Source organism: Girardinichthys multiradiatus, chromosome 8 (assembly GCF_021462225.1).
Source record: "Girardinichthys multiradiatus isolate DD_20200921_A chromosome 8, DD_fGirMul_XY1, whole genome shotgun sequence".
Taxonomy (NCBI): Eukaryota; Metazoa; Chordata; class Actinopteri; order Cyprinodontiformes; family Goodeidae; genus Girardinichthys; species Girardinichthys multiradiatus.
This window is the reverse complement of record NC_061801.1, coordinates 9,602,374-9,890,731: the sequence shown is the minus strand read 5'-3', so window position 1 is coordinate 9,890,731 and position 288,358 is coordinate 9,602,374. Positions and strand designations below refer to the sequence as shown.

General features: G+C 41.2%; 9 protein-coding genes and 1 long non-coding RNA gene across 17 annotated transcripts in view; 7 read left to right on the top strand and 3 right to left on the bottom strand.

Annotated features, from left to right (window-relative positions):
* trim23 (tripartite motif containing 23) overlaps positions 1-6,665 on the top strand; it is a 7,445-nt gene extending 780 nt beyond the window's left edge. Inside the window, exons 2-11 of one of the 2 annotated variants that reach the window (XM_047372182.1) lie at positions 1-123; positions 1,838-1,959; positions 2,044-2,322; positions 3,187-3,369; positions 3,461-3,676; positions 3,772-3,906; positions 4,002-4,131; positions 4,226-4,336; positions 4,914-5,038; positions 5,125-6,665. The exon at positions 1-123 is cut by the window's left edge and continues 40 nt beyond it. In XM_047372182.1, coding sequence (XP_047228138.1) covers positions 1-123; positions 1,838-1,959; positions 2,044-2,322; positions 3,187-3,369; positions 3,461-3,676; positions 3,772-3,906; positions 4,002-4,131; positions 4,226-4,336; positions 4,914-5,038; positions 5,125-5,304 — 1,604 coding nt within the window. In that variant the 3' untranslated portion in view covers positions 5,305-6,665. Of the gene's footprint in view, positions 124-1,837; positions 1,960-2,043; positions 2,323-3,186; positions 3,370-3,460; positions 3,677-3,771; positions 3,907-4,001; positions 4,132-4,225; positions 4,337-4,913; positions 5,039-5,124 lie in introns of those variants that run through there. The other variant, XM_047372183.1, reaches the window with a different exon arrangement.
* Positions 6,662-13,110, bottom strand: ppwd1 (peptidylprolyl isomerase domain and WD repeat containing 1). Its single transcript, XM_047372181.1, has 12 exons — positions 12,878-13,110; positions 12,551-12,772; positions 12,331-12,433; positions 11,142-11,245; positions 10,933-11,053; positions 9,184-9,631; positions 8,919-9,109; positions 8,251-8,440; positions 7,992-8,173; positions 7,830-7,911; positions 7,568-7,750; positions 6,662-6,883 (listed from the first exon to the last, which is right to left on the bottom strand). Exons 1-12 carry the CDS (start codon positions 12,969-12,971, stop codon positions 6,740-6,742), a joined length of 2,064 nt encoding a protein of 687 aa, XP_047228137.1. The 5' UTR covers positions 12,972-13,110; the 3' UTR covers positions 6,662-6,739.
* Positions 13,111-13,166: 56 nt separating this feature from the next.
* Positions 13,167-75,739, top strand: cwc27 (CWC27 spliceosome associated cyclophilin). The gene is made up of 14 exons (XM_047372184.1): positions 13,167-13,385; positions 13,531-13,627; positions 14,954-15,066; positions 15,173-15,316; positions 15,406-15,504; positions 15,576-15,679; positions 17,715-17,784; positions 19,842-19,921; positions 19,996-20,032; positions 20,134-20,309; positions 37,916-38,019; positions 62,956-63,062; positions 63,166-63,269; positions 75,238-75,739. Exons 1-14 carry the CDS (start codon positions 13,344-13,346, stop codon positions 75,398-75,400), a joined length of 1,440 nt encoding a protein of 479 aa, XP_047228140.1. The 5' UTR covers positions 13,167-13,343; the 3' UTR covers positions 75,401-75,739.
* A 9,444-nt stretch (positions 75,740-85,183) lies between these two features.
* On the top strand, positions 85,184-91,776 carry LOC124873000 (bromodomain-containing protein 4-like). The gene is made up of 2 exons (XM_047373457.1): positions 85,184-85,617; positions 91,287-91,776. Exons 1-2 carry the CDS (start codon positions 85,184-85,186, stop codon positions 91,774-91,776), a joined length of 924 nt encoding a protein of 307 aa, XP_047229413.1.
* Positions 91,777-106,344: 14,568 nt separating this feature from the next.
* adamts6 (ADAM metallopeptidase with thrombospondin type 1 motif, 6) lies at positions 106,345-198,100 on the bottom strand. Its single transcript, XM_047373208.1, has 25 exons — positions 197,694-198,100; positions 193,517-193,884; positions 193,051-193,415; positions 186,892-187,066; positions 184,706-184,929; positions 184,496-184,579; positions 182,124-182,269; positions 180,395-180,438; positions 176,670-176,775; positions 172,727-172,873; positions 167,838-167,979; positions 158,632-158,739; positions 156,038-156,183; positions 153,909-153,972; positions 142,911-143,013; positions 141,445-141,578; positions 133,652-133,775; positions 132,892-132,972; positions 128,808-128,971; positions 127,633-127,771; positions 125,340-125,469; positions 119,670-119,874; positions 119,420-119,596; positions 113,097-113,253; positions 106,345-110,897 (listed from the first exon to the last, which is right to left on the bottom strand). Exons 2-25 carry the CDS (start codon positions 193,599-193,601, stop codon positions 110,788-110,790), a joined length of 3,360 nt encoding a protein of 1,119 aa, XP_047229164.1. The 5' UTR covers positions 193,602-193,884; positions 197,694-198,100; the 3' UTR covers positions 106,345-110,787.
* An 8,551-nt stretch (positions 198,101-206,651) lies between these two features.
* LOC124872876 (placenta-specific gene 8 protein-like) lies at positions 206,652-209,199 on the top strand. The gene is made up of 5 exons (XM_047373286.1): positions 206,652-206,799; positions 206,977-207,085; positions 207,433-207,557; positions 208,488-208,596; positions 208,684-209,199. The coding sequence occupies exons 2-4, from the start codon at positions 207,001-207,003 to the stop codon at positions 208,590-208,592; spliced, it is 315 nt and encodes a 104-aa protein (XP_047229242.1). The 5' UTR covers positions 206,652-206,799; positions 206,977-207,000; the 3' UTR covers positions 208,593-208,596; positions 208,684-209,199.
* A 6,066-nt stretch (positions 209,200-215,265) lies between these two features.
* Positions 215,266-223,390, bottom strand: cops4 (COP9 constitutive photomorphogenic homolog subunit 4 (Arabidopsis)). Its single transcript, XM_047372669.1, has 10 exons — positions 223,258-223,390; positions 221,362-221,441; positions 221,122-221,273; positions 220,900-221,003; positions 220,665-220,818; positions 220,393-220,543; positions 220,133-220,303; positions 219,105-219,220; positions 218,905-218,989; positions 215,266-216,059 (listed from the first exon to the last, which is right to left on the bottom strand). The coding sequence occupies exons 1-10, from the start codon at positions 223,329-223,331 to the stop codon at positions 215,926-215,928; spliced, it is 1,221 nt and encodes a 406-aa protein (XP_047228625.1). The 5' UTR covers positions 223,332-223,390; the 3' UTR covers positions 215,266-215,925.
* lin54 (lin-54 DREAM MuvB core complex component) lies at positions 223,261-245,513 on the top strand. Of its 4 annotated transcripts, none has more exons than XM_047372667.1 (14): positions 223,261-223,398; positions 228,358-229,136; positions 235,714-235,825; positions 235,951-236,081; positions 238,469-238,624; positions 238,786-238,987; positions 239,096-239,169; positions 239,246-239,443; positions 239,531-239,622; positions 241,381-241,452; positions 242,246-242,348; positions 242,438-242,575; positions 242,668-242,870; positions 244,334-245,513. In XM_047372667.1, the coding sequence occupies exons 2-14, from the start codon at positions 228,387-228,389 to the stop codon at positions 244,533-244,535; spliced, it is 2,433 nt and encodes an 810-aa protein (XP_047228623.1). In that variant the 5' UTR covers positions 223,261-223,398; positions 228,358-228,386; the 3' UTR covers positions 244,536-245,513. The 4 variants fall into 4 exon arrangements, with proteins under 4 accessions (XP_047228623.1, XP_047228622.1, XP_047228621.1 ...); XM_047372666.1 differs by lacking the exon at positions 223,261-223,398 and adding an exon at positions 225,089-225,218; XM_047372665.1 differs by lacking the exon at positions 223,261-223,398 and adding an exon at positions 225,857-226,013.
* A 3,159-nt stretch (positions 245,514-248,672) lies between these two features.
* LOC124872809 lies at positions 248,673-249,554 on the top strand. Its single transcript, XR_007039362.1, has 3 exons — positions 248,673-248,831; positions 249,147-249,211; positions 249,419-249,554. It is a non-coding gene; the product is annotated as an uncharacterized LOC124872809 (long non-coding RNA).
* Positions 249,555-251,342: 1,788 nt separating this feature from the next.
* On the top strand, positions 251,343-283,625 carry sec31a (SEC31 homolog A, COPII coat complex component). 4 transcript variants are annotated; one of them, XM_047372565.1, is made up of 28 exons: positions 251,343-251,560; positions 255,073-255,152; positions 255,443-255,566; positions 255,643-255,841; positions 258,707-258,802; positions 258,909-259,049; positions 259,147-259,289; positions 260,688-260,787; positions 260,976-261,137; positions 262,912-263,064; positions 263,141-263,356; positions 265,303-265,377; positions 265,481-265,522; positions 266,427-266,669; positions 269,803-269,914; positions 271,434-271,612; positions 271,700-271,826; positions 271,939-272,084; positions 273,085-273,258; positions 273,365-273,601; positions 274,447-274,548; positions 274,963-275,065; positions 277,153-277,515; positions 279,362-279,417; positions 280,538-280,786; positions 280,869-280,988; positions 281,079-281,150; positions 282,239-283,625. In XM_047372565.1, the coding sequence occupies exons 2-28, from the start codon at positions 255,074-255,076 to the stop codon at positions 282,416-282,418; spliced, it is 3,993 nt and encodes a 1,330-aa protein (XP_047228521.1). In that variant the 5' UTR covers positions 251,343-251,560; position 255,073; the 3' UTR covers positions 282,419-283,625. The 4 variants fall into 4 exon arrangements, with proteins under 4 accessions (XP_047228521.1, XP_047228522.1, XP_047228523.1 ...); XM_047372566.1 differs by lacking the exon at positions 274,447-274,548; XM_047372567.1 differs by lacking the exon at positions 277,153-277,515 and having other exon boundaries at positions 251,344-251,560.
* Positions 283,626-288,358: the final 4,733 nt, after the last annotated feature.

Genomic DNA, 288,358 nt, shown 5'->3' with positions numbered 1-288,358 from the left:
AGGGAGACAAGGTCCCTCGCCTTCTACTCTGCGGTCACACAGTGTGCCATGATTGTCTCACCCGGTTGCCCCTTCATGGCAGAGCAGTCCGATGCCCCTTCGACAGACAGGTCACAGAACTGGGTGAGTGAAGGGTCTACTACGGAGTACTGATGCAGACTTTTCAGTGAAGTAAAATAGCAGGATTGAAGGTTAAGAATTTAATTTACGACAGTGCTTTGCAAGCATAATCATACTCCTTGAACTTTTCCAGATCTTGTCATGTAACAACCACGAACCTCAGTATGTTTTCATTGGATTATATCTGATTGAACAACAAAAGATCTATGAAAGAATATGAGGTTATCTTGGAGAACATTAGTGAACAAACCGCATCATGAAGACCAAGGGCCACAGCAGACAGGTCGGGGGGGAAAGTTAACGCATGGTTATGTTATAAAACAATATCCCAAGCTTTGGACATCTCACTGAGATGTTCATCCATCATCTTACAATGGAACGAGAATGGTACACTTGCAAACCTACCAAAATATGACTGTCCACCTAAACTGACAGGTCAGGCAAGGAGATAATTAATCAATAAGAGAGCCATGGCTACTCTGGAGGAGCTACAGAAATTCACATATCAGGTGGAAGAAACTCACAAGAATACTATCAGTCACCCATGCTACAAATCTGGAGGATGAGCAAGAATAAAAGCGACGGTTGAAAGAAAGCCATAAGCAAGACTGTTTTAAAGTTTGTCACAAGCCATGTAGGGGTTGCTTATGGAAGAATGTGCTCTAAACAAATGAGACAGTGAGGAAGTTTAACTTTTGACCTACATAAGGAAGACTGGTTATGGTGTAAACTAACACTTTGGCATCATCTTGACCGAAACATCTCTACAGTGATACATGGTGGTGGCAGCATAATGCTTTGGGGAGCATAGACAGGGATTCTGATCAGAGTTGATGGGAAGAAAACGACGTGATGAGCACTTTTTGATAGTCTGTCACAAAAAAAAAAACGTTATAAAATCAATAAAGTGCTTTGGCAAACATATTTGCCAACATGTTTTGAAGCTGAAGGACTACAAAACATTTTGCGAAGTACTGAAACTGCTAACTGTATGGATTGAAAAGTTGTCTTTTTTTTTAATTGCCAGGAACTGACCCAAAAAAGTGCAGTACAAATCATGGTTAGGCAGTAAAGGTGTGGTAACATGACGTTTGAAAAGGTTTTATTACAGCAGGCTGTTAATGGTTCACTGAAGCCGTTACAATCTTTTTAGTTCTGATCTTGGTAATTAAATGGTCCCTTACTTCTAAAAGGTAAAACAAGTTTTAGTCAAGCATTAGGTTGTACAGGCATGATTCAGGCTACATTTTGAGTGGCTATTTGTAAAATAATCCTACTATGCAACAGTTATTTCTCTCTGGAAGCACCTCATACGTTATTTTCTTGTGACACTCTCAGATGAAACCCGCTTGGCAGGAACCGGCTTTTACAACTCGGTGTTGGACCTTTCGGAGCTCAGCTTCCCAGTTGTTGCACACAAGTGATGCTCATAGATGAGAAACAAGAATATTTTTTAAAATGTGGCCCAACTTCTCCAACTGGGATCTTAAGAAAGTTTTTTTTTCTATGCAATTGGTCTTGAAGCAGTCTTGTGATCACATCCTCTATGTTGATGTAGAAATGGTTGTTTTTGCTAGCAGAAAACCTGAAAAAGAAGACGTTTACTCCTCCAAATTCTACCATAATTAGTTGCATGCACTTTTTTGTAATACAGTTGAGATCTCAAAGTCTGCCAATTAGCTGTAAAATGTTTTGTTCTTTCTTTATATCTGTGTAGGGGACTCTGGGGTTTGGGGTCTAAAGAAGAACTTTGCTCTGCTCGAACTCTTGGAGCGACTGCAGAACGGAGCAAGCAACCAGTCTGGGATGGCAGAGGATGCTCTGAAAGGCATGGGAGAAGTAAGGCAGTCATATTCAGAGGCTCCGAAAAGTCCGTCTCCACAGCTGCTTTCATAAAAAACTTTATTCTTTTCTTCCTCCCAGTCTATCATTCGGTGCGATGAGGATGAGAGCCACACGGCGTCCATGTATTGCACGGTATGCGCCACGCACCTGTGCGCCGAGTGCTCCCAGCTCACCCACTCCACCCGCACGCTGGCCAAACACCGTCGAGTGCCGCTGGCCGATAAACCCCACGAGAAGATGCTCTGCCCGCAGCACCAAGTTCACGCCATCGAGTTTGTCTGCCTGGAGGAGGCCTGCCAGTCTGGGCCTCTCATGTGCTGTGTGTGTAAGGAATACGGCAAGCACCAAGGTCATAAGGTAGGTGAAAAGGTATACAGAGGCTTGCGAAAGGATTCATACGCCCTGAACGTTTTCACATTTTGTCAGGTTACAAACACAAACATCAAGGTTTCAAGTCATATACTAACATGTGTTTATATTTAGCGTCTTTACTCTGACACCCCCTAAGTAAAGTCCAGTGCAACCATTTTCCATGGGGAAGTCCAGCCTTTAGTTTGTCACAAGTCATGTAGGGGACACTGCAACTTGTGGAAGAATGTTAGATGAAACCAGGAAAAAACCCTGAACACCCCACCCCCACTGTAAAGCACGATGGTGGCAGCGTCATGCTATGGGGATGCTTCTTTTTTTTTGGAAGAAAAGTAAAGCTGGTAAGGCCCAAGGGAGGTTAGAAACTGCAAAACTTAGACTGAAGCAGAGGTTCCCCTTCCAACAGAAAACCATCCCCCACCGTACCGCTAGAGCTACACAGGAATGGTTTAGATTGGGGCTGCAGTATAATACATTGTCATCGCAATCTTAGTATGGGCAAAACTGCCAAAACACTGCTTGGAATGCAGTATTCCTTGGCCGATCTATTACAAGTTTCATGAATAAACATTTTGCAAGACAATAAGATAATCGGCCTGTTGGATAGAAGCTCATTTAGCTAAAATGAAATAATTTCAACCAAAGCACATTTATTTGAATGGCTCATTTAAAGTCCAGACCTAAATCCAGTCGAGAATCTATCGCAAGACCTCAAAATGAATGTTCAGACGCTCTTCATGTAACAAATTGTGGGAGGGTTCAAGGGGTGTGAATACTTTTGCAGGGAACAGTTCTGCTACAATAAAAATATGTAAGCCGAATGAGTCATACACTGTTAAACTTTCTGTGAAGCACGCTCTCCTTGAAACTGAAGCCAATCAGATCCGTGCGTCCATCCTGGACATGGCCCACTGCATCCGTACGTTCACGGACGAAGTGTCCGAGTACTCGAGGAAGCTTGTGGGCATCGTGCAGCAGATCGAGGGGGGAGAGCACATAGTAGAGGACGGAGTTGGCATGGCACACACGGAACATGTAAGATAAGCCAGAAGGTTTCTGCCTTTCACCTGAGTTATGGTGCTTTTTTATTGAATTCTTTTTAGCGGCGATTCACTGTGTCCAACAGGTCCCTGGCACAGCAGAGAGCGCGCGCTCCTGTGTCCGCGCCTACTTCGCCGACCTCCATGAGACCCTGTGTCGACAGGAGGAGATGGCCCTGAGCGTGGTGGACGCTCACGTCAGGGAGAGACTCATCTGGCTACGGCAGCAGCAGGAGGACATGACTATCTTGCTGTCTCAGGTCTCCACAGCCTGCTTGCACTGTGAGAAAACGCTTCAACAGGTCCGGAGCTTTTTATACAATAAACGAAAGATCAGATGCATTAGAAGACACTTTGAATCTGGAGTTATTGTACTGTCTGTGCCTTTCTGGAGTAGGATGACTGCAGAGTTGTGCTGGCAAAGCAGGAGATCAACTGTTTGTTGGAGACTCTTCAGAAGCAGCAGCACCAGTTCACTGAACTGGCAGATCACGTTCAGCTGGATGCTGGCATCCCAGTCACCTTCACTAAGGTACCCACTGACCTCGCCCACATTCGTTCCCCTGGTTCTGCAACCGACTGACACGGAGAAACACCAGAGAGCTGACAAATGTGTTGTGCTTTCAGGACAACAGAGTCCACATCGGTCCAAAGATGGAGATCCGAGTCGTGACTCTCGGGCTCGATGGAGCGGGAAAAACGACCATCCTTTTTAAGCTGAAGCAGGATGAGTTCATGCAACCCATACCAACCATCGGTAACGGCTTCTTAAGGTGCACCACACCAGTTGTCAGTACAGTCTTCTAAATGCACACCTCAATCAGGAACATTTCTCCTTGTTTTTCTCCCAGGTTTTAATGTGGAAACAGTGGAATATAAAAACTTGAAATTTACTATCTGGGATGTGGGTGGAAAGCATAAACTGAGGCCTCTCTGGAAACACTATTATCTGAACACTCAAGGTATGTTCAGTGACTTGTGCTTTGAACATTTTAGCAGTTGACTTGTGATTGATATTTGCTTTTAAAATGGAACAAAATGCTGTCGGATAAGAATACAATGACTCAAATGACCCATAGAGATTTTGTGCTCACTCTGACCTGCTAATGTAGCTACTTGCATGTCGCTGCACCTAAATGAATAGGTAGGTAGAAATCAGTTACATTTTTTAATCTTTTATAGGTTTTGTCGCATAAAAAAATCAATAGGTCTATACAAGAGAGCAGGTACAACTATGAGTGGTTGCAGAACAAGTTCCTTGTTAAACTATTCATACCCCATGGGGTACATGGGGTATACCCCATGTCAGTACAACCACAAACTGTAGTTTATAGGGTTTTATGTGATAGATCAACACAAAGCAGTGCAGTACTAAAGTATTGTATTTTCAACAAATGAAATCTCAAAATCCCCCCCCCCTCCTCCTCCCCCAGGTCAATACTTTAAAAGCAGTTGTAGGCAGTTAGAGCTGCAAGTGCTTTGCATGTTTCTTCCAGCGTTCCAGGCTCATGTCACTCACCTCTCCTCTTTTCTCCACAGCGGTAGTGTACGTGATCGACAGCTGCCACAGAGACCGGCTCATGGAGGCGCACAGCGAGCTCGCCAAACTACTGACAGAAAAGGAGCTGCGGGACGCCTTGTTGCTCATCTTTGCAAACAAGCAGGTAGTGATGAAGTATCCTTCAAGTGATTTTTCTGCAGCGCATGCCCCTCCCCCGAGCCTTTATTTTGCATGCCGTTTGCCTCGCAGGACGTTCCCGGGGCCTTGTCCGTGGAGGAGATGACGGAGCTGCTCAGCCTGCACAAGTTGTGCTGCGGGAGGAGCTGGCACATTCAGGGCTGCGACGCCCGCAGTGGGATGGGCCTCCACGAGGGGCTGGACTGGCTCTCAAGACAGCTGGTGGCTGCCGGGGTCCTGGATGTAGCCTAGACATCATCACCCCCTACCTCGTCATCCCACACCTACTGACGTATCCCAACCCCTGAGCCTGACTCATCAGCTCTATAAAAACTTCCAGGATGCGGCTGAAAGCCTTGACCCCATTTATCTTTCCTTCTTTGTGAATAAAGCAAGAAAGCTTTGTTTAGATCATGGACATCTCTCTTTATGCTATTACACCTTCTAAATGTCTAAATGGACCTCCATTTGTGGTCATTTATATAATCGAACTCCAGAATTATGTTATACTTGCCCAGCTTTTAGAGATTACTCCTTTTGGTGTGGCATCAGTACCTAGCTGGCTTGAATCTATTTACTCTGAAATGCTCCATGTGCTGCGACAGTCTAGACTGCATTCTGCTTATTCATTTTCAATTAGAGCGGTTCTTGTGATTATAGCTTTGGTTCTGCATATTTCTGAATCCACTAACCTTTAGATAGTTCAGGTAAATGACTACAGTGACCTTGTATTGTAATCCAGCACATCTTGCAAATGAAGCTAGTAATCCGTTATCGCTTCAGTGAGTCGAGTGGCTTCTAACTGGTGTTCATTTTGCCTCATCGCCTGACGTAATCATTACCTGCTGTTCTGCAGTCAGCTCTCTGTAACTCATCCAAGCTCGCTGTTCTTTAAAGTGCGTGAACCTGTTTGATACTCCAGCAGGACTTGAAGGGTCGCACTGCTTGTTTTTGGGGTTGAATGGATTGCCTTCTGTTAGAGTGACTGTTTACTGAATTTATTTATAGATGGGAGCGGCGGATGTTTCTGCGACTGGAGGATGAAATGCGAGATCAGTGTCTTGCATGCAGGATTTGTGACTTATCTGCTGCATCGTGTGGCAGCAAATCAACCACCTGCTGTTACATTGTCCGTTGACCTTGCTGTTTGAAAGAAAAGAAAAACACGTGAAAAGATCTTCTTACCCTTGTTGATTTATCTGGAAGCGCTTAAAAGATAGTGCACCTTTTAATCTGCCTCGGGCAGTAAGGCATAGTGAATATCAGACATTTAACCTCTAACACCGACATTTCTTCTTAATGAGCAACCATTGTTTGAGTTGGATCGTTATTCATTGCTATGTAATGTTTAATATTTGTATCTTATGTATAAAAAAAAGAAAGAAAAGTCACAATATGCACGTGTTTAAAGCCTTTTCATGTAGTTTGTGAGAACTGAAACACTGAAGCACAGTACGCAGTGAAATCTGTTACAAGTGGACTTGATGACTGCTTTTGTAAATTATAAATAATGTGATGCTGTAAAAATGTCTCTATTTGACATCATTTGTATGCCTAAGGTTTCCGCTTCTTCCATAGTCACACAATAAACCAGAACTCAGTCGGTGAAAATAGTTCTGATCCAAAGTTTTCTTTATTAAGTCAGTAAAAAAATGATCATCGCTGTACAGAAAGTGACAAGAGCCAATCACTTTATGGTGATGTTGATTATGCTGATGTCCTCATACGGTTTGTCGGTCTTGGGATTAACTTTAGAATTGGAGATCCTCTGGACCACCTCCATCCCTTTGATGCACCTTCCAAACACTGTGTGTTTGTTATCAAGCCAAGGCTGCGGGAAAAAAAACGACAGGAAGCGATACGGTTGAAGTTGGTCATCAACGCTTTCTGTTACACAGCTGGTTTTACATGACGAGCAGCAGAGGGGTTGGTGAGCACTGATTCCTTTTTTTTACTGAGTAAGATGACATTCAAGCATACGGTAGTCCTAAAAATAGCTTTTTCATTTAGCGCCCGACTGAAAGCTGCAAATCCTTTACCAACTTCTGGGTCATTATTGTATAGTTCTTGGCTACATTTTCTTAGTAACAAAAACAGGATATGGGTCACTTTTTCTCTAGCTTTTTTAGCCACGTTTAATAGATTGATTCAATCAAGTCTGATTTTGATTGAAAGTCACTGGATGTTTGTTGATTTATTCACTAGAAGTGAAAAAACGTTTTTAGTTTGATTTTAATTTGCCTGGATTTTTTTTTTTTTGAAAGGCCTGGCCTCAGTCTAAACTTCACTCTGTATCTGGATTAACCACCTGATGATCTAGTGAGGAGGTAATTACCCTATTAATTCTGCTGTGTTGGAGCACGGACACATCTCAGACATGAAGTAAACCAGCTGAAAGCCGTTTTAAAATAAATCAATCAATCAAGGGGGTTATGTGTTATAATTTCCAGCACATTATCTGACAGGAGCTGGTAAGAGGCTGCAGCTTGGTGAGTCCGCTATGAATGTCACCTACCGTGGGAACCACAGTGATGAAAAACTGGGAGCCGTTGGTGCCGGCGCCTCCATTGGCCATACTGAGCGTGTACGGGCGATCGTGCCTCAGCGTGGAGTGGAACTCATCCTCAAACTCGCCTCCCCAGATGCTCTCTCCCCCCATGCCTGTGCCGGTGGGGTCTCCCGTCTGGATCATAAAGCTCTGTACAAAAAGAGACGCTCAGACTTAGACACATTATCACAACTGTTGACTACTTTACTGTGGTGACCGAGAAATATACCTTAATAACTCTGTGGAAAATGTGACTGTTGTAGTAACCGTTCCTGCTGTGAACGCAGAAGTTCTCCACAGTTTTGGGACACCTACAGACACAAAAAGCAGAGATGCTTTCAAGATTCTGTAATGTAGAAGATCTGGACAGAACATGTGCGTTTAAACCTACTCCACAGGGAAAAGCTTCAGATGGATGTCTCCCATGGTGGTGTGGATGATGGCGCTGTCGGACACCCTCTTCGGACCCTCGGCCTGAGTGGCAGCCATCACCTCCTCCTTGGAAGGCTTCTCGTTAAAGATGTCTCTGTCCGAGTCTGCGCTCTTTGTGTCCTCTGGTTCTCTTTTTGTGAACTAACAGCAAAAAGCACGATGAGAGGAAAAGGCAAGGAAAGAAGCTGCACCTCGAAATGAGCATCCTGCTATCTCACCATGTAGAAGCGGTTCTTCTTGAAGGCGGTGCAGAAGACGGTCGGGTCGGGCTCAACGTTCTGTAAGGCGGGGTTGTCGGAGGCCTTCATCTCTATTGTGGGGGCCACCTCCATGGCCTTTGCAACCCCCTGGAACAGGCAGAGCTGGACCACACGGATGTTCTCCTGCTTCCCGAGGATCCGCACACATCTGGCGGAGACCAGACAACAAATCGGTGAGTTGTAGCCCTGATTTTAGGAGATATAGTGCAACCATCATGCTCTTCTTAATACATGATTAGAAGAAAAGTGGCCTCAACAGAAACTTGAACTAAAGTTTTTATTTGTACTGTCCATAACAAAAGAGTAAAACACCCATGTATAAAAAAAAAACGTAATTGGAAATATTTGCGTGCCTTTGAAAGGTGACCAGTGATAAGACAGGAATACTTGATTACTTACCTGTTTCAATCATTTACGCAACAAAAATATGATCTAAACGTTTCTGTGGGGGGAAAAAAAGCACTAGAGCTTTTACCTCAGAGGTTTGTACAGTTCTTTCCACTGAAACCAACTGTTGCTTCTTTGGAGCCAAGATAAGTACAGGTTTCTGTCCTTTTCAAAGCTAAAGCCTTTTGATTGAAGCGTCTTCTTGCTCAAATATAAACGCTGTTTCTCTTCCAACTCACCTGTTAGTTTCCACGTTTATGACTTTGATGCCCAGCATGGTCCCATACAAGACGAAGTGGCCCGTCTCATCAAAGATGATATTTGTCAGGCGGACGGCGTCCACCTTCTCCAGCTCTCGCTCCACGGCCATCCGCCTCCCGAACTCCATGTCGGGCAGCTGCTGCCTCATCTGCTGCAGCTCCGTGAACATCTACCACACAAGAAGCAATGTAAGGACACAGCATCAGTAAAGACAGAATCTAAACAGAACGTATAAAAACTCACCGTCAACGACTCGTCGAACACTCTCATCAGTTTCCCCGTCAGGAAACGGAAGATCCTCACTTTCCTGTCGGACGCTATGGTGGCCATTTTCTTCCCATCAGGGGAGAAGGCCAGGCTGATGGGATACGTTTTCTGCTTTGCAAATTCATACAAGTCTGTGTCTGTTTTGTATTCCCAGTCCACATGCTTGGGGAATTTGAATTCATTCGGGAGGCCAGTCCAGTACTCCAGCATTCCTGCTTTGTCGGCCGACACGATAACTCTAAATTTGGCATTTAGGCGGATTTGGGTGAGAGGAGAGGAGTGTAACTTGTCGAAGAGGTGGAGAGGCTGGTTGCTCCCCCTGCCGTCATACACAAATATCTTTCCTGTGGGTTTTTCTGAGCAAGCCACGGTGCAAATGGCATCCCCGGGATTGTAGATCCACTCACACTGGCCTGGATGAAACCTGCAGGCACCAAGAAACACTGTATGATGGTGTTTGGCAAAAGTATTCATATCCCTTGAACTTTGCAAACATTGTGCTACGAACACGAATGTTTTTAATGGGACTTAAAGTAAAACAAATTACCACAAAATAGCAAAAGAAATTACTTGTTTTCTTTACAAATAGAAATCTGAAATGTGTGGCATACATTTTTATTAAGTCCCCTTCACTTTGATACCCCTAAAATATCCAATGCAGCCAACTGTCATCATAATCCACCTAATGTATAAACAGGCTCCTGCTTTGTGTCATTTAATCTCAATGTAAACACTTTTATAAAGGCCTTAGATGTTTGTTAGAGATCATTAGTAAACAAACAGCATCATGAAGGCCAGAACCTACGAGGACATGGGTTTCAGAGCAGAGCATCAATCAGAGAAGCAGCCAAAGGCCACATGGTTACTCTAGTTGCTCTGCAGCTCCCCCAGAGTAACCATGCCACATGGTTACTCTAGGGGAGCTGCAGAGATCCTCGATTAATCTTACCTTTAACAAAGAGTTGCAAGAAAAAAAGCCAGAAGAAGTCCAGGTTTTAGTTTACCACAAGCCATGTAGGGGACTAAGCAAATATGTGAATGATGGTGCTGTGGCCGGATGAGACAAACATGTATCTTTTTGGTCTACGTTCAAAAACATGCAGCAGACTAACATCGCACATACCCCTGAAAAGACCATTTCTAACAAGAAACCATAGTGGCCGCATCATACTGCAGGCATAGAGTAGCTGGTTTAACATTAATGGGAAGATGGATGGAGCTAAATACATTGCAAGGTTGGAAGAAAACCTGTCCATGGCTGCAAAAGACTTGAGACCAAGGCAGAAACTTTACAAATTATACACCTTATACAAAGATCCTAACCTTATAGGGATGGGAGAGATGAATGGACATTCATGTGTGCCTAAAGCTAAATGTTTTTTTAGAATCTGTGGCAAGACTTGAAATTAATTGCTCACAGATGCTCTCCATGCAGTCCTACTGAACTTGAGCCATTTTGCTAAGATTTCAGTCTCTAGAAGGTTGAGATATACCCCAAAGGAGCTGCAGCTGTAACTGTAGCCAAATGTGGTTCTCCGAAGTATTGGTTCAGGAGGGCTAAATACAAATGCATCCCACACTTTTCAGATTTTCCATCCACCTATTATCTAAAATACATTTTAGCTTGTGGTTGTAACATGAGAAAAGGCAAAGTTTCACTCCAACTCTTTAAACAGGTACAAAATAGGTACAGAAAATCCTTCACATGTTGGAAATCGTTCTCACCCCATCTTCAGCATGTTGATCATGTCAAAATTGACCACATCAAAAACCTTCATGGCCTGATCATCCCCAACTGAGCAGAGAAGAGCTCCTTCAGCACTCACTGCAATGCTCTCAATCACAGCTGCACAAACCGCAACAACACGCTTCAGAGTCATCATATGAAAGCCAAAAAGTTCCTGTGTAGATGTTGCCATCAATTCAGTTCATACCCAGATGACTTCGAAAGTGTTTCACAAACTCGATTCCCTCATCCTCCTTCTTCTTCCAGAATTTCACATGGCCGTCCTGGCTGGCGGTGATGACAAAGTCGGTCCTGGGAAAGGCGCATTTTTAGAACACATTTACTTAAAAGCACATGTCTGGATGAAGGATGTTGACTTTTTAAATGTATTAAATAACCATCCACCAAATAAATAAGACCATTATGCTTATTTTTACATAGTTTATGGCTTTGTTTTACATGTCGCTTGTGTCCCTTCTCTCTCTCTGTTACAGTTACACAAAGATAACCTGATTAAGTACAAAAAGCTGCTTTCAAATGATGACTTTATTTCTTAAGGGAAGAAAGTTATCCAAACCAAGCTGGCCCTATGTGAGAAAGTAATTCTCCCCTTTTTATTAAACATAAATCTGTTCGATTAACCACACATTTTGGAAAACTTAGGTCAGCTTTACTAGCGTGTAAAACTTAAAAACAGTGCTTATTTTGAACCTATCTGACAATACATGAAATATGCTCAAATATCTCAAAAAGCAACACACCATGCCCGGATCTAAAGAAATTCAAAAACAGATGAGAAACCAAAGTCATCTATCAAGGTGGAAAGGGTTACAAAGCCATTTCTAAGGCTTATAACTTCAGTGAACCACAGTGAGAGTCATTATCTACAAATGGAGAAAACACAGAACAGTAGTGAATCTTCTCAGGAGTAGCAGCCTAGGACTGCACAAAGAATTGTGATTATATCGTCACATTAACACTATCCACAATACTAATATCGCAAAGAACCAAGGACAACATCTATACCACTGCAGGCTTGGCTAGTCCCAGTTAAGGATTAGAAACGACTAGAAAATATTCAGGTTTATTCTTACTACACAGGAAGTAATACATTATAAAGAAAGAGGCAAAAATTCCATGCATGAGAAATTACCAGGTCCAAAACCACTCTGGACCAAAAACAACAAAAAGGCAACTCTTACATCTGTGCTACCTTTGTTCAAGACTTAAAATACTTGAACCACGCTGATGTAAAACAACGTTTGTATTTTTTTATTTATTTTTTTGAAGCAGAAGTGAACAAAACACGCGATCATTAGACATGTTTGGGGTCCAACCGGAAGCTGGAATAATAGTTCACAGCGATGGGCCCACTTCAGGTGCAGCTTGTTACTTACTTCGAACAGACCAGGTGTGTGATGACGTCTCTGTGCATGTAGCTCCGCTCATACATGGCAGCTGATGGGAGATTGTCCAGGTAGACACGCTCAAATTCGAGTACTGAAAAAAACAACAACCAAAACGTACAAAAAACAAAAGAATAACGCTGTTTATTAGCGAACATGAGCAGAATCTGGACATGCTATAATATTACTAGTTCGGTCCTGAAAACACCACCTTTTCTTTTCTTCGACTTCGTGGCTTCGCTTGGCATGGGTCCAACCCAGTCTGCGTCTTCTCCATCTCCATCCGCACCACTCTCCTTCTCCTGGCCATCATCAGCTTTTCGCTTCAACTCCACACTGTTTTCGATAGCCGCCATTGCCGTGAAGCTTCCGTCTGGTCCTTCTCTAGTTCCGATACTTCCGTTCGGCTCGAGTTTGAAGTCTGTTTCATAACCTCAAACAACGCATGAGAGTTAATGTATGCTTTTTGTTTGTTTTTCCTAATATGGACTAAATCATACACTTAAATTAGAATATATATGGGACAAAACCTTTCTACCATAATTTGTGGCTTGCAGAACCAAAAACGCACTTTGCTGTTTCTGCGTGCCAGTTATCACAGAGCACTCGGCTCGAACCAATGCTGGACCCATTGAGGGGTGTCGGTGAATTAGTTTGCTTTAATTGTTTCAATGATTAGCGTCCGTTTAGTTTTATAAACATTCAAGTGCATTAATATTAATTCTAAAAAATCTTGACAAATTTTATTGTAGCTAAAGGTCATAAAATTAGAAACGCATTCAATATAATTCTTGAAAACTGTCCGGGTACTCGGAAATAAACACTACGCTAGTCAATATGGCCGTGGAACGAAAATTATAATATTTCCCATAATTACTAAACGCAACAATCAGTTAAAGAATTACTGACTTTCTTGCTTTCATTTTTCTGTGAGGTAAAGTGTTTAAAGGAGTACTAAAACGATTGTTCCTGCATTATACAGAAAGTATTAGCTTAGCTGCAGAATGAGCAACATTTACATCCAAGAGCCTCCAACAAGTGGAAAGGTGGGCGCTTTTCTTATTAATCTAGCAAAGTTTATACATTTCTCGAGAGTTTACTAATAGCTTTGACTGGTCAATGGAAGGCCACTTGGAAAAATGGGAATGCGGTGCTTCAGTTTTAAATGTCTCCCTGCGTGTTGCGTTTTAGGTCCTGTTGAAGACCACAGCCGGGGAGATTGATATCGAGCTGTGGTCCAAAGAGGCCCCTAAAGCATGCAGGAACTTTGTCCAGCTGTCCATGGAAGGTAAGGAATTACCTGCCAGCTGAAAGATGGATGCAATAAATCATAAATCTACAGCTGGAGGATGTTGTTTCAAGAATACATGTCAAACACTGAACAGAGACAGTTTTTTCTGTGTGTATAAATAACGCACTGCACTAAACTCTACCGGTACATTCTTACAGGAAAACCAATGAGTTTGAAGTACAAATTAATATTAGGTGTAAAAAGGCAATAGCATTTGTTCGTTATTTAAAAATGAATATGTGATTATTGACGCCTACTTTTTTTGCATGGCGAGGTTTTATTGAAACTTAGTATGATTACAGCAGCTTTCATATTTATCTGCAACCCTAGTAAAGACGTGTGAATAACCTTTAAAACCATAGTAAAATCCAGCTTTTACTTGAAGTATATTTATTATTCTGAAAAATGTACGTCTTACATGAAGATATTTGTACTATAGTTGTGGATTACACAGAGTATCTACAACTAGTAGTTAGAAATGGTGCACCGATTGCAGTTTTCTGGCCGATCACAGACTACGATCTTTAAGATGCCTGACCTGCCAATTCCAATTTTGGCTGATACCCTTTGTCTTTATAACTGACAATGTCAGACGTCATAAGGTCACAACACGCCTTCGGTGTTGAAATCTTATGTTGTCAACAGTTGTGATCTGCACACCTGCAGACGTGACCTGGTTGCCGGTGGGTGATTTTCAGACCTTTGTGGAGGTAGATGAGATCAGTGGATAAGATCGGTTCCACTTGCAAGTATTGGCAGATCACCCAAAATTAAGGAAATCAGGGCAGATAGGATCAGCTGCCAATCAGTCAGTGCACCCCTACTATTTAGTTATAATACCCATACTTGTATGGCATGTATGGTTTTCTTGTCTTTCTCACTTTTAGGGTTTATTAATTAAAAGCTCCTAGTAACTCTGGTCAACTTAAAAAAGTAAAGCAGAAATAACAAAAAATCTGCAATTAGATTTCTTTGATGGGAATTCTGTCGAGATCTGTTACTGCTGCTGCAATAAAAGCTAACTTTATTTTAAGGGTTTCCCACTTTTTTTAGAGCTCCTAGTAAAAGTTCTGGATCCTATTTGGGCAAAATCTTCTCGGTTTGTTACTACACATTGCAATTACTATCCTTGGCTGCACTGATTCGTTTTGAGTGAGCTCAAACATGATTTGTATTTATTTGTCCTTGGAGACTGCAATTTTTTATGTGTTCTAAGTTTTGCTCATAAAAACAGCTGAAAGTTAACTGGAAATTCTCCACAGGGCTTCAAATAAAAGCGTCACTGTATTTCTTTGTAATTAAACTCTTTTTTTGTTTGTTTAGGTTACTATGATGGGACCATTTTCCACAGAGTGGTTCAGGATTTCATCATTCAAGGGGGGGATCCTACAGGAACAGGAACAGGTGGAGAGTCCATTTACGGCCGTCCATTTAAGGTCAGACTGCTTCTTTTATTCTCTAACTTTCATAGAAATCTCTAAAGCAAGACATCTGTAAGGAAAATATTACACCTTATAACAAACAACCTTCTCAAACATTTAGGATGAGTTCCACTCCAGGCTGCGCTTTCTTCGGAGGGGTTTGGTCGCCATGGCGAACGCTGGGCCACACGATAATGGCAGTCAGTTTTTCTTCACACTGGGGCGCGCAGATGAGCTCAATAACAAGCACACAATATTTGGCAAGGTAATATTTCCAGCCTTGCATTTTCTCCAGACCGCACACATGGAGACAGGACATACTCGACAGTGTAGCCCTTCTTTCTGCTGCTGCAGGTCACTGGAGACACGGTTTACAACATGCTCCGATTAGCGGAAGTCGAATGCGATGTAAATGAAAGGCCGCTGAAGCCGCACAAGATAAGAACAGCTGAGGTATTTCATTTAAACCTTTGGGTCTGGTACTTAGTGTTGTATGCAGCAATGACATTGCCTATGTCTGCCAGGTGTTACATTCTCCTTTTGATGACATCATACCTCGGGAAACAAAAAAATCCAAAAAGGAAAAGGATAAAGAGGAAGCGAAGAAATCCCAGTCCAAAGCCACAAAGTGAGTGCTCAGATTTCTTCTTTGTCTTTCTGCTGCTGGCTCATCAGACTAGAAGCTTTTATAAAACCTACAAATACTAATCATACGGATATTTCTTTTAAAAAGCCTGATAATCATTTATTTGTCTGTTTTAAGTATGCTTTAACATAAAGCTTGTGTAATATTTTGAACTGCATAGGAAACATGCTGAACATTTCTATGGCAATATTCTTTTGATTCAGTTCAACTCAGGCATTAATAAACTATTTGATCTTGCTGATGTAAATATTTAGGTTATCTGCTTCTGATCACATTGACCATATCTTCGTTTCCTGGCTCTTATTTTATAGCCTTATGAATAGTCTACAGTGCTGTTAGATACCTCAAGTAGTACAGTGCCTAGCGAAAATACTCAGGTCCCCTTGAACTTTTCAACCTCTTGCCACATTTCAGGCTTCAAACATAAAGATATAAAATTCTCATTTTTGTGAAGAATCAACAACAAATGCGACACAATCGTGAAGTGGAATGAAATTTATTGGATGTGTCAAACTTTTTTAACAAATAAAACACTGAAAAGTGGGGCGTGCAATATTATTCGGCCCCCTTGCGTTAATACTTTGTAGCTCCACCCTTTGCTGCAATTACAGCTGCAAGTCGCTTGGGGTATGTCTCTATCAGTTTTGTACATCGAGAGACTGAAGTTCTTGCCCATTCTTCCTTGAAAACAGCTGGAGCTCAGTGAGGTTGGATGGAGAGCGTTCGTGAACATCAGTCTTCAGCTCTTTCCACAGATTCTAGATTGGATTCAGGTCTGGACTTTGACTTTATGAACCATTCCATTGTAGATTTGGCTTTATGTTGTGGATCATTGTCTTGTTGGAAGATAAATCTCCGTCCCAGTCTCAGGTCTCTTGCAGACTCCAACAGGTTTTCTTCCAGAATGGTCCTGTATTTGGCCCATCCATCTTCCCATCAATTTTGACCATCTTCCCTGTCCCTGCTGACGAAAAGCAGACCCAAAACATGATGCTGCCACCACCATGTTTGACAGTGGGGATGGTGTGTTCAGGGTGATGAGCTGTGTTGCTTTTACGCCAAACATATCGTTTTGCATTGTGGTCAAACAGTTGGATTTTGATTTCATCTGAACAGAGCACCTTCTTCCACATGTTTGGTGTGTCTCCCAGGTGGCTTGTGGCAAACTTTAAACGAGACTTTTTATGGATATCTTTGAGAAATGGCTTTCTTCTTGCCACTCTTCCATAAAGGCCAGATTTGTGCAGTGTACGACTGATTGTTGTCCTATGGACAGACTCTCCCACCTCAGCTGTAGATCTCTGCAGTTCATCCAGAGTGATCATGGGCCTCCTGGCTGCATCTCTGATCAGTCTTCTCCTTGTTCGAGATGAAAGTTTAGAGGGACGGCCGGGTCTTGGTAGATTTGCAGTGGTCTGATACTCCTTCCATTTCAATATGATTGCTTGCACAGTGCTCCTTGGGATGTTTAAAGCTTGGGAAATCTTTTTGTATCCAAATCCGGCTTTAAACTTCTCCACAACAGTATCTTGGACCTGCCTGGTGTGTTCCTTGGTCTTCATGATGCTCTCTGCACTTTGAACAGAACCCTGAGACTATCACAGAGCAGGTGCATTTAAACGGAGACTTGATTACACACAGGTGGATTCTATTTATCATCATCAGTCATTTGGGACAACATTGGATCATTCAGAGATCCTCACTGAACTTCTGGAGTGAGTTTGCTGCACTGAAAGTAAAGGGGCCGAATAATATTGCACGCCCCACTTTTCAGTTTTTTATTTGTTAAAAATGTTTGACACATCCAATAAATTTCATTCCACTTCACGATTGTGTCCCACTTGTTGTTGATTCTTCACAAAAAATGAGAATTTTATATCTTTATGTTTGAAGCCTGAAATGTGGCAAGAGGTTGAAAAGTTCAAGGGGGCCGAGTGCTTTCGCAAGGCACTGTATTTATGCACCTCACCTTTCGTTTGGTAAAGATGATTCAGTGAAAACGGTTTAATTTCTGTAGGAACTTCAATCTTTTATCGTTTGGAGAAGAAGCCGAGGAGGATGAGGAGATGGTGACTCAAGTTAGCCAGGTACAGATTTATTCCTGCTTTTATTCCTAGCTCCACCTTTGACTTTTAAGTCAGTCACTCATTACCAAACACAGTCTTGTGTTCAGAAGAAAGCCAGCTACCAGTTAAAGATGAGAAAAAGTTATCCATTCAGGGGAAGCTGTGGTGAATGTTCTAATATCTGAAACCCAGTGTCTAACTTTTATTAATGGCTGATTTTTGTTTTACGTGTTTTTGGTATAAATGCAGTGATCAGGCTTTGTCGGGCCAGTACAGATTTCTGATCTTCTTTCTAAGAGCTGTAACACATGCAAACCCAGATATGTAAACTTTCAATTGAACAATGAATATCACAAACTTTGACCATAAAAGGCATAAATGTGCTGCAGGCTATGTAATAGAGGCAGTAAACACAAAAAGAAGGGAAATCAGGATTGTCCCCATTTCATCATCAAAGGATATGTCCCTAAGTTAGGGGTCTGCAGGGCCCTCCACAGTTCCTCTTGAGTCATAACTATAAGCAGTGTTTTTATATATAGGGGCAAAAAGAAAGCCTAGCTCTAACAGTTCTGCTATAGGTTTTCATGCTATATCTGCAAGAATTCTGTTCAACAGACTTTAATGGTTGAAGGCACTTTTTTTTAGTCATCTTTTTGTCATCAAATTGTAAATGATGTGCTTCACTTTTATTTATTTATGATTTATTTTCCAAAAAAAGTGTTCCAATCAGGAAACTGTGGTCATTCTCAAGTTGTTTTTTTCCCTTTTCTTCTAATACCTACAAATTGAAATCAAACAGTGGTTCTTAAATATCACGACACACTTTACAAAGCCTTGCAAAAGTATTCCCACCTCCATATTGTGTCATGCAGTAACCACCAAACTTTGATGTGTTTTATTTGGATTTTATGTGAAAGACTGACACAAAGCAGTTCAGAACTGTGAAGTGGATAGAAAAGTATCCATTTATAGATATGCATAGCTCAATACAGGGCAATCACACAACCCCAACACACAAACATGGTGGTGGGAGAATCATGGTGTGGGGATGCTTTGCTTCCGCAGGGACAGGGAAACTGGTCAGAGTTAATGGGACGATGAATGGAGCTAAATGCAGGAATATCCTGGAAAAAAACCTGCAAAAACACTGCAAAACACTTTGAACCTCACCAACAGGACAATGTCTCTAAACATCCAGCCAGGGCTATAACGAGATAGGTTAGATCAAAACATATTTATGTGTTACAATGGCTCAGTCAAAGCCCAGACCGGAAACCGATTGAGAATCTGCGGCAAAGCTTTAAAGTTGATGTTCAAACGCTCTCCCTATAATCTGACTGAGCTTGAGCTGTTTTACAAAGAATGAATGAATGAAAATATCAGTTTCTACATGTATAAACCTGATAGAGAAATGCTCCAAAGGACCCGCAGCTGTCATTGCAGCAAAAGGTTCGTCTGCAGTACTAACTCAGCAGTGACTAACTCGCATGTATTTTCCTTCCCCTCACAGTTATAAAAACTTTGTGTGTCTGGTACATAGAATCCCTTTCTAATACATTCAGGTTTGTGGTTGGAACATGCTGAAATGTGAGAAAGTTTAATCGTTTTGGAAGATACTGTAATAAGAACCAATGATTAAGTTATTTATTGTTAAGCTTGGTAGGTGATGTTTTTTTTTTTTTTTACTAGCACTTAAGACCAAAATGTTTTTTTAGATTCTGAAGGTTGTCTAAACCAGGGACGTGTTTACAGGCTCTGAAAAATAGCGTTACATGTTAATGCATTTAATACGTAAAAAAAAACTGTTCTTTCTCTCTTAACCCACCGATCACTGGTCAGAGTACCTTACTGTAAGTAAATCTGGCAGATTTTACTCACTGTCTGACTGACTTGTGAATCACTGATTTTTTTTATTTTAATTTTTTTAGATGAAACAGACAGGCTCCAAGGGGTTAAAACTGAATCTTATTGCTTTAGGTTCTACTCCACCATTTCTACTGTTTTCCTCAGTGAAAGATTTGTTCAAGGACTTATAAAAATAGAAAGTTTTGCTTTTGTCTTTATTATTGTTTCATCAGACACTAAAGGGAAAGAGCAAAAGTAGCCACGACCTTCTGAAAGATGATCCCAGACTGAGCTCTGTTCCAGCTGTTGATAAGTACGTGCACTAAACAATCAGTATTAAACCAGTTATTTTTGAGTTTAAGACTAATTTTATCCTACTTTTAAAAGGGGAAAGAAGAAAGCGAGACCTGGGAGTGCAGCTAGTGTAAGTCGGACATAATGTTGAACAGACAACGACAGACAAGTCGTTTATCTCTGATCATTATTTTCACCTGGGGACGTCGTATCTTTATCTATTTTTTTCAGTCAGGCAGTGAGGCAGAAGGTGCTGCTGATGATGACGAGGATGGCGATGAAGAATATGACTCTGATGAGAAAGAGAAGATGAGAGAGCTCATCAGTAAGAAGCTTAAGAAGGAGAAAGGTGCAGAGAAAGCCAACGAGCCCAACCAGGAGGAGTGGGGGAAGAAGAGCAGCCGCAGGTATCGCACTGTGTTTCACTCTCATTTTTATCTTCAATATTTTGAATCAGGTACCCTAATACAAGATCCATCTGCTCTTTGATTTAGTTCCTAAACGTTAAAGCAAGATGATGGTTAATTCACTTGTAATGTAAGGTGATGGCCTGATGGTGGTGCTGTTGGACTGTATGAAAACAATGGCTGAAGCCAAAGAATTACCACTAACCTTCAGTTTGGGTGACTGTAGATGAAAATAGATTGTCAATCCAGGTGAGAGGCATTCATTATTTTATTCAGAACAGACTGTTCTAATAATTCTCATCTTGATTTTCAAAAATATGTACATAGTTAAAAAATAGCCAATAACAAAAGAGTTGTATCCAATAAGACATCTAAAATGTCTTTTCTGAGACAATTGTAAACTAAATTCTGGGATTGTTTGATTAGTTTGATCTAAAAATGGCCTTAAACTATAAACAGCGCTACCTTGAAATTTCAACACCACATGAAAGTTGGGCGTGGCCCTCCTAAAACAACTTGTATTAAATTAGTCTTTTTGGGGCAGAAAATTACTGCAAAAAAGGCACTGTTGTTGTGTCGGTTGGTTACTCTCATGGGTTTGTGGCTGGTTTGCCAAAGCTTTCTTATTTATGTGGAAACAATGAACAAAGGGATGCATGTTTTATAGTTTAAAAATAGCTGCCGTGCAAAATATGTTTGTCTCTTCAATGTAACATAGTTGGTTTGATGTCAGAGAAGGCTTTATACAGGAAATATGGGATGAAACAAAATTATGTGTGCTGAAGAGTTTAACTCAAGATATAATTCTGCTTCATCCTTTTAGCAGGGTTACGTTACTGTAAGTGTTGGTCACTGTTGTTCTGAGAAATAGTGGCAACAGTTATGTTAATATTTAAAAATCAGTTGTCATAGAGAGTGGTGTATCATCGGCTGTGTATGTTGTAAGTGGTGCAAACCAGACATCCTGGTGGAATAACATTAGGTTAGACGTTGCACTGTAAAGTAGATGCTCAAACATCACTAAATATGAGACAAAAAGTGAACATTTCCTAAACAACCACAAACGTCGGTGAACTTTATTTGGATTTTATGTGATGATAGATTAGATAGATAGATAGATAGATAGATAGATAGATAGATAGATAGATAGATAGATAGATAGATAGATAGATAGATAGATAGATAGATAGATAGATAGATAGATAGATAGATAGATAGATAGATAGATAGATAGATAGATAGAACACAAGTAAGAAAATTATTGTTTTCAAGTGTTTTACTTACAAAGAACTATCTGGAAATTATGGCATGCATTTGTGTTCACCCCCTTTCTCTGATGCTCCTCAATATAGTCCATTGCCTTCAAACGTGACATAATGAGTAAACAGAATCTACTTGTGTCGAATTTGATCCCAGTATGAATCCAACTTTTCTGTGAAAGCTTTAGAGGTTTGATAACATTAGTGAAGACGATTTGGAGATGGCCCTCCATCCTTATTGCCCCAATCTCTTTGTGCAACACACTAGTACCGGAGGCAGTAAAACAGCCCCACGGCATGATGCTTCCACCACCATGCTTGACATTTGATACAGTGCTCTTAGGTTTCATTGTAACCCCTCTAAACATGCTTCTTGTCATTGTGAGCACAAAGGTTTTCTTCATAAGGCCTTTGGTTAGTCCATGTTGGCATCTGTAAAATTTTTGTTGATGTTGATGGTGGCCATTTTTGGTCCACTCCCTCCCAGCCTAAGGTCCTGTATCGTGTAAACAGTATTCCAGCATCTTATAGTTAATAGCAGACTTGAGCTTTGATGGTACCTGGGAGAGTCCCGATCATCCTAACCAGTTTGTGTCAGATGTTTGAAACATTCCACAATTGGGTCTTCCAACAGGACAGTAATCCTTTACACACATTAAAACAGGTTTAGGAACCGATAATACAGACTAACAATCAGCTTCTTTAATGGCACGAATCTTAACCCTAACGAAAATGTGTGAGCTATGCTTAGAAGCTACGTCTGAACCAGAAAATGTATGTGAACATCAATGAAGACTGGTCAAATATACAAGCAGAATTCTACTAGCAACTTGTTGATGGCTACAAAAAAACTACACACAAAATGATATTGCACATATTTGCCACTGATTTCCACCTTCTTTACTAAAACATTTCTTAATTACATGAAGCACAATGCAAACACTCTGTCAGCACCAACAAAGATTCTCTCCCCACGGCATGTCAGATGCTTGAAACTGACAGCCTGGCCCTTATTATTTTTAACTAATAATATTCTGACCGGGCTGCATGGTGGCGCAGTTGGTAGCACTGTTGCCTTGCAGCTAGAAGGTCCTGGGTTTGATTCCCGGCCTGGGGTCTTTCTGCATGGAGTTTGCATGTTCTCACCGTGCATGCGTGGGTTCTCACCGGGTACTCCGGCTTCCTCCCACAGTCCAAAGACATGCCTGTTAGGTTAATTGGTAACTCTAAATTTCCCTTAGGTGTATGAATGAGTGTGTGTATGGTTGTTTGTGTGTTGCCCTGCGATGGACTGGCGACCTGTCCAGGGTGTACCCTGCCTCTCGCCCATAGACTGCTGGAGATAGGCACCAGCTCCCCCGTGACCCACTATGGAATAAGCGGTAGAAAATGACTGACTGACTGAATATTCTGACCATGTAGGGGATCCCATAGAGCATTGACATTTCCAATGAACCTGTAAATATGGGGAAAAAATGAGACATGATATGATGTTGTGGCAAAATTAAGGGTTGCTTTGCCCCTACATGTCTTGTGGCAAATTCGAAGCGAAACTTCATAAGAATTTCTTTCAACAATGATTTTCTTCTTGCTACTCCATAGAGGCATGATTGGTGGCCACAGATATTTTTTCCCTCCTCATGTTTTTTTTTGCCGGTTTTTCAATAGTTTTGCATTTGACCAGGGTCAGTGTCATTATTGGTAGCATGAGGCGATACCTTGACCCTGCAGAGGCTGCACAGGCAATCGAGAGCTGGACAGGGCTTTCGGAGGTCCTTAACCCATTAGCAATACCGGTATATAGGGACAGGATGAGTTCTGCCAGAGCCCTATAAAGTGACCTCCAATGGACCACTAGCGTGAATGGCCAAACCACTGGAAACAGACTTCATGCCAGAATTGGCTGGTTCGGCACTGGTGCCATGTTCTGTTCAGAGATAAGAGCAGAATCACTTTGAGCTTATGTGACAGACATGAAAGGGTCTGGAGAAACCGTGGGGAATGTCATGCTGCCTGCAACATTGATGAGCATGATCGGTTTGGGTGTGAGTCAGTGTTGGTCTGGAGAGGCATATCCATAGAGGGATGCAAAGACCTGTGCAGGATAAATGATGGCACCTTGACTGCCATTAGGTCTCCGGATGAAATCTTTAGACCAGTGGCAATTGCTCTAAGACTGCAAGGGAAGCTCAGCTTCCCCTAAAATGTCAAAAAAATAAATGATCAAATATATACTGTTGTGTGTTCATGTCATTGACTAAATATGCGCTACAACGCGCTCAACTTTTGTTCAGAATCAGCTTCTTATCACTGGTAACGATGCGGCTTTCCTCTCACTCAAGTTCAATAGCAAAGCAAAAATGTCCCGCCCATTGGATGCTCAGCGTCTCTGGGGGTCTATGGGGCAGTGGGCTGGCCTCGGCCGGCCCGGACGCTCGGCTTCTGCATGATGATTGGATGATCTGTCCGAGGCTGAATCCCTTTTTTGATTGACAGCAAAATCAGCGAATCAGCGATCTTGAAATTGAGCTTCCCCTCCTTGAAAGACCAGCATCTACCACTGCTTTAGACCCATTGTGAGACCCTTCATTGGTGCAGTGGGTTCTCAGTTCTTCCTGGTGCGTGATAATGCCCGGCCACAGGTGGCAAGAGTATGCAGGCAGCTCCTGGAGGATAAAGGAATTTGTACTACTGACTGGTCTCTACTCCAATGTGTTTTCAAAGTGTTCCTTTAATTTGTTTTAACAGTGCAGTTGTTTTGTGAACAGAATCCCCCACCCAAGCTGTGGATCTCTGCAGCTCCTCCAGAGTTATCATGGGCCTCTTGGCTCCTTCCCTGATTAATGCTCTTCTTCCCCAGTCTGACAGTTTAGGTGAAAGGCATTTCTTGGTAGGTTTACACTGAATTCCACACCACTGATCCCAGCACACATACCCTATTCATAGTGGAAATTTATGAAACGCACTAATACTTGAAAGACACGACAGGATTTTGTTCCACACAGTCTCCTTCATTTTCTCAAAATTTTAACCACGTAACTCATATTTTTTAATACCCCAACATACATGGCAAGACAGGAAACTGTGTGACTGCATCTTTATGAAGAGACAACTTTTACAACAGATTTTATGAGATAAGTTGGTTTGAATGGGACTGGAATGTTGGGGTTTATAGTCTGAGAGATATCTCAACAGATCAACCTGACTCTTATGTTCAAAGTTTGCTTTCCTGAGCTCCATTTCCATCCACATTCACTCCCATTTTTACACGCCACTACCAAAAAACACACACACGCCTCAGTTGTAGCTCACTGGACCAACATCAGTCAACCTGATTTTGGAAAAAGGAATGTTGGCACACAACACAAATTACTTACTCTGCTGAAGCAAACAGTAAGTGTGTCTGAGCCAGCAGTGTGTATCTGAGTGTGAAAGGAAGGTGAGAGTGGAAGGTGATGGTCTGTGGGACGATATTAGTCTGAAAATGACCTAAGAAGAACGGATGGTGATCTGTCTTTCATCTCTCTTTGATGCTGCGGGTCGCTCCAGTTATTTCTCCTCCGTATCCTCTGAACAGGTAGCCCTCAACACGCATAATGAACATACCCTTCTCTCATTAGTGCTAATGGGATAAGGACCTGGCCCTCACTCAGTTATGTGTGTGTGTGTGTGTGTCCTGACTGACAGCCAGCCCAATGCAGGCAGACTCTAGTATATTAAACACAAGCGCAGATTGTTTTGCCACAAGAACTGTAACCCAACACAGTGGTTTGTCTTGGCAGGAAATCAAAGAGCAGGCTGGTAGGTACAGTGTTAGTCCAGGACAAAGGGGGCATTGTTGCACGGTGAGCTCCGCTCTCCCACCGCTGCTTCGCTGTGGGCTTTCAGCTACTCTGTGCACAAGGACAAACACTGACTGCTGTCCAGTCATCAGGATAGAAGAAAAGTACAAAAGTATTCCCATTGAGCTTTTCCATATTTTTGTTAAGTTGTAACCACAAACTTGAATTTATGTGACAGAGAATTTTATACAACAGAGATGGACCAACTCAAAGTTGTGCATATTTGGGAAGAGAAATTAACATTATACATGGTTTAAAAAATAAAAATGTGCAGTGTGGGATGCATTTGTATTCAGTCCCCCTTACTCTGCTACCCCTCAATGAAATCCAGTACAATCAATAGCCTTTGATAAGTCAACTAATAAGTAAATAGGGTCCACCTATTTTTAACGTCTATCTTAGTATAAATACAGCTATTGTACAAAGACCTCAGAGGTTTGTTAGAAAACGTTAACCTAGTCCGTGGTTTCTCAGGCTCTAATATCTACATGTTGCCCTACTGGAAGGTAAACATCCACCCCAGTCACAAGTCCTCTAACAGGACGCTGTGGCTTAGTGGGAACAGTCATTATCTTGCAATCCAAAAGTTGTTGGTTTGAGTCCAACATCCTCCTGTCACATGTCCATGTGCCCCTGGGCAAGGCATTTGACGCCAAGTTGCCTACCGATCTGTGTATCGGTGTATGAATGTGTGTGCGTTTGTAAGTGCAGCTGGGGGAATGTGGCTGCTGTTTAAAGTGCTTAATAACCATAACCATAACAGATTTTCTTCCATGATTATCTTGTATTTAACTTCATCCATCTTATCATTTTTACATCTTACCATCTTATTTGTCCTCGTTAAATAAAAGCATCCCCACAGCATGATTCTGCCATGACTATGTTTCACTTTGATAATGACATATTGTTTTGCATTTAGTTCAGAAATTTCAATTTTTAATCTAATCAGACCAGAACTCCTTCTCAATATGTTTGCTGTGTCCTCCACATGGCTTGCTGGGAAATGCAAATGGGATTTCTTTCTATGCATTTTCAGATGATGGATTCAACAGTGATTTGTGGGATGTTCTAAGCCTTTGACACAGTTTTATAACCTAACACTGCTTTAAACGTCTCCAGAACATTCTCCCTGACCTGACTGTTTTCTGGTCTTCATGATGCTGTGTGTTCACTAATGTTTCGTAAAAAACCTACAAGGCCTTCACAGAACAGCTGGACTTGTACGGAGTTCATTGGTTGCACTTGATTTTATTTAGGAGAATTTCACTAAAAATGGGGCTGAAAAAAAAAGCATTTGCCACATTTTTCAGATTGTTTTTGTAAAAATTATTGAAAACTATCCATCCTTTTTATTCTTCTTCACAATTTTACACTGTTTGTTTGATCCATCAGATAAATGCTTTTGTTAGAAGTTCTAAGCGCTCTGTGTCATAGAGCAGCTCTGATGCAATGCTGTTGCTTTTCTTTCATTCAGTCCTCTCTAACATAGGTGAAGAGCAGGTCCTTAGTGTCTGCTCTGTAATAAAGTAAAATTTAAAAACTTTCCTGAATCTTTCTCATCAAAGGCGAGGCTGCTGGGAAGACCATGACATAAGGATACCCTCTGAATGCCAAATGGTTTTCACATCAGGTCAAATCTATTTTTCTTTGCTTTGCTTTCCTTCCACCAGATGATATTCCACTGTAATATGCCATGATTGGACTGGTTCATATTGGACAGAAGGTTGCCAAATGATAGTTAATGTCACCTGGGCTGAAAATAACACATAAATAAAATTGAATAAGGGATGTGGTAGAATCTGTCTGCAGATGGGGTTTTAGGATTTTAGACTCGGGGTTTGACACTCCCTTTTGTGCTTCTATTGATCAAGTCTTAGTGTTGTGTTTGAAGACGGCCTCTTTAAGACACCACAGAATGAAGTCCCAAAAGTGATATATGTGGTAGTCGCCACTTTTGTTAAACCCAACGGGGCATGACTGGGGAAGCAAAACGCTTCCATATGGCTCTGGGACACAGTGAGAGGTGATCCTGCCAGCAGGGCCCTGCTCTGTCTGCTGCTTCTGGTAATCACTTTTCAGTCTCTGCAGCCTGAGGACACTGATAGGCCTGCAAAGCCTGATGTTCATAATATATACCTATATTTTGGAGATTTGAATGAGGCAGGTGGGAATGCTATCCATACGATTCAGGGTGACGTCCTGTTTTGAACATCTATATGAAGTCCTGTTCTTGAAGAACTTCTTTTATGGAAGTGTTACCTCTTTGGGTGATCATCTGCTTGTGTCCCATTGAATTAAAGCGTTTTCTTTAGGGTCCTGGTTTGGGTTAGTGTTTTTTTAGGCAGCTTAAGATTTTGTAAGAAATTATTTTTGGGATGAAAAAAGCTGTTAACACTTCCAGGTAGGAATGCACAGATATGAAAATTTGGGGCGATATTGTTTAGGGGTGCACCCATCGATTGGCCACGATTCCCCTAATTTTGGGTGATTGTTGATCGGTTGATACTTACACGTGAAACCGATCTTATCCACCGATCTTATACATACCTCTGCAAATGTCTAAAAATCACTGTCCCTTTTTACGCTGCCATGAGAGAGGGCTGACTGGCAGACCTCCCACTAGGTCACGTCTGCACGTATGCGGTTCACAACTGTGGCACAACGAGGCTTGGAACATTGAAAGTGTGTTGTGACCAATTTTTACAGATATTATATAGATTATATACACTGCCTGGCCAAAAACAAAGTTGTCACCAAAAAAAAAAATCACACGCTCTAACATTTTGTTGGACCGCCTTTAGCTTTGATTATGGCACGAGTTCGCTTTGGCATTGTTTTGATAAGCTTCTGCAATGTCACGAGATTTATTTCCACCCAGTGTTTTTCCACCAAGATCTTCCATTGATGATGGTAGAGTCTGACCTCTGCGCAAAGCCTTCTGCAGCACATCCCAAAGATTCTCAATGGGGTTAAGGTCTGGACTCTGTGGTGGCCAATCCATGTGTGAGAATTATGTCTCATGCTCCCTGAACCACTCTTTCACAATTCGAGCCTGATGAATCCTGCCATTGTCATCTTGGTATATGCCCGTGCCATCAGGGAAGAAAAAATCCAATGATGGAATAACCTGGTCATTCAGTATGTTCAGGTAGTCAGCTGACCTCATTCTTTGAACACGTACTGTCGCTGAATCCAGACCTGACCACCTGCAGCAACCCCAGATCATAGCACTGCCCCCACAGGCTTGAACAGTAGGCACTAGGCATGATGGGTGCATCGCTTCACATGCCTCTCTTTTTACCCTGATGCGCCCATCATTCTGGAACAGGGTAAATCTGGACTCATCAGACCATATGACCTTCTTCCATTGCTCCAGAGTCTAATCTTTATGCTCCCTGCAAATTGAAGCATTTTTCTCCAGTTAGCCTCATTGATTAGTGGTTTTCTTAAGGCTACACAGCTGTTCAGTCCCAATCCCTTGAGTTTCCTTCACATTGTGCATGTGGAAATGCTCTTACTTTCACTATTAAACATAGCCCGGAGTTCTACTGTTGTTTTTTTTCGATTTGATTTCACCAAATTTCTAAGGGATCATTCAGAATTTTTTTCTGGCCACATTTCTTCCTCAATGACGATGGGTCCCCACTATCCTTCCAGTTTTAATGATGCGTTGGACAGTTCTTAACCCAGTTTTGGTAGTTTCTGCAATCTCCTTAGATGTTTTCTCTGCTTGATGCCAATGATTTGACCCTTATGAAACAGACTGACATCTTTTCCATGACCACAGGATGTCTTTCGACATGGTTGTTTAATAAATGAGAAACAACTCATTGCACCAGTTGGGGTTAAATAACTTGTTGGCAGCTGAAACATAATCGCCCATGCAGTAATTATTCAATGGGAGGCTCATACATATTTGCTTAGTTTTTTGGCCAGGCAGTGTTTCCCTACCCTTTTGAAACCATTAAAAAACCACCATATCACTGCGTTGCTTCTCTGTTTCAGATGTATACCCCACAATCCTGCGCTGCATCCCCATCACTGTAACATGTCCAGACAAATACCACATAGCCAACCCTCTCCTCTTTCCGAAACACATACACAAACAGCAACAAAATGGAAATACACATTGCTTGTCAATATCAGCCCAGTTTTACTTATCGGACAGATACCAATTTGTTAGAAATTGACTAAAATCGCCTGACACCGATGTTAATGCATATATATTGTAAATCCCTTCTTCCAGGGTTAATGTTCTGATTTAAAACCCTTCAATTCAAAAAAAGATGACTAATTTAGAACTGTTTTGAGGGGTAGACCAACAGACTGCCTCCCTTTTGACATGGGAAGAAATTTGTAAATAATACAAAATGTGTAAAATAAAGTTTTTACAAGAGCAGAAAATCACTTTGTATAGACCATTCACACATTTGACAACATGTCCCGTGTTGTATGGACTGTGCTACTTAACCCCAAACGCACCATCGTCCACACGTACATCTTGTGCAACACATTTGCACTGCGCCATCTACAGGTATTAACGTGCTTAAGAAGACTACATCAGTTTTGAATTCTGAATCATTTCTGACCTGGGACAAACGGGGTGGATCCACTGACCTCATGTTATTAGCCTGTGCGAAGCTCAAAAGGATAAAACATAGCAATGTTGGTATAATACTTTTTTCCTGGTACCTGCAGAAGTCTGTTCCAGGTAAATTGCTAATTTTGCAAGGTATGAAGCGACCAAAACCGCAAATGAAGAAAATGGCAAATGAGCAAAATGATCAGCACCTGCCAAGCTCTGATTTGTTCTAGAAGTCTGAATGAGAACCCAAAACACATCTGGTTTCTTTTATGGCTTATATTTTTTTTTGCTTTCTCTGACTACATTTAAAAACCATCATTGATACAAAACAGCTGAGTCTTATTCCTGCAGTGACCACTTACACATAATAATGTAATTACTGAAACCTGGTAGCACTAATTTATGATTTATGTATGGTATGGTATGGTATGGCTTATAATTGTCAGGTTTATCTCTGCTTTGAAACAGTTAAGGTCTATTCCATATTTCTGTTTTAAAGATGAGCAAAGTTAACATGGTTTGGATTAAAACAGGAGTTCATTCTTTAACAAATCTCGCTTCTCAGCCAACAGCTCTAATTAAACAGATGTTTCTGAACTGCCATCAAAATGCAGACTTTACTGAACCTTACAATTAAGACTTGTGCTATACAGTACATATCTTCTTCCCCTTGGTAATCAATTTGGTGCATTCCTCCCATCTTGTGGTAGCAGCAATACATTACAACCAGTTGCTGTTAAGCAAAAAAAAAAACCTTACCAAATTACTTGAACTCTTTAAATTGGTATACTGTTATGACTATTGAAATTCACAAGTCATAGCCCATCCACAGTTGTGCTGTGACCTGGATTAAAATTAAGATTTTTTGCTTAGTAATTTGTTAATTTGTAGTGTTCCTTAAGTACTTGGCTTTGATTTTTGCTGGCCTTGTATTGTAATAGTTAGTATTTATATGTTTAATTTTTAATGGGGGCACTCATAGAGCCCCCAAGTTTTAGTTTTACATTTTCAATCATTCAGTTTTTGTTTTTTTAATAAACCTTAGTTCCTGCGCATTGGCCCACAGCATGTTAAGAAAGCTGACGTTTAGTCTTGAGGAAAAGGTGATTCAAAGGGGACATCAGGCCCTAATTATGCTGACCAAGGGGCCATAGCCCAGACAACATGTCACAGAGTATTAATTGGCTGCACCTGTCTCATGTCATTGGTCATAATCCAGTGAGGTCGCAGAGATCAAGAAAGCGTTCTGCACCATGCTTGTGCAGAAAACTAGTTGAGATAATCCAGTTCTTGGCAGCGGGATTGTGTATGTTTTGGAACAGCCAGGTTTACACATCTCCAAGTCCTCAAATGGGACACTTTCTCAACAGTTCCGGGCAGCAAAACAGAACAATCATGTGAAGGTTGCATTAAAAAAATTAATGTTCAAAAACAGGGAATAGATACAGAAATCATATAAATATAGAAATCCTTAATCTGATAAAATTCTCCTGAGAAAGCATTGATCACTGCATATATTAATGTGTTACTCTTGATTGCTCTTCAAAGTCATCCAGAACTCGATCTTGGGATTGAATTCCTCGTCTCCAGCTCAGTTCTCCACTTCTCTTTGCCTTCCACCAGGCCATGGAAGGCCCCCTGAGGGACCTTCAGCCAGACATTTGTTTTTCTACCACATCCATCAGCATCACTTTTTCAGTCCGTACACTGGCTTTAATTCAGTGCTGCTATGCTTGCTGTGTGGTTCCTCTAAACAAGACCTGGAGGGTACATTTTTATTTTCAAGCATATATTTGACTCATCCCAGTAGTGTGGTTGCCATGTTTAAAACGTTCATGATTTTTGTCAGTATTTACATTTCTTAATGACAGTTGAAGGCTAGAAAGAAACGCAAAGAATTCATCAAAAGGCAACTATGTCTGTTTTTGCGTTTTGGAAAAGCTACTGAATTTTTTATGAACCATACAGTCATCACTGTACTATTTTTAAGGTTGTCAAATTCCTGTGTCAGCTGTAGACTCCTAGCAGACACTGCACGGTCCGGGATCATGAGGGATTTCTTGGTCTGCTGCCAGTCACCTTATATGCTTTCTTTATGAAAAGTTAATCATCCGCAGCTTTCTGGTTTTCACATTTTTTACATTTTCTGAAGGACTGACAGTAGCTGGCAGCCCCAAACTAGAATCTGGCTACCGACACTAGTTGGGAGTCACAAAACGGACTCAGAATAGCTCTAGCTTTGCCAATTTGGGTCTATTTATCTGGAAGTAAATGACAAAACATGAGTAAGGAATGTGTGGACAACAGAGGGACGGGTGGACAGATGGAGAGTCTTTTCAGCAATTGCTGAAACTGATACAAGCTCAAGGTTCTTTGCTCATTATGGATACTCCGTTCCCTTTTATAAATGATGTGTAAGTTCCAACAAAGATGTTATTCTTAACTGAATTCTGAATGGAAAAAGAGTTTTAACCAAGTTTTCCTAACGTTTTAGAACTGCTAGCATGTTTCAGGTAAGGTGGTTTTAAATCAAAATCATCACACCAGTCTCAAGTTTGAATGTTAGAACCAACTGATCAGAAATAACAATATGACAGAGCGAGTCAAGTGAGTAACACTGATTGTCTCTTCATCATGGCACCTATTAGTTGTTGGGATTTATTAGGCAGCATGTGAACTTTGGTCCTCAACGTTGATGTGTTACAAGTAGGAAAAACAAGCAAGCATGAGGCTTAGAGTAAGTTTAAAAGGTGCCATACTGTGATGGCGATGCGACTGGGTCAGAGCAACTCAAAACATGCAGCTCCTGTGATGTTTTTCTGGTCTGGAATGTTCAGTATCTGTTAGCAGTGCTCTAAGGAACAATGGTGAACCAGTGACAAGGGCATGGGGGACGAGGTTAAATAGTGATCGTGGAAACCAATGGCTGACATGTGGGATGCGAAGAAGGTAATGCTGTTTCTCAGACAATGTCAGAACTCAGTGCTTCACAGTTTATTGGGTTCATAGATGCAGAACAGTCGGGGTGCCCTTGTTGACCCATGTCCACCTCTAAAATCATGTGCCATCCAACAAAATAAAACCGGTTCAGGAAATATTTTGGTTCAGGAATTTTATAGCCGTTTGTTTGCGAGGTTATATGAGGCCGACAGATCATATCATGGAATTGGTGTGAGGCATTTGGAGCGAACAGTGGCCTGGTATTTGCTGTCAAAGCACTCACACACTTCGTGAAAATTCCTGTTATGCATTTTGGGCCACATCAAGAAAATGAAGTTTTATTATGTTCCTGGCATTATGGTATATCCCACTGTATTTTGCATTGCTTATTTAGAGATAGGCATGCATCTAGGTGATCTTGTAGTATGTACAGCAGTAAATCTGAGTTCTGCATTGCCAGAGATGACTGTTTTCTGTATGTATGGTGGCGCTGGGGAAAGAAGACTAGTCCTGCAGAAACCACACGAACCTGTTGTCATTATGGTGCTGGGGAGCCATTGCATATGACTTTAGATCACCTCAGATAGTGGTTCAGTGGACCACAATGAAACAGAGGTACATGGTGATCATAACTCTTTGATTACAAGGATCTATTTATTTATTATTGATATTCAAACAAAGTTAAGTTTGAATATTTGATGCAACCATCATGTTTCACACGATGATGAAAATTTTTTATTCTTGTTGTTTGCCTCTTGTGAGTAGGGTTGTCTTGATACTAAAATTTTAAACCATCAATATTAAGAAAAATGCTTAATACTCAATAACATTTTTAATACCGTAGAAATATTAAAGGGTTCTATCTAATAATGATATGTGGCAGTATTTTCATTATGTTAATTATGGGAAAACCATTAAATAGTAGGTAATTTAGCAGCCATTTAAAAAAAGAAATTACTGGATCATCACTGGATGTTTTAGATGTTTCATTGCTGTGCTTTACCAATGTTAAACAATAACAGACTGGAAAAAAGTTGCTTGGTCTGGTTAATCTGAATCCAGCTACACCATTCAGAAGGTAGGATCAGAATTTGGAGTAAACAACATGAAAGCAAGGATCCGTCTTGTGTGGGATATTTTCTGTGCACACTGTGTGTGCCTCAGTACCAACTGAGCATCATTTAAACACCACAGCCTACCCGAGTATTGTTGCGGACTATATCCATCCCTTTCTGACCACAGTGTACCATCTGCTAAAGGCTTTTTCCAGCAGAATAATGTATGTCCCAAAGCTCAAACTGGTTTTTTGAACATGACAACAAGGTGGAAAGGATGGTTTGCATCATAGATGTGCAGCAGACATCTGCAGAAACCACGTGAGGCTATCATGTCAATATGGATCAAAATGTCTGACCAATGTTTGAAATACCTTGAGTCTATACAACATAGAAATAAGGCAGTTCTGAAGGAAAAGGGGGTCCATCGTAGTACTAGCGAGATGTACCATTGAGCGTAAATTATCTGTTAAACAGATGTATTTTGTGGGACCATGGGTTGTGTTTTCCCATCTGTGTGGCTTTACTCTCCCGGACCTAATGCCTCACAAGGGTTTATTTTCATCACCTATAAACAGAACTTTGGATGTGACTACCTGATTTGGCCAGAACATTTCTCTCTTTAGGAACTTAGATAACTTGCAACCTTTTTTGTGACTGATTCCTCATGTATTTCTCAGAGAAACTCTGTAAGCTAAAAGAAAAAGAGACATGACATCAAGTCACACTCGGCTGTTGATATTTCCCAAGGACCGTCCAGTTAAAACATCACTTGGTGTGATGCCTGGCTGCTTTGCCTCTGACGATGTCTGAATATAACAAGGGTAATATGTGCTACAAACGGACAAAGCTGCAGATAAAAGTAAACAAAAGAATAGAAATGAATGTCAGTCCAGAGAGGCCGATGTAAGTAACAAAAGCTTCTATTGTTTGCTCTGGAGATGTCTCACGTTTCTGGGCCCTTGGCCCAGAATCTGCAGCTTGCCTGTGCTTTTGGGCAAATCAATGGGATCAAAACAGAGTTGTCAGGCAGTACAAAAATATTATTTCCTGACATAACATTTTTGCTCTGCAACTAAAGTAGTATGGTTCTTTATCTTTTGAAGGGGAACAATAACTGGCATTGATAGCCTTGTTTGAGTAGGGTCTTCAGCCAAGAGGGACAGTACCTAGCATAAAGGATGTGCCTCTGCCTGCCTCGGCCTGCCTGTTAAAGGTTTTATAGGTGAGGGAGGCCACAAGCATTCAGTGTAAATCTTAATGTAGTGCCAATTTGAGCAAAGGACGTATAAAATTTGTTCACTACCTCTGCCATTAATGTCATAGTTAAATTTTTGTACTGCAAAATGTTTTTGTGGTTTAATGCACACAGCCAGAGTTGTACTGAGCCTGGACAGGTCGCCAGTCCACCACAGGGTAACATAGAGACAACCGACCACACACGCATATACTCACACCTAAGGACACTTTAGAGACAAATTAACAGTCATGTTTTTGGGCTGTGAGAGGAAGCTGGAGTACCCGGACAGAACCCACGCTTGCATGGGAAGAACATGCAAACTTAATGCAGAAAGAGCTCAGGCCTGGGTTTGAACCTGGGACCTTCTTGTTGCAGTGCAACAATGTTAACAAGTGTGCCACCCTGCAGCCTGTTAGTAAAGTCTTGCTGATAGAAACAAACTTAAGTCTTCCTTCAATTTCTGTGGGTTCATTTTCCCATCAAGAGCCATTAAAATGTACACAAAAAGCTTCTTGGAAATTCAACAGCTACTATGTTTCTATGCTTTTTTTATATAGTGGTCCTGACTTGCTTCGTTATTACAGATTGCAGTTGCATAATTTGAAATTTGTCACCACAAGTGCATAGTTTTGACTTTACTTTTTTCATATTGTGGTGGTTTTTTGTTTTTTTTCTTAAACCCTGAGGAATCTCCTGTTGGTAACACTCCTATTGGTGAGTTTAGGACATCGTCCTTCACTGTGATCTAAAATGCATTTACATAGGCATAGCTTAGCAAATGTGGATAATACATTTGAGACCACCTAATGGGGCCTAAAAGATATAAGATGTGTGTTTCACCAAATCAGAGAATATTCATGCCTATATTAAAAGTGCTTCCTACCCACAGTCTGATCACTCTAAACTGGTGTTAATACTGGGGGATGTTGGTCTTGACTTTACATTGGATTCTAGTTGTGCCTAAATCGGGACATTACGATATCCTCTGCTGCTTATTTGTCTTAAAGTGGGGCAGATAATCATTAACCTACATTTGTTGTTGAGTTTGTTGGTTTTCATGCATTATTAAATATTAAATGTAATTTGTATTTGATCTTGATTCAAGATTTTGATGCTTAGAATTTAGCCCAGCTGATGTCAGGTTGAGTGGTGAATCTCCTATCAGAAGATTACCGATCCAATCCCTGGTACACACAATTTGTTTAGACTTGATGATCTTGACCTTCAGCTTTATGGAGTTCATCCTAGACTTTAGACCTGCATACCTTGATTTCAGTCTCAAAGTTTTTTTTTTTTACTTTTAACTTGATGTTCCTGATGTTAGACTCAATGATCTTGACTTTGAACTCAATCATTTTAATTTTTGAATCAAATATCTTGACTTTAGACCAAAATGATCTTGACTTGAGACCCATCAGTTATCTTTACTTTAGAACCAGTCATATTGACTTTAGACCCACTCATCTTAATTTTAAACCCACTGGTTTTGACTTTAGACTCAACCGTCTTGAATTTAAACTGAGCCTGACCTAAAGCAGGGTAATTTTGACTTTACTTGACTTTTGACACAGGGGTCTTGACTTTTGAGTTGATGGTTTTGACCCTAAATTTAATCATTTTGACTTTGTCTTGTTGGAAACTGGCTCTTTCCACTCTTTGTTGGTCTCGGTTTACAGAATGAATAAATTCTTTATTTCAAACATTCCACCAAAATGACTAAGTTGTCAAAATTAACACATGCAGACATATTTCTCAGTGCAGATACAAACACCACGTGTTTGCACATTTTATATATGAATGCAGCAGAAACACAAATCAACAAATTTTGTAAACAGGAACTACTCATTGTATACAAATCTAAGAATATATATTTCCACAAATACACCACTTCATTTAATGAATAAAAAGGAGAATAAGGAAGTCAAACTTATTTAACCAAACCTTAGCTCCATCCTATAGTCATTAACATGAATAGACTTCCTGTTTCCTGTTATTTCTTATATATACACTACCGGTCAAAAGTTTTAGGACGCCTTTCTCATTTAATGGTTTTCTTTATGGTCATGACTATTTACACTGTATGTACTGTATGATGGCATCAGAACACATGTGGAATTATGTAGCCAACCAAAAATTGTAAAATAACTTTAAATATGTTATATTTTAGATTCCTTAAAGTAGCCGCCCTTTACTGTAATGACTGAAATATTAACCTTTGGTCGTCTCTCAATGAACCTCTGGGAAGTTCTTTCAAGACTCTTTGGAAATTGCACACACATTAGTAGTTTTGAATTTGTATATGAATACAAATTATTCCAAAACATTTTATAGAATTTAAACATATAGAGATATTGCTGCATTTTCTCCCAGGTCCATCTGTACTGAAATATTAAACTCCATCCTATATAAATATAAACCTCAGTGATTGATGACAGCTTTTGGAAATGCCTCCTAACATCTGTGCTGCGCCTAACAATTTTACTTGATGTAACAGCTCACATCACCTAACATAATTTTTTCTTATTTACAATTTGAGGCAGTGAAGTTAAATGCTGGTTTTAACTGTTATTCTCTATGATCCTTCTGCAATCGTATCCTCCCTCTTCAATATAGGACTAGAACTGGTTAAAAACGTTACTTTCTGCATGTTATCTTTGTCTTCTAAAAGTTGTTCTTTGCTCTCAGCGATGAACTAAAGAAGGAGGTCCGGCAGCTGAAGAAGGAACTACAAGCCATAAAGCAAAGAAGAGAAGAGCGTTCAAACCCCCCTGCAGAAGAAGTCAAGGAGGGTATGTGTATAGCTTTTATTTGTCTGGATGTACATATAAATGTTTACCAGTGCAAGCCATTAAATTTGAATTTATTGGTGTTCCAGGACAAACTGTACATGTGTCTTATAATAACTCAGGTGCATTTTTAATGGTTTAAAAACTACTGTCATGACTCCAGGTTTTATTGTGAACACACGCTCTAAGAGGGTGGTCCACGCTGCATTCTCTGCTAATGTACACCAAGTCAGACAACCCTCTGATTTAGTCAATTAGCTGCAGAGGTTTATTCCCTCCCCATGGGGCTGCATTTTTGTGTTAACTTGCTGAAAATTGCATGGTTAGAAATTGTTGAGTGGCCGCCATAGTTGCACATCAAAACCATAGTGTGTTTATTAGTTTGCAGCTTTGGCCAATGCAATTCTGTAAAAATCTGACCCCAAATCCTCAGGGTCCTCACCACACTGCAGTCTGTCATGCTGGTGTCAATCTTTGCGTGTTTTTTTTTTTTTTTATGCACATTTTTAACATTACAAAAACCACTTAAGCACAGAGGTTACCCTCATGTTCTGTGTGTGGGTGAAGACAGAGTGTGTGTGTGTTTGCGCTGTTGTGCAACAACACAAAATGGCTCGCAGGGGGTTCTTCTGGGAGCAGCCTAACTAGGATTACCATTAGCCAAAATTTATAGGAGACCATGATGGGGGTTTCGTTGCTCAAACATTGTTTTTCCTTCCACAAACACTGGTTTTATGTTTTTGAGTACAGAAACTGAGACAAATCTTGACTTATGTAATTTATCAAATATATTTGGTAAAAGAAAGCAAACACACCAACTTTGTCTGAGTTTACTTTGATGTTTTTCTTGAAATTTATTTAACCAGCCTTAACTTGCATCCAGTAAGATATTTTTTCTGATGTATACTCACATGTAAGACATTAGCAGCCTGTCATTTTTATATTTTAAAAGGTATGTAAACCCTGCAAAAGGCCTATGTTATATGCTTCTTTACCAGCTTAGTCAGATGCAGGAGTTGATTTTCAGAGGCTGCCACGGTTAATTCCATTAAATGGAATCCGTAGATGTCATGGGCCAATGACCACTGTAGGGGAGACGGGTGTCTGCCCAAATGCCGTAAATCTCCATACTCTGCTCAGCCACAGACAAACACTGCAGTGAAGATTTGTTTCATGTCGTCCCACTGGGGGAACTGCAAAGCTGAAAAAGCTGCACTCATCACGGGGCCTCGTATTGACACCACCATCACTCAAATCCTGAATCTTTCTCTGAGTTCAGCTGACGTCTCGGTGAAGATCCGCCTGTGGTCAATGTAAGCCCTAATGTGCAAGCGCCTTCAAACTTTAGGAAATTTTCATAATTGTTATTTCTTAATAGCTAAACATATAGACATCTGTTGTGTGTGGCCTCTAGGTCCAAACCTGGAATTATATATATATATATATATATATATATATATATATATATATATATACATATACACAGGGGTTGGACGATGAAACTGAAACACCTGGTTTTAGACCACAATAATTTATTAGTACGGTGTAGGGCCTCTTTTGCGGCCATTCTAAGCCATTCTTCTTGCAGGATATTGGCCAGGTCACTAAGTGATACTGGTGGAGGAAAATGTTTCCTGACTCGCTCCTCCAAAACACCCCAAAGTGGCTCAATAATATTTAGATCTGGTGACTGTGCAGGCCATGGGAGATGTTCAACTTCACTTTCATGTTCATCAAACCAATCTTTCACCAGTCTTGCTGTGTGTATTGGTGTACTGGTCCTTCTCAAAATATTAGCATATTGTGATAAAGTTCATTATTTTCCATAATGTAATGATGAAAATTTAACATTCATATATTTTAGATTCATTGCACACTAACTGAAATATTTCAGGTCTTTTATTGTCTTGATACGGATGATTTTGGCATACAGCTCATGAAAACCCAAAATTCCTATCTCACAAAATTAGCATATCATTAAAAGGGTCTCTAAACGAGCTATGAACCTAATCATCTGAATCAACGAGTTAACTCTAAACACCTGCAAAAGATTCCTGAGGCCTTTAAAACTCCCAGCCTGGTTCATCACTCAAAACCCCAATCATGGGTAAGACTGCCGACCTGACTGCTGTCCAGAAGGCCACTATTGACACCCTCAAGCAAGAGGGTAAGACACAGAAAGACATTTCTGAACGAATAGGCTGTTCCCAGAGTGCTGTATCAAGGCACCTCAGTGGGAAGTCTGTGGGAAGGAAAAACTGTGGCAGAAAACGCTGCACAACGAGAAGAGGTGACCGGACCCTGAGGAAGATTGTGGAGAAGGGCCGATTCCAGACCTTGGGGGACCTGCGGAAGCAGTGGACTGAGTCTGGAGTAGAAACATCCAGAGCCACCGTGCACAGGCGTGTGCAGGAAATGGGCTACAGGTGCCGCATTCCCCAGGTCTAGCCACTTTTGAACCAGAAACAGCGGCAGAAGCGCCTGACCTGGGCTACAGAGAAGCAGCACTGGACTGTTGCTCAGTGGTCCAAAGTACTTTTTTCGGATGAAAGCAAATTCTGCATGTCATTCGGAAATCAAGGTGCCAGAGTCTGGAGGAAGACTGGGGAGAAGGAAATGCCAAAATGCCAGAAGTCCAGTGTCAAGTACCCACAGTCAGTGATGGTCCGGGGTGCCGTGTCAGCTGCTGGTGTTGGTCCACTGTGTTTTATCAAGGGCAGGGTCAATGCAGCTAGCTATCAGGAGATTTTGGAGCACTTCATGCTTCCATCTGCTGAAAAGCTTTATGGAGATAAAGATTTCATTTTTCAGCACGACCTGGCACCTGCTCACAGTGCCAAAACCACTGGTAAATGGTTTACTGACCATGGTATCACTGTGCTCAATTGGCCTGCCAACTCTCCTGACCTGAACCCCATAGAGAATCTGTGGGATATTATGAAGAGAACGTTGAGAGACTCAAGACCCAACACTCAGGATGAGCTAAAGGCCGCTATCGAAGCATCCTGGGCCTCCATAAGACCTCAGCAGTGCCACAGGCTGATTGCCTCCATGCCACGCCGCATTGAAGCAGTCATTTCTGCCAAAGGATTCCCGACCAAGTATTGAGTGCATAACTGTACATGATTATTTGAAGGTTGACGTTTTTTGTATTAAAAACACTTTTCTTTTATTGGTCGAATGAAATATGCTAATTTTGTGAGATAGGAATTTTGGGTTTTCATGAGCTGTATGCCAAAATCATCCGTATTAAGACAATAAAAGACCTGAAATATTTCAGTTAGTGTGCAATGAATCTAAAATATATGAATGTTAAATTTTCATCATGACATTATGGAAAATAATGATCTTTATCACAATATGCTAATATTTTGAGAAGGACCTGTATATCCAACCCGGACCTGTAACACAGCAGCATTACCAGAATACAGCAATCATGGATCATCAAAGTCATAATATAGCTCAAAGATATACAGGTCCTTCTCAAAATATTAGCATATTGTGATAAAGTTCATTATTTTCCATAATGTAATGATGAAAATGTAACATTCATATATTTTAGATTCATTGCACACTAACTGAAATATTTCAGGTCTTTTATTGTCTTAATACGGATTATTTTGGCATACAGCTCATGAAAACCCAAAATTCCTATCTCACAAAATTAGCATATTTCATCCGACCAATAAAAGAAAAGTGTTTTTAATACAAAAAACGTCAACCTTCAAATAATCATGTACAGTTATGCACTCAATACTTGGTCGGGAATCCTTTTGCAGAAATGACTGCTTCAATGCGGCATGGCATGGAGGCAATCAGCCTGTGGCACTGCTGAGGTCTTATGGAGGCCCAGGATGCTTCGATAGCGGCCTTTAGCTCATCCAGAGTATTGGGTCTTGAGTCTCTCAACGTTCTCTTCACAATATCCCACAGATTCTCTATGGGGTTCAGGTCAGGAGAGTTGGCAGGCCAATTGAGCACAGTGATACCATGGTCAGTAAACCATTTACCAGTGGTTTTGGCACTGTGAGCAGGTGCCAGGTCGTGCTGAAAAAGGAAATCTTCATCTCCATAAAGCTTTTCAGCAGATGGAAGCATGAAGTGCTCCAAAATCTCCTGATAGCTAGCTGCATTGACCCTGCCCTTGATAAAACACAGTGGACCAACACCAGCAGCTGACACGGCACCCCGGACCATCACCGACTGTGGGTACTTGACACTGGACTTCTGGCATTTTGGCATTTCCTTCTCCCCAGTCTTCCTCCAGACTCTGGCACCTTGATTTCTGAATGACATGCAGAATTTGCTTTCATCCGAAAAAAGTACTTTGGACCACTGAGCAACAGTCCAGTGCTGCTTCTCTGTAGCCCAGGTCTGGGGAATGCGGCACCTGTAGCCCATTTCCTGCACACACCTGTGCACGGTGGCTCTGGATGTTTCTACTCCAGACTCAGTCCACTGCTTCCGCAGGTCCCCCAAGGTCTGGAATCGGCCCTTCTCCACAATCTTCCTCAGGGTCCGGTCACCTCTTCTCGTTGTGCAGCGTTTTCTGCCACACTTTTTCCTTCCCACAGACTTCCCACTGAGGTGCCTTGATACAGCACTCTGGGAACAGCCTATTCGTTCAGAAATGTCTTTCTGTGTCTTACCCTCTTGCTTGAGGGTGTCAATAGTGGCCTTCTGGACAGCAGTCAGGTCGGCAGTCTTACCCATGATTGGGGTTTTGAGTGATGAACCAGGCTGGGAGTTTTAAAGGCCCCAGGAATCTTTTGCAGGTGTTTAGAGTTAACTCGTTGATTCAGATGATTAGGTTCATAGCTGGTTTAGAGACCCTTTTAATGATATGCTAATTTTGTGAGATAGGAATTTTGGGTTTTCATGAGCTGTATGCCAAAATCATCCGTATTAAGACAATAAAAGACCTGAAATATTTCAGTTAGTGTGCAATGAATCTAAAATATATGAATGTTAAATTTTCATCATGACATTATGGAAAATAATGATCTTTATCACAATATGCTAATATTTTGAGAAGGACCTGTATATCCAACCCGGACCTGTAACACAGCAGCATTACCAGAATACAGCAATCATGGATCATCAAAGTCATAATATAGCTCAAAGATATACAGGTCCTTCTCAAAATATTAGCATATTGTGATAAAGTTCATTATTTTCCATAATGTAATGATGAAAATGTAACATTCATATATTTTAGATTCATTGCACACTAACTGAAATATTTCAGGTCTTTTATTGTCTTAATACGGATTATTTTGGCATACAGCTCATGAAAACCCAAAATTCCTATCTCACAAAATTAGCATATTTCATCCGACCAATAAAAGAAAAGTGTTTTTAATACAAAAAACGTCAACCTTCAAATAATCATGTACAGTTATGCACTCAATACTTGGTCGGGAATCCTTTTGCAGAAATGACTGCTTCAATGCGGCATGGCATGGAGGCAATCAGCCTGTGGCACTGCTGAGGTCTTATGGAGGCCCAGGATGCTTCGATAGCGGCCTTTAGCTCATCCAGAGTATTGGGTCTTGAGTCTCTCAACGTTCTCTTCACAATATCCCACAGATTCTCTATGGGGTTCAGGTCAGGAGAGTTGGCAGGCCAATTGAGCACAGTGATACCATGGTCAGTAAACCATTTACCAGTGGTTTTGGCACTGTGAGCAGGTGCCAGGTCGTGCTGAAAAAGGAAATCTTCATCTCCATAAAGCTTTTCAGCAGATGGAAGCATGAAGTGCTCCAAAATCTCCTGATAGCTAGCTGCATTGACCCTGCCCTTGATAAAACACAGTGGACCAACACCAGCAGCTGACACGGCACCCCGGACCATCACCGACTGTGGGTACTTGACACTGGACTTCTGGCATTTTGGCATTTCCTTCTCCCCAGTCTTCCTCCAGACTCTGGCACCTTGATTTCTGAATGACATGCAGAATTTGCTTTCATCCGAAAAAAGTACTTTGGACCACTGAGCAACAGTCCAGTGCTGCTTCTCTGTAGCCCAGGTCTGGGGAATGCGGCACCTGTAGCCCATTTCCTGCACACACCTGTGCACGGTGGCTCTGGATGTTTCTACTCCAGACTCAGTCCACTGCTTCCGCAGGTCCCCCAAGGTCTGGAATCGGCCCTTCTCCACAATCTTCCTCAGGGTCCGGTCACCTCTTCTCGTTGTGCAGCGTTTTCTGCCACACTTTTTCCTTCCCACAGACTTCCCACTGAGGTGCCTTGATACAGCACTCTGGGAACAGCCTATTCGTTCAGAAATGTCTTTCTGTGTCTTACCCTCTTGCTTGAGGGTGTCAATAGTGGCCTTCTGGACAGCAGTCAGGTCGGCAGTCTTACCCATGATTGGGGTTTTGAGTGATGAACCAGGCTGGGAGTTTTAAAGGCCCCAGGAATCTTTTGCAGGTGTTTAGAGTTAACTCGTTGATTCAGATGATTAGGTTCATAGCTGGTTTAGAGACCCTTTTAATGATATGCTAATTTTGTGAGATAGGAATTTTGGGTTTTCATGAGCTGTATGCCAAAATCATCCGTATTAAGACAATAAAAGACCTGAAATATTTCAGTTAGTGTGCAATGAATCTAAAATATATGAATGTTAAATTTTCATCATGACATTATGGAAAATAATGAACTTTATCACAATATGCTAATATTTTGAGAAGGACCAGTATAAGGCTGAATTGCTTGCAGCAAGAAAACTTTTTCTGTCTAAGCTATATTCAGCAAGTAAAATGTCTATCTGGCTGGATGAAAATGCTTCAGAATCCACTTCAAAATCTGCTAAAGGTCACAGGATAGGTGTTTACTGAAACGGATCTTTATGGCAGCCCTGGTTAAAGTGGCCATTTCTATTTACCATCTGCCCTTACGACTCCCTCTGACACCAGCTGACCCTGAGGTTCACTATGCGGGAAACAATAGTGTATTTTCTAGCATGCTATTTAAAAACTTTGTATTTTGTTGAAAATTCAAAAATCTTTTGAATTTTGAACAAAATACAAAATTCAAAAATTTTTTTACAATATTTTTTTTTTAACCTGCTGTTCAATTATTGAAAAATAAATCCTCCGTGGGTCATTTACTTTAAGCAGCATTCTCTATCCAAGCAGGGAGCTCGGCTAGTTAACCAGTTAATATCAGATTGTTGTACTTTTTACTATAAAAAAAATGCCTAACAGCAAAAAGTACAATAAGCTTGTTTACCTCAGAATAAATACTAAATGTATAGCAAATGGTTTTTGTGTGAACCTGTGGTAGTTGAACTCTAGGTTATCATACCTGGCCAATGCTTAATAATTCACCCACATCCTGAGATGTCGTTCACATTACAGAGGACTCAGCGTTAAAGTCATCCTTTTATTCTTTGATTATTAAAGTTAGGGGGCATTTAAGCCGAGGTTTAGGCTTTTTGGTACTCTTAAAGCTTCCAATGAAATAAATATGATGCCTTTTAGAAAAAGTTATTAAAGCCACAAATGTGGAGAGGTGTTGAAGAAGAGTCTCTAAAGGTTGTTTCCACCAAACCAGTTCCAGTGCTAAACCAAGACATGTGCTTTGTTTTTTGTTTTTTTTTTGTTCTTCCTGCTTCTTGCTTTATTACTGTTGGATCCTCGGTGAATATTGGTTAGATCCCCACATAGTTCTGCCTGCATAGTGCTGTTTTAAGCTGAATTTCTATGAAGTGTTTGTATCTTAAAATCCCCTTTTATAGGCATTTATAAATCTTCAATTCAATTCAGTTTTATTTATATAGCGCCAATTCACAACACATGTTGTCTCAAGGCACTTCACAACAGTCAGGGACATACATTCCAATTAATCCTAACCATTGAACAGTGCAGTCAGATTCAGTTATTTATTCAAATTGGATAAAAAGTTTTTCTATCTAAGGAAACCCAGCAGATTGCATCCAGTCAGTGACTTGCAGCATTCACTCCTCCTGGATGAGCATGTAGAGACAGTGGACAGTCACTGGCGTTGACTTTGCAGCAATCCCTCATACTGAGCATGCATGTAGCGACAGTGGTGAGGAAAAACTCCCTTTTAACAGGAAGAAACCTCCAGCAGAACCAGAACCAGGCTCAGTGTGAGCGGCCATCTGCCACGACCGACTGGGGGTTAGACAGAACACAGCAGAGACACAAAAAGAACAAAGAAGCACTGATCCAGGAGTACTTTCTATGGGAAGGAAAAGTAAATGTTAATGGATGTAGCTCCTTTTGTCGTTTCACCTAGAAAGAAAGAACAGAAACTCTGAGCCAGTTTTCAAGGTTAGAGTCTGAAAGAGAGCACATAGTTTGTTACAGTAAAAGCTCAGTCAATCGCCATGTCTAGGAGAGAGAAAGGGTTAAACACTAAAAGACAGGGCTTGCTTGAAACGGTTTGTGTAACTCCTGTTTGTAGGCTGTTGGACAGGTGTGGAGAGCTAGTCAGAAACACAGACAGTTGTGTAAAACAACATTTCTAAACTAGTAACAGCAATTTGATTTGTGTTGACAACTTGTCTTGAAAAGTCCAGGAAGGGAGATTCATTTAACGTATCAGTACCACACCAGTCAATTGACTATTGATCGAAATCTCTGAGCAGGACAGTCCAGTTTCTCCACACCAAACTTTATACACCTCTAGCCTTGGAAGTGATTGGAACACCAGAATTCATTCATTTGGTGGTGTGACCCAATACTTCTGGCAGTATAATGTAACTTTAAAAAATAAACTTAACGTGTGTTATATATTGCATATGCCATTTATGTTTTTCTTTTTCCTTAGATTCTATGTTAACAGAATGCATGTTCCTCGTTATCACTGAGTCTGCATGAAATCAGTTGGTGCTTATTCTCTCTTTCTCTCTCCTATTTGCCTGGCATCTGTTTACCAACATTTTCACCACTTCAGCAGTGGCCATTTTCTATCTGCTAAATTCTAACATGTTCCTTTTGTCTAGATTTGTGTTTCGTTACATGACCAGCAGTTATTACAGGCAAAAACTAGAGAGGCATTCAGAAAGCAATGTCTATCCAAACCCATGCCTACTTAAAACAGTATATAGCACACATCCGTATTATATATATATATTATTTCTTTGTGCTCTTGGTGCGTCATTAGACTGTTATTTAATCGATTAGGTTTATGTACACTCCCATTTAAAGGTTTCTGATTTTAGTTGAATGTGAGTGTGTCCAAACTTTTAACTGGTAGTATATATCACATACAGTCCCTTTCTAAAGTATTAGAAATTCACATTTTGTCACATTACAACTACAAACATTAATGTATTGTCTTGAGGTTTTATGTGAGAGACCAGAGTGTAGAGCAGCCCTTCACTTTGGTACCCCTAAATAAATCTGGTCCACAAACACCCTAAACATTCAGTTCAACTCAATTCAATTTATTTACATAGTTCAAATTCACAACACATGTCTTCTAAGGGCACTTTACAACGAAATGCCACTTCAATCCAATCATACATACAGATTCCAAGTCAAGTACATACTTTCCAACTTATACTAGTTATCAAACAACGCTGTCAAGTTTAGTCTATTAATTCAAATTGATTCAAAAGTTTTCTATCAAAAGAAATCAAATAGATTGCATAAAGTCGTTGACTTTGCAGCAATCCCTCATACTGAGCATGCATGTAGTGACAGTGGAAAGGAAAACTCCCCTTTAACAAGAACAAACCTCCAGCAGAACCAGACTCAGTGTGAGCGGCCATCTGCCACGACCGACTGGAGTTTTAGAGAACAGTTAGGAGACACAATAAGAACACAGAAGCACTGATCCAGGATTACTCTCTATGTTAAAGAAAAGTAAAAGGTTAATTGCTCTAAAATTAGAGTGAGAGCTACAATGGCATGATTTACACATCCATGTGTTAGAATGGCCTAGTCAAAGTGGCAAGGCTAGAAAATTTATGTTCACAGATGCTCTCCATCTAATCTGACCAAGCTGGAGTTATTTTGCAATGAAGGATAGGTAAAACCTTCAGTCTGTAGCTCTTCAAAGCTTCTTGACAGACTCCAAAAGCTGTAATTTCAGTGAAAGGTGGTTCTACCTCAATACAAATGCATGTTACACCTTTTAAATTTTTATTTATAAAAAATGTCAGAAACCATTTGTGCTTTCCATACACCTACCATCATACACCACTTTGTGCTGGCCTTTCGCAGAAAAACCCAATTAAATATTTGAAAGATTGTCTTTTTAAACTGACAAAATGTGTAAGTCCAAGCTGCACGGATACTGCTGCAAACTGATATTTAAAGTGGCAGTAACCAAGATGGAAACTGTTCTTGCGGGAATGTTATGAGTATATTGTACACTTCTAATTGATGCTTTATAACAGATGATAAAGAATAATGTTGCCTCACAGCTCGGCCTTCAATATTGTTTGTTTAAGAGATAAGGAACCTTTTATCTCTTAGAAGCAGCATTTTTCATTCACAGCGGCCTTTGATTGCTACAACATTAGCAGCTTGATTTGTTGCCTTTCAGAGCCCAGGTGACAGGAGAGGGACAGGAATGCAGTTAGAAAGGCACATCAAACTCAAAGATAGTAGCTGCTGACAACAGCTGGAGATGGTGATGTGTGTTTCTCGTGAAGAACCTGAGGGCATCATCAGTCAGCAATCCGGCGAGTCCCGAGCTGCAGAGAGAAGGCCCAGCGGCAAAGGTGACCAAGGGAGGGATGGAGGGAGATCAGTTGTTAGCCTCATAAATCACTATGAAAAAAGTTTCCTGTAAAGCTGGACTGCAGCAGGAAAACCATGGCTCAAAGCTTTATGTCCCCATCTGATGTGACGGTTCTGCATCCAGACAGTACCTTCTTGATATTAGAAGAATTACTAGCTTATCATCCCACCATGCATAAAGCTGGAGCTATGTAATTCATGTGACAAACTTCTTGTGGCTCTTTTATTCAAAAAACTCACAGTTAAGAGTTTGAAAGATTATAACGTGTCTAATGTACTGAACGAATTTATGGAAGGCTACCAGAATGAATGAGCACATCAAAGCTCCTTTCTACTCTAGTAAGAAAAAAAAGGACAATCTGTAAATCTATACTGGACTTATCAATAACCCCAGCTGGTGTAGTACTAAAATCATTGCATTGGTTAGAAATCACTCAATATTTTTCTCTTCTTCATCCCTTTTGAATAGACATTTGACAAATGAGCACATTTTTGCCAGCTATGGGGTTGGAGAGAGAACTGCATACCAATGAGTGCAACACTGTCGTCCAACTGACCCAAGAAAAGTATGATAATGGTCGCCAGAAAGTTCAAAAGTGGTTTGCAGTTGCGGCTACCACAAGTTTGTTTAGGCCCTAAAATTACACGGTCTCACAGCTACCATTAAAAACCAGTAACATGGAAAAAAAATCATTTTATAAAATCATTTTATTAATCAGTAATCCTTAAAAAGCTCTCGAATTTAAATAGTTAAAAGTTTGAGAATTGCTGCACACGTGTCCGGTGGTTGGTGGTGTTTTTTTTTGCTCCATGTTCTACCAAGGAGGGTGTTTTTTGGCTTACGATGGAGATAAGGTTGGCCTTCGATGATGTGCGGAGAGTGGTTGGATGGCTTGTTGTGGAAGAACGGCTGAATGTCCAACGGCTGAGGGGACTCCCTTGGCCGGCTAAGTGAGAACACATGGTGTATGTGGTGTGTTTGAAGACTCAGGGGGGGCAGTAGAGCTCCTTAGAGCTGACCTCCTACAAATGGCAACACCACTACTTTCTTCAACTAATGTTTGTCCCTTGGTAACAGAAGGATGCTGCTGTGAGGACACATGCAGCATGTACACCCACAAAATACAACAGCGGTGTCTTTGTGTTTGACTGGCTTCTAAATCAATGATTTTGAATGCTACTAAAGGTATTTGTTGTGCTGTCGGCTAACACCTTTCCATTCAGACCACAAAAATCCAGACCATTTGTTGTCCCAGACCACACCACAACATCTGTGGTGTGATGCTGTGATTAATAACAAACGTAAAGCGTGATGCATTAATGACAGTAGTAGAAACTACCATATTAATAACACCACATAAATGGCATTGATTCTAAAGACATACACATATTTCATATATAAACAGTTTCACCAACATGGTGTTTCTTCAAAATATTTAGCAAAATTATCCATGTCTGAAAAGAAATTCATCCTGCCTAAATGTGCTATATTTCTCCAGTCTCTAAAGTTTTGTATTTTGCTTGCCTTTTAATTAGAAAATGCGTCCATCTTTTAATTGCCCAGTGTTTCATGCTTTTGCGGGTCTGTGTCAGTATGCCATCCCTCCCCAGTTGGGTTCTCAGCTCATAATAAATGGCTGTACAAACACAAAGCAGAATCACATGACATTGAAGCCCATACTTTCATAAAAAACCAGCAGTCGGGTGTTTACTTTGTTACATCATTTATTTGGTTTCACCTTGAACGTGTCAGAGCATCCAGCCACTGTCGGTACACCGCGTCCAGTCGGGTTACACTCTCCTTGTGCTCGGCGTTGGTGTGACATGACATTTTGTTGTGGAAAGAAAGAGCTGCCCCAGCCAGCAGACAGTGCTCACCGTCTGCCACTCTGACTTCACAAGCTGTGTGTCAGAGTACAGATTTACAGTCTACCAGTGCCGGCATGCACATTGTTGCTACTGATGAGGGTTTTTACACACAAGGACAGTTTGGTGGATGGTTAGCCTTAGCTTTACTGTCAACGCCACCAGTATTATCTGTGGGGTTGCACTTAGTAACACACACCTTTTACATGTATACAGTGTTGTTCAAAAGTATTTGCCCTCTCTACAAATCGATGCACTAAAAGCTGTTGGGCTAGTGCAAGGAAACCGCCTCTGTCAGCAGCTAGGGGGCAGACTCATTGGAAGCAACAGCCAATTAAAACATTGTGAGTGGCATGTTGAAACCTCCAGAATTTATGGTGCATTGTATTAACCATGAAATCGGAACTGGGAAGTTATAACGTTCTACTTTCCAGCTTGTTTTGGTTCATATTGTTAGCAACTGTAACAGCAGTCCTACAACAATAACAATGGCAATAAGCCCTTTCCTACGCGGTATTTCATGCGCACAAACACCGTTGTAACATCATGTCTTATAAACACTGAAGAGCAGTACGTGTACGACTGACTACATGTTACATAACCTAAAATAATAAATACAGAACTACTAAAAACAGTCAGTGCAAGAAGGTTTTATAGTAATGATGTTAGTAGCAGCCATCTTGAATGCGGTAATCGAGTATGGTCCTGTTGTGCCAACTTCCCGACTCGTAATTCTAACTTTGGAGGGGTGTTGTGGTTGACATTTCCTTTTCGGAAGACAGACATCCCAACGGCCGAGTGAAAATGGCAAGCAGCATTAATTCTGTTTTGGATAGGTCAAATTTAAAGCACAATAATTGTAAAAACATCTCCCACAAGAAAAAAAATGTGATTAGCATCAGAATAACATAAGCTGACTTTCTCTTATCTCAGTGTACATTGAAATGACCCCTCACAGAGTTTAAGTAGGTTAACGAGGCTCAGTAGGAAGAGTAGTCCTCTTGCAATCAGAAGGTTGTGGGTTCGATTCCAGCTTCCTCCTGCCATATGTCGATGTGCCCCTGGGCAAGGCACTTAACCTCAAGTTGCCTACCGATCTGCGTATCGTATGAATGTGTGAGCGTTAGTGAGTGCGATTGGGTGAATGTGGCTCTAGTGTAAAGCGCTTTGAGTGGTCTGTATGACTGGAAAGGCGCAATATAAGTTCTGTCCATTTACCATAATGTCCCGCTCACAGCTGATGATTTTCTGCCAAATCCATAACGTTATTTCTGACAATGTTCTTTAGTCCTGTTGGTCTTTTAATCTCACCAGGTGGTAATCATAAATCTTTTTCTTAAAGCTGTGTTTAACTCCTGTTTTCCAGCTGTTGATGCAGATGAGAGATCAGTTGATTGTGAAGCATTCACATGCATCACTGATTGTTTAAAACAGCTTTAATACATCAAGGCGGAGGTATTACAGCATTTATTTGCAGGAATAAATCATTTATTTGTTTGGGTTTAATCGTTTCTATGCACTATAATCCTTCATTATTGAATAAAACTGTGGAGGATCAAAAAATAAATGAACTAGAGGTTTATAATGATGTACTGACTTTGGCTTGACTAGGTGGTGGAAAAGTAAACAGATTCTTTTACAGAACCAGTTCAGAACTGACTCTTGCACAACCTGTTTAATAACTGAAACCTCCTTGGTGGAAAAACCCTGTCTGTGGGACAATTTTGACCCACTCTTCTTTGCAGAATTGTTTTAATTCTGCCATTCTGCCATGGATGTAAAGAAGAGGACATGCTTAGACAATTTAAATGTAGTACATTTTCTCAAAAGAACAAGTTTTGTATCCAATTATCTGCAGGGCTTTACACCTGCAGATAATTGGATACAAAATTATCCATGCTGTGTTCCTTGGTCATGAAGACCAAGGAACACAGCAGACAAGTCAGGGACAAAGTTGTGGAGGAGTTTTTCAACAGATTTAAGATGAGTAGTTTTAGAGTGAGAGGTTGTTTTGAGAAGAATCTCATATTTTGTTCAGCTTTTTCTGTAAAATCACACTGGTGGTCCGACAAGGTTATAGTAGCCACCTAATTAGTTGTATTATCCACCCCTAAGGGAAAGCCTGTGGTAGCCTGTTTATTTCCCTGTCAGATGCAGTAATTCTCACAGCTTGATGTCATTTGGTTCAAAACAGCTTTGCTTTAAAAAGAAAGATGGGTGGTGCTTCGCGGGTATTCAGATGATGACTGTTTTCTGGGACCACAACTATTTCCAAACAGCAGTCTTTATTCAGGAGTAAACTGTGGTCACTCTGGCACTTCTTCTGCATCTGATTAAACAAATATTGAAACGCATTAATGTTAACCTGATGACCTACCATAATATTGGAAAGAGGAACAGGCCAGAAAACTGGATTTGCAGAGAATATGATGAAATCAAATTGGTGTTCTTAACATTATTGAGTTGCTTTTAGGTAATCAGGTCATTGTATACTCTCTTATTTATCTGAAAATTATGCCTGATGTACAGTTCTGGGCAAAATAAATTTAGATTTACAGTATTTTTTATTTTGCAAACATGTTTCTTCTGACTAGATGTGATATTAATGTTTTGGAGTGACTCCACCAGAGTCCCGACTTGAATCAGATCGAGAATCTGTGAAGGGACATAAGGATTAGGGTGATTCCGAGGAGACCCTCCAGCCTCAAATACTTGGAGCTCATCACTAAAGCTAAATGATAAAAATACCTAGAAGCTACTCAGCAATGATAAAAAGAGCTTCATTGATGTAATGCCAATAAAGATTTGTCTCTTGACTGTGGAGAATGATGTAAATTTTCAACATACTATTTTTTTAATCAAATGTAAATCAAAACAATTATTTTATTATTGGTATAACCTTCTTGGTTGAATAAAAGTACTTTTAGATCTAAGTCTGCCAGGAGAATGAATCATTTGGAGTTCAACTGAATACTGATGTCACTGATTTAGATCTAGACTTCTCTCTTTGTTGTTTTCTTTCATTACTGTTGTTATGTCATCTCTGACCAAGACAGAGTGAGGGGCTAAGTGGGTCGGAGCATCAGTCCACTATATCTCAGCGACAGTGAGCTATGTGGATCCAAACACATCAACCTGACAGCAGACTCCTTCACCTTCTTACCTCTCCTAGTGTGTTTCTAGATCAGTTACATTCACAGCTGTCTTCAAAAATATGTCTTTCGACTTTGTTTTTTTTTTAGGTATATTTCATCCAAAAGAAAAATGCCGTCAACATTTTTACTCGTGATGTAAATGTCAGGGTTCAAGCAGAGGCCACTGATGTCAGAAAATCTGCCCTACTAACACTCAACTGTGCCTGATGCCGTTCAAATGGTGTCTAACAATACTGCATCCCATTTATAGTTGAAGCCACATATTTACGTACACTGGATGAAAAGACATGTAATCTTGTTTTTTCCTTACTGTCTGACAAATCAAACAAACAAAAAGTTCCCTATTTTAGGTAGGTTAGTATTAATTTTATTTTTATTTGCTAAATTACAGAATTATGAGTGATATTAGAGAAACTTCAGCAAATTAAAAAACTTTGCATACATTTCCTTAGTGTTCACAGCATTGCCTTTTAAACTGTATGATTTGGGTCAAATGTTTTGAGTCTCACTAGTTTGTAAACTGCCTTAGTTCTGGCCAAAAATTCTCATTTGGACTGAGTTCAGGGCTTCGTGATGGTTACTTCAAAACATTGACTTGGTCCTCCTTAATCACTTAATGCTTATTGTCCATTTGGAAGATTCCTGCAGAAAAACACCCAAAGGACATGAAGCCGTCGCTCCTACTTCGGAGTTGGGATCTATTCTGAAGTTTGCAAGCCTCTCCCTTTTCCCTCCAAATGATAATTATGGCCAAATGCTTCAATTTTAGTTTTATCTGATGATATAAAAATTTTTGTCCCTGTGTCTGTTGTAGGGCTGGTGTAAATGATTATTTTTTGCAATTGCGTATTCTATCGATTATTCTGACGATTAATCGAGTAATCAAATAAAAATTCTGTTTTGCTGTAGCAACTTAAGATAGTAGAAATATATGAAAGAGAAAATGCAAGTAAAAATTCTATTTGTTTTTAAATAACATTTTATTGCTTAAAATGCAAGAAGATTCTAACATCACCTTTAGTTTTAAGTCTGAAATATGAAAAATATCTTGCTCTTTTTCTAAAGTGCAAAAACAGATGAGAAATAAAAGATCTCCCATCAACTTAAAAATTAGATAGCAAACCTAAACGGAGGCATATTAGTAAACACTGACTGCCTTTTACAGATATTACACTAGAATTTCAGTCTCAAGTTTGAAGTATGAAAAAAAAACTTGTACATTTATTTAATTTTGTGAAGGTTCACTCCTACTGATGAACCCTACTGCAGTAAAAGTAAATACGTGATTAATGCATTTTAAGCTTGAATTACTTGATTTTTTTATGTATATATGTGAGGTTCGAAGTTGCAATAAATACAAGCATTTTAGCATTACAAAAGAGTCTGAATCTTGCATAGTTTTTACAGATTACAAAAGTAAATGTGATCTTTGTAATGTTAGCAGTGGGGAAGTAAATAGGTTTGAGTTCAGAAATTTGGCTACAAAGAACTGAATTTTGTTGAGTTATTGTAAATAGCAAACATTTGTTCATGCTTTAGTTAAGACTATATTATTATTATGTTGGTCCATTGTTTGCAAAAATTTTATTTTGACTGTGAGCTGTAAACAAATACTACACTTATAGAAAATAAAGGCAATTGACAGCTTCCAAAACAGAAGTTTGGTGCCAGCCATAAAAATGAAAACCATACTGACTACCACTATTTTTTAACTAGCAATATTCACTCTAAGTATCTCCAAAAATGAAGGCTGAAGCACATCAGGAAATAAACGGTTTTTAGTTCAAGCCGTTCATATGTTGCTGTGCTTTTATCTTCAATTATGTCTGACACTAGCAGTAGTGCCTTGTGTTATTTTCTTGCCAGGTAGCCACTATGAATAATGTCACTATTCTTCTTAATCAGCGAGTACATAACGCTAGGCAAAATGTATTTCCTTGTACATGTATAACATGCCAAATGCTACACTAACGACCACAGATTTCCTGCTGAGGTGTTGCAGCATTGAGGACATGCTGTTATGATATGCCAGATCCATCTTGCACTGCACTGTTTTCTTTTCTGTTTAGTTTAAAGTGGGCCCACACTTTTGACGCTTTCAATCTGTCTTGGCGGCACGTCTTTCCCCTCGCCTTCTTCATCCATAGCTGCTAATATCCCTTATTAGTTCAGACTGAACGCGATTTCAGTGTCAAAAAGACGTCCATTGCCTCAAGTTGGACACTTATGCACTTTGAAGTAAGATGCTCTAGACGCATCTGAGCAAAGAGTGGACTGACGCGCGTTAGGAGGAGCTACTCTTGGTCATTTTCCTTTGCCGGTCTCTAGTGTACAATGACAGATGCAATCAAGAGAGTGGCTTGGCTTTATTTGCTGAATGACAGGACGGGCACAAACTGCGACAAAAACCCCCCTTTTCCACAGGCTCGTTTTAGGTTTCTGCTGCGCCATTCCACTTGGGTGGGGGATGGCAGGAGAAGCAGCGAGGAGAGACGCTGCTGTTTGGACTGGTCAAGCTCCAGAGTTTTCCTGAAGAAGTTCCAATTTTATGAGGAAGTTTTTGTCTCAGCCATAGAAATAATAAGGACACAGACTTTAAAGCACATAACTGCGGACTTTTAACCGCGGTTAAGTTAGTTTTAGATTGGATATTTGTGCTCCGCAGACACACAGGGACTTCCTCCCGTTTGGTCTGAGGCAGACAGTTTGATTACGGGCAGCTGCTTTCTGCCTGCTCCCTCCTCCTGCAGACTCTAATTCGCGGTTAAGGACAGTCAATAAATGTCAGAACCAAATACGCTGTTTCATGGTCATGGTGGTATTGTTTTGTGTGTTTTGTGGGAAATGTTTGTGCGTCTGAGCAGTTGATGTAATGTCAGCATACCACCAAGAAGGACGAACCACATCCAACAGGATTAACTGTGGATGCAAGAGGAAGTTGTCTGAAAGGGATGTTCGGGTGCTAACCCGGATTGTATCCAAAAAACATAAAAACCCCAGCTGCCTAAATCATGGCAGAATTAAATGTGCACCTCAACTCTCCTGTTTCCACCAGAACAGTCCATCGGGAGCTCCACAGGGTCAATATACACGGCCGGGCTGCTATAGCCAAACCTTTGGTCACTCATGCCAATGCCAAACGTCGGTTTCAATGGTGCAAGGAGCGCAAATCTTGGGCTGTGGACAATGTGAAACATGTATTGTTCTCTGATGAGTCCACCTTTACTGTTTTGCCCACATCCGGGAGAGTTACGGTGTGGAGAAGCCCCAAAGAAGCGTACCACCCAGACTGTTGCATGCCCAGAGTGAAGCATGGGGGTGGATCAGTGATGGTTTGGGCTGCCATATCATGGCATTCCCTTGGCCCAATACTTGTGCTAGATGGGCACTGCCAAGGACTACCAAACCATTCTTGAGGACCATGTGCATCCAATGGTTCAAACATTGTATCCTGAAGGCGGTGCCGTGTATCAGGATGACAATGCACCAATTTGCTGTGTGCAAGACTGGTGAAAGATTGGTTTGATGAACATGAAAGTGAAGTTGAACATCTCCCATGGCCTGCACAGTCACCAGATCTAAATATTATTGAGCCACTTTGGGGTGTTTTGGAAGAGCGAGTCAGGAAACGTTTTCCTCCACCAGTATCACGTAGTGACCTGGCCACTATCCTGCAAGAAGAATGGCTTAAAATCCCTCTGACCACTATGCGGGACTTGTACAGGTCCTTCTCAAAATATTAGCATATTGTGATAAAGTTCATTATTTTCCATAATGTCATGATGAAAATTTAACATTCATATATTTTAGATTCATTGCACACTAACTGAAATATTTCAGGTCTTTTATTGTCTTAATACGGATTATTTTGGCATACAGCTCATGAAAACCCAAAATTCCTATCTCACAAAATTAGCATATTTCATCCGACCAATAAAAGAAAAGTGTTTTTAATACAAAAAACGTCAACCTTCAAATAATCATGTACAGTTATGCACTCAATACTTGGTCGGGAATCCTTTTGCAGAAATGACTGCTGAGGTGCCTTGATACAGCACTCTGGGAACAGCCTATTCGTTCAGAAATTTCTTTCTGTGTCTTACCCTCTTGCTTGAGGGTGTCAATAGTGGCCTTCTGGACAGCAGTCAGGTCGGCAGTCTTACCCATGATTGGGGTTTTGAGTGATGAACCAGGCTGGGAGTTTTAAAGGCCTCAGGAATCTTTTGCAGGTGTTTAGAGTTAACTCGTTGATTCAGATGATTAGGTTCATAGCTTGTTTAGAGACCCTTTTAATGATATGCTAATTTTGTGAGATAGGAATTTTGGGTTTTCATGAGCTGTATGCCAAAATCATCCGTATTAAGACAATAAAAGACCTGAAATATTTCAGTTAGTGTGCAATGAATCTAAAATATATGAATGTTAAATTTTCATCATGACATTATGGAAAATAATGAACTTTATTACAATATGCTAATATTGTGATAAATATTTTTGAGAAGGACCAGTATATGTCATTCCCAAGACAAATTGACACTGCATTGGCCGCAAAAGGAGGCCCTACACCATACTAATAAATTATTGTGGTCTAAAACCAGGTGTTTCAGTTTCATTGTCCAACCCCTGTATGTAAATATCTGGTTTCAATTATAACTGAACTGGTACATTTCACTTTGTTTTCTCAGAATGCTTTTTGTAACCAATCAGATTACAAAATGATACAAAAATAAATTCAATGTTGTGAAAAAGTGTTTGTCTCTTTACAGATTGTATATGTTTTTGCCCCCACTTGTTGTCAACAAGTGGGTGAAATTACTTTTTCTCAGACGGCCAGGTTGGTTTGACTAGCCTTTTTATCTTCTGAATGAAATCATCATTTCAAAAGTGCTTTTTGTATTTACTCTGGCTTTTTTTGTCTGATATCCATATTTCTACAAAGATCTGGAACACAGAAATGTGACAGAAAAGCAAAAACAGAAGAAATCTGTAAGGACTCAAAACACCTTTCACACAACTGTATTTATCAGCTCATTTGTTTAGCAGAACAAGTCCACATGACATCACATTCAGTGTTTCTTTCCGTGTTGTTCAGGTTTAATGTCTAAAAACTAAGCACATTTTGAACAATCCATGGTTGCCACATCTTTCAGTTCAGTTCAAAAATACTTTTTTCATCCCAAACGGAAATGTAATGTTGTTGTAGCTCATATTATGCAGGTTTTTTTCAAAGAGCCGTTGTAGATGCTGATGGCTGTGGGCAGGAAGGATCTCCTGTAGTGGTCTGTTTTACAGATTTGAAGAAGCCTCTGACTGAAGACACTGTTGTTGTAGGACAGTCTCATGAAGTGGATGCCCAGGGTTCTCCATAATGTTCTTCATTTTATGAAGACTCCTTATTTGCACAATGATCTCCAGAGATTCTAGAGGAGTCCCCAGAACAGAGCCAGCCTTCTTTATCAGCTTGTTGAGCTCTAAAGTTGAGCCCCTGGCTCTAATGCTGCTACCAAAGTAGATGATGGCAGAAGAGATGACACTCTCCACAACAGACTTATAGAAGATATGCAGCATCTTGCTGCAAGCACCTAAAGACCTAAGCTTCCTCAAGAAATACAGTTTGCTCTGTCTCTTGTTGTAGACGTCTTCACAGTTGCATCTCCACTCCAGTCTGCTGTCCAGTTGAATATCGAGGTATTCATACTCCTCCACCACCTCCACTTCTTCTCCCATGATGGAAACAGTGTTTGACCTATTCCTGTTTCTCTCAAAGTCTACAATCATCTCCTTTGTTTTAGTCACGTTCAAGATGAGATGATTGTTTCCACACCATGCCACAAAGCGGTCCACCAGCTCCCTGTACTCAGCTTCTTATCCATTTCTGATACACCCAATGCACAATTTCCTTTTAGTTAGATATTTTCATGTTTGAAAACTAAGTAAATAAACTGTTTCAGTTTTGTGGGAGACATCTGTCTATTATTGCTAAATATGTGATATTATACATATTTCTACTGCTTAAGTTTATGGTTGCCATTTTCTGACTGGGATACACTGGGATGTAATGATATCAAACAACACGATAACAAAACTTATTGGTGTTTCTCAAGGTGAAGTCGGTTGTGACCTCTTTTTTAGATGTGGGGTCACCGGCATTTGTATTGGCTGAGCAGTGATAGTGGAGATGAGCTGGTTAATGTTTCTCCCTGGGCTATTGTTTCAGTGGTGGTGATGTGGTGTGTTTGTGTGGTTGCGGGGGGCGTGGTGGGGGCCGCCGGCCCTGGGTGCTTGCCGCTGGTTGGGAACCTCTTGTCGGGTGAGTTTGTCCCGTCTTGGTGTGGGGTCAGGGGTTCCGTTGTGGGCACGGTGTTTGGTGGTGTCTGCATTGTTACGCCTTTGGGCGGAGGCTGGGGTGGTGTTGCGCAGGGCCCTTGTTTTGCTGACGCAGCACGCTATATGTGGTGGGGGGCAGGATGCGGTGGGGGTGCTTGGAGCAAGGCTGTATGGGGAGCCTGCGCTATTTGGGTGTATCTTTGTTGACTTTTCAGGGATAGGGCTTATCTGTGGGGGTATGCCCCTGTGGGGAGGGGATTCATGGCATTTAGATTGGGGGCATGTGTTCGACATCTGTGTCCTGGTTGGGGGTGGCTCTCTGGGGAAATTCATGTTGGGGTTCATGAGGGGTGTGGGGCTCATGGAGTTGAGATCAGAATTCATTGGGGGGGGTTGGGACTGTTTCATCCTGTGCCAGCTCTGGTTGGCGGGCTTGTTTGGATCAGGTAGACTCCTCTTTTGTACATGGCCCCCTCTCCAGATGGGGATGGGGGTCGTTGGGGACTGGGGTCGGGGATTGGGGGTTTGGGTCCGGGCTGGGGTCACTGGGGTTCGGGCGATGCCGGCACTAATCTGGGCTGGTGCTAGGGCGGTCTGCCTGTCTCCAGCCCGGAGGAAAGGGGACTACCTCCTGGGTCCGGGTGCTGGTTGCCCCAATGTGGTAACGGCACCCGGACCTGGGAGTATGTATGGGGAGTGTGAGTGTACAACATCCATTGTTGTGTGTCTTTACGTTGGGTGCGTGGGTCCGTTTTTTATGTGTACGCGTGACGGTGGGACTGTATGGGGAACCACCCAGCAGCCGCAGTAATATTCTATATAGCCGGGTTTCAGTCACGTGATTGTGATGATGCGCGAAGAGGGCACGATTTCAGATGGAGGGCATGAAGTAAAATGTCAATGGAGGCAACCGTTGCGGAGAGTCCGTATTGTAGGGATTTAGATCCAGTTCCAGGCGAAGATACAAACAGTTAATTCACAGATATGTTGGATGTGACCTGAATCTCATCAAGATGAGTGAGTTTTCGAGAGAACCTCAAAATTTGCCGTTAATCGAGGCTGTTGATATCATGAACTATCTGGCACTTCAAACGTCTTACTACACTAAACAGCAGATGAAAGCCTACAAAAGTCTGGAGGCATAAAACGTTTTTGTCAGCGGGTGGGTCCAGAACCTCGACAGCAAACGGCTCCGCGATAATTATCGTTTGGTCTATGCCAAGGTGAGTGTTAGTTCATATATTCATATATTAGTGGAGATGTTAGCGGTTAGCAGTAGTGGCTAAAACAAACATACAACGCCTCTCTACGGCTACATTAACTTAACAATCATTACTACATAAATATGCATTTCACGACAAGCTAATGGTAAACAGAACCAGAAAAAAAGAAGTTGGACTGCTACTTACTGCTGACGAAGTGGTTGCTACAGACACTCACATTAGCAGACTCTGCTCCTCCCGACCGCAGATTTAGATTTGTAATCAACTTTTTAAGTCATTTTTCAGTTAGTTTTTTACATCTTTCACCTTTATGAATGACAACCTATGGCACTCGATAATAATGCTTTTCCTTTTCTCTGCTGGAGCAATTGGAGCAGCCGTAAACGGCACAAAACATGTGCGTGTTTACAGATGGCAAATCCTCGGCTACTTCATTTCCTGCCCTCCATCTGCATTCCGCGCTCTCGCGGCATAGCTATGTGACGTCACGTGAAAGCTAGCTATTGAGCCGCAGTTACCACTAAATACATCTTGCATTCATAAGTACCGTGCATTTTTGGTAACAATGCTGTAATTATATATGTTTCTGCAGGTGTAGAAGCAATCAGGGTGTAATTTTGTAATCTCTTCATCCTTCTTCAGCTCCTTCATTTTTTTCTCCTTCTCTCCCTTTTTCCTTTTTGCCCCACCTCTCTCTCTTTCGTGCTTTTTTTTTCTTTTTCATTTCCTCCGTGTCTGTAAGAATTGAAACAATGTTAAAGCAGTTTCTAATAACGTTTCTTTTATAAATATCAAGCAGAGCATTAAAGTGTTAGCCGTAATGCTCCATTTGTGAAATTAAATCTGTTAGGCTTTTCCTTGGCACTCAGACAACAATTTTGAGTGCTCCTCTGGACAGGACACCGTTTAAAAAAAAAAAAAAAAGACCAGTTCACATATTGTGAGTAGAATCAATAGCTTAACCACTCTGAAAATACTTTAATTAAAGCTTATTTTATACCCAATCTTCTGTTCATTTCCACCCTTCTGTACTTTGTACCTTTTTAATTTTGGTAGTTCCTAACCTGACTATCAGGTATGATAAGGAGCCATTTGCCATGAGATATCTGGTCATGGGAACCTTTTGTACCTGCATTGATTATGATTTAATGTTTTTTTAAAATCATTTTCTTAAAGTCGACAGTAAGAAAAATGTGGTTGCATGACCCCAATGAATTATATTATTTTAGTTTGATTAGGGGTCATAATCACTAATACTTAATAACTGGTCTACTGGACATAATTAGGAAACCAAACACGTCGTCATATAATTATACATAAGATTCAGGCATTTTAAAGACTCCATAATTCATAAAATGATCAATTACTCAATTGTCACAAAACGAAAACTGGCTTAGAGTATCTGTAGTGTTAAACTGATTTTACTAATTAACATTTTGGTTTTTTGTATTGGAAATTTTGTTTTTTGTGTTTTGAAGATTGTTATATTTACCATATATTCTGTAAGTTGTGTGTTTGTGCATCCTGGGTTTTTTATGCCGTGTATTTTGCACCCTTCATTTGGTTTCCGCCTAATAGTAGAGTTAAGATGGAATAAAAAATGAATGGCCGCCAGCTCTTGAAGCTCTTATATCTGTGTCTAATACAGAGAAAAAGCCAACCAGCGAGGCCGTTGCTGAGTACCTGGAGGGAAGAAAGAAGTATGAAGAGCTCAGGAAACAAAAACGGAAAAAAGGTTCCAACAGAGAGGAACAGGTGAAGAATCAAACAGGACATCTTGTTTACCAAGATTCATTCGTTTGAGCTGCTTCATTTATGATTCTGTGAAAGCTTAAATGAATCTGTAATGACTTGGCAGACAATGGCCCTACTCAACAACTTCAAGTCCAAGCTGTCATCAGCGATCACTGAGGGTACGGAGGAGGATATGCAGGAGCTGGCAGAGGATGATGACAAAGGATGGTCAGTAAGATCAACATTAACCATTATTGTGCTTAAGGTTTTTCTGCTCTTGTAGATCCAGTAATGCTACTATTCTACACAGACCATGAATAACATGAATCACCAAGAATTATTTGAATGATTACTGTTGATATTTAGTAATAAAATGTTTTAAGTGAAGTGACCACTAAACTAAAGTGTGTTTTTGACATAAAATTAAATAAGAAACTATATTAAAAAATAGAATTTTACTTTGTTTTATATTTTTTATTTATTTTTGTTATTTTGTTTCTTTTTTTGGTTTTTTTCCTTTTTTAATAATTATTTTGCTTATTTTTTACTTTTTTCATTTTTTTTCCCCAAGGGCAGTAATGACAATATCATGACTTCATTATTACCGCAAAATTTAACTTTTCTTATTATTATAAACATTGTACAAGTCAGTATTATTCAATCCTCCTTGTATGAATATTCAGCTTCATTTAGACCCATTTAAATGGTCAGGTGTATCATAATACATACATACTAAATTACGTACATAAGTAATTTAGGATGTTTTTATTAATTTAGGATGGATGATTTCTAATCTGACACACTGCAGTGTCATCTGTGGATTTAGTCATTTCACCTCCTAGCTTGTGCTGTTAAATATTGTGACTCCTGAGTTAAAGAAAAAAGGCCGATTAACTAAGTACCAAAATTCTTCTGAATCCATTTTTCTTTACAATCAAGCCTTCATAAACTGACAATTACAAGTCATTTTTATAGTCTACTGTAGGGAAATGTGGTGATAGGACTCCACTAAATTAGTACAAGCAGGATCAGGTCATAAATAAATGGAAATTCGGATGTGATATCATAGTTTTCAGAAAATAATCTACAATTAAAATGCGGTTAAGACATCAACATTTTTATGATTATAATTTTCTGATTACATCAAAATAAAGTGATTAAATAAACCAACGTCAAACAGTTTAAGTACATAAGAACTTAAACTGTAAGTACTTAAACAGTAGTACTTAAATATAAGTAACAGTGTGTTTGCAGGTATGAAGTAGGTGGGAGCAAAATGGCATGAAAAATTAGGGCCCATAAGGGGCAATTAGAAGTAAATTTCCGGCAACTTTCCATGGGAAGCTAAACTGTGGCACTTTGGAAAGACTGCAAATTCCATAGGAATTGTACGGGTTAATTGAAACAAACTGTGTAATATCTACAACATAAATATAAAAAAGTTTTTTGTCATCCAAAAAAGGGGCCCATTCTATTTTACACGAAGAGCCCCCACTCCTTTTAAAGAAATTTCCATTCAACATGTAAATTTGACAAACGTCCCAGGCTTAGCTTCTACATGTTTTTTCAGCATTTCAGACAATGGCCTCTTGGTCTTCACCCCGGTTGAGGGTCGACTTCAGTATTTTAAATTCAAGGTTTATTCCCGTTTATTCCCATAAATTTCTGTTAATTCCATTGAAACTTTTTCAACTTTGAAAATTCCCCAAATCTAGTACAAACTGGCAAAGGTGCAAATCTACTCGGAGCTGACATGGCACTAAAAAGAAAACATTTTTCCTAAAAGCAAAAGCCGTGTAAACAGGACAGTAAATTGGTCACAAAGGGCAAACAGGTCCCTCACTCTCCTGGGATTGATAAACTGGATGTGTGTGTGTGTGTGTGTGTGTGTGTGTGTGTGTGTGTGTGTGTGTGTGTGTGTGTGTGTGTGTGTGTGTGTGTGTGTGTGAGTAAGGCTTAGAATATTACTTGCAGCCACCAGATTGGCCATCAGGAAATCAGTCTTGACGCTGTGTTTTCCTCTCATATTCTCTTTTTCACCAAAGATCTCAAACTGCACAGAGTGAGGTTTTGAAATGAATACCATGTGTGTGAATTTGAGAAAAGTGTCTGCAAGAGAGAGAGAGAGAGAGAGAGATTTTAAAATAACAAAATCTGTACTTGCTATTAGTCTTGAGACACACTCTCAAAGTGTAGTCTGGCTATGTGTGGGGGTCCTAATGAATTTGCGAGAAGTGTTGTCTGGCGCTTGGAGCCTCTCACGGCCAAAGATATTCCTCACTATGCCAGGTAGGGTGGGGGTGGGGGGATGGAGTTGTAGCATAGCAGTCATAGAAGAAAAAACAGTGGGAAGTCTGTGCCACTCTAGAGGAACTGTGAACAGAATGTGGGTTACAACAGGTCAGAGACTCAAAGTCAAGTCTGGGCCAGAGGAGGTAAACTATTCCATCTGTGTCTGTGTCTACGGGTCCTGGCTCTCCCTCCTCGACCCCTCCTCCCCTTCAGCTAACATTCACATCCTCACAAAGTCTATAAGCAGCCTGATTCACAAACTCTGCTGCTGCTCTCACTGTCGCTTCAGTGCTGTCCGTTTAAAAAAAAAAAAGGAGGAAAAACAAGCCTAATACCAGCTTCTGTAGATCTGCATCATGGCAGGACAGAGTGGTTTCGATAAGCCCGTAGCGCTGAGTTTCCACATCGTGCTTCAGCACCGCATGTGACGGCGAGGTCCGTATGGTCGGCAGGCTGTCATCACTGAGACTGGTAGACAAATTATCAGAGGAGGCCCGCTCACACAGCAGGAGTCCGCTGGGTCTGACAGACCGTAGCTATGACATTCTAGATGAGCGGTCACAACAAATGAACACAGAACACACACATACACACAGATGCTGATACCAAACCCATACCCTAAACGGGCCAGAGAAAAGAGCCAACAGTAGGCAGCTATAAAACACCAAATATGTTGAGCAAAGAATATGCTGTATGAGCAGTGTTTATTGAAAGGAAATAAAGAACCAGTTAATATTCAGATAAACAGCAGGGAATTTACTTTAAAAGCTCGTTAGCACGTAGTATTATGTGTTTTTCATCATTTTTAGAGATGCGACATGAAATGTACTAAAAACCTGAATCCAATAGTTTTACGCTGGGCAGCCCCGACTGCCCACTGACCGCTCAGACAGTCTACCACTGAATGTACTGTACCTTTAATGTTACCAAATAGCACTAACTACAACACTCTTCAGTGTGGAAGTTTTTTTTTAACACCAATAAGGAGTATAAACATGTTGGGTGAACCACAAAAGCTGGAGGAAGCTGTTTCTGCAGAGCCTCAAATCTGTGATAGCTGCAGGTGAAAGTGAGATGTGAAGAAAATAATGAACTAAAGAAATCGAAGAACAAAATATATCTCTTGAGCTTGGGAATAAAACATTGTACTAAGCTAAATACATTTCTCTATACGCTGCATCTAGTCTGGCTCAGCTGGTTCTAAGCTGTGTAAAGAAAATCCTTGAAATCCCAGTAGAATCAGATTTTATGTCAACATATTTTGTAAGATATGTCGTGCAGCACAATGTTAAAACATTCTGTATACCATTACCTGGTCATGTTATACCCTAAAACGTTTCTGAAAGTAACTAAATGTAAATTCATATGAAAAGAGTTAAGGTATGCATCACAACAGTAAATCCCAATCAGCAGAGAGAGAGAATGTCTCAAACAGGTCCTGGTCTTGTCCCTCCTTCCTCCTTTCATGCTTTTGCAGTTTTGGTAGTTTTTTTACCTGATTTTTCAAGTAAAGCAAAATTTAATGAGGGTTGAATTGTGGGTTTGCATGAGGCTGGGTGGCTGTTCTGTGGATTTGCCTGGAATGTTTGGCAAACTCCTCACACTTAATGTGTGTAGGTTCCCTCACATACCCGTTGGCTCCAACATCCCTCCTCTGTGACTGACCATATACACATGTGCATTTAATTTCCGATTTTCATTGATAGGATGCACAGCGGTGGAGAGAACATCACTTAACTGACCAGTCAGAGAAAAATATGTAAATTTTGGGAGGGGAGCAGCTTTCCAAGCCTCTTTCCACAAAACACATTAATGTATGTAAGCATGTAGACTTCTAGAATGTATTTTTTATAAACATCTATTGTGTAATGTGTGTAGATGTTGTTCTTCAGATGATTTTAATTCGGTTGTAGCCTCTCATTTTCCTGAAGGTTTTTTAAAAGATTGCTGTGTAGGAAATTGTCAAATGTGTTTACCCCCAAAGCGCGTACTGGTACAGAATATGTTCAGAGATCTTACACAGTTTGTAAAAGTGTGACATTTGATTCCAGTATTTTCCAGGTCTGGATAGGCATGGAAAATAAATATAGAAGTATCTGAAAATGTTTGCATTTCCAGACTGTATTCCCTATTCTATTGTTTAATCCATCCGTCCGTCCGTTTCGTCGAGGCCATGGAGAAGGACCACCAGTTGGCATCGAAGTGAATCTTGGCGTCTCAGGAGGGGGAAGCAGTGCTTCGCCAAACACTGAAAGGATTACTTCAAGGATCTCCTCAATCCTGCTGTCACACGAAGCAGAGGCTGGAGGCTCGGGGTTTGACTCTTTCATCACCCAGGCTGAAGTCACCAAGGTGGTTAAAAAGCTGTGGCAGGGCTTCAGGGGTGGATGAGATCCGCCTTGAGTACCTCAAGTCGCTGGATGTTGTGGAGCTGTCATGGTTGACACACCTCTTCAACATTGCGTGGCGGTTGGGGACAGTGCCTCTGGACTGGCAGACCGGGGTGGCGGAGGGTGTGTTCCTACTATAGAGGGATCACACTCCTCAGCCTCCCTGGTAAGGCCTATGCCAGGGTATTGGAGAGGAGAGTCCGGCTGATAGAACCTCAGCTTCAGGAGGAGCAGTGTGGCTTTCGTCCTGGACATGGAACACTGGACCAGCTCTATACCCTCTGCAGGGTACTCAAGGGTTCGTGGGAGTTTGCCCAACCGGTCCACATGTGTTTTGTGGACCTGGAGAAGGCATTTGACTGTGTCCCTTGTGATGCCCTGTGAGGGGGGCGCCAGTTGTACGGAGTCGGGGGCCCTTTATTAGGGGCCCGCCGGTCTCTGTACAAGTGGAGTAGGAGTTTGGTCTGCATTGCCGGCACTAAGTCGGACCTGTTCCGAGTAGAGGGTGACACGGGAGTGGATTTTCTCTCCTGTACCATCCCACTCCCACAGAAAAATGTCTTGTCCCATCCCAATCCCAGGCCAGCATAACGAAAAAAATCCTGTCCCGTCCCACTCCTGGTAAATTGACTCCCACTTCCATCTCGCTCCCATTTAGAACGACTCCCAGTCCTGTGACTCTCCCATTTTTGTTTTCTTCATTTAGTCTTTTGGCAATTTCTTTTTGAAGGACCAGTTAGGTCCCTGTTTTTAGTTGTAGTAAAAGCCAGTTAAAGTAAAGAGAATAATAATGAAGAAATAATAAAATATCAAACAAGGAAACAGACCATGTCTATCTTAGCTGAATAAACAAAATGTACATAGTTGTATTTTACTCATTTATTAAGTGATTGTTTCCTTTGAACAATGACATCACTTTTATGTTTCAAGTTGCTGAAACAAAAGAAAAATGTACCTAGTAAGAGAACTGTACTTGTTGAACAAAAGTGCAAAAAGGCATTACCTTCACCATTTACAAACTGTACCCCAATGGTTCACAGCCCTGGTCCTCAGGGACCCCTTCCCTGCAAGTTTTAGATGTGTGTCTGCTCCAGAACACCTGATTTAAATTCTGACATGACCTCCTATACAGACATCAAGAATGGAGGGTCAAACTGGACAAAATTAATACAATAAAATCATCATTAAATAAATAAATGTTGTGAATGTCCCATAAGTGAAGTAAATGTAACATGAAAGAAATGTAACATTAAATGTGCTATTAAATTAAATGTACCATTTATTTATTTAATACATCATTAGAAACAATAAATGTACCATTATATCATGAAATGGACTATTATGCAATTAAATGTGCCACTGAATAATTAAGTATAATTTTAAAGACGACATGACGTAATTAGTGGTACACTTAATATTTAATGATGTATTAAATAAATTGTACATTAAATGGTACATTCAATTTTTTTCTATTTCACAACATATTTATTTAATATCTTCCCTTGATGAAGCCTTTCTACGGAGTACGCGAGGGGACATGGGGAATTTTTTCTCTTTTGCCTCCCTACGCAATACTTTTGCGTTCGCTCACAATACTTTTTACGTTCCCACGCAATAGTCTTTGCGTTATCTCGCAATACTTTGTGGGATAGTTTCCAAACAAGATAACTGCAAAAATGGAACAAACACTACACCCGTTTTGAGATTTATTGAGTTTTATTTTGAAATCTGCCTTAAATAAAATGATCTTCAATCAGACTAAAAGACAGTTTTTATCCACAAGCTGTCAAACTACTAAACTCTGGACAATAATACTGCACGAAACCACATCTGTGACACTTTGTTTCCTTATTACTGCTGCATGATGTGTACTTTTTTTTGCACACCATTAGTGTTTTTGTTTTTATCGTGATTTGAACGGTTCTTCTTATCCTAAGCATTTCATCGCATTGTTGACTGCATGTTAACCTGCATATGACACATAAACCATATTAATGCCATATCAGTGCTGTTTGTTTTATGAGCAGTTTGTCATCTGTGCTGCTGTTCCAAAATGCCGAACGCAAAAGTATTGCGTGGGGACGCAAAAAAAAAAATTCCCCCATGTCCCCTCGCAGGCTCTGTACCTTTCCCCTCTACTGTGGCAAAAGCTCTTAAATCTTTAGCGCACATGCAGCAATTTTGTTGGTCAGATGAGACTTGACATATGATGGTACTTTTGGTTTGATGAATGAAGAGATGCAGGGCTGATTTAATCCAGAATCTGCTTTACAAGTGTCCCTTAATCACTGGTGAACTTGATTACGACTAAACACGTTTTACAAGCAGCAGACTGCATGTTAACAGCGCTACATTCAACTCTCCTGAAGTTCGGTAATATTTGCAACTTTCCTGTCAGCTCTATGAGGTTAATAGATAAGTCCTTACTTCTGACTTTACGTTGCAAATCCAATTTTACCACGTCCAGTTCTCCACCTGCGTTTGCTCCCTCCATCGTGAAGGTGGTAAACATCGAGCAGAAGCACTGTTGGCTTGTGTGATGCTGTCTCCCATCCCGCCCATGGGATTCCCGAAAAAATGTCAGCCTCTAGTTCCCAGTGCATGTTAGATTCCGCCAGGGCTGCCATTTGTCACCGGTCCTGTTCATAACTTTTATGGACAGGATTACTAGGCGCCGCGTAAGGGCCGGAGGGGGTCTGGTTTGGGCACTAGTAGAGTGTCTCTTCTTTTTGCAGATGACGTGGTCCTGCTGGCCTCATCTAGCCAAGACCTACAGCATGCACTGGGGCGGTTCACATCCAAGTGCGAAGCGGCTGGGATGAAGATCAGCTCCTCCAAGTCCGAGGCCGTGGTTCTCGACCAGAAAAGGGTGGCTTGTCCTTTTCAGGTTGGAGGGGAGTTCCTGCCTCAAGTGGAAGGGTTCAAGTATCTTGGGGTCTTGTTCACGAGTGGGGGAAGAATAGAGCGGGAGACCAACAGACGGATTGGTGCAGCTGCCACAGTAATGGGGGCGCTGTGCCGGTCCGTTGTGGTGAAGAGAGAGCTGAGCTGAAAAGCTTAGCTCTCGATTTACCGGTCGGTCTACGTTCCTACCCTCAGCTATGGCCATGAACTTTGGGTCATCACCGAAGAAACGACATCCCGGATACAAGCGGCTGAAATGAGCTTCCTCCATAGGGTGGCCGGGCACTCCCTTAGAGATAGGGTGAGGAGCTCAGCCATCCGGGAGGGGCTCGGAGTAGAGCCGCTGCTCCTCCACATCGAGAGGAGCCAGTTAAGGTGGCTCGGGCATCTATACTGGATGCCTCCTGGACACCTTCTTCTGGAGGTGTTCCAGGCACGTCCCACCGGGAGGAGGCCCAGGGGACGCTGGAGGGACTGTCTCTCGGCTGGTCTGGAAACGCCTTGGGCTCCCCCTGGAGGAGGTGTCTGAGGAGAGGGACGTCTGGGCGTCTCTGCTGAGTCTGCTGCCCCCGTGACCTGGTCCCGGATGAAGCGGAAGACGACAAGTACGAGTACTACTTAAAACTGAATCTGGAAAAGTCTAGAAATTTACATGAAAAGTATGATGGAACCCTGTATAGAGTATATCTGCAGATTCTTAGTTATTAGAGTTAATAATCAGCTATTTGCTATTTCACTGATAAAATCAAGTTTATCACCAGACAGAAACAGTTTTGAAGGAGCAGTCTTTCTTGACATAAGAAAGGCATTTGATTCAGTGAACCACCAGATCCTACTGGCTAAACTATCCTCTTTTAATCTCACAGATACTGCACTAAAATCGATACACTCATGTCTTTCTCAGCGTTCACAAACTGTACGCATTTCTAATAACTAGTCTTAACCTCTCTCTCTGTGTCGAATGGCCTGCCGCAGGGCTCTATACTAGCCTAAATCCTACATGAGATGGCCCCTCCACGTCTTTGTAATTTGGTCAGTCTCAGAACATCCACACACAGAATCATCTGAGGAATGTCCAGAGGTGACGGTATTATCTCACTCAGAGAAATGTTTAGTCAGTCAGCTTTCTCTGTTAGAGCTTCTCAGGAATGGAACACCATTCCAACCACAATCAGAGACATCAACACACATAGCCTATTTCACAAATATCTAAAACGTTCGTTGATTAGTAACCAGATCTGTCAACACTGACCTCCTGCTGCTGCCATCTTGTGTTTCAGTTATGAATGAGTGACTCCTTTTTGACCTTTTCTGTAACTGTATGTAGTTTTGAATGATTTATAATTATGTCGGTAACTAGGTTTTTGTTTTTGTTTTTTTTTCTTCTGCAACTATCAAATGTTTTAACTTGTCTTACTAATGCATGAAACTTATATTGGTGAGCTGTGTTACTGCTTCTTTGTTATGTGCTTCTAGGGTGCCACTGTATAGCTGGGCAACAGGATTACAAATGAAAACTAGCCTTCGGCTAATTACTTGTGTACTGTTGTAAATATGCATTGTCCTGGTAAATAAATAAAGGAATAATATAGTTAATTTCGCATGTTTGGAAACAAGTGATCTCATTAGAACCAAGAGAACATCTGCTTGGACTTTCAGTTGAAATCTTTCCTTGGTCCTTGACATTGGGCATGTAGCTGTTTGACAATAGACAAACTTCCCTTTTTTGTTGTTTCCGTCTTCCGCCAGCTGAAGAACTGCTGTCAGTTTGTTATCTGTGAAAAGCCTGACACTGATATTTCTTATGAGGAAAATACTGATTCTTGATTCTGTCTTGGTGGAGCAGAGAAGACTGACTGACTGACTGACTGGATTTTCAAAGACACGTGAGCATCTTTGCTCATAGATCGGACATGTCAGCTTCTTGCAAATTGAAACATACGTTTCCATTGCTGGTCTGCATCGTGCCAAATTATATCCAAATTGGAACATGTTTAACTCTGTGCTTTCCTTTTTACAATGAGCCTATTTTGACTTTCTGTGCTGCAACTTCACTGTCATTGTTTTAAATTAGGATGTGATCTTTAGCTGGTTAGTCAGGTTTCTGCTCAGGTAGCCACCCTTCAGTGGACGACTTCACAGACAAGACACTCGTAACTTGCCACGTAAAGATAACTTTCTTGATATCTTCATTTATTATAAATCCATATTAGCTGGACCTGAAGGCTGAAGCTGATGACTTGTCCAAAACCAAAGTGAACTTCTGCAGTCTTAGAACACCTCCATGACATGATTGCTCATGAAATGTTAAATGTCTTCATGATTGTATGGGGTATACTGCAGGTGAGATATTTACTGCTTATATCTTTTTAATGGAGCATCCCGAGCTTTATCACCAACTTTCATTTTTCAACTGAGACATAATTACTATAAAGAAACATGGTTGATGAAAAAAAAAAAACCCTCTTTTCCTCAGTGGTTTGGTTGTGTCTCAAGGAAACTGTGCCCTACATTAACACCAAGTGAGCTCTACTGTATTTGAATACTGTTGCTTTAACAGATAAATCCGTTCATGATGCAAATCTCCTGTTTGAACAGGGTATAAATGTGTGCTTCATGTGGGTTGTGTACTGTTACAACACTAAACGGTTCACTAACTCCTTATCCTTAGAAATCCTTGATGAACCCACTAACCTCAGCTGAAAGAAGCTCAGGTACTGTTCACCTTTTAAATAGGATTAAAGTCTGCCCTGCAGCTAAACTCTTTTAAGACTTTTAGAGTCTTTAAAGCTGTTATCTGGTATGTATTAGAACTATAATTACTTTTGTCCATTTGGTAATGGTTTTTATGACTCTTGTTAAGTTTTTTTCTTCATTACTTCCGATGTTCATTGTGGTGCTTGTGTAGGAGGGCTCATTTTGTTCTTTTGCTGTTAATACGGTCTTCAGAGCTCAAATACCTCCATCACTGAGGATAATGCATTTGTTTTTTTCAGAGACGCCACTAAGGGCCATGAAAAAAATAGTTTTCCTCCTACAAATGTATTTCTTTTCTGTCATGCATGTTTCAGATCATCAAAACAATTTTAATATCAGTCAAAGATAACCATAGTAAATACAATTTATAGTTATCACCTGTGATTAACCATGTTTTTTGGAAAGCTGGGTTCAGTTTAACTACACCCAGACCTGATTGCTGTTACGCCTGTCGAATAAATAAATCATATAAATAGAACCTGTCGGACAACATGAAGTAGGCTAAATTATCTCAGAAGGCAACAAATCGTGCCCCAAACTGAAGAAGTAAGAAACATTGGCATCTTTCAGTTTGGAAATTGTTACACACCAGTTGGAGACATTATCCTCAAAGAGAGAAAATATGGAACAGTGGAAACCTTCCCTGGAGAGGCGGCACTAGCAAAATTACTCCGAGTGCATTGATGACTCATTCAGGAGGTTACAAAAAAAAAAAAAAAAAAAAGCATCTAAAGCTCTGCAGGCCTCACTTGCTTCACTTAATGTTAGTGTTCACGATTCAACAAGAAGAAAGTGTCTGGGTGAAAAGTGGAACTTTTTGAAAGATGTAGATACCGTTACATCAGGTGTAAACCAACACAGCATTTCAGAAAAAGATCATCATAGGTATACTCAAACATGGTGGGGGTAGTGTAATGGTCTGGTGCTGCTTTGTTACTTCAGACCATCACTACCACCACCATGTTTGACTATAGCTATGATGTTCTTTTTCTGGAATGCTGTAGTAGTAGTGTGACGGTCTGGAGCTGCTTTGTTGCTTCATGACCTGGATGATCTGAAGTCATTAAAAGAACCATGAATTCTGCTGTACTGGAAAAGTCTGAAGGAGAATGTCTGACCATCATTTTGTGACCATATGCTCAGGCACGTTGGGCTTTGCAGCACACCAGCAAGTCATCTTTTAAATAGCTCAAAAACAGTAGAATTTGGAGAACATAAGTATGGACTTAATTCTGATGCGGATCCGGTGGCATGATGACCTTAAACAGGCCATTCATGTTTTAAAACCCTTCCAAGCAGGATGAATTGAGAAGAATTGCTTTAATTCTTCTTTGCAGAGTTAAAATTCCCCCACAGGGATGTAAAAGTCTTATTACCAAAGGCTTCATGGTTGTTGTTAGCTCAACCACTTTTCAGGCTTAGGGGAGCAATTACTTTTTCACATAGGCCAGGTTGGTTTGGATACCTTTTTTCCCTTAATAAATGAAAACGTCATCAGAAAACTTCATTTTGTGTTTCCTCGGTTTACCTTTGTCTGATGATAAAATTAGTTTTATCTTCTGAAACATTCAACTGTGACAGATGAACAGAGGAAATCGGTGAGGGCATATCACATATTTTTCTGTATTAATGTATACATTTTAAAACTGGTTTAAATCAATGAAGTACAATCAGAAAAAAGTTTTATTTTTATTCCCATTTAGTATTTCCCCTTTTCTGACAATCATTTTGGTTCCCAGTTGGTTCAAAGATAAATGGACTGGCCTCTGGGTAAAAGTGCTTAAGAGTGCTGATTTAGTGAATGCTCCACTGCTCTGCTTTGAACTCTATTCAACTCTTTCTATCTGATTTAGGATGGGCCATGTCCTTCACACTGACGAGCAAAGCAGCAAAGTCAAGGATGCCAACATGCAGGATGAGGATACATTCGAGATCTACGATCCCCGCAATCCCGTAAACAAGCGCAGGAGAGAGGAGAGCAAGAAGATCATGAAGGAGAAGAATGCCAAAAGGTGAAATCCTGAGGTCAGAGGTCGGGTCCTGCCAGGGTCGTGTGACTACAAATGGGTCACGCAGCATCCTGCCTGGCCTCTTTCCCATCGCTTCGGAACGACTTTGCTAAACAATCTCTTACGTTGAACATCTGGGTTGAGGGTGCCGAGCTTAGCTTATCTGTGATTGAACAGCTGTTATGGACAATGCTCAGTTACTCACCAGAAGTAACACGCTGCAATCATTAGAAGTAGATGATTACAAGAAATACTGTTCACTTCTGACTCTATGTTTAGTTTGGCTACGCTGTAGGAAAAACTCTGTAAACATTTCCAGAAAGAAAATAAACCACATTTATGAGCATTTTGGATCAATGGGCTTTTTATTAGTTACTTCTGGACAAATCTATTGTTTACTGTACAATAATGATGTTACATTTTAATTGGATGGAAATTTATATTCATACCTTTTTTAACTTTCACATTTTTTCACTTTACACACTTCAAAGTATTTGATCGGAATTTCATATAAAATGACATAGTAACACATACTTGTAAAGTGAAACTCTGTCTTTTCCAAATGGTTTACAACTAAAAATGTGACAAGTGTCATTTGTAATTAGCCTCTTTTACTCTGATACCTCTGAAGAAACTAGTGGATCCAATTACCTTCACAAGTAACCCAAGTAATAGAGTCCACCCATTTGCAAGTTAATGGCAGTATAAATGCAGTTATTTTGTGAGGGCCTGAATTAATATCTCAAGCTCCAGAAGCACCATCCAACAATGGTCCAAAACATGCAGGCCAGGAGAGAGTTAATCACAGAAGCCCATGGTAACTCTGGAAGAGCTGCAAAAATGCACAGCTCAAGTGGGAGAATCTGTCAAAATAGTAGCTATTAGTCATGTTAGTTCCAAGATGTGACCTTTTATGGAAGAGCGGCAGGGGGATGGTATGTGGGCACATATGCGTTCCATATCTTCCAGATCCTTGTTAAAATTCATGAAAGCTGTGTCATTTTACTCCCACTATACACAATCATACACTTCTTTGTGCAGATCACAGTAAAATGCATCAAATGTTGCAGTTATTTCATGACATGTGAAAAGGTTTGTAGGCCATTAATAGTTTAGCAAGGCACTTCAGTTTAGCTTCTCACTGTTCAAGAGGTGCAGGTATACTATATAACGTAAGATTTCAATTTAATGGTTAACTCTGAGTTACTTCAAACTTCCTGTCAGAATCTAAAGCAGACTTTTAACTAAACTTCCTCCATATTGTTGAAATAACAAATAGCGACAGCTCTGTTTGTCTGCCTGCCTGTCCTACTCAGGTCACCAGCAGAACAGTCCATAATTGGGGACTCTTTACATCAAGGATCTTTCCTCAATGTGGTTGTTTTTGGGTAAATGATTTGCCATTGCCATGAGTAGGATCAGAAGCAGCACTAGCACACTATTTCTCTTTCTGTATTTCTAGGAAGTTTTATCTGAATTAAGAAAGAGAGTTATTGTTGCATTATGAGCTCAAAAACTGCACCAAAAATGTCAAACAGCTTACTCAGCAATCTAACTTATGTTTGCCTTTGGGTCCTTGTCAGGTTGAAATGTGTAAGTGTTGACTTACTCAGAGAAGTTAAAAAGAAAGATAACGAATCAGTTCCACCTTTTAAGTCTGAGTTCAAAGAATTTTTCAGGATAGTTCTTCCTGTCCACTTATAATATAGCCTCAAGATGTCCCCTTTTACTGCAGCTTTAATACAAGCAGTGTCCTCTTTAGGGGTAAAAATTACTTTTCCTCAGTTTTTTTTCCTTTTAATGCATGTTAGCTTCTTTTTAGATGTTAATTGATTTTCTTCGATGATCATTACAGGTAAGTATTAGTAAACATCTGAAGGATTTTTTTTTCTGAGCAGCTCCTGATGAGTTTGCAGTGCTCAGACATCGTTTTGTTGCACATATGGTCATGTACTCTTTTAAACTTCAAAGAATGTAAACCTTTTGATTTTGAAGTATTTGCTTGATTGAAGATGTGCAGAAAAGCTTTGGCTGCTTTTTACAAGGATATTGCCTGATACATAAACCAACAATTGATGGTTAAAGTGAAGGACAGGACAGTGTAATCTGTCTTTAGGATGACTGGGAGAATATTCCTGTTCCCATCTCAGAGCATGGAAAGCTGCTCCTTACTTTGCAGCTAAGGTAACTTTGAAGGAGGTAAGATCCCCATCATAATACTCTACCGTTATCTTGCAGTGCAGTAACAAGTGAGCTCTTATTATAGACAGCTAGTCCTTCCAGGCTAAGAAATAATCTTAGAATAATGTCAAAATTTCCAGAAGAACAGGTTTTGTTAACATTGAAAGCAATCTCAATGTAGAGAAATACGGTGATGACATTCTGCAACGAGTGACGATTCTATATCTTCACTCTTCGCTCCCATAAAGCAGGGTTTGTTAAAGACTACTTCTTAAATTTGGGAGTGGAGAGGGTGGAACGGCCTCATTGCAGTCCTAAACCTCAACAGGATGAGGTCACCTGATGAGGAGGTTGTGCCAGACTGATAATATCTCTTGTCTCTTCAATCATTCAGTCCAATAAACGACACCAAACAAAAGTAAACAGCAGAAGGCGCTGGGATTGGCTAAGATGATTTGTTGAGTTTTTCATGGGTACATCCGGCAAACTCGGCCCTGGTGCCTTATCTCACAAACTTGCAACTAGAATGCGCTCAATTCAGGTGTGACATTATCCCCCAATCAGACTTCTGTTTTCTGATGCAGCATTAATCCCCAGACTGTAGCACCATCTTTTTTGCTAGTCACTTTCTGCGTAGGTATGTCTGGCAAACCGTTCTTTACCTCTTGAACTGTGACTGCTTAATAAGTTAACTTGAGTTTAACCAAGGGAATATTAGTGACTTTGGAAAAAACCAAGGAAAAGACTGTTTCGATTAAGACTGAAAAGTTTTATGCATCATGGCTGCTTGTTCTCAGACGACCAAGGACAGAGCAGTGAATGCATTTGTCTCTGCTGTCAGCTCTTTGTCTGCACCTCAGTTCTAAGGACATGTTGTAGAATTTTCCGAGCCTGTATAAAAACAGCAGACCAATGCTCATGACCACACTAAAAGACAGAGTTAATGTTCTTTCTGTTCATGCTGGCTCTAGAGAAAGCCAGCAGCTTTACTGTCATTCATGGAGAACAAAAGCTGGAATTAATGGATGGAAAAATATTCAAGCAACTAAAATAGGTAGACTGACAGTATAGGGTAACATTCTGTTCAGTTTAATCATATCAAAGACTTTTAAAAAGAAAAATGGATACAATTCAGATCCATTTAAATATGACTAATCATATTTATCCCAGTCATATAGTCATATTCAGATCCAATTATATAGATTTCTAAGCAGTTCAAATCACTACACATTACAGTCAAATTAAGTTGATCATTTGATGCTGAAATGGTCAAGAAGCTATCTAAGCTCAGTTTTCTATAAGGAATAAAATGAAGAGTACACAAAACCTAAAAAAATAAAAAACATGGATAAAGTAACTGCTCTGTTAATGGCTACATGTAGTAAAGAGGCACACCTAAACACAGACATACTTTCTAAGGGAAAGAAAACCAAAGAGAGTAGACCTACTCAAAGGTTAATAGCAGCAATAAGCCTTGTCAGTGGCTTTATTTAGAAAAGAGACACACTAACCACAGAAATACTGAGCCAGGGGTGCCTTTTGTATAAATGAAACTCAAAGACAGCATCCATCTATCATCCATCTCATCATCTTCTGCTTATTTGACATCAGGTCACAAGTGTAACAGGTTCAAGTGGGAAACCCAGACATCCCTCTCCCCAAAGACACTCTCCAGCTCACTCTAGGAATTCCTAAGCATAATCAGGCCAAAAGGAAAATGTAGACCCTCCAACAGAGTCTGGGTCTGGCCCAGAGCTCCTTCCAGCAGGACGTACCCAGAAGAGGAGCCAGGAGCCATGCTGATCAGATGCCCAAACCACCTCAACTGATAAGGAGCAGAGGTTCTACTTTGAACTCCCTCTGGGTGACAGGGCTCCTAACCTCTGTTTCCAAGGTTGATTCAGACAAGCTTACAGAGGAAGCTTAATTCATCCACTTAGATCTGATTTATTTGGTTATATTCCACATCTCATTACCATGAGAGTCAGATGGTTTGGTATATGGTGTAATTACAGTTCATGTGGAGATATAATGAAAGATTACACTGCTCAGAAAGTTTTTCTATTTGCATGACGCTGAGTCCAGGTTTTTCCTTTAAAACAAGTTGAATGAGGGCTCTTTCTCCTTTTATATGCTTTACTTGGATAAATGTCCTCATGTCTTTGCTCAAGTTTCACAACTACTTTATAGGATTTATTTTTTTCACACAAGCCAAGTCTTTTTTCCCCTCACAGCACAAAAATTCTCCTAAAATGTGCTTCTTGTGTTTCACTAAGCTAAAATTAGGACTTGCTCTTGTTTGAGTACATGGAAATGAAGTAAAACAAAGGTGTCCCTGTCTGGCCAAGCTGTAGCACCCTTTGTCTATGGTTTGTTTGCTGACAGCACTCTGACACAGATTGACAATGGCATGTCAGAGCAGAGATGCTGGACAGTGGTTTGTGATGCTGAAACCTGCTGTGACAATAATAACACACTGGTTCCTCTGAAAGCTTCCAGGACGTGGGTCCAAGCACCATCTGGTTGGAAATTTCTGCAGTTATTGGACAGAACAGATCAAGAATCAATGTGTTGTCTCTTAAAAGCAGCTATAAAACATCTCTGCAGCTAAAAGCAATTTACCCACTCCCCCACCCCCAACCCCCCAAAAAAACAAAATTACAAATATTTTACCTCAGACTTGGGGGTTGGATAATTAAGCATTGAGTTACATTAGTGCTATCAAACCTGCTATTCTAATTTTAGGAAATATTTTCCCTGAAGTTTTGGAATTCACTAGTATGAAGCAAGTAAGATATTTGGAGAGAGCCACATGGCTTGTAATATTATGGTTTGGCAAGCTTGAAAGCCAACCAGTCATAGTATATGTGCAGCCATATTAATAGGAGTATTTTAGCTATTAGCTTTTGTCGAACGCAGTTGTTAATGGTAAAATTTGATCATGTAAGTTTTGTGTTTCCAGCCACCGTGAGTGTTTAAGATGTATCAGTTTGTTGGCCAGTCTACCTCCTTGGCCCAAGCAAAAATCAACCACTGTTGGATGGATTGTAAAATCTAGTACAGATGTTCATGGTTTGGCCAGTAATTCATCCTAAAGATCTAAATAGTGTTGTGATCTTTCTTCAAAAAGCAATTTTAATTTAAATAAAACATCAAAAATTGTATAATTTTCACTCAATATTGAGCAGTCTCCTAAAAATGTCATTATTGGTTTAAAAGTTCATTTCGAAGATTACTAAGGGAATTATCTTTCTTCATAATTTAAATAATTTATTGGAGTTAGTCACTATTGTAATCAAGAATTACCTTGTCAGTAATCACACTAATCCATTCACTAATGGTTGAGCAAATAAGGCCAAAAATAAAACATAAAATAAAAAGACATAAAAACTAAAAGTACTTTAAAATGGCAGCCTGTATGGCTGCAAACAAACTTTCATAATATTGTTCAAGATGATTAAAGTCTTCACCTTTAATCAAAGGTTTTCTTAACCTCTCTCTGCCAGTGGCCTAATTTTGTTTTTGTTAAGCTAATGTTGTTTTTAGGGTTGAAAGTTTGGTAAAGAAGCAATGCTTTGAAAGTGAGCTCCTTTGAACTGTCTGCTTGGCTATAACTGAACCAGCACGATAGAACTGATAAAAGAATGCTTTACCTGGGATCCAAAATCGGCCGTTGTGTCACCTGTCTCTTTGGTCCCTACACTTGCGTTTCTCAGCTCACCTGATAGGGAAAGTTTTGACACACAGCTCTTATCGGTGAGAAGGTGGTCCAGTGGAAAGATGGTAGCGGCTGGCTTATTGGGCCCAGGTCATTGAATTCATGGATGGTTTGCCACTTGTATCATTTTGGAATCAAATTGGAAACAATAACAAAAAAATGCTCACAATAAAAGTCACTTAAAAGTCACTTAAAACTCAACAGGAACTTTGAACACAAACTAAGTGAAAATACAAAAATACGATGAACAAAAACATTTCAGCCAAAATCTGACAAGCTGATAGCTTGGTTCTTTGTTTTTTGTCTGATTTAGCTTCTTGCACCCCCCTCACAACCCCTGCAGGTTTGTGAGGAGGGGGGGGGGGGCTGGTGCCTGTCTACAGGTCACCGGGCAAGAGTCAGGGACAATCTGGACAGCTCATAAGTCTATCAAAGGGCAACACAGAGACACTACAGAACAAATAACCATAAACCTAATATTTGCGTTTTGGGGCTGTGGGGGGAACCCAAAGAATATCCCGGCATGCATGGGGGAAACATGCAAACTCCATGCAGAAAGACCCCAGGGTTTGAACTGAACCTAGAACTTTCTTGCTGCTAAGCAACATTCCTTAGACTTGCACCACCATGCAGCTCAAAAACTATACAACTACTGCAAAATGAAGGAACAGTTGGTTCTCTGCTCCAGTTCTCAGATGATGGTGTCCTGCAAGGGTTGCATGTTTTTCTGCTACAGCACACCAGATCAAAACATGTTCATTGCCTTGACAATATATTGTCAAATTGTGCAGAAGTGCATTACTGACTCATTTCAGTTAGGCATAGTGAAGCCTAGAAACAGCTTAGACTACAAACCCCTAAGACCAGAGCATGGGAGACCAAGGGTTTACAATCTGCTACATAGCGATGGCTCACACTGCTGTGAATTTATTTATATATTTATTTATTTATTTTAAACCGTGTCCTGTCCGTCAGAGGAGCGCTCAAAATTGTTGTCTGAGTGCCAAGAAAAAGCCCAACAGATATACTTTCAAGAGTGGAACATTACAGCTAATGCTTTAAAGCTCCGCTTGATTTTTATAAAATAAACTTTATTAGGAACTGCTTTGTGAATATTTCAATTGTTACGGACATGGAGACAGAAACAAAAAGGAAAAAAATAAGAAGCACGAAACAGCGAGAGGTGGGGCAAAAAGGAAAAGGGGAGAGAAAGAGAAAAGAATGGAGGAAAGAAAGAAGGATGAATAGAATACAAGATTACACCCTGCTTGCTTCTACACCTGCAGAAACATTCATATTAACAGCTTTTTTACCAAAAAGTGCACAGTACTTATGAATGCAAGATGTATTTAGTGGTAAATATGGCTAAATATAGAACATTTGTGTATCTGTTAACACCTGAATCTAAACACCTGCGGGTCTGAGTGTGAGCGGGCTTGTGTATAAAAGGATTCTCCACAAAAATATGCAATAGCGAGTGTGAAAAGTCACAGACCTGCCCCCCTGGACCTGGGACAGATACAGAGGACATCCGAGCCATAGACATCCAAAGGTCCCCCAAAGCACAGGAACCCCAGGAGAACTATCGCTGGGACTGCTGCAACCCCCCCAGAGAAGAGCAGGGAGAGTCCCAGGGGAACCACCCAGCTGCAGCAACGAGCCCACAGGCGCCGCCGGCAGCCGTCTACGCCCGAGCAGATCCAGCCATGGACCCAGAGACCTGAGACCCCGGGACACATCAATCCCCAAGCAGAGGCCCGACAAAGCCCAGGGGTCCAGGACCCAGCAAGCAGCCAATGGTTGTGAGCCGGCACACACCAAAGCACCCAGCCCCAGACACAAGTACACCAGCCGGCAGAGACACCAACAAACCGGCAGGTAGTGTGGTGGGGAGGAGATAGACCCCACATTTGATGGGGGGCCTAAACTGATCCAGGAGAGGGAGCAGTCCATGACCCAACCTGACACAAAAAACAGGCACACAGAGTTACAATCACACATTCCCACCATACACATAAAAAACACTCACACCCACGCACCCAACATAAAGACAAACAACAATGGGACATCGTACATTCACTCACACTCCACATAAATACTCCCAGGTTCAGGTGCCGATACCCCATAGGGGTAACCAGCACACAGACTCAGGAGGTGGTCCCCTTCCCTCCGGGGTTGGAGACAGGTAGACCACCCCAGCACCTGAACCTGAGCAACCCGGCCCGGACCCCAACACCACGCCCCAACCCCAGTCCCTAATGACCCCCATCCTCATCCAGAGAGGGGGCCATGTAGAAAAGAGTGGTCTACGTGGTCCAAACTAGCCTGCCAACCAGAGCCGCCACAGGATGAAACAGTCCCAACTCCCAAAAGAATTCTGATCCTAGCCCCACGAGATCCCCACCCCCAATGAACCCCAACATGAATTTCCCCAAAGGGCCACCCCCAACCAGGAGACATATCGAACACATGCCCCTGAACCCAAACGCCATGAATCCCCTCCCCACAGCACAGGGTACACCCCCACAGGTGAGCTCCATCCCCGAAAAGCAGACGAAGCCACACCCACACAGTGCAAGCACCACACACAGCCCCCCTCCAAGTACCCCCACCGCATCCTGACCCCACATAGTGTGCCGCAACGGCAAGGCAAATGCCCCGCACAACACTACCGCAGCTCCCACCCACAGGCGCAACAGGGCAGTAATTACCGAGCACCGCACCCACAACGGAAACCCCTACTCCACACCAAGATGGGACAAACTCACCCAGCAAGAGGTCCCCAGCCAGCGGCAAGCACCCGGGTCCCCCACCATGCCCCCCGCCACACAACGAAAGCCCATGGAGAAACACTGTCCAGCTCAGCTCTACCATTGCCGCTCAGCCTTTCAAATGCTGGTGACCCCACATTCAAGAAGAGAACACAACCCAATCCCCCAGTCTGAAGCGCGCGCAGCTACGACCAGGAGTGCTGCCCCACTCCAAAAAATTTAATTTGATTCTGATTCTGCAGTTGTGTGGTGGATCAGAGATGGACAAGAAGATGAGTACAGGACGGTGGTGGACCGCTTTGTGGCATGGTGTGGAAACAATCATCTCATCTTGAATGTGACTAAAACAAAAGAGATGATTGTAGATTTTAAGAGAAATTGGAATAAGTTAAAAAGTATTTCCATTATGGGAGAAGAAGTGGAGGTGGTGGAGGAGTATAAATACCTCGGTGTTCACCTGGACAACAGACTAGAGTGGAGATGCAATTGTGAAGCTGTCTACAAGAAGGGACAGAGCATACTATACTTCTTGAGGAAGCTTAGGTCCTTTGGTGTTTGCAGCAAGATGATGAATGTCTTCTATAAGTCTGTTGTGGAAAGTGTGATCTCTTCTGCCATCATCTCCTGGGGAAGCAGCATCAGAGCCAGGGACTTAAAAAAGCTCAACAAGCTGATAAAGAAGGCTGGCCCACTTCTGGGGACTCCTCTGGAACCTCTGGAGATCATTGTGCAAAGACGGATTTTTCATAAAATGAAGAACATTATGGAGAACCCTTAGCATCCTCTTCATGAGACTGTCCTACAACAATAGAGTGTCTTCAGTCAGAGGCTTCTTCAGATCTGCTGTAAGACAGACCGCTACAGGAGATCCTTCCTGCCTACAGCCACCAGCATCTGCAATGGCTCTTTGAAGAAACCTACATAATGAGCTACAACAACATTTAATTTCCCTTTGGTATTAATAAAGTATTTTTTAATTGAATGTGAATTGAATTGAAAAAAAGAGCAGACCAACCGCCCCAGTGCAACCAGAATACGCCACACAAAGTAGGGCACATGAACAACATGCCCTACCACCCATGAACCCACAGGGTACAGCCAACAGAGCGCCCAGTCCCTGATGCCCGGCACCGGACTGCAGCCACAACTAGGCAATCGGGGCAACAAAACATATCCCACTCGACACGAGGCCGCAAACAAGCCACACCCGACCCAAAATGGCAGGCCCACCTACATGCAAGCTCCGGGCCAGCATAGGTACATGCACCCCCTCATAGGCAAACAACTGAAACCACCAGGGCCAGCCAGGCCATCAAGCAGACCCCTCGATGCACCACCCCGCCCACCACCGTCCCCAAGGGAAAGAGGCCGACCCAGCAAGCTGATGGGCACCACAGACAGGCCACAGCATGCGCAGCAAACAGGCTGCACTCCCCCCGAGATGCAGAACCACCAACATCCAGGCCAGCCAAGCAAAAACAACAGAGCCAAGCCAAGCTGCAGTTCCCCCCCAAGCCAATGCCACAGCAACACCACACATCCTTCCGTACATCGGTAGGAGCACATTTAAGACCACCGACCCCAAGCACACACCACCCACCAGGAATCACCCAGCAAACAAACAAACCCCACTTAAGTATAAGGCAGAGAAGCCCGATGCAAAGGCCGAGCCCAGCGACTCCCTCGTTCAGCACCCACACTTGGAGGCCAGAGGCGCTGCACACAGGACCACCGCCCCAACACCACGGCATACCATACAGTGGAGGACAGAACGCAGCAAAGAGCACCCAAAGCAAAAGTCGTGCACAAAATCCACAGCACCTAAAGCAAAAGCCATGCACAAAGCCCACACCGTGCAAATACACCCCCACCAGCCCTCCAAAAATAAATACCCCCCATGACAGTGCACCTCTGTGAAAAGAAGACCCACAGCATCCAGGTCCAAGAACATGTCAGACCCCCATACCCCTTTACTTCCGCCCCTCTGCCTGCTCAGACGCTTTTCTCCTAAGCTCCCTGCTTGCTTGCATTCTTTTACTCCTAACTTTAATATTGGACTAAAACAACTTCTTACCAGCGACTCCCAAGGATTATTATTATTATTATTTTATTTTATTTTATTTTTTTAAAGGACTTTGATGTTTTTATAATCGAACTCGAAAGCAGAACAAGTTGACGCCAGCTAATCAGCACAAAATGCCTCCCTTCACCACAGAGGACTTCGACAAACTTTTACAGAAATCGGCTGTTTTGGAAATGAAAATTCATCGACTAGAAGTGAATGTGAGGTGAATATGGGGTACAGCGATGATTCAACTCTGCCTGTGAGCCCAAACAGTGACAGGCAGCTCAACAACTCAGCCGGCAATCAGAACACTGAGAATAAACCTACCGGCAGACCCCCCTGGCATGTTTTAGGTGCATGCCCAAAAAAATCAAGGTGGACGACTCATTGGAAGATCTCAGCAATTAAAAAAATTAGAATGGCCAGTCTCCTTTTCCCCTGGGGAAATGATCCATCTTCTGGGAACAATAAAAGGTTTGAGAACAACCTTCATTCTAAACAGTCTTCTCCTAAATTGCCAGAGAAAAAGCGCCCCACCAGACCAAGAACCCTAATAGTGGGCAACACAGCTGTGGATGGGATTAAAAACGTCTGCAACAAGAAAAACACAGAAGTTATGATTGGTACCAGTAACGTGGTCTCTGATATCTCAGAGAATATTCTTGCAATCACAGAAAAGCGCCTGTCTCTAGAAAACCTTATTATACACTGTGGAGCCATGGATGACGTAGCTAAGAAAAAATCAGAAGGATTGAAGGAGGATTTCACTCGTCTTCTGAATATTGTTGGAGGTCTCAATATCAAGGTGTTTCTCAGAGGATCCTTTGCACCGATTTTCTGTGGAGATGAGATTTTTTTGAGACTTCTGATGATTAATAAGTGGTTGAAAAAAACATGTGCTACCACACCTGTGAACTTCATCGACAACTTTAATATTTTTTGGGAAAAAAAACAACTCTTCAAGCAAGATGGTTTCTGTTTGAGCAAGCCAGGAGCCACACGTCTCACATCTAATCTCTTCTATTCAGTAAATAATCCGCCAGCAGCTTCGACCTTCAGCAGAGAACATGGAGTATCAACAACAATGATAACGCTGCCTCCAACAGCTCCAGCAGAGACAATCAGCCAGTTGGCTGAGAAAGAGAGGTCATCACAAAAGGTCTCCCTGTCGAAATCTACAAGAGAACTGGACCCTCCCATTATACCCCCATTCCCCCAAACCCAGACCCAGACCGACACCCCTGGTAAACCCCCCTCACCCCAGACCACGACCCAGACCGCACAGAACTCTCCCATCTCCCCACTGATAATGCTTTTTGCTTTACTGGATTCTGATAACATGAAAGGAGCTCTTAAAATCGGGACACAAATGGCTCTGACATCTTCTCCATTCAACACCCCCCGTGGCCGAGGCCCTGCTACCAAACCAACATCTTCCAAATGCCGCAGACCTCCACCACCTCCTAATCTATCTCCTCCTAATCAGGACCTTCAAATCACTTCTCTGTGATACAGTCTGGGCCCCAGTGGTAACTCTATCAGAAATGAGCATCTCCAGGAAAAAGTTGGGCCCCTAATAGGAGATAGTTGTAAAATCTCTGTGCTTATACGTGACAGAAAGAACAAAGCCAAAAGGATAAGAGACAGTAATAAACAATCAATGAAAGCCATAAACTGTCAGGTGCAACCACACACACCGAGTTTATGTAACTAAGTCATATAAACTGGCTTTACTGAATATTAGATCTCTGTCAGGAAAATCATTTTTAATCAATGACTTCATTACTGACCACGATCTTGATGTTATGTTTTTAACAAAAACATGGTTACATAAATTTAATAAAGCTCCCATTCTGATAGAGGCGACGCCTCCGAACTACAATTTTCTTTGAGAGAGCAGACAGCAAAGAAAAGGTGGAGGGGTGGTCACTTTGTTTAAAGATTTATTAGAGTGTAAAAAAGTATTTCTGGGCAAATTTGACTCTTTTGAATATTTGGCTCTCCAGGTAAAGAGCCCGGTCTGAACAATGTTCTTGAATATTTACAGGCCTCCTAAGTCCAAAACAAACTTTATCAGTGATTTTAATGAGCTTTTATCTGTGATATGTGTTGATTATGACTGTTTAATTATTGTGGGAGACTTCAACATTCACATGGACAATCCTGAAGACAGAAGTGCAATAGATCTATGTGACACTCTTAGAACTTTTGGTTTGACTCAACATGTTAAACAGCAAACGCACAAACAGGGACATATTTTGGACTTGATCACCTCTAAGGGTCTAAACATTTCCAAGGTATCTGTAACTGATGTTGCCCTATCTGACCACTTTTCTGTTATTTTTGAAAGCATCATCTGCAATGACTCAGTTTGCCAAAGAGACATGATAAGAAAACGCATCTTTAAGGACGGTGCTGCTGAAACCTTTAACCAGATTTACTCTTCTACCTCCACTTTGCCCTGTAACACTGTAGATGAGCTGGTAGAAAACTTTCATTCTAAAATCTCAGACATCATTGATTCAATTGCTCCAATTAAAGTGAAAGTCATTTCTGGGAAGAAAATGTCTCCATGGAGAAGTGCTCCACCAGTCAGAAGTCAAAAAAAGGAGTGTCGAAAAGCTGAAAGCAGGTGGCGAAAGACTGGACTCCAGGTTCACTATATTATCTATAAACAGAGACTATACAGATATAACCTACAACTGAAAAATGCAAGGGAATCTTTCTTTTCTGAGATCATCAGCAAAAACATTAACAATGCTCGTGCATTATTTGCCACGGTCGACAAGTTAACCAACCCTCTTGTAACTGTAGCATCTGAACTCCACTCTACCAGGGCCTGCGATGAATTTGCTAACTTCTTTACTGAAAAAACTCAAAAGATCAATTGGGCAGTCAGCACATCCACATCAACTCCAGGACCAAAGTTGTCTCCAACTAGAACTGATTTTGACAAAATTTCCCAATTTCACCAAATAAACTGCAAAATCTTAGATGAAATCGTACAGCAACTAAGCTCTTCTTCCTGCTGTCTCGATGTTTTACCCACAGCTTTCCTTAAGAAAGCTTTGCCTGTAATAACATCTGATTTAACACAAATAATAAACACGTCCCTTTTGTAAGGTGTTTTCCGCCAGGCCTAAAAACAGCAATTATCAAACCTCTATTGAAAAAGAGCAACTTGGACAAGCTGCTACTACAGAACTACAGGCCCATATTAAACCTCCCCTTCATCAGTGAGATTATTGAAAAAGCTGTGTTTCAGCAGTTAAACAACTTCCTAACAACGACCAACCGCTTCGATGTCTTCCAGTCAGGCTTCCTGCTCACCACAGTACAGAGACTGCTCTTGTCAAGGTGTTCAATGACATCCATATAAATGCAGACTGTGGAAGAACCACAGTGCTGGTATTATTGGACCTTAGAGCAGCATTCGACACTGTTGATCACTCCATTTTATTAGAGCGCCTGGAAAACTGGGTCGGCCTTTCTGGTACAGCACTCAACTGGTTTAAATCTTACTTGAAGGACAAGGACTTTTTTATGTCAGTAGGTAACTTTACATCAGAGAGCACAAAAATCACGTGGCGTTCCCCAAGGGTCCATCTTAGGGCCCCTCCTATTCAATATCTACATGCGCCCCCTAACTCAGATTCTAATAAACAACGTAAGTTATCATAACTATGCAGACGACACACAGCTATACGTTACGATGTCACCAGGTGACCATGACCCCTTTCAAGCGCTGGGTAAATGCTTAGAAGAAATCAATGCATGGATGGGCCTAAATTTTCTTCAGCTGAATCAAAACAAAACTGAAGTAATAATCTTCGGACCAAAGGAAGAGCGTTTAAAAGTTAGCACACAGGTTCAGTTAATACAGCTAGAAACTACCAGTCAGGCTGGAAACCTGGGTGTAGTGATGGACTCAGACCTGAACCTTCAGAGGCACATAAAGGTAGTAACTAGGTCGGCCTTCTATCACCTAAAGAACATCTCCAGGATTAAAGGACTAATGTCTCAGCAGGACCTTGAAAAACTAATTCATGCATTCATCTTTAGTAGAATTGATTACTGCAACGGTGTCTTCAAGGGGCTGCCTAAAAAGTCGATCAGACAGATGCAGTTGATCCAGAATGCTGCTGCCCGCGTCCTCACTAGAACTAAGAAAGTGGAGCACATCACCCCGGTTCTAAAGTCCTTACACTGGCTCCCTGTAGCTCAGAGAATAGAGTTTAAAATACGTCTGTTAGTCTATAAATCACTGAATGGCTTAGCAACAAAATACATTACAGACTTGTTGTCAGTGTATCAACCAGCCAGACCTCTCAGGTCATCTTGCTCAAATCTACTCTGCATACCTAAAACCAGAACCAAACATGGAGAAGCAGCTTTTAGTTCTTATGCTCCACTAATCTGGAATAAACTGCCAGAAAACTGTAAAAGCGCTGAAACCCTAAGTTGCTTTAAATCAAGATAAAAAACTTATTTGTTTATAGTGGCCTTTGACTGTGCCATCTAGGCATGATTAGTAGCGTTTTCAGACCAATTTTCCTTTCATTTTCTTGTCCATCATTCTGTTACCTTTATTTTATTTTACTTTTTTAAATTACCTCTGTTGTTTGATTTTCTCATTTGATTTGTTTTTTTGTGTCTGTATCTGTGTTTATTTGCTTCTTGATTGTGTTGTAATTGTATGTACAGCGTTTTGAGTGTCTCGTTGCTGAAAACCGCTATATAAATAAACTTACTTTACTTTACTTTACCCTGCCAGAAGTAGCCCCGCAAAAAAACCCACACCAAAGACCACAAAAGGCAGGGAGTCCACAGGGCCAAAACCGAAACCCACCGAGAAGCTAAGACCAGTCCACTCCGAGATCAACCCTGGCCAGCCCGCCCGCCCGCCCAAACCATGCAGACCCCTCTGACTCCCCTGCCCCAGACAGAATCGGGACCGGCATCAGAAACCGGAATCCAGACAAGGAACCAGAATCCGAACCGGAACCACCCAGGTCCAAACAATGCCTATCCCCACCCAAGCCCAACCACCCACATCCACCCCAGAAGAAAACCTACACCCACCCCGACATTTGAACAACTCCCAGAACACATAAGACATTTGACACCCAGGTTGACTCAAACCCACCTCCTCCCACAGACCCTCCGCCTACCAGCAGAATGCACTCCTTGAAGGAGAGAGCACCTGCAATGAGATGGTACCTACACATCAGTTTAGAAGGCCCCTAAGCCCAGTAATGCACCGAAGGCCCCCGAGCCAGGGCCAGGTGCCAGAGCATGCACGGGCCCAAACCCTGGTGACATCCCGCCAGGACGCAAGCCCCCAAGGCCCAGCCAGGACCCCAGCTTGGGGACGACACACCCCAGGAACCCAAAGCCCCCAAGCCCACCCCAGACATGCACAGGAGCAGCACGCCCACCAGGCCAGTAACCTATGTCCGCTGACACAGGCTCCCCAAAAGCATCGCATTCAACCACCAGATGTCGCCCCCGAGAGCCACCAAAGCCCCACCCCGGTTGGGCCCACACCCCTCGGCGCCAGACCCCCCAGCGACCCCAGCCCATGGATACCCCAAATGCCCCAAACCCAGACACTCCCCCCGCATCTGCCACAACACCCCACAGGATGAAGCCAAAGGTGCCCCACTCCCACTAGATGATGCTGTGAAATTTTTAAGATTGACTTGTTACATATGGATGAAACCTGCTATGTTGGTGGGTTCAGCATTGACAGCTTCACAGATTTAATTTCTGACAGTGTCTGCAGTTATTAATATTATTGTTTACATCATGAATATCTGCCACCATGTATTTTCTGTTAGTCTATATTTGAAATTCTTCAATAGTAGGGACTGTTTCACATTTAAAAGCCTCTCCTTTTCTGGAGCATTTTCTGAAGTGGAGCAATAACTGTCATCTGTAACAGTTGTTTGGAGAATGCAAAGTAAGCATGAGAAGGGATGTGTCTGTTGTAATCACGCCAGCTAGATGTAGTAATATGCCAAAGTTCCTTTCTCTTCTTTTTACACGATAAGATACTGGTCGCATGACTTATCTCAAAGACTTTGATGCTGTCTTGTAAAAGATGAAATAACTACATAAACTCTCATAATTATGTTTTACACTCAAAATATTTTTTATTTTATTTTAGTCTGACAGCTAATGTGTAAATGTTTAAATATATCTTTATTAGCTAATATAGTCAAAGTTGAAGTTGGCATCTAGGCACCAATCTCATCACTCCATGGCCATGCTGCCCAAACATGTCATGGAGTGATGACATCTGCATGTCAGGAAGAGAGGGTTCTTTGACCTTATATCCCTCGGTGGTTTCAGGCGTTGATAGGGAGGGCTGAGGAGAACCAAGTAGAAGCTGGCAGCAGTAGGCAGGCCAGCAGGAAGCATGAAATAGAGGGTGCAGTAGTTATTTTGCAGCCTAATTGTTAGGGATGGTTTGATATACAGTGCCTTGCAAAAGTACTCGGCTCCCTTGAAACTTTCAACCTTTTGCCACATTTCAGGCTTCAAACATAAAGATATAAAATTCAAATTTTTTGTGAAGAATCAACAACAAGTGGGACACAATCGTGAAGTGGAATCAAATTTATTGGATGTGTCAAACGTTTTTAACAAATAAAAAACTGAAAAGTGGGGCGTGCAATATTATTCGGCCCCTTTACTTTCAGTGCAGCAAACTCACTCCAGAAGTTCAGTGAGGATCTCTGAATGATCCAATGTTGTCCCAAATGACTGATGATAATAAATAGAATCCACCTGTGTGTAAGTCTCCGTATAAATGCACCTGCTCTGTGATAATCTCAGGGTTCTGTTCAAAGCGCAGAGAGCATCATGAAGACCAAGGAACACACCAGGCAGGTCCGAGATACTGTTGTGGAGAAGTTTAAAGCCGGATTTGGATACAAAAAGATTTCCCAAGCTTTAAACATCCCAAGGAGCACTGTGCAAACAATCATATTGAAATGGAAGGAGTATCAGACCACGGCAAATCTACCAAGACCCGGCCGTCCCTCTAAACTTTCATCTCGAACAAGGAGAAGACTGATCAGAGATGCAGCCAAGAGGCCCATGATCACTCTGGATGAACTGCAGAGATCTACACCTGAGGTGGGAGAGTCTGTCCATAGGACAACAATCAGTCGTACACTGCACAAATCTGGCCTTTATGGAAGAGTGGCAAGAAGAAAGCCATTTCTCAAAGTTATCCATAAAAAGTCTAGTTTAAAGTTTGCCACAAGCCACCTGGGAGACACACCACACATGTGGAAGAAAGTGCTCTGTTCAGATGAAACCAAAATCGAACTGTTTGGCCACAATGCAAAACGATGTGTTTGGCATAAAAGCAACACAGCTCATCACCCTGAACACACCATCCCCACTGTCAAACATGGTGGTGGCAGCATCATGGTTTGGGCCTGCTTTTTGTTAGCAGGGACAGGGAAGATGGTCAAAATTGATGGGAAGATGGATGGGGCCAAATACAGAACCATTCTGGAAGAAAACCTGTTGGAGTCTGCAAGAGACCTGAGACTGGGACGGAGATTTATCTTCCAACAAAACAATGGTCCAAAACATAAAGCCAAATCTACAATGGAAGGGTTCACAAATAAACGTATCCAGGTGTTGGAATGGCCAAGTCAAAGTCCAGACCCGAATCCAATCGAGAATCTGTGGAAAAAGCTGAAGACTGCTGTTCACAAACACTCTCGATCCAACCTCACTGAGCTTGAGCTGTTTTGCAAGGAAGAATGGGCAAGAATTTCAGTCTCTGGATGTGCAAAACTGATAGAGACATACCCCAAGCGACTTGCAGCTGTAATTGCAGCAAAGGGTGGAGCTACAAAGTATTAACGCAAGGGGGCCAAATAAAATTGCACGCCCCATTTTTCAGTTTTTTATTTGTTGTGCTCTAAAAGCAATGCACATGAATACGGAAGGGAACAGAGTGATAGTAGCTTGACAGACAATTTGGCAAAGAATCAATGTTTCATAGGAGCTTTAGGCACTTTGTTACTAGCATCTAGTCACAAACACACACCAGTTGGAACACAGGTTGTTACATAGAGCATAGTTTTACATCATCAACAATTTGATTCCCAAATAACTATTATCTGAGAACTTAGCAAAAGTAGTTGGAAAGCTAATAAATCTCACATGTACTGTGTGTAGTCTTCTTTAAGATATTGCTTTGTGACACAGTTCATCTGCAGTTTTGTCATTTCTTTAAGGACACAAACAATGTTCAGTCATGGTCAGGTACAAGCAGTGAAAGAAAATGCTGATTAAAAGTCCACAAGGAAACTTTGACATACTTTGCCAAAGCCTTGAGAACTGTTGATTGAAATCACTTTAAATGATTACAAATGTCAATCTATAAAGAAATTAGGATTGGTTTAATACTTTTGTGGAAGACTCAACATCAATACTTGGCTTAAGTATGAAAGCATGAAACAGTACTTAATAAAGTGCCATTTGGGAGCCAAGAGTGGGCTGTTTTGTTGATGAACTAAGCCAAGAAATCCACTGCCATATTGTTCTCTGCGACTCCATATATTTAAACTATGCTGAATCATTGTTACAAAGGTAAAAGGCATCTCAGCAGAGTTGAAGTGTGGGCAATCTGGTGGTAAGAGAAAGAACCATAAACAAAAGGTCATTCTCAGATACAGTACCTCTTACAAGTATTCACACCCCTTGAACTGTTTCACCTTTAGTCATGTTACAGCCACAAACCTCATTGTATTTTATTGGGATATGTGACAGACCAGCACAAAGTTTCACCACAGACTATCGATTGAATTTACTGTTAAAACCAGTGATTTACATGCACTGAGCGCAAAGTGTACTGGAGTCAAATTCCTTGTTTGTGTGCACAATGTTGGCAATAAAGCTGATTTTGATTCTGATCTTATCCTCACTGTCTGACATCAGATCAGACAGCCTTTCTTGTTTTAAGTAAGTTAGGATTACCTGTTTTCTTTTTTCTGAATATCAGAGTAATACGATATGTTTGAGAGACTGTTGTAAAACTTTCTAAAGAGTCACACATTTACAAACATGTTGTAAGCATATTTGGTAGATTTAATTGTTATAAATTGGGTCAAACGTTACAGGTATTGTTCCACAGGCTTCTAACAATATAATTTTAGCCTATTCCTTTAGACAGAACTGGTGTCACTGAGTCAGGTTTGTAGACTGCCTTAAACACAGTTTCTGCTCTGCCCACAAATTATCTATGGGACTGAGATCAGGCCTTTGTGGTGCTCACTCCAAGACGTTAAGCCACATTATTTGGAAATACGCTTATGGTCATTGTCCATTTAGGAGTCTCATCTGTGCCCAAACTATTACTTCTTGGTTGATGTCTTGGGATGTTGCCTCAGTTTTTACACACAATGTTCCTTCCTCCTGATACCTTTTGTTTTGTGAAGTACACCAGTCTCTCTTGTAGCAAAACACCCACACAAGATGATACTGCCACCCCCGTACATCACAGTGGGAATAGTGTTAGTATGATACAACAGCGAGCTTCTGTAGGTTTTTGCTCTAAATGTAACCATGGCAACTGTGGCCAACCACTTCCACTTTAGTTTGAACAGACCACGAAACATGACCCCAGAAGTTAATGTTTTTGTCCCTGAGTACATTCATTTGGTCAGAGGGATATCCATTGTCTTCTGCCAAACAATGTTTTGCATGTAGGACAAAAGGTATATATTTTGGGTCCTTACATCCTTTTTAATCCAAGTTGGGCTTTAAATCTGTATATTGACTGCATCTTTTTGCATAGGGTTTGGGTTTTGACTATACTGTCTGAAAGACTGACAAAGAACAAGGACTTCGAAAGATTCTGATCCAATTAAAGATTTTGTCTTTTAATTAAATGAATTGCCCTGAGGCAGACCATTTCATCTGTACATCCTCTGTTTCGCTGTAATGAGAAAGTGGCGAGATAACACTTAGGATAATTTACGGACCCAATAAAAATGGATGACTCAGTGTAATTTTCCAGCGCTTCTGAATATGATTACAGACAGATACAGGTCATTAAAATAATAGATCTCTATGAGTATTCACATTACAGTGGCTGCCAAAAAAATCTCAACTGGTCAGCTTCATCTTGATTTGATTTTATGAAGAGATTCACCTTTTTCTTTTCTCCTGGGAAGGACATGTTAGCAATTTAATGTAACAAAACTGTACAACTTTCCTGTCATTGTCTGCCCCTTTTCGCTTGTTGTCATTTATTAGCTGAAGGCAAACAGGGCAGTAGAGGATAAATCCTGACATAATTATTCGTGATGAACTTCATAATGTTCTTGCTGTTATAAAGCACCATTTACCTAAAGGAGGCAGCAAACACACATACCTCATCACAACAAAGAGAAATCCCTTGGACTTTTCTCTAATGGCCTAAGTGATTGGCTATTGATTCTTTATACACTTAATCCACTTACCTGCACTCTCTCTGAGCTGACAGGAAGGGTGGATAGGGACAGTAGAGCAAGAACAAAATGCTCCTTGAAGGTGACCTTCCTTCCAGCCAACTTATGATGCATGCAAATCCTGAAGACTTAAACTTTTAACAAACTTCTAGCACACACACAAAATCATCCTTATGGTGAAGCACCACAAGGTCATACAGCTCACATTCAGTCAGATTAGACAGAGAATGTCCGTGAACAGCAATTTCTTTCGGTTGCCACAGATTCCGTAATTGGCTTTAGGTCTGGACTTTGACTAGGCCATTCTCACACATGAATTTTCTTTGATCTAATTTGTTACATTGTTGCTGTCCTGTATGTTTAGGGTTGGTGTCTTACTAGAAGGTTTAGATTCTGTTTTGTTTTTTTTATTTCACAATTGTATTGAATGTAACAGCAATATTTACTAATGTACTAATGTACTAATGTTACGAACATTCACATGCTCAAAGGAGTGGACAGAAGTATAAACTTAAACTCAAACTCAAACACTCTTCTTATTTATCAAGAACACATACTTATTTCTATGCGAAATTTTTAATCCAAAACAAAAGAAAGGCCCCTCCTTGAACCGTCACCTTAACGTGGTGGAGGGGTTTGAGTGCTCAAATGATCCTAGAGGCTATGTTATCTGGGGCCTAAATGCCCCTGGTAGGGTCTCCCATGGCAAACAGGTTCTAGGTGATGGGTCAGACAAAGAATGGTTCAAGAACCCCTCATGAAAAACACAATATCGAGGCACGTGACGTCGCCCGGTACGGCGGAGCCGGGGTCCCACCCTGGAGCCGGGCCTGGGGTCGGGACTCGTCGGAGAGCGCCTGGTGGCCGGGTTGCTGCTCGCGGGACCCGGCCGGGCCAAGCCCGAACGAGAGACGCGAGGCCATCCCCCAGTGGGCCCACCACCTGCAGGGGGAACCGTGAGGGACCGGTGCAAAGAGGATTGGGTGGCGGACGAAGGTGGAGACCTCAACGGCCCGATCCCCGGATGCTTAGGCTGGCTCTAGGGACGTGGAATGTCACCTCGCTGGGGGGGAAGGAGCCTGAGCTTGTGCAGGAGGTCGAGAGATATCGACTAGAAATAGTCGGGCTCGCCTCCACGCACAGCGTGGGCTCTGGAACCCATCTCCTTGAGAGGGGTTGGACTCTCTTCTACTCTGGAGTGGCCCACGGGGAGAGGCGGCGGGCTGGTGTGGGTTTGCTTGTTGCCCCCCAGCTCAGCCGTCTCGTGTTGGGGTTTACCCCAGTGGATGAGAGGGTTGTATCCCTGCGCCTTCGGGTTGGGGAGAGGTCTCTGACAATCATTTCAGCCTACGGGCCGAGTGGTAGTGCAGAGTACCCTGCCTTCTTGGCGTCCCTGTCGGGGGTGCTGGATAGTGCCCCTCCCGGGGACTCCATTATTCTGCTGGGGGACTTCAACGCCCACGTGGGGAACGACAGTGACACCTGGAGAGGCGTGATCAGGAGGAATGGCCTCCCCGATCTGAATCCGAGTGGTGTTTTGTTATTGGACTTCTGTGCTAGTCACGGATTGTCCATAACGAACACCATGTTAAAACATAAGGGTGTCCATCAGTGCACTTGGCACCAGGACACCCTAGGCAGGAGGTCGATGATCGACTTTGTTGTCATATCATCAGACCTTCGGCCGCATATTTTGGATACTCGGGTGAAGAGAGGGGCTGAGCTGTCCACTGATCATCACCTGGTGGTGAGTTGGATCCGCTGGAGGAGGAGAAAGCCGGACAGACTCGGCAGGCCCAAGCGCATAGTGAGGGTCTGCTGGGAACGCCTGGCGGAGCCCTCGGCCAGGGATGTATTCAACTCCCACCTCCAGGAGAGCTTCGACCAGATCCCGGGGGATGTTGGAGACATAGAGTCCGAGTGGACCATGTTCTCTGCATCTATTGTCGATGCTGCTGCCCATAGCTGCGGCCGTAAGGTCTGCGGTGCCTGTCGTGGCGGCAATCCCAGAACCCGGTGGTGGACACCGGCAGTAAGGGATGCAGTTAAGCTGAAGAAGGAGTCCTATCGGCTGTGGTTGGCTTGTGGGACTCCTGAGGCGGCTGACGGGTACCGTGAGGCGAAGCGTGCTGCGGCCCGGGCTGTGGCAGAGGCAAAAACCCGGGCCTGGGAAGAGTTCGGTGAGGCCATGGAGAAGGACTACCGGTTGGCCTCGAAGCGATTCTGGCAAACCATCCGGCGCCTCAGGAAGGGGAAGCAGTGCTTTGCGAACACTGTTTATAGTGGGGGCGGGAGACTGCTGACCTCGACTGAGGACATTATCGGGCGGTGGAAGGAGTACTTCGAGGATCTCCTCAATCCTGCCATCACGCATTCCATGGTGGAAACAGAGGCTGGGGACTCGGGGTTGGACTCTTTCATCACCCAGGCTGAAGTCACCGAGGTGGTTAAAAAGCTCCGCGGTGGCAAGGCTTCGGGGGTGGATGAGATCCGCCCTGAGTACCTCAAGTGTCTGGATGTTGTAGGGCTGTCATGGTTGACACGCCTCTTCAACATTGCGTGGCGGTCGGGGACAGTGCCTCTGGACTGGCAGACTGGGGTGGTGGTCCCCCTTTATAAGAAGGGGGACCGGAGGGTGTGTTCCAACTACAGGGGGATCACACTCCTCAGCCTCCCTGGTAAGGCCTACGCCAGGGTATTGGAGAGGAGAGTCCGACCGATAGTCGAACCTCGGCTTCAGGAGGAACAGTGTGGTTTTCGTCCCAGCCGTGGAACACTGGACCAGCTCTATACCCTCTACAGGGTGCTCGAGGGTTCATGGGAGTTTGCCCAACCGGTTCACATGTGTTTTGTGGACCTGGAGAAGGCATTCGACTGTGTCCCTCGTGATGCCCTGTGGGGGGTGCTCCAGGAGTATGGAATCGGGGGCCCTTTATTAGGGGCGATCCGGTCCCTGTACGAGTGGAGCAGAAGTTTGGTCCGCATTAAGTCGGACCTGTTCCCAGTGCATGTTGGACTCCGGCAGGGCTGCCCTTTGTCGCCGGTCCTGTTCATAACTTTTATGGATAGGATTTCTAGACGCAGCAAAGGGCCGGAGGGGGTCTGGTTTGGGGACCAGTGGATTTCGTCTCTTCTTTTTGCGGATGACGTGGTCCTGCTGGCCCCCTCTAGCCAATACCTACAGCATGCGCTGTGGCGGTTTGCAGCCGAGTGTGAAGCGGCTGGGATGAGGATCAGCTCCTCCAAGTCCGAGGCCATGGTACTCGACCGGAAAATGGTGGCTTGTCCTCTTCAGGTTGGAGGGGAGTTCCTGCCTCAAGTGGAGGAGTTTAAGTATCTCGGGGTCTTGTTCACGAGTGAGGGAAGAATGGAGCGGGAGATCGACAGACGGATCGGTGCAGCTGCCACAGTAATGGGGGCGCTGTGCCGGTCCATTGTGGTGAAGAGAGAGCTGAGCCGAAAAGCAAAGCTCTCAATTTACTGGTCGGTCTACGTTCCTACCCTCACCTATGGCCATGAACTTTGGGTCATGACCGAAAGAACGAGATCACAGATACAAGCGGCTGAAATGAGCTTCCTCCGTAGGGTGGCTGGGCACTCCCTTAGAGATAGGGTGAGGAGCTCGGCCATCCGGGAGGAGCTCGGAGTGGAGCCGCTGCTCCTCCACATTGAGAGGAGCCAGTTGAGGTGGCTCGGGCATCTATACCGGATGCCTCCTGGACGCCTTCCTCGGGAGGTTTTCCAGGCACGTCCCACCGGGAGGAGGCCCAGGAGACGGCCCAGGACACGCTGGAGGGACTATGTCTCTCGGCTGGCCTGGGAACGCCTTGGGCTCCCCCTGGAGGAGCTGGAGGAGGTGTCTGGAGAGAGGGACGTCTGGGCGTCTCTGCTGAGTCTGCTGCCCCCGCGACCCGGTCCTGGATAAGCGGAAGACGACGAACGAACGAACAAAAGAAAGGTTAAACATAATTAAGTGCATTTCATAAATTCTTGTGTTTCAGTGGACAATGTTACCATATAAATGGTAAATGGACTGAACTTATATAGCGCTTTTCCAGTCATACAGACCGCTCAAAGCGCTTTACACTAGCACCACATTCACCCAATTGCACTCACTAACGCTCACACATTCATACACTGATACGCAGATTGGTAGGCAACTTGAGGTTAAGTGCCCTGCCCAGGGGCACATTGACATATGGCAGGAGGAAGCTGGATTTGAACCCACAACCTGATCATTATTATTTAACAAGTCAATGTTAAAATCACCACACACAAACAGAACCTTGTTGGTTATTCCAGTTAATTTACTCTCCATCCAGTCATTAAAGTGTCTATGCTGAACCCAGGTGATCTGTATATACAACTTATAATTATATTTCAACTTGTTTTTGTACAAATTATTTTCAGTCATACTTGACATATTATACAGGACTCCAATGTTGAATGACTTGTCCATATAAATTGCTACTCCACCTCCAGCTTGGTTTTTTTCTGTACATAAACCGTAACTCATATCCATCAAGCTGAAAAGTGTCCTTTTCTGTCTTCTTCCAAGTCTCTGATGCAATAACATCAAATGAGCATGAAAATGTATATAACTATTTCTTGACTTTATCGAAGTTGTGGTACAGACTTCTGATGTTAAAATAGAGGATTTTCAAGATATATTCAGATGTAAAGTTGTGATTATATTGTTTATTTGTGTAATAACTGCAACTGGTGTTGGCGTTTGAATAAAAAGTTTATATCTGGGTTTATGTCAGAATGACCAGATGTGGTTAAATGAGTTTGTTGCATGTTGAGCATTAGTTATGTTTGCGGGTATAGTGTTAATGCCTTCATGTAATGTAATCTATATGTATTTGTCCAGCTCCTCCAGACTTTTGTCTGCTGCGGTGTTCTGTTCAGTTTGATGAAGATCTTACAGCTTGATGTCAATGTGCTTTGTGTTTTTCTCTGTTTCTGTAGCTCCCTTGCTTCAAAACCTCAACCCCAGTCTCAAGTCTACTGCAGCCTCTAACAAGTTTTACTCCAGATATTTTACCATCATTTCTGACCAGCCTCCCTCTACCTGCTGAAGAAAAGTATCCCCAAAACATAATACTGCCACCACCATGCATTGTTAGTTTTCTGCCACACAGAGCAACAACGTTTGAGTTGGGTTCGTCGGACCAAAAGATCTTCTTTCACGTGTTTACCGTACTAATGGCAAACTTCAAACAGGAAGCGTTATGGCTTTCTCACAAACCTACCTATAAAGCCCATTTTGTGGATTTCATGCCTAATAGTTGTCCAATTATTAGATTTTCTCACCTAAGCTGTGAGTGTCTGCATCTCATTCAGAGTTATCGTGAGCCTGTTGGTTGCTCTTTTAATTAATGTTCTCATTTCCAGTTTAGGTTATGTCTTGGTCTTTTTTTAATGTTGGATTGAATAGAGCTCTGTGCGATGTTTAAAGCTTGAGAAATTACTTTATAACCTGACTCTGCTTTAAACTTCTCCACAACTTTCTTCCTGCCCTGACCTGCTGTGTTCCATCGGTCTTCATGATGCTTTTTGGTCACTAATGTTCTCTAATAAACATCTGAGGCCATCACAGAGCCACTGGATTGATACAGAGAATAGACAATTGGTTGCACTGGATTTTAGAGCTATTAGAGTAAAAGGGTCTGAATGCATATTCACAGCACATTTTTATGTTTACTAGACGTAAACTTTTGAAAACCATCATTCATCTTCCACTCGTACAATCCTAATAAAATACACGAAGGTTTGTAGTTGTAAAGCGATAATGCAGTAGTTAATTAAGATCATAAGCACTGTAAATATTCTTAGCAGACATATATTTCTACCATCCACTGAGCTGAGAACATTCTTTAGATGTTTGATCAGAATTAGATTGGCAGATACTTTACAGATTTTTGCTTCAGATGATAGCAGCTGTGAAGAACAAAAAAGAAAGAAGTTCACACTGCACAGCTGCAGCTTTTCTTCACACATCCTCCCGGTTTACAGGGTGTTGAGACTGTTGCATTTTCTCTGTTTCAGGGCTTTGATTTCAAACATAGCAGCTCATTCTGAGCATCAGTTGTGGGAAAGAGCAGCAAGGATTAACACAACAGAGGCCTGTTGATAGCAGGTGCTGGACCTTCCCATCCCAGGCCAACATTCCTGCCCTTCTTACCCCCCACCCCCTCCGGGGTCTGTGAATGCACTATCTCCAGCCACACCATCTGGGGCTGTTTGTTCTGATGGGAGGTTCGGATGGAAGAGTGTTTGCAGTGCTTCAGTCACTCAGCACACATAGTCCAGGTCCACAACTACTACGATTAAAAATGTTAATTCCCTCAGAGAGCCACTACGTGTCGTCCGAGGCTATGCTAATCTTCACACCTTCCTCTTGGAGATTGACCATAAAAACTGCTGTTGAGCCAACGTGTAGAACTGCAATGATCCAGTTTGTCACCAAGATCCAAACCTGCAGATCTATAGGGTAAAACTACACGTGAGATCTGACACACTGTAAGAAGCCCTTTGTAGGATTTCAGCATTGCTCGTATAGTTAGAGCTAGTAGTATCACCATATCTGCACAGCTTTATTTTATAGTTTAGCTCTCGAGCTATTTCGTTGCTGATAAGGTTCTCTTAAGCTCAGCAGTTTCCATTTTAAGTGCAAAATCACAGAGAAGAGAAGAAATCTGTTCCCCATCATCTCCACACCTCTTATCATAAGCAGGCTGTGAACACCATGTCTCCACAACCAGATGCACTGACAGCCCCTATGACATTTGTCCAGTTAGAGACACATTTTGTACCAGTCAAAGAGACCAATGGAAAAACATTTTAAAGACCGTCACTAGAAAACTACTTAAACCTTTGCTGCTTCTGTTGGATTTAAGAGAGAAAGTACACCATGTGCTGCTAATCAAATGCAGTTGATCATTTGCAGCTGTGCCCAACTTTACAAAAGCAGGAGTTTTAGCAGTTTGCTGGTCTGAAGAGTACAGATGTACCCTATGCCAAGAAGGAAAGACATCAGCAATGACTATAAAAGCAGGTGTTGTTTTCCACCAATCTAAGGCTACGATCAGATTGTAGGTCTTGATGCTAAATTTTCATGTTTTACTGAAATAAAATTTTCTTTTGCAAAGTCGTTCGAACTACTAATTACCAGACTTCAGTCTGAATGGTTCAGGACCTCAAAATGACCCACATGTGCAGAAGGAGAATGTCGACGTCACATAGGACCATGCTGTTTATGGAGGTAATAATGGATGTTGGCGTCTATGTGGTATTATTAAGTTGCTGAGCAATGGAAGTTGACAATATTATGACCGCATCATAACAAGACAAAGAAAGGCAAGAAAAGAGAGCAAAACTATTAACAACGGTCTTTTGTGAAGGAGTGACTGCTACTTCAGTAGAGAAGACTGTGTGGATCCGTAGTTGGAGCCCAGATAATGACCTAAAAGCCAGATAAAATGCGATATGACCATTCAGAATTTGAAAGCTATCAGATATGCATCCAATTTAGTACCACGTAAGAAAGTGGCACAATTCAGATTTTTTAGCAACAGAAGATCAGCCGTTCTGCCTTGAAAAAGTCAGGTATGGGTCGCATTTGCCTGCAGTGTAAAAGTAACCTATGAAAGGTTGTAAGCCAATTTCCAAACTATTTGAAGTACAAGTAAGAGTTTATTTGCAAGAGAAAATTATTTTATGATTGTCATCAAATTCACCAGAGAGTCCAATGTCCAGAGAAATTACTACCCCCACAGAAGCTTTTCAAACTCTACAAGCCTCAGTTAGCAACGTGACAACTGGAAGTTAACTCAAGCATGGCCGTGGAAATTTGATGATATGGGCATGTTTGGAACGGGATCTCCACCTAGATGTCACTGCGTTGAGCATCAACTCCTCTGTGTACGAAAATATAAAAAAATCAAATGTACAATATATTGGACACCTACCTACCTAGCCTAACCCTCTTTAGTCCCTGGGATTCAGATATTTAATCAGACTAAGTTGTTCACATTATGAATTATTTACAGTGCTGTGAAACAATATTTACCCCTTTATAAAACATCTTCTGTTTTTGCTTTTTTGTCCCACTTAAATGTTTCAAATCATCAAATATATTGTAAAATCTGGCAAAGATAATTTGTGTAAGTACAAAAAGCTGTTTTCAAATGATAATTTCTATGACTATGTCTCTTGGCTGGCCTGGGAACACCTTGTACTCTTCTCGGAGGAGCTGGAGGATGTGTCTGGGGAGAGGGAAGTCTGGTTGTCTCTACTGAGTCTGGTGCCCCCGTGACCTGGTCCTGGATGAAGTGGAAGACGACGAGTACGAGACTTGCCGTAATTGATTTAACCATGAATTCTGCTCTTTAGCAGACAATCCAGAAGACTGTCTGGCCATCAGTTAGTGACCCTAAAACATGCCTCTGTTTTTCAACAGGAAAATGATCTGAAACACATCTGTAGGTTCACCTCTGAATGGCTCTAAAAAAGAGAGGGATTTGAAGGGAGTTTTTCTCTCCACTGTCGCTACATGCATGCTCAGTATGAGGGATTGCTGCACAAGTCAATGCAGTTGTAACCAACTCTTGAAAGTTTGTGGTCAGTCGTATTATAAATCCAACAATGGGGAAAAGTGAAAATAAATCATTAAATCCCTGAATTAATAAGCCATTCACATCACTGTTGAGTGTAAGTAGACTTCTGAGCAGCACCGGAAGCCCTGTCTCTCTCTCTTACTGTTGCCCTAAGCTCTGCAGGTTAGAACTAATGTAATCACAGAACCCTGCAGAAGCTGACCCTGACGTATAGCTATTCTCAGCTAGTTATACTAAACCAAACAGGCCATCAGTCTCTTTCTGTAATCGGACACCGTAGATTAGATGGAGACGGCGGCATTTCCCAGCCGAGTAGACTTAGTTTCTGTTTATTTGGACTTAATTACCAAGGAGAGTGGAAACCCTACAGCTTCCGAAGAGGGAGCCTATTCAGGACGAGAGGAAGAAGAGTGTCATAAGAACAATTTGGCAACACAGGTGAGACAGTTCTGGAAGATGTTTGACGCTTCTCTTGGTGGTCCCCTTTTGTTCTATTGAGTCTAAGAAGCTGAAGAGACAGAAATATTGGAATAAGAAAGGTACTTCACCAGTTTGGACACCATAACCTGAGTGTGTAAATAGATCTCTTTGTCTTTGCTTGCAGGTATCCTGTCTTGATGCCAGCAGTTTGTCTCAAGCCGTGGGTGCTTTCCAAGAGCTGAATGAATGAACAAGAGTTTATCACTCTTAAAGCCTATGAGATGCCAACTAGTCTTATCTGATCTGCATTGTTTAAAACTGCTGATATTACAACCCCTAAGAGATATTTATCCCCATGTGATGCTTGACCCTTTAATAAACCAAACTATGGTCAATATGACTTAGATTTTTGGACCAAAATTTGAGAGACAGAATTTTAGGAAGTGATGCCGATTAATAAAAAAACAAACTAAGGTAAAGGCTGACACGTCAGGACTGCAGTTCTTCTCCATTCTTCAATACAATATATTTTTTTAAATGTGTGTTTTTTCCTTCCACCTCACAATGATGCACTGTTTTTGAGATGGTCTATTGCATGAAATGCTTATATGAGGTTTGCGTTTGTACCAAGACAAAATGTGAAGAGTTCAAGGGGTGTAACTGCTTTAAAGAAAAACAAACATACTACAAACGGTCTCTGTAAAAGCTCTTTTTATTGTTTCTACCCTTAAAAAATGGTGAAGAGCTGCACCACTGCACTTTTTTCACTATGCTTAATTTCAGTTTGCATGCAGTGAAATAAATGTACATGTGAGGCACAGCAATAAATTAGCACATTAATACCATTCGGAAAGAAAAATAGTAACAGTTTACAAACATTAATACTGAATATAAAATAAATGGAATTAATCACAAGATGCTTATCATTTCTCTTGCAATGCAGGTACAGATACGAGCAACGTGACATTCAAACATCCAAGTTCACAGCAATGAGTACCAGCTTGACTGAGCTCAAATGTTCTTTCTTTGAAGGCTCCTTCTCCCACAGCTGGGTCGGTCTGAGCAGTTTGAAATGCTTCTCAGGATTAATAAAACTGCTGCAACTAATACAAATCTGTTCGACATTGTCACATGGAAGGTGGCTACAAAGAAAAGTAGCAGCAGCAAAATCAGAATATAGTTGTTAACAGCCTCAGAAACTTGTTCATGAACTCCTGTGTAGGCACTCAGATTTGTCCTCCTGTACCTCCACGTAACGTTTCAGAGGTGTTCCCTTTCACACCACCGACCACAAGCAGAAATGTCACTTGGATAGAAAAGACCTGTTGCATCCAGCCAAGTGTCCATTTTGGTATGTGGACGATCAGCATTACCCTTTGTAACAGCAAACGTTCCCAGTGTGAGGTGTAAACAAATAAAAAGAAAACTGAAAAACTAAAACATGACCAGCATTTACCAACAGAGATATTAACAAGTATACCAACTTGTAATATTTGGCTCAAATTTTACTTCTAAGCACACTGGAGAGAGTTTGAACGGAAGCACCCTGTTGATAGCACCAGAAGCCTGGCAAGGCCCAGAATCGTGGAGCATAGTGGGAGAAAAAGAGGAGATGTTTGGGAATTCATGAAACCAAAAAATATAGTACTAGCAGAGGAAAGGCGACAAGGAAAATGTTTTGTCCTTCTTTTTGACAAAGAGGCGGGATAGTTCAAAATGTTTTGAATTTAGGTTCTGTTGAAAGGTTTTACACAGCTAGTATTTCATCAGATCTAGACGTATTGGTCCTGGAGGCTGAAGCTAGCAGCCAGTCCAAGAAGGGCTGAGACAACGAGGTTTCTGATCATAGCAAAAATGTGTAAAAATCAATAATATAGCGTTCACTTAAAGCTCCATAATATTCTTGCTTTTTTTTACTGTCTTATATTTATCAAACAGGAAATGCCATATGTGTTCTCAGTACGTTTCATGAAGGAAGATCTTCGTCGGAGCACCACCTCCTCCATCATTTGTAAGTAATTATCAGCTTCTCCATAATTAACCACCCAATGGAAACATATCGAGAGTTTAAATGTTCATAAAATAATATTCACCTGAAGTTCTAAGACATCTTTTGAGAAATGGAGTTATTCTGAGATGTTCTTGGTTTATTCATTGAAAGAAATGTGAAAGCTGGCATTGCTGTACTACCTTAAGCTCACATGCATGTGCAGTTGGACACATAAGGGGGGCCGGTGAGGCTCGGATTTCAATACACGAAAAGACAGGCTCCAGTCAGGATGCAAGTCATTCCTGTATTTTTGCATGGAAAGTAGTTGTTTCCATTTTCATATGCTGACATGTACATATTCTATATTCAATTTGTAATTTCAGTTTTTACATTCAGTTCTTCACTGAAATATATAAACTAGGCTATTTTTAATGGATTAGGTCCCCCAGGAGCAACTATATGATGCAAACTAACCCCAAAAGCATTCCAAGTGTCTGCGAGTCCTTTTGTAGAAGTTCAGAGGAGAACCTTTCTATTTATTTGTGCAATAATCAAAGAGAAGATCCACAAACTGATGATGATGTTACAGAAACTGGTAAATTGCTGTGATGCTTGATGAGCTCACTTCACATAGAGACTGGGCTACATGAACTAAGATCTACTCCTCAGAACAGCTTAATTGCCTCACAGAATCAAAACCAGTCTGATATATCACTGAAAGGCTAAGAAACCCAAATGGAAAGCATGTGATTTCTTACATCGAGCCTACATATAAAAATAGACTTTAGTTAATCTGTGTGTAACCCCAACTGAACAAGGGACTTTCAACTGGGACAGCTGTTTGATTGAGGCAATTTTAGTATTGACCTTGCCCCATCTTTTAACTGGTGGACATCTTAATGCCATATACTGTATTTCTATGAGGCACACTCATGTGTTTGACCTAATAGGGCGTTTTTATGATTCAACGTCTCTGTTCCATAATAACAAATAGACACTGCAGGCTGCCAAAAGGTTTACGAACCTTACATAATCCCTGAGATATCAGGAAATCACCTTTAACAGCGCAACGTATAATTCAAATCAAATCACTGATCTGTCAAATTATAGCAGTTTGGGCGTAATAAACAGAATAGTGTGCATAGAATCCACATGAACATTAATTAAACTGGACGCAAAAAGTAAGCAGCATAACCTCATTAATATTTGCATAAACCAGTGACCGGATGTGGAAGATTGAACTGGACTCAACTTCAGATCTTAGGAACTTTTTCATTGTTTCTACAATTGTTGGAGAAGATGCCATTTTCCTAGGGTAGTTTCAAACGCCAAGAACCTTTACTAGTGTTTCAGACTTTTAAAGGATGCTTCTCCTCATTTTTCATTTGCAAAGCAATCACTTGGCCCGACTGTAGCTTATACTACAAGGTCTTTTTAGAACTTAGTTTAGGGAACTTCTTAGCAGGACGGGAACCATCTCTGACAGAGATCTACAGCAACTGGTCAAAATGGAAATACTCTGTAACAGGGACCTCCCCAGTTCCAATACCGCTCCAAAGTCCTTTAAAGTGTTAGGTACTGTTCGCAAGAGACTGCAAAACCTGAGGACCATTGCAATTCACTCAACGTTTTATGTTGTATTACTACGCTTTCAGAACCATCAGAGATATAAACCACCCAAGACATTTCCAGACCATAATCCTGTTACCCAGTGACCTTTGGGTAGTCCCCGGAACCATTTGGGTTCGATTCCATCCAAGCAAACGTAATATTAGAAACTCTTGATGATGCCACATGCAATGGAGTGTTGGAGATATCTCACATTCCTTTTTGTTCACCGAGATCTAGAGGTGTTGATGTCCATTACTGTAAGACGCAACAAAGCTTGCAATTCAATTGAAGCAAACATCTGGATCTGGCTTTTTTTAACTGCAACAATATTATGACCTTTTCAAAAATGTTGCCCAGTTTCTTTCCAGCTCTTATTGAGAAACTGTAGCAGCTTGTAGCCTACATGAAGTATGCGAATTTATCTCAAATTTAATGAAATAATCAACCATACTTTATGGATTGGATATAATATCCATAATGCTGTTCAAATAAACAGGCTGCTTCAAATGCTTCCTCAAAATCAATTCTTCACCTATGACCTATAAGCTGCTTGTATGGAAGTTAAGTAAAGTCTTGTTTCTGGCAGTGTTTCATGTGACCCAGGTAACATCAGGCTGTATATCTGGAATAAATGTGAAACTCTGTCTGACTGGGAGGAGCTAAGGCAACCATCTGGGGAAAGAAATAATGGATTCTTCTATAACCATGTGGTACTTTCTGGTTTTAGATTAATATTATTTATAATACACAAATCCTCACAGAATATAAATGTCTAACGTAGGTTACAGTATAATTTCATTTCAGCACACAACATTATCGATTATAACCTCAATCACATTACATTCCCTTCCGTGACAGTAGGCTACTGTTTGACAGACACATCAGGGGACGCTCTGTTTGGAGTTGTACAATAAATATACAGTACACTGAGTAGGTTTCTGTTCTATATCTGAACTGTAAATTGGGGTATTTACATGAAAAGTGCACCGAAGCCAAATGTCACCCAGCACCTTCCCAAAGGTGGGAGTCCGACGCGCTCCACTCCAGTTCCCCTCTTTCTTTGTTCATCTCCTGGGTACACCGTGTGTGAGCGACTGTCCAGCCCTTTTGGATTTACAACACAACAAACATGCAGGAAGACTGACAAAGATATCATCAATTATTATTATAATAAAAATAATATCATCAGCAATTAGCCTTCCAAATTCCACTTCACAGAAGCGAAAATTAAAAAATAAAAAAAAAGAGGAAAAGTTTGTTTCAGCGTTACAAGCTGAGTAGTGGTTAACTTTCCACCAGGAAGGAGGGTGGGGCGAAGGGCTGAGACAAACAGGGAAAGCCTTTCCTCCTCTCGTTGGGGCTGCAGATCTGGTCTCTTGTTTTTTCTTCCAACGCTCAAGACCCGAGCGATTACATCAGACCGCCTCATTTGTTTGTTTTTTTACCCCAGCTCAGTGCTTTATCCCTCCATCTTCTTTGCCTTTGTTTCCATCTATTTGTTATTTATCATTACTAGTTGCTTTTGCGCTCCAAGGGTCAGTGCCCCTGGCAGGTCTTGCAGCACATCTGCCTGAAGTACCCTCGGCTACAGAACTTGAACTTCAGAACCAGCGGGCAGTAGGCCACTTTGTTCACATCTTTGCATTCTGAGGATAGAAAGAACAATGTTTGGTTACTGAGCAGGAACAGCTTTCATTAACATGTTTGCCTTTTAAATAGTTGCCCAGTATGTCACCATGAGTTTGTTGGAAAAGCAAGTACATCCTAAAAGTTGTTAAAGCTCACTAGCTTTATGGGTGTATGCTGTATTAAACCATTTAATCCCCTGATTTGGCTAATCAAATCAAGCAAAATAGCACCAACTGTAATAACGGTGTGTTGTCAAAGTGTACACGGATATGAACATTTTAATTTTGAGTCCGATTAAACTGCTAAAGTCATCTACAACAGACAGCCTGCGTTTAAATAGCTTTTGAGCTTCCACCACCCTGATGTTGACATGGCATCTTTCTACTACAGCTATGCAAACTATTACTGATAATAACTTCATAGGACCTCCCTTCAAAGAATCTGAAGTAGCCCTTTATGTGTCACCAAAACTGCCCAAGAAACAGTTGGAAAACCTGTTATTTCCATATTATCCAGCTATCATAACATTTTCCTTCATGTGGAATTTTGGCCACCAGCCTGTGGTTCCCTGACATTTGACTAGAGATTATCAAATAAATCAGCTGGTGACCGCGACTGGATGATTTGCAGCTTGACTGGTCGATCAGAAAAATAATCCAGCCTTTTTCCAAAGAACAGAATGCAGCAAACCTGTTGCACTGGCAACACTCTTCAGTGTGGAAATTGGTACTGCGGGAAGAAGACTCAAAGTAAGCTTTTTTGAGTATCAATGAGCTGTCTGAAATTATGTCAGATGAAGAACAAAATGTGTATTTTCTCCACAGCCAGACTTCGGCAAGTGCTTGTTATTTTGCTCATTTGCTGTCTGCTGTATTTGCAGTTTGGTTTTATTCATACCCCACTTTTTTACGTCCAAAAGGTCCGCTTTGTTACTGGACATTTGTTTTTGCCCACCTCAAAGATGTTTTGGCAAATTACCCAACTACACTAACTGTGCTAATTGCCAATAAAATATTAAAGAAATAAAGAAAGTTAAACATTTACTCAAAATGTATTTTGTTTTTACTTTCAAACAGTAACGAACCGACTGCGCTCTTACCTGGACATCACTGATCCATTATGGCAGGATGGGTAAAAAATATGTTTCTGTTATTATAAATAATTAACAATAAAACTCAAAACTGGCTAAACGCAGCATCAGTAGGTCAAAACCTTCCAAAAACAGAGATTTACCATAAATCTGTAATCTCTCCTTTTAATTGATCTTGATGATATGATCAGCTTCTGTTAAAATCTGGCTCAAACGGCCATACAGCGTTATTCCACAGAAGCTGCAAGGAGTAGTCATTATTTTACAAATAAAACAAGGATAAGTCTATCAATGGAACAAACAATATGTTTTTTACATATTTTATCCATATTGATATTGTTGTAGGTGTTCCTTGGCTTAGAGGATGTTTGTTCATTGATTGTGGTTTAGTGAAATTACCAGGTATAACACATAAACTAAGGTTAACTAGGGCTGCTGAAGAGGGGGCAGAGCATATCCCCTGGGCCTCGAGAAATAAAACTCTGCAGCTACACTTGGATACAGAGACTAGGACTGAGACAGATCCTGGCCTCGCTCACTAACTGGGCTCACTGCCATTCCTAGGTTGCAAACACGCACACACATACACTTAAAACTCCTTTCTGGATGCCGGACAGGGAGTGCTCTCAATGCCTTATCACGATCAGAGTGTCTTCCCTTATTAGGCTTTGGCCCCTGCCTCCTCAGAGCCAAATGAAACGAGACATTGCCTCACTGTTCTCCGTGAAGGAACAATTAGCCTACAGCTAATCCCATTAGCCAGCCTGTAAACGCTGCTCACGTTTTCCATTCAGGCTAATCGAAAGGCCCCTCTGTATGTATCCGAATAGCCATCCATCATGTGTAAGTGTATATGGAGGCTTGAGCTGTTTTGCTTTGACCAGGAGCCAACATCAGTGGAAAGATTAATGTAGCTGGCAAAGTGTAGAGGTGTGTGTCATCCAAGAGTGTTTAGGTCACAGTAGAACTGTGAAGTTGAAGACAGAGATGGTTTATAACCTTTTCTGTTTGGCTTTTGAGTAAAAAGAAAAACAGTCCACAAACAGCACAGAAACAGTCTGTCTGGTGACCACAGGTTTTTATTCATATGTGTGCCTGTTCTTGTTTTTTTTTGTGGCCATCTTACCATCGTTGTTGGAGTTTGGGGTGGCGTCACACTTGCTCTCACACTGCTGCATTGTGGCGGGCTGGAGGGATTCTGGACACTCGTTTGACGGCTGTCCAGTATAGGACAGACAAGTGACCGTCCTCATCTGCTGGCCCAGGCCGCACAGAGCTGAACACTGAAACAGAGTCGTCAGAGAACAACTTTTGTTCAGACCCACATTGAGTCAATGACGGCTATAAGGAGTGCCAGGACCAACCTGTCATTTTAGGAGGATAGACTGGTGTTTACATTCAAATATGTAAAAATATCACATATCTAAACTGTAATACGACTACTTTTGACAGAATGTTTAGGTTTACATATTCCCTTTTCATTTTTTTAGGATAGAGCAATAAGTCAACACATAATTTCAAATAGCCACGTAGGGTTAAACCACTACATTCTACTACATTCAGGCCCAAATAAACACATACACATCTGCTAGTATTTAATTAAAAGTCCCTCAACTAGTTACACCTTTTTGTCAACATAAACAGCTTGTGGGATAATTCAGCCTGGATATTTGACAAGTCTTCTAGGCAGAATTGGTCTAGTCCATTGTCCTGTTGGGAGATACATGTGTCCAAGGTTAATGCATGTAGTTGTTGATTTGAGATGAAGTTGAATAATGATTATTACCCTGTCCCCCATTGTTGAGTGCACCAGTACCAGTTGCAGCAAAACAGCTCCACAGCATGAAGCTGCCTCCATTGTGTTTGACACCAGATACAGTCATTTCACGGTGTGAAAGCCTCACATTGACTCCTTCAAGCATAATTATTGTCATTTGTGGCCAAATGGCTCCAATTGTTATTTCCCCTGACCATAAAACTTTACATCAGAAGGCTTTTGGCACCTTTGGAGCAGGGGTTTTCTTCCTGTTCAGCATCCTTTCAGTCTAGGGCAGGGGTCAGGAACCTTTACAACCCATAGAGCTGTTTTTGCCCTCTCTCCTAATAAACAAAATTTGTCAAGAACTGCAAAACTAAACTGAAGTTTTGGAAACAGATAGCTTACCAAATTCTATACATGCAATATACATGTACAGTACAGACCAAAAGTTTGGACACACCTTCTCATTCAAAGTGTTGTCTTTATTTTCATGACTATGAATATTGTAGCTTCACACTGAAGGCATCAAAACTATGAATTAACACATGTGGAATTATATACTGAACAAAAAAGTGTGAAACAACTGAAAATATGTCTTATATTCTAGGTTCTTCAAAGTAGCCACCTTTTGCTTTGATTACTGCTCCGCACACTCTTGATATTCTGTTGATGAGCTTCAAGAGGTCGTCACCTGAAATGGTTTTCACTTCACAGGTGTGCCCTGTCAGGTTTAATAAGTAGGATTTCAAGCCTTATAAATGGGGTTGGGACCATCAGTTGTGTTGTGCAGGAGGTGGATACAGTACACAGCTGATAGTCCTACTGAATAGACTGTCAGAATTTGTATTATGGCAAGAAAAAAGCAGCTAAGTAAAGAAAAACGAGTGGCCATCATTACTTTAAGAAATGAAGGTCAGTCAGTCCGAACAATTGGGAAAACTTTGAAAGTGTCCCCAAGTGCAGTCGCAAAAACCATCAAGTGCTACAAAGAAACTGGCTCACATGAGGACCGCCCCAGGAAAGGAAGACCAAGAGTCACCTCTGCTGCGGACGATAAGTTAATCCGAGTCACCAGCCTCAGAAATCGCAGGTTAACAGCATCTCAGATTAGAGAACAGATCAATGCCACACAGAGTTCTAGCAGCAGACACATCTCTAGAACAACTGTTAAGAGGAGACTGTGTGAATCAGGCCTTCATGGTAAAATAGCTGCTAGAAAACCACTGCTGAGGACAGGCAACAAGCAGAAGAGACTTGTTTGGGCTAAAGAACACAAGGAATGGACATTAGACCAGTGGGGTGCTGCGCCAGATGACCTGGCCTCCACAGTCACTGGACCTGAACCCAATCGAGATGGTTTGGGGTGAGCTGGACCGCAGAGTGAAGGCAAAAGGGCCAACAAATGCTAAGCATCTCTGGGAACTCCTTCAAGACTGTTGGAAAACCATTTCAGGTGACTACCTCTTGAAGCTCATCAACAGAATGCCAAGAGTGTGCAGAGCAGTAATCAAAGCAAAATGTGGCTACTTTGAAGAACCTAGAATATAAGACATATTTTCAGTTGTTTCACACTTTTTTGTTCAGTATATAATTCCACATGTGTTAATTCATAGTTTTGATGCCTTCAGTGTGAAGCTACAATATTCATAGTCATGAAAATAAAGACAACTCTTTGAATGAGAAGGTGTGTCCAAACCTTTGGTCTGTACTGTACATTTCTGATCATTTTAAATTAATCTTTAGTTTTTAGAACATAGACAAATGTCATACTTTTACAAATAGACCATGAATGGAACATCAAATATTTATGGGAAAAATAAAGTAGTTTGTGGCCTAATACAAAGAAAATGAAAAGCACACATGAAAGAGCAAGGAGCAACTGTTAAAAATAGCTTCTTAATTACTTTTATACTTAAAAACAATGTTAACAAGACAAGTTATTAGGAGCCTCTTTTGAGGGCCTGAAGAGCCATATGTAGCTCCATAGCAATTATCTCTGTATATCTTTGGAGCCTTAATTTTGGCTATTTTCTTTTTTAAAGTGACATGCTGTATGATTTTTCTACCTTGGAGAAAGAACATTTCAAATAAGTCTTTTAAAGCCAAACACTCATTCCCATGGTGAGTGTATGAACTCCAGGCTGCATTTTGTTAATCTAAATCTCAACCTATTGGCTTCCTTGAATCTTTTTGTCCTCTCTTGTGTTTCATAAATCAATAAACCACTATTTAGAGTTTTTTAGAGTTTAAACAATAGGGATTGGTGCCAGTAGTTACTTAATTTTCACAATAAAATGAAATGTTGTATAAAAACAAGTAAACTCCGATAGCATTTGGGTGATACTGACTCTGACACTGATCTCCTTGCATTTCATTGACTAACCTTTTTCAGTGTGCCAGTTGTAATGAAAACTGATGTTTGGCTCATTAAACCTCTGTGAAAAAAACAGCAAAACAAACAAAGGCTGATAAAACACAAAGACTGGAGGTGCCAGCCCACCTTTGACATTACTGCAATAAACGACATATTCCTACAATGAAGCAGCGTATGAGCTGATGTTGGACCCACTGACAACCACACACCAGTCAGCTACACACAGCCTTGGCCAAAAGCATTACCAGTGTTATGCTTTTTGACTCTAACATTGACAATATGAATGTATTTTGTTTAGATGATATGTTTAAGAAATACATTTATTTGCAAATAGATTAAATACATTATAATTTTGAGAACAACTGATATTCAGAGTGTCGATCCTTCTTTAAAACTCCAAGTCATATCATTCTGGATATTAACCCTTGGTTGAAAACTTCAGTATCATGTTTGAGCAACTTCATTATTTATTTTGCCTTGGGACTTAATGCTCCATTAACCAGTGTTGGGACCCAGCCATGGGTTATAACATTAAAGGCCAGTTAGAACGTTTCTGTCCTAGGCAGTTCGACATCTTGAGATTCACTGCCATGGTGATGACTTCATTCATGTTATGTTCAGCACATTTAACAGTTATTATATTTAATTATGCTAATTTGATAAAGTGATTTCAACTGAACATTTCCCCAGCTTCAATGTGACCTATAACTTGTACAACTCAGTCATTTTCTACCGCTTATTCCATAGCTGGTCGTGGGGCAGCTGGTGCCTATCACCAGCAGTCTATGGGCGAGAGGCGGGGTACACCCTGGACAGGTCGCCAGTCCATCAAAGGGCAACACACAAACAACCATGCACACACTCATTCATACACCAAAGAGCAATTTTAGAGTGATCAATTAACCTAACAGGCCAACTGCGCCACCGTGCAGCTAAATAAAAAAAATATATATATTTTCTGGGGCCAATAAAAACAAAAAAACTAAGACAACATGTATGCACCATGCTAAACTTACTTTGATGAAGCAATTTGGTTGGGATTCTGTCCTCATGGCAGATCTCAGGATGTATTCTGGAGCCTCCTACCTGGATTTCCTTGCAAAATAATGTGGAAAGTAAGGGTGTGGTCTCGATGAAGACCTTCTTAATGATTTGGAGGCCGTAGTTGTTTTGCCAAATGGATTCTGATAAAAATGCTGGTTATGTAATCCAAAATTTGTGGTTTTGATTCCAGCTTCCTCATGCCACATGAGGTGAAGTTCCCCTGGACAAGGCACTTCACCGCAAGTTGCCTGTCGATCTGTGTATTGGTGTATAAATGTTTGTGAGTGTGATTGTGGCTCTAGTGTAAAGCGCTTTGAGTGGTCGATATGACTGCAAAAGCCTTATACAAATCCATTTAAACTTGTCCTGTTTTAATTTGTACTGCAGTCTATTTTGCTCAGGGTACTCAGGAATTAAATAGATGTTTAATCTCAATTATCTTATCCTGAATAAAGAATAAAATGGGTGATTTGTCGGCACAAAAACTGAAGTGGCAAAGTTTGCACAGCATATTTAGAGGTGACTGTACGTGCTAACGTCCTTCCTACTGTCGCCTTCACAGTTTTCATCTCGTTGTGGCAGATCGGTGATCTTGCATGTCATCCCTTCCCAATTACAGCGTCTTTATTATGGCCAGCCCTGACAGATGGCATGTGTCATTGGTGCAACTTATGTGGGATTTGAACTGTTGACCTTTTGGCCTAAGAGTCCACACTTTCAATCTCTCTTTTCCGAGCGTCCAGTTGTCCAGCTAGGGTAAAGGCTGCTGCCTTTTATGTGACAAACCCATCAGAATTGTGACATTATCCACAAAGCACAACTGCCCTCTAAACAAGGCGAACACGCTGTTTAAAAATACCACTCTCACTTTAAATTATAGATAAATCCTACGAAATAACAAGCCGTACTTTTTGAAGATATAACTATGTATGACGCACAACTTTTTGGCCTCTTCCTGTCCCTGTGAATCAGCTGTGCTGTACTGTGTTCAGCAGATTTTTCTGCACACACTCAGTCATGTCAGGGTGAGCTCAAGAATGCTACTCCTCTGTCTCTTCTTCCAAATCGTGTTCCTGGAAGTGATAGAGAGTCCTGCTCCAAGGCAGAGATAAACTTCAAACAGGCAGGAGGATATTACTGCCAACAATCACACACAGGCCTGTTGGAACACTTAGACCCACAAACCCGACCACTACACACATATATTTATCAAAGGCTAGTTTGGAACTCCCTGTGCAACATTCAGGTGTAAATTATACAAACCTTACAGTGTTTTCTATTAACATTTAAAAAAATATTAAACAGCATGGTATATTTTAGAGGTTTTGTATTAATGTTAATTACCATGGAAAAGTATTATAATTATTCCATACCTTTACTATTTTTTCTCACTACACAACAAACTTTAAGGTATTTTATTGGGGTTTTGTGTGACCAGCACACAGTCGTGTACAAGTGAGAATTGAAACGAACATTAGACAGCCATCTATTTTTTATACTTGCTTATCCTAACAGGGTGCTCAATGGTACGCCCTGGACATATCGCTAGTTCATCACACAGAGACAAATTAACAAGCAGGCACACACCTACTCCTAAGGCCAATTTAGCGAGACTAGTTAACCTAATATGCATATGTTTGGACTGTGGAACGAAACCAGAGTACCTGGAGAGTACCCATTCATGCACTTTGAGAACATGCACATTTCATGCAGAAGCCAGACCTTTAAGCTGGGAGGCACCAATTCTAACAACTTCCCTACCGTGCAGGAAAGAAAATGATACATAACATTTTTTTTTAAGTAAAACTCTGATGTATGGCGTGCTTTCCAATTAAGTCCCCTGAGTCAGTATTTTTTGGAATCATATTTTGCTTTTCAGGTAAGGTTGCTTTTCAGGTTTAAGACAAAAATAGCTGAAGCTCAGTCAGATTGGATGAAGAAAATCTGAGAAACTGAATTTTAGAGTTGTGACACATATTCTTAGCTCTTAGATTAAAGGTAAAGGTAATAAAGGTAAAGGCCAGATTTGTGGAATGCATGTCTAACTGTACTATCATCAGATTTTGCCACCTGAACTGTGGATCTCTGTTGCTCCTTCAGAGTTACCATGCAACTTTTGGCTGCTTCTTTCATCAACGCTCTCCTTGCCCAGCCTGTCAGTTTAGGTGACAAAAACTGGTAAGAGGGCTGTATACCGTGTTCAAAATGCGAAACAGCTCAAAGGGTATGAGTACTTTTGCAGAGCATTGTATAAAAGGGGGTCCAATCATACCTGTCCCCAGTCACCAGGGATCCAGCGAGGAGGAGGACAGCGTCCTAAACTGCAGCGCATTCGGACTGGAGGTTTGTTGTGGCTCGGGCAGTGGGTGGCCGGGAAGGTTTTGGTCAGGTCACTGCTCTTGCACAAGGCAATACGATGCTTGAAGCCTGGGCCACACTTGGGTGTGCACTAAGTCACAAGAAGAAAATGTAAAAATTTGGAGATTTCAACAGTGGAATTAGCTTAAGGACATAGAGCTTACCTCTGACCATTCCAGAGTTACCCACTTTGGGGGACAGGACTGATTGTTGCAGGATTCTCTTTCAATGGGTCGATGAGTCAGGCAGAAGGTGTCTTCCAGTGTCTCCTCCTCAGCAGGGCCAATCTTCCTGATACACAGGACAGTCCTGGTCCGTGTCCCACCATCACATGTCTGTCCACACTCTGACCAGTCACCAATAAACCACCTGCCAGTGTAAAGATACATGGTTAATGAGTCGCAGTGCAAAAACAGGTAAAACATACAGTATAAAGAAAATGAAAAGATTCACATTTCAATAATACTTTAAAGTCTGACAAAACAAAGGTTTTTCCACATTTTTTTAAACGCATAATGAGTTTGCAAAATGAAGTTCTGCATCCAAACTATTCCACAGAATGAAAGACTTTGTCACCCTTACTTTTCAACCTTGTAAGAAGAACAACCAACAGATTCTTGGCCAGTGGTCAAAGGCTATGAGCAGCAGTGACCAATAAACAGAGCATTACGGTAATCAAGGCACAAGGAGACAAATGCAGACAATATGTGGTCATTTAGAAATGGTCCTTAAATTAAAGAAACAGGAATGAAAATTTGATTTATGGGTGTTCCAGAAGGATCAGTTTTAGGCCTTTTATTATTCTGTCTTTATTTTAACAATCTTTCACTGTCCTGATGCAGATGTGTAAATGTACATAGATAACATTGTTGTACATGTACCTGTTAAATCATCTGAAGTTACAGCCCCCAAAATTGCAAACCTGTTAGAGAAGTCATCAATTAGCTTGATCATTCATGCCTACGTTTAAATGTAAATAAGACAAAATTATGGTACTGTGATATTGTTATAAAAAGTGGCCTGCTTCTGGATCCAAATGTGAACTATATAAAACATTTTAAAAATGTTTAAAACCTTAAAGTAAGTTAATAAATTTTAGACCTTCTTTTCCTGGACACATTCAAGATATGTCTTAGTGTGTTACCAGCTGAGGACAGGCTGGTTACACCTCATTAAGACCTGTTGAGTCTTCTTAAAAATTAAAAACTTTGAACAAAAAACCGATGCCATTATTGTAGATTAAAAAGATAAACTCAAGTTTCCATTTCAGGCCTGTTGAGGGGCAGCAGATGTGAGTTAGCTTTAAGCTATAATCTAGTACAGCACATCAAATTGTATCATTTATGTTTGAGCTAAAGTATCTAATGTGTGAGTCAAACTGTAAATTGGAATCAAATACTCCTAGATTTTATACATTGGACTTGGCTGCTGAAGGAAAAGAAACAACTGCCTGGTCGATATTAGGATATAATTCCACAGCATCTATGATCGGGGTCAAAGGTTTTGTTGGCATTCAAAACATGATAATTGCAAGAGAGCCAGTCACTAACCTACAACTTTATGTCTTCTGCATAGACGTGGTAGGAAATATTAGAATAAAACAGAACAATGCCAGCTAATAGAAGGATGTAAAAAGAAAATAATTCGCCCAGAAATGAACTTTGTGGAACGCCACAGGCTAAAGAGGCAGAGTCAGAGAAGAAATTGTCTCTCCTGTCTCTCTCTTGTCTTGCCTTGCACTGCTCTCTAAAGTTTGTTTACCTTATGTGCACAAACAGTAACGTAAAAAGAATTAGACATAATAAGGCTGGAAAGTATAGTTACATAGGCCTATCACCACAGCTATCTATATACTGAAAGCATAGAAAGCATTATAAAACCTATCTAAAAAAACGTTTTCCCAAATGTTGAACACTAATTTAGGCCTTATTGTTCATGCATATCCACAACATGAACGATCTCAGTAAACCAACTATGGTAACTTGGCAGTCAATTAATAATGAAAGAATTTTAGTGTCCAGTACGTCATATCGCAGACTAGAAAGTTTTTGGCCTCATGGAAATATGAGACATATTTTTGTTCAACTCTGTCTACACACCAAAACATTATCATAAAACAACAGCCCTCCAAACAAATTGAGCCAGTGAGATATTACATCATCTGCTGGAATGTATACAGAATTAACAACATGTTCAAACATCTGTGTCAGCTTTCATTAGCAGAGCCCATAAAACCTGGCTATTCTAAAACAATGATGTTTATGGTCTTCTTTAGACGGCCTTTACTGACTCTGAGGGGTTGTTTGCCTTCCTTAACAGAAACAAATGTCATGTGTGTGCTATAACTCAGTACAGAAATGCAATGTCGTAGCTTTAATCAAAATAAATGTAATACCACATGTCTGAGTTCTGTGAATACAAATGTAGATACTAAATAACACAGGACCATAATCATATGAATGCAAACATGGCTGAGTAAAGTTATGATACATTATGGTACTATACACTCACCCTCCACTTTATTGGGTACACCTTCCAAGCTACACATTTTGCCCTCAGAGTTGGCTTCATTCGTTGTGTTACAGATTCAACAAGGTTTTAGAAACATTCTTCTGAGATTTTTGTCCATATTGACATGATAGCATCACATAGTTGCTACAGATTTGTAAGTTGCACATTCCTGATCCCAAAGGCACTCTGTTGGACTGAGATCCGGTAAATGTGAAGGACAATGAAGTACAGTGAACTCACAGTCATGTCCAAAACACCAGTCTGAAACAATCTGTGCTTTGAGACATGTTGTATTATCCAGCTGGAAGTAACCATCAGAAGAAGGGAACACCATGATCATAAAGAGATGGATATGAACCGGTGACACAAGACAAGATGGATCCATGCTTTCAGTTTCTTCATACCAAATTCTGACTCTACCTATTTAATGTCGCAGCTGAAAAAGAGCTCATTGGACCAGGCGACATCTTTCCAATCTGTTATCCTCCTTTGGTAAGACTGTGAGAACTCTAGCCTTAGTATCATCTTCTAAGCTGAAGGTAGTGGCATAACTTGGTTGTAAAGATTGGTAAAAAATTGAGCTGCTGTTCATTCCTTTAATTCCAAACCAGTCTGCTCATTCTTTCTTGACTTCTGACATCAACAAGGCATTTTCGTCCAAACAGCTGCCGCTGACTGGATCTTTTGTTTTTTTCGGACCATTCTCTGTAAACCTGGGGACGGTTCCCAGCAGATTAGCAGGTTCTGAAACACCCAGACCAGCCTGTCTGGCACTCAACTACCATGCTACACTCAAAGTTGTCTTCACTGTCTACATGCTTAAATTCACCATCTGATTGGCTCATATGTTACTTGTGTTGACAACTAATTAAACAGCTGTGGCCAGTGGGTGCATGAGAGACACCGATCCCAATAATCACTTCCATACCCAGCTTATGTGTTAGACACAACTTAGAGAACAAAACGAACTAAAAAAGGCATTTACTTTTACACTCCCTTTCCACACATGCTTCATGATGCGGTTAGAGTTTTATGAACACCAAAAAGGCTTGTTCCTATTACCACCCATGTACATGCTCTTTCTCCCTTCAGGGTAAGTGACGAGGCCAAAACAATCAAATACAGGTGGTTATTTTCAGAGCTCTTATTTTTGGTATGAACACTGAAAATGGAAGAAAGTGAAGCTACAACTCACTCCTGTTTTAGTTTTACATAGAAAGCTGAATTATATTCATGAGGTAGAAGTATTTCTGTATATATTTATCTATTAACTGTTGTACTCAATAGTTCTCAATAACCATTTGCTTGAAGCCTTTTTGCAATGGTTCATTCTAATTGCCATCAGTACATGATCAAACATACAAGAGAAATAACAAAGTCAAGCAAAAACAAAAAAGGTATAATAGAACAACTGTACTACAAAAACAGCACTTATATATTGCAAACAGCTAATTCTCCAAGGGAATTCCTTTACACTATCCTTGTTTGGTTTCTTCATACTTTGCGGTTTGACGTTACTAAAAGATTTTATACATCACCATTCACAACGTTTGGTAACTCTGCGAATATTATTGCAATATTGTCCTGTAGTCAACAGCAATATGGTGGTTGACTACAGGACTCTACAGGAGTCCTAAAATCATAAGTCATCATACGCCAGCACACACATAAAGATGAAATGTTACCAGAGAAACATACACACATAAAACCAAAAACTGTATGTTTAAGATTTATGGGCCAGAAGAAGCCATCCACCACTGCAGATGTTAACAAAATGGCTGCTGTTGTGGGGTCAAACACAGGGGGGTTTAATGAGTACTATGGAGAACTAAAGCAGAAGATTTCCATGTGTTATTTAACACAAATTAGACCAAAGATCTTAAGGGTAGTTTGGCATGACCTGCTAGCTACTTTACTGAGCTCCTCCGTTGTTCCTAGCACATAGACTTTGAGTGGCAGGGTTAGAACCCACCACCTGGACAGAATCTATACACACAAACCGCAACACATAACAGCAAAAAACCAAATGCTGGGTTTATGCTGTTGGGACAGCGTTGGGTGGCTTTAGACAAACATTGGGTCAAAGACCCAATTCTACATTAGAGAACAGAGATAAAGGATCCTCATCATTCTTTAGAGAATCCAGTTTATACTATATTACTGGCTAACTAGTTAGTGCAAGCACCTGCTAGCTAACATTCAGACTTTGATCAAAGAGTTGGTCATAAAGTCAATATAGACAAGTGATATCGTATACAGTGTCAATAAAAATATTCTAAGACATTATGAGATTGGTGTCTAATTATTCATTTTGATCTAAATGTTACGGTGGTTTTATTTGAACCCAGGTCCGAATTAGTCCATATCTGACCAATGACTGGGTGAGCAAAAAACTAAATTGGGCTGGTTTTAACCCAGCACGTTTTAGAGAGTAAGAGGGCTGTTAAAATATTTCTTTTATCAAAGCCAGAACTTTACATACACTATTATTACTATGCCTTTAAAGAATTTGTGAAAGCCCAGATGATGATGTCATGGCTTTGTAGGCTTCTGTGTCCCAGAGATGAATATGCTTAATGCTAAATATGTGTGGTGTTGGGCCCAGCCATGGAAGGAACAAGAAGAACTGAACTACACACAGAAGAAAAGAGACTGATCAAAACTCTGAATCCCAGAATGCAAATTCAAATGTGCAGCTTTCAGAAAGGAGGAGTTTCACAGCTGGAATACCCATGATGCCATAGAGGTTCTCTAAAAACATGAGTGAGGTATATCACTATAGGACGCCTCCTGCCCCCAGAAGCTCTATTATATTACGCCAGTCTTGACTGACAGACAGAAGTGACGTCTGCTCCCGGAGGAGGGACTTCCTCCTAGTATAAATGCCTGAAGTCACACATGATCTTCAGTCTTGCAAACACACCTCTTACTCGCTCACATGTAAATATTCAGTTTCAACTATACAGTATATAAGTAAATACGAAAGGTCACCTCTTTAACCAATGTTTGAATTGTCTGATCCGGGCTCTTAACATGAGGCTCATGGAAAGCAGAAAGGAAAGTCGAACATATTTGAAGATCAACTGCTCAGACTAAAAATAACATTGTAAACTATTTAAAAAACGAATGATCAAGGGTGGTACTGTGAGAAGAAGAAGAAACATAACTATAAACACTTTTAAAGTTAAAAACTTACATACAGACTATATGTAAGTTTGCCTATAAAATTGCAACTTGCATAATTTCCATTATTTTAGTGTGTTTCCAGCTCTTGGATGTTACAAACCTAACCAGCTGATATGACAAGCTCAAATGTTACGCACTCTGGAGGACACGGCTCAGTGTTGCAGTCTCTCAGGTTCTCTGATGGTTTGCTGTCTGGCTCACAGTAGCTGTTCTGCACCACCGAGTTGTCGTCGAGCCTCTTACACACCGCCTCCTGTTTGTGGGAGCCTGCATTTGGAAAAAAATGCAGATCAATTCGGCCAGAAGCTGCACAATTTAAAAGCCTCTCAGAAACATGGAGACCAGTTTTCTGTGCCAAGCGCCCTGTTTGGGTAGAGATGGTATTGGTTTCTTTCTGTAGTTGATCAAGACATGTAAATTTCTGATTCTATGCAGGATAAGTTGGGCAAATCGCTTTTACAGAGCAGGGAGCTCTTTATTTTGGCTTCTGCCAGACAAAGCGATGGCTACCATATCGGTGTCGCACCTTCCATGCTGAGTGAGTGCAAGCATGTGTGTGCGAATGCCACACTAACTTATACTGGGTCTGTCTGGACCCTCAAGGGACGTATCCAGCGGTAGACTTGTCTGGCAGATGTAATGGGATATGGATATGTGTGTGTGTGTCTACCCATCTGTGTTCTGAGTGAAACACAGTTAAGATGAATAGTCCAATTCTTGTGGTTAAACACATTTAGTTGTAAATGTGCCAGAAAGTGTTTGTTTTGCACATATTAGTTCAGTGATATACTAAATACCAATTACTTGAACTAGTCCTATCAAAAGGGAGAATTATTAAATCCCATTTTGCTGATTTATATCTACAGTACAGTTAGAGATGCATACCTGGTGATGCAGAACTGGTGAACCAAAAGCTATGCGGTCCAGCTCATTCACAGAATGCACACCATTTTCATCAGTTTGAATAATAAAATAATACAATAATATAATAAAACATGTAATGTCATTTGACTGTACATTTATACAGTATACAACAAAACAAGACATTATGTATATAATCTATAACAGATTAGTGTGTAAAATGATGAATGTTAAATAATGTTACATTTCCTTAGTGCATTTGTAAACTGTAATCAGGCTTTTTAGGTTGCTTTCCAAGTAATGGCTTTAACCTCTCTGAGTGGCCTTTCAGGCCATCCATTCAGAGGCTTCCTGAATGTCTCGGTGCTACCCATGGATGGATGGATGGATGGAAGGGTGGAAGGAACTAAAACTCAGGCATTTGGCCATAATAACCAGAGTTACATTTAGGGAGAAGGGGGAGAAGTTTGCAAGTCTGAGAACACCATCCCAACTGTAAAGTACAGGGGTGGCAGCGTCATGTTTTGCGTGTGTTTTGCTGAATGAGGGACTGGAGCACTTTACAAAATAGATGTGGTCATGAAGAAAGACCATTCTGTGAAAATATTAAAGCAACATCTCAAGACATCTGGCAGGAAGTTAAAGCTTGGGCACAAAAGGGTCTTTCAAACCCCTAATTTACACGGCGTCCACCTCCGCTCCACCACGTCATGGAAGGAACTCCACAGTAATTATATAGTCAATGAGAGATTTTACAGTGCCTCCGCAGGGCAGAACAGGCAGCGCAGGGCCCAGGTGCCCGCAGTGGAGTGCAAGCAGTGTGTCCAGGGTATAAGCATTCTCAACATTACAAAGGATCTTAATGACCATATTTTTTGGTGTGGTTATAACAATGCAGAGGTGAAAAGGTATGTGTGAGCCTACAAACCTAACTCAGCTGCAACCGTTCTGGTTATGTGTTTTTTTATACATAAAAATCACCTGAATAAAATTTGCATTTCTGAGAATAATAGCCTATGTAAACTATAATATATACAAGGGTTATCCAAAATTTGGAATTATATTCTTTTACCATCCAGGACTTCAACACTACAACTTGTTTAAACCGATACAGGCACAGATGGATTTGCTTGTTTCAGACTCAGATCTGAACTTATTCATCCTCCAGATGTACTTTCTTAATGTAAATTAAAAGGCCAATAAACAGACACAACATGTATGTAAATATAAAGATGCAGTTTTTTTTCCAGCAAAAGGTATCTGTGTAACAAGTTCCAGGTGTCCTGACACCAGAACTGATCGGTGTGTATAAACACACTGATAGAGCCTCATTAAACAAAAATGAATGTAAATAAATGTATAAAATCAATGGAGGAATTATTGTGGGAAGTTTTTAATATGCGTTTTTTTTCTGCTGTCCCAAGTTGTTTAAAGCTTAAATTGAAACATTAAAAAGTGCAAAAACTACAGGATCATACATTTATGAAGTTTAAATGACTATCTGACATTTGGCCACAACTGAAATGTATCTTCTGAAGGCATGAATAAAAACATGAAACCAAGGCTTACCACCAGCGCAGGTAGCCGAGCACTCAGACCAAGGCAGGTGGTGCCAGGAGAAGCCCACCTCGTTGTCACCGCTCCCCGTCCTCTGGATAGGCACGTTGAACCTGTAGCGTATTCCTAGGTTCTGTTCTTGAAGGAGAACCTGCAATAACAGCAAAAACAAAAGGTTCACTTGGCTTCTCAAGCTTGTAGTATTCATTTATCAGAAGTAGGAGAGTTTATGAGAAAATTAGGCGGCATGACGTAAGAGGTTTTTAAAAATTGTAAGGTCTTAGAAATGTAATTCAACCAGAAGACCAGTACCAGGTGATCATTTTAGCCGGTTCAGAATGATGTGTTCAGAGCAATATGCATTGTTAGTTTACCACCACACAGTGTGTCTCATCCGACCAGAACTCCGTATTTTGCACTCTTGCTGTGTCTCCTTCTTCTGGCTTTCTTATAACAGTGGCTTTCTTCTTACCACTGTACTATTAAGAGCAGAGCTGTGGAGCTGTGTTCCTTTCTTCTTTATTTACTAATTGGATGACTTTTAAAATTTTTTTTTTACTGTGTCCTCTCCTGCAGAGTAGCGCTCAGAATTGTTGTCTGAAGAATTGGGTCCCTTTTGAAATAACGATCACCACACTAGCATCATATTTAGGTTGTTAAAATGTGCACTACTTTGTGTTGGTCTATCACATAAAATACATTGGGGTATGTGGTAGTAGTTTGACAAATGTGGAAAAGTTCAAGGGGAGTGAATACTTTTGCAAAGCCCTGTACATGCCGCTCACAGTACAATAGATAAGTGAGCACTGCAGTCGTGTATGGTACAGGCTCCTTTAAATCACTGTTCTGTGATTTTCATGTTGTTGGTAAGAAAATACAGTAATTCACCAACAAAGGCAAAGAAAGGAAAGATGGAAGGCAAGTAAGTATAAACATTAACACCACTGAGTGAAAAATAGTGTTATGATCACATTTACTAGAGGTCATGTGTACTAAAGCAGTGATTTTACAGGATCTATCAAGATTTTATGAGGAAGAATATTGTGTCTTTTAAAGGGTATGAGCACAACTTTAAACAATAATTAGCCAAGTACACGTTCTCTGCACCATTGTGAAATAAATATTTGAATTTATCACTTTTTGAGTTTTTACAGCTCTGAGTTGACATCAAAATTCAGCTTTATTACCATAACAAAGAGGTTTTCAGTGGTAGGTCCCAGCGCCTCCAGAGACTCGGGTTCATCAGAAGGTCTCCGGTAGTGGAAGGCCGTCCTTCCAATGTCAAACTTCCTGGGCCAGTCAATGGTCCAAGCTCCATTGAGGTAGTAATCATCCTCTTCAGACTTTAGAGCTAAGAGATCACAAAATAAATATTTAATTTATTTGTCAGAATGCTAAAATCCAAAAATGTAGCTACAGTTCTGGTCAGAGGTTTGAATACATGCATTATGAGCAGGAATCTTATGTTCTTCAGGGCCTTTGATTATGTTCTGTTTTTGTAGTGGCCTGATAATGAACAAGGTGTGTGTGGCTCCTTGGGAAGAGTAGTAATCATACAAACGGAAAGTTGTAGGTTCGATTCCAGCTTTCTCCTCTGCTACGTGTCAATTCAGACTTCACCCCAGCACCAATTTATGTGTCACTGTATGAAGCTTGTTAGTAAAGCAGAGTGAATGAGGCTCTACTGTAAAATGGCTTTGAGTGTTCAGTACGACTAGAAAAGCACCATATATCTATACAATTAAGACCAAAATTATTCATAGCCCTGGCATATTTAAGCTGAAAATAATCTTTTAATTTTACTGACATGTTTCTCCTGATTTGAACAATGACGTTTTGGAGTTGTCCGGCCAAATCAGAGTAAAACTTATTAAAAATGGTGTCTCAGCAGAGACGCCCAGACGTCCCTCTCCCCAGACACCTCCTCCAGCTCCTCCGAGGGGAGCCCAAGGCGTTCCCAGGCCAGCCGAGAGACATAGTCCCTCCAGCGTGTACTGGGCCGTCCCCGGGGCCTCCTCCCGGTGGGACGTGCCTGGAACACCTCCCGAGGAAGGCGTCCAGGAGGCATCCGGTATAGATGCCCGAGCCACCTCAACTGGCTCCTCTCGATGTGGAGGAGCAGCGGCTCTACTCCGAGCCCCTACCCCGATGGCCGAGCTCCTCAACCTATCTCTGAGGGAGGAATGTAGACCGACCGGTAAATTGAGAGCTTCACTTTTCGACTCAGCTCTCTCTTCACCACAACGGACCGGCACAGCGCCCCCATTACTGCAGCAGCCGCACCGATCTGTCTGTCGATCTCCCGCTCCATTCTCCCCTCACTTGTGAACAAGACCCCAAGACACTTGAACTCCTCCACTTGAGGCAGGAACTCCCCTCCAACCTGAAGAGGACAAGCCATCCTTTTCCGGTCGAGAACTATGGCCTCGGACTTGGAGGAGCTGATCTTCCTCCCAGCCGCTTCACACTCGACTGCGAACCGCCCCAGCGCATGCTGTAGGTCTTGGCTAGAGGGGGCCAGCAGGACCACGTCATCTGCAAAAAGAAGAGACGAAATCCACTGGTCCCCAAACCAGACCCCCTCCGGCCCTTGGCTGCACCTAGAAATCCTGTCCATAAAAGTTATGAACATGACCGGTGACAAAGGGCAGCCCTGCCGGAGTCCAACATGCACCGGGAACAGGTCCGACTTAGTGCCGGCAATGCGAACCAAACTCCTGCTCCGCTCGTACAGAGACCAGATGGCCCCTAATAAAGGGCCCCCGATTCCATACTCCAGGAGCACCCCCCACAGGGCCACATTGGAAACAAAGCAATCCAGTCACTTAATATTCTGGCAGTCAGGCTCATGTTCTGCAGATTTTCCTATGCAGCATTTACTTGATGAACAATGCTTCACTGCTCCTTAACATACCACAGCCTCCTCCTTTACCTATAAATCCGTTTTCAGCACATCTGGCACCGATTGCGAGCATTGTGATTTTTGACAAGCACAAATATTCCCGTCTCTGTATTTATGCTTCCTCATGCAGGCCTAATACAAAAACGGAAAAATGCTAACTTCTCCTACCAGCGGAGCAAAGAGTCAGGCAATGCTACAAAAGAAAAATATTATCATTATAACTGAGGTCACAGATGAAATTCAGAACAAAGTTACAAACTGCTTGGATGAGAAAATAATAGCCAAAAAAATGTGAGTCTTTAAACTGTGATATATGAACATCATATTCTCCACGTTCCTGATGGAGCAGGCAGCTGTCACCACGGCCCTATAAATCCGACACAGCTCTCCACTTCAGAGTGTGACTTAAGTCCTCCATCAACACCATCCGCTATAAATTCAACATGCTGTCACACGTCTTTCTCTGCTTAATGATAAGACGCAGGGCTGGCTTAATTGAATCCGGTTGTCTGATTGTTTTGCTTCTGACACTGCCAGCATTGCAAATACTTTTTTGTTTAGTCTGGAACAAAGTGGATGAGTCTAGTGCCAAGGCAGTTATTAATAGGATTCAGGGAGGTTTTTTTTTCACTTAGAGACTCTGTTTTACAGCTTCGTATTAAGCAAGAAGAGATTGCATGATGGCATTCTCCAAATTGCTTTTTACAAAGATGTAAAGAAATGTGAATGACAGATCCAAATATGAAACAGCTTGGTGTTGCAAATTGCCAAATCATTACACTGCAGTAAATTCAATCCTCTACACATCAGCATATTTTCAGTTGAACATGACTAATAGTGTCAAGCCAGGATAGTTGGCCTGTAAAGATAAGAAGAGATTAAAATTAATTTGTTTCAGCATACGCTTAAACTGGAACCACATTAATATGGTTAATTGCTGTTTCTGGAGTTGAAATATAGCTTTTGAGCAGTTCCGTGTGTTGATATTTTTTCTTTATATTTGGAAGAGGTGAAATTTTGAAACAAAAGAAAAAAATCAGTGCTTAGAATATTAAATCTCTGCAGTGGCCCAGACCTTGACAGCACAACTGCAACATATTGATTCTCCTATTTTCTAGTCACTCTGTTATAAATTTGCTGCTGTGTTTGGAACCATGGCTCTGTTGCATGACCTATTTTTAGGAATGGTTCAGAAAAATTTAAATGTTTATTTTAATTGTTTTGCACAAAATATTTGTTTTGGGACAAAGACTGCACTACAACAATAGAAATCAGCCAAAACCTAAGACATTCTCTGCATTATTTTAGAGTACATCAAGAACACAATATGTTCCCCATTAGAAGCAGGCACAAAACTGTGGCTATAAAACTGAAATGAACAATCCACCCCTTCCAGGCCCCAAAACAATGTTCCTCTCAGGCCAGTTGACATGTGCTGGTCTCAGTGTACACAGGGCTCCCAGCTGGGCAAAGGCACATCCATCTCCAAATTGCCCATATTATTTATTGGAGACTCAGGGACGTTCTTCAGGCTATAGTACAAAGGCAAACACATTTTTCACACGGTCAAATACAAGTCCTGGCATCGTATTTAGCGATGAGGATGAGGAGGAAGAACAGTATGAGCAGCAGTTTAAAGAGTTTTTCAATTTTACAAAGATTCACAAAAAAATCAACTTTCAGGTTGTGTAATCAGGTTCAGAATTGCTCAGGGAAAAACACAGAGCTGCAGAGATACACAGCTCCTCCAAAGTTACACCGAGCCTTTTGGCTGCTTCTTAGGTAAATGCTCACCTTGACCTGCCTGTAAATTTACGTGGATGCCCACGTTTTGGTAGTTTTGCAGTCGTACTATACTGTCAGTGTTTCTGCTTGATGGACTGACCAGGGCATTGTGTGACGATTAAAGCTTAGGATGTGGTTGTACAGTACAATGTAACCCAGCTTTAACCTATATAGCCATAACCTACATATGGATTGAAAAAATTTAAATCACTTCTGAAGGCAGTTAGTTGGACTAGATTGTATTGATGGGTGTCTAAGTAGGGAGGCTAAATATATTTGCACGGCACACAAATACAGATTTTTATTTGGAAAAAGTTTGAAAACTAATTTTCCTTCCACAAATAAACATGAATATCTGTTAGTCTTTTACACAAAATTCCTACAAAAGACATTGAAGGTTAAAGTTTTACTGGGACAAATGCACAGAAGTTGAACACTTCATGTGTTCTTTTCAAGAATGATGACAGTCCCTGCTAATTTTGTGAGTAAAAAAAAAAAACATATTTTGAAATTTCTACTGCTAACTTGGTTCTCAAGTTTTCATTAAGTTTGCAAAGAGCAGCCTAATTCAGTCTAATACTCACCTATGTAATTCTTTGACATGACGACTTCTCTGATCTCAATGTGAACGGATCCTTTAGGGATCTGAACCACCTCCATGTAGCCTGGGAAACAAAAAGGGAGATATTTTGAAGGTACTGTAACTTCCCACCCCAATCAGTCGTCATTTCTGTGGGACATATTACTTTAGCACAGATGAAACATAAGGTTACGTATGAAGCTGAGTAGAACTATATAGATTAAATTCCAAATCACCCAAAAAGGACAAAGCAATCATGCAGGAGGACAAAAGTGCCTTGGTTGTTTTTTTTACAGTCCACACATCGTATTTTTAGGTGGTTTACAAGCCATACCATAGAAGGAGAAATATGTTTTCTCCCAGTCCTGCTCTCTATAGACAAACTCAGACTACACTTAACACCAAGTGCTTGTCTACCGATTTCTGGCTCCTTGATCTAATTAACAGAAAAAATACGTTTTGATCCATATCTTGACAGAGCTGAAAACATATGCTGTGTAGCCAGATGACAAAGGAAAATTTCCACAAAAGATTATCTTCCTGGTTTTTAATGAAGTGCAGGCTGTTGAACATGACCTCTTTACCAAAAGAGGGCTGAGTCACTGTGTTGTTATTACTGTCATCCGTGGGATCACATATGGTCATGCAAGCAAAGCATAAAGTACTATCTCTCTACCACAGTACATCAGTGGAGCTCTGACCAAACTCTGACGCAACAGAACATCTTATCCTAAAACCCAGGGAATGTGTCAGACTTGTTTTACCTCCTCTGGGCAGAGACTTGTTGAACAGCCCCTCTGTGGCCTCACAGGTGCTGCCGTCCCCTCCGCACATACGGCATCGATCTTCTTTTGCATCAGAGCCCAGAATGTTATCGCAGCCCACATGCTTTGGAGTCAACAGAGAAAGAGAGGCAAAGTCAGCGTTGTTTTAACCGATTAAAGACAGGGATTGCTTAATCACGTTTCACATTATGACCTGTGAATGTATTCATACCCCTTTAGCTTCTCCTTACATTTGTTTAGATGTTCTAATTGGCAGACTTGATGAGAACAAGCAAGGCTGTCCAAAATTCATGCTGGGACCATGTTAAAACAAAACAACCAGTTTTCCAAATAGAAGGTTTACAAACACAAAGTCAGTGTATTTTATGTAATAGACTAACACAAAGTAGCAAATAACTGTGGAACGGAGGGAAAATAATACACGTCATTTCCCATTTCAAATTTCTTCCCAAATAAAAATCTGAAAAGTGTGGCATACATGTGTTTTAAGCTCGTTAGCTCTGACCAGCTTTGCTCTCCCTGCTAAAGAAAGGCACCACCACCATGTTTTCACGATGGGTGGACATGGTGGGGTTCACCCATGGTGCTTTTAGGGTTCAGGGTTATGTGCAGTGTTAGGTTACCACCCCACATAGTTTTTGTTTGTAGACCTAAAAGTTTCACTTTTTGACTCGTCTCACAACAACACCTTCATCCACATATTTGCTGTGTCTGCGACGTTTCTTAAGGCACTTTGTATGGCTTTCTTCAACAATCTCTTTTTCCTACCACTCTTCCATGAATACCAGTGCAACAGTCGATGTTCTATCCACAGATTCTCCAACCTGATCTGCGAATCTCTGAAACTCCTCCAGAGTTACCTTGGCCTCCTAGCTCCTTCTCTGTTTAATGACCTCCTTGCCTGGTTTCCCAGATAGTCAGTCATGCCTTGGTAGTTTTGCAGCTCCATACAGTTTTCATACTCTATTTTTTGCTGATTGTACTGTTTACTACTTAATTGACTTCTGAAGGTAATGTTTGCACTGGATTTATATAGCAGTATCAGAGTAAGAGGGCTGAATGCAAATAATGCTATATTCTACTTTATGTTGTGAAAACATTTAAAAACCATGAATCCTTTTCCTTCCAGTTCAGAATTATCCCATGCTTTGTGTTGGTCTATCACAAAACATCTCAACAAAATACATTGCAATTAGTGGTTGTAATGAGACAAAAAATGAAAAGGTTGTTGCTCTCTACTGCCAGTCAGCTGACTGAGGTAAGGCTACTACTACTACTTTTTCTTTGCTTACAAGAAAGACATGTTTGGTTGTTTGGAAATATTTTGCAAAAAACTAGTCATGGTGTAGAAACTGAAGTATGACCCCCCCATGGGTCTTATTACGGTAGCACTGACTGCAGGCTCAGTACAAATGCAGACAACCTTACTCATTTACCAGCTGGTATACTACAAGTGTTACTCTATAAAGAGAACGAAAAAATCTTATATATTATATTACATATAATCTTAGAAGGAGATGGAATTAATATCGCTCTTGTTAAAGATAAGTCATTTGATTATGTAACAAATTTTATTTTTTCAATTGCATAAACATAGTAATACCAGCCTTTCACATCTCACACTCACACAAAGGGTCGACCTGCATCTCCCACCAATAGCTCTACAACTACCTTCTCTCTCCCCCTGCCTGCACTAATGATCAGAGAAGAAGATGTTTTCAGGGTCTTCCTGCATCTTAATGGGAAGAAAGCCCTAGGTCCTGATGGTGTCGCCCCTCTATGCCTAAAAGCCTGCACTGGCCAACTAACCCCCATCTTCACTCATATCTTTAGCAAGTCTCAGGAGCTGTATGAGGTTCCCTTATGCTTTAAACGCTCCACCATCGTCCCAATCCCCAAGAAAAGCTCATCACATGATTAAATGACCACAGACCTATTGCTCTGACGTCTGTGGTCAAGAAATCATTTGAGCAACTGGTGTTGAAGCATCTGAAGGACATCACAGGCCTCCTGCTGTTTGTTTACCAGGCAAACAGGTTGGCAGACGATGCAGTCAACTTGGGTCTACACTGGATCCAGCACCACCTATATCACCAAGAGACATATGCCAGGATCATGTTTGTGGATCTAAGCTCAGCCTTCAACACCATCAACCCAGATATCCTCCACCAAAAGCTCACCCAGCATGCAGTGCCAGTGTTCTGTCAGTTCAGCATACATGTCAAAGTAGCATACATATAGTTGTTCGCGCGTATGTGTATTCTGCAGGAGGTCCGTGACATTTAGAGGAGCTGTCAGTTTATCAGACATTACATGATACTACAAAAAGTAAGTCAGTTAAATAAAATTAAGTAAATTAAATTAACAAACTATAATGTGTCTGCTGCTCATTGTGAGCCTGCACGTGGGCCAGATTTCTCTTAAACATTTTTAAAGGGGCCGTTGCGTGCTGCAGTGGTTAGAGCTGGCACCCCGTATACAGAGGCTACAGGCCTCAACGCGGCTGTCCCGAGCTCAGTTCCCATCCTCGGTACCTCTGCCGCACGTCTTTTCCCCTTCTCTCTGTCTGTGATACTTCTAAAGTTTGCAGATAACACCACTTATTAGTCTGGTCTGGGGCAATGAGGAGTCTGCATACAGACAGGAGGTGGATCAGCTGCTCCACTGGTGCGCTCAGAACCACCTGCAGCTAAATCCGCTAAAGACAGTGGACTTCCAGAGAACTCCCCCCACACTCCCTCCTTCACCATCGTCAACAACACTGTATCACTGGATCACTTCCAGTTCCTAAGAACCACCCTTTCTCAAGACCTGAGGTGGTCTTCACACATAGACACTGTTTGGATAAAGACCCAGCAGAGACTGGACTTCCTATGGCAACTCAAGAAGTACAACCTTCCTCAGGAGCTACTGGTCATCTTCTGCGCTGCCATCATTCAGTCTGTTTTGTGCTCACTCATCACTGTGTGGTTTGGTTGATCCACACAACAGGACAGGTCCAGGTCCGTCAACATATTAGGTCTGCAGAGAGGAACATCAGGGCTGACTTTCTTTCCATCCAAGACTTGTAAGAAAAGGGCAGGTAACATCTCTGTAGACCCCACACATCCTGGATACAAACTGTTAAGACTTTTACCTTTGGGTCGGCGCTACAGAACCAGAACCAGGCTAGTTATGTCCATCTGTTTCCACTGTTTGTGCTGTGCTAAGCTAACAGCTGCTGCATATAAAGGAAAACTAAGCAGGGTTATTAGGAACTGGCATCAGTCTTCTCATCATATTATTAACAGGAACAAATAAACAGAGTTCTCTTCAACAGCAAGCCCTGCTTCTAAAGCCGAGACAGGACTGGCTGGTCCAGTGTGGGAGGATTTGTCTTTATTTATGAAGGAAGTCACTATAATACAATGCCTTCCACCTTTGGTTTAGTCAGTATTCCCACAGCCCCATGGACATGCAGACCTCTACTGTTCAACCTCCAGATTCAGGCACACCATGTGGAAAACCTTCTGTGAGCCTTCTTCTGTAAAATAATAAAATATAGCAAACGTGTGTTGATGCTAGGAAATTTAAGATTTGGTTTGCCTGTTTAAGCAGCATTTTTCAGTTTAATTTTCATTGTGGAATGAAACGTTTTGAGCTCATCTAATTCTGCTGCCATTCTGCCAATAACTATGCATTTGTTTCATACAGGACCATAGCCTTCATATGGGTTACGTAAGTGCACAATGCTAGGTTAGTGCTGCAAAAATCTTCATTTGTGCCACGTTCACTTTAAAGACAGTAAGAATAAAAAATAAAATGTGTCTGTGGTTTTGCTGAAATTCTTTTGTTTGTAAAGACATGCAAGTATTTTATTATTGAGAAATGAAAGTATATTAGTCATGTTTAACTGCAGCTGCGGAGGGGATGGCTACCACATGGTAGTCACAAACAAAAGGCACATTACAATTTTTCTTTTATACTTAAATATCTTGAAATGCAGCATTAACGTAGCGCCATTTTTGTTACATTTGATGAATTAGATTCCAATTACAGCTGCAAGTCTTCTGGGGTAAGCCTATATCAGCTTTGCACATGTAGAGTTTGAAATATTTAGCCATTCCTGAGGGAAAAATTGGTGAAAACCAGTCCAATTTGGGGGAATACATTAATAGTTAAGCCTTGCCACAGATTCTAAATTAAATTTAGGTCAGGAGTTTGACTGGGCAGATCTTACAAATCAGTATGCTTCGATCTAAACCACTGCATTTTATACATCCGGCGGTATGTTTTGGATCGTTGTCCTGGTGGAAGATGAACCTCTGCCACAGCCTCGAGGCTGATGCCGTCTCTAACAGGTTTCCATCAACTCTGACCACTTCCCTGTCCCTGCTGAAAGCAATCCCACTGCATGATGCTGTCACCACCATGTTACACAGTGAGGATGTTGTGTTCAAGGATGCAAGCTTAAGATACAAAAAGATGGACTCTGTTTACCAGTTAGGCTTAAGGGAATTGGCTGCACTGGACTTAATTCAGGAGTATCACAGTAAAGGAAACTGAATACAAATGTGTGCCACAACCTTTCAAATTTTAAGAAAGTAAAACCATGATATGCTTCTTCCTGTTTGTCTATCACATAAAATACAAATGACAAACATTGAAGGTTGTTGTTGTGTTCCTTTTTAATGTCAACCTAAAAAAGAAAGCTCATGGATCAGAGCCTCTGAAACAAAGCGCCATGCAGGATTCAAGCTGGAAACAAACGTGTGCTGGAGAGCTTCTGGCCATTAAACAACACACCATGTTGTGTGTGTGTGTGTGTGTGTGTGTGTGTGTGTGTGTGTGTGTATTGGTTCCCCTCTTTTATTTATGATAGGCAGAGCTGCTGCGTCTTTGTGCCAAGGTGGAATCAAATTGTACGGTCAAGTGGAAGTCAAAGCAAATACTTTAAGTAAGGAACCAAAAAGTTATTTCAGCTGCATCTGCAAGATTACACAGAAAAACCTTCTCCTCTACACACACACACACACACAAGCCCCACAACATGATTTATGCTCATGAAAACAAAGCGAGCACCAACTGCCAACTTCTTTCAATAAAACTGTATTTTGCCTTCTTATTAAATCGGCCTTTTCAGATATAAAGAAAATCGTTATTCAATAAAAACTGGAATTTTTGTGTTTTATTTACCATGAAACAAACCAGATTGAGGCTGCAGAGCCCTGATAAGAGCTATTCCAGCGTCATTCGACCACAATCAGCAGCTCAAAGATCTGATTGTTCCTAACTGGAGAATAGGGTTTGTTTTTGTTTTTTTGCTTCGGGAGTTGTGTTTATACAATCAGCATCCAGCATGAGGAGCTGTCAAAGAAAACCCAGCAGTGAGGCAGAGGAAAGCTGAGTGAACAGGGAGATAAAATGTCAGTGGAGCATTTATTTGACAAAATTAAACAGCTAACGTTCACAATCAGAAAAGCGCACTTAAGATAATGCACTATCACAACACGCTCATGTTGCGGTTGTGTGATGAATGTGGGCATTAGGTGCAGGCTCTCAGCTTTCATTTGAGCTTACTCATACAAACTGAAAAGAGTCTCTCCTTTTTCTACTTACTCCTCTTTTCCAGGGAATTGGGCATAATCGGGCAAATGACCATGACTGTAAATGTTGGCTTTTTCCAGAATTATTTAAAGGCTGTTAGTGCATAAAGTCTGGGGCCCATGAATATACCTAAATAATAGGCTTCCTTCCTTGTGTTGCTTTACCAGGCCATTGATGCAGCTGTTTTCAGTCATTGTTTGTGACACTCTCCGCCTTTAGTTTTGTCTAAACTGAGTGAAAAGCAACTCAGCGAAGCTCAGATCAGGCAGCCATTGCAAATATGTTCCAACTCTTCACCTACAAAGATTTCTAGGCTGTTTCTGCTGCGTGTTTCAGGCCGGTGTCCATCTGCAATCAGCTTTGTTGGATTTCAGTGAATCTGATTTTCTCTGTTCATTTACCTGCCCTTCTGAATTCATCCTGTTGCTTCTGTCTTCCATCACTCTAAACTTTAAACTCTGGCGACACTAGAAGTGCCCACATGGCCACACCATCCCATTAGGCTCCCTTTGTTTAACTGGTGATGTTCCAGTTCATATCTCACATTTTTTATTCACATCATTCTGCTTTAGGATGATCTTATCTTTTATCTCTCCAAGCTATCTCCCAGACTTATTTGGCCTTTCGGTTCTGGAGATAATCTGGAGGGACTTTTATATTTTATATAAAAAGTTCTTAGTAAAAGCTTTATTGATAGAATTTCTTATGTTAATACCTAAATATGTCTGTTTTGTCTTAGTGTTTTATTCATACAGCAAAAACTTCTGATGCAAATACTGCATTTTGGCCAACAAGCAAAATGCTATGTGTGGTGGAAAACTAAAGGGCAAAACATAGTTGAACGTACTTCACTCCGTGGACGTACGCGTGGACTATAAGCGGATGTCCACCAAACTTGTCTGCGCAAAGCTCAATTTTTATGACCGCGTTCGCGGTGTCGGACAGTAACCTGCTCGGCGGGAAAAAGTCTCCGCATCAAACTGTTTCATACGTGACCTACTGCTCCGAAAGCCGGTTACCAGTATGCGCAGCATCACGGCCACTCTCTGCCTCACACTGACAGGTATATCCCTCTTCTTCGTCCCTATTGTGGTTTAATAGCCTTTAAAACCATCTTCTATTCTTTTTGTTTTTCCAAAGCTACACGGCAAATTAGTTCTGCCTCCTTGTCCAATGACGCCATGCCAGAAAGTATGGGAAATGTAGGAATTTGTCACCATCAGTGCACTCAACCCCACGTGAGTCCGTGCTGCTCACAGTATGCCCGACTTTTCTGCGTCCTTTACACACCATCCCTACTAATCAAACATGGTGGTGGCAGCATAATGCTGTGGGTTTGTTTTTCTTCTGCAGGGACAGGGAAGCTGGTCAGAGCTGATGGCAAGACAAATGGATCTAAATACAGGACGATTCAGGAAGAAATCAAGATGCTACAGAAAACCTGATACTAGGGTGGAGGTTCACCTTCCAGCAAGGACATCATCACTGAACATACAGCCAGGGCTACAATGATCAAAGCATAGTTATGTGTTAAAATGGCCCAACCAAAGTCCAGGCCTAAATCAAATCTGTCGCAAGAATTCAAAATAGCTGTTTACAGATACTCTCCATCCAATCTGACTGAGCTTAAGCTATTTTGCAAAGAAGAGTGAGAAATAACTAAAATCTCTGGATGTGCGAAGCTTGTAGAGAAATAGCACATGAGATCTGAAAGACTGAGAAGAGCGAAAGACAGAAACGTGCCACACTTTTTGAAATTCCAAAACCTTTTTCCTTTCATTTCTCAACTATGCACTATTTTGTGTCGGCTGTCACATTAATCCAGATAAAATGTGCAGAATTTTGTGACGGTGACAAAGTTCAAAGGGTGTGAATGCTTTTGCAAATCACTACTTAATGAACAAATAACCTCAAGTGTTTCATCAGAGCTGTTTGGATTATTACCTAATTATTACCTAATTTACTCAAAACCTTTTAAGCTAAATTCCATAAAATATTTTATCCCAAGATAAAATTTTTTGAGCTACTTAAAAAAATAAAGATAAAATGCAAGTAAATATGTGTAAACCATTAAAAAAGTTATGTTTAATGAGTTTTATATTAAATGGGTTTTCCTTCAAATGTTAAGGTAAATTACACTGGGTTTTTTTCTGAGCATTCCTGGTGTCTGAAGTGTGCTGCCTTACCTTACACTCCCCATTGATGCAAATGTCCAGAGAGTCAGCCTGACATTGGGTGCCATCAACGACAGCCGGGGAGCGCTCGGTGTAGAAGTTATAACCCTCAGCCAAGCAGTTCAACGCGCAGGGCTTCACACCACCTGGAGCACACAGCAGACACACAGAGAACACATCATTACATTCAGCTGAGCCTGCACACAGAGGTCTGAACCCTCACAGAACCCAATAGCAGGTGGAGCCCAGCAAATGTGCTAGACCAGGAATTACAGCCAGCTCTGGGACGTCTATATCCACTTGTTGACAAAACTAATCATGCAGAAGAAAATCAGCGGTGCTCAGATCCAAAATCCCCCAAACATGACGTCACCATAACACTGACATCCACGGAGACGGTGCGACCTGCCAACAATAATTACCACAAAACCCAGGTTATCTAGTGTTTTCACAACGGCTCCCAGAACATGCAACAATGTAGGTCAGGAGGTGGGACAAAACAGCTCTTTTGACAAATGAGATCCCACCTAAATTGTTTAATCTCTGAAAGGATATGAAAGTTTTACATCCATTAAACTTTTTTGCCTCTGTTTGACTGTTTTCAGTGGGTTTCCCATGATCAGCAGAAATAAAATGGACAAGACTGATACTATTTAGACTCCGACAGATATACCTCATCCTGAGAAAATCAGGAAAAAAAATATACAAGCACTGGTTGACTTCTGGTTGACTCCTGACCTGAGATCTATCAAGTCTGTGTCCTGCACTGTCAGCTCTCCAAGTTTGGTCCAGTCGTAGCAGCTGCGAAGATTTTGAGGAATCTTAAGAATTCTCCAGCCATCAAACAGAACTTTCTCTCTGTTGGTGTTAACAGGGAACACAGGCCAGACATGCCTGCAGGCTGTCATTGGTGACACGGAGAGGACGAGAGATTTTACAGCTCAACACTTCAAGTAAACAGGGTTCCTATGCAGTCTGGAAAATTCTGGAAATGTCTCTAATCTGACTGAAGTATTTTCCTTCTTCCAGTGAGTTTTTGAAAAGAACAGTTTATTTCTTTCCCACTTTCTCCATCCATCCATCCATCCATCCATCCATCCATCCATCCATCCATCCACCATGCATATGGTTTTCTTTAGGTTCCATATATAAACCCTGACCACTGTAGAAATAGCTGCCTCAAATTCCTAGAAAATGTATTGTTAAAAAAGGACAGAGTGCAGAAAAGTCTGGCATTCTGAAGAACCATGTGTCAGAACCATGAACAAAATGGTTTGCACATTTGGACTAGTTCCAGTCACTATACAAAATTAGTATTTCATAAGTGGGGATTTATTATTAGCAAGTCCAAACCCTGCACACAGAGTCTTCATAACACTGAAATGGTCCATATTTTTTTATCTAAGGGTTAGTTTTACATTGTGAATGCTTCTTTCATAATGATCATATGGAGAAATGTACTGCAGTCCTGGACTCACCACCAGTGTAAGGCTTCCAGTTGTAATACTTCCCACGGAAAGGCATGTTATCAAAATCAGCACACTGCTTCTCTCTGAAATCTTGAGATCCAGCTGGGCATACCTGAAAAAACAAAGCAAAAAATAAAATTGTTATTGTTTATCTTTAATAACAGATGCTTAGACATTATACACCTTTTTATTAAATCCCCAAAACATATTAAGTTAGAGTTGTTTAAGCCATTTTATGAACATGTTTCCCTGTACCTATCAAAAGCCTTGTCAGATTTCCCTACACAGGAAACAAAAATATTAAGATCCCATGTGTGTGAATGATATTTATCATATTTAGGAATATTTAGAAGTATTTTTAGTCTCTGCAGAACCACTATAACGAGCAATGTCCCATTTCAATCCAGGTAGCAGATTGGGGTCCAGATCAAGGCTTTTTTAAATGACTGTAATGAAGAGTCCTTGTTGATATGTAACTCTCCATACCTGTTGTTGGTCTACTGTCTATGATTTTATTGGCTACAGCCCCCCTGAGCTATCCGGCTGCATATAGCAGCCTGTTTTCAGCCAAGTACCTTATTTTATTAATCTAAAACAGCTTCCCCTTTTTAGGTGGTGTTTTCCACCATTCAGTACAATGTTGAGTAGTAAGACTGTATTAGCTGCTGCTAATACTGGCCTTTCTAAAATGACAGCAAGATTGTTTTATGTAGACTAAATTAAACTAAATATATCATCATTGTCAAAGCATGGGCTTTCTTCATGATGCCATCCAATTTGTGAAGTTAACCAGTCTCTGGGTAAAACACCCCCACAACATGATGCAGCCAACCCCTTACTTGACATCTGGGATGGTGTTCTCTTGCAAGCAAACCAAAATAAATGTCAGGGTTGCTTGGCAAGTATGAACCTCTCTGGTAAGAGGCCTGCTAGCTAAATGTTTCCAGGACTAAAACTGAACATTGTGAAGCACCATTTAGTTTCCAGCTCTGGAACAAACCCCATGAAAACCTAAGATGTGAAGAAGCTGCTGGCCCCTTTAAATCAGGGCTGAAAACATTTTTCTTTACTGATTAAATAATCTGGCTACTGAATGACTCCACCCATGCTCTGAGGCGGCACTGCAAGCTGACCATAGATAGAAGAAAGAAAGAATGCATGTGTCAAGTCCCAATACGTATCTAACATTATCTCTGGTAATAGCCATCGCCCCAGAGTTTTACTTGGTACCTTAATTCTGTTATAAATAATGTCACTGCTGTTTTAGTGATGTTTCTGAACACACCTGCAATGCATTCCAAGAGTTCTTCATAGACAAGGTTTTGTCTGTCAGACTAGGTATTCCCAAGACCATAACTGTGGTACTGCCTGATTATCCTGTACAGAATGTCTTTGAGAGGTTTGATCCTATTTCTCTCAATGAAATGAAAAATACAGAACAAAATCTAAATTCTACTAACTGACCTCTCGATATTGTCCCTACTAATATAGCTAACTAAGATGAAAGAGGTGATTGACACAACTGGACCTTGCCTTGTTTTCTTTTTTAACAGTTGTTTCATAATGGGCATTGTCCCCACTACCCTTAAGCATGCTGTGGTTAGACCACTCCTGAAAAAACCCAATTTCGACCCGTCCATTTTGTCCACTTTCTACCCAATTTCCCAGCCCAATTTCACATCTGTCTTTTCTGTTTAAGGTCATTATAAAATGAGTCCTATCACAGCTACAAGCATATCTCTCATTGCATGAAATTGCTGACAAGTTTCAGTCAGGTTTTGGGTCCTGTCATAATACAGTCTGCGTTACTGAAGGTCCACAAAACATCCTCACAGCACGAGGCACAAATCATTTAGCTGTGCTTGTGATGTTAGTCTCCAAACACCATGTCATTTTTCATTTTTATGTTGTTGCTGTACAGATTTAAATACCACTGAAACTGAATGACAGGAATGCTCTTGGCTCTTTGGCAAAGTTGACTTTTTGATATCAGACAATACTTATCATAGACTTTCCTGCACCTAAATGAAGAAAAAACAGAATGCATTGTCTTCAGTCCTAAGCTAGTTTGCCATCCCCCTAGTTTTGGCTCCTTTTCCCCTCCATTTACTTCAGCCATGAGGAACCGATGTCAGAGTCTGAGTCTGTATGTGTGTGTGTGTATATGTGTGTGTTTGGTGCTCTTGTCTTCATAACCATTCAGTGTTTCAGTTGGTGCTGGAGTTCTCAGGTGCGCTGGATGACAGGTAGATAGCAGATAGGAGATTGTAGCACAAAATGTAAAATATTAATATTTTTTTTAATCTCCTATCTGCTGATTGCTTGGAGGAGTACTTAAGCGGGAGGCTGCCAGCACTTCAATGCCAGAGTGTTTGCCTTAGTGGTAACAAGCACAGCCTCTACTGATCTTTTGCTTTGTTTTTGAACTTCAAGTAACTTTGTATTTTGTTCCCACGCAGGTTTTTATCTGAGGCTTTGTTTACCTTGCTGAGTTCCGACTTCGTTCCAGAGTTTTTCTGAGCATCTGGATTGTCAACTACGGAGTTAAGGATCTATCTTCCTGTGGATTTCTCTCACTACCGTCTGTACCTTTCGGACACGGACCAAGCTGGCGGCTTCCCGTTTCCTCCAACTCCAGGACCAAGGCATCAGCATACCCTGTCCCTTCCTCCACCTCAAACATCGGCACCTGAGCTCCATTTGGCTGGCACCAAGATCACAACAAAGAAGACAACTGAATGATCTTCTTTCGCAAGTTAAGACTCAGAATCTCTCTACCCCTGGTGGTTCAAGCTACAACGATTTAGTAAGCCATTTCTCAGATCTAAGCAATCATTTACTTCATATCATTCGTTTGTTCACTGGTTCATTCTTCTTCCTTCCCGTACAGTTGGTGTTTCCAGTCCTCATCCCAGATTACTTTGCTGACAAAAAACTTTCTCTTCTGAGTGTTCTCTATATGTGGGTCAGATCTATACCGAAAATGACAACCTAGGGGTAATATTTGACAGTGCCCTTAAGTCTGACAAACCGGTGAACTCAGTGCTCAGGGCAAGCTTTTTCAGTTAAGGCTCTTATCAAAAGTGAAGCTCTTTCTATCTTGGGCAGATCTTAAAAAGGTCTGTTAGGTCAAGGCTGGGCTACTGTAATGCCTTCTATACTGGAACCAGTCAGTCCATTCTACACAAGCTTCAAGTGATACAAAATGCAACTGCCCGACTTCTCTACAATGCTCATAAACATGCCCATATAATCCCCATTTTGTCTTCTCTCCACTGGCTTCCGGTACGCTGTAGGATGGACTAAGGTCTTGCTCCAGCAAGGTGATTGATATGAAATACTTTGCACTCATTTAAGCATACAACTCTGCGTGTCCCCAGGACAAGATGTAAAAAATGGGAGGATTGTTAGTTTCTGTTTTTGCTCCTGAGCTGTGAAATTCTTTACCAACAAAGCTACGTTCCATTATTGAGCTGGGAGTTTTTAAAAGCTAAGATTGAGCAATTCACTCAGTGTTAATTAGGTGTGTCTCCATCTAGATAACATGTTTTACATGTTTTATGTTTGTTTTTTATATATTTTCTAAAATCATTTTATATATTTTTACATTTTGTGCTACAATGTATTTTATTTAATTTATTCTTCATCTTTTTCACTTTTACCTCTTTTTGTCTCTATCTTCCTGTTTTTATTTTGACAGGTAAAACACTGAGTAAATTTTCATTGATACATTTTTGGATTGATTGATCAGTCCAATCAGGATTAATGACTGAGTGAAGAATGAAGATTAAGATTCATTTGAAAAGAGCATTTTTATATTTGTTCCTTTTTATGTGATGCTTTTATGTATTTGAAGCTCTCATTGTATGCAAAGTTTCAAGCTTTTTAAAGGTTTTTGTCGTACTTTGGCAGTCTTAAATTGCTTGAAAAAATACATATCTTTTTGTATGTAAAATTCAGATTTCGAAAAAGTTATAAAAAAATTATCTCTTGTTATTCTGACTTTTAGCAAATATAAATCATTTTAGTAACCCTAACAACCTAAAAATGGAAACATTTGGTCTGATTTAATGTCAGACAGAGAAGAAAATATTTTATTTTGTGTCTTTTTTTTAGAGTGTATGTTAATTTCAACTGTACTTGTATCGATTTTAGCTAGTGTAAAGTTGGGGCTTGGTATTGGCCTGTATTCAAATGAGTCTGATTGGTGTCTGGGACAAAAACATCTATGATTTGATCTGGACATCCCTATAACTAACCAATAAGCTAAAAGGGACGGCACCCAGTGTTTTGGGCCATCCTGTAGCTGTTACTGCCCAAACCAGGTCTTTGTATGTTCATTTTAATTGGGGTTAATAAAAACAATGTAATGATCCCTTTATGTTGGTGTCATTCAGTCGTTACTCAGTCGTCTGCAACTAGTCCAAAATGCAGATGCCCGGCTTCTTACGGGTACCACCAAAAGAAAGCATATCACTCCTGTTTTATTTCGTTTGCATTGGCTTCCTGTCCATTTTAGAATACATTTTAAACTTCTACCATTTGTTTTTAAGGTTTTAAATGATTTGGCCCCATCTTAATTTATGTGATTTATTGTGTCTTTGTGTGCGTGGTAGATCCCTGAGGTCTTCATGCCAATTTTTATTAAATGTACCAAGGACTAAGTATGTGCATTGGGGTCCTAGACTGTGGAACCAGCTCCCTCCAGACCTACGCTCTATCTCTGACCTGTGCTGTTTTAAATCAAAACTTAAAACACTATTTTTTAATATCCAGTAGTTTGGTGGCACATTATTCCAGCGTTTGTATTGTTTTATTGCTGTTTCTGTTGTTGGTTGTTTGCTAATTTACCTTTTATGAAATATTTTTTTTTCTTTTTGTGTGCTTTGTAAAGCACTTTGATTGCCTAGTCGGCAGTTTTGAAAGGGCTATACAAATAAATACATAATAATAATAAATTATAGATGATGACAACATACAACTAAAGCATGGGGCAAGCCAGCAAAAACAGAAAAGGTTCCCTGCATATTGCTAATGGAAAGAACAAATGCATTTAAAAAATATATTTTGTTACAGAGCGTAGTGCAGATTTCAAAAATGCACAGCAGGAATTGAAATGGTCATCAGCCCTCAAAGGACAAAACATGGTGGGATTTCAGTACATCCACAGCCTTCCACATAAAGAGCTTTTCTGGCCATTCGAGATATTTAGATTGGATTTTTTTGTTGGTGTTAATCCTGAAAGGACTTTTATAAAGGCAGGACAGTTTTGTTGCGATATCCTGCATAATTATAGAGAAATTGACTTTTTAATTGCTCTCTGTTCTTGTACTTGTATTTGTTGCATGCTTTAAATGACAGAGATGTAGTTTTCCTTCACATTTTTATCTAAAACTATAAAAAGAAAAGGTTAAAAGAGGAACTTGCTCATGCATTTGAAACTAATTAAATGTAATAAGACCACACTAAACTACAGACAAAGCTTATGCAGTCAAAACTGGCAGGGGTAAGAAATAAGCACATGGTTCATATCAGTAAGACAAAACCTGCAGACTTTAGTGGTCAAGTCCCAAAGAGCTAGAGGTACCACACAGTAACCCATATCTGAGACACTGGTTTATCTTCTAACTCTGTTTGCTGACATTTTAGCAACTGTTGACTAACGTCACATTTTATTTATGGAGTCAAAAAGCAAACTTGTTTCTTTGGAATTCCTATCTGTGAGCATTGCGCTTTGGGTTGATTTATATCTGAGGCAGTTCCTTGTCTGGGTAATTAGAAACAAACACAAACAGAAAAAGGAGAGATAAGACAGCACGCGGCAAGCTGCTACAGAACCGGTTCCAGCTCAGATTCTGGATCTGAGATGGCATTTGTGTGTGTTCGAGACTGGTCCAGCAGGACGAGGCAAGAAGTGGAAAGAAGCAGTGTATTATTTGTTTAAAATTGTCTATAGTAAGCCATCTCCTCCTGAAAAAGGTAGATACTAACAATTTTAACCAACACTGTATTTTATACCTAGATATTAGATGTAGGAGCAGACCATGAGGAAGTGTTTTGCTCCCTTTCAAGAACAGGTTTTACAAGTTCGATATCTACTTGGTGAGTTTGTTCTTGTATTTTTAAAGCAAATAAGATAAAACATATATTAAAAAGGATTACCAAATATTCCTCTCAAAACTAAAAGAAAACAGGCCAAGAAACAAGAAACTATGGTACAAAGCCAGGTAATGTTATAAAGTTTATATATGTCTTAATGTCGTTAATATATGCTCTTGGTCCGTCATCTTGGCGCTAGTGCTGCTGCTTCTTCTTCTTCTTCTGCTTGCGGTACGCAACAAATTCAGAGGTGCATACCGCCACCTACTGTACATCAATGTATAACTCCACCCACTATATTCTATGTTTTAGTTTTGTATTTCATAAAAATAAGAACAATGCTTTATTTATAATACTCTTGATTTCCCCCCTATCTCCCCTCTGTTCCTAATATTCCTTTTAAATTGAATTATCTACAATAACCTTTCTCCGTCATCCAATCCCGGCACTACGTTTACTGGCCTGTGAGGAGCGTGACAGTGCATGCGCAACGCCAATCGACTAACTCTGTGCTCCACTAACCAGCCTGAGATCACGTGATGCCAAGTTGCTGATGTAAATTTGTATTCTCATAGAAAAGAAATCGTATTCACAAACTGTTATAGCACATTGTATTCATAAACAATAAACCACAATTTTGTGTTTGTAATTTCTTGAAACTGTAACACTTCACTTTGTATTCTTATAGAGAAAATATACAATACCTCTTTTGGATTTTACTTATGCACAACTATTGACTAATATGCACACATTTCCGTCTTTACATACACATTGTTTTTGACAATGTTCTTACCCCATATGTGCTTAAATATTAGATGTTGTCATTGTACTGTGACAATATCTGTGTGGTGACAGAGATCCACAAGAAAATCTTCTGACCCAAATAGGTTAGCTTGGTCGGCCAATCTTTTTCCGATCAGTAAATATACCTGAGCAGAACTAGCTCGAACTGACAACAACCCTCTTTGTTGTGGATGTTGTGACTGGAGATCACTTAAAGCTCTTTTTAGGTTTACTCTGATGTTTTTAAATGAAAATCTTAACCCCACTGGACCCTCAGGTCATTATCCAACAAGCGGGTGAATAAACAGCAGCTAAACCGGGGTCATCCTATCCTAATAAGACAAGAATGGAGCACCATCAGTCAGGATTTCACCCAGAAGTTCATATCAAGCATGTCATAGCAAATTACATAATCTAAGAAAATGAATTTTACACTGTAAATATTCTAATAAAAATATTTCATATTTTTCATCACAATAAGATTCTAAACCAATTTAAAAGTTTTTATTTAGATCTGCACAGTGTCACAGTTGTTAGCACTGTTGACTTGTAGCAAGAAGGTCCTGGGTTCAAATCCCAGCCCTGGGGTCTTTCTGCGTGTGTACATGGTTGTTGTGTGTCTCCCTGTGTTGCCCTGTGATGAACCTGTCCAGGGCATACCCTGCCTCTTTTCCAATAACCGCTGGAGATAGGCACCAGGATAACGAATGGATAGTTTTATTTGCAATTTAATAAAAATAAGACACTTATTCTGTTCTCAGTAACCAAAGGAAAAATCTTCATTGGCATTAATGCAATCAAACACTTGTTATAATTGCTCGCCAGCTTTTTGCCATCAACCTAATCTTTGGCTCCTTCCACAGATTCTCTCTCTGAACTGAGTCCGGACTCCAAACCATCAATATTACTTCCAGTCAGAAGAAACACTGGCAAACTGTAAATTCCATGTATTTGCTAATAAAAGCAGTTGAAGGATATTAAACATTTTATTTCTTGTAAAGAAATATATGTTAAGGCCACAAAACAGAACATTTGTGCCACTGTGAAAATGTATTTATTTTTGTAACTAAGCAAGAAATGAACAATACATGGCTGCAGTCCACTTTTACTTTTCAACCCCGTGATGCACAAAAAGCAGGAAAACAGTGATTTTTCTCCTCTGGAGCCAAATAAAAAAAAACCTTTAAATATCAGTGTGTAAGTTTACTGACGCAGAAGCCAATCATGATAAGTCCCTATCCAACACTTCCAGTTTGTGGCAAAATGCCAATAAAAACAGGACAGGGTCTACCACAGACAGCAACAAAGAAAGACATTTAAAAAATACCACTTGAGCATCTGACAACATTTCATTGTTGACTCAAAGAGAATTATGGATTTCATACACATGTAAATTTCTCAGAGATTGTTTTTTTAATAAATAATTGATCTGATTTAGAAACAGTAACAACACAAACCACAGTCTATGCGGGTATAAATTCATATTTTTCATTGAACATCATGAACTCTCCCACACACGCTGGACTGAGGTTGTTCAGTGGTATGAAATAGTGGTTGGACCTTGTGTTTGTTTTCCAAAAAAAGCACTCACCACTTGCTCGCTGCTGTTATTTATAAAATTTGTGGTTTTACGTCTAGTAGGCCTTAAACTATTTCAATTTTCACCAAGAGAAAAAAAACAACTTCAAAATAGTTGAACAGAGGTCTCAACGTGGAGCCATGATAAATATTTGTATAAAACAAAGCTCCAAAGCTTGGAGAAAACCCTTGTAAATTATTTTTTATGAAATTCGCTCTGAGACCCCTACCACTGGTTGACAAAACAAGTGTCATTAATGGTACATAACTTATAAAGTTGTAAAAACAGAGAATAAACACAGACATACCTGGGGAACACTGAATCGTGTACTTTTGTTTCCAGAAAATGTTTGAGCTTGAGTGAGGTTTGATGAAACAACTCATACGAAGCTTATAGATAAAGCTATCCAAACCTTCCTGGACCTTTGTGAAATGATAACTGCCCGCCTCATATAATTATGCTTTAACTGTGATTTACCACATTCTCTTGGTTTAATTTCAATCGCCACATCCAGGCCTGATTGCTACCATGCCTGTAAAATCTAGAAATCACTTAAAGAGAACCTGTCTCACAATAAGTACATGATCTCAAAAAGCAAAACATTGTGCCCTGATCTAAAGAAATTCAAGATCAGATGAGCAGAACATCTATTTGACATCTATCAGTCTGGAAAGGGTTACAATACAATTTCTACGTATTTGAGAACCTGGTGAACCACAGTGAAAGCCATAATCGACGAATGAAGAAAACTTTAGACAGTGGTGATTTTTCCTACAAGTGCCCAAAATCTTCACCTAAATCCATTCGAGATGCTGTGACATGACGTTAAACAGGCCGTTAATGCTCGAAAATCCTCCTGCGCTGCCGAATTAAAACAATTCTGCAAAGAAAAGTGGTATGAAACCAAAAAGAATGTTATCCATTATCACAAACACTTGATGGCAAGACTGGCTCAACCATTTATTTTCAAATAGGGTCAGGTTGGTTTTGAAACTTTTTGAATCATTATTGAAAAGCTACATTTTGCATTTACTCAGGTTATCTTTGACTGATTTAGAAATTTGTTTTGAGAATCTTTTGGCAAACTCCCAGCAGCCGGAAATTTACCTTTTAATGAGGAAACAGTGTTGCTGTCTTTTAGGACCCCAGCTATGAGTTACAACATTATGAACTTTTCTGGAACTTTCAAAATAAATCGCATTAACCTACTTCCAGCTCAGCCCAGGAAGAGGAGGAGTCAGAGCTGAACAAAAACATGTTTCCCCTTCTGCTTGCTCACACCAGCTGTGCACCCCAGTTAATGGAGCGACACAGCACGCAAATGTCTCCTAGCCTGCAAGCAGACACAACTCCTCTACTTGGATTCAAAGTCAAGTAACGATCTGCTGTTCAAAATTATCAGCATTCATTCATAAAGGGAGTAATAAGACAAGTGTGGCTTGACTTTTCTTTGAGGCCTGTAGAAGCTACAGAAGCTCCCAAGGGACATTGTCTCTAACTGAAGCGGTTTTCCCTGGCCTAACAGAGGACAACGGAACAAAAAGGTGTGCAGCACACGCCTTTCTGCGTGCACGTCCACGTAGCGAGAGATAACCCACCGCACCGCCACCACTGAAGGACCCACAACTGCCTTTGTTGTACAGTTTCGGCTAGGCCGGCTAAACAGCCGAACACCCCCCTGTTGCCCTGCGATGGACTGGCGACCTGTCCAGGGTGTACCCTGCCTCTCGCCTGTAGACTGCTGGAGATAGGCACCAGCTCCCCCGTGACCCACTATGGAATAAGCGGTATAGAAGATGAATGAATGAATGAATGAATGAAATTCTTAAATAGTGTGAATTTATTCCATGTGTGTTTTGCTGTTCAGTAATATCAGAGCCTGGCTCACTCCTTTTACTAATGTCCTAAAGCTACCGCCTTATTGGGCTGGTATTCACAGGACAACTCTTAACATACAGAATTATTATTTATTAAAATATATTAAATATATAATTCATATATTAAATATTATAATCATAATAATTATCACAACATGCCACAAAACCATTATTGGTAAAGTGCTTCTCTCATGGTCGTTCGTTTGCAAGGTTTTCCCATTAACTCAAAGGAATTCTGGATCCCATTCAGTGTGATCATCGTCCGGATGGCTACCCGTCTGAGCAAGACTCTTTTTCTCCAACATCTTAGTTTGGAAGCCAGATCTATTACGCCTGTTGGTTTTTCCCAACTTTTTCCATTATAGTGTGATGGGGTCTATGCTTTTATAAAATGGTGTTCCTTGTCCTTCTAAGACCAGAGCTACTGTTAAATGTCACAATCTCATAGTCGTGTGTTATAAACAATCCACTCTCAGACCTTACAATGATAGATGTCCAAGAAATTCCACTGAAGAAGTAGAAACCGAGAGCTCACTCAGATGAAAAGTGTGAATACCTGCTCTCTTCCTTTTGAAGAGTTTGATGTGATGAATAAAAAAGAAAAATGTACTCTATATTTGATCTAACTGTGAATAATACAGGGAGGTAAAGTAATAAAAATGGACTCACATCAGTGTTACAGGATCTGTATCGTTTTCTTTCTCCAAGACAGTACTTGCCTCCTCCAGATGGGCTGAAAGAAACAGGAGCTTTTAATGACTGGGGAATTAAAGAGGAAAAAAATGTTAATTTAACATCTCCAATTACGACCACTTACAATGAATTACAATGATAATTTATTTTTAGGATGTAACATAAGAGCACGGTTGGACGGCACATAAGGACAACTTTGGTGACAGAGTCTCTGCCAGAACACAAAAGTATGTTTGTGTGTGAATTTGCGGCTCTGCTGAGTCTGTGTGCCAGTGTTTCATTCAGGAAACCCAAGATGCGCTAAGACCTCTTAAGTGTGACACGACATTTAGATTTGGACAAGAGGCTCAGTCTGTAACCTCAGAACAATTCCCCCCCCCCCCCAAAAGAGGGTCTACACCCAGTCCGTCTTTGAGGGATTTATTTTTCTTCTTTTATTCTTACTTTCACCTTCATTAGCCTCCCTTTTCCTTCATGTTTATTTCCACTTCACTGCAAGGAGGCTCCTGTAATGAATGTGAGAGAGGCTCCTCTGGCTGTGTTTATTCGTCCTCCCTCGACTTTGCACCAATGCCTGAGCTGCACTGATTACCTTACACAGGTGGTCCACATTAAGCTGGTGCCTTCCCTTTCCCACTCTCTTTTCTTCCCCTCCCATCTTATTCACCTCTCAGTCTCATTCTCTTGTCTTCCCATGGCATCTCTGACGTACTAACTTGCTTTCAAAACAAACGAATGTGACAGTGGAATAAGGATAAACATCCCAGATGTCTGCATGAAGGTCAGGGATGCTCTGGTTAGTGAGGTTTGTAGAGTAGAGGCTTTAAAGCTAAAATATTTTGCCACCCTATAAGCTTCCGGAATTATCCAGTTCGGGTTCGGTCAGTCTATAGATTTTAGATTTTGAATAAAAAAAAATCAAATGCAGTCAAAGAGGCTCAACAGCACACCAATAGAAAGCGTCGAAGCAAATGGCAACTTTGGCGTTATTAGCAGCTAATAAGTAGCCAGTCAAGGTACTATCACTGTGCATAAAAACTGTTCATAATGGTCACAGTGCGGTGAAAAAGTATTTCATTCGCTTGATAAATTCTGAATTAACCGTGACTACCCACATTTTTTCAGCGGTTCCATTTCACTAGACACACCCAGTCCTGATTACTGCCTGAGGCAAATCAGAAAGTCACTTAGATAGAAGCTGTCTGACAACATGAAGTAGGCTAAAAGTTCTCAACAAGCAAGAAAAATCAAACAGGATAAATCTACATTGATCAGAAATTCATTTGAGATTCATTAAACATTTAAGGGATGTTGGGACAACTTCAGCCGAAAAACCTTAATATTTTGACAAGTAAAGCAATGCACTGATTATTCTACACTTCTTGCTGATTCTTTAAAACAGTTTTTGATTTTTGAGACATTTATTCTGTTTGTGAAAATAAGATTATTGGTTTTCTCAATGTTATTGCAAAACATTCGTCTCGTCTCGTTCTAAATGGTGTATTTTTTTGCTTACTTATTGTGGGACATCAGTGTGTTAGACTGGCAGAGACAACGAACACATTATCAGTCATTTCCCTTTGTTTTCCTTGCTCTGTGTGCCTTCTTCTTTTCACAGCTAAAGGCGATTAGAGCTAGGGTTAGTTGTCTTTCAACTGGAAACTAATCAGGTTTAGGAAGGTCGATTTCAAACTCAAGCCGGAGTCTATTAATAATTACTTTTCCATAACAAGAATATATACATCATATGCTTCAATCCACTGCCTCATACTTTATAAAAGCAAATGTTGACAGGTCATATATTAAATTAAATGCTTCATTACATTCTGCAAGAGTCGAGTGGAGAAAAATTAACATTTATTATTTTGCTTTAAGAAATCATCATACATAACAAAGCTCTCAGAGCTTTTTTTCTCTGTAAATAAGACATTTTTCCCTGAAAATATTTTAAAGCTGATTTAATACAGAAATAGTGTAAGTCCTGTCACTCTGCCTCCACATGGATTCAGCACACATGCACAAACAGAATACACACAAACACACACTTGTAGGCAGGACCTGGATATGTGTGTTCGGCTTGCTGTGGCTTACTTTTGCCTACTTACGCTGGGCTGTCACAGTGCCTCATGGAGGAGGAAACACCGCCTCCACAGGTCCTGCTGCACTCTCCCCATAAGGACCATGGCCCCCAGCCTCCGTCTCCGCTCTGAGGCCAAGTACCAAACGCAACGCATTCTCCTTGGTAACACCACTGGTCATTGAGGGGCAAAAACATGCAAAGAGAAGCTTTTGTTATTATTATAAAGTTGAAATTATTATTTAGTTGTATTCGAGGCATCAAGACATATCAACACAGTCAAGGTGTCAGCTTCAGAAATTGTTAAAAGTAGTAATTACATGTTGTTAAATCTGGTAACTACTTCTATATATTTGTTTTTCCATCATGAAATTCTAAAGATGAAAAATCAGTTGTGAGGTTTTTAAGGCCCCATGGTCGGGCCACCATTATTTAACATCTATATGCCCTATTATGAAGAATGACAAAACCGCTATGCTGATGACACGCAATTTCATATTTCTGAGTTACCATATGACCAAAGTCCCTTACAATCACCAAGTAAGTATGATACCACTACCTGGATGGGTCAGAATTTTCAGCTTAATGCAGAAGAGATTGAACTGTCGGGCCTGTATGCAATACCCTCTGTGTCTCAAAACTAAGACCTCACATCACCCTGAACACATCATCCCCATGGTGAAACAGGGTGGTGGCAGCATCATGCTGTGGGCATGCAATTCTTTAACAGTGGTAGAAAAACTGGTCAGAGTTCATGGAAAATATGAACAATTATAAGGGCTAATAAAACTTTTCCGGGACCTGTATGGTGCAACACAAGATTAGTGGAAACTTGCCATCGCAGACACTGTAGTTCCATAACTTAAAATATAAGCAACAAAATAAACAAAATAATATTCTTTAAAAGGACTTCACCAGTTCAGTTTCCAAGGCAGGGGGAGAAACAAAAAAGTGCTGACTTATTTTTCATTAGGCGTAGAAACCTCGAGCTAAGCTGGTTAGCAATGGTGATGGAGGAGGGGATCAGAAACTGCCCTTTGTCTTTCCAACTGTGTCAGTAGGTTATTGTCGCACTGAAACTAAAACGGTCAAGGTGAGGGCTTCGCTAGGCCACTGTCCTATTTGTCTGACTCACTCATTCATGTCCTGAGGCCCTGTCTAAACAAGATTAGCAGAGGGAGAGTGAGAGGAGAGAGGGCAGTGAAGGTTGGGAAAAGAACGGAGGGATCAGTCCACATAACTTTAGAATATACTGTATATCTGTGGGTCCATTTGGATGCAGTAAAACCACAAAAGCTTCTGGTCCTGATTGACTCCGTTGGAAAGGCCTCTACTCATCATTCGCTGGATGAGAAATGGCTGACAATCATATTCCTCCAGCCAGGCCAGACAGGGTGTGCCACCGGCTTTCCTAAAGCTGCTCCGAAAGCTGTTGTAAAGCCCCCATGGTTTAACCTGGGGCCCCCTGTGTTGTCCAGGACCCTGTACGTGGGATCCGGTCCTCAAAGGCTCCAATGAGCTAATAGTAATCACTGACGACAGCTCGTGACACTGTGCTATTCTTCCCTTTTAGAACTCAGACCATCCGGCGACAATGGCTGCCATAATCTGTGTTAAGACTGTCCCCCCCCACCAAACCTGGTTGGCAGAATCAGAGGCCTGGTGACCTAAAGCTTTCCAGGCTTGTGTGTGTGTGTGCGCGTGTGTGTGTGTGTGTGTGTGTGTGTGTGTGTGAATGGCAGTGGCAGGAGGAGTGCATATTTAGTGAAAAGAACCCTTATGAAGGTTGAGTCTGACTGCAGCAGAGGTGAGTGTTGGCAGGGTCCTTTCACATCAATATGCACATCCCAAAATTATCACCAGAAAGGTTAAAGGAAGGAAACTATACATATTTCTAGGGTGCCCTGCAAAAGTAACTATTTCCCTTGAACTGTTTAAATTTTATCACGTTACTACAAGAACAATGAATGTTGTGTAATAGACTAACACAAAGGAGTGCATAATGATGAAGTGTAGAAAAAAAGATTGAGGATTTTAAAAATGAGCCTACTGCAATCACTTGGCTTCAGAACTCAACTAATTAGTAAACAGAAACAAGCAAGCTTCCTTTTCTAGATCCAGTGAAGCCGACACAAACTATGATACCACCACCACCATGTATGGACCTTTCCTGTCAGGGTAGTCCCAATCACTACTGACCTTTAGTAATACCATTGTACCATCACATGGCAGTCATTGTCATTCATTCACTGACGTAGGGACATGGTATGGTGTGGTCCAGGCTCATGACTACTAAGGAGAATCAGGGTTGAAATATTGCTGGTTTGAATTGCAAAGGAGTAATAAACACATGAAGATATAGGAATGAATGGATAATTTGAAAGGGTCTAGAAATGGCAAGGTAAACAGCAACTGCAAAATAAAACATGGTTCCCAAGTGCCTTTAAAGCGTGGCCTGAGACACCTGGTTATTGTTCAGGTAGAACATGTACACAGACAGAAGCAGTATGGGGGATTGAAGTAAACCCCCCACTGTTACACCTCTGAACAACTAAGCCTATTAGATTCTTTGGGGTTAGTTACAATAATCCTTTAATGCAAAAGAAACATTTGCTGACTTACCCCTTTCTCAATGCTGCCAGTTTGGCAGAGAGTCCCCTCTGCAGCCGGGATACTGTTAGTTACACAGCGGTTGCTTTTGCTAAAGCACCAGAGCTCTCTACACACTTCCTAGGAAAGAAGGCAAAAAGCAAGTTGGTCAGAATAAATCAAATCGGCAGACTTGGGTGGGTGGACCGTTGGGAAAAGAGCAATGATGATTTATCATTGGATTTTTGTGGTTTTCCTCTTGGTGTTTTCCTTCTGCCGTCTGACAGTTGTGAGATAAGTAAAAAAAAATGAGACAAATGACAAAGAAATTCATCTAAAAATAAACATGATTTTAAATGAATATAGAAAATAAGAGGAGCTGATGAGGCCACATCTTGACAGCCGAAAGGCTTCTGACATCAAGAGCCCATATGCTTTGGATCATAGTGCATCTTAAGCAATAAGCCAAGGGTCATCTGGTACTCTTAATGTGTTTTTATGAGAAATGAACACTCAGCAGGATCAACAGCATGACTAACGTTCTTTCACATTTACCTCAGAACCAGACACTATTGTGACATCAGTTCAAGAAATCCCATTTTGGCATATTATGGGAAACCAAGAGTGAGCAACAGGCCTCCCAAGTCTAAGATAAAGACAAGTTACAGGCCTGACAAATCTCTGCAGTATTATTGAGTGGTCTGAATAGGCATCACTCCTCCATCTAGAGGTCAAGGAGAATCCATTTAGATTACTGAAGAAATAGAAGGCAGCACCAAATGGATCATCTATGCTACAAGGACAGTCCTGTACAACCTTGCATTAGATTTTCCATTAAACCAAACTGGACTGCCCCATCTCTTAACTTCAAAGGCTTTTACAGGACAGTTGTGAGTGGCAGAAGAGTAGGCTCATGAAAGAGAGTTACGATTCCACACGTAGATCCTGAACCCAGGGCTCAGTAAATATGCTACGGGCCTGCAGAGTTCTGATTAAATCAAGCAGCACACTGCCACTCTCAGGTTGCAAGGACTCCCCTTCTGCCAGCTGCTTACAATAAGACACCAAGCTGCCCCACTCACTATCATCAACCATGCTCGAAGGTTAGAGGTCCAGACCATAAGGAACAGGGATGAGAGCTTGATGGATTTATGATAACTGAGAACAAGCTGATAATAAAAAGAGTTGGGGGACTCAGGAAAGACTTTGCTAATACAGCTATCAAATGTTGTGCATTGTTTTACAGGTTACATCTTCCACTGCTGACCTGCTTTGGGAAGCACTTTCATGCCGGTCCGTGTTAGTGGATTTCAGTGCAACTGGATCGGTGTAATTAAATTATTACTGTAAAAGACCCAGTCATTCTCTCTTGACGTCTGTAACATTTTTCCCACCTGTGACGTAGTCTCACGCTGAAATTTAAAGTCCATGACGACCCCCCAGCGCTCAGTCATCACCCTGGTTGAATTTAGTTAAACCCTCTGAAGCCAGTCAGTGAAATAATACTGCTTTGTTAGTCAGCATCAGTGTTTCCAAACTTTGTTTGGTAATTACCCCAAAATACAAAAACACAAAGTAATATTGCCTGTGAGTTCTTCACCTCAAGACATTTTTTTTCCTTCTTATGATAGATGTTCTTTGACTTTAAAAGGTCTGATTTGACTGATTTTTTTTTTTTTTTAGTATTAACTTACTTTCCATGCCCAATAACTAAATAAATATGACCTTTGTTCTTAAGGATATGGCTAAAAAATGTATTTCTTTAAGAATATTTGTGCTAGAATTGCCGAAATCAATCAATGCAAAAGAACTGGCCCAGGTAACCATAACTGTTTTCCTTTAAGCCAAGAAATAAGGCATTTTATCTTTTAGTTAAATTAAAATCATATGACATTTGAATTTTAATAAATCTCAAGGTACAGAAGGCTCAGCGTGTTCAGAAGGAAGTTCCACAGAAACGGGAAAATAACTAATAGTACAAGAGGTACCACTGATCATAAGAAGTAGAACAATCACCTCAAAAAATGGACAAAGCTATTCCATGTAGCCTATTTGCCAGAAAATATTTTGGCAAATTTGTTGGCAAAACAAGGTGGCCTAACAAGGTGCTTTAACAAGATCACGTATTATTGTCATGAGTCAGTTTCCTCGAAGTTCTTATGTTTGCTGGTATTTGTTTCTGCACATCTCTCTAAAGGACCGAACTCAGAATTTAAATTAGGTTGGCATTTGTATTAGGACTGAACCATTAAAGCATGTAGGTTCTCTTTGATTCAGCAGTGCTTTGGGCCGAGCCTCAGCTCTCAGACAGATGCTCTCATACTTGAATATAGAATATTTTGGTATAATAAAATAGTTCCAGGTGGACTACTGGAATGACTGGAAGGTGGTCGGGTCTTGTGGCTGGAAAACATGCCCAAATCATCATCCCTTCACCACCTTGTTTAAAGGCTGATATGAGGTTTTTCTGATGATACGATTGCCAAATTTGATTGGCCGGACACACGGATGGACGGGCATGCGGTGGAAGCTCACACAACTGTATCAACAAACATAAAAGCATGGCCAAACAACTCTACTTTGGGCTAATCAATTCAAATACCATTGTTCCAGAAGCCTTGATTTGTCTTGACTTGTCGAAGAATTTCATTTACAGAGGAGCTTAAAGTAGGCAAGCCCAAATCATCATCCCTCCACCCCCTTGCTTGACAGGTAATACGAGGGGTTTGTGAAAATATGATTGCCAAATTCTCTCTAGGCAAGCCTTCCAAGCAACCCATACTCGTTTAATCTTTTTCTAAACATGATGTTATGATTTTACCAAGCTAACAGAGTCTGAAATGTTGCACTTTGGTTACTTTGCATTTTAGCTGAACATCAGGTGTTCTGACCCTTGGGTAAAATAAGTGAGATAATAACTCCTGGGATGACTGGCAACTGTCTCAAATGTTTTCCGGGAAATTTTTTATTTTTTATAATCCTATTGAAGCAGCAAGGATGCAGGATTATTTACCAATACGTGTGCATCCTTTCCACAAATCAGTCATCTCTTTGTTAAAAACGATAGGCCATAATGGTAAGAATCTGTGTCCTCTACATTCATTGAGTCTTATATGACAGGGGCTGTTATCATTTATAAACATGGATTAAATCGATTTTATTTCATTTTGACCATGGGATATTCTAACATGACATTCTGCAATTCCTTCCCATATAGGTTAGAGTCATTGGTTGTTATAAGGGGTTGAGACAGCATAGAGTCACAACATAGCAAAATAACAAAACAGTAAAACATTCCAAGTCATGCTGTCTTCCTTCCTCTGACCAATGACTGGTACTTAATTGAAATGGAACAGAAAAAGTAAAGCCAACACGTTTCAATTGTGCTAGAACGATACAGGGCAGATGTCAGTGCTGTATTTTATTACGCAGTTTCATGAGATCATGTTTGTTTGAAACCCAAACATAATGCAGCTTTTAGCCAAGTGGGTCTTTATGCTGCTAAATCTTACATGTCTGAGTAATGTGTGACAGTGAACTAAAAGCTCATTCCCACATCTCTGTAATTTATAACCAAAAAAACCTAACAAACATTGTAGACGCCAGTTCCCCACAAGAAGAATACTGTAAAAAGACTAAATTTACCTTTTTTCTATCCTAATAAAATATGAAATAATCAGTGATCTCAGCCTGGGGGTCCACTTTATCACTCTTCATTTAAGTAAGTCTGTTTTACACTGGGACATAAATAGGTTATAAATTTCTATGCAGAAGATAAATGAAAAAACGTTTTTTCTGTTATTTCATAGACTAAGCCAGAGGAATGGAGTTAGGCAACATCTTTTACCAGGAAAATACTGCAATGATGAAATGACTCTGAAAATATATTTATATGTGCAAGATGCAAGGTGTCATATATTAGGTAATGCAAATGTATAGGAACATTTTCAACAATAACACATGAAAAACGTTTATAGCTGAGCGTTTGCTCCAGAAACTAGGGAGTTTAAGGTATTAGACCTGGGTATTCTCCGCCCTCCTCTGGGGTTGTGATGCATGTCTGATCATAGGAGACATATCCTTCAGGTAGGCCGTATGATCTGGTTGCCATCTGAAAAACTCCAGTCTAGCTGTGTTGAATCATTCCCATAAATGTGTCGTCTTTCATTGTGATCTAAAACCGCAATTATGAGCTATTAGGGGCTACAAAACCAGGACATGATTTTGGAGACTGTCGTAATCTGCTGTCAGATATTTCATTCATTGAAACAAAATAACTGAGATAATTCTCTCTAATGCCCCCATCTAATCTTTGGCCAGCTAAGATTAGCTGACATTTTATTTGTGGTTTGTGCCCAAATATTTATGTGAAGCCCAGCAATCTGGGGTCACTTGTTAGGAACTCGTAGGTCCCCTGATTAACCCTGAAGTTCCTCTTTGTCTTTGACTACCAGTGTCATATTAGGTACTGAACTTTTCTTATAAAAAAAAATTTAATTAATTCCTAGACAAATGAATTTCTCACATGTACATACACTTTAAACATTACATCAAATAACACCTTTACTGTGCCACGAAAAATCAGCAACCCATTCTCTACACACATATAGAGTTCATGCAATGCTTTTGTGCTAGGTCTTACTCCTCTATATGGTACTCCACTAATTACCCTGATACATGTACAGTACAACAAAAGGATTCTGGATAGGAGACAGTATGAGGAGTCAATATGAGCCAATCTCTAAGATAATTCTTTTTTTACATAGAGTCATTTCTATAAATATGATTTGTTTTGTTATTTCAAAGTAGACTAAAAAATTTAAATATTCATTTAGATGGTTATGGCTTATTTATGATCGAAAGCCAAAATTCAATATCTCAGAAAATTTGAATATTACATAAGATCAATATAGAAGGACATTTTAAACAGAAATGTCAGGCTTGTGAAAAAGTATGATTGATTGGGCCTCCATTTGTATGAATTACTGCATCAATGTGGCGTGGCATGGAGGTGATCAGCCTGTGGGACTGCTGAGGTGTAATGGAACCCCAGGTTGCCCTTAGGTCATCTACATTGTTTAGTCTGGTGTCTCTCATCGTCCCCTTGACACTACCCCATAGATTCTCTATATGGCTCAGGTCAGGCCAGTTTTTTTTCATGTGTCCGGCAAAGAACAGGTGGACCCGGATCCGGAAGGCCGCAGCAGCCCCAGCCAGACAGACACAAGGCATCACCCCAGGGCAGCCATAGGCACAGAGATAGTCATCACACGGGGCAGCAATCCCAGGCCAAAGAGGCACAGGTTGAGACGTAGGGCCGACCCTGCCACACCATCATCTTCAGCCGTGCTTGACAAGCCCAGGACCCAATTCCCCTGGTGGCCAAGGGCCCGCACAAGCCCCTGGCAGCAAGAACACCCAACAATAAGCAGGACAGACCCCCAGAGCCCCCAGTATCCTGGACAGGCAGCAGCCCCAAGTGACAGCCGAAACTGTTGAGCTACCCTTGAGACGTTAAGAGCAAGCGCGTAATTTGCAGGGGGGTTATGGGGGTTATGACCCCCCCCAAAAGAAAATCTGATCAAGTCAATATTACCCCATCAATATAATAACATCACTCCGATTTACAAATAAATCATGCATAAATAACTTGTTGATTTTCTTTTTTTTTTCATTTGCCAGCAAAAAAGCATCATCATCTGGTAATGTAACACCCCTGCAAAATTAGCCTGACTCCTTTTACAAAAGTAAATGATTTAATAAATAAACAACTAGGCAGATAACTTAACCCCTCTCCCCCAATGCTACACCCAAAGTTACGTCCTTGGTTAAGAGGGAGGGATCCCCTGATTTTCAGATGAAATGCAAACTTTACTTTCATCTGAGAAGAGGATGTTGGGCAACTGAGCAACAGTCCAGTTCTTTTTCTCCATAGCACAAGTAAGATGCTTCCAACATTTCCTCAAGTTCAGGATCAGATTCATCTGTGCGTAGTGGCTCTTGATGCACTGATTTCAGCCTAAGTCCACACCTTGTGAAGCTTCTTGAATGGATTTTGCTTGACAATCCTATCAAAGCTGCTGTTATCCCGGTTACACCTTTTTCTACCACACTTTCTCCTTCCACTCAGCTTTCTATGAATATGAATGGATACAGTACCCAAGTTCATTAGCAGTGATCTTTTGTGGCTTACCCTCTTTGTGGAGGGTGTCAGTGAGAGATTGTGTAGCCTACTGACCCAGACTGGGAGACCATTTGAGGGTTAGGAAAACCTTGCATGTGTTTTGAGCTAATTAGCAGATTTTTGTGTGATAACACGAGTTTCAAATATGTAACTTTTTCATGATATTCGAATTGTCTGAGAAACAGAATTTTGGAACAAAATTAGAAGAAATAAAGGATTGAAATATTTCACTGTGTGTAATGAATCTATGAGTTTCACTTTCTGAAATGAGTGACACAAATACTGAACTTTTTCAAGCTATTTAAATCTTTTAAGAAGTACTTCTATATCACAGAAAAATAACCAGCTGGTGTGATTGTTAAACCTGTTTGTCTCTTTAAAGGGATAATACTGTACGTCAAAGTGGGGGTATGTACAATACCTAATAATAGGTGTCACACTTAAAGTAGACAGAAGTCAGAACCATCTTAGTTTGGACAGTCAGGGAGAAGCATGCATTGTCTTTAAGCAACAGCTGCTGAGTTAAAATATACACTTCCTCAGTATTTGGTAGGGTAGCCTTTGAAACCGTAGGATTAGGGTGAAACATTTCATGTATACTTCCACAACTTTGGGCACAATTTTGGCCCATTCCTCCTGACAGAATTGGTGTAAGTGAGTCAGGTTTGTAGGTCGCCTTGGTCACACACACCTTTTCAGCTAGGCCCACAAATTTTCAATTGGACTGAGGTCAGGGCTTTCTGATAGCCACTCCAAAACACTAACTTTGTTGTTCACAATCAAAAAACACTTTGGTAATCATAACTGACCAAAAACAGGAAACATTTAGTTTGATTTAATCTAAAAAAAAGAAGTCATGTATCTTTTTATACAGCGTATAAGATTTGTTTTCAACCTTGTGTGCAGAAATTGCTTATCCAGTACACCTATCCCACATGTTGCAGCTGCAGAATGTATGCCATTAACAGTATGCACTCATTGGAAAGTACTTTGGGCTCTATGGTACTGATTTCAATTTTTTCTCTTTGCTGAACTAAAGGTCTGGACATGCCTCTGCATGAACGGGAGCCAGTTGGACCTCGTGGACAAGTATGTGCCCCTATTCACACTATCTTAGGTCAGCTGAACAACTGCAGAGATATACGGTTTCCACTACAGCCGCTTGGGGACAATAATGAGTTAGGTTTTACGCAGTCTAAATCTGTCTTGGCCAGCTCATATTTAAACAAGACGGTGTTCTAAAAGATTGTATCTGGTAAAATAAAAGTTTGAAGAAAAAACGAAGAATAAAGTTGTTTCTCAGAATATCAATACAGTTTTTGTGTCCTAGTTGTCCCTGACAGATAAATTATCTCTCTTCACTGTATTTCTTTAAAACAAGCTGTTTCGTTGTTGTTTTTCTTCTTCTGTTTATTGTCTGACCCATTGTTTTCTTTACTTACTGTGTGTTTAGTGCCACCCTCTGACTGGGAGTATTATCAAGCCAAGTGGTCACAGATATCTGAGCTGCAGGCAAATGACTGCAGAGATGGCCAGTGGACCTTAGTAAAGAAACTTGCATCGCACAGGCCAGAAGGTCAACCAGATAATAGAGCTAACTAGGAGGGGTGACTTATGCATAGGACGAGCTATTACTACCATTAACTCTGTGCACTCTTTGAAGGAATGGTATTGGAATATACTGGACTTTGGACCAGATTTGATTTCAAATTGTTTAGCTTTTGCAAAGCCTGGAGCGAAAACACAGTTAACCCTTTTTAAATAAAGAACCCATCTGTCATGTTTGGTGTCTGTCTGCTCCCTGTCCTGCCATGCCCACCTCCTCTGCTGCAATCAGTGTGATTGATCTCTTCATTTTGACCATGTTTCTGTGCCCTGGATTCTCCTGCCATGCCTTGTCCTCATCTGACCTCTGCCAAGCTTCTGATCTCTGGACATGGACCTTGTTTCTGTGCCCCGACCTCCAAGTTTTGCCAATCCCTGGGATAAAGTAACCTGATCTCTGCCTCCTTCTGTACGACCCCTGCTTGTCTCTTATTTTACCCTCTGGATTTTGGATTCATTTCCGACGGATTATCAGACGCCTGTGTGGCGATTTAAGTCTTCCCTAGACTTTGTTTCCACATAACATGTTGTGACGTCATCATCCTCATCTCCCATTCTCTGTTTCCTCTCTGAAAAATCAAGAGGAGTTCCACAGAGTGTAGATCGAAGAGGAACTGCTTGGAGACGGAGAGTGTTCAAAAGGAGCAAACCATCTGGATAGAGTTCCTCTTTTAGATCATGAGAATGGTAGTGGCTTTCTTTCTGAGTCTTATCAAATACTCCGACTCTCCACTAACCTGTCCTCTCCCATTTCAGAGCTTCCGGTGTGTTGCTGCAGATGGTTCCTAACTCCCACCAGTTTTATTATTGAAATAAATCTTTAAAAATCTCCTCTGTGTCTGGCTCAAATTTTGGGTCCTCTGTCTGGTTCATAACAGTCTATCAACCCATTTGTGGTACATTAAAATCCATTTAGAAGAAAGCCTAAAATTTCTTTTACCTTTTTTATTTTAAAACCTTTGAGTTATAAATCCTTATTTTGTTTTTATACAGATTTCTGTGCATACAATTTGTCAACAGAGTGCCAAACCCAAAGTCTGCTGAAAAGGAAGATTTTGTGTCCCAAGGAAAACAACTTAACTTATATGCAAACAAGTTATATTGAGTCCAAATACAAATAATGAGCAACTGACTGGCTAATTCTGGGACTAATTAAAGCCAACCTGAATTTTTTTTATTGTCAACAAAGAATAAATGTATTATATGTACATATTATATTGTGGGTAAATACCACACCAAAACATCTAATTCGTTCACACATAATACTTAATTGCCCCTCTTCATTAGAACCAGCACTTTGTGCCAAGACGTTATGACAACAACATTGCTTGCGCCACAAAAAGGACCATAAATATAATTGGAGTTTTAACATGATATTGACGTCCTGGTGGGTAAAGATGGGGGGGAGGATTTGTGCATTAGTGCAACATGAGAGATGCTGGTTTCTTACCTCATACTTGCACTGACGCGAAGAGCTTCCGTACTGGAAGCGACACTGCTCATCAGCATCGTACACCTGCCCCGGGGCCATGGTTGGATACAGGAAATCTCTTTTTGGAGGCTCATTGTCCAGACACGTTCCCCGACCTGAGCTGTCAAAAAGACAAACCTACATTAGGACTGTTTCTAAGACAAAGAAGGCTTTGCTGCAGCCAGCCTAAGATCCAGGACACCTTGTCTGGTGCTCTTTGACTCATGCGCCTTAACTACCAAACTCCTGGAGTAAGTCAGAGGTACAAAATAATATGTCATTAATGTTGATATTACACACTGACACCTAATAATCAAAGGGAGAGAAGCAAAAAAACAGAATGTTTCACCGGAGGCAGTAGGAAAGAGCTGACCAGCCCTCTCTGATTATACGGCGCTTTGATACAGTACTGTAGTTCTGTATGTCTCTGCTTGGACTGGATCCACGGAGGAACCAATAACATGGAAGGTGCAGGTTGAGAAAGAACTACCTGAAGTGGTATCCAAGTTGTGGGCTCACTCTTCAAAATATTAAAAATGCAGTATAAATGAAAATATTTGGGCTCGGAAAAACAGAAACACACACACACACACACACACACATATAAACATAACCATTCATAACACATTATGTTGTCCAACACTTTGTGCTATTAATGTGTGGATGCTTCTCTTTTCAGGAACTTGCTAAATGAAATATGATCTTTTGAACCTCCTGCACTTCTGCCTGACTCAAAATATAACTCTGTAGTATTTACACTTTATAAATATTACAGAAATAACCTGTTCTTTTTTGCAGGGGGAGTGGAATAATTCCCATCCCTCTAAAGAAAGAGTGGATCTGGTGACAACAATAATGTAAGTGCTAGATCAGGACTGAGCAGACTGAAACCGGACCCTGCAGTACAAAAAAGGAGAAAGCCACCGAATCACTAATATGTTAGACTGGCCTAGTCAAAGTCCCGACTTAAATCCATTTTCCATTGTCATTTTTATTACACTTTACAATTATGTACCACTTGGTGCTGCCATATTTAAAATCTTGATAAAATACACACATGTTTGTGGTAGTAATGTGACATAATGTGATAAAGTTCAGGCGTATATACTTTTACAAGATACTGTACACCATGCATGCTTTTGTTTTTATTCCTACAAACGAAATAAAACATGCAAACAGCTCAAAGAGAACCGACAGAACTGAGAAAAACTCATCATCATTATGTCTCTTGAGGGAATCTTTCATCAATGAGAGAAGCAGACAAACCAACTTCTGAGGCCCCCAGACTTTCTGTCCACTCAGGGAAAACCACACTATTTATTGTCTTGGAGAGAGACAAAATAATCAGACCTTCAACATCTTCTACTGTCATAGTCACCAAGGCTTCCTGTCTGCTGTGCTCAGCCAAGTTCATTAAACTAAGCAGAAATATCCAGTAATAAGCAAGATTGTCAGCTATCTATGAACTCACCTAGCGCTCATTCATGTCACAACAGAAAGATCCTGGCAGTGCTGGGCCAGCAGCGTGATAAATTTGGACCAAACATTATGGAGGAAAAAAAGGCCCACAAAGAAAAAAAACTAAAACTGAATTCAATGGACCTCCTGGTCATGGGGATTTATAACAAACTTCCACAACAGGGACAATATATGATTTCTGAAATGTGAGTGAGCATATTCATAAATTATCCCTAAAAAAAAACAAACAAACAAAGCAACGCTTAACGTTCAAGCAAGACAGTTAATCTAGGCCAATACCTCAGCCAGAGTTGTTTACTCGGTGGATAGAAGCCTGTGCAGCATCCAAAACACTGATTGAGAGAAGAAGGGAGGATAATTAGAGTTTACACACAGAACTGTTTTGTAAGACACTGGGGAAAAAAAGGCAATAAAACCAAACACCTAAAAATAAACTCATATGAGGCGCAGGTATGGTGGAATATAAGCAGACATCTATTCTCCTACATAAAGTTTTCAAACTTGTTGTGGTTTTTGTTGGACCATGGTCACCATCATCCTCACGTACTCAGGCCAGAATGGAACAGAAACCTGACGGAGCAGCGGAGAAGCAGCTCTTTGTGTCCCAGTTAGAAGTTGGCCTCTAATACTATCCTTTCTGTCACAAGCGTTGTTCAGCGACTCTCTACTAACAGCTTTCAGCCAGAAACATCATCTGACAACCGCAGCAGCCATTATCCGCTTTCTTAGAGCACCTTGCTAACACAACATGAGTACCCAGACTGAGGCACAGACAGGCACTGACAACTCATAGCTGTAACAGAAGCACACAGGAGTTTCAGAAATGAAGAAAAATGCTGCCGGTGTTAGCAGTTTGAAGCTGTTGATAAGAGATATATTTGCTTTTCCTTCTGATTCTCTTCAAATATCACAGGCTCGAATACAACTCCTGGTAAAAAAATCTTAATCACAGCTTTAGTAAAAAAGAAAGCAAACACAGATACAAAGTCGCAAAAAAACACATTAGCCCTCACGCAGGTTTCCCCTTTTTTTTCTTAATTGGATTTAAGTCCAAACTTTAACTAGGCCACTGCAAAACCTTCATTTTATTTTTAAACCATTCACAGGTAGACTTGCTGGTGTCCTTTGGATAACTGTCTTACTGCATAACCAAAGTGTGCATTAGCTTAAGGTCACAAACTCCTTGAGGTTTTCCCAGTCTCTTCCTATGTTTGCAGCCCTTTTCACGCTGATAGATTTCGATTGATTTTTTGCTTCTCATCTTTTCTTAAATTTCGTTAAATCGGTTCATGTCTTCTTTCTGGAGGGATTTTAGCCTGCTTCCTGTTGTCAGACAGTTTCTGTTTAAGTGATTTCTTTATGTTACAGGTATATCAGTAGCCAAGTCTGGGCTAAGCCTGGGTGGTTAGCGTAACCGCAACGAAAAAGTGGCTAATCACCGTTTTTCACTAAGCAAACACTGTTTCATGGCACCATAAGACAAAACTGTTTTATTTTACAGCTCGAAATGCTGGTTTTCTAAAATACATCTCAAAAAACACATTAAATAGTATTGTTGTAATTAAATGCACATGGTCTTATTTTTCAGATCAAATGGAGGAAAACAATTTGATAATGAAACTTCAATTGTTGTCAAAGTGGAAGTCTGTCCAGTTGCTGTGAGCATGTGGCTTCATCTGGTAAAATAGGTAAAAGCTTTATCCAGATATGGATATAAGCGCTTTAAGTTGGATATTGTCCTGTATCTATCTTTATTTTTCATTTCATTTTTAAGTGAAAAAAAGAGGTAGTTCTTGAGTTGCCCTGTTGTGCTGACTGAACCGCTTGACTGAAACCAGCTTGTTAGGCTGACTAGTCATGGCCTGAAATGAGATTTGTACCATATAATAACCTGAAATAAAACTAGTACGATTTCACAGTTTCACAAGAAAATAAAAGAAAAACATAAAATACAAGGTTTTTTTTTATTCAGTTGGTTTACAGTTTAACTGTCCCTGACTGGTGACTGCCTGGTTGGAAAAATCTTTCCATGATCTCTATATGCACTCTACAACAACACTCTTCAGCTTGGGTGTTGTAACTGTGGGAAGACGACCCAAAGTTAGCTATTTGCCATATAAGTCATTTATTCATTAAGTCATTTTACTTATTAAAATGAAAGGTCATTCCGCTCCGTTGCCGTTTCATACTTTTGCAGTTTTGGTCATTGTGTTTCATTCTTTTTCAGGTAGCAGCTTCAAGCAGGTCAACAATTATTACCCACCCTTGTGGACCTTTTGTTGAATTAGTGACTAGGTCAACAGTAAGGCCAAATGTATACCAGCAAAATTGCTCTCATCCAATATTTTCTCCTTTGAAACCTCTATGTTATGGAATATGCAGGATTTGGAAATGTTAGCAGCTTTCTTGGAAATCTCAGAGTTGAGGTAAGGGCCAAGATATACACAGGAGGATTCTTTTTTTATATAATTTCTTTTATATATTAAATGCTATTTAAACTTATTTGATTGTTTGTTAACACAAGTAGTGAGTGCCTGGTCCAATAAGCTTCAACAATGTTAGGATCATAATTTGGCATAAAGGACGTGAAAGCATTGATCCATCTTGCCTTGTATAAATTGCTCAAGCTGTTGGCAATGGTGTAATGGTGTGGGGAGATATTTTCTTAGCACATTAGGTGCCAATTAAGCATTCTTTACACACTACAGCCTACCTGAGTGCTGTTGCTAACCATTTTCATCACTTTATGAGGACAATGTACCCAACTTCTGATGCCTGTTTCCAGAAGGATACCACTCCATGTCACAAAGCTCATCTCACCTAAAACTGTTTTTTTTTAACATAACAATAAGTTCACTGTTCTCCAATAGCCTCTACAGTCACCTGATCTTGGTGAACTGTAGATTACCCTCATCACTATCATATCAACATGGATCAACATTTCTAAGGAATGTTTCTGAGACCTTGTGGGATCTTTGCCATGAAGAATTAAGGCAAAACTGGTACTAGCAATGTGTACCTAATAAAGTGGCCAATGAATGTAGCTTTCAAAAAGCAAACTGTAGAGTGCATCTTCACCATAAAAACTGCATAGGCTCTAAAACTAGTTGCCCTGTAATATAATGGTGCAAAACTGGAAAGCACTTAAATGTCACGGACAGCCAGGAGGAGGTCTGGCAGCAGTCTGTTACAGGCTGGTGGTGAGTAAGTGGGGAAGACCTTGAGTAGAACACTAGGGGCAGCCAAAGGCAGCAGGTTGTAAACTGAGACATCTGGGAGCAAGCAGGAAAACATTCAAGCACCTTTTCCTCTTCAGCTCAAACGCACACATGCTGACAAAAGCAAACACACTCAGACAGTCCCACAGGGAGCAACCATCATCCACTTACTCGAGAAAGCTGGTGATATAGTCTTTGCTGCAGGCAGACCAGGAGAAAGGGTTGGTGTTGGCTGTTATGTGAGCGGCCATCAGTTTGGCTGTTTCATGGCCTTTGGTGCCGCAGGAGTTGCCGATCCCATCATGGTTCATCCCAAAACTGAAACACACAAACAGGAATGTGCGTTAACGCAGCTGGGAATGATGATCCGCTAGTCTGGAAGTGCCTTTCTATTTTTTGCCTTAAGCTTTAACAGCTCAGAGGGAAGTTCCAGGTTGCTGACAGAAGGATATCCACCTCAGTGGATCTGGCTGTAAAGAGAGAGCCCTGTGGCTCTGAAACAGCTGTGTGGTGGGGTCAGGGGTCAAACCCTGTCTGGGCGCTCGGCAGTAACGAAAAAGTTCTAATCACCACTTGGATGCCTGCCTGTCAATCAGTGCCTGCAGGTCTGAGCAGGTTGCGAGGGAGACCCACTGCTGGCTGCAGCAAGGATACAGGAATCTTTTGGATCTGAGAACACAGAAACCCTAACAGCTCCCAACGTTGTGTTCAACCCTAAAGGAATTTATGTTGCTTTGAATTTCTGCTGGAAGAAAAGATCCTCAAATAATGAAAAGCCTTATCTGACTGAGAAAAAAAATTCATGTTAAAGCAGGATGTCAAATCTTACTTTTCCATAACCTGTAGGAACACAAATCAGGTCTAATGTATATAACATCCCAACCACATCGCACAGTCTGAAGCTGTTTTTCTAAGGCTTGCGTTTATGACATTTTACCCAACTCTGGAAATAAATCAGGCTTGTTGAAACCCCGCTGCAGCATGTTTTTTTTATACATCCTCCAGAAGCAGAGACTATTTTTACAACTGCCCCACAACAAAAGCAGACATGAGACATAATAAAGGAAATCGCCATCTTGCTGAACTCTCTCAAGAGGGATACGTAGACTAATAGATCATCATTATTTTGCTTTACATTCAGATCGAAAAAACCAGGGATATGTTGAAGTTACAATTCAGGATGTCTGCAGGGGAGGAGAGCAGGCTGCACGCGAGTCTGGCGAACTAGAGGAGGAGGCAATGTCACAAGTTGGAGTTGTGAAAGGGATCAAAGGTTTTAGGAGGACCTGAAGCGAGTTACACCTGACCAACATAGTCTCGAAACTTGACTTTAGCTTGTAATACTCAACACATAGCCTCAAGTAGTCCTGTCTGAAGTTTCTCACAAGTAATGCAGTCATTTAGCTCCAACTATCTTCCTATCAACTCCTTTTTCCAAGCAGTGAAATTAAACACTGACATCATTAAATGTATTTGGGGAGCTTTTGTGCATGGGCTTCTATAGGGAAGGGACTACATATGCATTTTGCTACAATCCTTGGGTTGTCAGAACCGCATGGTGGTGGCAGCATCATGCTGTGGAGATGGGAAGCTGGTCAGAGTTGATGGGAAGATAGATGGAGCTAAATAGAAAATCGATATTCAGTATTTTTGAAAACTGCTTTTCACAAATGTTATCCATCCATCCATCCATCCATTAATAATGGGCAAGTATAAATACTCGGGAGTGTGAATATTTTCTAACTTTGGTTAAAGAAAAGATTTCAGCATGCACTGTGGACCAAAGAACTGGACAAACTGAAATTTGCACCTGATGTTTGGGCAAGACAAAAAAATAAGGGGAGCCTAAAACAGCCTTGATTACCTGTAATAAATTTCATGGCAATTCATCAAACTCCTCTTGGGAGATTTCTTTACGCAACTGTCAACCGCATGGTGTGTGCTGCAACCTGAAGAACAACACCTGCTCATGAGTTGCTGTGTGAGATCTGGTCGTATAATGGTTTCAAGGGATAGTTCAGGACGGCTAGTCAAAGAGGGGCCAAGACTAAAGTGGACTACACAAAAGCAATTTTATGAATCTTTAAACCATCATCATGTTTGCATTGTGTGGTTATTTACACCAAAGGCACTGAACATTCACAAAAGACATAGAGGTAGAAGACTGTGCACCCCTAATTATCTTCCCGTGTGAAACAAGAGAACGAAACAGCGTTTGCATAAAGCGTTATGACGTATGAAGTCACTTTGGCCTTGACCACTCTCGGACCAGCTGTGAAGGGCCAGCTAATCTGGATTTAAGATATTAACTGCTTACGTCACTTCAAAACTCCTGAACTATCCCTTTAAGCTCATCAAATGTCCAAACAAAGTGTTCTCCTAATGAACAGCTTTACTTAATGTTACCCATGATGAAATAATGTTACATTACATGACAGGACAGGCACTTTGTAATAGAGAATAACAACAAACGAACAGGATGTAGAATAGAAATAAATAGAAATATCCTTTTTTGTGCCTCAGTGGCGAAATTCAGGTCTACCAGCAGCAAAGTGACAGATAAATGGAAGCATCTTTTTATTTAGAAGTAAGGGAAGTAGAAAGTGATTTAATGATTTGATACCACAGAGATGTGTGACTTAAGTCTACCTGAAGGTAACTTGGTCAAGTAGAAAAAAGGCTGTATGTGTAAACTGTTAAAAAATAATAAAAAAGAAATGGACAGTACACAATCATGGTGTCAGTATGTTTTCTGTTTTAGTTTCATCTGTTTTATTCTTTTAAATTATTAATTATTATTATTAACTGACTTTTACAGGGATTTGTTCATTATATTTTCTACTGATTCTCCATTCAGTCATGGAGTGTTTCCTATTCTACTTTTAAAATGCCATATTTGTTTTACAGTTTCTTGTATGTCTTGGGGTTATCCAAAGAAAACCATTCTAAACATACAACTAAGTTTGATCTAGCTCTAGTTACTGCACATTTGTAGGTGTGTGTGTGTGTGTGTGTGTGTGTGTGTGTGTGTGTGTGTGTGTGTTCCTGTCTTGGCATCACAGTTAGAACCATTTTCCCGATTTCACCATCAAATTGAGGACCGTTTGTACCAAAGTGAGGACATTTTGCTGGTCCTCACGACCTATTTTGCTAACGGTTAGGTTTAGGAATAAGGTGTGAATTGACTTTAGGTTAAGGTTAGGGTTAGGCATGCACTGGTAATGGTTAGGTTTAGGGTTATTGTCAGGGTTAGGGCATAGAAAGGGTTGAAAATGACTGAAAATCAATGGAAGTCAATGGGAGTCAACACATGGTCCTCACTACATATAGCAATATACATATAGTTACCTCAAGGTAAGCAATGCTCAGATAAAACAATTGGATTTTACAGGCTTCAGTTAGTATGATAAACGTAAAGGTTCATGAGAAAAATGGCTGAACAAGATTGGAAGGGTTGACAGGAGGAAGGATTTACTTTCTCAACTGAATATGGCAGCAAGGCAAAGAATGCACAGTTCTATCTGAATGAATGCAAAAACTTTGGGAACTGCCCTGTGGACAGAGACCAAAGCAGGGAAGTTTGGCTATAATACATAACCACATGTCTAGAGATAAATAAACCCAGCAAATCTGAATCGTACCAGACTACTCACACAATGGGCTTTAAAATGTAGAAGGCAAAGGTATGATAATCAGTTGATCCTGCCCACCTCAAAGGGCTAATAATGAAGAAAAGAAAAGGGACACCATATGTGAGTCCATGTTAGCTGAATTTTATTGTATAAAACATTAGATCAGAGGCTTGCCATGAAATCAACACAATAATAACAAGTAACATACAACAATTTATCTTAAATAACGTTTAAATTAAAATGTCAAAATTTTGCAAGATGTCTAAAATACAGACCTTCGTATTCGTTAGACATTTTCAATATTTTCTAAAAATTTTCTTTTTCCTAAAGAGCTACGCAATTAGTGTCTGACTTTTAAATCCTAACAAGTCACTTACAGGCTGGACTATTTTATTAAATCTTATTTGTCTCCATTTTGGGGAAATAAAGTAAAACCTAATATTTCATGTTAGCATCTCTTTGTAAAAAGCCTTAAAACTCACTTGTGGCCTATCTCGTGCGCAATGGTGAAAGCCGAGCCAAGGCCGATGTCTTCATTGATGCTGCAGCTTCTCTCCGGCTCGCACATTCCAGCTACAGAGGCCAAGCCTACAGATCCACACACGCCAGGCAGACAGACATACAAACACAGGGTCAAGGCAGAGCATTCTTAGGAGACATGGTCATAAAAAAGGGTATTCCACATCAAGCACAAATGTAGATTCAGAATGGACATTTTAGCTTGAAATAATCTGCTTGACTGACTTTTTAAACAAATGACTCTCAGGAAATGTCTAGACAGGGGATGTATTTACACATATAGGTTTGTGTTATGGGGGATTGCCTACAAAGCAAGCCTAAGCAGGGAATGCTAGAACCCCTCACTAGCAGAAACCTGTTAGAAAATATCTCGGTTTTCCTCATAGAGGGGGTTTAAAGTGAACACCGCTCCACAATCCAGGTGTCGCAGGTCCTTTTTTATCTAAAGCCTGACAGGTCAGATAAGGAGACCGCTGGAAATTCTTTACAGATTACATCTACCGGCCTGAGAGGGGATCATATAACAGCACGAAGCAGGTGTGTGTGTCTGTTTTTTTGTGTGTGTGAGAGTAACTGTGTAAAGGCTCGCTTTGACTAAACCATGAATACATTTTTTATAGTATGTTTGTATTTTTTAGAATGTAGTGCTATTCTAGGCCTGCAGCACCTTGTCAGGTACAATTTACAAGTTAAATCTTATTTGATCTGCATGCAACATTAAACAATATTCAGCTTATTCCAGTCACCTTTCAAATATGTTCAAACAAATTCCAAGAAGATTTACAAGCTAAACACTTAGCAGCAATATCTTTTCAAGTCAGGCACCTACTGTGCCTTGCAAACTTTTTCATAGCTCCTGAACTATGTTACAACCTCAAACCTCAATGTACTTTAATAAGATTCTATCTGAAAGACCAACACAAACTAGCACATGACTGGGAAGTGGAAATACAATTTGAAATGGCTTTTAAGTTTTTTTTACAAATAAAACTCTGAAAATCCAAAATAAAATCAAGTGCAACCAATTGTCTTCACTTAGTCACTTAATATAGTCCACCTGCATGTAACTTAATCTCAGTATGAATCCAGCTATTCTGTGAAGGCCACAGATGTTAATTAGAGAACAAACACCATCATGAAGACCAAGGAACACAGCAGACAGGTCAGAAAGAAAGATGTGGGGGAGGATGAGGCCGAGTTAGGTCATAAAACCATTTCCCAAGCTTTGAACATCTCACAGAGCAGCCCTGTTCAACCCATAATCCAAAAATGTATGGCACGCCTGCAGAACGATAATGACATGGCTGTTCACCTAAACTGAATAAGACCCATAGTAACCTTTGAGGAGCTGGAGAGGTCCACAGCTCAGGTGGGACAATTTGTCCTTAGATAGCTATTAGTTGTGCTATCCACAAATATGTCATTTCTGGAAGAGTGGCATAAAGAAAGCTATTGTGTTTTTTTGCAGCACTAGAGGCCTTTATTTTTCAATTTTTCCAACAGTAGGCAGAGAGGAAAAAGGGGGAGAGAGAGGGGGAAGACATTCGGCAAGGGTCCGGGACACAAACCCAGGACGGCCGCTTCAAGGACTGTAGCCTCTATATAAGGGTCGTGCACTTAACCCCTACAACACCAGCGCCGTGCCCAAAGAAACTATTGATGAAAAAAAAAAGCCATGCAATAGACACAGCAAACATGTATATGAAGATGCGCTGGTCAGATAAAACCAAAACTGAACGTTTTATAAAAAGCTGTGTGGTGGAAAGTTAACACTACAAATCAACTTAAACACATCATGATGTCAAAAATCAAAATCAACATAAAAAATGTTGGTGGAAGAATCCTACTGTGGGGATGCTTTAGTTTATCAAGAACAGGGAGGCTGGTCAGAGTTAATAGGAAGATAGTTGGAGCTAAACACAGGGAGATCCTACAATAAAACCTGTTAATGAAAAGACTTGAGACTAGGGCGGAGGTTAACTTTCCAACAGGACAATGAGTCAAAATATACAGCCAGAGATATAATGGTTTAGATCAAATATCTATGTGTTAAAATGGCCTAGTCAAAGTCCAGACCTAAATACAATTGAGAATCTGTCAAAAGTTGAAAATCGATATCGACATATGGTGTCTGTCCAATCTGACCAAGCTTGTACTGTTTTGTAAAGATGAATGGGCAAAAAAATCTCTAGATGTGCAAAACTGGTAGAGACATACAGATGTACATTTTAGGTTTTTACTTATAAAAGCCATGTGTCCCTATCCCCTACTTCACAATTATGTGTTACCTTCTGTCTGTCTATCGCATAAAAACACAAAAACAATTAGGCCTGCTGTCATAATGTGAGAAAATGAGGAAAAGATTTGGGCGAATGGAGAATGCACTCGATCCCAAAGTTAGTTTGGTTTGCATGGTTAGACCGATAAGGACAACATAGTTGCCTTTCCACCTCTTGGATTGGTGGTAAATTGTGCTTCATATTTTCGTGCACAGCCAAACAGAATTCTCTATTTAAGGTGGCTTGGCTTTACTATCCTCTTTACTAATAGGCTAAAACAAGAATAGACCCACAAATCAGGAGGCAACTGAAACCATAACCGCAGGGAAAGAGGGAGCCTGAAGGTGTAGAAAGAAGGAGGTGAGGGAGAGAAGGGAAGAGAAGGAGGGTGGCTACTCTACAACTAGCTTGAGAATGTTTCTGTGTGTTGGGAGTTGGGAAGCGGGGGATGAGAGTGTGTTGAGTGCAAACACACACTGCCCTGAAAGCTGTTTTCTTAACACCGGGGTATACTGTGCATTATCTCCAGCCCCATGATTACTCAGCGACCCTAAAGGTCCGACAATCTGACCTCTGAGCATGATCCCCGACAAGGAGAGGGAGGTGGAGAAAAGGGGAGGACAAAAGGGTGGATAGCAAGGAAGCCAAGCAGATGCGGGGTCAATTAAAGCGACCGGGGGAATGTGACGAATGCGGTCAATCTGTCAAAGCACCCCTTAGGTCACAGTATTACCTCCGAGATATACTGTGGAGCCTGCGGGGCCTTTGCCAAGATAAGACGGGAAGAGATCGACAGGGAGGCGGTTTGAGGTGGAGTTAAAGGGGCAGTTTCTACCACTGCTTGATGTCCTTTCCCAACCAACCCACCCCCACCCCCTGAATATCACTCCTGCTTATCACCCCCTCTATCTCCCTCCTTCATTCTCTAACAATCCCTGTAATTGTCCTTTTCGTCTTCCATTTTCCTTTCAACTTCACCTCCTTTTCTTGCAGTGTATCTCCCCTTTCTACTGTACTTTTACACCCCTCCTATTTCTCTCCCCCTCAACCCCCCACCATCCGCAAAAGCCGCCAGTGGAAGTGTAAACACCTTAAACTAACGGGGGTTAGAGCCAAGGGACAGACACAGAGAACTTTTATAAACTGGAGGCCCTAAGAGGAGTTGACCACAACTCGTCCAGGTTCAGGGGTCCTGGTCTCAGCCAACACGAGGGGGGAGCTATAATAACACAAATGAAAACATCCTTCTCATTATGTCTCACAGGAGCTGTCTGGAGTTCTTCTGGAGGAGACACAGAAGGTTGCTAAATAAGGTTTGTCTGAGGACACATTGAAAATGAACACCTTTCCCAAAACATTGAAATAGTCATCATCAGTGACGTTAAAAAAAAAACACAAGCCTTACTCACCTAAAGTCCCGCAGGGTTTGTTCTTGTAGGTACAGATGTCATATCTAAAACCAGTTTTTAAAAAAAGAAGAAAGAAACACAAATATTGTGTTCAATGTTCAATTAGCCATTTTCTTTGTACATTTACACAACTTTCCCCCACTGGCTGCTGGCCATTCCATTCTTTCTCTGTTTAATCACACAGTCTGGCCAGATTTAATCTCAGCCTTTAGTATAACAATGGTGAAGTCATGACAGGTTTGCTTCTAGAAAAACACCTGGTTGCCTCCTCTGCCTGAGGTTTCTGCAAACTTAACTGCAGCACTCAAACACTGAGCGGAATAAATAGAAAGGCTTCGGTCAGGCTGTGTCCCCGCTGCTAACAACACACAGAGGTAATCCAATAGAGCAGAAGAACACTCGAAGCCTCAGTGCTGTAACAGCACATCATGCATTTCAAATGAAAGATCCAATCTTTGCTGAAGCTTTTAATCTATGAAATTCAACGACCCATTCATTCCTCTTTTCTAACCTCTTCTTCTTCTTTTCCCCGCACAAGGTACAGACACAGTCTCCTTCATGACATCTATGTGTTTTGATTAATTCAGAACACTGCCGGCCAGATGGCTGAAAGAAGGCTACTACACTTTCCCCCGCTTAAAAGAAAGACAAATCCAATTGTTTGGAAAACCTGTCATCATAAAAACACCAATAGTCATGGCGTGGAAACTAAAAAACCCATTCACTCTTATCAGGGAAATGCTGTTTTAAAACTACAGGGATAATATTCTGCCCAACAAGCTCTCGAATCCATCCAACCTATCTTGAAAGCTAAGTCTAGCCATCCACCAAAGGAGGATAATTTCAGACACTCATATCCAGGATCTTGCTTTTCCAGTCATAATCCATAGCACATATGAGAGTCAGAGCATACACCGAACAGTAAATCAAAAGCTTTGCTCTTCAGCTCAGCTTTGTCTTAACCACAACAGACTGGAGTGGAGGCCTTCTAATGCAAACAACAAAATTCAGCAGGTGTTGAATTCAAGTTTTTCCTTTTATTTTTGTATTAACTCCATCTATCTGACACTGGTCTTTGCCTAGTTTGGTCTTTAAAGCTTCAGAGCTCATTGGGACATGATCAAATCCACATGTTTAAACGCTGGATTCTACAACACCACTTACAGACTGCTATTTGGGCAATGTAGTCGCTCACCAAGTTCAACTAAGACCAATAACAAAATGCGGAAGAGCCTGGAGAACATCAAGTGACAGACAACTTGAAGGCGTTCACTAATGATGGAAATGTTGTTTTGTACAGAAACCAAAAAGTCACAAATCTTAGCTTTAAGTCCTGTCAATCAAATCCTTTCTCCCCTGAGCAAACCAGAAGTGGAATATACTTTCAAGTTGCTAAGTTACGCAGCCAAAACACTTCCTGCTAAAAAGAAGCCTTTTCCAGGTAATGTCAGACATTTGCTGTTTTATGCTAACAGCCTTGAAATAAATTGCAGTATGTCTGTAAAGGCACAATTTATTCCCAGGACTGAGCTCTTTACTCTCTTACATGCTGGTAGATACTGTGTGGACATGAACCGGACCGAACCAGCAACTTATAGCTGCTGGCAACTGGTGAGTATCCTGCAACCCATTTGCTCAAAATGGGACGAAATTGCAATAAATCAAAAGCTGGATTGTTATACTGGCATTAAGAAATTCCACTCTGTAGCAGTAGCGGGCCAACTCTTACCGTGTGATTAGGACAGCATTGTCATGATGAGCCATTCCATTCTCGGGAATACTGTTCCCGCTGCTGTGATGAGACAGGATGGACTTTTGCCACTTACAGAAACTGTCCAGAGACTTGTCAGCATGATGATTAATTTCCAGGTTTGGCTGGAAGAAACACGCATGCAATACAGTGCAACATGAAATAGTTGTACAGTATACAGCCAAGTGATACATGCAGAAGAAACCTTTTCATATTGTTGAAATATCCTCTTGTACCAGACTCTAATCAGTTGAGGCCTATTCTTTCATGCATTGTTATAGTCTGTTGCATCTAAGTGTTAGGTTCTATTTAAAAGCTGTGTGTCTTTGTGGTTTTTACCATTTTGTAATAAAACACAGAATTGCGTAATTTTTCTTTTGTTAAAATCAAATGTTCAATTATTAGTTGCATCATTCTACCTCATGTTGCATCAATCAACATCATGTTTTTATTTATATACAGCAGTTACTTTAACAAAATATTTTCAGTTTTTGACTTTTTTTTTTTTACGGTGATGGAAAAGTCATTTTGACAGATTGCAATTCACAACCCTGACCACTTGGTGGCAAGTTAGCATATCAATTAGCTGTTTTCTCACTTGATGCATGGTTTGCAGATCTGGAATGGTTAGAATAACATTTTGGGGCATTTCTTTGTACTGACGAAGACATTTAAAGAAATGTTGATGACCCCAATAAATAATATCTTCAAGCAGTCTTATCAGGGGTTAAAATAAGTCATTTAATTCGGGTCAACTGCCCCGAACAAGGATCAGAACCAAAATAAGTGGAAATTAGGCAGTAATATAAATTTTTCATAATATGATATGCAATAAAAATAAATTATCTATGAGTATTTCTATGACTATTTATGTCCCGAAATTCATATAAAGACTTAACTACAAAGAGAAATACAGTGATATGCAATGGTCAAGGGCAAAGGTGTGAAATGGTTTGTTTAGGGGCACAAAATGGAAGTAGGTTGGGACAAAATGTCAAGGTGTTAGTACAAACTGATGCAAAGTCTTTTAAAAATGATGTCATGTTGTTTCAAAGATATTGTGCTTTTATCTAGGCAAGGTATATAAACGCTGAAGTCGATCTGTAGGGCTTCTAAACTGCCAATCTTATCCTGCTTAAAAGACACTCAATGTATGTGGATAGGGCACCAAAACAACCTCTTTAATCCTAAAACATATCATCTCTTATCAAATGCTCTAGTGTCATATTGGTTCATATTCTGCTGTATTGTCTCATGTTGTTTCATATTGTACCGTACTGCATCATGTTAAGTTTTATTCAATCCCATGGAATCATATATCGTTTTAATATGCTCTACTGCGTTGTGTCACACTCTACCATATAATATTGCATTGCATCATCATGTTTATCCTGCTAATGTATTGTGTCTTGAGTGATTGGGGTGATTTACATATTTTTGCCAATTATCACTACAAATTCTGTTGTGTTGTAGTTCCTTGTTTTGGATTATTGCATTGTTGTGCTGCGGACTGACTGTTGGACCCTATCCCAGGAGTCATTGGGCAAGGCGTAGGGTCTATCCTGGACAAGTCAGTCCATCTCATGCCCAACAGAGACAAATGTGACACACAAGTGGTCTCAGATTGTGCCATTTTAACAAAGTTTTGTTTCCTGTGATAACAGTTTTAAATATGTGACAAAATAGGATCACAAAGCGTTCAAAGGTGGTTCCAGAGATGTGTACACATGTGACAACCTGGACATTATGCTGACTGCACTTATGGTGAATTTGTCTACTCCAAAAACTTGCAAAAAATAAGCTTAAGGTTTAAGGCAAGAACAAATATCATGGCGTATCATTAGAAAAACTGTTGTAAAGTTTTGTAAAGGGCTTTGAATGAACAGGAACTAATGTAGTGATGTAGTGCTTGGTCTAGCGTAGATTGTGAAGAACTAAAACAACACAAAATTCAGATAAAGTAAGACCTATAACATGTTTTTCTTTCATTTATTTGACTAAATCACTTAGATTTAGGTGAGAACCTCCTGTTTGACCTTAATCTACAAAAACAGCTTCTAATACCCTTTTTGAAAAAGCAGATGTTTCTCCCATCAAACATACTGTACATGCATATGTACTGTGCATCTAAAATCTTCAATCGTGGCCCTCTGAGGAATGATGCTTTCATTTGAAGCAGCGTCCATATGGTGGGTAGTCTCTCTTGTCTCTGTCCCTTTAGCCACAGCAGTCAAATAAAAATACATCAGCTCCCTCAACCAAAGAGCATCAGTTTCACACTCACAACAGGTAAGAGAACTGATACCTGAAAAAGTGAATGATTCAGGGTTAAAAAAACAACTTTGACTTACCTGATCTTCAGTGAGAACAATTAGACGGGTCACAATAATGTTCACAACATTTCCCAGGCTGGAATCACGGTACAGTTTGGCAACCTGACCTCCAGAAAAGAAGGAAAGACACAAAGTCAGATGTCTTAGCCCCATGAGTCTATAAATCCTCGACTAAACACAGACATCTGCAACATATTAAACGTGAGCAAATAGTAGGACCAAACTTACAATATTCATCACAGACAAGATGTAGTGCTCGATATCTTTGCGGCCGTGGTAGCCGACCATCATTTTATCAGCAACCACGAGCGTCTCCACGAAGCGCTCGGAGCTGACGGACCTCCTCTGCCTGTGAGCACCATTAGACTGCTCGCTGACGTTTTGAGGGACAGGGGACAAGTGGACAGGAGAGGGTGTGCTAAACTGGCAAGCTGCATTGCTTTTAATGAGGTCTGTGAATGACAAGGAGGTAGAGCGCTTAGAGAATTATGACATAGCAATTGGCAATCAAAAAAATGACACATTGTTACAAAGAGGGCTGGTTTCTGTAGGAGAGAGGCCGATCGGAAATCTTCCTCTTTGAACCTTGCAGCTTTTGTTTTATGACCCAGATGCTCTGGGAAAAGGTTTAACATGCTACATGTTAGGGCATGCTAGCTCCCAGCCAATGATAGTCTTTCCTGTTTCTTATAAGTCCTTGGCCTAAAAACTAAAGTATCCATCTGGGTCTTTTTCAGTTTGCAGTACTTCTCCATAAAAACAATTATTAATTCTATTTTATTTTTTTTACATCCTAAAAGCCTGATTTAAGCCCTACTAAGAGAACCTAGCAAATGTTTTCATATTTCCTTGAACTTTCCACATTTCTTTTCTGTTCCTCACAATTAGTCTTCAGCAAATTTTATTCAGATTTAATGTGATCCTCCTACACAAGGTATCACATAATTGTAAAGTAAAATAAAAGGACACATGGTTTTAAACAATTTTACACATAGGAATCTGAAAAGTGTGACATGTGTTTGTATTCAGCCTTTTTTGCCATAACATCCCTAAATAAAATCCAGCAAAACCAGCTGTCTCCAGAAGGCCCCTAACCTGTGTGTATCTTAATCTCTATACAAAATATAAACTACACAGGTCATATAAAAGCGATGGAAAAGTTGTGAGCTGGGCCCAAGCTATACCAAGCTTTGATCACCTCACAGAGCTCCGTCCCATCCGTCATCTGAAATTGAAAAGAGTGGGGTACAGCCAACACATAGCAGTCCACCTAAACTGACCAACTGGGAAAGGAGAACATTAATCAGAGAAGCAAGCAAGAGACGCCTGGCAACTCCGGAGAAGCTCTTTTGGGATAATCCCTTAACATCTATTAGTTGTGCAGTCTACATATTTGGCCTTTATGGAAGAGTGGCAAGAAGAAAGCCCTTTGTTGAAGGAAAGCCATAAAAAGTCCCATTCGCCATTTGCAAGGGGAAATGGCAAACCTGTGGAAGAAAGTGCTGGAACCAAAACTGAATATTTGGGCTTACGTGCATGGGAAAAAACTAATGCACATCACATTGTCCTCACGGTGAAACATGCCACGTGGTAGCAGCATCATTCTGCAGGAATGTTTTTCCTTAGCAGAGACAGTGAAGCTGGTCCGAGTTGACGGGAAGATTAAGGAAGCTAAATACACCTTATTGGGGCTAAAAGACTAGAGACTGGGTTCACTTTCCAGCTAGACAGCGACCCTTAACATATAGCCGGAGCTATGATGAAATGGTTTGGATTATAGGGTATTAATTTGGCCCAGTCAGATTCCAAAGCTAAATTCAATTAAGAAGACTTGAAAACTGATGTTCACAAACCCTCTCCATCCAATATGACTGAGCTTGAGGTGTTTTGGAAAGACGAACTGGTAAAAAGTTTAGTCTTTTGATTAGCAAAGCTGGTAGAGACATACCCCAAAAGATTTCCATCTGTAAATACAGTAAAAGATGGGGGCAAGACAGGAAGTCGAATATACCTAGTTTTGACTCAGGGGGATGCATATTTTTCTTTGTAAAAAAATGTGAAAACCATGTTTCTTTTAGCCTTCTCTTCACAACTCACCATGCTTTGAGTTGGTCCGTCACAGAACATCCTCAAAAAATACACTGAAGTGTGTGGTTGTAATATGACAAAATGTGAAGGAGTTGAACAGTTTGTATCCAGTAAATGGCCGTCTGTGAAAGCTGAAGAAACACTCACTCCTACAGGTTAAAAGACGTCTACCACAGCAATTCGTTTGGCAACAAGGAGGTCCAGTTAGGTATACCAGAACCTGGGCCTAGTACCAAGCCAGTACTTCCTCTAACCTGCTATGTATAGTTCTTCCTTTACGTCAGCTCCACCCACACAAAATCCAACCCAGATGGAGGTTCACCAACCTGAAATGCCACAGCTGAACTCCTGGCTTTGCTCTTGCGGTGAGGGGATGTCAGACGTTTTATAAATAACATGTTGCTGAGCTCCTTCCAGGTTCCATTCACCGGAGGTGGTGGAGGATGTGTTCTTTAAAGGCTCTATTAAATACTGTTCTTCCTCTGTTGTTATAACACCGTGCTTGTTGGAGAAAAAAACCACAGTTAGAAACAGGTTACAAACTGCAAAAAGTCATGTTAAATGCATCACCTAAATAAAATACGAAGGATAAAACCAGCTAAGTGTTATAGGCTTATAGCATTATTACCAAAGAAACAATTTCTGTTTAAATACCCACCTTACACCAGTACAAACGATTCTTTGTCTTAGAAAGTAGTTTGTGTTCATACAGTTGCTAGGCAATTTGAAGGCACTTCCAAATAATACTTAAATGGAAAATGATCATCTGGCATATTTCCACTAATTGGTTTGGAGTGAACAACTTGCTGTGAGTTGTCGTCACACGGAGGAGACGTTCTCTCTGTGATGCAACGGCATATAAGACTTTAGATCCTGAGTCTGTTTAATGGCATGAAGATTTAACTACAGAAGTACATAGGGAATTTACTATTTTTACCACATTAGAGAAAAACATACTCTGCTTCAAATAAATTAATTCATTCATTCGTTCATTATCTGTCAATGTATAGTCTTATACAGGGGTATGTAGATGTATTTCTACCAGATGAACTAATTTTTTCACATAACAACCACAAACTTTAATGTGTTTTATTGGGAGTTTATCTGATATACCAACACAGAGTAGTGAAATACTACAATGTGTAAGGAAATGAGATTCTTCCAGTATTACACTTGATTTATCTTCAACCTTCTTCCAATAAACTGACCAGGTTCCTACTTCCAACTATTTTTGTTATATGGCAACCATTTTGCTTAATCATAATTGCAGTGATTACGTTTAGTGGCTTGCAGTAAATGCTGTAAAGATGGAGCTTTAATATTGACCAAGTTTTAAATATATTTCCTTAGTATTTGTTAGAATTGCCTTTTAAATTGTATGATGTGGCTTACAGTTTTGGGCATCCTGACGCATTCTTTTAGGCAGAACTGGTGTTACTTAGTCAGGTTTGTGGACCACCTTGCTCACACACACCTTTCCAGCTCTGCCCACAAATTCTCTATAGGATTAAGTTCAGGGTACAGCTGCATGGTAGAACTGTTGCCTTGTAGCAGGAAGATCCCAGCCTGGGGTCTTTCTGTCTGGTTTCTGCATGTTCTTCCTGTGCATTTATAGGTTCTCTCGAGATTCTGTGGCTTCTTCCCAAAAACATGACTGTTAAGTAAATTGGTCTGACTAGATTGCAGTAAGAAGTAAGTGTGTGTGTGCGTGGTGTTTTTTCCTGTCTTGCCCTGTCTGTGGTGGACTGGCAACCTATTCGAGTGTACCCCGTCCCTTGCTTAATAACTGCTGGAGTTAGCACAGGCCACCTTGCATCCCAGAGAAGGAATAAGCTGGTTGGTTGGTTGGTTGGTTGGTTGGTTGGTTGGTTGGTTGGTTGGTTGGTTGGTTGGTTGGTTGGTTGGTTGGTTGGTTGGTTGGTTGGATGGATGGATGGATGGATCAGGGCTTTGTGCTGGCCTCTCAAATATATTGACTTTGTTGTCCTTAAGCCACTTTGTAATTGTCACTGTCCGTTTAGAAGATCCATGTGTGCCAAGCTTTAATTTCCTGGTTGATGTCTTTAGATGTTACCTTAGTGTCTTCACCTAGTGTTTTTTCCTCACATTTTGTGAAGTGTACCAGTCCCTCCAGGCTCTAAACAAACATATTTTGCACCAAAGCACATTCATCCCTGGGACACAGAACTCATCTCCTTCTTCAACTGTATGATTGCCAGGCATTCTCATGATGCTTATAATTGCATATATTTGTTTTTTTGTTTCAACAGATGAATGTTGCAACCTCAAACATCTGGATTATGATTAGTATATTGCCTTATTTCCATTTGACTTTTCCATGATGTCACACAAGGAAGCAGTGTGTTTCAGCTGTTTACTGAAAATATGTCACAGACATGCCTCTAATCAATTCACATATTTTGAATCACCCTATACACACGGAGAAAAAAAGGTTGTATGGCTTTTTATACAGTGAATGTAATCTTCTTTTAACTTAAAAAATCAGTTAAAATCTTTACTGCTGCAGCACAGCTAACTGCAACAGGAAGTTAGAAAAGGCCCAATTTAAAACTCATGCCTCTTCGGGAAACTCGGCAGGAAAAATTGTGAATTCTAGATGCCAAATGAGTTACCCAACAAACCATAATACAAAGAACAAATCATTGCATATTTGAGACCCTTTTTAGATCATAAATTGTAAAAACAGTGGGGATTAGCAGTTGTGCACTTTTTTTAATCCTTTACTATAAAACTCTTTGGAAGTGAGTGCCAAAATAACTTGTGTTTGAGTGCAAGAACAAGTATTTATCGGGGTCATCAAGTAAAGGCTTGAACCTATTCCAAACCGAAACATTAATCAGGCAGAGGAAAGGTAAGCTGCTGAGTTGGGAATGTTAGAAAAATGTAAGATTTACTGTTTTAATACCCTTCCATCTCATTATTTCACACTTTAGTTCTGATTTTCCCTTATATATTTAGTCTTCAAAAACACAGAATACTTTACACAATTCCTAGTCTTACTAAGTAGAAGTATTTTACATATACATGAATCAGTCATCTTTAGTCACGTTTAGGGACCAAACAATAAATTACCGCAAGATATAGTTTAAAACATTCCTCCTTCATTTTCAATAGTTTAGGTGGAGCATAAACTGTGAGAAGACCCCCAGTTTGGGTTTATAGAAAATACTGCTTTGGCTATGTAAAACCCACAATAAAAACAATTCAACACATAATACACTTCCATGCAGCAACATGTTCAATGCAAAGGTTTTACTAGTGTGTGATGTCAGGATCTCATACCGTCCAGACAGCTGATTACATTAAACCACAGACACAGTTTTTGTCCATTTTTGGTGCTGGAGGGGAAAAAAAGAGCAAACACTAATTCAATTTATGATACTCAGCACGGGTCTTGCCAACACATTTGGCCACATGTTTGCTCCACATGATTCTGGTTGCCAACAAGAAGCTGGGCCCTTTCTTCCTTCTTTAGAGTTACTCGAAGCACGGAGGGATAGCAGCTATTAAAACCTCGTCCAACTCCTTGATTAGCAGGGAGACGCTGGACAGTCACAGTCTCTGGATGACTAAAAGGCCAGACAGGATAATTAGACACTCTATTAGGTTTGTTTTACAGTGCCTTGCATTACTATTAATAACCATTGAACTTTGTCACATTACAACCAGAAACTTAAATTTATTTTATTGGGATTTTATGTGATAGACTAACACAAAGTATTGACTTATTGTAAATAAGAAGGAAAATACGGAATAATACATTGTTTTAGACTAGAATAGAATAGAACAGAATAGAATCAAATAGAAGAGAAGAGAATAGATACTTATAGCTTGGAAAATCTGCTTGGTAAAAAAGTGGACATTTATATTGACTTAAAAACAACAAAAAAACACAATCACCACCCAAAAAGCCTAAAATTATTCATACGCCAGGCAGATATAGATGTAAAATTATGTTCATTCAACCAAGAAATTGATTTCTTAAAGGAAATGAGACAGGCATCTCACAAAAGATATCAAAACTATGTGAAAGGAGTATCCATTTGAAAATAAATAATGTATCTGTTTTTCTTTATAAACATGTGTTTTGTTTATTTAGAATTTGTAACATTTTATGTGCGATGTCATGTGTGCTGTTTTTGTCCATGTCATCCTTATAAATGAGATTTTGGGTCTTTCCTGGTTAAACAGAGTACAAATAAAAATTTACATTTTAAAATGCTAAAAAAAACATGTTGAAAGTTAAGGTATAAATTTGAGGTTGAAAAGCCTCCTTGCCATCACCCTCATCTTTAGCTCCCTCCACCGTTTCACTACCAGACTTTAGCTGGGCCACTCCAAAAAGTTAAAATTACTTCCAGTCAGAAAAAACATGTTGGTAAAATAAAAGATTACCCTAAATCTACCAGGAGTATGAATAATCTTAGGCTTAACAACAACAATGTAAAAACAGAATTAACATCAACATCCCTTGCAGCTCCTGGTTGCCATGCAAACTACCCAGTAATGCACCAGGGTTTTCCCATTTCCTCAAAAAATGCTATGATAAATACATGACTGATTAAAACATGTTGTCATCGAAAACACATAAAAGATTTTATTATTTACAATTGCTGATCATAAAAGGAGATTTTTTTAACCTGTTCTTTCACTGTTTGTTTAAGAAACTAACTACATTTGGTGTGAAGTGCTGTTTTTTCCTGTTTTCTGAGTAGCAGTAAATTCTAGCTGAGGGTAACAGTTAAAACGTGGATGGTACTGATCAGCTGGATCAATATCTACTCTTTGCTTCTGTCTATAGACGATTTATATATTATTCAAACTGGTCCCCAGCAGCTTACTGGCTTATTATTTTCCTCAGTGTGTGCTTTTGTGCCTCTGTTATGCCACCAAACCAGGAGGAAATAAAAACATATCAGAACCACAAACCATTGTAAAACATCTTGAGGACTTTAAGTGCAGCCAACTAAAAACTTAAAACTAAAGCTAAAACTCAACTAGAATGGACCCATTATTCTGTGGAGGCTTGAATCAATGAACCTCCTGACTAAGGAAGTTAAGCAACCAGTTTAAGGCTCTGGTGATTGTTTCCATTTGTTTTCAGCCCCTTTTAATCTCCTAACCCAAAATAAAATCCAGTGCAACCAACTGCCTGCAGTAAATAATAACTTATTAAATACTAAACAGTGTGATGTTATATCATTGTAACTACAGGTTCTGTGAAGGTCTCAGAGGTCAATTAGAGAACATTAGTGAGCAAACAGAATGCTGAAGGAACAGAGCAGATAGGTCAGGGGGCAAGTTCTTGAGAAGTTCAAAGATAAAGGTTATAAAAAACACCTCAAACCATGAAAATCCTGTTGAATCCTTAGCTCCGACTGACCAACTGGACAAACACAGGATTAACGAGAGAAGGAGACAAGAGGCTCATGGTATCTCTGGAGGAGCTGCAGAGATCCCCAGCTCAGATTGGAGAAACTATTGATGCAACTACTAGGTGCCCTAATCAAAGCTGACATAAAAAAATACAGTGTGTTTAAAGAAAGTCATCAGACGTCTTTTAAATTTAAAGTCTATCACAACAAGCCATTTATGGGACAATGTAAATGTGAAAGAACATGCTGTAGTGAGATGAAACCAAACTTTTTGGCCTACGTGCAATTTGATATGTATGGAGGAAAATGAACACCCTGAACACACCATCCTTATGGAGGCAGCATCATGCTTTGCAGACGATTTTCTTCTGCAGGGACAAAGAACCTGGCCAGAGTAGATGAGAAGATGGGTGGAGCAAAATAAAGGGTAATCCTGGAAGCAGACCTCTTGGTGGCTAAATGTCTAAGCCAACACTGAAGCCAGTTAAGAATCTGTGACAAGTCCTAAAAATTAATGTTCACAGATACTCACCATCAAGTCTGACCGAGTTTGAGCCGTTTTGAGAACAGAAAATGGGCAAAACCTTCTGCCACAAAGAAAGAAATACCCTAAAAGACTTACTTCTTTTCCTTCCACTTCAGAGTTATGCAATGCTTGGAGATTAAACCCTAAAAAACCACACTGACGTTTGTGGTCAACGAAATGTAACAAAGTTCATGGAGTACTAAGACTTTTGCAAGGCACAGTAAAATAAAGAGCTTCATGCGGAGCGCCGTCTGTGGCTGAGACACATGAGTTTAATATGACAACTAGAGAAATGTGATCTCAGCTGCTGAGGTGTCACATTCCCAGATCACAGAGATTATTTAATTTTTCTACATGAGCATGACCTCACTCTAAGCTGCCAGCAGATGCAGTGTGCCAAGTGGAAAGAAGCCAAGACAACCAGTCGGATCCTCTGGCTGAGCAGCTGATACGCATGTGTGAGTTATCTGACATTTATATGAGGGTTTGTTTGAGGTAAGTGGTGTGAATCGTCTCGTGCCTTAAACAGAAAAACTTGTCACTCAGAAGTACTTTGTACTCACCAGGCCTTTGCAGTTGCTGAGCGCCACTCTGCTTGTGCTGTGCTGGTTTTGCAGGAATCCAACATAATGGCAGTTATCTACCATGTTATGACGCCACTCAGGCCCCTCTTTGCCCCAGTACTCTACTGTGAAATGTTTTGACACCAAGTTGGGGTTAAGTGTCAGGTTTAAGTGAAAGTGCTTCCCGTACGCTGACAGTCTGTAGAAGATCCGAGACTCTGGGGGGTCCATGGTGGGGTCCCCCAGTGCACGTCTCCGCCGGCCCGGCCTCTGGAGCTTCGCGGTATAGCTCAGGAAGTTCCCGTTCTCATCCACCCGCACTGGGACAGTCAGCTGGTAGTGCTGCAGGTAAGACATGAACTCCTCTTTCACAGGAACACAAGAAAAGAGAAGAAGAGAGAAAATATGAATCAGTTGGTTTTAATGGGAGCTTTAGGCCCCTTTTTACCACCTGTCCTAGTCATACCTTGAGAGCTGTGTGAAAGTCTTTGAAATTCAGAAGCAGCCATCACCACCAGGCTTAGTGTCCAAGTCTTCCACAAAATTTCCATAATTCAGGGAAGGATGTGACATGGGGTGTGGTCAGAGGGCGCTACAGTTGGGTTAAAAGCACAAAGTCAGTCTGAAGCCACACCATAACAGGTCCATGGTTTCTCTTCTTCACTAAAACGCTCCCGCCTGTGTTCCCTGGCTCATCCAGGTCTCAGATTTTCCCCGAAGGTGAGCCCGTCCACATCTCACAGGCCTCTGAATGCATGTCAGCAGCTCGCATAAAAACTCCGTCCTCCATCAGCTCTGTCTTGGAAACTTGTCTTGACTGATCCATCTGCTTTCCTGTGAAGGATATAAACAGTTTTTTTTCTTCCAGAACTATTGCTTTTTAGATCATTGATCATTTATCATATATCTGAATAATGGTCAACTTTTTGAAAACAATATACCAAATGTGGGGTTTTTTTTCAGAAATTTAAAAGAGCGGTTTTCTTAAGGGGCCTAAACTTCAAAGAGGCAGAGTTTAAAGTGAAATGAAAGTTACTATTGATAACTTGAATGCACCTATCAACAGTGAATGAGAACCCCCCTGGGTTCTGCACCGTGCATGCAGTGTAAGACTACATGGCTGCACACCATGCTTAATGTTGGTTTTTTCCCTGTTTTTTGGTGTGAAAAGTGTGAAATCTTTGATCATCTTTAGCTTAAAATCTAAAATCCTCAGACTGCTCAGATCTGAACTGGATAATTTTACTCTAAATGGTAATTCCTTAAAACACGGTTTGAGACATATAAAGCTTTTATTCTAGTTCTTAAAACACAAAAAATAGATTTTTTTCATGCCTTTTTTGGCATCAGGACAACTTTAGAGACCAGTATGAAAACAGCAATACACAATCAGGTTAAACCTGTACTGCATTATTCTAAATTGATTACAGATTTGTGAAAACAAAGAAATGCTATAAAAACAGGAGATTCTTGGAATGGGTGGAAATGGATACAAGGTTTTCCAACCTTTCACAAATGCAAATCTAAGAAAGCACGGCATGCATTTATGCTTAGGCTCTTTTACTCTGATACCGCAAAAATAAATCACATACCACAACCTACCTGTGTGTAATTTGACCTCAGTATCAATAAAGCTGTTATGTGAAGGTCTGTTCTGTAGAGATAATTGCGATGAGTAGGCAATTGAAAGGTTGTGAGCTCAGATCCAGTTTTTGAAGTGTCCTTGGGCAAGACACTGAACCTCAAGATGCCTGCAGATCTGCATATAGGTGTATGGAAGTCTATGCATTAGTGAGTGTGGTACATGAAGTGACTCCTTTTAGGGTCACAGATTTAAACAGAAGTTAGGTTATAAAGCAATATCTGGAACTATAAAGATATCACACAAATAACTGTTTATCATACAAATAACTGTTCAGTTCTTCACCTGGAAATGGAAAGAGTATGGACAAACTGCAAACCTATCAAGACAAGGCCATCCATCTAAACTGACAGGCCTGGAAAGGAGATCTTTTCTCAGACATAGATATAAACTCTGGAGGAGCTGCAACAATCCACAGGTCAGGTTGAGGAATCAGTTGAAATGGGGATCATTAGCCATGTACTCCACAAATCTGACCCCAAGAGGCAAGAAGAAAGCTACTGTTTATATGATGATTTAAGAAGTCATGTTTGTAGGTTGCCAAAATTAGGCAACACATCAAATATACGATCTGGAACACTGGACCAGCTCTATACTCTCTGCAGGGTACTCGAGGGTTCATGGGAGTTTGCCCAACCGGTCCACATGTGTTTTGTGGACCTGGAGAAGGAATTCGACTGTGTCCCTCATGTGGCCCTGTGGGGGGTGCTCCAGGAGTATGGAATCGGGGGCCCTTTATTAGGGGCCATCTGGTGTCTGTACAAGCAGAGCAGGAGTTTGGTCTGCATTGCCGGCACTAAGTCGGACCTGTTCCCGGTGCTTGTTGGACTCCGGTAGGGCTGCCCTTTGTCACCGGTCCTGTTCATAACTTTTCATAACTTTTCTAGACAGGATTTCTAGGTGCAGCCAAGGGCCGGAGGGGGTCTGGTTTAGGGACCAGTGGATTTCGTCTCTTCTGTTTGCAGATGACGTGGTCCTGCTGGCCCCCTCTAGCCAAGACCTACAGCATGCACTGGGACTGTTCGCAGCCGAGTGTGAAGCGGCTGGGATGAAGATCAGCTCCTCCAAGTCCGAGGCCATGGTTCTCGACCGGAAGTGGAGGAGTTCAAGTATCTCGGGGTCTTGTTCACGAGCGAGGGAAGAATGGAGCGGGAGATCGACAGACGGATCGGTGTGGCTGCTGCAGTAATGGGGGCGCTGCGCCGCTCTGTTAAGGTGAAGAGAGAGCTGAGCCAGAAAGCGAAGCTCTCGATTTACGTTCCTACCCTCACCTATCACCCTTGGGTCATGACCGAAAGAACGAGATCCCGGATACAAGCGGCTGAAATGAGCTTCCTCCGTAGGGTGGCCGGGCACTCCCTTAGAGATAGGGTGAGGAGCTCGGCCATCCAGGAGGGGCTCGGAGTAGAGCCGCTGCTCCTCCACATCGAGAGGAGCCAGTTGAGGTGGCTTGGGCGTCTATACCGGATGCCTCCTGGACACCTTCCTCGGGAGGTGTTCCAGGCACGTCCCACCGGAGGAGGCCCAGGGGACGGCCCAGTACGCGCTGGAGGGACTATGTCTCTCGGCTGGCCTGGGAACACCTTGGGCTCCCCCCGGAGGAGCTGGAGGAGGTGTCTGGGGAGAGGGACGTCTGGGCGTCTCTGCTGAGTATGCTGCCCCCGCGACCCGGCCCCGGATAAAGCGGAAGACAACGACGACAACAAATATTTGGAAAGGGGCTCTGGTCAAATGAGGCCAAAACTGAGCTTTTTTGGCCTATCTGCAAAATGATATTTGAGGCAGGAAAACCAACATTAAACTGAACAAACCCATTGTGAAGCATGGTGGTGGAAACATCATACTGCCGGGTTCCTCAGCAGGGAAAGGTAAACTGATCAGAGTTGACTGGAGGATGAGTGGAATTAGGTCAGTCTTCATAATGGCTCGCCTTCAAACTGGAAACCCACCATAAACAAACTGAAACTGACTACAAGTCCAAAGCTGGTAGTGAGAAACCCTTTACAAAGTATAGACTTGGGAGGGCTGAATAGAAATGCAAAACACACTTCTCAGTAAAGACTTGTGAAACCTATATATCTTTTCCTTCCATCGTACTTTTTTGTGCTCGCCCAGGGCAGCATTCACGTAAGAACCGTCACAGACTGGGTAAATAGAAAGTTTGGCATATTTTGCTTACTTCACCTCATCATCAGTTAAAACAGCCCATAGCTGCTGCTAAATGAATGGAGGCTAAACTAAAACGTGTCTCTCAGTTTAAACAAGCACCTCGGCAGATTGTGCAGTTTACCTTTGATGACAGTTTAATGACCGTCTCTGTGGGACTAAAAACTAGGACTGAGTGACGTGTTGAAAGGCATGCGTGAATCTGAAAGTCTGCATGAAAGAATTTCTGCACATCGCGGTTCGGATTCGCTGACGCGGCAACACGAACCGAATGATATTCTGGACAGACGGACGTCCAGTGATGAAGGGTAAAGTGTGGTGAAAGTGACTCCGAAAACATCGCAGACAGCCGGGCTTTGCGTGTATTTCCCCAGCTGTGGAGCTCCAGCGGCCCAGACAGACAGCACAACCTACTTGGCCACTCTGACCCAGACAGCTGGCAGCCGGCCCGCATGCATTACACCGGTACCTCAAACGCAACCCTCCGGGAGCCCCTGCAAATCAAAATAAGTGTCAGGTTTAAGTGAAAAATCTTTTGATTATTATTATTATTTATATGTTGCATGCAACGTGGATAACTTCAAAGTTTGCTTACGCAAACCTGCGGAACGTCACATTCTGCAAACGAGAAAAAGGTGCGCATTTTTTTCATGCAACCGGCCCCTAAGATCTCCCTGCTTCGCGTCGTATCCCCCGAAATAAACTGAGGCTATAAATGCTGCTTTGCAAGCACAGTCTGAGAGGATTTAACTGCACGCACCGATAAACGCGGCACAAAGATACCGACCTGTTCTCAGCAGACACTGAGAGGTGAGAAGTGTTGGGAAAGATTTACCATGCTCATCTTCATTGTCAGCTCGGGTCCAAGTGTGCAAAGGGAGGCTCAGCACAAAAGTCCTCTTCAGCCTTTCGGGTTTCGCACACAAACCTCCACCACTATGCTCTTCTCATCTCCTTTTTAAACTCTACCATCCTCTGGGTCTGCCGTGTGAGTTCTTCCCCCTCAGCCCGGACACCCGAGCAGCAGTATTTAAGACACTGTCAGAAAAAAAAAGAAAAAAAAAAAGCTCTTATTCAGCTTTTCAGAGTATTGGACATCTTCCAACAGAATGGTCCATTTAAAGTCTATCTGAACTCCTGTATAATCTGGACTTTGTGTTCATGCTTGTGGCTCAGCGTAGCTCTGAAAGGTTGGATAGAGGAGGGAGGGGAAAAATGTGCATCAAACAGCAGCAAAAGTTGGCTGGGAGCTGCTTCTCCTCGCTGCGCAGCACAGCACGGCAGAGCAGAGCAGAGGACCGGGTATGTCCAGGACGGCTTCAAATTGGAGGGGGGGGGGGGGGGGTGACGTCAGTGCAGATGTGCCTTTATTCCATCAGCTGTGCGCATGTCTATCAGTACTGGCCTGAAATAACACCTCAGCTCTTTGAAACCCTCATGGAGAAGGTTCAGATCCTTAACTTCAGAGGCTTTGGCACTTGCACAGTACTCCATAATAAAAAAGTATTTACCCCTTAAAGATTGCTTTTCCTATTTTTGCTGTATTGTGATTCTTAAAAGTTTCAGCTCATCAAACACATTTTAAAATCAGACAAAGATAATATGAGTAGATACAATACAGCAATGAAATGAAGATTCCATTTCATAGGGAAAAAATCTATGCAAACCAACCTGGCCCTGTGAGGAAGCGTAATTGTTCCTAAACCCTTGGTGGTAAAAACTGCCATCATTTGAGACAACTGGCAGTTAGACTTTTGTATCGCTGTGGATGAACTTTGACCCCCCGCAGACTTTGACTAAACTGCTCTAAAATCTTCCTTTTGGTTTTTTTGATGTTTTAGAGATGAACCGGCTGGTTTGGTTCGGGTCATTGTCTCGATACATATCAGAAGTTTGCTAGAGTTTAAGTTCATAAACTGATGGCAAGACACTCTCCTTCAGGCTTTTCTGCTGGAGAACAGAGTTCGAGATCCATCAGTTACAAGAAGTCATCCAGATCCTAAATAAGCAAAGCAGCACTAGACCATCACACTACCAACACCATGTTTGACCATGATGTAATAAGATGCACACCTTCCAAAAAGAAATCCAATAAATCAACTTTTACATCACCATGCCTCATTACATTTACCTAAAAGGAATCATCAAAATGATGAGATGGGCCTTTGTGTGTTTTTGGTCTTGTTTTCACCTTAGAATTATCTCATTGATGTAGTTTTCCCCCATTGATGTAGTTTGAGTCATGAACTTTGACCTTAACCAATGCATGCTAGGTCTGCAGTGGCTAGCATGATGTTGGTTTTGGTAATCCCTGAATGTGCTCTGGGAGTAGTTTTAGTAACCTTAGAAGGTTCACCATTGTTCACAAATTTCTTCATTTGTGTCAATGATGTTGTTACTCATCAGTTCTCAAAGTTCTTTAGATCAGGGCATGGTGTGTTGTTTTCCAGATCTTTAAATCCAGTTTATGTTGTCAGACAGGTTCTGTTTAAGTGATTTCTTGATTTTACAGATCAGGCAGTTATCAGCCCTGGGGGTAGATAGTGAAACAAGGGGGGAAAATCGTGTTTTATTACAGGGCCAGGTTGGTTTGGATTTTCCCTTAATAAATAAAATCCTCAATTAAAGCTGTTTTTTGTATTTGGCTTTGTCCTGTATATAAATTAGTTTGAGGATCTGAAACATTTAAGGATGACAGAAATGCAAAAACAGAACAGGACCATTACACATTATCTACATGCCGATTGACCATGTGGGAGGCATGCCCCCAAAAAGCTTTTCGGTCCTACCATCATAAATGTAACCATGTGAAGTTTGCTGATGCCAATGCAGCAAGCATAATGTTTTCTGAGACTTGAACTGAAATATATTCCAAATATTTTTGACAAGCTTTTTTAACATTTAATACTTTTCATCTTTATTGTCATTTTAAATAGTCAGTCAGTATGTTGATTACATTTTAAACCAAACCTCTGGCCTCATAAACTTGCTGACCTTCCCTCCATCCAGGACTTGCACAGGTCTAGGGTCAGGTAAAGGGCAGCTAACATCTCTGCAGACCCCACAAATCCTGGACACAAACTGTTTGCAGTATGTGAGGAACTGTTACCTTTGGGTCACTGCTACAGAGAGCTATTTGCAAAAACCAGACACCACAGACAACGTTTCTGTCCCCAGACTGTCTCTCTGATGAACACTTAACAACCAGAGTACCCATATAGATACCATGTATGTTTGCACAATTCAACCATGTCTTTCTTTTTGTAAAAACAGTGTATATATGTACACTCATCGGCCACTTTATTAGGTACACCTTGCTAGTACTGGGTTGGACCCCCTTTTGCCTTTAGAACTTTCTTAATCCTGCGTGCCATAGATTCAACAAGGTACTGGAAACATTCCTCAGAGAGTTTGGTCCATATTGACATGATAGCATCACACAGATGCTGCAGATTTGTCGGCTGCACATCCGTGAATATCCCGTTCCACCACGTCCCAAAGGTGCTCTATTGGAATGAGATCTGGTGACTGTGGAGGCCATTTGAGTCCAGTGAACTCATTGTCATGTTCAAGAAACCAGTCTGAGATGATTCGTGCTTTATGACATGGTGCGTTGTCCTGCTGGAAGTAACCATCAGAAGATGGGTACACTGTGGTCATAAAAGGATGAACATGGTCAGCAACTATACTCAGGTAGGCTATGGTGTTGACATGATGCTCAATTGGTACTAAGGGGCCCAAAGTGTGCCAAGAAAATATCCCCCACGCCATTACACCACCACCACCAGCCTGAACCGTTGATACAAGGCAGGATGGATCCATGCTTTCATGTTGTTGACACCAAATCCTGACCCTACCATCTGAATGTCACAGCAGAAATCGAGACTCATCAGACCAGGCAACGTTTTTCCAATCTTCTATTGTCCAATTTTGGTGAGCCTGTGCGAATTGTAGCCTCAGTTTCCTGTTCTTAGCTGACAGGAGTGGCATCCGGTGTGGTCTTCTCCTGCTGTAGCCCATCTGCCTCAAGGTTCGATGTGTTGTGAGTTCAGAAATGCTCTTCTGCATGCCTTAGTTGTAACGAGTGTTTAATTGAGTTACTGTTACCTTTCTATCAGCTCGAACCAGTCTGGCCATTCTCCTCTGACCTCTGGCATCAACAAGGCATTTGTGCCCACAGAACTGCCACTCACTGGATATTTTCTCTTCTTCGGACCATTCTCTGTAAACCCTAGAGACGATAGTGCGTGAAAATCCCAGTACATCAGCAGTTTCTGAAATACTCAGACCAGCCAGTCTGGCACCAACAACCATGCCACGTTCAAAGTCACTTAAATCACCTTTCTTCCCCATTCTGATGCTCGGTTTGAACTGCAGCAGATCGTCTTGACCATATCTACATGCCTAAATGCATTGAGTTGCTGCCATGTGATTGGCTGATTAGAAATTTGTGTTAACGAGCAGTTGGACAGGTGTACCTAATAAAGTGGCCGGTGAGTGTACATATAAAAAAATGTCCTCATTGAGAGCAAGTAGAGCCGAAGCCAAATTCCTGTTCATGTCCACAAACTTGGGAAATAAAACCGATTCTAATTCTTCTATTTTAAGGGTCTAAATTGTTGACCGCTACTCTTGCTTGGAAGACTTCTGAACACAATCCCCCATTCTGCCAAAAATGTAGGTAAGGTTTCAAAAAGTGGAGGGAACAACATCAGATGGATACATGGACTAATATCATATTCTTCTTTATAGTACTTTAAATTTACTTTTGCCGCAAACCAACAGTTTATGGGTTCTTATGATAACTCAAATGCTGGGTTCATACTGTTAGGACAGAATTGTTTTTTAACAAATGTAAAATATTGTGACCAAGTTGTTGAGGAAGAGGAGACACCAGAAGGAGACTCATCATTCTTCACCTTCATTTTGAAATAAGGAGCTAATATGATGGCTAATGATGCTTTAAAATATTTGTAAAGTCAGTGGGGTTGGAGTAACGACTGTAGGTCACACTATAGAAGAAGTTTGTAAGTTTGTAAAAGAGTAATATTTTCCATCATACCATTCTAATGGTTTAAGGGCCTTTTAATAAGAATCGCAGTGGAAGTGACATCTTTGCCAGATGGTGAAGTTTTATTTGGGCTTACAGAGCATAGTCTAAATTTGCTATGGCCGTCCCACACCTGTTTCTGCACCCTACTCAGCTGGCTGCAAGAAAGAGACTGTACTTTTCCCTTAGGATAGAAGAAAGACATAATTCGGCTGCTTAACAGCATTTCTAGTCACAAAAACAGGAAGTAAATCAAGTAAATTATATTATTGTGTAAATGCAGTGATTCATGATACGCAAGGTAATCAGCAATCCATGTTTCTCAGATAGTGGAGCAAACCATGCAGTTTATCCTTAGCACAAAATGCAAAGGATCCAGTGACAAAATGGTAACTGGACAGAATATGTGACACCACTGGTGTCACATATTCAGGTGTTATAACAAAATGTTTTAAAAAATCTAAATTTGACTGCGATATCATTTTTCATTTCAGACTGAAAAGAGATATTACTAGAAAACAAGATGAAAATCCTCAAAATGTTAAGGAGACTTACACCCTGATAAGTTGTGATCTTGATTCGTGTCTCTTGTCTCCATCAGCTGAAATCTTAAACTAATCATTTGGCCATTTTAATCCAACCAATCAGGTAAGAGATTAAACTTTGGCAGTACCAAAGAATGGTTGAAGAAAAGCTCATTTTACCTTAGCATTATGGTTTATATAAAATGATACAGTATGTTTGGCCCGGTTCATATAAAATCTATCTTGATAACGGTCAGATTGATGGGAGTGGAGCACAAATATAATGTATACAAAATGGGGGCATTGAATAAAGGATAGCTCAAATTGTGTTTAAAATTGTGCTCTGTTGTGTTGTAAAAAAACATATTTAACTGCATACTGGAACTGTGCATTCTCCTTTAGAGCAGCCGTGTTCGTCACTACCAAGCCCCATGTTTGAGAAGCTCGTGCCTGGGAGTTGCAGCCTAATGACAACCCTGTTCATTGTCATTTGGACACTTTATTCTGTCGGAAATTGAAAATCATGCCCATTCCTGAGTTTCAGTTACAGCTGCTCATTATGTTGGGAGCCCATATCATTACAGGCAGGTCGTTATTATGTGAGCTCATACACATAATGGCTGGGGCACGGTTAGTTTTGTGGAAAGCAGCGCCACCGTGTGTGTAAAATAGAGCACAGCAGGCATTAAGAAACCTGAAATCCCAGGAAAGGTTTAAGGGGGTTTTAGAGGAAAAAGACATCTGCACAACCTTATGTACTCTGCTCTTTTTTCCATATCGTGGGGTTGTAAAAGAGGACAAGGTGTGCCGCTGGTGTGTCAGGCCCAAAGTTTATGGCATAGGGAAGTAGAACAGCTTGTTGCGTCTGTACATAGAAGACAGCTCATCAAAGAACCAACATTGAACTGGATAGTTAGGCCATTTGTTAACAGCAGCCAGTTGCAAAGACACAACTTGCTCTCAAAGAGCATTTATCAGGAAACTTGGTGTATAGCAAACAAGTGAAGGTTAAAAAAGACAACTACTAGTTGTGCACTCCACAAATTAGTCCTTTATAGAAGACTGACAAGAAGAAAGTATTGCTGAAAGAAAGCTATGAAACGTTCTATTGAAAAGTGGCCACAGGCCATGCCACAGGCAGCATTTGGAAGAAGGTTCTCTGGGACCAAAACTGAGCTTTTTGGCCAGCATTTGAAGTGCTTTTTGTGAAAGAAAAATACAGCTGGAGTGCCCATCTATGTATGTTGTTCTGTCATGTAAAATTTCAAGAAAATAATGGATTTTGTGGTTGTAATGTGACAAAATATGTACAAGTTCGAGAGTATGAATACTTTTTATGCCACAGTATTCAGATCAATTTTATAAACTTGAAGAATAATATAAAATAAACCTATAAATAAATCTGAAACATAAACATTACAATTTAAGAGGGTTATTTCTATTTAGGCATTCTAGTTGCTAGCACTGTTACCTTGCAGCAAATATATCCAGGGTTGGGGCACCATGTGGCTCGGTGGTGGAGCAAATGCACCATATGCTGAGGCTACACTCCTCAATGAAGATGTCCTGGGTTCAAACCCCAGACATGTCTTTCTCTTCTGTCTCAGCCCTACGTCCTGTCCAGTTGTTAATGAATAAAGGCTGCTAGTACCCAAAAACCTTAAAAAAAAAAAAAACAGGGTTTGAGTCCTGGCCTGGGGTCTCTCTCCAGTTTACATCTTTTTCCTGTAAATTTATAGGTTCTCTCCAGGTAACCTCGATTGTTCCAGCTCAAACAAATGACTGTTAGATTAATTTGTTACTCTAAACTGGTTTTTGGTATAAATTTGTGCATGTGTGCTTGTTTGTGACGGACTGGTGACCTGTGCCCAATGTCCAAATGCTATAAACGTTTTTTTTTTATCTGTCAGACTCTTTGTGTGATTTATAAACAAGTGTAAGAAATTAATTGATAAACTTTGGCCTCAGCCTACTACATTTGCCATTATGTTTAAACCTGTACATTTTTGTAAAACATTGAAATTGAAGTCATTTATAATACGTCACGTTCAGGGACAGGGATTGGACAAAAAAACGTTGAAAGACCTCAAGAAACCCTGAGGAATTCCTCATCAAGATAGCTTTAAAATATTATCTGGATGTCTGTCCTTATTAAGGTAGAAAAATTTAAAGAAATTAGGTGTCTCTTTGTATTCTTTTTATATACACATATTATATATGTGTATATTGTACATTATAAATATGAATATTCTGTAATGCAAAAACAAAACCAAAGAGCAAAGTGTACCGGAGTCAAATTCCTTGTTTGTATGTATGAACTTGGCAATAAAGCTGATTCTGATTCTGATTTTTGAATTTATGTTCAGTCAGAACATAAAACAGTCAGGAATTACTGCAAATGACAAAAATTGCTAATTTATCACAAATTTCTGTTGCCAGTGACAGAAATCCAAGAAACCAACAATAAATAAAGCACTGGATAAAACCCAGAGAAACTGACAAAATTCTAATTTTTAAGCTGCTGTCAAAAAGTTATATTTTAAGTTGCTCCACCACAGTTTCAATAACCAAGGGCTGTCTAGAGAACAGCATTTGTGGCCCTTGGAATAATTTTGTTTGGCCCCCAACCACAGTTCAACAATGGAGCAAATTTAACCCTCCAGCAAATTAGCAGGTGCATATAGGCACTTTATGTAATTTATATCTTCTGAAAGGGAAAATGTTAGCTAGATCACAAATATTTTTCTTTGTTTAGCCATGTTTTTTGATTCTATTTTAATATGTTAGCAATTAGGGCCACAAACATCCAGCAACCTTTTACTCAGGGACACCAATTCATTAAACTTGGCTAAATGCAGCAAGGGGATTTTGTTGCTGGAAATAAACAAAAAACATTTTCTAATCTAACAAAATAAAAAACATTCCACTGAAAATGTTGGGAATTTTTTTTTTATCAAGGCAATCGTCGAAGACCTTTATTTTCGACGTACAGTAATTTGTTCTTTTCCGCTTTGTTTTATTAAAATGTTGTATTTATTGCTGAGCAGATAAAAACTAAATAATTCACAATACAACTGTTTTGGATTTTCAATCAGAAAAACTAAATTATGGTCCCTTACTTTCTACTCGATTTTGCCTTATACTGCAAAAAGTTTGGATACGACTGTTAAAATATTTCCCATCATATATTTATTGTTTATGAACCCAATTAAAGTAATGTGGTAAAAGTGGGTATAACAATACATTTATTGCACTACTTAAAATTGGCTCACTTACTCTTATTGCGGGAACTTGGCCACACCCCAGTTTGTTCAGTTCAGCACAGTCAACTTTAGACCATCTAATCTACTGCATTTTCCTATATGGCGTCCATAAAATATAAACTAATGGCTCTTAATAAGACATCTTATACCAGATAGGGTCTGTATAGAATGTTGTCAGTTTGTCAATATTTGTTATCTGATATCAATGCTACCAAAGCTAAAGGGCTGGCTATTAGTACCGTACCTTTGCAAGCCTTTGGATGTGACTCTGGCAGTGCAAAACAAAGTTTTATTTCATATGCAGGAAATGTCTAAACATTTATTTAGTGAGAAAGAAAAATCAAAAATAATTGTTTTTAACAAAATGACCAGAGGCACAGTTACTGCTACGTTCTTCTCTTCACCTCAGCCGAAGGTGTGCTGTAGGATTTAGGAGTGGGGACTTTGTTAGACTTTGCTTGACCATTTCTTTTTTTGGTTTTAATATGTTTTGGATTATTATCCTGCTAAAAGAAGCCATGCCAACCCATTCTCAGTAGTCTAGAAAACTCCAGCAAATTTCTATTTGAAATCTAATTTAAAATTTGTATTTCCGTTATGCCATGCCCTCAAGATTCTATAGCAGAGAAATGGGCCCACAGCATCATCGATGCTCCACCATACTTAACAGTGGGCATGAGGTGCTTTTCGCATGTTTATTATTTGCTTAACGCTAGACCTACCTGAAGTGTTTTTTGCTGACAAGCCCAATCTTACACACCTTTAAAAGAGATCTGTATAACTGAGAAAATGTGAGTACTTCCAGAATATTTCTTCCATTTTACTCCAAGTTGAACCTCTGCATGGGGAAAATCACATGGGCTGTAGATGTTTCGCAAAAAGGCAGGTGCCTCACTGTTAGGGTTTATTGTTACACCGTTGGGTGTGTATAGGTGTGTTTAATGATCTGTTTACCATAAACTTCATCACAGTGGAACAGGAAGTACTCCTACAGCCAAGCAGGTCCCCTTTGATTGCTTATAAAGGTCGCCTTTGCCTCCTGCTCTCAGTCTGTCATCCAGGAGATTCGCTCAGCAGTACAACCGTCCTTCAGATCTCCATTTGGTAAGATTTTTTTCTTCTAACAACTGCTTGACCGGAAGCCCCTTGCAGTTAAATCATTTTGGCTTCCAAGCTGTTTAATGTTTAAAAGAGGAGAGATTTACAGAGATTTATGAGGGAGGAGATGGAGGAGTAAGTGGCCTGGAGATTTAAAAGAAAAGGATTCTCTTCATCCCACAGAGAGAAGTTTTTATCCTCATCATCATGGCTGTGACCAACCAACCAGGCAGATATGATCCCTCTGATTTCCAGACTAAGCTGTGTGATTGCTGTGAGGACTGTGGAACTTGTAAGTAGCTTTCATGCTTTTTTGTTCCATAAATGAAATGTATACTTTGAGATTAGATTGTTATGCATTTTCCAGCCAGGTAAGAATTGTTTTTTTTTAGCTAAGATCAAAATTAAAAAGTTCGGTGTTATGGTTTTTTGTTTGAGCATGTAATCTCAACCTTTGGTTGTTACCTGCTGTAGCTCAATAAAGGGTGGGGCTGCTTGTTTAGCTCAGCAACTGTTTACATTTCAGCTCAAAATGAGAAAAAAAGGAACATCAGGAGTAAGGGCCATAACTAAAACACCGAAAAAGTCTCTTTAGCTCTAAACTTATCCTTTAATACATTCTTACTCTTTGTGTCTTAGGCATGTATGGATTTTTCTGCTTCCCGTGTCTTGGTTGCTCCATCGCCAGCGACATGGATGAGTGCTGCCTGTGCGGTACCGGCATGCCCATCCGAGCCGTCTACAGAACCAGATACAACATCAGAGTAAGTTCTCAAAGTAAATTTGGAACAACAGTAATTTCAATTCAAAACTTATTAAGAATTCGCCTGTAAAAGGAGGGGGTTTCCCTTTGCACCATTTATCCTGGAATCACCACTGTTTGCCAGGTATGACGTATCGCAGCAGGCATCAAGGCAACAAAAGGAAAGATTTTTTGAGATGCAGGTTAATATATCATTTTTCCTAATGTCATTCCAAAGACTGTATTGATAAAACCTTTACCAATATCGTTAATTAATGCAAAACTGCTCAATATTTTATAGAAAGAAAGAGTAGAAAGGAAGCAAGAAAAAATAAAGGTTTATGAAACCAGTTCAGACTGTCTGACGGGAGCTGTCTGAAAAGAAACAGCACAGTTTAACAAAGTGAATGACATATTACTCAAACGCAATGGGACAGATATGGAAACTCATGCAACAATGTGCTAATGATCAATCAATCTATTCTCTTTATTTCTTAATTACCTTTATGTCACTGTAATATACTTTGCCTATTATGTTTTAGTTTTTTTTCCCCTTCGTGTGAAGCACTTTGTATTCTCTTGCTACTGAAATATGCTATATAAATAAACTTGCCTTGCCTGAAAGATTTTATTGCAGGAGCTGCCTGAATCAGAGCTAGGTTTATTTTATGAAAGAGGTGTGATTCTCCTTAGGCTTGCAACATAAATCAGAGGAAGTGATTGGTTGGTAAAGCAGTAGAGGATAAGGCACATGATGGAGGACATTGCCGTCGCCCCACTGGCGTCAGGCCACACACTGGCAACGTTAAACTTTTAAAGCAAAGTGTTGTGTTTTCTCATTAGTATTTTTTTAGAGATGGTCTTCTTTAATGTTTAGGTCTTCTACCAGGAACTCTAAATCATGCTTCATGTCAGCGCTGCAGCATCTCAGAGTTACTGTTTGTGCTTCTAGGGATCATTGTGCAAGGATTACCTGTCGGCTGTCTTCTGCTCTTTCTGCGCCACCTGCCAGCTGAAGAGAGATATCGACCGGAGAAAGGCGCAGGGCATTTTCTGAACAGGTGAGGTTCTCACATACAAGCATTCAATATTTGCACAACTGGGAGATCTGAACCAATGAGAAACTGTGTTACCTCTGTGCCTTCTAGATGCCGTCCTGCGAACGGAGTAATAAAACCCCTGGACTGCAGAGGATGAGGAGCCTATTCCTCTCTGTGATGAAAAAATGCTTCTATTTATGACATTGTTTTTTACAGTGTGCTCTTTACCTTTTTCAACTTGTCACAATTCCTTGTTTTCCTGCCTTTACCCATGAATTATTATTAACTGAGGGAAACCACATTGATCTCCTGCAGCGACCTGGTTGACCCTAACTCAGCTGGGTCCCACACAGGGTTCTGGTGTTCTGCTGTTGTATTGTGCTGTTCTGAGCTGTTGGAAGGAAGAGAGGGATTATACTACAGCCAATAACTTTTGCCTCAAGTAATTAAAATGGATTGCCTAACATCATGTTGTAAAAGGCTTCTTTTCCGTTAATACCAGCTTGTAAAACTGTTCACATTTTCTACAGGAAGGATCTTGGGAGTATGATTATATACCTGTAAACCTAATCAGCTTCCTAAATCAAATGCTTTTAATAAATACTTTTAAGATGGACCATTAAAGGTCTTTGCTTGTCTCTTTTTCTTTCATTTTTATCAAAGATTTTCTTACAAATTTGCAAAGATTCAGAAAATGTCATTTTTTTCCAAAGTCTTGCCTTGTATACAAGCAGTCACACATTGCAGCTGAAGGGCAGTGACAGCTACAGTCTAGTCTTGATGTGTCACCAATACAGATTTGATTTAAGCTCTCTGCATGTTGCTTACAGCGCTTGTGATAATAGTTTATGGTGTAATGATGAGTCTGCTATTTTACAGGAAACAGTAAATCTCTGGAGGTAACACTCCAGGTACCTCCTGAGGATCAGCTGATCTAAATCATTTTATAACAGTCTGGTAGCTGTTTGTAGAAATTTGATGGCAATATCACACCATATTAATTTCAGTTTAATTCAGTTTTATTTATATAGCGCCAATTCACAACACATGTCATCTCAAGGCACTTCACAAAGGGTTTGGAATGGTACGGGGTTGTTGGGGAGGTTAGATTAAACTACTGAGTGTTAGAGTTTGGCCATTTTAGAATGGGCTATGTGTAGGGGTACTAAGTAAACTGATAAAGTTTGTCCATTTAGAGCCCACTGATGGTCATTGTTATACTAAAAACCACAAGGATTGGGGGTACCTCTCTCTGTCAGACTGATTATAACCATTGGAAAAAAGAAGGTGTCGCACAGGTAGCAGAAATGGAGAGTGTGTTGCACCTCAACCATAACTGAGGTGGTTTAGGCTAAACCTGACTCCCCCATCCAACAGGGAGGGAGGAAGGCAGAGGTAAAAATAATTGGTGAGTGTTGTTTCCTGTTGCATTGTGTGAAAAGTGGGTAACTTTAAAATGAGCTAAGTCAATTCAGTTGAATCATACAGATTCAAGTCAGGTGCATAAATTCCAATTAATCCCAACTATCAAACGGTGCAGTCAGATTCAGTTATTTATTCAAATTGGATAAAATGTTTTTCTGTCTAAGGAAACCCAGCAGATTGCATCCAGTCAGTGACTTGCAGCATTCACTCCTCCCAGATGAGCATGTAGAGACAGTGGACAGTCACTGGCGTTGACTTTGCAGCAATCCCTCATACTGAGCATGCATGTTGCGACAGTGGAGAGGAAAAACTCCCTTTTAACAGGAAGAAACCTCCAGCAGAACCAGGCTCAGTGTGAGCGGCCATCTGCCACGACCGACTGGGGGTTTGAGAGAACAGAGCAGAGACACAAAAAGAACACAGAAGCACTGATCCAGAAGTACTTTCTATGGGAAGGAAAAGTAAATGTTAATGGATGTAGCTCCTTTAGTGGTTTCATCTAGGAAGAAAAAACAGATAAACTCTGAGCCAGTTTTCAAATTTAGAGTATGAGAGAGAGCACATACTGTTTAGTCACAGTAAAAGCTCAGTCAGTAGCTATGTCTAGGAGAAAAATAGGGTTAAACACTGAAAGACAGGGCCAAGTGGATCATCGGTAGAAGGTGAGCATTAAGTTGTCAGTGGCCCTCCTCCAGAAAGGTGTCACAGGTAAACACAGAGTCAGGCCAGGTGTAGCTTCTAGGAAGAGTAAAGAGAGAGAACATAAAGTTAAAAGCTGAAATAACAGCAAATAATGCAAAATTGGGCAGAAGTATGAGAATGTAGCAGAGAGCGTGAAAGTGGTCATTATGCCATCCAGCAGCCTAAGGCTATAGCAGCATAACTGAGATAGCTCAGGATAACCTAAGCCACTCTAACTATAAGCTTTATCAAAAAGGAAAGTTTTAAGCCTAGCCTTAAAAGTAGACAGGGTGTCTGCCTCACAGACTAAAACTGGGAGCTGGTTCCACATGAGAGGAGCCTGATAACTAAAGAATCTGCCTCCCATTCTACTTCTAGAGACTCTAGGAACCACCAGTAAACCTGCAGTCTGAGAACGAAGTGCTCTGTTAGGAACATATGGAACAATCAAATCTCAGATGTATGGTTGAGCTAGATCATTAAGGGCTTTATATGTGAGAAGGAGAATTTTAAATTCTATTCTGGATTTAACAGGGAGCCAATGAAGGGAAGCTAAAGTAGGAGAAATATGATCTATCTTTTGAATTTTCATCAGAACTCTTGCTGCAGCATTTTGAATCAGCTGAAGGTTTTTAACTGCATTTTGTGGACATCCTGATAGTAACGAATTACAATAGTCCAGCCTTGAAGTAACAAATGCATGGACTAGTTTTTCAGCATCACTCCTGGATAGGATATTTCTAATTTTGGCAATGTTCCGGAGGTGAAAGAAGGAAATCCTAGAAACCTGTTTAATATGGGATTTAAATGACATCTCCTGGTCAAAAATAACACCAAGGTTTTTTACTTTATTAACGGAAGTCAATTTAATGCCACCCAGGTTAAGTGATTGACTCAGCAGTTTCTGTTTCAAAGACTCTGGTCCAAAGATGACAACTTCTGTCTTGTCTGAATTTAGAAGGAGACAATTTAAAGACATCCAAATGTTTATTGCTTCAAGAAATGCTTGTAGTCTATCTAACTGGTTGGGCTCATCAGGATTCATGGATAAGTAAAGCTGAGTGTCATCAGCGTAACAGTGAAAGTTTATTCTATGCTGCCTGATAATTTTACCTATTGGAAGCATATATATAGTGAAGAGAATTGGCCCAAGTACTGAACACCTGTGGTACTCCACAATTAACCCTGGAGTTTAAAGATGATTTATCATTTTCATGAACAACCTGGAATCTGTCAGACAAATAAGAGTTAAACCAGCCTAGCGCTGTTCCCCTGATCCCTACAGCATATTCCAGCCTTTCTAAGAGAATATTATGATCGACTGTATCAAATGCAGCACTGAGATCTAACAGGACAAGTACAGACACAAGTCCATTATCTGAGGCCATAAGAATATCATTAGTGACTTTCAGCAGAGCTGTTTCAGTGCTATGATGAGCTCTGAAACCTGACTGAAACTTTTCAAGCAGATCATTGCTGTGTAAATGCTCACACATTTGATTAACAACTATTTTCTCAAGAATTTTAGATAAGAACGGAAGACTGGATATAGGTCTGTTATTTATTAAATCATCTTGATCAAGTGAAGGTTTCTACAGTTACTTCCAATGTTGTCTCACTTGCTGAGGATGAAGTTATCATCTTCGGGAGTAAGCCAATGATTTTGTTTTTAACAGAATCAATTTTATTTAAAAATAATCCCATAAGGGATTGGTGTTGGGGTTAAGCGTGCAACCATATACAGAGGCTACAGTCCTCGAAGCGGCTGTCCCAGGTTCGAGTCCTGGACCTGGCGACATTTACCAAATGTCTCCCCCTCTCTCTACCCCTCTTTCCTGTCCACCTACTGTCAAAAATTAAAGGCCAGTAGTGCCGAAAAAATATCTTAAAAAAATAATAATAATACCATAAAGTCATGTCTGCTGAGAGCTAAGGGAATGGATGGCGTAACAGAGCTATGTCTATGTGTAAATTTAGCAACTGTACTAAGAATTATTCCTTATGTGGTTCTAGCTTGGCAAATTGTCTTTTTATACAACAGTAGGGTATTTTTCCAGATGAGAAATATGTGGTTCTAGCTTAGCGAAGTGCTTTTTTATACAACAGTAGGCTATTTTTCCAGATTAAGTAGGAATCCTCTAGGTGTGTAGAGCGCCATTTTCTCTCCAATTTTCTAACATTGTGTTTTAAAGTACGGAGCTCTGAATTAAACCAGGGAGCCAGCCTCCTATGAATAATTACCTTCTTTTTCAAGGGGGCTGGATTGTCTAATGCACCACACAATTATGAAGTAACACTATGAACAAGAGAATCAATTTGTGAAGGGGAAGAAACTAAATTATTGCCCTCCACTGTGTTTTTCTGTGATAATGAGGAAATTAAAAGTGGAACAGATTCTTTAAAGGGTGTTATTGCATCGCCTGATAATGATCGACTGTAATGAATTTTCTTTCAGGTGTGGAGTACTCGGTTAAATTAAACTCAGAGGTTATTAAGAAAATGGTCAGACAGAACAGAGTTATGAGAAAATATTGTTATTTCTTTACTCTCAATGCCATATGTCAGCACAAGGTCCAGAGAATGAAGACAAAGGTGGGTAGGTTTGTTAATATTTTGAGCAAAGCCAATCTGTTTCAGTGTCAACATGTCAAAATCCCCCCACTATAATAACCTTGTCTGTATTTAACACTAAATCAGATAAAAGGTCTGAAAACTGATCTAAACATTGAGAGTAAGGGTCTGGTGGACTGTACAAAACAACAAACAGAAGTGGTTTTAGTGCTTTGCAATTTGGATGAGGAAAACTAAGGATTAAATATTCAAAAGAGTTGCAGCTATTAATTGGTCTGGGACTAATCAATAAATCCCACATTTATGACTCAGATAAGAAGTGATTTTGTGGTGTGACTAGTTGAACTTACTGCGTCAGATTAGTAATATCCTGACTGCCATGCCGATCACTGGTGCTTTGCACGAAGTGGGTGGAATAATAAAAAAGGAGGACTGCTTCCAAACACTTAAGCTTCATTTTAAATCTATATGGCTGAAACCTGGAGACAAGTGGCTTTTCCAACAGGAAAACGATCACAAAAACACATCATAACTGGCTTTAAAATGGAAAAAGTAGGCTAACCTTTAGCTTCTGGGATGGCCCTGGCCTCAGTCCAATAGAAAGTTCATATATAAACTTTGCTGAAAACTAGGATATGTGAAGTAAACCAACTAATTTAAAATAAGTCTGCCATTGCTGAAGGAAAGGTAAAATATCCAGCCAGAATTCTGCCAGAAGCTTCTAGACGGTAACAAAAAATGTGTTGTTTCTTTGCAACTTGCTAAGGAACATTTAATCAAATGTTAAGGTGGGTCCATGTATGTGTCCCTATAATTTTCAATATGTGTAGATTAGAGAAAATCCACCATAATTTCCAACTAACAGATTGGAATGTAGATGCAACTGTGAAGCCGTCTACAACAAGAGACACAGCAGACTTTACTTCTTGAGGAAGCTTAGGACCTTCAGTGTTTGTAGCAAGATGCTGCAGATCTACTATAAGTCTGTTGTGGAGAGTGTGATCTCTTTTGCCATCATCTGCTGGGGTAGCAGCATCAGAGCCAGAGACTAAAGGGAATAAAGAAGACTGACTGTTCTGGAGATTCCTCTAGAACCTCTGGAGATCATTGTGCAAACAAGGATGATTCATAAAATGAAGAACATTATGGAGAACCCTGAACATCCTCTTCATGAGACTGTTGTTCAACAACAGTGTCTTCAGTCAGAGGCTTCTTCAGATCTGCTGTAAGACAGACTGCTACAGGAGATTCTTCCTGCCCACAGCTATCAGCATCTACGACGACTCTTTGAGGAAACTTGGATGAGTTACATTTAATTTCCTTTTGGGATTAAAATAATTTTCCAATTGAACTCTGCTGAAAGACAGAACTCCATATCCAATAGCATAACTGTAATTATTTTTCATCATATTTTTAGACAGTAAAAGGTGATTTAGTGCCAACTATAATAATATGTATTGTATTGTTGTCCATCAGTGACAATATCCTTACTGTTGAATTCCTCTTAAATTTTGGGAAGATATTAATAGTCCCAAGAGAATGATCCCTAACATTGTAACATTTTATTTCAAGCAGGTTTTTCAAGACTAATTTCATCTTTAAAAGTAAAACCATTCAGACTGAATAGAGACAAAAGTTAAGTTCTAATAATTGGCAATAGGGCAGTTTAATATTAACCCTAGCAACACTTCCAATCAGGCCATTCTTGCTCAGCCATAAACTTGATTAACATGCTTACCTAACCTAGATTTTTTTTTTCTTGCAATTTTTCCTATGATTGCGGTGTGACCGTGGGGTAAACTTGCTGGGATGTCCACTCCTGAGAAGAATGCGCATAATATTTCTCACTGTACAATGATGGAGATCACATTGCTGGGAAATGGCCTTATAACCCTTCCTAGATTGACAAGCCACAACAGTTGCTTCTCTGAGATCACTGCTGATGTCTTTCTGTTTTAGTATTGTGTTAACACACAGCTGTATGCTGCAGACCAGCAAAACTTTCCAAACCTCTGCTTTTATAGATGGTCACATCTACTGATGATCCATCAAGTTTATTTTTAAATCATTTTCAACCTTTAAAAAAACATTACTTTTACATTTAAGATGGGATGTATGAGAACCTGTAGAAGGTATTGAACATTTCATACATGTTCATGAAACAAATGTTCAAATTGGAAAAATAAAGTTTTTCTTTTTCAGTTAGGCACCATAATGTTACAATGTTGCTACAGGTAACAGACCATGTAAACTTTCAACAAAATCTATATTACTTTATCTTATGTGTGTTTAGTCTATTTTAAAGACTCTGCCGACATGTTTTGTGTACCATAGAAGCTTAAATCATAATTATACACTGATCAATTTTAGCTGACTGATATACCGATAAGCCTTTATTTGTTGATAACTTGACTAACTTTGCATTATGTTTTACTTTATACAATGTTGGCCTCATCAACTGTAATTAAATATACAGATAGGACATTAGAGAACACATATGGAGCAACACAGAGAAGTAATAATAAAAACTAAATCCAAACAATATTAAGTTCATCTCAAGTGTTTTAATAACTTGGGCTTCAGTGGTGATTCAGTTTGAGCAGGGAGACAGAACTTTAGCTTGGGCCGATGGAGCAGGTGGGAGGTTTCGTTTGGAGGGAGGTGTACTGAAGTTCACTGGGTCATTTGGGTTTCCATAGCCTGTGCTGCCCACTCTGGAGCTGCCTGGCGGATCTTTTCTAGCAGGTTGTTTACTTGAAAACAAAGAGACTGGATCTGTTTGTCCCAGGTAGGAAGGGGTTCGCGGGCTGCCGGAGAGACAAGAAAACAATGAGAAGATCCAACCATTTAATGACATACAGGCTGAACTCCATTCTAACCGCTCTGTGAAGATGCTGAACAATCCAGATTTGTTTTTTTTTTAACCGTGTCCTGTCCGGCACAGTAGCACTTAGAATTGTTATCTGAGTGCCAAGAAAAAACCCCACCAGATTTACTTTCACAAGTGGTGAATTACAGCTTTAATGCTCTGCTTGATATTTATAAAAGAAACTTTATTAGAAACTGCTTTGGGATTATTTCAATTGTTACAGACACAGACAGAAACGAAAAGGAAAAAAGTAGAAGCACGAAAGAGAGAGAAGTAGGGCAAAAAGGAAAGGGGGAGAGAAGGAAAAAAGAATGGAGGAAAGAAAGAAGGATGAATAGAATACAAGATTACACCCTGCTTGCTTCTACACCTGCAGAAACATTCATTTTAACAGCTTTTTTACCAAAAAGTGCACGGTACTTATGAATGCAAGATGTATTTAGTGGTAAATGCGTCTCAATATAGAACATTTGTGTATGTGTTAACACCTGAATCTAAACACCTGTGGGTCTCAATGTAAGTGCGCTTGTGTATACAAGGTTTCTCCATAAAAATATGCAATAGTGAGTGTGAGGAGCCACAGACCTGCCCCCCCTGGACCCGGGACAGATACCGAGAAGATCCAAGCCACAGGCATCCAAAGGCCCCCCCCCCATAGGACAGGAACCCCAGGAGAACCACCGCCGGGACTACCGCAACCCCCCAGAGAAGAGCAGGGGAGAGTCCCAGGGGCCACAGTGCAGAAGCCCAAGGGAGCCACAGCAACGAGCGCACAGGCCCCGCCGGCAGCCGCCTATGCCCGAGCAGATCCAGCCATGGACCCAGAGACTCGAGACCCCGGGACACATCACTCCCCAAGCAGAGTCCCAACAAAGCCCAGGGGTCCAAGCCCCAGCAAGCAACCACCGGGAGTGAGCCGGCACACACCAAAGCACCCAGCTCCGGACACCGAGAACCACAAGTACACCGGCGGGCAGAGACACCAACCAACAGCAGGTAGTGTGCGGGAAGGAAATAGGCTCCACATCTGATGGGGGGCCTAAATTGATCCAGGAGAGGGAGCAGTCCAAGACCCAACCTGACACAAAAAACAGGCACACAGTCACAATCACACATTCCCACCCTCATGCATACACATAAAAACACTCACACCCATGCACCCAACGTAAAGACAAACAACAATGGACGTCATACACTTACTCACACTCCCCATACATACTCTATACTCCCAGGTCCAGGTGCCGATACACCATAGGGACAGCCAGCACCCGGACCCAGGAGGTGGTCCCCTTCCCTCCGGGGGTGGAGACAGGCAGACCGCACCAGCACCCGAACCTGGCCCGGGCTAGCCCGGGCTCGTACGTGAACCTGAGCGACCCCGGCCCGGACCCCAAACCGCCACCCCGACCCCAGTCCCCAACGACCCCCATCCTCATCCGGAGAAGGGGCCCTGTACAAAACAAGGGTCTACATGGTCCAAACTAGCACATCAACCAGAGCCGCCACAGAATAAAATAGTCCCAACCCCTAATGAATTCTGATCCTAACCCCATGAGCCCCCCCACCCCCTATGAACCCCAACATGAATCTCCCCACAGGGCCACCACCAACCAGGACACAGATATCGAACACATGCCCCCAAACCCAAATACCATGAATCCCCTCCTCACAGCACAGGGGCACACCCCCACAGCTTCATCCCCGAAAAGCCGACGAAGCGACACCCACACAGCGTAAGTTCCACACAGAACCCTGCTCCAAGCACCCGCGCTGCGTCCTGTCCCCACCACACAGTGCACCGCGACGGCAAAGCAAGCCCCTGCACAATGCTACCCCAGCCCTCCCCCACAGGCGCAACAGGGCAGACACCATCGAACACCACGCCCACAGTGGAACCCCCGACCCCACACCAAGATGGTACAAACTCACACAGCAGGTCCCTGGCCAGCGGCAAGTACTCGGGGCCGGCGTCCCCCACCATGCCCCCGCAACCACACAGACATACCATATCACTGCTACTGCAATGATAGCCCAGGGAGAAACCTTATTCAGCTCAGCTCTACCACCACCACTCAGCCAATCCAAATGCCGGTGACCCCACATCCAAGAAGAGGACACAATATTAGTGTTGCATATTTAATTTATGATATTGATTGCAGTTAACCCACATTTTCGCTCTTCTCTTTCTTTTTCCATGAACACAATAACCTTACTACTCTCCATGAGTTATTGCACCTCGGCTTTTGAAATTTATCTCAGGTGCTGCCAGTATTGGCGGTCCATCCAACTGCTCAGATTTAGTATTGGCGTGCAGACTATCAGTTGCTTCCTGGTCCCGTTCTGATGCTCGTGTTCCTATTGTTTGAGCTTTTAGCAGGTGACGAGTCAGCATGGACATCCTGACTGGTCCACAGCCATGTAGCTCCACTTCAATGAGCTGCAATCAGCTGTGTATTTTGACATCTTAAACCTCTTCAGCAATTTGAGCTGCAGTAGTTGTTCTGTTAGATTGGATAACGCAGGTCAGCCTTTCAGTGCCCACATGAACCAATGAGCCATGAGCCAGTTGACGGTTCACCCGTTTCTTGCTAGGACAACTTTTGATAAGTTACCGACCACTGCAGGCCAAAAACACTGTAGGTCCATATCTCAGTGTAACTCACTTCGAAACAGTTAAGAAGACTGAACTAAGCAGGTGAAAAACCAACTTACCTAGAAAATAAAAAAGAAAACCTGCTTATATGAATGAAAAAAAAAAGAGACAGCAAACCGTCGAGACTCACTTTCAAAGTGAACAATGCCATCTATCTGGTCAATGAAGCCATTCATGCGTCCTTCAGTGATCATCTGAGATGCAATCTTCTCAGCCTAAACACAAAAAACATTCTGCTTATTGCTGGTTATACATGTTATCTGTAGGACGTCGAGTATACCTGTTATAGAGCAAATGCCCTGGTTAAATATCAGAGCAATAACTCCTCACTTTTGCAGGGGGGATCTCCAACAATGCTCCCAGCTCTTCAAAAGTGATGTTGTTGTAGAGTTTGCTGGCCGACAGGAGATTGTGTTCGATCACAGCTCTGTCGAGGATGCTGGAGCCTGAAACAACAGAGAGTCTTAGTTTTAGAGCTGCAGTTGGCTCTTTTTCATCACTAACTGTTGCATTGTTTCTAAAATGACAAAGTTTTCTTTATTTTAAAATTGTTTCAAATGATTCCAGCATCAGTAGATATGGAATATGTGTCACTATTTATTTTTTTTTTGGATGCTTTGTACCTCTAACAATGTGTTTGCAACTGGGCCAATCTTTGCAACCAATGTTTATTGTATGTGTTTCATATTTATGCTTGGTTTTGTTCACAGAGCGAAAACAAAACTATAAGTGCTAACCTACCCAAAGAAATGCACAAATGTTAGATTGAGAACTCTGCTTAGAATTACAGTTATCAAAACCCATCAGATTTGAATCAGGGGTCTGTAGTGAGGTAATGTCTAGTTACTCTGCCCTGACTAAATGCTCCCTTTGTTCAAACTTATTTTATTAAGAAGTTGATCTACTGCAGGTAAGATAATATCTGCTCATAAACTCTCAGAATAGCAATGCTTAAAAAAACTAAACTATTGTTTCAAGATTTACTTCACGCTCACTTGGCTGAGAGACACATTTCTAGTGAATGTTTGGCTTTGCTGCTCATACAGTCAGCATAAGGAAGCACAGGATTTGCTACGTTTATGTACAGATATCCCTTGAGCCTGCCTGATGGTCTGGCAGCTTATTGTAGCCACGAATACAATCCTAACAGCAAACAAATGATGTTGGACCAGAAACTGAAATCTTGCTACTCTGGGCTTTCTCAAACAGTTTAAAAATCAGCAAAATGAACATAAAGACTCACTAGAGTTTCCTAAATATAACTTCAGCCAGGAAACAGAAACCAAGTCAAACAACGTGTGCTCCAAACCAGAAACTTTGCAGCTTCTATGGCGTAAAAATCAGTAATCTCTTCTTACCATCTGCTGTTGTGGCTTTCTGATGGGGCATCAGCATTGCAGCAAACTCTTGGAGCTGGTTTCCTCTGATGATGCGGTCTAGGTACATCTTCTCCAGAATCCCATAAGCAGCCAGTTGCTGACAGCGCTCATCTTTGAACAGAGTGGCCAACATGCGGGAACGCTGCTGTCCTGTAACAAATCAAAAACAGGATTAGAAGTATGGAAGGAACTGATGAGATGATTTCTGACGATGTCAACAAAGGACATATTTAGTGTACCTGCAGAGGCCAGTATGGTGCAGTTCAGGGCATGTTTCAGTGCCTCCAGACGTTCACTTTCATGAACAATAGACTTATAAGACAGTTCATTGTATCTCTGTGCAGCTTCAATGAACTTCCTCCTAAAATCAAGCACTCTGGCATAGCATACCTGAAAAGGAAAACGGCTTTAGTCACATTACAACATAAGAACCTTCTTCTCTGCAGAAAATGTGCAGAATCTGCCACTTCAGAGAGAGGTGCCGTTTTAAAATCAACAAGAGATCATGCACCTTATAGTGGATCTGCAGCTGTTCATTCGAGGACTCGTTCTGAAGCAGCGAGGCTCTGTTGATATAGGCCTCCGCTTGTACCGGGTCATCATCTTCTAAGTAGAGTCGGGCAATTTTTAGGTACGTGTCCAACTTATAGTCAACATTATATTGCCTAAAGGGGAAAGCAAAGAAGTGTTCAAAGAAGAGAAAGTTTCCAGTGATCTGAAAGGTAGTCTGCAAACAGACTACTTACTTCTGCCCGGTTTCCAGAGGAATGCCAACTAAAACTTGGGCAGCATTTCTCCAGTCTCCCTCCTTTTCATAAATAGTTGCCAAGTGCTGTCTGATTGAGGCTACCTGAGGGAACAGAAACATTGTTTAGCCATGCCAGATACAGCCAGTTGTTTTCTTTAACTTACTGGGAACTTTAGGGAAAATCTCCATGCCGGTTTTGGGAGAAGATAAAGAAATCTACCTGCTCCTCGAAGGAGATGACCCTCGGCTGGATCTTTTCCAAGGTGAAGTGATACACCGCTTTAGCTGTGGCATCAGGCAGGTTGGGCAGGTGTGTGCAGAAATCGGTCAGCAGCTGTCTCGAGATGACAAGACTGACATTCTCGTTGACCACTGCAGAAGCGTAAAGGTTAAAAGTCACCCAAAGAAACAAACTTATAGATGAGGATGGCTGCATGAAAAGAATGTCTGTACTGCATACTTGCTTCAACAAAGGCCTTCAAGGACTCAAGCTGCTCCGCATCTGTCAGCTGAATGGCCTTCTCCAAAATCTGCCGATATCTATAAAAAAAAAATTCATAGATTTTTTTGAGAAAGTCTTCAAAAAAATGCTAAATAAAAGTTTAAAAATGTGAGAGTGGAAGAAAGGCAACACTCCAGAATGAAGTTCAGAAAATGTAACGGGTTTTCTGTTCAAACATGCACTTTAACAACAGATTATTGAGAGGAGATTCCGTCAGGACAGCTTTCATGTTGGGATCAATACCATCTGTATGTGAATTATGACAAAATACTGTGATGGCAGTGAAAAGCAACACAGAGGTCAGCAAAAAATAAAAAATTGGGCCAATGATTGAAATTGACCATTTTGTTGACCGTAATCACCAAATGGACCTGGGAGTATAGTTTTCGTTCATTACATGCATCAAAACAGAAAAATTCCACGTTAACAAACAACACATGAGCAAACAGAAGCCATGTTTAAATGGCAGCCAGATAACCTCCACCTTTTAACTGAAGATGCAACAAGAAAAGTGCTGGTCCGTCAAGCCATTAAATAATTTTCAGTTTGAAAACACAACCCTTCTTCCAGTCAGTGAACGCACCATAGTTAAGCAGTGTCAATTGTGTTGAGGAAATCACCGTAACTGGGGAGCTGAAATCCAATCTGACCTGATTTGACATTTATGAAAAGGCAGGACGAGTTGGAATAATAACCAAGAAGCCACCCTTCTGAAAGCAGTTGGGTTTGTTCACGTAACATTTTTTTTTTGTTTTTTTTGAAAAGACAAAGCTAATCCAAATAAAGTTGGTTCAAATAACAGTAAATCTACTTCTTTGTATTGTAAAATATAACTTTAATTGCACTTCATCCTTGAACAAAAATGTCAACCAGTAATTATGCCTTATAAGACTTTGGATTGTACTCCACTAAATCTAGAGCAAATTTGGTTGTATGAATTAAACTCAATTCTAATTAGCTCCTAAAATGAACAATTTAGAGAAGGGCTACAAGGTTGAGCCAATAACAACACCCTTCGGTGGGGAAGTTGTTGCTGAGGTAAGGAGACTCCAAACAAGCTATGCTCAGTATCAGTGATGTGATGGAAAAGGAAGTCAGACTAAGAACAAATCCTAAAAGAAGCTATTTCATAACAAACTGCTTGTTATGTTGGCATGTCAGCTATTCACTCACGAAGCTACTTCTAACAGAAATCAGAATCAGAAAGAGAGGCTCTTTGTCTTAACATATTTGTAGAAACTAGTTGTACAGTGACTCCTCTCACATGCGCAGTGTGACATTCCCTCTGTTCTTAATATCATTGGTTAATAACTGCTCACAGAAGGAAGGCTAGAAATTTAAATTAGGATTTCCATTAATTACAGTTGTGAAATAAATTATCTGGATTGGCTAAAGTAACGCTGGTTCAACTGAAGATCCGAAATGGGCTACAAAACTCTGATCAGTGCATATCTAATTGTTCAAAACACTTCAGAAATCCTTCCCTCTCCATGCACAGTTGAGCTCCCTCTTGAAGCATTTCAGTGTTTTATGCTTTTTTTCTAGCTGGAAGCTAAAAAACAAAGTTAGCTTCCCCATGTAAGTTAGCAAGCATTACAAAATAAATCAGTAACCCAGAGGGACCTCTCTGCTGTGCACTTAAAGATGCACTTAAATTACACCACATTGTCAGACTTAAAAGTGTAATCTAACAAATGGATGTGGCATATGAATAATATAACTGAGTAAATTACGTTAGCATAGCTAAGTCTGCCGATGCTACATAGCTGTTAGCCAACGCCGAATGCGGCGTTTCCGTTTGGAAACGGATTTTTTTTTTGCAGTTAACGTTTTTCCCTGCTGAGAGCTACGTACTTGGCAGCGAGGTCCTTGTGAGATCCGCTTGAATTCATCAACTGTGCAAGCTCCTGTCTCACTTCGGCCGCCATTGTCGCTAAACGTGTTGCTAAAATGTCAACAACACCGGTTTCTTGGCCTTTCTGCGCGTGTGCAGCAGTAAGTCACATGAGCGCGCACGTTATACGCTAACTGGCATACATTTATCGTTGAAACTGTTATCAAATTATAATTTCTGTAATAAGGGTTGTAAAAGTAAAAATGACCTTTCTAGAGTTATTGAGCAAGGTTCATAATTGTTGATTAAGTCAAGTTTATTTATATAGCGCTTTTCAGCAACAATGCACTCAAGGAGATGTACATAAGGAAAAACATTACAATGATACAGAAAATCAAACAACAGAGGTAATTAAAAATAAATAAATAAATAAAGAGAATAGAATGATGGATAAGAAAATGAAAGGAAAATTGGACTGAAAACGTAATTAATAATGTTTAGATAAGACATTCAAAGGCCACTCTAAACAAATAAGTTTTTAATCTTGATTTAAAGCAACTTAGGGTTTCAGCGCTTTTACAGTTTTCTGGGAGTTTCTTCCAGATTAGTGGAGCATAAGAACTAAAAGCTGCTTCTCCATGTTTGGTTCTGGTTCTGGTTCTGGTTCTGCAGAGTAGATTTGAGTCAGAAGCCCTGAGAGGTCTGGGTGATTGATACACTGACAACAAGTCTGTAATATATTTTGGTGCTAAGCCATTCAGTGATTTATAGACTAACAGAAGTATTTTAAACTCTATTCTCTGAGCTGCAGGGAGCCATTGTAGGGACTTTAGAACCGGGGTGATGTGCTCCACTTTCTTAGTTCTAGTGAGGACGCGGGCAGCAGCATTCTGGATCAACTAGCACAGAATTGACTGAAACAAAGTACATTAAATTAATTGTATAGAAACTGAAGTTTAGAGTGGATAGATAGATAGATAGATAGATAGATAGATAGATAGATAGATAGATAGATAGATAGATAGATAGATAGATAGATAGATAGATAGATAGATAGATAGATAGATAGATAGATAGATAGATAGATAGATAGATAGATAGATAGATAGATAGATAGATAGATAGATAGATAGATAGATAGATAGATAGATAGATAGATAGATAGATAGATAGATAGATAGATAGATAGATAGATAGATAGATAGATAGATAGATAGATAGATAGATAGATAGATAGATAGATAGATAGAAAACCATTACAGTATATATATACTGACATATATATGTCAGTATATATATATATATTGACAACACTCCATGAAGCTTATTGACATTTATATCAAAATTAATGAAGGTAAAGTCTGTATGTATAATTTGGACCCTGTGTGAATTAGAGAAAATCTACACACACCAGGAAAATATCTTAATAACTTGTGCATACAATTATTGTTTTAACAATTCATTGTAGACTCTATCTATCTATCTATCTATCTATCTATCTATCTATCTATCTATCTATCTATCTATCTATCTATCTATCTATCTATCTATCTATCTATCTATCTATCTATCTATCTATCTATCTATCTATCTATCTATCTATCTATCTATCTATCTATCTATCTATCTATCTATCTATCTATCCGTTGATATATTAGTACTTTTATAGATTTCATTTGAGGGTAATTACTAAATTGAAATTCTTTCTAAAGAAAATTAGTCTAATGTCTTTGGTGTTTGGTATTTATATATTTCTTAAATATATGTGAGATTTTTGTCCGATTCAAACATGTTAACATTTTTATTCCAAATAAAGACTGTGCTGTACCTTTAAACAAAGTGTCACCGTGACGTCGAACGTGGAGGGCGTGGCCGTTCTGTGAAATGTCAGGAAAGAATGGCGCTCGGCGCGGTATTTTGAACAATTGCCTTTTCCTTTCCTCGGTTTATCTGAAAACGCTGCCCAGCGTTAAAATCTCGGGTAAGCACGGTTACGTATTGGCCCCTTCTACACCTGACTGCAGTGTATCCTGCCAAAAGCTTCAAACTTAAGGATGTGAATAATGTTGAGGTATAATGTTGTGCTAGCTAGCTCGGGTTAGCCAGCTCAGCAACTTCGCTAGTACAGTCAGTTTGTCCTGCCCGCTGGGCTGGCTTCATGAAGCTGCTGCTACTGATCATGATGATAGTCAGTAAAGAGCAGAGGTTCATTAGAAATGCTCATGTGCAGTATTTTGGATGTTGAAACTATTTCGGAACAAAACGAACACTTTTCAGTAGAAGATATGCAGCTAGTATTCTGTGAAACGGCTGCTCAGTTAACTTACTATAAAGTAAAGGCTTACTTCAGCTAGACAATGACAGGTTATTATCGGACGAGTGAAGCGATTTTTAAGTGACGGGACTGTTAATAAAAGATGTGTAAATTATTACTGATCAGCAGAAGTTGAATCAGACACACGAAATGGAGCCTGTTCAGTTGAAACTCATGGTTACAGCTGTTTGAACTGGTGTTGTACGGTAGAATGTTTGCTTCTAGATGGATTTCTCAGGTGACAGGAGGAATTACTGAAGGCTAGCTTTGTTTACACTGTCAGTTTGTAGAAATAGTTCCCTGGTTCGTTGTGCATGCATTTACAGCAAGTCCTTTCATAATTTCTAACGGCTTTTTTGCGGGTTTTTTTTTTAACGAGTCGTCTCTGTGGAAGTCACAGTCGAAGTGGAAGAATATGAAACGGATAACGTTAGCCGGAGAGCTAACCGAGTTGATGACGAGGTAAAAATGGCGGATCTTTCGAAATCCAACCCCGGCCTGAAATAGTAACGCAACCTGCAATAAGCTCGACGTTTTCTCCCACTCTTTTACCCCAATCGGCATCACTTCTTGGGTTGTTTTCTATGCAGCCGAATGCCGTCCGTGTTCGTTGGCTGTCCCCTAGGGACATGAAAGCACTCCGGGCAGTGAGTGTGTCTGTGTGGAGTGACATGGGCCGGACAGGGGTCCATGTATGGTGGATTAATGTTGAGCAGAGTGAAGCAGGACAAAGATACGCCGGAGATAAACGACGCGGCCTAGCTAACCCACCATCAGCTGTCAGCTTCTGTCAAAATCAGCACAAGCCAAGTGTACCTCCAGCGCATCTCTGCGTTGGTTAAAGCCTTTCTTCCTGGCAGCTAACGTAACAGGTCAAGTTCTCAAAACGGTTATTTTGGTATAAACTCACTGCTAGCTTTGGCATCGCTAGCTTTAACTACGCTTATTGTTTATTCAACCTGCTGTCTGCTTAAAGGCAGTCTGCATTGTTATCCTGTTATGCTTATTTGTATTGCATTTAACGAGCAGAAATAAATGGCGTATTCAGAGGTTTTTAACGCTGCCAGTTAATATGATTATAACGTTTAAAGGTGATATGAACATCTTACTTTCATCTCCACAGTTTGTCAGTTGCCATGGCAAAGCGAGGGAAGTTATTTAGATAAACCCATTCATGCACAAGGAAATTCAAAGTGCTTTGAAGAAAAGAAAAGAAAAAACATTACTGTAAGAAACAGGGAACACATTAAAATAACGACAATACAAACTTGGCATTTCATCTAAAGATAAAAGCGGTTAAATGTGGATGGGAAACTAAAAAAAAGAAAACAGACAAAATAAACTGACTGTGTTTTCCGTCCTTATCTAAAGGATGCCACAGTCTCTGCACCTCTCATGTTTGCATGTGTTTGATTATTGAACTCGGGACCATAGAAACTAAATGCTGCCTTTCTCTAGTTCTGGTGCTCAGCAAACACATATCTGATGACCTGAGGTGCCTGCATGGTTTATCTTTGACAAATAACCTTGATATTCATTTAACCGTTCATTAAAGTTGAATTGTTCAAAGAAGGCACATAATCACTGTTACAAAGTAACAGGCTAATTACCTTCTGGGACTTTCTGCTAACATGTATAGTGAACAAAACTGTAGTATTCAGTCATAAAGTGTTGGATGCCATATGGGCCAATAACAAGATTTTAACAGCGATCTTGTTCCTAGCAGGAAACTAATGTAGCAGGGACTGCTGTGATATTGGTGCATTTTCTGGTGCCTGGCAGGGGTCTAGCAGCAGGCTTTAGATGAACCATTATCATGACCCACTCAATATGAGCACAAGCCAGTTTCTTTTTGTTTGTTTCATTTCCTGTGTAGGCCTGAGTCAACAACAACAACAACAGCCAGTTTTGGGCACGCACTGTAGTTTTTCACATAATCAAATCTAGTTCACTGCTCATTTCTAACTTTGCGTTTTAGGGTCCAACTACAAATACATTCGTCTTTTCTTAGCTGGAAGGAACTCTGATCCATCCATTCCCTGAAATTATGGACACAGTTGCTCAGGAACTGCATAACGTTTTGTTTCTTTAGCATAGATAGATAGATAATGATCTGAGCAAGGGGAGGCATGGAGGTATAGAATAGAAGTGGCCTGAAAATGGAGCCTTGCCTACTCCAGTTTATTGAAAGAAAACTGTCTGAACAAAGGACAATACCGGAGTCGGACCCTGCACTGAGATTCACTAAAACTAACACAGAAGTTTTTAATATATTGCTGTTATGATGAATGTAATTTAAAGCTTTTACAAGTGCAGACTCAGGGCTTTGGCATGGTGAAGAATCTGACTGGAAAGCATCATTGAGATTATTATGTATTGTAAATGAGTAGTTTTATTAGTAAATCACCTTTTCATTGGTCTTTGCCAAAAATGTTAGGTTAACTTTGGTTTCCTCATGCTAACCTAACATCTGTGTTTCAAAATGATCACATTATAACAGTCTTTGTCAAAAGTGCTAGGTCAGTCCTATGGGAAATTGACTTGAGTGTATAATGTTTTGGATGCAACACAGCAGAAAATATTTTTTTTAACTTGCAGTTGTTATATCAAGATATATTATGTCATGGACTTCGGGTCATGAACAGTTTTTTGTCATCGATCTATCTTTGTGTATTTTTATTGGAGAGTTGCATTTCATCTTTTGTTCTTAATTCAGCCTTAGTTCTGTGTTTGTTTTCAAACTTCTTATTTTTGAGATGTCTTACAAGAACTGCACTGTTTGTTTGTTTTTTCTTTTTCTTTTTAGGACTAACGAAGCGCTAAGACACAGCAAGCATGGATGTGGTGTCACCAGAGCTCAATAGCCTCCTTCCTGATGAAATCATGGATACTGAGGCCATAGAGGAGGTCCCTCACTCCCAGTCAGATGACAGTGCAGTCCAGTCAGAGCCTACACATGACACATCTGTCCCAATGGAAACTGATGCTCCCATGTCGTCAGAAGGTTTAAGCATCTGCTCAAATGCCACGTCAGTGGAGCATATCCAGACTGTGACCACCTCTGCAACTACAGACTCCACCCTCAGTGTAATCCCTGGAAGCCAGTCTTCCATCACAATTTCCACTTCACCAACCCTGTTCACCATTAAACCAGCCTTGGCTACTTCTACAGCTACGACCAAAACTACAGACAGCGTCGCTGGTACTACAGTTTCCACGAGTGGCATGCAGAAGTTCACAACTCCGTTTGCCATTTCTGCAGCCAACCACCAGATCATTCTTAATAAGTTAGCCTCATCTCAAGCCACAGAAGCAGCGAAAGCTGCAGGTACTCCACCCCAAGTCATCAAACAAGAAGGGCAAAAACTTTTGGTTACAGCAATAGGGAAAACAGGGCAGCCAATAGTGCTGCAGTTACCCCACACAGGCAACAAGGCTGGGGTTTCACAGACTTCAGGCGACACAAAGTCTCCAACACCACAGTTTAAAGTGGTGACTATTGGTGGGAGAGAGCTGAAACCAGTGGTGGGGAGCCCTGGCAACCAGATGACCACATTACAGGCCCAGCAGCTAAAGTCTGTACAGGTAACAATGCTTGGTTTGTGTTCGTAACGCAATAAAATAAATCGATCCCAATTGAAGATTTTATATTACTTGCGTTGTTCGGAAAAATCGGATGCTGACCCAAACTAGCCAATGTTATGCTTGAACATACCTTGATCTGTGATGGGCTTGTTGGAAGCTAAAAATCCACTCCCTTGTCCTGATCATTGAATGAACCATATGCAAGCACTGTGCAAGCCTGCACCCCAGCGTTGATTTTAGCAAATAACAGGAAGCTGAACACGTTACACCCTTTTTATGTCCACTTTATGAGTCCAGTTATATCTGCCACTAAATATGCTGGATTAGCAAAGGCTGGCAGTCTTTTGCAGGGTTCCTATACAATCTGGACAAGTATGGAATTTCTATGACCATTTTCCTGGTCTAGAAAACTAAAAAAGAAAACTGGGAAAAATGTGCGCTTTTTTTTTTTTTTTTGGGACTTTTTTACTTGTCTTCAGTTTTCTGTAGGACACAAATCTAGAGGGTTTTACATTGATTTATATTTAAATTGCCTTCTATAGCTCTGACTTGCCACATTACACCTTGACTTTTATCATTTTACTCATCAGTATTTTGGTTTTTGACTTATTGGCTGAATGCACTCTCATTCAAAAAAAGCATTTAGGAGGGAAAGGTACTGCAGACCAAATGCTTTTGATTAAATGATCGTCAAAGAAATTGACCACCTGAATAGTAGCAGGACATCTGGCAACATGCTTGTCTGGAGCACGTGTGTTAACACAATGCCAGGGCAGGAAGACATCAGCAGTGACTTTGGGGGAGAATCACTCGCGTCCATAAATCATGAAAGGACATTTCCAAATAACTGAAGTCAATTTTTACTTCTCCATGAGAAGGATTATTTAAAAATAGAAAACATTCTGGAAAGTTGCTAGTTTCCCAAGGAGTGGATGTCTCAGCAGATTTCCCCCAGGACTGTCCATTTCTCATAGAAATTGCAAAAACCTACAGCAACGCTTAAGGTTAAAGTTCATGGCAGGACATGGGATTGGTTTGAAGGGGTTATAAAGTCTTTTCTTTCCGTATAGAAAATAAAGGTGGATCTGAGTGAACCACGAGGCTTCTGCAGCAATGTCCTTTGGTAGACACTTAACGCAGCAAAGTGTTGGTGCTGATTTGGGTTTGTTTGGCAGCCACAGGACCTGGACACCCTGCAGTCATTGAAAGTGATCATGAACTCCTCTATACAGGTCCTTCTCAAAAAATTAGCATATTGTGATAAAGTTCATTATTTTCCATAATGTCATAATGTAAATGTAACATTCATATATTTTAGATTCATTGCACACTAACTGAAATATTTCAGGTCTTTTATTGTCTTAATACGGATGATTTTGGCATACAGCTCATGAAAACCCAAAATTCCTATCTCACAAAATTAGCATATCATTAAAAGGGTCTCTAAACGAGCTATGAACCTAATCATCTGAATCAACGAGTTAACTCTAAACACCTGCAAAAGATTCCTGAGGCCTTTAAAACTCCCAGCCTGGTTCATCACTCAAAACCCCAATCATGGGTAAGACTGCCGACCTGACTGCTGTCCAGAAGGCCACTATTGACACCCTCAAGCAAGAGGGTAAGACACAGAAAGACATTTCTGAACGAATAGGCTGTTCCCAGAGTGCTGTATCAAGGCACCTCAGTGGGAAGTCTGTGGGAAGGAAAAAGTGTGGCAGAAAACGCTGCACAACGAGAAGAGGTGACCAGACCCTGAGGAAGATTGTGGAGAAGGGCCGATTCCAGACCTTGGGGGACCTGCGGAAGCAGTGGACTGAGTCTGGAGTAGAAACATCCAGAGCCACCGTGCACAGGCGTGTGCAGGAAATGGGCTACAGGTGCCGCATTCCCCAGTCCTGGGCTACAGAGAAGCAGCACTGGACTGTTGTTCAGTGGTCCAAAGTACTTTTTTCGGATGAAAGCAAATTCTGCATGTCATTTGGAAATCAAGGTGCCAGAGTCTGGAGGAAGACTGGGGAGAAGGAAATGCCAAAATGCCAGAAGTCCAGTGTCAAGTACCCACAGTCAGTGATGGTCTGGGGTGCCGTGTCAGCTGCTGGTGTTGGTCCACTGTGTTTTATCAAGGGCAGGGTCAATGCAGCTAGCTATCAGGAGATTTTGGAGCACTTCATGCTTCCATCTGCTGAACAGCTTTATGGAGATGAAGATTTCATTTTTCAGCACGACCTGGCACCTGCTCACAGTGACAAAACCACTGGTAAATGGTTTACTGACCATGGTATTACTGTGCTCAATTGGCCTGCCAACTCTCCTGACCTGAACCCCATAGAGAATCTGTGGGATATTGTGAAGAGAACGTTGAGAGACTCAAGACCCAACTCTCTGGATGAGCTAAAGGCCGCTATCGAAGCATCCTGGGCCTCCATAAGACCTCAGCAGTGCCACAGGCTGATTGCTTCCATGCCACGCCGCATTGAAGCAGTCATTTCTGCAAAAGGATTCCCGACCAAGTATTGAGTGCATAACTGTACATGATTATTTGAAGGTTGACGTTTTTTGTATTAAAAGCACTTTTCTTTTATTGGTCGGATGAAATATGCTAATTTTGTGAGATAGGAATTTTGGGTTTTCATGAGCTGTATGCCAAAATCATCCGTATTAAGACAATAAAAGACCTGAAATATTTCAGTTAGTGTGCAATGAATCTAAAATATATGAATGTTAAATTTTCATCATTACATTATAGAAAATAATGAACTTTATCACAATATGCTAATTTTTTGAGAAGGACCTGTATATCAAAATATTGTAGAGACAAATGTGAGGCCATCCGTCAGACAGCTGAATCCTGGCCTAAATCGGACCATGCAGGCAGTGAGGCAACATTGTAAAGAAGAGTGAGTCAGAATTCCCCCGCACCGACGTGAGAGAGTAATAAAGCCGTTCTATCTTCATATTAGTACTGCTAAAGGTGGTTCACAAGCTGTTACCTCATGAGGGGCACTTAGTTTTTCTCACAGAGGGTAAATAATGAATAATTAAGGTTAGTTTTAACAAATTTTACAACCTGGTAAAAACCAGATAATTTTTACTTGCGTCCTGATATGTGAAACCCTTAACTGAAGGCGGTGCACTTTCTGTTGTACTTTTGTAGCAGTCCATGTATTTACACTGAAACCATGTTGGTCTAGGTCCAATAAATACAAATCTGTGTGTAAGTAAATGCCTAATGCAGAGGTGAGGGCAGTGTAAAGGTTATGAATCATGAGAGGTCAAGGACACAGTGGTTATAAAAAGTCTGTACACCCCTGTTAGGAATTTGCAGATGTTCTTGATTTGCACACTATTTCCAGAGAATGTTACATTTGTCCAGCACAAGTGAACTGAAGAGCAAACAAAGCTGTTAGAACAAAAACTGCAACAACTGGGTTGCATAACCGTGTTCACCCGTATGCTAATATTCGTTGGAGCAACTTTTGATTCAGTTTTAGCGTTTGGTCTTCTTTGGTTGGAATCTATCAGCGTCCCACATCTTGTCTTTGTAATGTTTTCCCACTCTGCCTGGCAGAAGTTGTCCAGAACCTTCTAATTTGGGGACAACACTTGTCTATTGCCTCCTTTCACGTGACCCCACAGGTCTTCAGTCATATTTACTCCTGAAGTCTGGTGATGCTAATGCTGTGTTGGTTTGGATGTAAGGTTGGGCTCACAGTGAGGATGGAAAGTAAAATCCTTCTTCAGCTATAGCTTGCAGTAGATTTTAAGGTTTTGGGCAGGACTGATGGAGACATAAGGGAAACGCGTAATTGCAAAACTTTTGCTGAATATTCCAATGACTATATCAGTTACAATTAACCCACATATTCCTTCATCATAATGTCGCCACCATTCCGTGAGCTTTAGCATCACAGATGCTCAATATATACATCTTGTGTGGGCACAGAGGCCAGTGAAAGTCCTTCTAACACAAATACATTATTAGCCTGCAGGATTTGCATGTACGGCTCTTAAAAAAATTAAAGGAACACTTTGAAAACACATCAGATCTCAATTCAGAAAAATATGTTGGAATATCCATTCTGAAATAGAATGGGTAATGGGTTGGGAACAAAAGGATGCCGCGTCATTTGATGAAAATATCAACCCATAGAGCACTAAATCCGAAGACACGGAGACATTTAAACTCAAAAACTGATGCATCAGGCTAGCCCAATTTGCTGAATTTTCATTGCAGCAACTCAACATGGCACCTAGTGGTTTGTATGCATGCTCCTTATGAGATGATGGATGATGTCCTAGGGTATCTACTCTCAGATCCAGATCAGGGCATCTCTGAGGTGCAACCTGGTGGCGTCAGATGGACCTAAACATGAAGTCCCAGGGATATTCTGTTAGATTTAGGTCAGGGCAGCATGGAGACCAGTTAGTGGTATGAATTAGTTCATCATCCAGGAGCTGCCTGCATAGTCTTGCCACATGAGGCCGGCCATTATCACGCAGCAGGATGAACCCAGGACCTACTGCACCGGCGAAGGGTCTAATAGTTGGTCTAAAGATTTCATCCTGATACCTAATGGCAGTCAGGATGCCATCGATTCTCCTGTACAGGTCTGTGCTTCCCTCCATGGATGTGTCTCCCCAGACCAACACTGACCACCACCAAACTGATCATGCTGAACAATGATTCAGGCAGCATAACGTTCCCCACGTCTTTCACATCAGTGACCCTTTCATGTCTGTCACATGAGCTCAGAGTGACCTTGCTCTCATCTGTGAAAAGAACAGAGCGCCACTGCTGAACCTGCCAATCCTGGTGTTCTCTGGGAAATGCCAGTGGAGCTCCACGGTACCGGGCAGTGAGCACAGGGCCTACTGGAGGACGTCGGGTTCTCAGGCCATCCTAATGAGGTCTTATTCTAATAGCCTGGTCAGAGACATCCATGCCAGTGGCCCACTGGACGTCACTTTGTAGAGCTCTGCCAGTACTTATCCTGTTCCTCCTTGCACAAAAGAGCAGGTACCGAACATGCTGTTAAGCACCTCGGCCGACCCTGTCCAGCTCTCCTGGGGGAACTCCATTTTTCCTTGAATCTCCTCCTTGCTCTAGACTGTGCTGGGAGACACAGAAACCTTCAGGCAATGGCACGTATTGATGTGCCATCCTGGTGGAATTGGACTGCCTGTGCAGCCTCTGCAGGGTCCAGGTATCGCCTCATGCTACCGATAGTGACACTGACCCGGGTCAAATGCAAAACTACTGAAAAGCAGTAAAATAAAATGAGGAGAGAAAAAATATCTGTGGCCTCCACCTGAAAAATGATTCTTGTCTCTGGGGTCGCCTCTTTGTTTCCCCTTTACTTCACGTTGTTAATTTCATCAACACCAAAACAGCTGAAACTGATTAACAACCCCTTCTACTACTGAACTGACCAGATCAATATTCCAGGAGTTTAACTGACTTGGTATTATGCTTTGATTAAAAATACTACCTTTCATTTTTTTCAGCTGTGTATTATATCCAACCAAATATTGCATTCAACAGTTCATTGCTATTTTTTACACATTGATATTTCAATGTGATTTGTTATTTTGTGCACATCTAGTTTTGGGTGAGAACTGATTGATATTGAGAACTGTTCAGTCTTTCATCTATATTGATGAAAAGTCTAGTTCCATCTGAGGAAAAGTAGCCCCACAGCATGCTGCTGCCACCACTGTATTTCACAGTGAGTGTGATGTTCTTCAGCAGATGTGATGTTGTTTTATGGACGTATTCCTCGGAAGAATTGGTCTTATATTTATTGGTGACTACGTTTACGCTGCTGTGATGGAAATATACGATGTGATGGAGAGCATTCCTTTCTATGAACTTTGGCATTAACTTAAGGATGCAACTAGGACAGCTCAACTGCTTTTCAGTTTTATCAGGTCAGTAAAACTGCTGGCAGTGTGAACACAAGAAGACTAAATACTGAAATTGATTCAAAGGACGTTTCAACCAAAACAGTAGATTAATGGACTGCACGCTTATGCAGCCACATTATTGCATCCTTTTTATTTTTTACATTCTTCCCTGAAACAAATTAGCTTTTTTATTTGAATAACAGATGTTTCACATGAATGGTGAAAAAAGTTGACTGTTTTGGTGTCTCCTGTTTGGATAACAAAAATCGGGGATTTGGCGATATGGGTACAAATATAAACTTGTGTGTTGCTCATCTTTCACACATCAGGTTTTTTTTTTTTTTTTTTTTTTTTTTTTTTTTTTGCGGCACTAGAGGCCTTTTATTTTTTTGACAGTAGGGGGACAGGAATCAGGGGCAGAGAAAGGGGGAGACATTCGGCAAAGGTCGACAGGTCCGGGACAGAAACCGCATCAAGGACTATAGCCTCTATACATGGTGGCACGCTTAACCCCTACACCACCAGCGCCACGCCCACACATCAGGTTCTTATTTGAAGTTGAGCACATTAATTGAACCTAAGGAACAAAGAAAACATTTAAATGCAGATCTTAGGTTGAAATGTGGAAAAACATTGACAGTATAAGACTTGTTATTGTTCATGTTTTTAGATCCCCAAAAAAACACCAGCATCGTCAGCTGCTCCAATCAAGTTTATCATCACAAAGACTGTAAACAGCAAAGGTCTGAGTCCTCAGACGTCGGTGACTCCTGTTATTGCAGGTAAGCTTCTTTAGATCGCACCTACTGTCACACCCTTAATGTTTTTGGTTCACAGGGTCCTTGTGTTTGTCGTCTGTTCTTTACTGCATCCAATACGCCATAAATCTTCTTTGGTCCGTTTTTAGGACGCGTCGTGACGCAAACTTCGCCGGCGCTGTCACCGAAAACAATTACTCTCTCTGAGCCCCACAACACTACAATACAGAGCATTCCTGGCCAAAAGATCGCCATTTCGCCTCTCAAGACACCCAGCAAGGTGAGTAACTGGGACATCTAATGATTTTTGATCAAATTGATGGAACTTTGAAGACTTTACATGTGCTCATTAAGTAATTAAGTGATTAATTAATTCTCCTCTGGTCATGACTTGGGTTCGAAGCTTAGAATCATTAGTTAAAAACTTCATTACTGACTGTTTTTGTGATAATTTTAGCTTAAAATAAATTCTGTACTTTAAGCATTATTATAAGTAGAGGAGCGGACGAATGAAACGCCGGCGCTTTTTTTTACTACGTTTTTACCGTAGGTTCATTTTTATATCATATTTCACCACTTCATACAAAATTCATTCAACGTCCAAGCAGCTTTTTGTTGTCGTCGTTGATTTATGATCATGAGTATTTGATGGATGGCTCACAAAGTGGTGCTGCTTTTGTCTTGTCTGCTTGAGAAACTGAATCCTAAAGTCTCTTTCTGAGCTGTAGACGCTCTGCCCTGAACGTGTCTCGGTGTCCTCCATGCCCTCATGTGAAACGGGCTGAAACGCAAAACAGAAACCTGATTTGTAAGCGGCGTTCCTCCTCTGCAGTCTGCCTGCATTATCTGGCATAATAGTGGGTTAATTTTCATCTTTGTAGCACTAACCAACTTTTGATACTGAGCTTCCGGACCACTAAAATCTGTTAAAGATAAAAACTATCCACAAAGGATTCCAACTTATTTGGGGGAACAAGCAGTCTTTGTCACATAAATGTTTCAGACCATCAAACAAATGTAAATATTAGACAAAGATAACACAAGTAAACACAAATTGCAGCTTCTAAATGAAGATGTCTATTATTATGGGGGAAACAAATCCAAACTTACACGGCCCTGTGTGAAAAAGCAATTGCTCTGCAGTTGTAACATAAATGAACCGTGCTCTCTAGCCACATTCAGGCCTGGGTTACTACCACACCTGTTCTCAATCAAGAAAACACTTAAATACGACATACCAGACAAAGTGCTGCGATACAAGGAAATTCAGGAACAAATGAGAAACAAAGTTCTTGAGATCTATCAGTCTGGAAAAGGTTATAAAGCCATTTCTAAAGCTTTGGGACTCCAGCGAACCACAGTGAGAGCCACTATCCACAAATGGCGAAAGCATAGAATAGTGGTGTACCTTCCCAAACGTTACTGGCCGACCAGAATTACGCCAAGGGCGCAGTGGCGACTCATCCAGGAGGACACAAAAGATCCCACAACAACATCCAAAGAACTGCAGGCCTCATGTGCCTCAGTTAAGGTCACTGTTCATCTCTCCACCATCAGAAAGAGCCGGGGCAGAAATAGCCTGCATGGTAGAGTTCCAAGAAGAAAACCACTAAAGGATTGTCTCTAATCTTGCCAGAACACTTCCTGATGATCACCAAGACTTTTGGAAAAATACTCTGTGGACTGACAAAACAAACGTTGAACTCTTTGGAAGGTGTAATATGAAATATGGTTGTGGTATTGTGATGGTCTGGGGGCAGGTTTGCTGACATGCTGTGATAAATGGAACCTGGAGTTCTGCTGCCTTCCAAAACATCCTGAAGGAGAACATCCAGCCAAAGGGAAGACTTTGGAGTGGCCTAGTCCAAGCCCTGACCTGAATCCGATTGTGCTCGAAAACCCCCCAATGCACCTAAATTACAACAATTCATCCTAGGTGAGTGAGCCTAAATTAGGTGTAGGGATTATTTTTTCCCCCTTAAAAATAAACACACCTTCATTTAAAAGCTACATGTTGTGTTTACTTTGTTGACTTTGTTTAATATTTAAATCAGTTTAATGATCTGGAACATTTATATATGAAAACAAAAAACAAATCACAAACGGGGCAAACACTTTTTCTCACCACTGTATGTCTATAGTTTTATTCATTGGACACCAGAACAGCAGACAGGTTTACCATTAACCAAGCACAGTATTCCAGTAAAAGAACCTCAGATACACTGTGAAGCATGGAGGTGGAAGAGTCATGGTCTGGGGATGCTGTGCTGCAGGAGGGCGAGGCCAACTCCTCACCGTAGAATCGACCATGAATTCTCCCGTACATCAGAAGGTGCTGGAGGAAAATGTGAGACCAAGCTGGACCCTGCAACATGACAAAGAGCCCGAACCAGTAAATGCATCAAGCGCTAACTTAGGGTGTCTAACATTTTTCTTGGTTAGAAAAATATTTGTCTATTTTTTATTGATTTTGGTTTTTTTTGTACCTGAAACTAAATCACTTTCTATTACAGAGATTAAAAAACTAGGGTCGACATTGATATGTAAATATTTTTATTTAAATGCAGAAAATGTAATGGGTGTCCTATCTTTTTCCCCTCCCTGACTATATCTATTATAGTCTCCCTCTACCCACAGCTCATCCTCATCCTTCTTTGTGTCCACCAGGTGACTGTGGTGTCAGTGGCTTCTCCGCCTTCTAACACCAGCCAGAAGTCAGTAGCTCTGCCTGTCAGTGTAGCACTTGGCCAGCAAATCCTGGCAGTCCAGCAGTCAACACCTGCGTCTCCAGTCAAGGTGGCCACAAGTCAAACAACAGCACAGGTGAGACCTCAGTGGACCGGATGCATGTTCGCAGAAGTTCTTTACAGTACCGTCTCCTGCTGCTGACCTACTTAAGGCACATTTATTCCAATTTTGTTGCTCAATAACTCCTTAATATGTTTGATTGAAAACTGTTTCTGTTTTTCTCTGAATGATCTCAGAACATTAAACCTGTCCAGTCGGTCACCGTGGGAGGAGTTGGCGGCTCACAGTTCAAGACTATCATCCCACTGGCCACCCAGCAAAATGTGCAGCAGATTCAGGTGCCAGGAAGCAGGTTTCATTACGTTCGCCTCGTCACAGCGACAACGGCCAGCGCCGCCGGCCAGCCCAGCGCTCCCAACACCAGCTCAGTGGCCGCAGGTAAAAACTAAACTCCTTCTACCTCTTCTGCAAATTCAAATCCAGCTTTTTCTTGTATTAATAGGAAAGCACACCTAGAGTTTATTGTGGATGTTTAATGTTCTGAAGGTAAACCTTTGGTGGTGAACGCAGGAGCAGTGAGGATGTCGGTCCCAGTCATCCAAGCACAGACAATGAAACAGGTAACGTAGACACTGTCTGATTAACTGTTTGTGTGAAATGTTCTTTAACTGAACGCTTGCATTCTGTTACCTGTAGGTGGCGCCTAAGCCCTTGACATCAGCACCACAAGTAGTCACCACCAGTCAAACGCAGCAGCGCCTGATCATGCCTGCTACTCCTCTGCCTCAGATCCAGCCCAACTTCACCAACCTGCCTCCAGGCACCGTCCTGGCATCAGCCCCTGGTGGCAGCAATGTGGGTTATGCAGTCGTTCCAGCACAATACGTCACACAGGTTAGTACTAGCTGTCTCGATCTTTTTTTAAGCATATATAGAACACGCTGAGTGGCTGTGCTCATGTGGTAACATCCTGTCTCGTAGCTCCAGCAGTCACAGTTTGTGACACTTGCCAGCAGCTCCAATTTCCCTGCATCCAGCAGCATCCAAACTCAGGCCAAACTCCCTTATAATGGGTAAGAAAGGATACCATTTCTTTTCTTTTATTTCTCTTTTCAGATTCATCAAGCATCCTTGTTCTGTTTCATACTTATTTTTTCCAGACTCTATTTACTAAAAGAGTGATAGTAAAATGTTTAGAATGAAGGAGGAAGGTTTGACCATCACAAAAAATGAGAAACTGTGATATTGTGCTAGTGTGTCAAACTGTAGTCCCTGAGGGCCAACGTCCAGGAACTTTTATTCTCCTTTTCCACTGGCCCAATGTAGGCCGGCTCCACTCCACTCGGCCGCATTTGCATTACTGTTTTTTCCATACCGGTACCTACTTTTTTTGGTCCCTGCTCCTGAGCAGGTACGACCCGGGCAAAGTCGGACTACTGTTCACTGATTGGCTGTGGGACCAGGAGAAATGAGAACCTTTTTGCCAAGTGACTACAGTAATATTATGGAACACGATGGCTGGAACTGGTCAAACCAAAATATCATTTTACTATTTACAAAGCATAACCCATTCCTGAAGGCTGGAAGAAAAGAAGAAGGACACATCAGCTTTCTGAATTCCATGTAGGCAGAGCGCTGTATTTAATATCATCCTAAACCAGCGGATCACACATAAATCCAGCTGTTCAGATGCACATAGACTGCTGGAGATAGGCACCAGCTCCCCCGTGACCCATTATGGAATAAGCGGTAGAAAATGACAGACTGAATGACAAAACAATACCACCACGAAACGGCGTTCGAAACAGCAAACTTTGGAGCTTCACCAGACCAGACAGCAGCGTCTCTCCTCTCTGCTTTCCTACCACCCCCCCCTCACATCAGAACCCCTGAGCCTTATTTTATAGGTTCTGGCTGGGCTGTGGCCCAGATAATTATCCTAGTGGATGATTTTAGACATGAAAAAACATATACAAGACAATTCTGCATATATATTAATACAAACATTATTAGTATTTAGTTTATGTTTTTATTTTATATTTATTTATCATTTTAAGATTTCACACAGATCGTTTTAATGTGACAATGTCACAACGTAACATTAATGGCAGCACTGCCACTACACTGACGACTGGAGCCGGGGCTTCAAGCCGTAGCTTCAACCTTCGATGGGTCAGTGGAAATACAACAGGATCCGTGAGGAATAGATGAGACCGAGTGGAGCGGAGCTGCGCCGTCTAAATAGAGCCAATGGAAAAGGAGCTTTAGAAGTCTCTCTGTCAAAACACCTGATTCACATATTTATGTCATTAGCTGGACTCTGTAGAATTTGCATGAGGAAGTAATTCAGTTCTTTCAGGTAAAGGGGACTACATACAAATTCACTTTTTAGATTTTTATTAATAAAAAATCTTCTGTACCATTATTTTCCTTCCACTTCACAACTAAGCACTGCTTTGTGTTGGCCTATCACATAAAATACATTGAAGTTGGGAGTTGTAGCACAACAAAAAGTGAATAGGTTTAAGAGGTATGAATGCTTTTACCTGTATCCTTTGTAGGGCGTTCTTACTCACTCTAAAGACTTGATTATAAGGTTAACAGGGAACTGCAGAAGTGTATGTGTCTGTTTTTAAGAGACTTCCTTGTGGGTTGTGCACCGCCTCCCACCTTATTTAAACTGTGAATTGTATTGCCATTTTCACAAGATTCAGATGTAAACTTACTTCCACCTGACCTTAAAATTACTCTTTTAATAAATCTTAATATGCTGCTCCAGCTGTAATGCTGTTCAGAGCTGTGCTGTGTTTAATATGATGCGTGCTTCGCAGTGTGTCGGCAGCAGACACGACTTCAAGACCTAGGAAACCGTGCAACTGCACCAAGTCACAGTGCCTCAAACTGTAAGTATAACTGTTCCTGTTTGACCGAGGTAATGGAGAGGTTTGTGCGCCACTGTCAGGGTTCCTCCAAAGTCTTTCAAAGTATGGAACCTGCTAATCATATCCAAGATCTGGATAAATGTGGAAAAAAAACAATATGGAGATTTTCCAAACAATTAAACAATTATTATATGATTTTCTTTGCATTGTTTTATACTATAAATAAGATGTTTCTGTTTAAATTCCTCACAATGGAGGTCACAATGGCACTTTACATCTTTAGTCAGCAATATTTAGATTTATGAGGTTCTGAGTGACAACTCACACACAAAGACACATTTGAAAAACGTTTAAAAGAACCACTTCACTGCTTATCAGACCTAAGTTTAAGTCATGTTTTTTAAACTGAACATGATCACAGGTGGGTCAGATATAAAACAAAGCTTTTAAACATACCACTGCACTCAGCTGCCTCGAACGCTGCACTGTACTTCAGTTTGTAACAGGAGAGCACCACCACTCGTTTGTATCACCGAAACAAAAGGGCTTTGGGGGTAACGCTGTTTACTGTAGATTATTTCAAAAATATTATTAGAAATGCCCCAAATGGATTAAACCCACTACAGGTCATTTAAGAGTAGGTATGGGCAGATACTGAATCCAGTCTGATGCTACGGTCTCTTCTATCAGTTTGTCTTGACGGGGACAGATACCTACCAGCAGAAACCCTTGAACAGAAAGCATCTATTAAACTTTGTTTTTAGAAAAGCTACAAAGTACGACAATAAGTTTAACTGCGTTTGTCTGTCCGTAGATACTGTGACTGCTTTGCAAACGGAGAGTTTTGTAGTAACTGCAACTGCAACAACTGCTTCAACAATCTGGAACACGAAACGGAGCGACTCAAAGCCATCAAGGTGGGCCGCAGGTTCAGTTTCTGTAGGGATGTTGTTTCCGGGTCTCTGGCTGTCTGATGGATAATGAAGAGGATATTTTGTTTTCACAGACGTGCTTGGACAGAAACCCAGAGGCCTTCAAACCTAAAATCGGTAAAGGCAAAGAGGGCGAGTCAGACCGCCGGCACAGCAAAGGTTGCAACTGCAAGCGATCGGGCTGCCTGAAGAACTACTGCGAGTGCTACGAGGTGGGTTTACCTCCATTCTGACTGTTGTGCAGGAGACACTTTCAAAGGAGACCTTTTTTTTTAATAATAAAGTTTGTTTTCTTATCTTGAAGGCGAAGATCATGTGCTCGTCCATTTGTAAGTGCGTCGGTTGCAAAAACTTTGAGGAGAGCCCGGAGAGGAAGACACTGATGCATCTGGCTGATGCTGCAGAAGTGAGGGTCCAGCAGCAGACTGCGGCCAAGACCAAACTGTCCTCACAGATCTCTGACCTGCTGATGAGGACCACTCCTATTATTTCAAGTGGAGGCGGGAGGTACTCAAAACACATCTCTAACCTGCACCTAAGTAGAAATGCAACTATCAGAAGTTCTTTTCAGGTCATTTTCTGATCTACAGCTTGTGTTTAAAAAATAATCAGTTTTAACTTCTTTTTACAAACTATGATATCAGAAGATTTAAGAACAGCACCAAAAATGTTTCTTTCGAGCCTTGACATCAGCCTTGATGAGGCGACATCACCTTGAGTGGTGTGAGAAAGCAGTTGCTGTACAACAAGGTTGTGATTTTGTCATCTTGTGTGGGAGAACAGCAGCATGGTAAGCAGGACTAAAACCAGAGCCTCCCAGAAATTAGAACATAACCCTAACTGGGATTTCCAAAGGGATGCCAGCATTTTCAAATCCAGTACGTTCCATGACAGAGGTTGAAAGCTCAAAAGGGACAAAACTGCAACCTTGCTGTACTCTAGTCAGCCTTCCCATTATCTGCTAAAAGTCTCGCTCTTTTGCAGCCTGAATAAGTCAGAAACATGTCTTAGAAAATTTCGTTTTCTTTGCAATAGCTTGTCACATCTCTGTGGTTTCTTGAACATAATTCCTAAACTTTTGACTGAGACTGATAATAATGGAATGGGAGCACCAGGTGGTTGTTTTTTAGCAGCACAAACTACACCGGAGGACCCGTTCAGATCCACAGGCTTCCACCGTGTGACTGTTTTTAACACCAGAGTGTCTATATATAAAAGTATAGTCTGGAATGAAGTCAATGAATTGGTAGAATATGATCAACCCTAGGCTGTTTGTGTGATCCCGAGTGTCTTAACCACTCTGAGAGCTCGTCTCTGACCTCTCTCTGCTGGCAAAAGCCTTGCTGTCTGTTTAAGAGGTAGTCTCCTCCCACAACGTCCCCTCATCGCTCCTTCCTGGGTGAAATGCCAGCTGAGGCTAAGGCATGCATCCACTCTTCATCCCTCAGTGACAATAAGACTTTACACACCAAAGTGGTGTTGTCACATGACCTGAGCATTTTAAAATGCTATCAGGTACTCACCCAGTGTCCTGGTAATCCACTGACTGACCACAATAATCATTTATTATTAACAAGGATTTTGAAAATGAATGTATTTAGAACTTTTCACTAATTAATTCCAGTGAAGCCATCCTCAATCTATCATGACTGTGTTCACATTTTTATTTAGTGCTATCAAGGTGCTGTCGATCCGACAGCACCGAGGTTGGTGTTTGGTCTAAACAGAGTCCGTATAAAAATCAACCATGTATCTGAATTTATTTAGAGTTCTGAAAATAAGATAACGTTTGTTGTTCATGATGTCCGCCTCAGGATTTCTTGTGGTCTAGTCAAAGTTCAGAATTGACATGCTGGCATGCAACTTCTGGCTAGATTAGATCAATTCTGCATAAATGAGATGGCCAAAATTCCTAATGACCCTCAAGATGCTGTTTTACCTAAAACATGATGTTTCTGTCTCTGCTGCAGGATGCCATATACGTTTGTAACAAAGGAAGTGCTTGAAGCGACGTGCGAGTGTTTGCTGGAACAGGCCAAACGGGCCGAACAGACTCATCAGCCTCAGGAAGAAGCAGAGAGGATGATCCTGGAGGAGTTCGGACACTGCCTCATGAGTATAATCAGCTCTGCTGGGAAAGCTAAAGCGGACTGTGCCTCTATCAACTGCTAGGCTGAACTCTTAGAACTCTAACCACAAACTCTTCCTCACCTGGGATAGGAGTACTGTCTGGTCTGTGCTGGACCCTCTGGGTGCTCTTCTGAAACACAACAGAGAGATCCTCCTGCCTCAGACTGCTAGAGCTAAGCTGGATTTATAGATTTAAGCAGTTTGGACTGTTCAGCTGCTTGAGCTGGAAAACAAGGACAGAGCACACTGCCTCTGATGGACTCGCCTTCAGTCATCCAGCTGTCTGTGGCGCACAGAAAGGACCGGAGCGGAACATGAATTTCAGCCTGTTTTTTGCCCTTTAAGGGCCTGTCAGATCCTTTCTCTCCTCTGTTTCTATTTTGTACATTATATTGTTTGTCATCCCGAGGTTTTACAAGAATCCCTGTATTTTAATGTCATCGGTTTATTTGTGCTTACAGTAGACAAACAGAACATGTATCTTTTGATATTTATTTTAACAAATCTTTGTAATCAGTATGAGTGTTAACATGCAAGGTTTAGAGTTCTGCAATCGGTTGATTATTAACCGAGGCTAGCCTATTTCAGAGCAAGGAGGTGGAGATTTTCTACATGTACAAACACAGAGAGCCCTCCTCATAGCAGCTGAACACACTCCACATTTCTCCTGGTGCTGCTTTCTGCTGTATTAAACGCTTCCTGTACGTTAACGCACAGGGTGTCGGAAGAGCGTTGAACCCGAATAACTGATGTTCCTGGCGCTGCGTGTCAGAGGGTTACCAGAACAGATCGATGAACTATCCACACTGACCGGACGGTTTTCATCTGACGTCAATCTTTTCACCTCTCAGAATCCCAGAATTTAAACAGAACTTTGCAAAATTGTCGCCAAAACAAAAATACACGCTGTAGGTCAAAGTCATCCCAAAGGTTCATGTCCAAGATAACTTTGCTCTGGTGTTGAAAGAAGGTCCCAGATTCACTTGCTACATTTGTTAAATAAAGAAAAAATCTAATTCACCCACCTGTTAAGATATTTTAGTGTATGTCAGCATCCAAACAGCAAATTGTTTTATAAACCTGGTTTTGTAGCCACTGCTCCATTCCTAACTACTTGTTGTCTTTTCTGCCCCTTCCATCTTCTGTTTCATTCCCATAAACAAACCATTTTAGGGATGCACCGATATATAGATTTGGACCGATGTCGGTGTCCGATCCGCACGGCTCCACTGGGTCTCGGTCCACATGGCACAGAACTTGTTGTTTTTCAGTTGACCCGTTGATGGATGGAGTTATGGATTGAAGCCCCGCCTTCAGCCGTCAGTGTAGTGCGCCGTTACTGTGTGACGTCACATTAAAAGAATCAGTGTGAAACGATAAGGGATCACAGGAGGATTTATTCCATTGATAATTTCTTTTTTTCTATATGGACTTTGGCATTAGTTCCATGGTGGGATTGTTTTGTGTGTTTTGGGGAGAATGTGCATCTGATTTTATGTGTGTCCTTTTTCTTTTCTTTCAGGTTTCAGGCATGGTTTATGATTTGTAAATGGTAAAATTAGATTTCGGTTTGACCGCTCCACACATTGTGGTCTTTAATATTATTGTAGTCGCTCTTGAGTTTTATTAACTTTTTCCTGCACTACCTCAGCTAAAACCTTCTGATTACTCCTGGTCCCATGTCCACATCACACCTCACATGTAGTCCCCACTCAGCCCGGTCGAACCTGCTATTTAGTAGGTTCACAGAAAGCGCCGGGAAGGAAAAACCAGTGATGGTAACACTTGCTTGTCCTAAATATAGCCCATTGAAAAGGGGCATGTCACATGACCAGAAAAATACCACATGATCAACCCCCTCCCGATTGATTGTTAATATCGGCCCAGTTTTACTTATCAGGCCGATACCATAAAAAAATCCCTAAACCATTTCTATATTTTTCTTGCAGTTAAGAGTTTTCATAAAATATTAAAAACAATAATTAAAAAACATCTCACATAAAATTCTATATTTATTTGTAAAACCTTTGTATTACCACTCTGATCTAATGTTATTCTGGACCATGTTTTGTCTGGTTGTTTCATGCAGTGTAACGGATCAGGACAACTGATCAAATCAACACTTGGCGACCTTCTGCTGGTAGATATGTACTGGTGTCATACAAACACATTTTCCTCCAGTAAACTGAGTGGATTATAGGAGACGTTTCAGTTGTTGGGTACAAACTGGTGCATTCTCGGTAGAAAACGTCCCACCGAAAACGGATCCCAGCAACCAAAGCTGCTGAGGTACCCAGTTTTGCACATCCATCTTTATTTATTTTATTCCCATCCACCCCTTGAGTCCAATCAAGCATAGATCTTGTTTGCATTTCATTTGTTTAAAACACTAGTTTGTTAAAACCCATTTTATTCTATTTTGCTCATCATAGTCACCTAAATCAGTTTTATATGCAGGATATGATTTCATTTAGTTGACGTACTTGAACACACACTTCACCAGGTAAAAATGATTACTGCCTAGCCCAAAGTGTGTGTGCAAAAGCAAGAAGCTACTGTGTGTGAGAGAACAATTGGGCCTCATGTTCTGAAGACCGATTGAATGTAATGTCCTGTTCCTGATAATAAAGACATTAGGTATTTTATTAAATGGAACAAAATAGATTTTTGTAGAAAAATGATCAATTACTGTTGGTCTAACACAATAGTTTACAAATTTTATTTTATGAATAAGGGAAATTCTAATTTCTTAGTTCTCAGAAATCATTCAAGTATATCCCAAGGGTTACAAAAGTTCTATGTAGGTAAGCAGGTACAGCAAGCAGTTTGTGGCAGTATGCTTAAAATCAGATGCCCGTTTCCTCAGATACTTGCCACTTTTTGACTGTCCATGTTTAATAGTCATCTTTTTTGTCAGGCTTGCAATCTAGAGCCACTTTTGATGTGTAGTCGTCGACCTGTAGGCATTTTCAGCAGCACTTGTGGACTTATTGTTCTTGATGTGGGAAGATGTCCTGTCCTGCACAAACCTGCAGAGCTCTGCTGTGGGACGACGGAGCTTATTTAGTCAGGCTTCAGCCTTTATCCAGCTTACATCTTGCCGTCAGCCAGAGAAAAACATGGGTATTAACCTTTTATTTTTTGAAGGGAGACAAGAAAGAAGGCTTAAATTGGTGACTTTATAATCAGCACTGATTTTGGAGAGTCTATTGAGACCGTTGAGCTGCTGTTGCTTCTTTGCACCTTAAACGTGTCGTTCTATTTGTTTTTTTTCACAACAAATAGATACATCTAGAATTTGGATGAGTTTTGTCGAGGATATGTATGGAGTGCCACCAGAGACATAAATCACAATTAACTATCATATACACATATAAAATTAAACTCTTCCACATTCTATACTCAAACTGTGAGCTTAATGCACACAGAATTAAGGCTATTATACATAGGCAGTGACGTCATGGGATGAAGCTATCGGAAATTGAGGTGGTGCGGTGACAGGCTTTCTTTTCTCAGTGAGCGTTGGATTAAAGGTGTTCTCGCAAAACAAATATGATTTAACAAGTTTATTTTAGAAAAATTTTTATGTTGACAATAAGAATCTGACTTACTGCACAGACTGATTAAAATTCAATTACAAACGTTTGAACTGCTAAGGTGACTCTACACTCTGTGCTAGCTAAATGTCGCACAACGTTTTGGAAGGAGTTTTAGTAACAGACAAAAAGGAAAGAAAGCCACTGTCCTGCATGTTAGGTGCCTACTGAAGGACAATGCGAGTCTTCCTCTAATACGCCAAATAGTGCGAGCCAAGGGTGAGAAAATGGGCCAATATTTTATTTCTCTTCCCCAGTGATTTTAGTTTTTTTTTTTAAACATAAAAACATTATCAAAACAGATTAAATGTCTCTTCATCTGTTATTGACCACATAAAAGAAAATAAATCTAAAAAAAACCAAAAATATACATTTTAAAATACTAGTTTCTGATATGGAAATCATTCCTTCATCTTCTATACCGCTTATTCCATAGTGGGTTTCGGGGAAGCTGGTGATATGAAAATACAGTTAGTCTAAACGTGCACCGAAGGAACTGCATTACCCATAATGCTCAATGAGGTGCGCGTTACCATTAACGTAAAATAGTCATCTTGACACATTCCAACCGCTAGGTGGCAATAGCAACAAGGGCAAGCTAAAAATACAGCAGGTGGCGGTACTGCTTGGATTAGTTTACCAACCACCAATTCATCTTTGTAGAAGAAGAAGACCACGAAAAACGTAATGGCCAGTGCTGTGCAGCGTGTTGTAGGAGTTTAAGGATTTCCTTTTCACACAGGTACGTAAACTTTCAGTTCTAATTTATTGTTTATGGTGTGCATTCTAGGCAAGTTAATTGTGTACAACACTCGAAGTGTATTTCGGTTTTGACGCTATTTAAAGAGGGTAGTTAGCTAAAATAGGTTCTGCACGTTTAACGGCAACGGCCACGTGTTGCAACCTCTAATTTGTTAATTCAGACAGAACTTGGCAGAAATTAAACTGTTATTTTTTGCTTAATTTTACTAAAGAATTATAGCCTGTAAAGCAACCAGGGTTTATTCATGCTTATTGAAACATTCCTTATATAATTTGACTGCATCTTGTTTTCCAGAATATCTGAAGCAAAAGTGTTCCAATGAAGCAAGAAGAGCTGATTTTTTTTTTTTTTAATTAAGTGTATGTATTGAAATCTGGTTATTGTGCTTTCATGTGCTTCGTTGTCCCAATGATTATATCAATCACTACCCATCTGACCCATTCATGTGTATGTATGGGGAAGATTATGGATAACAACCAAAATGAGGGTGTTTTTTCTTCAGGACACTTTATATGTTTGCCTGTTATGTGATCCCTAATATTTACACATTGTTATTGTTGTTTCAGGTTGGCCTGGATTTCAGAGTGCAGAGTTCAAGATATGATTTAAGGGTCAGTTGGATTATATTGACACAACTACCCGTTAAAAATATTGTCCAACTGCTTTTGTCTTTTTACTTCAGCAAATAAACGCCAAACCAGACATGGTGTGGAAGTTTTTCTTTTTTTTAAATTTTACGTTAGTACTCGGTCTCAGTTAGTGTGCCCGTTAAAAGCCCAATAAGTTGACCCTATGTCTCCTTTTCATATCATGTAATATGTTTACATAGAATTTAAAACATGTGTAACAAAACTATTTAAAAGAAAAACACTGCTTCCTACTGGTGTTACTACAATAAAACATTGATTGGTTATATAATTGATATGTTTCTGATAGACTTGTGTGGAAAGAAAAATAGAATAAAGATTTGCTAAATAGTTTTTAACTAAAGCTTATTTTCTGAGAACATCATACATTTTTGCTGCTTTGCTTTTTATAGAGTAAGGCAGGTAGTGTAAATAGCCAATACTGGCTTGTTAATCGGTCAGGTAGCCAGCCTGCAGTCTACTGCTTTACAATCATCAATCACCCTTTAATTATAGAACCCTTCTCATACAAATCCAGTGCAACACACAGTGCTTTACATAAGATGAATGGGGATCAAATGGAAAAACAAAACAAAAATTAGCCTAAACTTGGCTGAGCATAAAAGAAAATGAGTGTGAATGACTGAGGAAATATTAGTCCTCATGCTGATGAGAAACTAGAGGTAGAGCCTCCATTCTTAAACCCTGAAGTGTTCAAACTAAGATTGCAAATAAATAAAATGAACAAAGTAGAATAAACTAAAGTGCACATTTAGTTCACACATTTGTCCAAATATTGTAATGAAAGAAATGTAAATTAAAGCCAAACTTGCCAACAGTATGCAAATACAATATGTAATGCTTAAGATAAAATTAGTAATAAAGCTTGATTACAAACGGATGCATGTCTTAAATTTGGTTTTAAAAATGGTTATCAAATGTGTAGGCAAGCTACAAATCTATTTCCAGATCTATTTTCCCGACTACAAATCACTAATAACCATTAACCAGCTCCGACATGAGCAGCAGATTTAAATTATGGCAAAGGATGTCTCAATTTTCATTGTTTTTTGTGTGTGTTCAATTCGTGCATTTGTCAAAATTCAATTATTGTGGGACCCCACAGTTGCAAAGGTGCAAGTGCAAAGTTCAACTCTACATATGCACAGATAGTCCTTAAAAACGAGGTTTATTTTATTCAGCACATCTGTGGTGCGTCGGATCCAATATTTTAAATAAGGAAAATAAAAATCAGGTGGCTGTTACGTTGCATTCAGAATCTTGTTCAAGTCTATGATAGACAAGTGCAGTCTGCGTTTGTCTCCAATAATCAGAATCAGCTTTATTGCCAAGTTTGTACAGACGAACAAGGAATTTGATTCCGGTGCACTTTGCTCTGTGAGGATTTTTTTGTATATATAACAGTGGCATGTATAATGGGCCTACCTTTATTGTATAACTGAATAGCCTAATTGATTCACGAAAAAATGTCCAGCTTCATGTTTAGTTATAAAATGTAACATTTAGGTTGTTTATATGGTCTTTCTATTTTATTTTTAATATAGGTTTTTTCGTGTAACGTGAACCTGTGTGGAATAAAGGTTCTGTCATTTATAGCTTGAATGGAACCACCGTATTGTACGTCTATAACTGAGTGATTACAGTGTTTACATGTATTTAGTAATGATTATTGAAAATGTCTGTAGAAATAAATTAACAAAATTTTAACGTGGATTTTAGTCTCTAAAGCAGATGCTTTCAGCGGACTAAACTTCAATGATTAAAGTTATCCTAGTTTGTTAGCTTGCTAGCAAGTGGGACTGTGTGGTTCGTGCAACCGGAAGCTGAAGTTCTTCTTCGTGGGAGGAGGCTGTTGCTTAGTGCCACGTTGATGGAGACCAGTGGGGACGTGGAAATCTGCCCTGAGAGTCCGCAGCCGGGACCCGGTAGCCCGTTCCTCTGCGTACACACCCGTTATTCCTCGGAGCAGAATCGAAACGGGAACTTCTTCAGGCCGGAGGTTGTGTGCGCCTATCTTTGTTTCACTGTGGCGTTCATGTGAGGAGCAGTCAAGAAGAGAAGGTAAGCCGCTTTAGAGAAGTAATAAGATCTATATGTGTGTGTAGGATTTTCATTGCCTATATAGGTAGCTAGTACGGTCCTAACTTGACACCAGTTTACCCTTTACGACAACAGGTAACACTGTCCCGGATAGCTTGTGGAGTTGACAGTAACATCTGAACTGTTTTAGCAGGAATGCTACTAATTTTAGAGCCTTTTCTCCTCTGTCAGCTGTTAGCTTCCTGCTAGCTTGGGGTTTTCATTGCTAAATTAAACCAGATTCTGAAGATGGGTTTAATTTCTTGAGAGGAATTACCTTCCCTGTGAAAACTACCTGCTGTCACTTATATGAATTGCAGAAGCCATGTGATAAGGCCTGTGTCTGTTATTCTGTAACTAAACTATCACAGAAGCTGACTGAAGTGTCATATTGAATGAGTATAAAGTGTAGCTACTTCTTTTAAAGTTGGCCCAGTGAGCCAGTGTCATGTCTCTTCAAAAAACTGTAGAGAACATTTTCTTCAGAAAGGTGATCCGATTCAGTTTTGGCAGGAAGGAAGTCAGTGAAGCCGATCAATACAAACTGTTTTATACAACATGGAAGGCATTGAGAACATGTATGAAACATTTAAACTGGTCCATTTAAAACTTTTCAGTGTTTATTAGAGCTTAATTTCTGGAAGATTCCAGATCATTCTGGAAGATATGATTTTGCATGATAGACCAGCACAAAGTACTGCATAGTTGTTGAGTGGAATTGAAATAATGCAAATATAGAAATTAAAAATGAGGTGTGCATTTATATTCAGTCTCCCTTTTAGTTTGATACCTCTAAAAACCCAGTCTTGTGGTGATGAGGAGCATCATGCTATGGGGATGCTTTCCTTCAGTGGCGGGATGGTTTGGATGCATGGAGCTATAAACAGGGCGATCCTGAAAGAAAACCTTGAGCTGCATAACCTTTTAGACAAAGGCAAAGATTAATCTGATAATAAAATAATCTAGATGTAAGCATATTCATGTTTTCAGACCTAAATTCAATGCTGAAAATTTTCGTTGGCGTAAAAAAGCCTCCCCACAGCATGATGCAGCCATTTTTACCGCGAGGAGGGTATCTTCAAGGTCATGTGCAATGTTAGTTTACCACAAACAGTATTTGGCATGTAGGCCATAATGTATAGTTTACATAATCATTAGGTACCCTCTGAAGGCTGTGGGTCACTCTGGATTTTATTTAGGGGCATCAGACTAGAGGGGCCTGGATACAAATGGATGCCACACTTTTTAGATTTTTGTCTGTAAATATTTTTATAATTCCATGCATCATATTCCTTTCACTTAAAATGGTGCCCTGCTTTGTTTTGGTCTACCACATAAATTCCGAATAAAGTAAGGTAAAGTTTGTGGTGTTAATGGGACAAAATGTTACAAATTTAAAGGGGCGTGAAAACCTTTTCAAGGCACTGTATAGAGTTCCTGTAAGCACGTTCTTCGAGGTGGCACACATTAGACGATACACAAATCCAAAGATATAATGTACAGAATTTAATGGAACCAGTTCTTCTCTGCAGCCAAAATACAAACAGCTTGAACTAAACCTAAACATTAAAAGCCTCCATATTGAGGGCGTGATGGTAAAAGGGTCGTGTTGAGCTGCTTTGCATATACAGGTCCTTCTCAAAATATTAGCATATTGTGATAAAGTTCATTATTTTCCATAATGTCATGATGAAAATTTAACATTCATATATTTTAGATTCATTGCACACTAACTGAAATATTTCAGGTCTTTTATTGTCTTAATACGGATGATTTTGGCATACAGCTCATGAAAACCCAAAATTCCTATCTCACAAAATTAGCATATCATTAAAAGGGTCTCTAAACGAGCTATGAACCTAATCATCTGAATCAACGAGTTAACTCTAAACACCTGCAAAAGATTCCTGAGGCCTTTAAAACTCCCAGCCTGGTTCATCACTCAAAACCCCAATCATGGATAAGACTGCCGACCTGACTGCTGTCCAGAAGGCCACTATTGACACCCTCAAGCAAGAGGGTAAGACACAGAAAGACATTTCTGAACCAATAGGCTGTTCCCAGAGTGCTGTATCAAGGCACCTCAGTGGGAAGTCTGTGGGAAGGAAAAAGTGTGGCAGAAAACGCTGCAGAACGAGAAGAGGTGACCGGACCCTGAGGAAGATTGTGGAGAAGGGCCGATTCCAGACCTTGGGGGACCTGCGGAAGCAGTGGACTGAGTCTGGAGTAGAAACATCCAGAGCCACCGTGCACAGGCGTGTGCAGGAAATGGGCTACAGGTGCCGCATTCCCCAGACCTGGGCTACAGAGAAGCAGCACTGGACTGTTGCTCAGTGGTCCAAAGTACTTTTTTCGGATGAAAGCAAATTCTGCATGTCATTCGGAAATCAAGGTGCCAGAGTCTGGAGGAAGACTGGGGAGAAGGAAATGCCAAAATGCCAGAAGTCCAGTATCAAGTACCCACAGTCAGTGATGGTCTGGGGTGCCGTGTCAGCTGCTGGTGTTGGTCCACTGTGTTTTATCAAGGGCAGGGTCAATGCAGCTAGCTATCAGGAGATTTTGGAGCACTTCATGCTTCCATCTGCTGAAAAGCTTTATGGAGATGAAGATTTCATTTTTCAGCACGACCTGGCGCCTGCTCACAGTGCCAAAACCACTGGTAAATGGTTTACTGACCATGGTATCACTGTGCTCAATTGGCCTGCCAACTCTCCTGACCTGAACCCCATAGAGAATCTGTGGGATATTGTGAAGAGAACGTTGAGAGACTCAAGACCCAACACTCTGGATGAGCTAAAGGCCGCTATCGAAGCATCCTGGGCCTCCATAAGACCTCAGCAGTGCCACAGGCTGATTGCCTCCACGCCACGCCACATTGAAGCAGTCATTTCTGCAAAAGGATTCCCGACCAAGTATTGAGTGCATAACTGTACATGATTATTTGAAGGTTGACGTTTTTTGTATTAAAAACACTTTTCTTTTATTGGTCGGATGAAATATGCTAATTTTGTGAGATAGGAATTTTGGGTTTTCATGAGCTGTATGCCAAAATCATCCGTATTAAGACAATAAAAGACCTGAAATATTTCAGTTAGTGTGCAATGAATATAAAATATATGAATGTTAAATTTTCATCATTACATTATAGAAAATAATGAACTTTATCACAATATGCTAATTTTTTGAGAAGGACCTGTAGTGTTGTGCATTTTAGAGATTGAGCAGTCAGTGCACGTGTGTATGTAATAATGGACGACTTCATCATAAAAATATGTGTGCTTAACCGCAATATCAAATAATGTCACAAACACTTAGTCGAGATCTTCATGAATGGACTTAGGCGGCCCAGTTTTCACCGTCTCTTTGGTACATCATTTTCATACATCTTACAAGGCCAGCCGTTTTGTTTGGGGATAAGCTGCCATGGTTGCTAAACAAGACACTGTGTAAAGAAAACATTCAACTGTTGTTCTAACCGTTCACTTTTCCTTCAGGATGAAACTTAAAGAGATCAACCGCACAGCCATCCAGAGCTGGAGTCCTGCTCAGCACCACCCTATCTACCTAGCAACAGGTTTGAGCTGCAGCTACGACCGGCTGCTGTGATTTAATGTTCTGATCACATGTTCTGGTTTCTCAGGCGGTCTAGCTGTTTAAAGTGATTCTTGCATTTAATTTAAGCTTGGAGTCTTGGTTGCACTTGTGTCATAAAAACATTTGTGCAAATAATTTTCCTTTGTTTATTTAATGCTACAAGGAAAGGAAGAACTCAAGAACTAGTTTTCCACTTTTGTAGTTTTGTAAGAAACATCTACTTAAATGTAGACAAACTCTATATGAACAGCTCCTGTTCTGTTCCTGCAGGAACATCAGCCCAACAACTGGACGCCTCCTTCAGCACCAATGCCTCCTTAGAGTTCTTCGAGTTGGACTTGGGTGATCCGTCTCTGGACATGAAGTCATGCGGCATCCTCTCCTCCACTCACAGGTTGAGAAGAGCCCCTCTGCTGAATTCGTCATCTTCTTCTCACACATTGATGTTTTGCTCACCCATCTTCCCACAGATATCATCAACTGGTGTGGGGTCCCTTCGGCATGGACTCCCAGGGCTACCCGTCTGGTGTCTTGATCGCAGGCGGGGAGAACGGGAACGTCATCCTGTATGATGCTGCAAAGATCATGGCTGGAGAGAGTGACGTCATCATAGCTGAGAGTGACAGACACACAGGGCCAGTGAGGGCCCTTGATGTCAACCATTTCCAAGTATGAGCCATCCCTGTGGATTTACCGCTATGTAAACTTTTTCCCTTTTAGTCACAAAGCCCAGCAAAAGTATTCATGCCCTTTAAACTTTTTCACTTTTTGTTACCAAAAACCAAAAAATTAATGTAATAGACCAACGCAACACAACCTATAATTTTAAAGTGGTAGAAAAAGATGCGTGGATTTCAAAACTCTAAATCTGAAGAGTGCAGTGCTAAATTGTGTTCAGGTACTTTGAAGAACCAACTTTTGCTGCAATTTCAGCTACAGGTCTTCTGGGTTGTGTCTACCAGCATATCTAGAAACTGACATTTTTCCCACTGTTTACAACATAACTTGAGCTCAGTCTGTTTGGATGAAGAACATCTGTGAACATCACCACAGATTCTCAGTCAGTCTCCAGTCGTGGGCCTTTTACAGCCTCTAACAAGCGTGCTTCCAGGATTACCCTGTTTTTAGCTCCATCCATATTCTTGTCTACCCAGACCAGCTTCCATATTCCTCCTTTAGGAAAGCACCCCCACAGCATGATGTCACCACCGTGTTTCACGTGTTTGCAGTGTCCCCAACATGGAACACACAGAACTTCTTATGGCTTTCTTCTAGGGATGCACTGATATTAAAAACCACTTTCCTTCCACTTCGGCCAAACGACTGTACTCTGAGAAGCTCCAAAACCAGTTCTCAGCCAACGACTCTGCGTCTGTCTGGAAAGGGCTCAAGCAAATCACCAATTACAAGCCGAAAGCCCCCCACTCCATCAACGACCGACGCCTCGCCAACGACCTGAACGAGTTCTACTGCCGCTTTGAAAGACAAAGGGACAGTCCTGCAACCATCTCCCACGACGCCCCCCAACAGCTGCAGCCACAATCCACCACCCCCATCTCTCCAACCTCAAGAGGGGCCTTGGCACCTCCAACCCCCACCCTGAAGTTCCCCCCCACCAGCCCCCTACCCACGCCGAGGACGGCTCTTTCCATCCAGGAGAGGGACGTCAACAAACTCTTCAGGAGACAGAACCCCCGGAAAGCTGCTGGTCCGGATTCTGTCTCACCAGCCAGCCTGAAGCACTGCGCTGATCAGCTGTCTCCAGTATTCACAGACATTTTTAACACCTCACTGGAGACATGTCATGTGCCAGCCTGCTTCAAGTCCTCCACCATCGTCCCTGTTCCCAAGAAGCCAAGGACCACAGGGCTTAATGACTTCAGACCCGTCGCCCTGACCTCTGTGGTGATGAAGTCCTTTGAGCGCCTTGTGCTCTCACACCTAAAAGACATCACCGACCCCCTCCTGGACCCCCTGCAGTTTGCCTACAGAGCCAACAGGTCTGTAGATGATGCAGTCAACCTAGCCCTTCACTTCATCCTCCGGCACCTGGACTCCACAGGAACCTATGCCAGGATGCTGTTTGTGGATTTCAGCTCTGCCTTCAACACCATCGTCCCAGCTCTGCTCCAGGAGAAGCTCTCCCAGCTGAGTGTGCCCGACTCCACCTGCAGGTGGATCACTGACTTCCTGTCTGACAGGAAGCAGCGCGTGAGGCTGGGGAAGCACGTCTCTGACTCCCTGACCATCAGCACCGGTTCCCCCCAAGGCTGTGTTCTCTCTCCTCTGCTCTTCTCCCTGTACACCAACAGCTGCACCTCCAGTCACCAGTCTGTCAAGCTTCTGAAGTTTGCGGACGACACCACCCTGATCGGACTCATCTCTGATGGTGACGAGTCCGCGTACAGATGGGAAGTGGACCATCTGTTGGACTGGTGCAGCCAGAACAGCCTTGAGCTCAACGCTCTAAAGACAGTGGAGATGGTTGTGGACTTCAGGCAGAACCCAGCCCCACCTGCCCCCATCACCCTCTGTGACTCCACAATTGACACTGTGGAATCTTTCCGCTTCCTGGGAACCATCATCTCCCAGGATCTCAAGTGGGAGCCAAACATCAGCTCCCTCATCAAGAAAGCCCAGCAGAGGATGTTCTTCCTGCGGCAGCTGAAGAAATTCAACCTGCCAAAGACTATGATGGTGCACTTCTACACAGCCATCATTGAGTCCATCCTCACCTCCTCCATCACCATCTGGTACGCCGCTGCTACAGCCAAGGATAAGGGCAGGCTGCAGCGTGTCATTCGGTCTGCTGAGAAGGTGATTGGCTGCAGTCTACTGTCGCTCCAGGAACTGTACACCTCCAGGACCCTGAAGCGGGCAGGGAAGATTCTGGCTGATCCCTCCCACCCTGGTCACAGACTCTTTGAGACTCTCCCCTCTGGCAGGAGGCTGCGGTCCATCCGGACCAAAACCTCACGCCACAAGAACAGTTTTTTCCCACCTGCCACCAGCCTGGTTAACAAAGCCCGGAAACCACCCTGACATTCCCCCTTTCCCCCACACCCCCCCTTTTTTTGCTGACAGGACACCTGTAACTCTATGCGTTACATTAACGCTCAGCTTGGACTCCTGCTTACTTGCACTGCTTTACTTGCACAATGATCACCTGCACTGTTGTATTGCTCTTGCATCTTATACTGCTCTATATTTACTCTCACTCACTTAAAACTGTGCACTTATATTTATATTATATTGTAGATATGTTTGTACTGTTTAACTTGTACTGTATTGCACCGACTATGCCAAAACAAATTCCTTGTATGTCCAAAAACGTACTTGGCAATAAAGCTTTTCTGATTCTGATTCTGATTCTGATTCAGTTAGACACTACCTTGTGTTTTTCAGTCACAGCAAAAATAAGCCAAAGCTTGTGATGTGAAAACTATTTAGAAAGCTGAAGGGGTGGGAATACTTTAAAAGGCACAGTATGTGTTTAAGCTCAGGGTACTGACGTTTTCATCTTGTTTCTTTCAGACAAACTTGGTTGCATCTGGTGGGAATGAATCTGAAATTTACATCTGGGACATGAATAATTTTGGATCTCCCATGACACCAGGACCTAAAGCACAGGTATATTTATGCTACATTTTTAGTTTTTAATGCTAAACTAAAAGCTAATTCACCAGGTTAAATGTATAGATGATCGCTAAGAATGTTTGTGTTTTTTCTCTTAAAGCCTCAGGAGGACATCAACTGCGTGGCGTGGAACAAACAGGTCCAGCACATCCTGGCCTCGGCTAGCCCAAGTGGCAGAACCTCCGTGTGGGACCTCCGAAAGAACGACCTCATTATCAAAGTTAGCGACCACAGCAACAGAGTAGGTCCTTGACTGAGCGCATACGTAACACCATGAAGTAATAAAGAAAACGTTAGCATTATCTCACCCTGCTGTGGTCTCATGTGGCTGCCTTCAGATGCGTTGCTCTGGACTGGCCTGGAACCCTGAGGTGGCCACTCAGCTGGTCCTGGCCTCAGAGGACGACCGGCTGCCGGTCATCCAGATGTGGGACTTGCGTTTTGCTACCTCTCCTCTCAAGATTTTAGAGCATCACACACGGTAAAAACTGCAGAGGTTAAATGTTAAATGCAGAGGACTGTTCCCTCTCTGTGACAGGCTTTATTGAAGAGTTTTTATATTGAAATGTTTATTATGTAAAGTTAAGCAAGTTTTTCTTGCACCAAATCCAACAAAACAAACAGGTTTTCCGCTTAGAAATCACCTCAAAGTATTCATTTCTTCAAAGCACCAGAACCACATTTCTGATCATGTTAATAGAAATAAACTGTTCTGTTTGGTTTTTTATTTATTAACAATATTTCTCCCTGAGCAGCTGTTTGGTTTTTAAACTCATGAACAAACTTAACATAATTCTGGCTGCATATTTGACCACTCTTCTTCTTGAGATTAGTGGAATTCATTAAAATTGTCTGGTTTCCTGGCAATAGCCGTCCTTGAAGCAAGGTCTACAGTCCTAGTTAGGTTGAGATCCAGGCCATTGCAGATGCTTATTCTTACCCTGCTTTATCGGCTCCATATCTAGCTATGATACGTTTAGGATCACTGCTCAGTTGTAATACCTAATTGTGTCCAGGTTTCAACCATCTGAGCCAAACTATCACCGTGAATGGAAGAAATTGATTAGTATACTCAAGAGCATCACAGGAACCATCAAGGCTAATGGCCATCATGACCCGGGATATGCTGAAACACTAGTGTGTCTGTCTACGGTGGATTGTGCATTGTACATTAGCATGGAATGAGAGAGTACCAGCAAAGAAATCGGTGGCTGCTCCAAAATGGACTTTTTTTTTTATATCGAGTGATTTTGTCCACATTGACAATCCAGATGCCTTTTGGTCTCATTGTTAAGAAGAACATTTAGAGGAGACAATGTGAGGCCCTTAGATCTAAGAAGACTGAACCAGCTGTAAAGCATGGTGGTGGTAGCATCATGCTGAGGGTCTGCTTTGCTGCCAGTGGTGATGGTAGAATAAAAATGAAGGACTTTGTCAATTCTTTAGCTTCTCCTCAAATTAACCGCTAGATGGTTGAAACTTGTCACAGATGGGTGTTTCAACAGGACAACGATGCCAAACACACATCGGGCCTGCTTTTGAAACGGATGAAGTAGACTTAAGTTTCTGGAAAGGCCCACACATCAACCCTGTTGAAAACTGGACTGGACTGGACTGGGTGTGGTTACTGCAGGAAACCGATCATTTTAAATGAACTCTGCTGTTTGTGATAAGAAGGCTGATCAGATGTCCAGCCAGAGTTGAGCCAAAAGCTTCATGGCTACAAGAAAAATGTGGTTTCTCTACATACAGGTCATGATGTTATTTGGTGACAGTAAGGGAGTGTATAGTATACGTTTACCCTAATCAGTAAAAACGTTTCATATTATAGTGTACTTTGGCCCCTTTTGATCTAATCGTTCTTGTCTCTCGTGTGCAGAGGTGTCCTGGCCATCGCCTGGAGCTTGGCTGATCCTGAGCTGCTGCTAAGCTGCGGGAAGGACAGCCGGATTCTGTGCTGGAATCCAAACACAGGAGAGGTAACAGTTTCACACTGCAGTCAGAGAAGGTGTGCTGGTCTCTGTTCTGCTCTCCTCACATCTAGTGGTTTTATGTTTGTCTGAATGGTTTTAACCTCTGTAAAGCACTTGTTGTGCCACTTGGCTGCACTAAAACCTTTAGAAATATGGTTGGTTAATATGAGAAAATAATTAACTCAAATCTCCAGGTGCTGTATGAGATGCCCACCAGCAGCCAGTGGTGCTTTGACATCCAGTGGTGCCCCAGAAACCCTGCGGTGCTGTCAGCTGCATGCTTCGATGGACACATCGACATCTACTCCATCATGGGAGGCAGCAGCCAGGCGCAGAGCCAAAGGCACGCAGACCAAGTAAGGGTTTTAATTCTAAAAAATGGCGTCATAAGGTAGAGTAGAGTCTCTGATTCTGGACTAAAGGACAAGCAAAGAAAAATGTATACAGTGCCGTCCAAATGTAGTCATACCTCTGAAACCTTTTCACAAACCACAAAGAGTTTCATCTGAATATATGAGAGAAACCAACAGAAAGTAGTAGCATAGCTGTGAAGATGATGGATTTATTTCAAAGACTTTGCAAATGAAAATCATTAAAGTGTGACATGCATTTGTACTCATTCCCTTTTACCATAAGACCCCTAAATGAAATCTAGTTCAACCAACTGCTATCAGATCTCAGCTGGTTAGTAAAATGAGTCCACCTGTGCAGGATTTGATGTTAGTATAAATCCAGCTGTTCTGTTCAGGGCTAAGGTTATGGAGAACTTTAAAACAATATCCCAGCTATCAACATGTCATGGATGACTGTTCAAAATCAATCCAAAATGAAAAGAGTGTAGCACAACTGAAGGGACCTGACAGACTGGGCAAGGAGGGCTTTAGAGTAGCAGCAAAGAAGCCCATGGTAACTCTGGAGGAGTTGAAGAGATTTACAGCTTGGGGTATAAGAATCTACTACACATCAATGAGTAGATGCCTACAAATCCGGCCTTCATGCAAGAGAGTCAAGCCACAAGGGGTCATGCTTGCTGTTTGATACAAGCTGTAACACAGCAAACATGTGGATGAAGGGGTATGGTGTCAAAAGACTAAAATCAAACTTTCTGGCTTACATGCAAAATGCTCAGCAAATCACTCTGAAAACAAAATCCCATAGTGAAACATGGTGGTGGCACTATCATGCATTGGGGATCCTGTTTATCAGCACGTTCAGAGAAGATGTGTAGAGTTGGATGTACAGGGCAAACCTGAACGGAAACCCGTTGGAGGCTAGAATAAAATAGTTCAGAGCATATTCACGCAATGGCCCAGTCAAAGTCCAGACCTAAATCCAGCTAAGAATCTGTGTCAGGACTTGAAAATAGATATTTACAGATTCTCTTTATCCAGTCTGACTGAGCATGAGCTTTTTTACAAAGAACAATGGGTGAAAATGTCAGTCTGTATATGTGCAAAGTTGGTGGAAACATACTGCAGAAGGTTTGCAGTTGTACTCGTACTCGTCTTTCGCTTCATCCGGGACCGGGTCGCGGGGGCAGCAGAGACGCCCAGATGTCCCTCTCCCCAGACACCTCCTCCAGCTCCTCCGGGGGGAGCCCAAGGTGCTTCCAGGCCAGCCAAGAGACATAGACCCTCCAGCGTGTCCTGGGCCGTCCCCTGGAACACCTCCCGAGGAAGGCGTCCAGGAGGCATCCGGTATAGATGCCCGAGCCACCTCAACTGGCTCTACTCCGAGCCTCTCCCGGATGGCCGAGCTCCTCACCCTGTCTCTAAGGGAGTGCCCGGCCACCCTACAGAGTGTTTTTGCAGTTGTTTTTAGAGTAAAAGGTTTTTTTAAAACGTATTCACTCGGGAGGATTATTTACAAATGCATGCCACAAATTTTAGATATGGATTTGTAAAAAATGGAATACACTATGCATGATTTTATTTTCACTTGAGATTTCTGTGCCTCTTTGTGTTACTTTGTTACGTAAAATATTGTACATTGATGTATGTGCCTCTAAAGTGACTAAATGTGACCTTTTAAGAGTGTTTTGTGTTTTGTCATCTTTTATGCCTTATGCTAGATTCTGTGAGATATTTGTTTTCAGTGTTGTCTTACTTGGTTCTGGTTCCTCTGTTTCAGATCAGCAACTCCTTTGGTAACATGGATCCTTTTGGGACGGGACAAACACTGCCTCCGCTGCAGCTGCCACAGACCACCACTACTCCAACTACAGTCAACCCCCTGAAGAAGCCCCCCAAGTGGATCTGCAGACCAGTTGGAGCCTCCTTTGCTGTGAGTTACATTTCATTTCATCACATTTTTGGGTCAACTGGCAATATTTACACTGTTGGTTTTTGCTTTCTCATAGTTTGGAGGGAAGCTGGTGTCTATGGAGAACACAAAGCCTCAGCAGCACACATCCCATGTTGTTCACATCAGTCAGGTTGTTACAGAAACGGCCTTTTTGGAACGCTCCAGTCAGCTGCAGGCCACCCTGAGCTCTGGAAGCTTTGTGGGTTTCTGCCAGGAGAAGATCAGTGCAGCTGGGAATGAGTTTGAGAGAACAGTTTGGTCCTTCCTGAAGGTATGAGCTTCAGTCTGAGTGTTTTAAAGTGCCTGTGACTCGCTTTTCCGACAAATGCAGAAATTGAAAGAAGACATCTTAATATTGAAGGAATTGGGCAGTAATTGACATGATCATAGTGCTAAAGATGTGATAAAAGACAATTATGACACAAAATAAGCATATTTTGATGTTAAATTCCAAGTTGGCCAAGTTCAAATTTGGTCAGAAATGACGTCAAAGGGGAATTTCCCGGTCATTCACTGTGTGAGCTTCAATTATAAACGGTTCAGGTAGAAGCCAAGTTGCGTTAAAAACAGCGTTAATATGGTGAAACGGTGCATTGCTAGTGATGGCAGCAATGTTACGACAGCAGCCGATAGTCTGCAATACTTTCCTGAAGCGAAGAGGATCAGAGCTGCCTGGATCAGAGCTGGAAAACTAACCAGGGACAGATGGGCTGGTCCCACCAAGCACAGCCAGTTGTGATTAGAGGACTTCTGGGCAAACTGGTTCAAACAAGAAACCTCTGAATTCACAAGAGAAATGATGTCAGAGGTTGGGATATTTTACAGACGAAGGAGAATGTTGAAGCAGTCTATAGCCAAGCTGTTCAGAACATCTGATGGGAAAAGTTCCCTAAAGAAAAGGTTGTTGCTGCTGTTGCCAAACAGATCAAGGTTCCGCAGGGAAGAACACTTCCTTGTTGCAAAAGTACATTTAGATATCGGCAGTTATTGTTAACAATTAAAAATTGTTAATAATTAAAAATCCGAATTTATTATTTTTTGTATTATTATTACTATTAAAATAATAATATTATAAAAATATCATACGAGTACGATATGATAAATTATATATATATATTTAAATAAATGTTTCTGTAAAGATTGTAATACAAAGTTGAAAAAAATGACACACCAAGTAGTGTCTTCAGATCCTGAATCATCCCTTGTGTCTTGTGGCTGCTGCTGCTCCATGTTGCTCACTTTGCCTCCGGTTGTTTCACTCAGTGCTGTATTTACTGTAACCCTGGATTTACACTGCTCCGGCTGCAAAGCCCAGAGAAGCTCCAAGAACCATACCCAGATCGCGCAGTAAAAAGCCCGTGATAAATTCGGTACCAAATCCAAAACAACTCATTCTGTGGAAGTTGAACCAGTTTAAACTGCTTCATTTTTCATATTATGCATCCAGATATTTTCATGTGTTTTGTTCTACAATGGGTGAGTTGACTGAGTGCAGAGAAGCTATATTTGTTGCTTAGTTTGGTGCATTTAATGTTTAATTGCTCAGTTTATAATACCTTAGTTAACCCAGTAACTGATCTAATTGATCTAATGTAAACAGCTGCTAATATATACACGTGTATAAATACATGCATGTATTTATTAATATAGCCAGATCTAGTCTGTCCTTAGTGAATTATTTTGAAAATCCGGATGTTGTGCTCATTCTGTTTCCTGGTGGTGTGGTATGATTCATGCATGTTGGCTCCAGCCATGCTTCAGCATCTGGCAAAAATAGACTCTGGTTGAATTATATGACCGTCCGCACGGCGCAGCACTGGTGCTCTGCCATCTGATGACAGCTGACTTTCTTCTCCTGACTGCTGTGTCTCTCTTTGATAGTGACTGAAATATATCTACTATCTGCTGTCTGTGTTGCTGCCGTTGTAGCAGCAGTCCGTTACCTGCAGGCAGGAGTTCCCTTTTGACATCATAAAAGAGCGCAACAAAATTGCAAAGGAGTAGTCTGGAAATTCTATTTTAGTGAAATTTATGACCATATATCTTAACAACTGTTCATTTCAATGGCATGAATTTACTTTTTAAAATATTGTATCACTGTTTTCTTTCCATAAATGTAATTGAAGTTGTCATGAAAATTCGATGTCGCAAACACTTTAACAAAGAAGCTGAAAATAAACAGCGTTCAGTGAAACACTGGGAGGTTTTTTTTTGCAGGTGAATTTTGAAAGCGATGTCCGCAGCAAATACCTGGAACTCCTGGGTTACGACAAAGAGGAGGTCGCCCTAAAGGTGACTGCACAGGCCTTTGTTATTTTACATGTAGACTGGCTCCAGCTGAAACTTTTCTTTCCATCTGCACATCATGTGATAAATGTGTCCATGCTGTTTACAGATTTCGGCAGCTTTAGAGGAGAAACCTCCTGACATTCCTCAGGTAAGTTCAAACACTTCATTATTTTTGGGATTATTTCATTATTATTATTATTTGGGATTATTTGCAACAACAAAAAAATTTTATAAACTTTTATACTCCGCCAGAACAATAGCAGTAATTAATATCATAGTTCTTTATCATCAGGCTTAATGCTGTGTGTCTTTCTCAAGTTTTGCAATAAGGAAGTGTTGCAAGTAGATTTCCCTTCTTCTTTTTGAAGCCAGAGAAAGCTGACAGGATTTTGACTCTGTTCCTGTGAAAAAAGAGAAGAGGAAAAGATCAACTCATTTCAACTGAAATAACCTCATATTTAACTAACTGCACAGTTTGAAAACTAATTAAAATTATATTTATACCCAATAATTTATCTAAAATTCATGTTAACATTTTGCTCTGAAGCAGCTATGGAGAGCAGAGAAATTGTCTTTGTTCTTTAAACAGAGTGAGTCATCTTTCAGTTCAGACTATCTGTGGCAGAGTAAAGACACATCACTTTTCAGCTAGCCAGAATGTTTCTACCAGTCTGGAAAAGGAAATGATGTGGACAGTTTTGTGTTTCTAGACCTTATTCCATTCATTTGGGAATGGATGGATAATTCATCCATTTATCTATCTGTCTGTCTATATATTTGTCCATCCATCCGGTTTTCTGTCTATCCACCATTTTTTTCCATCTCTCAATCATCCATACGTTCTTCCATCCCTCCTTACAACACCTCCCTGCAACAACATGAAACCTAGGAGTTTATTTACAAATAAAATCGGTACAGCTGGAATGTCTAAATAAATCAGCTGTTTCCACACAATGAAATGAGACATTGTGTTGTTGGTTAAAAAAAAAAAAAAAAGCCTCAGTCTTGTCCTGATCCTGAGTTTGGTCTTTAATTGTCTTCTTGCTCTCCAGGTGGACTCATCTGCCTCATTGCAGCCTTTAGCAGACCTCAGCCTGGCGCCACCTGCTGACAATCCAGAGGCAGCATTCGATTTGATCGCTGCCACGCTGCAGCTGGATTCCACTCCTGATCCAGACAGCGAGGAGCCAGCCGAGCCAGGTGTTTTTAACAGTGAACTGGACACAAACGTGGACCAGGAGGAGGATGAGATTGATGAGAAGCAGGAAGAAGAGGGGGAGATTCCTCTTAATGAGGTACGGTTTGATTAGAATTATTCAGAGTCTGCATTTAATTTTACTGCACACAGCTGCACTGTGAATTGCACTGCAGGGCATCCAATTCAGGCTCATACAGGCGATGGTAATGTAATTGCTCAGGATGAAAAGACTCATTGTCTTGACTGTTAGGGAAAGTATACAGGTTTTGTCTTGCTCTCCGTCCTTGTGCCGGTTGTTCATGTTGTTGCGTACCGTCGGCAAGTCCCCATTAGGAGCCACTGAGAGAACTTTAATCAATTAGAATTTCTGTCAGTCAAATAAATCCGGGTTCATTCAAGGGAAGATACTGCATTCATGTTGTACATCTCCTGTTGAAACAGCAGCACAGCATTTCTTACAACAAAAAAATCCCAGTTTATGACATTAAAAAAAGCGTAATCTTTTCAAAATTTTTCAAGATAAATTCTTGCAGTCAAAGTCTGTTTCAAAATAAGATTGCAGAAATGGGTGTGCTGTGCGTTTTAGGCGAGGGAAGCGTTCCCTTTGGAAAACATGAATCCTGGGTTTGCTTTTTGTGGCATGCTGCCACCTAAGACTTTCTTAACCCTGGGCAAACTCTCACAGATGCCGTCGTGGTTTGCTTGTTGTTTCTTGCTGGAGGTGATGCTGGTATTTCCAGTTAGACATACTTTATAGAACACTTTTTATATTAAAGAGTGTGATACAAAGGTTTAAAACAGGCTGATGGACATAAAACACACTACAAATAAAAAGAAACCAAAAAAAAAAGAAACAAACAATTATAGGAAGACTAACTGATGGCGGAAACGGGAAAGAAAATCCAGAATAAAGATTACAGATTTTCTAAAAAATAAATCATATATGTTAACTTTGAATAAATGTAAAAAATTCAAATATTTCTGATTAAAATCTAAAATAATGAATAAATCTTAGAACATGCACCATCTTGCGGTGCTTCTGGACATATCGGTGATGTGTCCTGGGATCATAAGGGATTTTGGTTCTTTCAACAATCAGACCCACTCACCCAGATGACCCAGCCGGGGTTAAGCTCCGGCTTGTGTCCAGGAATCGGTACCGAACCCACACCTCAACGCTAATTCTGCTGCGTCAGTAGCCAACTTGTTTGCCCTTCACTGGCTGTTCCCTGTGATGCCAAGCATCCTGTAAGCCCTGCAGAGAGACTGGCTCATGAACCCTCTACATCGCACCTCCAAGGTTTCCCAATTTGCCAAACCATCCAGTGCTCCAGCTCTTCTCCACTAGCTTAAAGTACTTTACCCTCAATCCGATACTTCCAAGGCACAGTAAGCTCCAGAATAGCCTGCCACATTTACAGGTCCTTCTCAAAATATTAGCATATTGTGATAAAGTTCATTATTTTCCATAATGTCATGATGAAAATTTAACATTCATATATTTTAGATTCATTGCACACTAACTGAAATATTTCAGGTCTTTTATTGTCTTAATACGGACTATTTTGGCATACAGCTCATGAAAACCCAAAATTCCTATCTCACAAAATTAGCATATTTCATCCGACCAATAAAAGAAAAGTGTTTTTAATACAAAAAACGTCAACCTTCAAATAATCATGTACAGTTATGCACTCAATACTTGGTCGGGAATCCTTTTGCAGAAATGACTGCTTCAGTGCAGCGTGGCATGGAGGCAATCAGCCTGTGGCACTGCTGAGGTCTTATGGAGGCCCAGGATGCTTCGATAGCGGCCTTTAGCTCATCCAGAGTGTTGGGTCTTGAGTCTCTCAACGTTCTCTTCACAATATCCCACAGATTCTCTATGGGGTTCAGGTCAGGAGAGTTGGCAGGCCAATTGAGCACAGTGATACCATGGTCAGTAAACCATTTACCAGTGGTTTTGGCACTGTGAGCAGGTGCCAGGTCGTGCTGAAAAATGAAATCTTCATCTCCATAAAGCTTTTCAGCAGATGGAAGCATGAAGTGCTCCAAAATCTCCTGATAGCTAGCTGCATTGACCCTGCCCTTGATAAAACACAGTGGACCAACACCAGCAGCTGACACGGCACCCCAGACCATCACTGACTGTGGGTACTTGACACTGGACTTCTGGCATTTTGGCATTTCCTTCTCCCCAGTCTTCCTCCAGACTCTGGCACCTTGATTTCTGAATGACATGCAGAATTTGCTTTCATCTGAAAAAAGTACTTTGGACCACTGAGCAACAGTCCAGTGCTGCTTCTCTGTAGCCCAGGTCAGGCGCTTCTGCCGCTGTTTCTGGTTCAAAAGTGGCTTGACCTGGGGAATGCGGCACCTGTAGCCCATTTCCTGCACACGCCTGTGCACGGTGGCTCTGGATGTTTCTACTCCAGACTCAGTCCACTGCTTCCGCAGGTCCCCCAAGGTCTGGAATCGGCCCTTCTCCACAATCTTCCTCAGGGTCCGGTCACCTCTTCTCGTTGTGCAGCGTTTTCTGCCACACTTTTTCCTTCCCACAGACTTCCCACTGAGGTGCCTTGATACAGCACTCTGGGAACAGCCTATTCGTTCAGAAATTTCTTTCTGTGTCTTACCCTCTTGCTTGAGGGTGTCAATAGTGGCCTTCTGGACAGCAGTCAAGTCGGCAGTCTTACCCATGATTGGGGTTCTGAGTGATGAACCAGGCTGGGAGTTTTAAAGGCCTCAGGAATCTTTTGCAGGTGTTTAGAGTTAACTTGTTGATTCAGATGATTAGGTTCATAGCTCGTTTAGAGACCCTTTTAATGATATGCTAATTTTGTGAGATAGGAATTTTGGGTTTTCATGAGCTGTATGCCAAAATCATCCGTATTAAGACAATAAAAGACCTGAAATATTTCAGTTAGTGTGCAATGAATCTAAAATATATGAATGTTAAATTTTCATCATGACATTATGGAAAATAATGAACTTTATCACAATATGCTAATATTTTGAGAAGGACCTGTAAATGTGTAGAACCCCAAAACTGAGCCCTGGGGCGCTTCGTAGTTTAAGTTATAGTATTCCAATGAGTAATTTCTTATTAATAACTTTGCTGTAAAGATCCTTGCTTTCACAAACATGTCTTCACTTTCTTTTTTTTAAAGATTTGAAGTTATTCTGCACCCTTTAGTTTCGTGTAGAAAACATTTCTTTTTGTGCTTCAGGAGCTGATAGCCCAAGTGGAGGTGGAGGAGAGCAGCCCTGTTAAGACACCAGCGGAGATCCCACCTCCGGTCCCAACTCCTGCAGGAGGAGTCCATCTCAGTGTCAGTCAAGGTACCACCACTGTGGCTAAAGAAGAGAGATTATGGGAATTAGTGTGGAGATTTTTCTGTCAAATCTACAGGAGTTGGACAATGAAACTGAAACACCTGGTTTTAGACCACAATAATGTATTAGTATGGTGTAGGGCCTCCTTTTGCGGCCAATACAGCGTCAATTCGTCTTGGGAATGACATATACAAGTCCTGCACAGTGGTCAGAGGGATTTTAAGCCATTCTTCTTGCAGGATATTGGCCAGGTCACTACGTGATACTGGTGGAGGAAAACGTTTCCTGACTCGCTCCTCCAAAACACCCCAAAGTGGCTCAATAATATTTAGATCTGGTGACTGTGCAGGCCATGGGAGATGTTCAACTTCACTTTCATGTTCATCAAACCAATCTTTCACCAGTCTTGCTGTGTGTATTGGTGCATTGTCATCCTGATACACGGCACCGCCTTCAGGATACAATGTTTGAACCATTGGATGCACATGGTCCTCAAGAATGGTTCGGTAGTCCTTGGCAGTGACGCGCCCATCTAGCACAAGTATTGGACCAAGGCAATGCCATGATATGGCAGCCCAAACCATCACTGATCCACCCCCATGCTTCACTCTGGGCATGCAACAGTCTGGGTGGTACGCTTCTTTGGGGCTTCTCCACACCGTAACTCTCCCAGATGTGGGCAAAACAGTAAAGGTGGACTCATCAGAGAACAATACATGTTTCACATTGTCCACAGCCCAAGATTTGCGCTCCTTGCACCATTGAAACCAACGTTTGGCATTGGCATGAGTGACCAAAGGTTTGGCTATAGCAGCCCGGCCGTGTATATTGACCCTGTGGAGCTCCCGACGGACAGTTCTGGTGGAAACAGGAGAGTTGAGGTGCACATTTAATTCTGCTGTGATTTGGGCAGCCGTGGTTTTATGTTTTTTGGATACAATCCGGGTTATCACCCGAACATCCCTTTCAGACAGCTTCCTCTTGCGTCCACAGTTAATCCTGTTGGATGTGGTTCGTCCTTCTTGGTGGTATGCTGACATTACCCTGGATACCGTGGCTCTTGATACATCACAAAGACTTGCTGTCTTGGTCACAGATGCGCCAGCAAGACGTGCACCAACAATTTGTCCTCTTTTGAACTCTGGTATGTCTCCCATAATGTTGTGTGCATTTCAATATTTTGAGCAAAGTGCTCTTACCCTGCTAATTGAACCTTCACACTCTGCTCTTACTGGTGCAATGTGCAATCAATGAAGACTGGCTACCAGGCTGGTCCAATTTAGCCATGAAACCTCCCTCACTAAAATGACAGGTGTTTCAGTTTCATTGTCCAACCCCTGTATGTTCAAACATGAGTCAATTTTATACTGAATAAAACCATTTTCTGGAAACAAATCTGAGATGTGGTTTTAAACAGTTGTTTTAAAGATGGGTAGATCTGACCAGGGCCTTAGTTTCATGTAGATATTCCAGGTTAACTTGTTATTAGAAAAATTAACTTTTTTCTTTGTTCTCCTCTCACAAGATGTGGATGGGCTGATCACTCAGGCTCTGCTCACTGGAGACTTTGAGGGCGCTGTGGAGCTCTGTCTCCATGACAACCGAATGGCAGACAGCATCATCCTGGCTATCGCCGGAGGAGCCGACCTCTTAGTGAAAACCCAGAAGAAGTATTTCAACAAAGCAAACAGCAAAATCACTAAGGTGACCTCTGAAGACAACATTGCTATAAGAGTTTATGTGTTAAAGAAAGTCTAATACTTATGACGGAAGTGTGCATCTGTCCTGCAGCTGATCAGTGCCGTGGTCATGAAAGACTGGCACGACATCCTGAAGACATGTGATCTGCAGAACTGGAGGGAGGCTCTGGCTGCCGTCATGACCTACGCTCAGCCCGAGGACTTCTCTTCCCTCTGTGGTGAGTCATCAGGCTTGTGTTTTTGTTTTATATCATTCACCTATCTGGGTTTTACCTGCTCGCTCTGACTCTCAGCAACCACTTAACCTGCTTAAACACGGCTGTTTGTTAGACCTTCTGGGCAGCAGGCTGGAGGCAGCAGAAGACCCCCAGCTTCAGTCTCAGGCCTGTCTGTGTTACATCTGCGCGGGTAACGTGGAGAAGCTTGTGTCCTGCTGGAGCAGAGCTCAGGATGGACATTGCCCTATTTCCCTGCAGGTTGGTGGGTTTGCAGGTTTCTTTTTAACTCCTGAATGCAGCAAGTTCTCCTTAACTTTGGGTCTTTGTGACCACCTGAAATCTTAGTCCAATATCTAAGCTTTTGTAACAAATTATTTGGTTTCAACAAAGAAACTTCATTTTTAGGACGATAGAAGATGAAAACTAAGAATTACCCCCTTGATTTTCAGGGGGCGGGGCTAAGGACAGGGTATGATCACATATTGATGTTGGGAACCCAAAATAGATCAATCACATAAAGTTTGGTAAAATTTTTAGTTGTTTGAAAGTTTGAACGTTTTTTATCTCATGGCAAGAAGCCATATTTAAGGTCTGGCCACGCCCCCTAGACATGCACGAAAACTCACCATTTTAATCACTTTTAATGATCCATGCCTCAAGAGGATACTGAACAATTTTGAAGCCAATACCTCAAAGTCTCTAGAAGGAGTTTGTCAAAGTTCAACATGTGTAAAACTGACCTTTGACCCAAAATGGCTGACTTCTGTCTATATGTCAAACCGGTTGGCCTGGCTGAGTTTTGGGGGCGCCGTTGAGCCTTTTGTTGACCATTTTTAATTCCATTGAAATCTAACATTTTAAAAAGGACCTGAATTTGGTGCAGTGTGGTGGATGTTTCTGTTTATTTTGGTCTCAAATAAGATAATTTATTTGATGAAGAATGGTGATGATAAAAAGAAGTCCTTAAATTTCAATAGGCCTTTGGTGCTTTGACCTAATAAAGCTACTGCATGACTGGCATGTCTGTATATAAAGTTTGGTAATAACATGCTTTATACTTGCATAACATAATCTGTGGTCTTGGTTTCTATAAAGTCTCAGGAAAAATTTGAAACCCAAGTATAGATGGAACCTGGGCATAACATTTGTCAGGTTCTTTCATATAAATCATAACTGTGGGTGTGTCCTGCTGGTTGAATACTTTGTGTTTTATGCTGATTGTTACATCCTTTCCATGTATCGTGTTTGTTTGCCTCAGGATCTGGTGGAGAAGGTGGTGGTGCTGCGTAGGGCAGTGGAGCTGACCCAGCTCTCTGGTCCCGCTGCGATCGGCATCCTGCTGGCGGAAAAGATGAGCCAGTACGCCAACCTGCTGGCCTCTCAGGGCAGTCTATCCACGGCCATCACATACCTGCCCGAAAACACCAACCAGGTGTGTAACACACCTAGAGTCTGGGCAGGAAATGCAGCTGCTCGTGGGGTTTTAATTCATTCACCCAAAAGACTCTTAAGACTAAACTGAGTCCATCTCCATCCAGGTTGCCGTGCAGCAGCTTCGTGACCGTCTCTTCCAGGCCCTGGGACAGCAAACAGCTCCAGCACTGGCCCACAGAGCTGCGTCTCAGCTGCCCAACTGTCCGACTCAGCATGGCTCAGCTCTTCCCCAGCCCCCGTTCTCCCAGGTCCAGGCTATGGTCCCTCAACCTACTGCAGGAGCACCTGCGCCTGGATCCACACCTGGCTCTACTCCATCTCAGCCTCAGTATTACCAGCCGGTATGTTCTCCTAGAATCAGCATCTCCTAATGAACCAATCAATGGGTGAAGTGGTCAGCAGTTTGTTTTAGAGTCATTTTATGGATTTCCTTTTCAGTGTGGTTTAAATAAGAACAATTATAAGAATCCTACCCATTTAAATGTATAAATACAACAAGTGAGGGAACTCTTTCAGGGTCCTGTCAGGTCTAGTTCAAACCTGGGTTCGTATCAATTACTGTCATCTGTCCATTGCTCTTAAAGGGATTGTTGCTGTTTTGGGTTGTGTTAGGCACAATACTTACAGTCAATCTTTTCTCTGTAGAGGACAACAGTCACAATGACTTAAAAATCAGACAGACGTTCTCATTGGAGAATCAAGCTATGGTAGAGATCCACAGCTCGGGGGGGGGGGGTAAATACTTTTGCAAGACAGTGCAACGTCTACATGGATCAAGGAGGACATTTTACTCTTCAGATGACTGAACTGCACAGCTTTATTTCCCATGTTGTTAGTTTAGGATGGGGCAGGTTTTTATCTTGGTAATATTTAGCTTCAGTCTAATTTCGAACAAGAATTATGAGGCAGTGAGATTTTAAAAGCAAAGATGATGTCTAAAAATATTTAATACAGTGTTTGCTTCAACAGCTACATTTGAATTTTTTTTAAGTTTTTTTCTTACGGTTTCTCTGGTTATAAGTCATAGGTACTCCAGTCAACCCCAGTTTAAATAAAGCACTATCCCTTTAAGTCGTCTTCATAGTGGTGTTATTGTGGTGGTGTTTGGTGCGCCCTCATCTTCCTCCCTCTCATGCTCTGGCCATCATTCCTCTGTGGCATCATCCTATATCTCTATTTGCTTCAGGTGAGGGCAGCTTCCACTGTCACCTCCTGGAGTAACCAAACTCCCACAGCCCTCCCAAATGTCCCTCCTCCTCATCATGTAGGCAGCGCCTCAGACCAGCAGGTATACGAACCTCCATCCCTGTCTTGACACATCTCACAGCAAATAGTGAAAAAACAACTGCTTTTATATATTGGACCCATCCTCCTTATCCAAAATGTATTTTTGATTTATGTGCTTTGTCTGTAGGGGTGCCCTCTTCTGTAGCCACTTCCGCTCAAATGTTTCCTCTTTCTCCTGAGGCTGGGATGCCTTTTCTGTCTTACGTCTGTCGTTGCTTTGGTTCTTTTGTGTTCTGATTATTTCATTGCATGATTTCGTTTCTCTTCATACTTTATATCTAATGCCTGCTGTTGTTCGATAATGACCCCAAACCTATAGCAGTATTGGTAGTTGTGGAAGCCAGTTTAGCACAGAATGAATTGGCCCTCTTTCTGTGATGCTTTGAGTATGGCTAAAACTGCTTCAATGTTTCAGGTGGGGCCTTTGAACCCCGTGTACGGCCTGCCAGCCTCCAGCACACCAGCGGCTCCTTCGGCCTCCTCCACTCCTGCATACATGTACTCCTGTCAGTACCAGCGTAAGTATGGCTTCCAGAGGCCACTGTGTCTCATGAAGAAGACTCAGGATGACCTATTGGTTTATTTTTAAAAACAAATGGTCTTCAAGTGAAATGAGTCTAAATGTGAATGTAGGTTTCTACCTCTTACACTGATCAGGCATAACATTATGACCAGCACCCTGAAGCTCTGCACTGATGCAGCGCTGTACACAATAAACTGTGAAGCACTGGGTATTCTGACTGTTCTCCATTAGAACCAGCATTATCCTCTTCAGCAGTGTGAGCTATAGTAGCTCATCTGTTGGTTTGGACCACATGGTCCTGCCTTCGGAACAAATGTGGAACAGTGAGCCTTGGCTGCCAATGACCCTTTTCACCCTTCACCGCTGGAGATATGCTGGTCAATGGAAGCAGCCCAGAAGAACTGCAGTTTTGGAGTTGCTCGGGCCCAGTTGTCCAGCTATCAAAGCTTGGCCCCATTCAGACTTGTTCAACTCCTGACGCTTTCCACTTGTCATGTTTCCAACACATCAGCTTTGCTATATCCAAACCACCAGTAGGTAATAATGAAGAGATACTTATTGATATTCACTTCACCTTTCAGTAGTCATAATGTTTTGCCTGATCTGTGTATTGTTTGCATTTTGGTAGTTTGTTAATGTTTAGATTAAATTTTTTTAAATGCACTTTTTCTATATGAATATTGAAACCTTTTCAAAAATATTACCACAGACCTGATGTACAGCTATGGGTTCTCATGAGGACCAAAGTCTCAAACATTTTATTTGAATGCTGTCTTAAAATGTCAACTAGATTTCCTGATGTCTTAAAGAAATGTGCTAATGAATTACAGAACCAGTACCAGCCCCTCATAGAACATGTCTTTAAAAGCTGTTTTGTTTGCAGCATCATTTGGTGTTAAGTATGTAATGCCTGGTTCACCCGGCAAGATTGAAAAAATCTTGTCTGTTGATTTATAAAACCTGGGAGACCCCACACAGGATGATACAAAATCATAGACATAACAGGTTTGGTCCTACAGTGTGCGGTGTCCAGCCACACAGCAAACACAACACACCGAGACGAACATTCAGATGTCAGATGGGAAATCTCACAAACCCTCCCGAGATCAAACATGAGTTCAGAGTAATTCCCTTCCGTGTTTATGTCATCTTGCTTTCTGATTGGCTACACGTCACATTCAACAGGCAGCGTGCTTTTTTTTGTCCTCGGGGAGCAACCCACACACTAGAATATCGGGCCTAGACAATCCAACATGTTGAATATTTGAGGTTGGAGCAGTCCCAACGTCCCTCCGAGCAGACTAGATGACCCTAAACACACAACACACACAGCAGGATTATCTCATAAGATTATCTTAATGATCGGGGCATGTCAGAAGGGGAAGATTGGGTCACAAATCGACATAAAAATCCTGCCGTGTGAACCAGGCATTAGTGAAACATTTGACTCCTACAGGCCTGGGCCAGTTACCAGGACCAAAATATTCTGAGGTTTTAAAAAGTTAAACTTTCCCATCATACCATTTCTATGGTTGAAAGTCCAGAGTGACTGGAGTTTTCTTTGGATCTATACTGCATTGGGTTATGCAGCTCTCTCTTCCCCACCTGTTGCTGCAAACTGCTGGCCAGATGGCTGAAAGGAGGAAGATGAACGGCAATAGTGCAGCAACAGGTAGGGTAGGGGCAACGCTGTGTCGCTCTGCAGATAACTCCAACCCTTTTTCTGACTGTAACTTTTTAAAACCTTTGTCTACTTTCATATCGGTACCTGGTCCACGCCTATAATACTGGTGATTGTTAACAATAAATTAGTAGTTTATAGTTGGTTAATAAAAACTGGGTGGCAGGAAGGAGTATTGTTTACAGTGAGACCGTTCACCTCTGCTCTAAAACACCTGCAAACATTTCTGTTTAGAAATATTTGATTCTAATGTCTGATCTCTTGAATGCTTTATATTTGTCTCCTCCATGTGAGTTCTCAGTTGGTCTCTTTCTAAGCTACATGTAGAGCATGCAGTGAAACAGTCCTGTTGCATGTTGCAGTTGTTTGTTAACTAACAGAACTTCCTGTGTGCCTCCTAGCCTACCCCCAGGTCAACCAGTACCCGCCTGGAGCTGGGGGGGCTCCTATCTATCAGCCTTTTCAGTACTCTTCTTCTGCTCCTCCCGCTGAGCCCTCCTCCCCTCCTCACCCTCCCGGCTTCCTCTCTCAGTACACTCAGCCCATCCCATCTCAGCCAGCGCCTTCTCCTCTCTACCCGGGACAGCCTCCTCTCAGCCAGGGTCTGTCCTCCTCTCCCCCCTCTCACCCTCCATTCTTTCCCACCTCGTCTTCCTACTCCGCTCCTCCGTCCTCCGGAGCGTCTTTCCAGCATGGCGGGCCAGGATCTCATGTGTCGTACATGCCTCCTCCTCCTCTTCATCCTCCACCCAGCGGAGCCTCAGGTACACAGCTAGACCCCGACCCCAAGTTGATCCCGGCCTCTCAGAGAACAAGTCTGCATGGCTCTGATCATCCTCACTGTCCTACTAACCAACTCATTCAGCCTCACAGGGAGTTTACTGATCATAGCTGAATGTCTGCAGCTGTTTTATTTGAGTATAAATATAGAGTTAAAACTAGCAGGTTAATCTAAAAGTGCTGTAAATTATGAAAGTTTGATAATGTTAATAGCGATAATAGTAATGATAATGAACTTAAAAAAATGCATTATAGTGTAGTAGCAGAAGTACAAACTTATAAAGAAACGTAAAAATGTGAAATGTCAAGTTGTTTGATGTTTTCACTTTTATAATAAAAATAGAAACTATACATCTTTTTAAACATGTTTATACTATGTTTTAAATCAGTTATAGTTTATATTTAGTGAGCTACAGCGTTCTCCACCCTTACTGCCACCCCTGGTAAGGATGTGAAGTAAAGCTTAAATGAATGCTTGTAACTTGGTGAACAGGATGTTTCTCTGATCTGTACTTCTCTAACAGAGAGCTTTTTTTTTTACCTGCGTTACCAGCCTCATCACCATGGCAACATAAACCTCATCCTGTTTTTTTCCACTTGTTTCAAACTTTTGGATTATTGCTCTGAAAGTAGAAAGCAGCAGGTTTATTTGAGGAGCTATGTTCTTGTTGCCATTTTTTAACTTGGCAAGACACACTTTTGCGATTACTTAAATGGCATTTTCTCTCGTCTTTCCTAATTTGGAGAATGGCTAAGCAAAATTGGCCCCAGTCTTTATTCTGACCCCAGAGACACAGAAAGTCACAGAAGACTACAAAACGTTTCCTAGATGTTCCTAGATGTTTTTATTAACTAAATAATAATAATAAAATTCAATAAAGCTTTCTGTAGTAATGAATGATTAGCGTTGACCCTACAATTAAAAAATAAAGCAAATTCATGTTGGCACGCTAAACACTGAAGTGTTTTCTCTGAAAAGTGATTCAGGACAGACATCACTGTAGGGAGGCCTTCAGGCTTCTGCTCCCAAACCAGCTTCTTAACATTTAGCTACTAATTCAACAAGGATTAGCATTCATGCAGGGTTAAATTCAGCACAGAACAGGTTTGGAAGATTAAACCTTTAATTATGTTGATTGAACTGAATACATTTAGGAGAGAAAGTAGCGCTGCAGGTTGGTGAGGAAATGTCTCACCATAGCCGGGTAAGACTCTTCTCCATGCCTTGTGTGGTCGCTGTTAGCTCATTGATTGGCTGAGAGCAGCGAAGGTGGACAGATATCTTTAATGGGAAGATCTCTAAATCATATGCAGTTAATTTGCATGGCTTTCTGTTGATATCAAATTAAAGATACAATAAAGGCTGAATTGATCTCTAATCGGAAAATGATCTATTGAACAAGAGTCAGAACTTGATTTGTGTTTTGGTGATCAAACTTCAATCTGGCAAATAAATTAAGCTTTAGTGTGCACTTTACTTTATTTGTGCCCCTGTTTAGCTGGTGGAGAAATGATCACTTAGGCAAACACTGATGTAAGTATGTTAAAGATTTGGTCAGTTATTATGCTTGCTTATCAGTTTAAAGACCTTGGATTTAATAAAGGAATGTCTTTATATGAAATTTCTAAGGTAATAACCATATTTATTTTTTTTATGTTGGTGTAAAGTTAATATACTTTAGAGAGAGAGAGTCACATGCTCACACAGCATATGACTGAGTTTATTTCCCTTTTTTAAGGGAGTTAGAGATGCCAATTATGGGGACTTTAAACTGTTAGCAAATGTTCTTGAGCTAAAACAAGCAGCTGAGCAGTGCGTTGTGTCTATAGGACCTCAGAATGGCTGGAACGACCCGCCGGCTCTGACCAGAGCACCAAAGAAGAAGGTAAACCTGCATTCATTAATTCAAAAACCTGGGCGCTACCAGTTCATACAAGTTTACACAACGGCTCTATAAACAGGCCACACCTTTCTTATAAACCTGATTCTGCTCTGATTGGTCAACCTCTGCCGCCTGGTCAGGCTCCGTCCATCACTCTGCAGTAGCATCAAGTTTGAAAGGGTCTCCATAAGTCCAGGAGGGATCACTAGCATTTTTCACTTAGCTCCTAGGGGACCCCCAACACTGAACACAGGCTTTTCCTCAATTAATGGAACAGGGTCTGTTCACTAAACGAGGTACGATTCCAGACAGATTGTATAAAAACCTGTGATCTACTACCTGTTTGGTCTCTTGAAAACTTTAAATCCAGTTTGAACAGGAACTGTGATCCATAAACGGAGTCTAAAAGGCCAAAAGAAACACTGAATCTGCAAGAGGAAGGTACCAAACCACAACAGTGTTTTTAGGGTCTACATTTTATCTGGGATATGACATTCCTCATGACCAGTCCAAGAGTTACTGATTTTGAAATGGAGATGAGTTTAGTTAGTCCAGAAGCCAGTAAAGCTGTTGCTATATGTCACACTGTGAAAATAGGAAGCCAGTTTCAGTATTGTGTTTTTATAATATTGTTGTAGTTACAGATATTAAGAGTCAACTACTAGTCAAGCAGATTTAAAATTAATGCATTGGACTCAAATATTCAAATTTGTATTTTTTAAAAATGCTGAGGAAAAAAAGGTTTTGTAATACAAAATATGTGGAAGCCTGAACAGAAAGTTGAACATAATTGTAAATTTGTGTTGGTTGATCACATGAAATCCCAATAAAATGTAGTTTGGTTTGTGGCTGTAGAGTGACATAACGTGGAAAAGAGTAAGGGGTATGAATGGCAGTGGACTGATTTGTTGAGCAGTCTTTATGCAGCTACGATGTGGTTTGACTAAATGCAGCCGACCGTTAATTATACAGTTTTATTCACTGGGAAATAAAAGCTTCTGACCAGTTTCAGGAAAAGAAACTCCTACTCTGCAGGTTTTCCAACTAACTATGTTGTGGTTTATGCAGACAAGAAAAATCGTACTACAGTTAAAGTTGAACTTTGTTGGGTTGTTAAATCCAGCAGGTGACAGAGAACTACACCCCACCCGCCCCAATCACTGCTCCCATCTTGACCCCGCTGGGTGCTGACCCTCAGACACAGCCCATGTCCTCCGGAGCCCCCCAGGCTATGGTGCAGGGTCTCCACAATGCCCAGGTCCCATACTCAGGCATGCATCAGACACAGCTCTCTGCTCAAACCACCAACCCTACAATGGCCAACTCCAACATGGAGGGTGCACCTGGAGCTCCAACAGGAGATGCTATTCAGGTACGCACTACTTAGGTGTTCCTGAATCTAAAGATGTGAGGGTAAAGTTTTACTTGACTTGTCCATGTCTCAATGCTCTTAGCCTCTGCATTCAATCCCTGCTGAGAAAATCATGAAGAAGCCCATCCCTGATGAGCACTTGGTCCTGAAGACCACATTCGAAGGGCTGATCCAGAGGTGCTTGGCGGTAGCTACTGACCCTGTGAGTCTGTCATGGAGAAGCAGTGGGGTCCATCTCTGTTTAATACATGTGGACATGTGCCTTATCTGTGCTGTTGTTATCTGCTTACAGCAAACCAAGAGGAAGCTTGACGATGCCAACAAACGTTTGGAAGCACTCTACGACAAACTCAGAGAGCAGACGGTGAGTTTAACTGTTAACAAGGTTTGTGCAAAGCCTCGGAAAGGTCTTCTGCTTTAGAATCAAGTAGTTTTCAGAATGCAAATCAAAATCTGAAAAGTGTGGTTTGTGTCTGTATTCTGTGCCCCTAAGTCAATATTTCATGGAACCACTTTTTGCTGCAGTTAGTCTTTTGGGATATGTCACATCTATAGTGATGTTTTTTCTCATTTTTCTCTGCAAAATGACTAGAAATGGTCAGATTAGTGGTGAGTGTGTGAGAAGATCTTTGACTGATCCATTTTGAAACATGAATGTACTTTCATTTAAACTACTAAGTCTCAACTCTAGCTCTGGCTGTATGTTTAGGGTCGAGCTGGAAGGTGAAGCTCTATCCCAGCCTCTAACAGGTTTTCTTCCAGGATTGTCCTGGATTTAGCAGCATTCATCTTCCTGTCAACTCCGACCTGTTACCCTGACCCTGGCGAAGAAAGCATCCCCACAGCATGATGCTGCCATCATGTTTCATCATGAGATGCTGTGTCAGTTTTCCATGTGCGTTTTGCATCTGAGAAGATCACCTTATTCCACGTTTGTTGTCGCCTTAATGGCTTCAGGCAAACTCCAAACTTGATGTCTAAAGGTTTACATTCTACAATCTGCTTCATCTTGCCACTTTTCCGTAAAGGCCAAATTTGTGGAGTGCATGACTAATAGTTCTCCTGTCAACAAATTGTTCCACCTGAGTTGTAGACCTCTGCAGTTCCTCCAGTTACCATGAGCCTCTTTGCTGCTTCTCTGATGCTCTCCTTGCCCAGTCAGTGTGGGTGGATGACCAGTTAGCTTTGCTGTTGTACCATACTGTTCCCATTTTAGATGCCCTGTGAAGCTTGGATCCACATCATTTTATTTAGGCGACTATCAGATTGAAGGAGTCATACACACTTTTCAGATTTGTTTCCTAAAAGTCGTTTAATACACGGTCATGAGCAGACCTCCAACATGTAGATGAATCAAGGAGAACCACAATAACACAGAATATCAATGTAAAATCCCATAGCATCGCCTGCCTCTAAGACTTTTGGTCTGAGTCTTGTTATTTCTCTGCTCAGCTCTCTCCCGCCATCGTAGGAGGGCTTCATAACATAGCCAGGACCATCGACTCTCGATCCTACACGGAGGGCCTCAACATCCACACCCACATCGTCAGCAACAGCAACTTCAGCGAGACGTCCGCGTTCATGCCTGTACTGAAGGTGGTGCTGACACAAGCCAACAAGCTTGGTGTTTGAGATCCGAGTGGTCCGAGTTGGAGCTCAGACTCCATTGGCTGCTTGTTTCACAGGGAGCTTCATTTGACTCATGACTCGCAAATGACTTCTGAGACTTTTTAACAGTAATGATGAGCTTTTCTTTGTGCCATTCATGTTTTTATGATGCAACTCAAACAAGCCATGCGGTCAGTCACGCTCAGTGGTGAAAGTAAATATTGAGTCAAATAAAGGGCTATTCAGAGAAACCACATCAACCTTTACATAGGCAGGCAAATTCTGAAAAATAGGTTTGAATCAGATGTGTCATTATGTTGATATCTGGGGAAGTTCATTAATATGCAAAACTGTTTTTAAGGTAAAATTAAAAATATAAAAATGTCAGGAGTGATGATGAAGAAGCATAAGGGATGTTTAAGGGCATCGAATCAGTGTTATATCAATTAAAGCTACTACTATAAATTATGTATTAATGGCAGATTTCTGCCGCACGCTTTAAACTCTCAATTCATGCAATAATGCAAGTTTTACATTTAGAAAATTTTAGGTTGTTCATCGTTATATTCTCTAATCTGTGCACTACAGCATTGCTTTGATACGATCCATGAATTCAGTGATTCTTCTCATTTAGGTGCGGGTTGCATCAGCATGCATACAGTTTGCAGACCAACGTGATGTTAAACTGTTCATTTAAACTAAAAATACAATATAAACCGGGCATTGTATAATCAGTGCCAGTTGCTATTTACATGCATGTTTGTGTTGCAGCCTCACTTTCAGCTCACTTACTTTCACCACTGGTGTCACTGCAGTCAACACATTGGATCGACATGTTGTCAGTGTGCAGCAGTGTAGTCCCTCGTGTTGAAAATATCAATTTCTTTTTTAAATTAATTTCCTTTTATGTTCTGTTTTACTTATTTTTTAGTAGTGTAATCACGAGGCTCAACAGTGTGCAATGAACTTTACAGAAACAAGCTTTTATTGTATTTCAACGTATGCATGCTCACACACATGCTCGACTGTCTTTAAAGAGTTAGAGGTAATTCTGTGCTGATTAGTCGGACCTCAGAGGGAAACTGGAAGGAGGCTTGTACTTGATATTCATTCCAGCTATGATTGCTGCAACCAGATTGGTCGACCTCGATTTATGTCGTAGAAAAAAACAAGTCGTTGTTTTTGACTGACTACAGACAATATTTTCAATAAATAATATTTATTTACAAAATGTCTTGTATGTTTTTAACTCTTTTATTAGTAAATAAAGGAACTTTATTGAATTTTTTTTTTTTTTTTTTTGTGAGACATTTGGGGATATTTTTGAGGCACTAGTGGCCTTTATTTTTCAAATGTTTTCCAAAAGTGAACTGACAAGAAATGGGGTGGAGATAAGGGGAGGACATGCGACAAACATTTTTTGGTCCGGGACTCGAACCCTTAACAGCTGTGTCAAGGACCAAGGGCTCCGAAGGTACATGGGTTGCGCGCTTAACTCCTACGCCACTGCGTTGCCCAAATCTGGGGATATTTGAACTGAAATACAGTGGGTGGGCAACATAAAACCATTAAATCAGAGGGAGATCAAGTAAATCAGAGGCTAAGAGTATCATCAGAGAAAAACTGAAAAACCAATGGCAGAAGGGGTGGAATAGGGAAAGAAAAGGAAGATGGTTTTATAGGATCAACAAGGCAGAAGGGGAAATGGGAACTGGAAGAAGGAAAAAATGAGATTAGGACATATAAAACGTAATTATACACTTTTTAAAATACATAAGCATAATTCAGAGAAACGTGACCACTTTGGAACGGTTGAAACAATTGAACATGTTATTTTACATTGTCAGAAATAGGAACAAGAAAGATTTATGAGAATAGAATTTGAAAGCATTAAAAAAAGTTTAGCATAATAGACAGGGAACCGAGGTGGCAAACCTATACAAATTATTATACGATTTTTTTTAAATAACTAAATTATTTAATAGAATTTGATTATATAATTTAGAAATAAATCAATGATGAACCACACTCCATACCAGTTGGTGGCAGTAATGCACACCTTCAGTTGTTTTACCTACCGCCACCAAACGCCAGAAGAAGGAAGAAAAAAAAAAAGCCTCTTAATGAATGATGAAGGTGAACCACCTAAGGTTGGACTGCGATTAGCCGGTGGACTTTCGAGAGGCTGTAGTCGGTCTGAAAACGCCGCAATCCTTAGAACCCCACAGTGTCAGAGATTATTTACTTTTGGAAGTGGCGGTAAAAGGCATAAACTGCTATGTGAATGGTTCAGAATGGACAGGAGGACAATATGGACTTTGATGAATGGACGTCAATAAGTAGAGGGAGAGGACGAGGAAGAAGTAAAGCAGAAGAAGGGAAAATGTTAGACAGCCAAAGGAGTAAAAGAGAGCTGGAAGAAAACAGTTCTGAAGAAGAGAGAGTAGTTAGGACGAAAATTGGAAGGGAAGAATGTAAAATAATATTAAAGATAAAAAATGAAGAAAAAGAGAACCTGAGTCCTATTTCACTATCTAGAGAAATAAAAAAAAAGATAGGAGATGTGAAATGGTGAAGGCGCTCTCCGACCTGGTGGCCGGGTTGCTCCTCGCGGGACCCGGCCGGGCCAAGCCCGAACGAGAGACGCGAGGCCATCCCCCAGTGGGCCCACCACCTGCAGGGGGAACCGTGAGGGACCGGTGCAAAGAGGATTGGGTGGCGGACCAAGGTGGAGACCTCAGCGGCTCGATCCCCGGATGCTTAGGCTGGCTCTAGGGACGTGGAATGTCACCTCGCTGGGGGGGAAGGAGCCTGAGCTTGTGCGGGAGGTCGAGAGATATCGACTAGAAATAGTCGGGCTCGCCTCCACGCATAGCGTGGGCTCTGGAACCCACCTACTTGAGAGGGGTTGGACTCTGTTCTACTCTGGAGTGGCCCACGGGGAGAGGCGGCGGGCTGGTGTGGGTTTGCTTGTTGCCCCCTAGCTCAGCCGTCTCGTGTTGGGGTTTACCCCAGTGGATGAGAGGGTCGTATCCCTGCGCCTTTGGGTTGGGGAGAGGTCTCTGACTATCATTTCAGCCTACGGGCCGAGTGGCAGTGCAGAGTACCCGGCCTTCTTGGCGTCCCTGTCGGGGGTGCTGGATAGTGACCCTCCCAGGGAATCCATTATTCTGCTGGGGGACTTCAACGCCCATGTGGGGAACGACAGTGACACCTGGAGAGGCGTGATCGGGAGGAATGGCCTCCCCGATTTGAATCTGAGTGGTGTTTTGTTATTGGACTTCTGTGCTAGTCACGGATTGTCCATAACGAACACCATGTTCAAACATAAGGGTGTCCATCAGTGGACTTGGCACCAGGACACCCTAGGCAGGAGGTCGATGATCAAATTTGTTGTCGTATCATCAGACCTTCGGCCGCATGTTTTGGACACTCGGGTGAAGAGAGGGGCAGAGCTGTCCACTGATCATCACCTGGTGGTGAGTTGGATCCGCTGGAGGAGGAGAAAGCCGGACAGACTTGGCAGGCCCAAGCGCATAGTGAGGGTCTGCTGGGAACGCCTGGCAGAGCCCTCGGCCAGGGATGTATTCAACTCCCACCTCCGGGAGAGCTTCGACCAGATCCCGGGGGATGTTGGAGTGGGAGTTATAGTGGGGGCGGGAGACTGCTGACCTCGACTGAGGACATTATCGGGCGGTGGAAGGAGTACTTCGAGGATCTCCTCAATCCTGCCATCACGCATTCCGTGTTGGAAACAGAGGCTGGGGACTCGGGGTTGGACTCTTTCATCACCCAGGCTGAAGTCACCGAGGTGGTTAAAAAGCTCCGCGGTGGCAAGGCTTCGGGGGTGGATGAGATCCTCCCTGAGTACCTCAAGTCTCTGGATGTTGTAGGGCTGTCATGGTTGACACGTCTCTTCAACATTGCGTGGCGGTCGGGGACAGTGCCTCTGGACTGGCCGACTGGGGTGGTGGTCCCCCTACATAAGAAGGGTGACCGGAGGGTGTGTTCCAACTACAGGGGGATCACACTCCTCAGCCTCCCTGGTAAGGCCTACGCCAGGGTATTGGAGAGGAGAGTCCGACCAATAGTCGAACCTCAGCTTCAGGAGGAGCAGTGTGGTTTTTGTCCCGGCCGTGGAACACTGGACCAGCTCTATACCCTCTACAGGGTACTCGAGGGTTCATGGGAGTTTGCTCAACCGGTTCACATGTGTTTTGTGGACCTGGAGAAGGCATTCGACTTTGTCCCTCGTGATCCCCTGTGGGGGGTGCTCCAGGAGTATGGAATCGGGGGCCCTTTACTAGGGGCCATCCGGTCCCGGTACGAGCGGAGCAGGAGTTTGGTCCGCATTGCCGGCACTAAGTCGGACCTGTTCCCAGTGCATGTTGGACTCCGGCAGGGCTGCCCTTTGTCACCGGTCCTGTTCATAACTTTTATGGACAGGATTTCTAGACGCAGCCAAGGGCCGGAGGGGGTTGGGTTTGGGGACCGGTGGATTTTGTCTCTTCTTTTTGCAGATGACGTGGTCCTGCTGGCCCCCTCTAGCCAAGACCTACAGCATGCGCTGTGGCGGTTCGCAGCCGAGTGTGAAGCGGCTGGGATGAGGATCAGCTCCTCCAAGTCCGAGGCCATGGTACTCGACCGGAAAAGGGTGGCTTGTCCTCTTCAGGTTGGAGGGGAGTTCCTGCCTCAAGTGGAGGAGTTTAAGTATCTCGGGAATGGAGCGGGAGATCGACAGACGGATCGGTGCGGCTGCCACAGTAATGGGGGCGCTGTGCTGGTCCGTTGTGGTGAAGAGAGAGCTGAGCCGAAAAGCAAAGCTCTCAATTTACTGGTCGGTCTACGTTCCTACCCTCACCTATGGCCATGAACTTTGGGTCATGACCGAAAGAACGAGATCCCGGATAAACAAGCGGCTGAAATGAGCTTCCTCCGTAGGGTGGCCGGGGGGCACTCCCTTAGAGATAGGGTGAGGAGCTTGGCCATCCGGGAGGGGCTCGGAGTAGAGCCGCTGCTCCTCCACATCGAGAGGAGCCAGTTGAGGTGGCTCGGGCATCTATACCGGATGCCTCCTGGACGCCTTCCTCGGGAGGTGTTCCAGGCACGTCCCAGGGGACGGCCCAGGACACGCTGGAGGGACTACAGGTCCTTCTCAAAATATTAGCATATTGTGATAAAGTTCATTATTTTCCATAATGTCATGATGAAAATTGAACATTCATATATTTTAGATTCATTGCACACTAACTGAAATATTTCAGGTCTTTTATTGTCTTAATACGGATGATTTTGGCATACAGCTCATGAAAACCCAAAATTCCTATCTCACAAAATTAGCATATTTCATCCGACCAATAAAAGAAAAGTGTTTTTAATACAAAAAACGTCAACCTTCAAATAATCATGTACAGTTATGCACTCAATACTTGGTCGGGAATCCTTTTGCAGAAATCACTGCTTCAATGCGGCGTGGCATGGAGGCAATCAGCCTGTGGCACTGCTGAGGTCTTATGGAGGCCCAGGATGCTTCGATAGCGGCCTTTAGCTCATCCAGAGTGTTGGGTCTTGAGTCTCTCAACGTTCTCTTCACTATATCCCACAGATTCTCTATGGGGTTCAGGTCAGGAGAGTTGGCAGGCCAATTGAGCACAGTGATACCATGGTCAGTAAACCATTTACCAGTGGTTTTGGCACTGTGAGCAGGTGCCAGGTCGTGCTGAAAAATGAAATCTTCATCTCCATAAAGCTTTTCAGCAGATGGAAGCATGAAGTGCTCCAAAATCTCCTGATAGCTAGCTGCATTGACCCTGCCCTTGATAAAACACAGTGGACCAACACCAGCAGCTGACACGGCACCCCAGACCATCACTGACTGTGGGTACTTGACACTGGACTTCTGGCATTTTGGCATTTCCTTCTCCCCAGTCTTCCTCCAGACTCTGGCACCTTGATTTCCGGATG

Excerpts from the sequence above, each read along its gene's own strand:
- ppwd1 (XM_047372181.1), bottom strand. The coding sequence starts at position 12,971 with ATGGGTCCAGCATTGGTTCGAGCCGAGTGCTCTGTGATAACTGGCACG. Across the intron at positions 12,773-12,877 it reads TCTGCAAGCCACAAATTATG|GTTATGAAACAGACTTCAAA; the intron begins GTAGAAAGGTTT and ends GCGTTGTTTGAG. Across the intron at positions 8,441-8,918 it reads ATAAACGTGGAAACTAACAG|ATGTGTGCGGATCCTCGGGA; the intron begins GTGAGTTGGAAG and ends GGTCTCCGCCAG.
- cwc27 (XM_047372184.1), top strand. The coding sequence starts at position 13,344 with ATGAGCAACATTTACATCCAAGAGCCTCCAACAAGTGGAAAG. Across the intron at positions 15,317-15,405 it reads AGCACACAATATTTGGCAAG|GTCACTGGAGACACGGTTTA; the intron begins GTAATATTTCCA and ends CTGCTGCTGCAG. Across the intron at positions 15,680-17,714 it reads TCCCAGTCCAAAGCCACAAA|GAACTTCAATCTTTTATCGT; the intron begins GTGAGTGCTCAG and ends TAATTTCTGTAG.
- LOC124873000 (XM_047373457.1), top strand. The coding sequence starts at position 85,184 with ATGCCCGGCACCGGACTGCAGCCACAACTAGGCAATCGGGGCAACAAA. Across the intron at positions 85,618-91,286 it reads ACACATCCTTCCGTACATCG|ACCCTCCGCCTACCAGCAGA; the intron begins GTAGGAGCACAT and ends CTCCTCCCACAG.
- adamts6 (XM_047373208.1), bottom strand. The coding sequence starts at position 193,601 with ATGGAAATTTTGTGGAAGACTTGGACACTAAGCCTGGTGGTGATGGCT. Across the intron at positions 184,580-184,705 it reads TCTTGTCTGTGATGAATATT|GTTGCCAAACTGTACCGTGA; the intron begins GTAAGTTTGGTC and ends TCTGGAGGTCAG. Across the intron at positions 182,270-184,495 it reads TTGTTCTCACTGAAGATCAG|CCAAACCTGGAAATTAATCA; the intron begins GTAAGTCAAAGT and ends TGTTTCTTCCAG.
- LOC124872876 (XM_047373286.1), top strand. The coding sequence starts at position 207,001 with ATGGCTGTGACCAACCAACCAGGCAGATATGATCCCTCTGATTTCCAG. Across the intron at positions 207,086-207,432 it reads CTGTGAGGACTGTGGAACTT|GCATGTATGGATTTTTCTGC; the intron begins GTAAGTAGCTTT and ends TTTGTGTCTTAG. Across the intron at positions 207,558-208,487 it reads GAACCAGATACAACATCAGA|GGATCATTGTGCAAGGATTA; the intron begins GTAAGTTCTCAA and ends TTGTGCTTCTAG.
- cops4 (XM_047372669.1), bottom strand. The coding sequence starts at position 223,331 with ATGGCGGCCGAAGTGAGACAGGAGCTTGCACAGTTGATGAATTCAAGC. Across the intron at positions 221,274-221,361 it reads GAAGGCCTTTGTTGAAGCAA|TGGTCAACGAGAATGTCAGT; the intron begins GTATGCAGTACA and ends ACGCTTCTGCAG. Across the intron at positions 219,221-220,132 it reads GAAAGCCACAACAGCAGATG|GCTCCAGCATCCTCGACAGA; the intron begins GTAAGAAGAGAT and ends CTGTTGTTTCAG.
- lin54 (XM_047372667.1), top strand. The coding sequence starts at position 228,387 with ATGGATGTGGTGTCACCAGAGCTCAATAGCCTCCTTCCTGATGAAATC. Across the intron at positions 236,082-238,468 it reads CTCTCAAGACACCCAGCAAG|GTGACTGTGGTGTCAGTGGC; the intron begins GTGAGTAACTGG and ends TGTGTCCACCAG. Across the intron at positions 239,623-241,380 it reads GCCAAACTCCCTTATAATGG|TGTGTCGGCAGCAGACACGA; the intron begins GTAAGAAAGGAT and ends CGTGCTTCGCAG.
- sec31a (XM_047372565.1), top strand. The coding sequence starts at position 255,074 with ATGAAACTTAAAGAGATCAACCGCACAGCCATCCAGAGCTGGAGTCCT. Across the intron at positions 263,065-263,140 it reads CAGTTGGAGCCTCCTTTGCT|TTTGGAGGGAAGCTGGTGTC; the intron begins GTGAGTTACATT and ends GCTTTCTCATAG. Across the intron at positions 265,523-266,426 it reads AACCTCCTGACATTCCTCAG|GTGGACTCATCTGCCTCATT; the intron begins GTAAGTTCAAAC and ends CTTGCTCTCCAG.